At 37.8% G+C, this 288358-nt stretch overlaps 3 protein-coding genes and 1 long non-coding RNA gene across 14 annotated transcripts; 3 read left to right on the top strand and 1 right to left on the bottom strand.

Moving 5' to 3' along the window:
* Nucleotides 1–39074: 39074 nt before the first annotated feature.
* LOC134548907 (uncharacterized) lies at nucleotides 39075–40562 on the bottom strand. The gene is made up of 3 exons (XR_010079952.1): nucleotides 39957–40562; nucleotides 39592–39675; nucleotides 39075–39485 (listed from the first exon to the last, which is right to left on the bottom strand). It is a non-coding gene; the product is annotated as an uncharacterized LOC134548907 (long non-coding RNA).
* Nucleotides 40563–48971: 8409 nt separating this feature from the next.
* On the top strand, nucleotides 48972–50962 carry LOC134548900 (transcription factor SOX-17-like). Its single transcript, XM_063394120.1, has 2 exons — nucleotides 48972–49380; nucleotides 49654–50962. Exons 1-2 carry the CDS (start codon nucleotides 49089–49091, stop codon nucleotides 50592–50594), a joined length of 1233 nt encoding a protein of 410 aa, XP_063250190.1. The 5' UTR covers nucleotides 48972–49088; the 3' UTR covers nucleotides 50595–50962.
* A 7112-nt stretch (nucleotides 50963–58074) lies between these two features.
* Nucleotides 58075–60036, top strand: SOX17 (SRY-box transcription factor 17). The gene is made up of 2 exons (XM_063394106.1): nucleotides 58075–58481; nucleotides 58755–60036. The coding sequence occupies exons 1-2, from the start codon at nucleotides 58190–58192 to the stop codon at nucleotides 59687–59689; spliced, it is 1227 nt and encodes a 408-aa protein (XP_063250176.1). The 5' UTR covers nucleotides 58075–58189; the 3' UTR covers nucleotides 59690–60036.
* A 1666-nt stretch (nucleotides 60037–61702) lies between these two features.
* RP1 (RP1 axonemal microtubule associated) lies at nucleotides 61703–280991 on the top strand. 11 transcript variants are annotated; one of them, XM_063394020.1, is made up of 66 exons: nucleotides 61708–64258; nucleotides 70012–70139; nucleotides 71245–71362; nucleotides 73697–73737; nucleotides 87942–88015; nucleotides 90035–90193; nucleotides 94870–94964; nucleotides 116541–117191; nucleotides 118573–118744; nucleotides 131684–131847; nucleotides 133791–133877; nucleotides 136483–136615; nucleotides 141057–141208; nucleotides 141761–141839; nucleotides 142532–142607; nucleotides 144157–144233; nucleotides 144320–144351; nucleotides 144493–144622; nucleotides 144849–144956; nucleotides 145929–146032; nucleotides 147997–148170; nucleotides 148777–148989; nucleotides 150069–150246; nucleotides 151824–151955; nucleotides 156654–156856; nucleotides 160193–160282; nucleotides 162258–162390; nucleotides 162623–162774; nucleotides 165039–165193; nucleotides 167531–167589; nucleotides 167903–167944; nucleotides 171992–172155; nucleotides 181730–181955; nucleotides 191845–191999; nucleotides 192662–192740; nucleotides 195479–195560; nucleotides 197657–197712; nucleotides 197863–197895; nucleotides 203863–204032; nucleotides 210004–210223; nucleotides 211530–211684; nucleotides 213574–213787; nucleotides 215087–215277; nucleotides 216753–216963; nucleotides 222093–222244; nucleotides 225005–225083; nucleotides 226622–226753; nucleotides 227243–227424; nucleotides 227952–228038; nucleotides 231618–231750; nucleotides 234334–234473; nucleotides 238935–239187; nucleotides 244451–244692; nucleotides 247175–247301; nucleotides 248902–249050; nucleotides 261837–262044; nucleotides 263587–263646; nucleotides 263955–264133; nucleotides 264673–264895; nucleotides 268109–268263; nucleotides 268396–268471; nucleotides 270619–270697; nucleotides 270917–271202; nucleotides 272736–272814; nucleotides 275552–275627; nucleotides 278380–280991. In XM_063394020.1, the coding sequence occupies exons 8-66, from the start codon at nucleotides 116553–116555 to the stop codon at nucleotides 278447–278449; spliced, it is 8607 nt and encodes a 2868-aa protein (XP_063250090.1). In that variant the 5' UTR covers nucleotides 61708–64258; nucleotides 70012–70139; nucleotides 71245–71362; nucleotides 73697–73737; nucleotides 87942–88015; nucleotides 90035–90193; nucleotides 94870–94964; nucleotides 116541–116552; the 3' UTR covers nucleotides 278450–280991. The 11 variants fall into 11 exon arrangements, 10 of the variants coding, with proteins under 10 accessions (XP_063250163.1, XP_063250154.1, XP_063250145.1 ...); XM_063394037.1 differs by having other exon boundaries at nucleotides 73668–73737; XM_063394058.1 differs by lacking the exon at nucleotides 70012–70139 and having other exon boundaries at nucleotides 171995–172155.
* Nucleotides 280992–288358: the final 7367 nt, after the last annotated feature.

Below are 288358 nucleotides of genomic sequence, written 5' to 3'. Positions count from 1 at the left end.
CAGCAAAAAACTTGACACTGTCCTGGCTGTGCCACTTGGAATGCATTTCCATTCGGCAAATGGAAATACCCTCACATTTACAAACAAGTATCATCTGCAGATCACTCTGTAATTTCCTACTGATGCCTTTTTTCTTCTTTTAGGTATGTGTTGAAATAGAGAAAAGAAGAAGACAAATAAACACAAAAAGGAAAACGGTAAAGAAAGTTCTCCTTCTTTTAGGTTCATTTTTCTGCAATCTGGGAATCCATCTCTCAGTGTAATGAAATCAATATTGCAATTACTTTACCAGCCATGCATCAGTTTAGATCAGTTGAGGAATAAATCTCCTGGATCTAAGCACTTTAAAGGGAGAATATTCCAGAAGTGCAGTATGTAAAAGAAATGAAGATGGTGCATCAAAAATCTAATGTAATTGCATCTCCAGTGCAAAAATGGAATCCTCTGCTAACAATACTGGTTTTACCCTGACAGGAACTAAAAAATGTAATACCATGAGCAATACCTCGTAGAACTGTAGGAATGTCAAAAGAATGATTCTACTGACTTTAGTTGACTAGACCCAGCTGTTCAGACTCAAATAACTATTTTAGATTAAAACACTGAATTTGCTAAAGAGAAGAGTGTAGTTCCTCTCTGGCCAATTAAACTCAAAGACATAAGGAACAAGTTAGCAACATCTAAATGTAGGAATAATCTACTGTTCACATACTTTTAAGGAAAAAAATGTATTTTACAGAACTTCTCATGGGTATAGAGACCATTTTGTTATTATATTTTAGGGTCAGAGAAGACTATTAACAACCATTAATCCAAACTCTGGCATTCACAAATCTTTAACATCATCAACTTTAATTTGATCGCCATCATAAAAACCTCAGAATATCACCGTGTCAAATGCTCCTCTGGATAAACTGGGGAAGCGTTCCAGTTATGTCAAATTCCATGAGTTTCCAGTCCTCTCACCATTTTATGTTTTTCTTGGTATACTAAAGCACTGTCTACTATCAAAAGTGTATTCCTTTGGTACATATTTTTAGTCCAAATACTTCACAGTCTCTTTGAAAAGCTCAGTAGATTCTTTTCTTAGCCTCTCTCTTCAAGGTCTATTCTCCAACTTATTCCCTTGCTTTCAAAAACTACGTCCAAAGCTTTCATGTATTTTTCTGAAGTGTTAACATCAGAAACAGACATAACATTTGAACAGTTATTTCCTTAATACCATATACTAGAGGTGATAATACTTAATATCTTGTTATTTGTAGACTTCTACATTGCCTTGCAAGTCTATATTTCAAACAAAGCAATCTCAATTACAAAATACCAAATGGGGAATTAATACTGAATAAATTTTAGATGTTTATTATTATTTTTTTAAATTTAATCTAGGATTTTCAATGTCAAATAAGTAATGACTATGTTTATCACTGTAAAGAAATATGGGGACTGACTCCACTGAAGTCAAATGTGGCAGACTGTAAACATGCTAGGCAAAAATGAAAGAAAAATATGTTCAATAAAATTCCATATCAAATTATCTAATGTATCTATTTAATTTTAGGTGCATATTAGAATATATCAACATGTTTTGAATTCAAAATTTAATTAGATTTAATTTTTTATTGTCTTGACATCACTTAAGAAAAAAAATCAGAAAACACTTAAAAGATAGGCACATGAGTGATTAAATAATAATTTTTAAATTAGATTAATTCTTTAAATTAACTTTTCATTAAATAATTTGATTATTTGGAAAATAAGTCTTATCTGATATTAGATAACATTTTTTCTTGAGGTATAGTTTTACTGGATAAAAATATTTATTTTTATATTATATGTTTTTAATTGTTTATAACACATATTCAGCTGAATAATATGTGTTAATTAAGATATTTTAGTAAATAGTTCTACATGGAAATTCTGCTATCACATAACACACACACATATATATACATGTATGTAAATGTCATTATATCCCTTTCTGCTTTCTTTTTCCACATCCCATTTTGATTTTAATACTAGTTACTAAATATTTTTAGGGAGAACTGTATTTTTCCATATTTGTAAAAGTGCCATGAGACTTGTGAAAGTTTTTGAAATACAAGTATTTTCTGGTAATAAGTGACAATGAGTGGGTTTATTTCCCAGCCTAAGCATTGGGGTGCCATCTCTCAGTATATGTGATTAAGCAAATTGAACTGGCACCTCAATCTCCCTTCAGTTCACGAAAGAAACTCCTGAGTGGGAGTTCCCTGACCAATCTTTCCAAAGCAGAAAAAGATAACAATACTTTAGAGTCATAACCTCATCCAGTTTAGCCACAGCCTCCTTCCTGATTAGTCAGTTGGAATATCGTAATTAATGACATCATGGTAATGATGAGAGAAGAGTACCTGCATTAAAAAAAAATGGTCAATCCAGAGACTGGATTTTCTAAAATTAAACTTTTGACTGAACAATGTTGTCTCTTTTTGACTAATTTTGCAAATAAGCTACTCAAATCCTTAAAAAAGGGAATGTGCCTCACATATCTAGGAAAAATGGTATTGAGTGGCTTAAAATCTTCCATGTTCTCTTAAATAAGCCTATCTGTAAAATGTCAAAGCTTGAAGTTTTCCAGGAACTCTTGCATCAGCTTGAGGGATAAGGTTAGACAGAATAAGCACCATTTAAATGGAATCCCATTTATTTCCACACTTGGTAAGCTTAATTCCTAAGTGATCCTTATGAATGCCACACACACTTTCTGACAAAAGTTTCTGGGGTTTGGTTTTGGTAATGTAACATGAAGGTGTTGCAAGGTTTGTTCTAAAAAGAGATACAATAACCTTTTAAAACAATCTAGAGATTAATATAAAGAGAAAATATTTGAACTGTCTGCTGAGGTTTGATATTGAGCATCCCTGTCCCTCTATATTCCAGCTGTGAATTTTGGGTTGAGGTTGTATTCTGACCTCTGGATCCCAAGGTTGGTTGCTGAAAAGGAAGAGAGTGTGTGGTTGGTCTTCCTTCTGGTTTGTCCCAGAGTAAGTGATGGAAAGGGATGTCAAACGAGAAATTTAAGACTATATGTACACTGGCTAAGGAACATGAATTTGCATCTGGACAAATACAGATGCAAATAGGAGGACAAATATGTTGCTCTCCACCAAAAAAAAAAAAAAAAAAAAAAAAAAAAAAAAAAAAAAAAAAAAAATTAAAAGTAAACAAAAACCTTTTTTACCTAAGCTTTTTTAAATCTAAAAAACATTTTATCTAAGTTTAAATTTGAAACTTATTCCCTTTTATTTTTGCATGTCATGGCCATCAAAAGCTGACGTGCAATTTTCAAAAAACAGCATAAATATGTCTTTTTGATACAAGCAATTTTTTTTCATTAACAAAAAGTCACTACAGTCTGCAAAAAGTTAACCTGACAAAAGAAATATGAAATTAGATTTTCTATCCTCATCTATTCAGCTAATTATGTAGTACCCATCACTAAAGTGTCTGATAGCTGCATAGTCATTCCTGGATTCTATTTTCATTAAATTCTCATAACACAGGGAAATAATGCCCATTTTAGACTAAACATACAGTGACTCACTGATTTTCTGTTGAAGGTTAGTATAATGAAGGGTCATATTTGAGGAGGAAATATTGTAAGGGATTGTCAACATAAAGCACATTATGAACCATGGTAGTTGCTGGCAGTCACTAAAATTATACTATCTCATATATAGGACTGCTTTTAAAAAGTCTGTACTCTTACAAGTACTGAAATTCTATAATTTTATTCTATAACGTATGCTAGTATCTGCTAAAGGAAGAGTGTTTCTTGTAAGACCTTTCTCCCAAAGCTAGAAAAATAGTTATAATTAAAAGACTGCTTTTGTACAAATGTCTGTGTATTAACTCATTGGACACAATAGCAAATTATAAAACAAGGTAATCCTCACATTTGCAAAAGCTAGATAAGGCTAGAGGATTTTGAACTGTTCTAAAGAGAGCACTTCATGTGACAGTAGCTATTTAGGACAGTTTATGTAATAGGGAATAGGACTGAAATTAATGTGGATTTTTATCATGTCTTACTGTACTTCCCCCCAGATCCTTAGTAGTAGTCTAATAATGCTGTGCCAGAACTCCGTGGGTTTATTAATATTCCCTACACATTGTGTTTGTTTCTGTTTTTTAAAGTTATTGCCAGATTATAGCCTGTCTGTGCCTGATAGTGGCTGTGTTTGTGTATGAGCACAGGGTCATCTGATAGCAAATTGTAGCACTGTGCGATAAGCAATGTTTAAAATGGGTGCAAGCCAGAAACCTATGGCTCCCAGTATACTTTTAGAAAGTCCCATCAACAAAAGAAAGGGTTCAAGGTATTTCGGAAAAGGTCATTGATTACAACCAACTTCACGATCGTTCTGGATGTGTTCCTTCCTGCACAGACATAATTACATTTGTTTTACAGTCCGACTTATTTTCGGCTTTGGGCAAGGACAATTGCTTTCAAATCTGATTTTTGACTCGCATGTACCAGTTTAAGAAAGCTGTTAGCTCTGAGTCAGTGAAGAAGCAGTAATGGCCATGAGATCTCCTTTGGACCTCTCAAGTTTAAATTTACAGAATAGTGTTGTGAATAGCTGAAAAGCATTTAGCTTGCTGACCTTGGTTTCTTCCAGGAACCATTTATTATACTGGACTATCTTCCAGTTCAGGGACTTTTCCCTGTCTTTTACTGCAGGAGTTCATGCATCTGTGTCATTTCCCTTTTTTACTTCCAGCTGAAGCACAGCATTTTCTGAGAAAATCACTACAGCTGTAATCCAAGGGAACCTGTGCTCTCCTTTGGATAGCCTTTGTCCTCTGCCTTCTTTTGAACTCTTTTACATGTAGTGATGACAAGTATTTTTAACCTGACATGAAAAGGCATATGCTATCATATTTTCAAGGTATCACAAGCTAGTACAAAAGAGAAATGTTTTCCTTAAGTGTGTTTTTTACCTTAAGAGTGCATTTATCTGTAAGGCTGTGATGTTAACATCTATCTGAAGGTAGTGGGTGGCTCAGGCTTGTAATATTGGAGGTTACATCCCTGCTTGTGGTCAAGCTGTTGTAGTGTTGTCCTGGATAGGAGTGGGAATAGTATCCAACGTGAACTGCACCAATACAAACAGTATTTTAGATGCTTTCAGACACTTTATGCTCACTGTAAATCTTCCTTATATTAGCATGTCTTCATCTGCTCTCTGTCTCTGTGCACAGTCTATGAGAATTGAAATAATTCCCCCATTCATCTTCATTAATTGAAGACATCAGTGTTTTGTTCATTTTTTTTTTTAATCATGTGCATTAGAAGTCAACCTGTTTATTAGCAACTTTACTACTACTATTACTACTGAAAAAAGGTGTTGACCAAAGATTTAGACAGTCAGTGGGCAAATCTTGTCAGGCTGTAGAAATTTAGTTGATCCAGAAAAGGATATAAGACAGAGTTCTTTGCTTTTCTTTTAAAATGACAGCAGTTTCCGCAGATACAAATCTTTTCATCTTCCTTTTAGTTAAATTTTACTATGACTATAGGAAAAAAGAATTGCAATTTTATTTGTTTTCTCAGTTCCTTAATGTATGAAACATGGGTAGAGGTTTTAGTATGATTCTGTTTATTTAAAAAACTCAAAGCCACAAAGTTTGTTGTTGTTATTATTTTTTGGTTGGTTGGTTGGTTTTTATTGTGTTTTTTTAAAATTTTTTTAATTTTACTTCTTCCAAGGTGTTGGGATGACAAAAGTACCAAGAGATTCTTGTCTGAAGAAAGATACATTTTTGTGTATTTCACTGTTTGGGAACAGATCCTGCCTTGTCCTCAGTGCCATGCAGTGTGACAAAAATTCCAATGCTCTTTTTACTGCTCCAGTTAAGTGATGATCAAAGTAATTGTCCAAATCAGAAGAAATACAGGGAACCACAGCACAGCTGGAAAGAGGAAGGAAATGCCAGTAGAGGTAATGCCTACATCTGTGCCTACAGTGGTGAGCAGACCTGGCCTCTGCTCTGAAAGGAATAATCTGTCCTCCTTACAAAGCATAGCAAGTTTCTTCCCCCCAAAAACCAGAAATATGTACACATGTAGTGTAATTCAGGGTCTATTAGAGCCAAGGGGAAGACTCACACTAACTTCAGGACAGTAATATTACATAATCTACTTTGAAAACATTAAACCATTAGTATTGTGCATTCTTTTTTTTTAACATTTGACTTGTGTGTTTTGCTTGAATGTTTTGGTGTTAAACGACTTCATATCAGGACTAGTTGCTACAGTTTCCTCTGCAAGATCCTTTTTTTCTTCATTTCTTTCAAAATAACGTGCCATCTTTCCAACATAAACACCAAAGGGAAATAGATGAACGAGTACGTAATCACAAAACTATCTCAGGCAGCAGGCTTCTGAAATGTGTTAAAACCTCAATCACAACATGCTTGTGCTCCTGCCAGTGCCTGATGAATATCCTTGCCATTTATCCTCTCTTCTGGCCACTTCCCTTGGAATACTTGAAATATAATTAGCTTTTTCAAACATAGTTTCCTATAAAACAGCTGCAGCCATTGTGTAGTCATCCAAAAATAAGGTAATACATTGCACATAATATCCAAAAGGATTTATGCTAAACTGTGCCTTTGTTAACTGAACAACAAGTGTGAAATTAAATAAACTTTGTCTTTTTTTTTTTTTAATTGCAGGAAAAATCTCGGGAGTTTCTATTGCTGGTTTGGTTTTCTTTTCCCTACATTTAAATATTTGTGACTCAAAAAGGGGCACCTAACCTGCATGTTGATGCCCAGCAGTTCTTCTCTGCTGTGGCTGGTCCCTCCTTCCACCCTCAGCACCCTTCCTTCAAGTCCCAGGTCTGTGTCGGTGTCAACTGGTATGAGACCAGACTCTCATGGGGCAGCTGAATGCTCTGAAAGGCTCCAGAACTTTTGGTAACTTCATGCATGTTGTACTTCTTCTGTCAGGAAAACCTGAAGAACAGATTTCACAACAAAAAGTTCCTCAGGCCAGGTTTTCTCATGGATCATAAAGATAGAAAGTAGGGCAGTCAGGTTTGAGCACCTGTAAACCACATGGTACATTTTTCTGATTTAAATATGATGTACTTCTAGACAAAAATGCCCATGACAAATTAAATCTGTGTCAACTATGTGCTAACAAGGGATGAAAAGGAATTAACAGAATGGCAACATTGCACTAAAATTTTTAGTACATGGAAAATATACAGGACCATCTAATTCTTTTCTTTTCACTCTCCTCTGTCACATTTTCCCTTCTGTTGCAAACTCCTTCTTCCTCCAGACTTCTATGTTGTCTTTGCAGTTGACCCATAAAATATAGAGCTGAGAAAAACCTTTGTGCTTCTTTCTTTCAAAAGCTGAAATTGTAGCCCCTATAACAGCTTTCACTTTCTCAAGATAGATACAGGTAGTCTTTAATTTTTCTTTCAATACCATTTATTTTTAATAGGGTTCCAAATCACCTTGTGCCACAGTTTCACAGCTGGTTTGTGACACACATATATCTCCACTCCTAATGTATTTCAAAGGGAGCACAGTAAGGCTGCAAGTTAAGACGTTCCTTGAATTTCTTCTCGGAAAGACTTTTATCTCTGTCATTTGTGGCACGTACGTTTTGTAAATAAACTGGAGTTTTCACTTCCCTGCTTTGTTATTGGAAGCTGTGATTTGGGACTGGAGCCATTCTGTCCCTCTGTGAAAAGACACTTGTTTATGTGTTGTCTAGAGTATTGGAGCCTGCTTGCCAGGGGATGTACAGTAGATGTGACATCTCAGCACAGCCTATTTTGTCCACCCTTGCCCTGATTTAAACAGTTGGGTTGAGAAATATTATTTTTTCCCACAGCAGGTTTCTGCCAGTAAATGAAGACTGTATTAGTTTATGCTTTTACACCAATCCAATACTATAAACCTTCTGGTTTCAGTTATGGATTTTCTACATAAAACTGATGTAGCCTCATTTGGCATTATGTCTTCCAAGAATAAAAATTTTCTGTAATTAAAATTTCTGTTTATGAAATCCATGTGATCCAAATTCTGTAATGTATAAAGTATTGAAAATGCATAATGGCTTACTAGCTATTACAAGATAATAATAGCTTAGAAGTACTTTGTTTTGGTTGGAGCATCCATTGGTTATCAGGTGACTTATAGAAAGGTGACATTTTAGTTCTGCAGGAATATGATCATTGTCTCTTCCCTGCTTGAGGCTGCTTAACATTTTGAGTCTGTTAATGAAGTTCTGTGGAAGCCTCTGAAATGGCACTGCTGAAGTAACAAAATAAGTGAGGCATACCTACTTCAGGCATAACAACTGCGAGTAATTTGTCTTCTTCTATAGGCCTGACATTTACAGCATAATTAAGGAAGAAAGGAAGGTTAGGAATCTTCCTCTACTCAGCTCAGACCCCATTCCCTCCTCAGTCTGATCCTTTACTGAACCAACTTCAGCAACTCAGAGCACAATTCTACAGAGCACAGGTTCTTAGGAAATGGCATACCACCCACATCTGTGCTAGATAACAAATGTTCTTGTGGCACAGAAAAACCTGAACTTTGGTAACAACTATATTTTCTGTAAGTGGTGAAAAGAGAAAGATTTAATGTTTGAAATATACTTCATCTGTCCCCAGTATCCTTCAACACATTTTCCGGAAAACTGCAAAACTGTATTTTGCAGTAAAAGTCATAATATTTGTGAATCTTCAAATGTTTAAAAGTGATGAGTAAAACAGCTGCATTATGAGTTTCACACAAGAGTCCTGGGTGAAAACAAAAGATGAATTAAAATTCTCTTTTTATAAAGAAATTATGACTTACTAGAGTGTAAACTTTTTGGAATGATATTTCTTTGGTTTGTATCTGTGTTAGTTCTCTCATTTGGTCTCTCATCAGGTCTACTAAGTGCTGCTTTCTTATGATTAGGGATTATCATATAATGAAATCCCACATGATTTCATTGTTGTTCAGACTTTTTTCCTAATGTACTTGAAAGTGATTTTCACACTGAATATTCTTCCTTTGTCAAAGAAGAAGAAAACACCTTACAAGAGCTTTGTTTTCTTTTTCAACTATAGATACCTAAACCAAACAAATTTTGATGATAAGTACAAATAACCACATTTCACTAAAATCACTCAGGTTCAGTTGACCTGTCATTTAAAAAGCACTGTTTTTATTTTGCCATTACATTGAAATAGGGTCTTGTGCCATCTATCAGTGTTAAATCAGGAGGAGGGGTATTTTAAAGTGACAGGTATAATTTCCAAACACGGCCTTATTGTTCTAAATTAAATAACTGAGGTTATTTAATAATTCGAGGTTATGTACTCAAAAAATATTTGAGGATATAACCTAGCACTCTTTAATGTAGCCTTGCTTCATAAACTCTCCCAATATGTCTTTTTTAGTACCTTGTGTTTCACCTGGAATAAGTATTGAGGAACATATTTAAAAAAAACCCCCAAACTTAAAAGACTAATTCCAATATTTTCTCAGTGAGACAGTCCTGAGGATATTCCAAAACCAGAAGTGAAGGCTTTCTCTATTTGAGAGGCAAATAATCATGGGAGAAGTGATGGCTTACTTTTCTTTTTTATATAGCCTCCTGTCCTCACATGAGTAGCACCTATGATTATTTGTTCAGATAAGTGTTTTTCAAGGTACAAAATCATATATTTTACTCTCATACATTAATCCTTCTATTTTTACTGCTGGAAAAACTGTTGTCCCTGTATGTCTAAATCAGCTTTGAAATATTTCTTTAACGAAACACTGATTACTGTGACAATTGCTGTCATGGTCAGGCAGGACACTGGTGGTCCTGAATCAGTTCAACAGAGCTTGGAGAGATTTGTTTTTTGCACATCAGATTTGCTTTCTCTTATACTGTTCGCATACCTTTCCTTGAAGTTAATTCGTATGGTACCAGTTCAAGTTGCTCTTTATTGAGATTTGACCTGAGAATGCTAAGCAGGGGAAAACAAAACCAAAACCAAAACAAAACCAAACAAAAAACAAAAAAAAACCCCCAAAAAACAAAACAAACAAACAAACAAACAAAAAAACCCAAAAAAACCCACAAACAAACAAACAAAAAAAACCACCCAAACGAAACCACAACCAACCAGCTGAAAAAAAAGAAATTGATGAATATGGAAATATTTCCTAAATGGAAACAGACCTGATGGCACTCAGAGAACCTCGATGTATTATAAACTTTCCTCATTTGCACTGGATGGGGTAACTGTTTTAAAGCGGATAATTTTGCATACAGCTAAGTTAAGAGTTTCTTTGAGTTGGCTGACTTCTGTAAGTTAACCTGGGAAATATGAGAACACTATAGAAATAAGCACCTTATTCCTTATAAGCACCTTATTGATTACTAAAAGATATATTTGCAATGTCAACACCAAAAAATTCAGTGTGAAATTAAGTCTCTGTCTTATCTACTTTGCCTTCGTAGTTGTCATTGTGTTTGTGACTGGTCAGAAGAAGGACTATTAATAACTGAATTAGTACTTGAGGTCAGTGTCCAGTGTAGCTAAGTGAGAACAGATACTTGTTTTCTAACCCTGGAAAAGATCAAGCTCATCCTTAGCTAAATATGCACAACAGAAAGTAGACATAAATTCTTGGTGTGAGTTGATGTCACAGAATCAGTAAATGGTGGGGCTCATATTTTCTAGCCATAAAGGATTGATTTTTACTGCCAGTCTGTGGAGACCAGGATATGGAGTGAAATTTTTGTATTTGCACATATAAGAAGATATCATCCCAACGAATGACAGAGTTCTAGCCCAATGTCTTCTCTTCAAACCCATCCAAAGAGGATTTCACTTCTTCGGTGTCATGTTTCACTTTTTCAGTGCCTAAATTACTTAATAACTTATGTACCTCGATTTTTAGCATAGATTTCTGATGTTACAGAATATTAGACTTCAGCTTGGTACAGTGTTACCAAAAATGCCTTTAAACACTCTGACTCCCCTGATGGTTAGAAGCTGCAGCATTAAAAAAAAATCAAATAGGATTTTATTAATAAAACCTTTATTCTTCCAATGAAAGCAACTGATGGTCTCACTGAGAGCCCAGAATGCTGACAGAAACCTGTGGTCATTAGGCATAACCTGCCAAAATTGGGTTTTTGATAAAACAGGGTGAAAAGACCCTAAAAATAATTTTTGTTAAGTCTGACTAAAAAGTAAAGCCCATCTAGCTATTTGTTTGCTTCATTTTGTTGGTGTTTATTATGAAATACAGTTGTGTTGCTCTGGGTTTTGTATGTGTTGTTTATGTTGTTGGGGTTTTTTTATGGGGTTTTTTTTGGTTTTTTTTTAATAATGGAAATATCTTGTGTGACTTCATTTTAATCACAAAAAGAAATTATATGACAAATGAAAAAAAGTGTGGCATTCTCCTTATTGTTTTATAGCAAACAGGAAACTAGAGAGGTATGGACTTTTTCATGCCTGCTGCCTCAAAGTAGAGAACTTTACAACCCCTTTTAGGAGGGACTATATTTAACATACTTTTTCAAATTGGCAGTTACTGAAAACTTGCTGCATTTTTTTTAAACTGCAATACATTTTACATTTGGCTCCGGACTGAAGTTATTCTAAGTCTTTAGAAAGTGTTTTAGAAGTTCTGTTTATTTTTAAAACTTCTTTCTTGATCAAGCAAGCAGAATCAATATATGAGATTTTTCTCAGATCCTGGAATGTGACTTTAAGAAATTACAACAACTACAAATCAAGAGCCAAATTCCTGCCTTACCCAAAATGTACCAGTGATAAATGAAGGTCTTACTGACCTAATAAAATGCTACAGATTGATATTCCTTTTGTTGAGCAGCCTGTAATTTCATTAATTTTATTGACAGTAATTATAACAAGTTGGATTTATGGCAGCCATAAAGAAAAGTTAGTCAACCACATGAAAATGTCAGCATGCTCACTTTGGTATAAGTAGACTGAAGAGATTTTTTTGGGGGGTGGTGGTTGCTGATCTGCTCTTCATTCTGCAGTTGTGTTTGATAGAAATTTGTGAAGTCCAGGAAATGTTGCTTTCAGTGCTCCTCATACAGTTCTGTTTGTAAAACTGAAAATATGTTTTTGTAGCCTTGTGACTTTGGACCTGTGGTGGCATTTCTTAAAATTGTTGAGAGGGTTCCTGCTAGAACTGTATCACACATCAAGCTGTCTATTCAGCTGGATTGTAAGAAGTAAACTTTAAGGGAGGATTTTTTGTTCTTCTTTCTATGTGTGTTACAGTAAGATTGTAATGAAACCATGCATTTTTTTGAGCTGAGCAAATTGCCAGTTCACTGATTTATTGGAGACTTGCCCGCACCGAGAAACACCAGGCCTGCTTAAATTAAACACATGACAAAATTTCTGCATATACCTGTGCAAAAAATTAGCACAGGTTGCTACTGGTGGAGGATTATGCAAACAAGTAGAGGTAATGTTACCATAAATTTCCTTGCTTAGACAGAGCAGCACCTCCTCTAAAGAGTGAATATGAAAATAGTGAGTGAATATAGGATCATATGCCTATTTCTTCAAAATGGACATCTTCTCTAAATAAACTTATGTCCTTATTTAGCACAAATTGGGAGGGAAGATTGTGTAGTTGAAACTAAGAAATTAGAGTTTTGTGCCTTTTAACTAGAAATTAACTATGAATATATAAGCAGGATAGAATATTGGGTTTGTAGATGCATTTTAAATTTTTCCTAAGTCCTAAGATGGCTCTATTTATTCAAATACACAGCTGTTACTCCAAATCAAATACTTGCTATGAACAGAATTTCAAACACTTTAGAAAATGACTGTGTCACCAATAGGGTCCATCCTGCACAAGCCAATCCTCTGAAGAGTGAAAAATACCTAAATATGAAAAACTGATGGCTACAACTTGTTTCATAAAATCAAACAAAATATTATCCATAACCAAAACATTAAATATGCCTTGGACGGTCTCCATGGGCCAATTTTATCTGAAAATACCATTTCTAGGCATGTACTGCATTAAGCTGTGACCTGTTCATAGACTGTAAAATGAGTGTTTTAATTCATATGTATCTGCAATCTATTCTTATTGTTGTTGCCTAAGGAACCCCCCCAATGCAACTGAAAACAATTTTAAACGATGGTATTCAGTTTATATCTGGCAATTAATGCATATAATGCTAAATGTGAAAAAAGGAATGTGTTTAAAAAAGAAATAGTTACCACTGGAATCTTGTGCATTTAGTGTACAAGAAGAGTAACTTGTCACTGCCATGTTATAGATGCTGCTTGGAGTAATACAAAACTTTGAGTAGTGCCTCTGAAACTATTTCAGTTAAACCTGCATTACTTTATTTCCTTACATTGTAATTCTGCAATCTCTATCAGCAAAAATGCGAGTCAGCCTCCCCCTCTCCTGATTCCTTTGTGCAGATAAGGCATTTGAAAGTTGGTAGCTAGGCAGTAGATTGTGCCTGTGGTAGGGCTCCTACAGAGCTAGAGACACAGCACATACAAAAAACATACAGTGCACATAGAATGGAATCATTGTCTGTTACAATTTTGATACTGCTTATTTCAGTTTACACTAAGCAAAGATATGGTCTGTATACCATGGAATCATAGGAAGTAGGAAATATGTATCCTCTAAGTGGTTCATTTTGCCTTTAGATGTCCAAATATTTTTTCATCACCTAGATCTGCATTCTTGCCACCCTGCTTCATTTGAAAAGAAGTTTTATTTCTCTTGTTTCACTTATCTTGTTAAGTTTTTATGCTATTGTTTTGATTTTTATCAAATAGAACAACTTTTCACTACAAAATATCACCCTTCCCAAAAGTGATAGGGATGAATCTCTGTTTATATATTTATATATAACTCTTGTTCTATATATTTAGCATGTCCTCTCTTCTAGTGAATCAGCATGACTGCCTGTTTCATTGTGCTATGGGTTCCTTTTTCCAGGTACAGACTTTCTGGGAAGCACAGCCAACCTGCAAGCCCCGCTCCATGCCCTGGCACTCAGAATTTCCCTGTACCTAGAACTGCTCAGTTCCAGGTATCTGTCACAGGGACACAAGGATGGCCAAGTGCAATGCAGAAATGCTTTTTCCCTCTGCCAGTGTACTACAAACCAACATTTTCCCAGGTTCTTCCCTTCATGTCCTCTCTCAAGTGAAGTTGAAAAGCAGAGGAAGGGCAGTGTCATGATCCAGGACCCCAGGATGACTTTTGCTGCTATTCAGTCACTTTAAGACCAGCCTTTTCTCAAGTATCTCTCATCTTGTGGAGCTGTTAAGGTTGCTATAACTTTGTGCTTATTTCTGACAAACAAGATACTGAATTTTGAACCAAAATATTAAAAAATATCTGCATATTCGATGTGGACTGCAGCTTTAAAAGAAAAAATTGCTCTGCAGATCACGTCTTTGAATGGGCAGAGAACCTGAAATTTTAATTTTCTGCTGGAATTTTCTTCTTACATTGCATAACAGTGATCACTCCAAAACTGATCACACTTTGCACTTTCTCAGACCTCAGCCGAGGTGCTCAAACTGCCCTCTTTAAGGGAAAAATAATTTCTTCTGAGTTTCTGGGTCATGGTGGATGTTTTCTGAAGCTGAGGTTTTTCCAAGTCTCATCAATTAAAACATTCTTGTGAGTCATGTTGTAGAGTTTTAGTATTTAATTAATTCTAAATTGTGATAACACAGCAGCTATATTATTTGGCTGAGGGACTTGAAATTTTAGTTGTTTGGAAGGAGGCAGAGAATTTCGTGACTCCGTATGTCATACTTTTCATAAGTAGAAAATAAGACTTTTCAGATGCATACAATTCCACCAGATTCTAAGCTATAATGTAATCAAGAGTCTCTGCCACTACTGAGTGTGCCACAAAATGCAGGAGCAGAGGTTAAGGAGGTCCTTTCCTGCCACCAGTCCTGAGCTACCTAAGTTGGGCAGAGACAGTCCTCATGTTTTTCTTCTCTTTCTGGCATTCTGAAGAAAGGAATGCAACTTAAAATGCAAAGAGCTGGGGGGAGATCATAATGTTGGAGGGACAAAGGAAAGTTATAAAAACAGGAAGAGAATAAAAATTAGATTAAATTATTTAGAATTAGAAGCAAATATGTGGGTAGGAATTCTATGCTGAGTAAGCGAAAAGTCTACAAAGTAATCAGAAAATTCTAGAAGTTGCTGTCTAGAACCTGGAAATAAAGCCAATATTGTCAAATGTCCTCATTTTACTCACACATGGAAGTTAATAATTTTTCCATTTCCCTTGCTCTTCTGGCTCCCATCATATCAGTCCACAAGAGGGCTTAGCAGCTTGGCCTTTCTGCTGGTGCTGCTGAACCCGCTGCTGGCAGATGTGGAAGAGGCAGTGGTACTACAGCAAGGTATGTGGCTCAGGTCACTACTGAGGTGTGTGTGGATGGGTGAGAATACAGCAGGAGAATGCAGGAGAATTCTGCTCCTGATGGAGGAGAAGAATGCTGACAAGAGGAGGAAACCCATGAAAACCCTGAGAACATGAAAAGGATGATACAGTTGGGATATTGGTGTCCAGCTAAAAACAGTTTGACAAATATTTTCAAAATTCATTTGATAAACTGCTTCTTGTTTGTAGTCACAAAATGTACTGAAGCTTTGGCTTCCAGCTTTGTTCTGGTCCCTTTCTGCCACACGCTCTGTGGGGCCTTTTGTTCCTGATGAAATGGCGTGTGATCTTTGTTACCTGCAGGTCTGAATATTGATTTCTGCTCTGTAGTGTGTTACTTCACAGCAGTCTCAAATCCACCAACCACTGCAAGACATTGATCACAAAATTCCTTGACAACCACTTTGGTCTAAAATTATCACTTAAGCTATCACACCTGAACCCTGTGATGCTCTGACTTAGGCTTCTCTGGGTGAAAGGGCAGAGATGAAAGAATTCCAGCTAACTTGCTGTTCTAATCCTTCTTGAGCTCATGACAAACATTTATTTTTACACCTCTTCTTTTACTTGATTATGACTCCTTTTTGTTAAAGAACCTTCCTTCTTTCACAATTCCAGCCTTCATCTGTTGGAGAACTACCAATTTTGCTAAGAATTTTTAATTTTCTTTCTGCAAGTTTTGGAAAGGTGCTCTTAGTAAATTCTGTAGAAGGCACTAGAACAGAATCTGCCCGTGTTTTAATTTATATACAAATATGGTCTGCATCATCATTGGTACTATACAATGCATTGTAATAAAATGGCTTTTTGGAGTTGCTTCAGAAAAGATCAAAAATATTCCAAAATGTGTTTCATTTAGCCTGGGCTGAGTTCTGATTTCTGCCATGAAATCTTCGTTTCATGTCAATGAAATGAACAAGGAAAAAGATAATATTTTATTAACTCCCTCTTCATTTTCCTTTAACTTTTATTTCAAATAAAGTTTAATAGTTTTAAAACCTTGATATTAAGATGTTTTACAAAGCAGATCCTTGGTGAAAAGTAGTATAAGAACAGATCAATATGAAACCACAGCCCAAAGTTCTTTCTGCAGAAGGCTGTAGAAAAGCTAACAAGGGTAATAGAGTCATTAATTTGTTACTAAGATAATGACAAGATCTGGCTTTAATTCTTCCTGGTTTCAGATTTATTAGAAAGTATCTTGACTCTACAAAGCCCAAATCTTACTAAAGTTCTTGTGCAAAGCTACCTCCCTTTGGCAAAGTAATTCTTACTAGTTGAATCACATATAATTTGCTGAAACACAAGTTATTCTGCATTTCTTAGAGTGGATGGTAGAGCTGTAAGGCAGAGCAGGAGCCTGAGCTGTTAGAGAAAACACTGCCAATATTGTTGCTGGGCAGAAAAATATGTGGTACAATGCTGAATTCAGGTGACTCATAAAATTTGACTGCATTTTAATCTGTCCAGTGCCTAAGCTTACAGTGCCCCTTGCTGCCTAATTCCTCGGACTCCTAACAGGAGCATGTGTGTGGCTGTCGAGGTTTCCCTCGTTCTGCAGGCTGAATTTTAGAGTTAGCAGCTGGTTTTGGGATCAGCAGTTACACAGGTACACACACATGGACAAGGTCCATCACATCATTTCGTGCCTGCTCAAAGGAAGGGAGCCAGAGAGGAGGGGACTGGTGAGGTTCCCTGAGGACCAGCGAGCCTGCAAGGCTGCCCCAGGGGCAGGCAGCACTGCGGTGTCCGCTTTCACAATGCTGATCAGAGCCTGATACAGCCTGTAGGTCACGGTCACGAGTACCTGAGAGCTGAGTGTGGCAGCAGGGCTGATGCTCCCCTCTGGCAGCCCCTGTTTGCTCTTGGCTGTTGACTCAGAGCCGAGGCGGTGTCTCTTGTCACCAGCAGTGCCGCTGCCTCACGCCGTGCCTGCAAATATTGACTGGATGGGCGCAAAGGAGGCAGCAGCAGCGCTCGCAGACGGGTTACCGTGGGGTCATGTCTGGGCTGCTACCAGCTTTTATACATTGTCACTGCATGGAGACAATAGGTGCCACAAGGAAGAGGTTAAACCCCTTGGGATTTCATCTCCGCTACAACTTTTATGGGAATCAGCAGAATCCTGTGTGCAGGTTTCTGTTTCTCGGTTGTTCAAAATAAGCAATGGCTTTTTTGTATTCATTGAGCAATCATCTCCAAACATATTAAGGAATCATGAGGTTGCCATCCAGAATTACTCTTTTTAAAAAAAATGTTGATGTATCATTCTGAGTACCTTAATAAGCTGACACATGGAACAAAATTATGTATGATTTTACCTCTCTTAAAATTGGTCACGTTTTGATTACTGCATTGGCTGGGCTGAGAAACTTGAGATAATGTAATTGATATTATATTCTTTTAGAATATATCTAAACTGTTTTAATCAAACCAAGCCTTAAATAAGTTATTACTTGATTTTCTTTGAAGTCTTTCCCTTCTGAATGCCAAGTGACTTAAAAAAATATAGTGTGATACAAAAGTATTCTTCACACTTTCTTGATTAAAGAGAAACTTGAAAATACTGATCCTAGAAGTTCAAAATTAAAGACAAGTAAACCCCCTATTTTTTTAGACATTAAATTTAAAACTAGTGACATTGTTTATTTTTGAGATCTGTCTCAGAATATTAATTGTCATTAAACTCATCCATAACAATTTGAATTTTGGGGCTTTTGATATTTCATAATATATGGATTATACCTCTTGTGGACAAGGTCATACTCAACACAGCTTTTCTGTAGATTCAGGTTAAGTGTAGGGCCTTAAATATAAAACCACTTCTGCACATGTTCTTTAGGAACTAAAGTTTTAGTGCTTTGAAGCTGCTATAGTGATTTTACTTACTAAGGGTTTAAAAACAAAGTTACAAAACCAAAATAAACTCAAGTTATGTTGCTACACAGAATTATTGTTCTATCAAATATTACTGCTATACCAATTAAATTTTTATTATTTAATAATAGTTTTTGTAAAATATTTGTATAAAATAAATATGGGAAGGTAATTTTTCTGTGAAATACTTGCTATTTTATCATAAAATGAAGCTATGAAGAGATATTGCATAGTGTTTGAGAAATCATTGAGTGCTAATGTAAAAACAGGAAAAAATATATATTTAATGCTGATATAGAAATTTGCTCCTAGTCTTACAGTAATTTCCATTGATAATAAACATCTCATATTTTTGAAAATGCAAATATTGGCTTTTTTACTATTTAGCTCTACCTACTGTTTTATTTTCTACTCTTTCAAAAGAACACTTAAGGACATACTTAAATCCAGTATGTTGAGTATTTATGTGTATGCCTAAAAGTATCTTAGGAATAGGAGGTGTGTTCTTGGGGAAGCTGCCTGGGCTATAAAATGAGGCTGCTCTGGTGCAATAGTTGCAGATGTTGGTTGTGCTGTGTTACACTTTTCTGACTGATAATGTTTTTTTCACATCGTTTTGTACAGGGAAACATTTTATTAAACTTTTACTGTCTTTGATTTACCACTACTGAAACATAATTTAAAAATGTACCCAACACAATCCTTGCTCCAGGACTTGATTTTTTTTTTTTTTTCAGAGAATTTAACACCATCAGAGCAAGCGGTGGGTGGGAACACACTGATGCCACATCCTTGAACTCCTTTGTGTGCTAAGAACAATGTCCGTTTTAAACAGAACATATATCTTAAATAAACCCGGTGGAATTAAGGGGCATAAAAATTCAGAGGATTGTCGAACTTGTCTGTTGAACCTTTTCTTCTGTATGATGGGTGGCGATGACAGTAATTTGCCACTGTTTAAAAAGCGAGAGGGACGTAATGTGCGTTTTGGGGTATCAAAGTATGACTTTTCCCAATAATCCTGTCATCAGCTCATTTATTGCTTGTGACTTTAAATAGCTCCTTGAGAGCGCGGCGCGAAGTGGAAAAAAAAAAAAAAAGAAAAAAAAAGAAAAAAAAAAAAAAGAGAGAGAGAGAGAGAGAGGGCGGGGGGGGGGGGGGGGGGGACGGGACGACTCGTAAAGAAGAAGTCATAAAGTCTGGAGCTGTGGCCAGATTTCCTTTGGAAGGCGAGGTGTGGCCGGGCCGTGCCGGGCCGCCGGAGGAGCGGCCGCCCTCCCCGCAGAGCCGGCCCCGGGCTGGCCGGGGGCCAGGCCGCCCGACGCCAGCCCCGGCTCCCAGCGCCGGCAGAGGCGGCCCGGCCCGCCCGCACAGTGGCCGCACAATGGCCGCACAATGGCTCACAATGGCATTATCTGGGGCCAAGCACCGCCGCAGAGCCCTCGATGCTTCCTGTGCTCCGAGCAGCGGCACAGCGTGTCCGCGCCGCGGGGCCGGCCGACACACTGGGCAGCGCTCGGTCGCCAGGCTCGCTGTGGAAACGTCTAAAGGCGCCTCTTTCCTGGGATTTACAGAGCTGCATGCAGTAATGCATTGTATTTTTAGTCCCTGCTGTCATGGTCGACAAGATCATGAGTCACGCAGGGAAAGGGAACAAGCTATTCTAGTTCAGGTTCTAAAGCGTCAGCGGTCTTGTAGTAAAAAGAATATAAATTCTTTAATAATCTAACATTTCTTTGCAAAATTGTCGATTTTAATTATGTCAAAAGGGAGCAGAATATTTCAAATCAATTCTTCTATTTGGCTAATTTTTATTAAGGTTTTTCCTTATTATGGAAAAGATTTGAGAAATTGTAAGAATCATTTATAGTGAACTGTCTTATAGGTTGGACACGCAAAAAAACCTATTAAAACAGATCTCTTATTTGGCATGGCATCTTAAAAAAAAACAACCCCAACATCCCTGAGAACAAGTCCAATATTGTCTTTCACGTATAATTCTGACTTGGTTTTGTCTCGTGCTCTTGAGATCTATTATGTGCCCACTGGTAATGAGAAAGAGTGTGTTCCCAGTTTCCATAAGATGTCTATAAAATATTAGCAACTGAGTTATGAATAATTAATAAGCATTCCCATTAATTTTAGTGTCGAAAATGAGTATCTGTTTAGTTTTAACGTATTTTTAAAAATGAAGTTGTTTTAGAAAATATAATTTTATATATATATATATGTATGTGTGTGCTTGTACTATGGTATGATGGGCCAGAGTCACTCAGTTTCATTGAAATTAGATATGTGTATGGCAAAGTGTCTTCCTGGTGGCATGAGGAATAGGCAGTGTCAATAGTAGTTAAAATGCTTGACTTCTTACTTTGATTTTTGTGCAATATCGGAACCTCATTGCAGAAAGATGGAAATATCTTTCATATTTACCAGTGCTTAGTCTTAAATATTTTCTTACATAAGCAAGGGAATGTCCATTGAATTAAGTGTACTATAAAGAGATGATAACGGTTGTCTTATGAAGTACAACACTTTTATTAAGACAGTAGCCGCAGTTTAAGTAAGGTCTATAATGTCATCACTGGTGTTGTGCAACTGTGAGATGATAAAGCTATGTAAGCCACAAGTTTTAAAATGTTCCCCTTTTTCTCCAAAAAAGAGGCCATTATACCCATCATTCTTACCAGTCAGGGTGGTGTATTCATCATAACATGACATGGTTTTCTCTACATAGTTTGATTCAGATGGCTGTATTTATTATTTGCCATATAGTTACCATTTGATCACTGGCTAAATCTCTAACTCTCTTTACAGAAAAGAAGGACGCAGTGGTTCTTCTATGGTGTGGGAATGTGACAGTCCCTCCTTGTACTGACTCTCACAGCTAAAAAAGTAGGATTCAGATTATTAAATTCAACTTAATAGATATATATAAAATGTGCATGTAAGAGTTAAGAACACATTAAGATACTGCTTGTTCCAAATTGATCATGAAAGTCCTATGATGTTTTATCAGTTATTTCAGTGTAACCTTGCTTATCACTTTTATGAAGAGGGATTTTAATAATTTTTCCACTGGACCTGTAGTAGGACCAATATGATTTAAGATTTAGAGAAGATTATTTGACTTTAGTTTTCCACAGTACTGTTGGCTGAATTGCTTAGAATGAATAAAGTATAAAAAAGTAGTTTCTTCAGTGGATACATTTTAGTTATGCAATTGTCTTCATATAGAAATGAAGACCTTAGATTAATCAGGAGTCTTCATATGTGTTGCTGGTTTACTGAGAAGTCATTCTTGCATTTGGATCTATACTTGCAAACCTCCCATCTTTACAAAGGCAACTATACTTTTAGAATCATATTGGTGCCAGTAAGATCAGTCCCTCCAGCTTGCCTTAAGTCAATTTGATTAATAAAAGGGAAAAATTCCCACCATTTTCACACAAAAATTATGTCAGGAACTTCTTTTACACACTGTTACTGGTGGCAGTGTAGTTTCTGCTCTATCTCCATCAGACCATCTAGTCCCCCACTCTGAACAGCCAATTTGAATGTTTTCTGCAGGTTTCAGTACAAAAATTGGAAGAGTTTATAACTACCAGATTATTAGATATAAGCAAACATTTTCCATAAAGAATTTATTCATACCAAAACTCCATGTATTTTATTTGGTTTCTGAAAAGTGTCTAAAATATAATCTGAAAATCAACCGGAAAATACTTAATAAAGTCATATCTGTGGCTGCTTCTTCCTCACCAGATAACACGGAGCAGGTGTATGATCCTTTCCCTTGTTTATGTTTGGCATCACTTTGGTTTTTATTTTTTTTTGATATGAAGACCTCGAATGCTTCTTTTCTTAAATGAAGACTTAAAGAGAACTTATTCACTGGTCAGTGAAATTCTTCCCTCTTGAATTTGTCAGAGTACTTGTGTTATCTATGCATAAACCCCAACTGCAGTTGCATAGGTATTTGTCTTACTGCCTTATCATAGGAATGACATTCTGTAAGAATAAATACATACATGACTGACATCAAACCCATATTTGCAAGACCTGTAGAAAAATACTTGTGTGACATTAAGGGGAAGCAGTACTAACCTGAATAATTAACATACATTTTACAAATCAAATTACAGAAACATTAATTTTAATTAAGGATAACTGGTTTTCTTTTGTTCCATCTTCAGAGTCCATTTCAATTTATGAATTGTATTTTTGACTACATCTCTTTCTTCTGTCTATATATGCCTTTAGCTCTTTCTGAAGATATGTCAAACTAAAAAAGTCAAATTATCTTTTTTAAGTTCAGTTCATTTAAATGTACTGAAGCTTATTTTCATGTTGCCAGTTTGGGAACTGATAACACAGGATTCAGTCACTGCTAACCTGGAAGCTTAGTTTCAGCAGCTGATTTTGAAATTTCTGTTATTGGGCTGTATTAATACCTCTCTTATGCTGTTTTAGACTGATTCTTGTCTGTCAACACAAGCAAGAGTTACATTTTGATGATCATGCAGATGCATGTTGTGACTGCCTTTATCCCTGTACAATATTTACGTACATTATTTTCTAATTAATTTGGTTTGAAGGGCAATCCATTCCATCAGAACTGACAGCTCCATATGGTATGCTAGAGCTGATCTGAGGTTTATGTAAGCTTAGTTTTTGCAGTACTGGATAAATAGACATGGTGAAAAGGAAGGGGGAGAAAAAGGATATGGAGGCATCAATAAAGACTTTGAAACTCTGGACAGGGAAAATCATAATTTCACAGGATTTTGAAGGGTAAGGGATCAGCTCATGTTTCAGAGAATGAGAATAAAGACATGCCTGAGAAAGTGGTTTTCAGGGGGCTGTTGAAGATTTGGACAGAATACACAGATATACTTCTGGTCTCATTCTGCTGAAACACAGGATCTTTAGATTTTTAACCACTACATGACTTTTCCATACAGTCTTCTATTGGCCCTGACTTCCTGGGCTGCTGGGAAGAAGTAATAGAATAGATTCCTGCTTTGAGGAAAAGGTAATAACATTTTTAAATTATTACTTATATATGTGTAGCATGCACTTCAACAGCTGGTATAAAAGTGGTCAGACTTTATGTATCTCACCTATGTGTTGTCCTTGGTACAACTGCATACAGCATTGTGCTGTAAACTTTCACAAAGATTGCCACAGATGTGTTGAAATCATTGGTCATTAGAATCATAGCTTCTGGTTTAAAAGGAAGAGCTGGTATAACACCGCTGAAGTTTGAGATCCTCCCTTCAACTACTGAATGTGTGTGATTGTCAAAACCTTTGAGAATAGAGCTGAGAATTACTCACTTTTAAAGTCAAGTCAGGAAGGGAAGTGATCAGATATTACTATTTTCAGTCACATAGGAAAGGTTTTAGTGAGAAATTGCAGGAATTCAGAAATTTCTATTTTGGGGGGTTTGGGTTAGATTTAATTTTTTTCAGGAAAATAATAAAACAAAAAAAAATGCAGTTCTTGTGAGAACCTGTGATTACAATTTAGTTTGTCAATTTTAAAAATGTTTTGGTGTTTGTGAGGCCTCCTGTTTTCATGCTACTTGCCTTTTCCAGGTCAAAGACAAGTGTGAAAGGCAGTCTTCATATGACTACTGAAGTCACTTTGAGATGATTCCTGCACTTAACCAATGTCTGACTAAGTTATTATCATAAACACATCACTATAAATTAAGATGAGAAAGAATGAGGGAATAAAGGGAAGAGGAAATGACTGAACTCATATTTGTGAAAATGCCCCAATAAAACAATTCTGAATATATGATGATGGAATTCTTGAAACTGCTTTCAAATCCCTACTCCAAGTTTATCTCTAGTGAAAATCTGAACTTGGTAGTGTCCCGTTATATGTGAATTTGGCCACTAGCTTTAAACAAATCCATTTCATACCTCCGCCTTTTCCTCTTAAATGGCCCTCCTTAAAATACACCACTTGCAAAAGGCTCGTAATGTTCAGTTACCATGAAGAGATTTGTTTGTCAGTTTGGTAATTGATCATCTAAACACAGCTCATGGTAAGATTAAAAATAAACCAACTTTGACTATATTACTTAGTCATTTCCGATCAACTTTTCCGTAAATGTATGTTTATTTTGTGCTTTGCTTCTTGCACTGTGAATGTAAATACAATGTTTGTTGCAAAATTATTCTTAGATGAATACTTAGATTATAAGATTGGGGGACAGAAGTTTTGTTTTCAAGCATTGCCTTATAAAGCACTGAATTGAAATTGTTATTTGCTGAAATTGTTTGGAATTTTGGGGTTTTGGCAGAAATCTTGAAATGTGAGGCATTTAAGAGTTCAGTTAAATGTAATATATTTGGGTACAACTGTCCTGTGCCCACGCAAAGGACAGAGTTGAGGTCCTTTAATGAAGGAACAGAGAACTTCCTTATCTGCCTGATGCTGTGCAGCTAACATTAAAGCAAGGGTGGCTGGGGTTTATGCCTGTGGTTATATCACTGCAATACAGCACACTGGGAGTTATTCCTGCTAAAGTTATATAATAATTTTATGGTTATATAATTTAGGATATTTAAGGATCTGGGAGTAACTGTGGGTGCCACATCCCCTGGAAGTGTTCCAGTAGAGGTTGCAGAGCTTTTGACCAACCTGGTCTAATAGAAGGTGTCCCTGCCTGTGGAAGGAAGGTGAGAATTACATGAGCTTTAAAATCCCTTCCAACCTAAACCATTCTATGATTCCATGATTCTTAGTATTTCCTAAATATGACTCCAAGCTAGAAGAGAAGTATGACAAGCACATTATTTAGCCAGGTGCTAAATGAAAATTAATCTCCTTTGCTTTGTCCGAGCGTATTCTGTCATTTTAAAAATGACCTGTCAATTGTAGTTATTGAGCACAAACTTTGAATTACTAAAGTGACCTTTTTGTGTCTAGGTCTGAAAACCTGTAGAAGCTCAAGCTACTAGCTGTTTGGACTGCCAGCTGATACGGTTTTCAATATATTTTATCAATTACCATTTTAAAAGGTTTAGATACTCTTTGTTTTGTGACTGAAAGCATGTAACAAACAATTGCAGGAAGTAAAATGGTAACTCATAACTGCATATTTGGATAGAGAATTCTGTGTTTGGGACTGTGCTGTACAAAGATTTACGTCAGTCAAATCAGTGGAGAAACACTACATGACTTGCATTGCAAATCTGTGCTTTAGTTGGATGAGGAATATAGAGATTTGGTCCAAATTAATACAGAGGTAAGTGTAGATAATCCAATTACACTACACAAAGTTGGGGCTGTTGGCTCTGGAGAAGAGAAGGTCGTGTGAAGGCCTCACAGCAGCCTCCCAGTGCCGAGGGGCCAGCAAGGGACTCTTCATCAGGAGCTCTAGTGACAGGACAAGGAGCGCGGGGTACAGCCTGAAAGAGGGGAAGTTTAGGTTAGATATACTGAAGAAATATTTGCTGTGAGGGTGATGAAATACTGGAATAAGTTGCCCAGGAAGGTGATGGATGCCCCAAGCCTGGGAATGTTCAAGGCCAGGTTGGATAAAGCCCTGAGCAACCTGCTCTAGTGGGAGGTGTCTCTGCCCATGGCAGCGGGTTGCACTCAATGATGTTTAAGGACCTTTCCAACCCTTTGGCATTCTATGATTATGTCTCCAGTCTCCCAGGTATTTTCAGAACCTGAAATGGAGAGCAGATGAGGAAAGGGACTTCAGGCTTTTAGGCCTCTGTTGTACATGTGAAACAGAGCATTTAAAATATTTTACTAAAACTAAACTAAACCTAAAATTACCTTTGTAAACTGTGTCAAATCTTGTTCAACTTTAGTGGAGTTTTTTATAAGGTAGCAATTTTTAATCAGTGTCAATAAGTGCTACTCTTCTGTAATGCTACTGTGAGTAAACTACCAATGCTTACACTAAAATTGAGTCTGTTAGTTGCCTTAAAAGTTTTAAATTAACAAATATTTACAAACATATTCAACTGCAACTTTAGATTAGTAATGCCACAGATACATTTTCAGGTTCAATGGGTATGCTGTATCTGAAACCCAAAACCCTATATTCAGATAACATTTTTTATGCAATTGTTGTCCTAGACTTTATTTTTCAAAATCAATAAATGTGCAAAAGAATGAGTCTAAACCAGAAAAAATCTGGTAGAATTAGACCCATTAGTATTTTTTTAAAATATCTAGGTGGAAAAATAACATGTACATAGGAATGTGAAATGTCTCTTATTTCATGCACAATGTTATGGATACTTAAAACCTGGAGGGAGAATAGTATTTTAATAAAACTTTTGCTATTAATAGTAAGTTTCTCTCTTCTTACATTTCAGCTTTAAATAAGAATGTAGTAATAGGAAGTAATGAAAAATCCAACCAGCAACTTTGAAGAGCTTGTAGAATTGAGGTGATGATTAGTGTTAAACAGATGAGAAAATTCAGCACAAGATCGAGACAGAGATGGACAAACGCCAAGAGAAACCAGTAACATTATACAGAGATAATATATCACTTTTTTCATAGATCTACACTTATTCACCTTGGGATACTCCCAATTATTTTTAGGACCTTACTCACTTCCTAGATGACAGATTAGAGATGTTACATTGTCAAGTCCTTGTGACTAGCGAAGGAAAGTTATGGAAAAACCCCTGTGTCCTTCTGCTTTCTTTAATCTCCTAGAAAATAGCTGTCATGTCTCCAGACTTCTAGTCTGAGGTCAAGAAATGTCCGGCATTTGAAATCAAATTAAATAGGTTAGTCCATCCAAGAGTCACAGTAAATGTACCAAAGACCTTGCATGAAATTATGATTTGGAAAAGGCCATGCTTTTTGCTATTCTTAGTTTGCTATTTTGCTATTCTTAGTAAGAAAGGTGATTGCATGTTTCAACTTTCACCTTTAAACCAGGAATTTTAATAGCTGACCTTGAGCAAATTAATTTCATCCAAAAATATGCTATTGTACAATATCTTTAGTGTAGTTTTTTACAACTAGATTTTAAAAGGCAAATTCACTTATAAACAGATGACATCATCTGCACCTCAATTTCATCTCTGGAGCTAAAAGAAATTTGACGAAGAAGTTGAAATCTGTTTGTTTGTATTTGGAAAGTAGATTTCTGTAAAAATATGAGTAAATCCATAAGCAAAATATCTTATTTTATTGAATAGATATACAGCTTGGAACAGTGATTTTGTAAGAAGAGTAGTGTTGATTGAAAAACATCTACTGAAAACATCAATACATTCTCAAAAGAAAAATCTCAATCTGAATACAAAATTTAGGCTTTTTATGTGGAGACTGAGATGTCTGCAGCACTGAACTGCCACTTATTTTTTATATCATTCATGCAAACAACTCAACTGCTTTTCAGAAGGATTTTGCTCAGTATCTCAAAGCGGCCTTCAGTACATCTATCCTGCATGGAACAGATACTCTTATTTTCTGTGGTTGGTAAAGAGCTAATCATTTTACAGAAACTAACAGAGCTAGCAGTCTCACTCACTTTAGATGTGACAGAAAAGAAAGCAGTAAACAAAAGATGTTAAGAGGAAGGAAAGTCAGAGGATGTGATTATAAGATATAGTAATGCAGGAACGTTTGACTTTGGCAGTGAAGTAATAAAAAACTGCAAATCAAAACTCATATGTGCATGAAGAAAAATTTATTTTTAAACTAGAAAGTGTCTTTAGATGAAGTTGTGTTGCGTCTTCAGGTGTTTTTTAAAATAAAAATCCTCATCTTAACCTTTTAATTGATTACTGACTGTCCTGTATGAAAAATGGCAATTAAAAAAATCAAAAAGCTGTTTGATGGTTGGAAGTCACTATGTTCTTTATGAAATAACAGACTGCAAAGCAGAGTGACAAACAGAAATATGTAATACAAAAAGGGAAAAAGATTTTAATACATTTCTAATTTACCTTCCCAGTAGGCTGCTGTAATTTGTCCCATAAGAAGCAGATCTTAAAGGGCCTTTCTGTTCACAAATCATATTGACATCGTGAGGGTTATTTTTAATAATTTTCACAACTCTCTCACAGGGAAGGCTTTAGTTTTCCCCTATGAATGGATAGCTGAAACAGAACTTTTCCCACTCACTATACAACACCCCCCCAAAATTACCTGCATCAGCAATGATGTGGATAAGAGATATTTATATTTTTTTTATTTTAATGCTTATAGATAGCCTTTCTTTCATATGAGACACTGAAAGCTTTCCTCTATGATATTCCAGTCAAAACAATGCACACTGTCAGAATGTTGCAGACACTTCAGGGGTATGAGGTTTTTTTACTTTTTCAGAAATAGTTTTGCTTGATTTTGTGAAAAATTCTCTTTTAAAGCACATGCATTTTAGACTAACTTTTGGTCTGTTAAAGGTCAAGAAAAATACTGTTCTTAAAAGCATTATTTTTCCCTTTTATGGATGAGCACCAGCCTTTAAGACATCAGTGTAAATAGAGTTTCCTGTTCCAGGGAAGTTTGGCTACAGCAGGAGCCCAGAGCTCCTTTGGGAAAAGCTTAATAGGAACTATGAGTTGAATGTGACCTGAGGCTCCAGGAACTGAAGAGCCAGAACTGAGGGAAACACATTTCACAGCCCTTTTGTGCAATCTTAAGTCCCAAAAGCACTTCTGGGAAAGCAAACCCTTCATCATACACACAGCATTTCTTGCTAGATGAGTACTTATGCTAATGGTTTTTAGAAATCACTCTGTTATTTGTAGATCTGTGACTTCTTTCCTTGAAGATTGCTGCAACTTCAAAAAAAAATCAGCAGATTTGCAGAAATGCTGAGAAGGAATAGAGATGCTGAACATTTTTCCATATCTGGTAGACATCGTGCAGTATCCAGTCCAAATTGCAGTTTTGCATTCAACACTTTTAGAAATTTTATGAAGAAAGTAGACTTGAATGCTGACATGAATTCTGTTCCATTAGAAATGCTAATTTATCAGAACTATGTGTTTGTTTAGTCAGAACTCAGTGTTGCCCTTCTTTCTCCTCCTTTTCTCTCCCTCTCCCGTTTACAGCTGGGCAGAACTCGTGCGTGTGAAGAAGGAAGGAGCAAAGCAAGCTGGGCAGGGGAGATGATTTATTGTGATGCACAGCAACCACCACACTTCCATGTTCACAAAACTGCTTGTGTGAATGCCACTTGGCTGCTGCATTTCTTTCTTCACTTGACCAAGTTTTAATTGGAACTCTGCCACAGATTTTCCAATATGACATGAAATGAATCATACAACCTTGAACTCTACTCTTTATCATTTTTAAAGGAGTAATAACACTCAGTGGGTTGTTTTGATTTGTTTTGATTTGTTTTGTTTTGCTGGATGTGTTTTGGAAAACAATGGCATTATCCCCTGTCTCTGAAAGTACTGCTGTAATGGAAATAATTGAAACATTAAAATAATTTGGAATATTTGAGTAGCAACAATCAATTGTTTATTTAATGTTTCCATTTGCTTTCTTAGTACTGGTTTCTTTCTTTTAGCATTATCAAAGATAATGGTTCAAAATTAATTAGCATTATTAAAAAAATCAAAATATATTTTGAAAAAAGCAGATAAATTAATATACAATTAATTGAAGGGATTAGAATGAAGTATGTACTCCAAATATTCTTCATAGCTACTCTTTGTGTTGCAAGAGGCTGTCCTTTGGAAGTCTGGAGAATAACTTGCATACCTAGAAATTAATTGTGATAGATTACCTTAATGCTGAATTTCAGCTTTATAATGCTGAAATTAAACAATTATCCTTTTTTTGAGACCTAAACTTTAAAAACTAATGTTCTGTCTCATTTTCCAAACTTTGGGTACTTTAGGCAGTTTTCTATAAGGATTAGTCATGTGAAGAAAAACATTGGGCGTGTGCTTTCTAAAGACCTCAGTAAATCAACAAAGCTATACATAGCACAGTCTGATGTAGTTAGCAGCTGATGTTTCTGCAAAGACACTCGAAATGAGAGAGGAAATTCCAAACTTCCTTATTATTCCAACATGCTGAGCTTGCTAGTCAATAAAAGATTTCCAAGTTTTATTTAGTATATTGGTTGCATTTGGCTGGTTCCAGGGGCAGGTCTCCTTTGTTTCCTACTCTTTGTTAACTATTAACTTTTCCTTAGAGTTGCATTTCTGAAACACTCCATTTTTATTATATGAGATATATATAATCAAACTATTTCCATTTAAGCATCCCAGCTACATCCTTGTTTGCCTGTTAGCAGGCAAAACTAAAACTATTATAGGTGATACTGCTGTCTTTTACCTGTTAGCAAAAAGCAGTATTACACATAATAGTTAAAGCAGCATTACACATAATCGTTTAGGAGAGAGTGTGTCTCTTTTGTGTATGGCATTTGGAGAGCTCTGCTTTCAGGATCTTGTTTTTTTAAAGAATATTGAATGTAGAAGGGGACACTAATCCTAAATGTTGCATATCTTTGGATTTCTCTTTTCAAGCTTTCATCCACATCATTACAAGTTAGTCAGCTTCTGCAAACTCAGGAAATCTGAGGTGAAGAATAATGAAAAAAAAAAACCAGAGAAATAAACCAGGCTGGTGGGAAAGAAATGTGGTTAGTAATTTAACAAAAATCTCTGTTGGTATAATGGGGACTAAAACAAAAGCAAAATGAGTATACTCATGTTAGTGTTTAGAATGGCTCTTTGACTAGAATGGGCATATATTGAAACAAAGTAAGAAATGTATCATCCTATTTCTAACTCACAAGAAAGACACAATTGAGGAAAAATGTTATATAATCCACATGAATGTGGCTAAGATGTCATAGAAAAGCAACTGGCAGAGAGTGATTAATAGATAGTGGAGCAGATATTCAAAGAGAGATTTCGTGTAAGATTTTCTCTTGGAAGGAAAATAATTACATAAATAAATTTGGTATCTAGCTCCCACCTCTGCCCTCTGGGGTGCAATTTTCAGCTCTGTGCTGGGGCAGGGCATCAGCACATTCCCAGCTGTGTAACTGTCAGCCAAGCACAGGTACCTTTCTGAATCCTTTTTTACCTCTTGCTTAGTAGGTGTGACTCCATTTTAAAAAACAACCTTGTTTTATTTATTGCATAAAGGTGTTAACAGCACCTTGAACTCAAATCAAGATTTTGCAATGAGGGCTAGGAGATATTAGAAGACATGGAATGGTATTGACAGAATTTTCCCTTCAAAATGCAGAGGCCATTTAATTTTCCAGACATGAAAACATCCTAGAATTGTTGTCATGGCAAAAATTAAAGGCTCTGTAAGTTAACTGTTAGATTCTTCTTGTTAACTTAGCCTGTGGATAGTTCATTTTCATTTCCTTTTGTTTCATTCCTTCTCAGATTTAAAAGCAAAACATTCCTTTTCAATTTTGTCAGGCAGAAGAGTAGCTAGCACCTTTGTGGTAAGATTTGATGTTATTGATATAGGTGCTCCAAAATAAACATCAAATTCCTGCAGTTGGAAGTTTTTTGGATTCTGTGTCTGCATTGCAATCCTGGATAAAAGCATGTTTGGCCAAATCTGCTTATCTTTTATGCAGATAGTCTGGTTGGAATTGCTACACAACATTGTTGCCAGGTATTTCTGAAGCAGGAATGTCCATACATTGTTCATAAATTCTTTGGATTAAAATTCAGCAATCTTTCACTTAAACAGCCTTAGAACAAGTTCTTTATCAAAAAATCATACCAAACAATAAAGCTTGTCAGGGTTCAAGAAGGCAGCATTTGACCATGGGGGTCCAATTTAAAAGCTGTTTTTCAAAACAGTGTGTGTGTTACAGTATAACATTTATTGAAGCAGAGCTGAAGGACTTCTGCAGAGTCTTGACCTAACAAGTTCCATGATACTTACAGGAAAGATTTTCTGTTTGTACAACTCTGTGATTTCTACTCCTTGAACAGAATCTTCTATAAACTTTTCCTGTATTAATATCTATTAGAAAAATAAATCCTGTGGAGGTTTTATTGTTCCATTTTCACACTGTTTTTTATAACTCTGTTACCAAATATTTCACGTTATGCTTGGTCAGAGACATGTTCTCCATGGGAGTGTTTGGGCATAACAGCCTAGAAAATGGAACTATCTGGGCCCTACTCTGGGCCACCATGAACTCCTACAGCTTGAGAGAAACCAGCCCTGTCCTCTAAGAACTATTACTGGGAATTAATCTTCTACATTTCATCATCTGAACACTAATGGGACATTGATGGGACATCAGTGGGACACTTCACTCCTTCAAAGATGCAGTGAGTGTTTTCTTATTCCCATACTGGTGTAAAATAAACAAAATTCCATACATGTGCTGTTTCAAAGTCAGTTTCATCTGTTTCAACAATAGCTGCTGTGTGTTTGAGATATTCTTTGCAGTTAAACCCATCACTGACTTGATTCGAAATATCTGAGTGTAGTAGGCTGAAATAAAATTCAAGTATAGAGTCATAGGGTTCTGCCAAAGCCATGTGTTTATGCGTACTGTGGCACTGGTCTCTTTAGCAAGTGGAAAAAACAATGACTGATGCTGTGAATGTACCTGCCTAAGTATAGCAGTGAGATGTTAAAACTGTGACTATTACAAGAACTTTTGTTTAATTGCTATAGTCACAAATTTTTAGATGCATTCTTGGTGTGCTCTGGCTAAAAACAACAGCAACAACAATAATAACAAAAGCAAACAAAAACCAAACAAAGCCTAACATTTTGATTTTTAGAGAACTAAAAATTCTTCCTAGAAAATTCTGTACAGTAAATCAAGTTGGTATCTTTTCTAAATAGTCAACAACATCCTGAATGCCAGTATTACCTTCCATCCTACTTATTCCCATGCATCTATCTTCTGAAAAATATGACTTTTTCCAATGTCCAGTTAAATCATCACAGGCCACTTTCTTTTCTTTGATTCCTCTAATTATGGGAAGCATGAGAAAGCTGACCTTCCCTTTCCTCACCCTCTTCATTGTACATAAGAAGCTGGTATTTTTGTCTGCTGCCGTTCAGACAATGTCAAAGTGGAGGGATCGAAAAATAAAAAAAAAAAATTAAAAAAAGAGAGAAAAAGAAAAACAATAACTAGGGCTGTCTGCCCATCCTTCCACTGTGTGAACAGGGAGGGGCTGAGGCAGTACTTTTCATGGGATAGGATTTCATCAAGACTTTACAAATTTAAAAAAATATTGTTTTGATACCTCAGTAAATGGAGTGATTTTGTGGCGGAGACTTTTAGAAGTGCTTCTCAGTTATGCATTACTGTACTTAGAACTGGTACTAACAAAAGAAATCTTTTTGTTTTAAGTACAGATACTGTTGCAAACAAGGCTTTGGCTACTAATACTCAGATTCGTAAGCACAGTGTTAGAATGCTATTTTAACAGGTTGGCTGATAGATCTGGACATATTTTTTAATGCTGTGAGTTTCTCATTAATTGAATTTCTGTAGTGTTGGTTACTTTGGCAGATAGTGTTCTGTACTTAATGTCTGTGACTGTTCATCTTGGAAAGAGTAATGCACTACTTGACTTCAGTAGAAAAAATGGGACCTATTTCTCAAAATTCTTAATAACATGAAAACAAGTTTTACTGTTATTTTACCATTTGATAATAATCAGACTTTTTGGGAGGAGGTGTGTCTGTGACTCAAAATGATTGCACCTTTTCCTTACTTTGCTGAGAATTTTTTTTAGCTGTTCTAAAATGTGGGTCTAAAATGGTAGTTATACATTAAGGTATAAGGTAACTTCAAAGACAGCTTTAAGAAACACAGGTTTAAATTTTGTTTATCTCTGTCACAAAGTTTATTTGTTGATTCTGAAGGAATTAAATTGATAAATGCAGTGATCAGGTAGCACCCTGTGACATTTTAACCCATGTTCAAAGCTTCCCTTGTGGTCCAGCTCCCTCAAAGAACCTTTGATGTTCTTACATTCATTCACCCTTCATTTGCTATTGTCTGAAGTATTTACCTTCTGCAGTTTATTTAGGAAAGGTATTCTAGGATGTAGCAGTGTATCTTAAAACAAAACTATGGTAGGATAGAGATGCTTACTGAGATGTTACTTACCTGTGATCTGTCGTGTACTTACATATAAATTGCAAGATCAGTACTAAATCTGTATGAATTTGGATTGTTAAATAGGAGGAAGAAACAGTATGTTTCCTTGAAAGATATTTCTTTCATTTTCTCTTTGGGATGGTTTTCAAATTTGAGTATTGATTTTAACTTTTGTAACTTCAACATTTGAGTCAGAAAAAAATTCCTTGAAACTCATTTGAAAAATAAAGTTTTCAGAATATACTTTGTGTAGCCCTTGCAATTTTAAATATTAGTTTTCACAGCTTTGTGTGAGCAATTAATAATATGTGTGTGCAAAAGATTTATTCTGTTCTGTTCACTGGAAATACTAGATACCTCATGAGGCATTTGATATCAAATCTGACTGGAATATCTGCCTTATTTTCATCACAAGGCTGCCCAATGGGACTAATGTACATTATGCATGAGGCTGAAAATTAAACTAGGAAGAAGTTGCATGATCTGAGCATGCAGTGCAAAATCAGAACTGGACAGTTACAATTTTTTCTCAAGGGGAATACTGCCAAGAGATTGTTTGCATGATTCCTGGGTATAAAATCTATTTATTCTACTTTATTTTAGAAATGTTCCTTTTCCAATCCCTAAATTATGAACAAGGCTGTATTAAGATATTGAAATGGCAAAATAAGGATTTAAATATAAATGAAGATAAATTAGGGAGTTCTAGAGTCAAAGGTAAATATTAGCATAATTTTTCATTGTTCATTTCATTTGGAAAACTTAAGGCTAGAAGGAACTTTGGGGACTGACTACTCTTAACCCTCACAGGTTACCCAGACAGGCTGTGAAGTTTCCATCCTGAACAACTGGCTCTGGGTGGCTCTGCTCGAGAAGGAGGCTTGGATCAGGTGACCTCCAGAAGCTCCATCCAGCCTCAACCATTCTGTGATTCTGTGACCTGAAGCAAAATCTGTTGTAGGTGTGCTCTTTTTAAGAGATATTTGCCAGCCTGATTTTAAAATGTATTTGATCTCTATTTATAAAAACTGGAATGCTTCACCCATAGGCAGTGTACTCCAACACTTCCCTCTCTTCAGAGCATTTTTCTTATCATTATAGCTAAATTTTTTCTTAATGCAGGTAAACTATGATTAGGATTTATGATTATGATTATAGGATTTTCTGTCCTATCCTCAACAGATATTAATCTAAACTGAATCAACTGTCTAGGGAAGTGAAAACTCTTATCTTGTCTTTTTGAAGGTTGTTTCAGAGGCTGGAGAGAACATGTGTAGCTACATAGCCCAGTGTGGTGGGTTTTTCTCTTCCTTTCAGCAGCATGATATTCTTGACCGGTGTTTACCTGTCATCTACAGCTACCCCTAAAGACTTTTTTCCTTGTTATTGTTTCTTTTAGGTTCTTCGTCTTTAATATTGTTTATTCCAGCTTTACTAAAATACCTTGAATTTGTTCATGTTGAGTTTTATCTTACTATGTTAAGGCCATTTGTGTAAATTTCAAGATGATTTTAATTAGTGATGTTCTTGAAACTTCTTTATGTCCCTCCTCACTTTCTGGAAGTTTGTAAGTTTAATAAATACATACCTTCTTCAATCAGCTTCGGAAAGAGTTTATTTTTACACCTAGTTGGTCTATGTAAAACTTTACTCTAGAAATCCTTCCATTTTGATAGTGAACCACTGATAAACCATCTCTAATTTTCATTTTGCAAGAAATGTAAAAAAATTTACTGTTGAATTCTTCTCCATGTAAGTTTTGCTACAGAGGAAAAAAGGTATCTGTGAAACTTAGTGCAAACAACGTTTTCTCACATGCTATACATATTATAGAGGAAGGATTCAAAATTTCCATGCAAATTACATATAAAGGAACCTTTATATGTAGTTGTATGTAGTTGTATGCAATTGTTGCTTGGAAGGGAATGTATAGCTGTAATTTAGTAATTCATAACTGGAACTACCCAGAGCCTGAAAATGCAATATAAAAAAAAAGACACCATTTTTTGCTTGGGAGTTCTTCCTACTTATCTTTAACAAACTATTTCAAATCCCTTAATTAAGAGCCTGAAATAAGGCAGTATGAAGTCACTGTAAACAAAACTATAAAGAGCAAAAAAATTATCTAAATTGGATTTTTACCCATACTTAATCAGCAGTACTTAGACAGCAGTAGAGTAACTACAAAAAGTTAGCTGACTATTCATTATTTGTTAGTTTGCCTTCCTTGTAATTAGAGATGTTAGTACAGTTTTAAAATCAGTCTTCAGCTTGCCATTGTGCTTTTTGTAGTGAAAATAATGGAAAAGATATGTAGACTAGTACTGGTTATGTAGTTAAATGTAGTACACAGTAAATAGTGATTTATATCCTATAGAGTATATATAAAATATGATGCCATCTTTGTTCCATGTGCATCGTTTGCAGCTTTGCAGTTTTCCAGACTCATTATGGAAAAAGACAATTGAGCTTAAAAGAAAGAGTTAAGCTGCAGTTCCAGAACAGCTCACAGGATGCACAGTAGAAGCGAAGGGTTGGGTTCCTCATGACTCAGTTTCTTTTGGACTATTGATTTACCCTTTTCCCTATTGACTGTAATCAACCTGTTATTGCTAATCCCTGACTAGGAACCCTACCAAAGACAAATCTGCTAAAGACTCCTAATGATGCTCTGATTCTGCCAGAGTTTTAACAGGAATGTGGGAGAAAGGGAGTTTAAAGACAGTCCCTTTAAATTCAGCGTGGAACTGTGCTTAAAATTGGAGAAGAGAAAGGGAGAGGCACATGACCCATGGCTACCTTCTGCTCTGGTGTGACTCTGGACAAGTTAGCTAGAACATTTGATTGTCCTGAATTCCCAAAGGTCCAGAACAGTGTTAGTAATGCTGACATAGTTGTAAAGCATTGTAAAGCATTAGTTGGGTGAAAAATAGTATTTAAATACCCTTTGCAGTGAGATGATATAAAAAAGAGCTAGGTTAGCAATAAAAGGCATGAATCCTTTTTTTTCAGAATGTCCTTAGTTACAAGGTAAGAGCAGTAAGCAGAGGCCTGATAAACATCATTTTTAGTTGATCATCTAGTGTTTCAGTCTCACAGGAATTCTCAAGGAGTGTTGTGTCTCCTTAGAGTCTTGCTTTAATTCTTAATATAATGGCCATTTAACTTGTGACAAAGGGTTGAGGCTGCAACTGCTTCTGTGATCTTGGTCTGCTCAGTTGTAGACCCATGAAAATCTTCTGAAATGGTAGAAATCAGCTTCTTCCTTCCTGGACCATTTTCCAATTATACTTGCAGTTGTTCCATGGAACTGACGTGTGGCCAGAGCTCCTCCTCTTAGGTTTACCAGAAAAAGCACTTAAACACTTGAAAATCAAGAACTTTGGGTTTTAAATAGTTTGTTGCTGTGAAATTCATAGAATTGATTTTGATTTGTCTCTTTCTAGTGAATCATTTTAATACTGTTAACCTCACCTTCTTGTAAGATTCAAGCTGACTATCCATTTTTTAATTACTTTTGCCAGAGCAGTGGATAATAATTAGTTCTTGAAAGAAAATTTTCCCTAGTGAATGAATTACACTTGTAAAACAACTAGGATACATTTATTGATTCTGGCTGGAAATTTAAAATGCAACCTTGAACACTTTGTGATCTTCCCAGTGGTATGTCCAAATTACTTCTGATGCCAAGTACTGTATTTAATCCACATTATTATTTAAATTCTGTTAAAACTTATTAAATTAATTATTTACTAAGTTATATCACTGGTATTTGCACAGATGGAAAAGTATTTTTTCATAGTATCTCTATCAATTTTTGTCATACAAATATATCTTTCTACTCACCTCTTATTTCAGTATTGTTGGATAGGTTTTGACCTAAAGTATACAAATAATGACTTTAGTACATGGCTATTCTGTGCATGAAATCACATTAAATATATATGAACCTATAAATTCTTATGTGGGTAAAGATGAGCAAAAATATCATTTATGAAAGCAGCCAATAATCAGCAGTCTGTGTCCTTGTCTTTATAACAAAAAGCTTGTTTTAATCCTAACTAAGTATACATCTTGGACATCTGCATACTTCAGTATTACATTTGAAGTTTTTGTAAACTGTGTCATTGCAGCTATCTAAACACTCACTGTTTATAGCACTATATTAAAAACCCTGTTAGTTTTTTACTATAGTGCTATAAGAAAAAATACATGTCCTTTGCCTCTTCTGCTCACTAGGATTTTTATCAAACCAATTCAACATGTATAGAAAGTATACCTGTAGTAAGCTGGCAAAGTATTTCTGTAAGGCTGTGCAAGTAATCTTCTGCTTCTGTTTCAGACAACATCTGAAAATATATCACAATCTACCAGTTTTCAGAAACAGATTTCTTAAATTTCTATTTTCTTGAAAATCACTAGCAAAGGAAAAATGGGTTTGAGTAATTTTTCTCTCTGAATAATAACTCGTGCTTACTAATCACTTACAGGTAACTATGAGCAGAAGTTGTTTTTGTTTAAGGAAATTTTGAAATATGTTGAGTCAATGACGTAAAAGGCTGTGGCTTTTAAAGACATGCATAAAATCAGTAATCATACCACCAAAAGATCTGTAACTCATTTCTTTATTGTAAAGAATGCCTGTTGAATATTTTACCATTTCGTGTGTGCTTAACATTAAGAGCTTGTCTGAGCCAAATGCCATATCCACCTGACAAAGGGATTTCTCAGATTCCATACTCATTCCTTTATGTAATTGAGTATGTAATTGAGTAAAAAGTGAATATCTTTATTTTATCTTCTTGTTTCAGTTTCAGCTTAACTTGGTGCTGCTGTAGAGTGAAGTTCTGGTGGGCTGGTGTCTAGCCACTGCTGTGTTGAGATTCACTATCTATGATGGACCAGTGAGTCCTCATTCATGTGGAACCTTTCCAAAAACAGCTGATAGACCCACCCTGAGCTCTGTAATCACATCTTTAAATAAAAATTAGTTGACTGTATTTCAGGATGTTTGTGAAGCTACAGAAGGAAGAAAAGAAAATTTTGCAAAGAAAATTCTGAGAATTCGTTTTAAAAAAAATTTGTATAGCTATTAATTAGCAACTTATGTAGTATAATTATTTACCCAGGTCAAAGTTTTGTTGCTTTGATTTTGCTATTGAATCAGTCTGACAAGTGCCAAAAAAATCGTGGCTGCACTATTGCAAACCTGAAAGGGAAATTTTAGAAATGACTGCACCAACAAATATGACTTCTGTGAAGGGAAATAATCAAGGGGGCTTGATTTTTTGCTTATCACTAGTTCAGGTCTGTGCTGATGCAACTACTGACTGCTGCCTCACAGTATCTGTGAAAAGTGCTGAGGAAATGTATTAATCAGCAATTTGGAAACAAATATGAACATAAAAGACTCAAAAAGCAGAAGTAGTAACTTAATAATATTTCATGAGACTGAAGGGAAAAAAAATATCAGAAGGTATGAAACTGTACCAGAAGCACAGGCTTGCTGATGTAAGTATGTCTTCACTAGCAAGATTTTCTTGTTTAGATAGGCAGCAGGGGAGTTTTGCTGCTAAACAGATCTTGTGTTTACCTGGCCAAAGATGAAAAAAACACCAAAAAACCAAACAAAAACAAAAACCACAAACAAACAAACAAAAAAACCCACCCAAAACCCCAAAAAACCCACAACACACTTTTAGAGCTCTGCCAGGTTCTGAAAGCTGCCAAGGGACCTCTGTATCATGCCCTGTTCCAAACATTGTGTGCACACACAGTCTGGCCCTGGAAGGAGCTGCAGGTCCTTCCTGAGCAGGACATGTTCCAGTGTTAGCTATGAGCTCAGCTTCTGAGCTTAGCTGAAATGCAAATTATACTACTAAAGTTTTTCAGTTGGACTTTAAAGAATGTATGAGATACACTGATTCTTCCCTTGAGGAAAGGTAGAGTGAGAAGGGTCTTTCTTTGAAAAAAGAAAATTATTTTTATATTGAAAAGACAATACTTTTCTTGCAAAAACTAAGCTTAAAGTATTGAATGGCAACAAATACAATCTAACAAACAGAAACAAGAAGCCTATCTAGGACAGTATAAAATGTTTACCTCTGTCAGTAGATACATGACTGGTTTCTCTCAGACACTTGCATGTAACAACTAATGTAGCAAATTCTTCAATAAAGAACATCTTGTACTGCAGCAAGTACTATTCAAGCAGCTACAAAACCCCTTTACACTCTGTCCTTTCCTGCTCACAGTATTGTGGCTCCCTTAGTTCGCAGCTACTCCTCCCAGCAGCTCTGGAGTTTTTAACGGGGTAGTTCTGAGGCCCCAGCAGGTTGGCTGTATACAAATGTTGGCTTCTGGGGAAAATGGGCTCCCTCTGGTGAGTGGTTGAGTGGCTGTCAACTGAACTACCTTCGTGGTTTGGGTTGTCTTAGTTCAGGTTGTATTTTCTAATGGTACTCTCACGGTGCTTGAGCACTTGCAGGTACTGACATATAATGTGTTCCTGCAGCTGTCAACACTCATCATCTGCATTTCCTGGAGCAGCAGAGGGCTTGCAACACAAATCTTGCAGCTTTTCACCAGCTGAGAGGGAGGGCTGGGAGACTGCTGCAAAGAGAAAGTTGGGTATTACAATGGTGTCAGATAATTTTGATGAGCTGCAGCTCCAGCTCTGGCCTTTGTATTTGGTTATTTCTTAGGTATTTTTCCTTTTATCCCGTGCTAAGTAACTTACTACCTTTACTTTTTGCAGCATGCTGATGTGAATCAAAGCAGAGTGAATATGCAGTCCTTTTATGGCAAGTGTATTTATACACATACAAACCCCAAAATTAAAGTTGTCCAGTAATCCCCCTTGCTTCTGCAATTCAAACCTCTCCAAGCTGTGATGGTAGAGGTCTGTTGACACTGTACATCTAGTCCTACATAAACTGTCTCCTAAACAAGACTTGACTAATTTTTGAAAAACTGAAAAGGCTTCAATTTGTCATTGAAGCAAGGTTTCTAAATTGAATGTTCATACAATGTTACATCTTATTACAATGTTACAATGTTAATTGAATGTTACATCTAGAACTCAGTTAAACAGGCCTCCTATCTTAATGGAACAGGTAAACTGGAGATAGCTGGGTAGAAATCATCTTAGATCTTGCAGGTTGTTTGCGGTAGGAGTGAGGATCTCTAGTCCTTGATCTAGCTACAGAGAAAGTTTACTGAAATTCCTGGTCTTCTTTTTTTAAGTTTTCAGTTCTGTGTGATAACCTCTCTCTCATCCTTTCTGTAAATACCCTTCAAAGGGTGTTGTGAAGATAAAAAGGTGAAGTTAAGGGGACAAAGCAGGAGGAAAGGGCACTTTCAGCCTTGGGTTTTATTCAAACAGAAATAGGCCAGGCAAGTGAAATGGGTGTGACTGCTGAACTGAAGCTAGGTAATTCTGAACACACTTCAAGCCCAAGAAATAATGACTGGATCAAAAAAATCCCCACCCACCTGCATTATTCATCTTAGTTTGGAGGTTTGTGAAGCTTAGCTGTCTTTTTTGTGCTGTTGCTTGTTGTGCCAGGCATTATCCCATGAGGGGCTGTTTCCCTCTCTCTGACAACTTAGTGGCAGTCAAGGGTGTTCAGCACACTGAATATTAACTGTTCTAGGCAGAGAAATTGAAGACTTCATTGTGCCCAGTAGAGAAAGCAGATGTGTGTCAGTGAAAGTACTGCAAGTGTAGTAGTGTTAGAAACATGATCAGATTAACTTCTTTGGATTTGGAAGGTGTACAGATGTCTGTTATATTTGGCAACTTTAAATTATACTTAAATGGAACCGAATTGAGATTTTAATTAATATTAATAAAGCAATAAGAAAATAATGAATATGATGATTAATTTTCATTTTTTCCATTAAAAATACTCAAGGAAAACAAATATCATAGAACAAAACAGCTGCAGCTATCACTAAATGAAACCTCAAACCTTCCAACTGCCTGATGAGGTCTTTTTCTTTTTGCAGTTTATTTAAATAAATAAATGTCAAGCATCATCTGTTGTACACTTAGTCACTGAATGTAATTGCAAAGATATGATGAAAATCCAGAACATTTCCACTGGGCACATTTAAAAATTAAAACCTTAAACAATCTGTTTTTCTAATTTGATAAACAATATCAAATTTTATATTCATATGTTTTGCTTATTGAGAATTTTGGTCAGGTAACAGAACAGGTATTTTTGAACAACATTAACATTGCTTCTAATTTCAGGGATTATGGATTTATTTTAAAATAAATGTATCACGTTGTCCATTTTGGTAAAAGGTTTTACCCATCTTTGTGTTGTTGAGGACCTAAATCCACTCTTAATTTCTGTCTGATCTTACCTGTTCATCACTGCTGATTCATCAGAACTGCAGATGGAAAGATGCTGATATTTGGATTTAGTCTTCATTTAGTATTTTCATTAGTACTTCTAACTTATTTCTGCTACACAGCTAGCATAGGATTATTTCCTTATGATAAAATCACTGATCATCTCTTCTTTGACCATAAGTAATTGGCATGTTGGAAGAAACTGCCCAGTTCCAAGCACAGCTATTTTCTCATTTGTATGATAAAACGCTTTTATTCTGGCTAATGACAAAGAAGTTCACCCTTTGAAATTACTGTGAAATACTGCTGCCTACTAAATAAAGCAATGTATACAAATACATGTATTACAATACAAAATATGTGTATTACAAGACTGCAATAGCATTATATAGGCTGTAAAACCCACCTTCTAGAGAATATCTATGATATTCAGACTTCTGGCATTGTTAAGAGTATTCTAGGAGCTGAGTGATGCCAGTGAAGCAATTTTTCTCATTTCAGTGTAACTGGAGTCAGCTTTTTAATTCTACAGTTACATGACTTGTCCTTTACTAGTCCATCACTTTGGTATCTAGCATGTCAGAATAAATCTTACAGCAGAATAAATTTGCAGTAGCTCCACTGACATAAAACCAGCATAAATACAGAGGCTGGGCCAAATTGCCTAGGTCAGATCAGATCCCTGAACTTTTGGAGTGGGTCCAGCATTGTATAAGGCATTCCTTCTTCTTTTTTCTTTTTTTTTTTTTTTTTTTTTTTTTTTTTTTTTTTTTTTTTCCCTTTATTTAATAACTTGCACATACTTAAACATTAAAAGTAATAGGATTTCTGTTCTTGGAAATTCAAGAGTAGGGGGGTTCTAACTGGTCTCAGCTGTTGTACTGCTTCATAGTCTATGCAATTCATTCTGAAACCAAAGGGCACAGAAACCAAAATGAAGTTGGAAATTCGTGTAATCGAACTGTAGGCATTTTATTTTACAAAGGAAAACGCAACAGGTCTGTGATATTAGTCTCATTAATTTATCTTTATATTACAGGAATATGTCAATTTATTAGTATAAAGGGTGATGAGACTTAGGTCTAGATTATGTTGTTAGCAGTTTGAGGAAAGTGTCGCTTCTATGCTTTCCTCATGAAAATAATGTTATTTCAGTGTCATTCAAACTTTGTTTGGGTCCACCTGTTGTCTGTCTGGAAGAGGTATTAAGAAGTACCCAGCACTCGTGTCAGCTAAACACGTCCCTTCCCACTGCTTCCCATACACTTGGGTTCTGCCTTCAGGCAGGGACAGGGAAGGCGTTACAGGCGCGTTAGAGCCCAGCCCAAGCAGCGCCGCCGGCGAGAGTTAACCCCTTCCTGGGGAGAAGCCATGGTCCAGGCTCTCCCCTGCACTGCCTGTCCCCCGGGAAATGTACCATCAGCATTCACCATTCACCTTCGCTAGCATCATTGAAAAGCCATTTCCTTCAGACTAGGAACTTTTCTGACCGTCCTTCACTGCAGTGCCACGGGCATGGTACACGGCACTACGTAGCTGAAAGAGCGGTGGATGGCAAGATACATGCATATGTGTATGTGTATGTGTATGTGTGTGTGTGTGTGTGTGTGTGTGTGTGTGTGTGTGTGTATGTGTGTGTGTGTGTGTGTGTGTGTGTGTGTGTGTATGTGTGTATGTGTATGTGTGTGTATGTGTATGTGTGCGCGCGTGTGTGTGTGTATGTGTGTGCGTGTGTGTGTGTGTGTATGTGTGTGTGTGTGTATGTGTGTATGTGTGTATGTGTGTGTGTGTATGTGTGTATGTGTATGTGTATGTGTGTGTATGTGTATGTGTATGTGTGTGTGTGTATGTGTGTGTGTATGTGTATGTGTGCGCGCGTGTGTGTGTGTATGTGTGTGCGTGTGTGTGTGTGTATGTGTGTGTGTGTGTATGTGTGTATGTGTGTATGTGTGTGTGTGTGTGTGTATGTGTATGTGTGCGTGTGTGTGCGTGTGTGTGTGTGTGTGTGTGTATGTGTGTGTGTATGTGTGTGTGTGTGTGTGTGTGTAGGTGTAGGTGTATGTGCATAGGCATGTGCAGGTGTAGGTGTAAGTGTAGGTGCAGGTGTAGGTGCAGGTGTAGGTGTATAGAAGGTCTGTCCTAGCACCGAGAGAAAAGGATGGCAGAAAGAGGAAGGTAGTCCACTGCTCTCCTTCCCCCCGTGCGTTCGCAGACCCAGGGCTGAGCCTGCCCAAAGGGAAACATCGCAGTCCCTGCACTACCCGTGGGGGAGGGGGGGTTGGTGGCTGCTGAGCCCGGGCCCTCGGGGTAGATAAATTCACGGCGTTTCTCTCCAGCCCCTTTCAGCCTTCCTGCTGCAACTCTGCATCCAGGGGCTGGGCAGAGCGGGCCGTCCCGAGGGGGAGCCAGCGGGAGCGCCGCGGGGAGGGCCGGGGGCAGCGGCGGGTCCGGCCGGGCACATCAGCCGGCAGCGGGCACCTCGCTGCTGTCCGCCGGGAGGAGAAAGCGCTCTTACCTCGCAAAGGGAGTCGCGCACGTCCCGCTGCCCCCGCCGGGCTCAGTCCTACAATGCGGGGACACCGCTGTTTACCACCCCCTAAGCAGGCGCGCACAGACGCAGGGAGCTCCTGTGCGAGCCGTGCTGTCCCACAGCCAAGTGCTGTGCCCGAGGAAGGAGATTCCAGCCAAGCGGCTCCCTGCGGATGCTGGGGGCAGTTGAGAGCCTCAGGCTTTCCTCAGGTCTGTGAGCATTTGCTGGAAAGCAACTTGCAGATTACAGTGAGGAAGGCGAAGTAGTGACTTTCTAGATGCTGGGGACTATTACTTTGCTGTAAAGTAATTAATGATGTTTCCATAGTTAGAGTTTCTGAAAGGGATATTTTTCGTATTTTGGGTTTTGATATTTTTTCCATTCAATAGTGAGTCCTTCCTGACCAGGGCCTTTGCAGTACACTCACTTTCCTAACGCGAAGTCCCAAAACCTCTTCATTCGGGGAGATTTCTTGCACTATGCAGCGCTGTCGGGCTCGGCTGCTTTCATTTAGTGGTTTTAAATCGCCTTAAGGAGGCAAAGTGTGTTGCCTTTAAATACACGGGGTTTTTTTAAAAAAAGGCTCTTGTCTTGGGAAACTGCTCGATTTGCAGGAAACCCTCCGGATGTTTGCTGCTTTTCATGTGGCATTTGTGGTCGGCTCTGATAACGCTGGGAGCACCACTTCCAACACCGCATTCTGTAATGGACCTGAAATAGAAACACATCTCTCGCCGGAGGATCCCCACTCCGCGCCCCCGCGCTGTGTACCGGCGGGTTTAAAAGGTCAATAAATCAGAAGGATGAACTTTCGGTGGCATTGTTAGGTTGGGAAAGTTAACGAATGACCCCAGGAGTCGTGCGACCACGAAGGTTTCAGGAGTGTCAGAAGAAGCTCCCTATTAAACCCTACGGGGAAGTGAGGTCTGAGCACAGAGGGCGACCGGACTCAGAAGCAGCGCAGTGCTGTGTGTTTTAAAGTTATAATTCGAAAATACCCAAACAACCAAACCAAAAAGCTAAAAAAGAAGGGAGATAATCTGTCTATGACGCCAGGGGCACTTGAAGGGTCACAAACTGTCAACATTTTCTGTACAAACCAGGGAGGTTTTACTTTCTCGGCTTAGATTCAAAACACACCTTTCTTTCTTTGATCCCAGATCAATGAGCTGTAGAAACGGTTTCAACAAATCTCTCAAACAAAGTCAACTGTAGTTGCTTAGTTTATTACCTCATGTTCATTATACAGAAAAACATTTTTTTCTGCTGAAAGTGACAGCCCTAAAAATTGCTGGAAGCTTTATTTGCAAGCAGTCCCTCCACTCGCTGAACTTTTTCAGCAAAAACCCGTGTGGGATTTTTTTCCCTCGGCTCACGAAAATGTTTCTGCTAATTAGAGTGAAAGCGAAATTTTGGCTTTTTAACAAGATCAACTGGTAAAAAAAAAAAGGTAATGCTCTCTCCTACGGTTTAAACTCCTAGCTGGCTGGTCTTTTCCTAGTCAATGATGCGGGGTGAGCTGGGAGCTGCTCTGGAAGGCAATGGAAACGGACCGGCTCCCTTAGAGCAGCGCGTTGTTGCCCAGTTGGGTTTTGTTTTGTTTGGAAGTCGTGTTGTTTCTTCCCTCAGCTGAGTATTGTGTTATCTGCAGGGAAAAACACACACGCTTTCCTCAAGCATGGGTTTTCTTTAAGCACGATTCGGATTGTGTTTAATTCAGAATTTTCTCTGGGTATCGGCCGTGCGCCGGTGCGTGACCTGTCTCGGCGCAGCTGGCCTGGGACTGAGGGCTCTGAGCCCCGGCACGTCGGGTCGGGAAATGTCACAACCTCAGCCATAAAACCAAAGCCATTAGTACACCAGGCTTGCCCAGGTACGCCCTAAGGTAGTGTCCCAAAGGCGCTGCACTAAAAAGGAGTGGAAAAGCACTTTATTCCTGACGAGCGTTGCTGGTTATCGCCAATTCTGGGGTGACGGTCGGCTTTTGCAAACGCCGTGTCCCCGCTATAATTAATTCTAAGTGCATAATACTTTTGCAAGAATGGTGTTATTATATACTAGTTTGAGGTTAATTTAAACACGTATGTGTATAGGATCACTGTTTTCACTTCGGCTGCTTTTTACAGCATGTAATATAGGACAAAAAGTAGGGCTGTTTGAATCGCTGCCTCCGTGTTGGACTAGCGCGAATATTTGCAGAGAACGGAGGAAAAGAAAATTAAAACTTTTCGGTTTGGTTCAGACAAATATCAGTCTTTTGGTTTTCGACTCCTTGCAACAGGGATAAATATGCTATACTGCTATGCTGGAAACATATAGCTTGTTTATAATCTCTAAAAACAGAGGGGAGCAGAAAGGCTAATGTAGAAATGACTCGAAAATTGTCTTCACCGAGGTTAGTCCCTGGCAGCTCCTGTCCGCTACCGTGATCTTCTTCTTTTTAAAGTATGTGTCTGTCAAATGTAAAGGAGCAGGCTTTGCGTTGTGCGAAAGAGGAAATCCAGTGTTCGGATACGTTAATGGTTATTCTGGCTTCACTCTGAATTTAATTTCAGCGAGAATTCTTACAATATTGGTTTATTTGATCAAAGTGGCTACCCAAACAAAGGTGTCCTTAACAAAATAAACCCCTTTGATCTTCAGTTTAAAGCTGAGCGGTTTCTCAAATAAGCATTGATGCATTTAATAGCACCACATAACAATGCAAATATTAACCAAAGCGTGCGTGAAAACGCCGTATTCTACATTAGTTGGTATGCCAAAGTAGAACACAAATGGTGCTGAGATAGAATTCTGATTATGCTGAAGTGATAGACATTTTTCAAACATCTGTTCGTAATTACACTTTATTTAGTTGGGCAAATCAGAGAAATCCTGATGATGTAATGTCACTAACGTAATGCCTCGTAACGTTATAACTACTGCAAATTCCAACTTATTAATGAAAACTACATACAAGGAATATTCATGCTTTTGATAGACACTGAAGTGCTTTATTAGGAAGTATAAAAACTGAGATAGGATTTGTATTATAGGCTTTACACTGGTTTCAGCATCCTACTGTCCAGGGAGTTCAGCTCTTCCATGGGCTTACGAGGGGAAATATGCTCAGATAGCACTACAGGGTAAGAAACTGAAGTGTGAGGCACAGATGAGGATTTGTCTTCTCATTACCAAGCTACATTCCAAATCTGCTTGCACAAGAAGACTCTTTAGCCTCTCAGAGTGTTACAGGGTGTCCCGGCACACCTGTAAACACTCTGTCCCCCTCTTGTGTATCTGCTCCGCTCGAGGATGTCCATGAGCGCACGGCCTCGGCGGGCCGGTCAGTGCTGCCCTTGCGGAGGGAGGGCAGGGCTGCAGGCGGTGCCGCTGCCGAACGCGCTCCGGTGGCCCGAGCCGGAGCCGGCAGGGTCCCGGGGACGGGGGCGGCGCGGCCCGCGGCGGAGCCCGCGATGCGCTCAGGTGCCGGCGCCGCCGCTGCGCCGGGCGGAGCCGCGGGGGCCGCCCCGCAGGGCAGCGCCGCGGGAGCCGGGGCCGCCGTCCGGCTGCGCGCCCGCCCCCGCCGCGCCATTGGCCGCGCCGCGGCTCAAATACCGCCGGGCCGGGCGCGGGCTCCGGCAGCAGCGAGCGGGGCCCGAGAGCCGAGCGTGTCCCCCGGGCGGGCCGGAGCCGCGGCTTTGGCGGCCGTGGGCAGCGCGTCCCGAGCCGAGGCGAGGCGCCCGAGATGAGCAGCCCCGATGCGGGCTACGCCAGCAGCGACGACCAGGCGCAGGGGCGGTGCTCGCTGCCCATCATGATGCCGGCCATGTGCCCGTGGGCAGAGTCGCTGAGCCCGCTGGGCGAGGCGAAGGCGAAGGGCGGCGCGGCGCCGTCGGGGCCGTCGGGCGGCCGGAGCAAAGGCGAGGCGCGGATCCGGCGCCCCATGAACGCCTTCATGGTGTGGGCGAAGGACGAGCGCAAGCGGCTGGCGCAGCAGAACCCGGACCTGCACAACGCCGAGCTCAGCAAGATGCTGGGTGAGCGCGGGCGGGCGCGGGGTCCCTCGGGGCGGATCCACGGGAGCCCGGGGCAGCCTCAGGGTCCGGGACGTGGGCGGCGAGCGGGGGCGTCCGTGGGCTGTCGGGCCGGGCTGCCGGTGTGGCGGCGACGTCCGGGGGCGAGCGAGGATCGCTGAGGCCCGGGCGGGGCCGGGGGTCCGGGCTGCGGGCGGGGGCGGCGGCGGAGCCATCGGGAGCGGGCGCGGGTGCCGCAGCGTGAGCGGCGGGGTCTGACGGTGTCGCTGGGTGCAGGTAAATCGTGGAAGGCGCTGTCGCTGGCGGAGAAGCGTCCGTTCGTGGAGGAGGCGGAGCGGCTGCGGGTGCAGCACATGCAGGACCACCCGAACTACAAGTACCGGCCGCGGCGGCGGAAGCAGGTGAAGCGCCTGAAGCGGGTGGAGAGCGGCTTCCTGCAGCACGGCCTGGGCGAGGCGGCGGCGGGGCCCGGGCTGGGCAGCGAGGTGTCCGGCGGCGGCGGCGGCGGCGGCAGGATGTGCGCGGAGGGCCTGGGACTGGCGTACGGCGAGCAGGGCTACGCGGCGGCGGCGGGCGCGGGCCACTACCGGGACTGTCCGCCGCTGGGCGCCGCGTTCGACGGCTACGGCCTGCCGACGCCGGACCCGTCGCCGCTGGACGCGGCGGAGAGCGAGGCGCCCTTCTTCGCGGCGGGGCACCCACTGCAGGAGGAGTGCGCGCTGCTGCCCTACGGCTACGGGCCGCACCCGGCGGCCGCCGAGTACCCGGCGGCGGCGTCCGAGAGCCCGTCGGGGGCGCCGCTGCGGCGGCACCTGGCGCCCGGGGAGGCGCTGGGCGCGGGCGGGTCGCTGCAGGCGCTGCTGGGCTGCCCGGCGCCGCTGCACGCGTACTACGGGCAGTGCCAGCCGCCGGGCCCGGGCCGCGGCCCGCCGCCGCCGCTGCCACCGCCCGGGGCCGTGGGGCAGCCGTCGCCGCCGCCCGAGACGGCGCCGTGCCGGGAGCAGCTGGAGCAGCTGCCGCCCGAGGAGCTGCTGGGCGAGGTGGACCGCACCGAGTTCGAACAGTACCTGCGCTTCGCCTGCAAGCCCGAGCCCGGGCTGCCCTTCGCTGGCCACGACGCGGCCGCGCTGCCGCCGCCCGAGGGCGCGGCCCCCATCTCGTCGGCCGTGTCGGACGCCAGCAGCGCCGTCTACTACTGCGGCTACCCCGACTTGTGAGGGGCTCGCTGGGCACGGCACAGACACTGGCACGGAGGCGCCCGGCCCCGCTCCTATTTATCTAATTTATTTGAATCTTGAGAACTGACAGGGTATCCGTGACCTGCTCGAGGTTTAAAAGGTGATGTGCTGTCTTGCAGTCCAGGTGGTGCAGGTCTTACTGTCTGACCGTGACATGTAAACCTGTTCCTTCGATGGAATCATGACATTAGTGGCACACGGAGAATATAATTTCTGAGATCTGGTTAGAGATCCGTTTGCTTTTGTATGTTTCACAGAGTGCTGGGTTTTATATGATGGATTTGTACAGAATAATTTTGCACTTTTACAATAAAGGGAAAATAATAAAACTGGCCTCTGATAACTCCTCCAGGAGATCTTATAGTCTTTTGTAATTGATTAAATTACTCTTGCAAGTGTCCCTTGCACTAAGCATTAGGTCCTCTCACACTTTCTTTAGACACAGTCTTCTCTTCCTATGTCTCTCCTGCTCTTTTAGACAAAAATTTTAACCTTTCAGTAACTGCCTACTCCAGGCTTCTGTGGGTTGTTTGTTTTTTCACTTTCTTGGTGCTTTCTTATAGAGTCATTAATATGGCTGAATTAAGAAACAAAACAAAGCAACACTTTCTGTTCGGAGTGCAAAAAGCCTGCTGCAGTACGTTAGGGTTTGGTCCGTTTTTAAAGGAAGCGTAGACCCAGTGCTGAGCCGGGTGGATGAGTGCTGGTTTAAGCACCTCCTGGGAGTCAATGTCTTTCGTGTCCCCGTAGCTGCTTTGCTGCGCCGGGGCGGGGGTGGCGGTGTATCAGATCTCCGCTGCGGAGAACAAGAGTTGTAAATCAGGCTTCAAAGTAGGTGAAAAATTGCGACACGAGCCTCCAAAGGGGGCGGCCGGCCGGGAGCAGCCCACTCGGCACCCTGCCACGGCGGCACCTTCATCCCTACCTCACAGAATCTTACCTTTTGTCTCCTAAAAAAATCCCTTGGTCGATGTCATCGCGCCTAGAGGTAGAAATATCTTCCTGCTTGAGAAATGGACACCTTGCACTTAAACTTGGGGGCTAAAAAAAGACCTTTTCATTTAGATGTTAATACTGAGTCCGGCTGTGGGGGTGGGACTGATAAATTAATTTTGTCTATTGCTTAAATCGGGGGGAGGAGGTAACAGTCATCTGGGTCGTTTGCTTCCTAAGATAAAGGCGTGGAGCTGAGCACCGGGGAGGAGGGGCAGGGGCCGAAGTGGCAGACTTGCCCACTGATTAACCAGTCTTCCACGAGGACGGGAAATTAAATTGGGTCCGTTTTCAAATTACAATTAAAGAGACTTATGTTTGTACCTGTGAAAGCTAAAATAGATGCAAACTGTCCTCAATCAGTGAGATTTGAGAGCAGCCTCGTTGGCAAAAATCGACTTAGTAGTTGTGTACTATTAGTGAGTCTCGAATCAAAAGGCATTCAGACACTTAATATTTCGTAAAATAGTCTACCCTCTAGTTTTTTAATCTTCCCATTTTAATTTTCAAAGAGTCTTTAGTTCTAAGAAATATACCTAAAGTATCCATCCTGTGAATCTCTTCACTCCTCTTCCAAGCGTACATGAGAAAAATGATGTAATTCTGAAAAAGATGATACTTCAGAACAAGGATATGTTTTTTTCATACTTTAATTTGGAAAAAAAATTTACATGTTTAAAACATAGATACATAAACCCAGGAAACAAATGTGCATGAGAGATAGTTCCTTGTTTGGCTGAGTTTTCCTTTTATTATCTTATTTAAACCTACAGGATTAAAATAATTTTCTCCATTTCGCACATGTTCACAGCTTTCTGTGGGAAAATCACTTTGGCTGGTTTGAAAAATAAATCATCAATAAGCTTTTCAGAACTTTGGTCACTATTTCTTTTCATTATTCCCCTAGAGGCAGGCTTTGTTCCCCTCTTCTGTCCTTCATCCCAACTTCTCAGACAGCTGAAGCCTGAAGCAGACTTGACACTGTAAGTGGCTCATAATGAAGGTTGAAAACATTCTATTTTTTTTTTTTTTTTTTTTTTTTTTTTTTGTAATAATAATACTATCAGAAGGAAATGACACTAAGTTGAAATAAATGCACCAGTTTTGGTAAGAATGTTAGCCCACACAACTGTCCAACACATAACAAGAGTGTGCCAAACTGTGTGGGTGGTGAGGATGTGGCAGATCTTCCAGCAACCTTTTTCACAGAGCTTTTGCAGACTCAAATCTAAGAAGCATTATTTTCATGTAGCCAGACGTGTAGCTCTTTTTTTTTTTTTTAAGCCCTTCCCTATAAAAACTATTTTAAATTTCTTCAAAATGTCTCAAACATGGCAGATTTATGCACTGCCGATATGCATGAAGCAAACTATTCTGAATCTCCGTCCAAGGCCTATTTTTCTCAAGGCATCTTGACTTTCTGATTTTAAATGACGGACACCCCAATCTGTCCTGTAGCCCTTTTGAAAGCGTTAAACCTTTTACCCCTCCCATGAGTGCCCATGATGATGGGCACATTAACAGAGCCCCAAAGTGATCAATATTTTTTCTCCAGTGTTTTCCACGTCAAGGCTCTCGCTGTCAGGCAGTGAAAGCAGTTGCTACATGCCCCGGGAGGCTGTGGAGAAGGCTTCAAGTGTGTGCCAGAGACCGAGGTGCCTCCTGGCCTCACTCTTCAGGCAGAGTCAGGGTCTGCCACTGCCACTCCGACCCCAGCACCGCACACAGGGCAATACGTGCCCTGGAAACCACACCTCTGGTTTACTCCAAGGAGTAAACCACAAAGACAGGGTGGCATCTGCAAAACCCCTCTAACCTTACCCAAACTCTTTCTCTCTAGTTAAACAACGACATTACCTGGGCAGCGCCTTCCAGGCCCTTCCTACAGGAACGGCGAGTGCTCTCTGAAGTTCACGGAGATCACTTATGCCCCAAAGCCCAAAAGGTATTCAGCTTTGTCTTTTGTCTGGTTTGGGGGTTTTTCTGTCCCTCTCTCATTAATTCACAATAAATCCCTAGAAAAATTTGAATTTTTCTTAGCGCAGTCAGGTCCCTTACGCTGATGTCACATTGCAGCTGGAAGAGTTTGATTTGTTATTTTTGTTTCTGAGTGGGTTTGTTTGTTTGTGCGGGTTTGGGGTTTTATTTTTGTTTTGTTTTGGTGGGTTTTTTTGGTGGTTTTACGGGGTTTTTAATGTTTAGATGGTCTTTTTGTATGTGTGTGTGTGCTCTCTGTCTTGCTGAAGTATATGGATAGAAAAGTAAGTGGGCCTGCTGTGGAAAAAAGAGATTTCAGGCCAAGGTGCTGAATTAAAGTCAGGTCAAGGTTCGTCCATACAGGCCAGGTGGCAGAAAAACCAGGAGGTCAAAATAACAACACACTTGCTAATGCAGAGGAGCTGGAAATATCAAGAAGCAGTTGTTTTGTGCTCTGATAAATAAATAAACAAACAAATAAATAAATAAAATACAAACAAGCAAACATCATTAACACAGCAGATTTCTGGCCATTTCTGTAGCTGGGTGCTTTTCCAGCTACAAAGACGGTAATCGCTAGAAGACATTAACAGCAATGCTGCTGGCGAATTTCTCCTTGTACACAAATTTGGTTTACATATGTGACAACCCTATTCTTGTGTTGTAGTAAATCCTCTCCCAGTGGTCCCTGAGGAGAACGACAGAAACCCCCGAGTGTTAGCAAGGCAGCACGGCTCAGGAACCGGGCACGGCCGGCGTGGGCGGCAGGGACAGGCCACTGGCAGCCTTGTGACAAGCGACATTAGCGTGCATCAGGTGGCTGACTGCACTTATCGCTGCACCGAGGGCCGAGAGCGACTGAGAGAACTGTGAAAGCCAGTAATTACACACCCACATTTGCTTAACGTTAAACAGTCAAGTAATGTGTTGACTAATTAAATGCCTGCGAGGTCGCCCTCTTCAGATTTCCGTCTACAAAAACAGGAATTTCTTTCACCTGCTCTGTGTTTGGACAGAGGCTCTTAAATACGGCAGCTTACTGTGCGTCTAAGAGAGAGAGTGTGCTGATCATCCAAGGCTTCTCGCAGACTGTTATGTCTTATTATTTTAAGTGTATGATTTTACCCTGAATTATTTACTCAGGAGGTCAGTCACACAAAGAGACTTCACCTAAGATATGAATCTTGCCCCAGATCAAATGCTATATAATTTCCCTTGCTCCTGGTGACATCTGAGTGACCTGTCTCTGATTTGGATGCTGCAAAACCTATCCTAGGTTTTGTCTGTTGGGCTAGGGAAAAAACCCTCAAAGTCCACACCTTCTAAAGAAAAAAAAAATGCACTTTCTACACTCTAAATTGACAGGTTTTGAACACATTTGCAGAGAAATGGGTAGATTATTTGTTTCACTTCCCTGCTTCAGGGCTGCAAAACCACAGTCTCTGCTGTTAACACTAATCCCTAATCTGTTCCTGTTCTGGATTACAGGGTCCCATAGGTGCTTGTGGCATCCCAAGGCATTACATGCTTGTATTTATTGCATGTTTGCATTTATTGTGTTTATTACATGCTTGTATTTATTTTGTATTGATCAGGTGGCATTACATACTTGTATTTATTTCTGGAACTCCCTTCAAAGCCTTTTTTTTTTTTTTTTTCTTTTGCTCCTTAATGTGAGATGCTGAATCTCTATTTTTGTTGCTGGGGAGTCACTCGTACTCAGCGGAGCTGCTGATGGTGATGGATCGGTAGGCTTGCCTTGGGGGACAAACCCGACGAACTGATGCCGTCAAGTTGTACCGTGGCATGACGGAATGAATGGCGCGATGCGATCCTTGTCCCCGCCTGATTCTGCTCTCCGGCCGGTGCTTTCACCCGGTCAGCAGGGAATTGCCCCATTTCGTGTCTGCCGAACAAAACCCACGGCAAACTCGGGAGCTCGGGTGTCTGCTGCCCCAATATTCGGCACTCCTGTCCCCGGCGTGCTCCGGGCAGGGACAGCGGGCACCACTTACCGGGCTGGAGCATCCGACCCGCCGCCCCGCCGCCCTGAGCCCCCGCTCGGCTGCTGGGAAAGCCCATGGCGAGCCCCTCTGGCGCTGCCAAACAACGGGAAGGGACAGCGCAGGGGGCGCACGGAGGGGTGAAACCGGGGGAGGGGGGCACCCTGCCCGCGGCCGGGAAGGGCAGCAGAGCGGCTCCAGGCTCAGACAGCCCGCTAAAAGCAACGCAGACTTGTAAGACGGGTCTGGTCACCCCTGTCCTTGAGGATGTCAAAGTTTTCTCAAAAAAACTACTCCGAGTTAACTAACTGCTTAGTCTTTATCCTAGGGAAATTTAAAGTACGTGTCCAAGGAATACAAGTGATCCTCTTTGATATTGCGTGTATGTGTGCGTGTTAAAAAACAGAGCAGTTATTCTGTATTGGGATAGGACACAGAAAAATAGTTTTAAACTAAAAGAGGATCCTTTTAGATCCGCTAGAAGGAAGCAGTGTTACGAGGGTGGTAAACCCCTGGAACAGGTTGCCTAGAGAAGGTTTGAATGCCCCATCCTTGGAAGAGTTCAATGCCAGGTTGATGGGGCTTTGAGCAACCTGGTCTAATGGAAGGTGCTCCCGCCCACGGGAGGGGGCCGGAATTAGACGATTTTTAAAGTCCGTTCCAACCCAAATTAGTCTGTGATTGCTTCCTGCGGTTTAAAGGGTTTATATATAAATATATTCAGCCAACTTCTGTCCCAAAGAAATTATTTCAAACTTGTTCTGACATCATTACCATTACCCATTGATTCTTTCCCAAGTAGAAATTCTGCCGCCCAAACCTTTCCCAGCCTGTAGGCATTTACATTCACTTTTCCGGGTTCCAGACCTATGTGGAAGATGAAGAACGCTAAGTCGTGTTAGTGTGACTCTTTATAAAGAACTAACAGAATTTTATACTCTGGACTTCAAGCAAAACATGAACACAGAGGTACCAGGAAAGAAACTGTACGATGTCTTAAATAATTCCTGTGCCCGTCGCTGGAGAGAAGACGGGGGTTCCCCGACAGCAGGAATCTGTCGAGGGTGCTCCTGCTCTTGCTCCCCAACCGGGATTTACCGCAGTACCTGGAGGGAGCCCGGCCCGGCCGCCCCACCCACCTGAGGGCGATGTGGAAAAGCGTATTGGAGAGGGAAAAAGGGCCTTAATGACCGGTAAACTTAATTAATGAGGACATCATTTATGGAGGGACTTTTCCGTTTTGGTTTTTTTTTTCTTTTTTTAGTCGCCTGTAACTTCACGCCTTTTCTGTTCAGATAAGATGTGATATCATGTTTCAAGGCACAGGTGTCCCTTTTAGATTGTCCAGTTACATTGGAACACAGGGAAATGCGCAAAGAAACTCATCCGAGGTGGTGCCAAGGTTTGCAAGTCGCGTGACTGCTCGTTTATGGGCAAACTTTCCCTGCATTCATCCTGCATGAAATATGGTACTGGTAACACATCTTCCGAGGGACGCGTTGAAAAATAGACTTGTTGGTAATATCGAAAATAGGATCGAATATTAGAAAACCGAAATGGGAAGAATTATGACATTTTATGAGAAATAAATTTTATGTGTCCCATTTATCAAGACCGCTCTACATACGATGGCAGTAGGAGAGTGGTAAAAATAATTAAAACGGCCTCGAACCCATCACCTATTTTCAAGAAAAACAAACAGTATTGTCTTTACAACATTTCTATACATCCCAATAAAATGGGGGTCGGCTTACTTTTAAATACGTCTTGATTTAATGAAACCAACTTGCCAAGGAGGCGAAGCACAGAGAGCTGACGGCAAGGGGATCCTGCGAGGCAGTGACAGTGACAGCCAGACTGGAAAAAAAAATGTGTTCGCGAAACAGCCTCGCCGTAGCTGAAAGCGCGGATGCACCGAAGCATTCCCGCGCCGCTCCCTCGAGCAGTTGGTTACGGGGGGAGGAGGCAGAGCAGGAGCAGTCGGGGCGACCCCGACCTGCTCAGGTAGCACTGCGGGGTAAGAAACCGAAGCGTGGAGCACAGATGATGACTTGTCTTCTCATTACCACGCTACATCGCAAATCAGCTTGCAGAACAACCCGCTTATGCCTCTCAGTGTCTCTCGGGTGTCTCCCTTTCCTCTCTTGTGTATCTGCTCCGCTCGAGGATGTCCATGAGCGCACGGCCTCGGCGGGCCGGTCAGTGCTGCCCTTGCGGAGGGAGGGCAGGGCTGCAGGCGGTGCCGCTGCCGAACGCGCTCCGGTGGCCCGAGCCGGAGCCGGCAGGGTCCCGGGGGCGGGGGCGGCGCGGCCCGCGGCGGAGCCCGCAATGCGCTCAGGTGCCGGCGCCGCCGCTGCGCCGGGCGGAGCCGCGGGGGCCGCCCCGCAGGGCAGCGCCGCGGGAGCCGGGGCCGCCGTCCGGCTGCGCGCCCGCCCCCGCCGCGCCATTGGCCGCGCCGCGGCTTCAAATAGCGCCGGGCCGGGCGCGGGCTCCGGCAGCAGCGAGCGGGGCCCGAGAGCCGAGCGTGTCCCCCGGGCGGGCCGGAGCCGCGGCTTTGGCGGCCGTGGGCAGCGCGTCCCGAGCCGAGGCGAGGCGCCCGAGATGAGCAGCCCCGATGCGGGCTACGCCAGCAGCGACGACCAGGCGCAGGGGCGGTGCTCGCTGCCCATCATGATGCCGGCCATGTGCCCGTGGGCAGAGTCGCTGAGCCCACTGGGCGAGGCGAAGGCGAAGGGCGGCGCGGCGCCGTCGGGGCCGTCGGGCGGCCGGAGCAAAGGCGAGGCGCGGATCCGGCGCCCCATGAACGCCTTCATGGTGTGGGCGAAGGACGAGCGCAAGCGGCTGGCGCAGCAGAACCCGGACCTGCACAACGCCGAGCTCAGCAAGATGCTGGGTGAGCGCGGGCGGGCGCGGGGTCCCTCGGGGCGGATCCACGGGAGCCCGGGGCAGCCTCAGGGTCCGGGACGTGGGCGGCGAGCGGGGGCGTCCGTGGGCTGTCGGGCCGGGCTGCCGGTGTGGCGGCGACGTCCGGGGGCGAGCGAGGATCGCTGAGGCCCGGGCGGGGCCGGGGGTCCGGGCTGCGGGCGGGGGCGGCGGCGGAGCCATCGGGAGCGGGCGCGGGTGCCGCAGCGTGAGCGGCGGGGTCTGACGGTGTCGCTGGGTGCAGGTAAATCGTGGAAGGCGCTGTCGCTGGCGGAGAAGCGTCCGTTCGTGGAGGAGGCGGAGCGGCTGCGGGTGCAGCACATGCAGGACCACCCGAACTACAAGTACCGGCCGCGGCGGCGGAAGCAGGTGAAGCGCCTGAAGCGGGTGGAGAGCGGCTTCCTGCAGCACGGCCTGGGCGAGGCGGCGGCGGGGCCCGGGCTGGGCAGCGAGGTGTCCGGCGGCGGCGGCGGCAGGATGTGCGCGGAGGGCCTGGGACTGGCGTACGGCGAGCAGGGCTACGCGGCGGCGGCGGGCGCGGGCCACTACCGGGACTGTCCGCCGCTGGGCGCCGCGTTCGACGGCTACGGCCTGCCGACGCCGGACCCGTCGCCGCTGGACGCGGCGGAGAGCGAGGCGCCCTTCTTCGCGGCGGGGCACCCACTGCAGGAGGAGTGCGCGCTGCTGCCCTACGGCTACGGGCCGCACCCGGCGGCCGCCGAGTACCCGGCGGCGGCGTCCGAGAGCCCGTCGGGGGCGCCGCTGCGGCGGCACCTGGCGCCCGGGGAGGCGCTGGGCGCGGGCGGGTCGCTGCAGGCGCTGCTGGGCTGCCCGGCGCCGCTGCACGCGTACTACGGGCAGTGCCAGCCGCCGGGCCCGGGCCGCGGCCCGCCGCCGCCGCTGCCACCGCCCGGGGCCGTGGGGCAGCCGTCGCCGCCGCCCGAGACGGCGCCGTGCCGGGAGCAGCTGGAGCAGCTGCCGCCCGAGGAGCTGCTGGGCGAGGTGGACCGCACCGAGTTCGAACAGTACCTGCGCTTCGCCTGCAAGCCCGAGCCCGGGCTGCCCTTCGCTGGCCACGACGCGGCCGCGCTGCCGCCGCCCGAGGGCGCGGCCCCCATCTCGTCGGCCGTGTCGGACGCCAGCAGCGCCGTCTACTACTGCGGCTATCCCGACTTGTGAGGGGCTCGCTGGGCACGGCACGGACACTGGCACGGAGGCGCCCGGCCCCGCTCCTATTTATCTAATTTATTCGTATCTCCTTGGGACGCTTCCCGAACTTTGTCTGCGCGGACTTATCTAGTATTCTGATTATCCTGCAGGCTGCAAGCCTCGTTCCAACTGGTTTTCTGCTGGTGTTAAAGCAATGTTTACATCTTTTTTCCCTTTAGTTCCGTAATAATTGATGTTTTTGCAAAATCTTCAGTCTTATTTGTTTGCCCAGAGCGTGTATCTAGTTGTATTTTTAATGTTGGGTTTTTTTTTTTAGTATTTTCGGAAAATAAATGAATGTACAGCTGTTTCTGTTATTCTTCTTGGCCACGTGGTCCTTGAGGGGCACTCAAGTTAAATGTGTGGAGCCCTAAGGCGGTGCTTTCCGAAGTGATTCATTCACCATTGCAATGGCTCTGGAAGGGCCTCCAGGACCAAAGATGTTTTTTCCCAGGTGTGGCTGTATTCTTAGCACATCGCTTGATGGTCAGATCTCTGCTGCTGCTCTGTCTCTTGGACTAGAGAACATGTGATTATACTTGTGTGGTTTTTGTGGGTTTTTTTCCTTCTGGTTTGAATGCCAGACTGCATTTGCATTCATGCATTGATAAAAACCCCCTCCAATCTGCAAAAAAGCAAGTTGGGTAAGTTTTTGATACTAATTTACAAGTGTGCCTGGAAATATATTTGTTTCGGAAAGATGTAGATGAGAAAGTGACTTTGCTGTATATAGTAATTTTTATTTGAACCAAAGGATTCACAGACAGGATTGAAGCTGGATGTAGAAATTATATTTCTTTCTGCCACTTACCTTCAAATCTGTTCATGCCATTTAGTGCTATGGGGTTCATGCTCAATTTATACCAGTGAAGAGGAAAAACAGTGCAGCCCGAGTGTTGGTACTACTGAGTATCAATTCACCATTAAAATGGGTTGTTTTTTTTCTTTAAGCATGTTCACCTGTGCTCTGTTGTGACATTTCTGCCACTGCAAGGGTACAACTACATCATCACTCTTCTAATGTTTACAAGATTCTGGCTGGAGTCAACTTAAAATAATTGTAGTGGAGATTTTCAGATATTTTAATTTGCAAATGACAGTTCAAAAGTGATAGAGAATAAAAAATATTTTTGCCCAAGTGTACTTTATTCTACATAGTTTATTAGCCCACTAAGCTGTGGTGGAGAAATCCTGAAAAACTGCATTTGTGCAGTTTATGCTTATAAATTGCACAAATTTTTAGAAAATTGTATGACATTGACCATTTTTTAAACCCATTATGGCCACAGAGCTAGCTGTGTTTTCAAACAAATCTAGTCAAAGCATGTGATCAGATAATATTTTATTTATTAATTCAGAAAATGTAATTTTATTTAGGTCTTGAGAAATCCTGAATATGCCAACTCCAACTGCCAACTCCAGTGATAGTTTTTTTTTAACAGCTTGTCAATGAAATACTGAAAAAAACCCCACTTGAAATCGCACTGCCTTCAGTGTCATAACATCTTCCCCATCCCCTGAACTTGACAATGAGAGAAGTATGAAAGCCAGTGTCTGATATTAAGGGTGTTGGCTGCAGGGTGGAAATAAGACTGCATATATGTCACTGTTTTAAAAGCGTAGACACTTCAATATAATATTTTGTCTAGATAGAAATATCTGACATATTATAATTATAGGCTAGGAGAGGTCTAATTATAGTGGAAATTCTAGCTGAACAATCTAGTTGTCTCCTAGATGACCAGCCCTGCTGGTCACCATCGTGGTAATCATACTCCTACAGTTATGGGCTGCTAAAACTGTAGCAGTGGCTCTTTCTCATACTGTTGCAGAAATGTTCTAACCCACCCCCCCCCCCCCCCCCCCCTTTAATTGTGTGGTTTTTTTTTTGTTTTTTTTTTTTTTGGTTTTTTTTTTTTTTTTTGTGTGTGTGTATTGATTCACTACATGCGTCCAAGACACTTTTTAGAAATAGTACAGTAGTATAGCCTCAGTACCTGGCTGAATTCTGTTATAAAATAAAAATAAAAAAACCCACAAAAACCAAAAAACAAAACCACCAGTAAAAGAAAATTAGGGAAGGGGGGAGTAAGCTTAATTTAACAAGTTCCCAAGTAAGGTTAAACAAATTCCAGGATTGAGGTTACCGATGCAGCTTTAACTCCAGTGAATATCATTAAAATATCAGTATTGATTGTAAATGATACACACATTTTCTAGGGGACTCCAATGCAGTTAATCCCTAACTTAAACAGAAGTCATACATGAAGTCTGAAACCAAAATGATCCTTAATTGTGGCACTTGGAGCACTTTTTCCTTCCCAATGTCTAGTTCCCAAGTCAAATTCCCTTTGCCTTGAAGCTGACCATTTAATACTGATTTCTACATAGAACTTTGTCCACTGTCTGCATGAAATGAAGCAGCAAATGAGGAAACAACACCATCTAATTCTTTCTACTACATGAACCTGTATTTTAATCTGCTGCAAGGTGAAGGAACAAATATTGTCAGTGTATTTTTGAGATAATAGTGCAGGACAACAAAATGATGCTGGGGCTGTGGAATAATTTGTTTCATTCTCATTCTGGGAATCATATCTGTTACTTTGCCTCTGTGTTTTGTGTACCTTCCCTTTTGCTGTGGTCTCCTCTTGTACTCTGCCTAGTTTGCTTCTTTTTTACACACATAAGCCTTTTTCATTTTCTGTAATGAGCTAACCTCTCCTACCTGGTTTGTCTATTCTTTATGTTTTCAAAATACCAAGCTTTTCCCCTTTGTCTGAAATCTACCTCTTTCCTCCCCCTTTCCTTGGTAGCTTCCTTCCTTTTTTTTTAACTCATATTTTTTTCATTTCCTAGTTGTCCTCTGTCTTTATCCTTACCTCTGTTCCTTAGTGTCTCCTGGTTCAGTCCCAACTGTGCCCTATTTTCAACCTCCTATGAGGTAGATTCATCTCTATGAGCTGTTTCTCCTGCCTTCCTGCTTCACATTTCATGTTTTAATTCTCCTCACAGTTTTTAGAGTTTCTAGCCTAAAGTTTTGACTGCAGACCTTGGGCAACTTCTTGTGGAGGGCAATGGTAATCACACTTCTGATACTGAGGGAATGCTAAATATTAAAATTACTGCAAAAGCATCCCAAAGTTGATTTAATATGATTGAAAAAAACACATTTCCTCTTCCCCTATTTTCAGGGATATCTGACTAGCTTTAGCTGAAACTTGTGTACTCTGCTGGAGTCAGCTGACTAGGATGAAAAATTTGTGGTCCAAACGTGGTGCCAAAGCTGTAGAAAGCTGACTTCATGCTTTTTAAATGGAAAGTCTGAGATTACTTTAATTGCAGGCACCTGTATCACTTTCAAAATCATGAGTATAGTTCTCAAATGCATTTGAGCACTAATTTAGGGATGGGAAAGTCATTTAACTGATATATTGGTTCAAGCTTAAACCAAGAATTTTCTAGTTCAAGCACAAAACAAGTATTTTTCAGAAAATCCTACTCAGGAACGTTCACATTTGTGCTGTATTCTAAGGCCACGCTGAGCACTTTCTCAGTTGTGTAAAACATGGTTGGCAGCTTCCCTTTTGTGCAGTGGCTGTGATGCCTTGGGAAGGCTGACCTGGAGGGAGACTGGACAGAGCTAGAGAATAGAGTGGGTATTTACTGAAAGGCCTCCAGGGTACACCTCGGGCAGGACAGGAACCTGACCAGGGCTACACTCAGGGTGGACTAAATGGTCACAAAATGGCTGAGCAGTCATTTTTATATGTTTTGGTCCATTTGCATATTGGGGTTTAATTGCCCAATTACAGCTTCAGGTTGTGAGGTCTCATCCTTCTTGTTCCTCCCTTCATCCCACCGCTGTTTCTGCTTTTGGGCCTGAAGGTTGTCCTTGGTCTCCATCTGGGAAAGGATTTGTTCTGTCTACCTACTCTGTGAAAAGAGCTTACTAACACTTAATATGAGGCTCAGAACTACACCCCTGGGCAGCACAGAATCTGGAAAACATGAAAATTAAAGCTTAAGGCATCAGGTCCCGGGCTGGTTTGTGCGGCTGCCTGGCTCCCAGGAGTGGCTGCGGCTGCTCCGAGCAGCGCTGGGTGTGACACTGCCGGAGAGTGCGGGCGGTGCGGGGCGAAGCGCTCCTCTCCTCTCCTGTGCTCCTCTCCTCTCCTGTGCTCCTCTCCTGTGCTCCTCTCCTCTCCTGTGCTCCTCTCCTCTCCTGTGCTCCTTTCCTCTCCTGTGCTCCTCTCCTGTGCTCCTCTCCTGTCCTCTCCTCTCCTGTGCTCCTCTCCTCTCCTGTGCTCCTGTCCTCTCCTCTCCTGTGCTCCTGTCCTCTCCTGTGCTCCTCTCCTCTCTTGCAGCTGCTGCATGAGCAGTTTATGTGCTGATAAATGGTGTCCCTATTATCTCTGGTGGGTCTTGGCTATCCCACTCCACTCAGGTTATCAGAGCAGTTGCTGGAACTCTTAAAGGGACTGTTTTCTTCTGTCATCATAAATCAAGGGTCATCATATAGCCGAGGCCACCGGTCTGGTAAGCTGGAAATCAGGGTGTGGAGGCTTTTAGGTATTTTAAATATTTTTTTATATATAAAAATATTATTTATTCAGTACCTTAGAGCTGTTGTGCAGACACCACATTGATTAGTTTTCCAGATTAATATAGTGAAAGCAATAATGTTCCCTTTGCAGATATTATTAAAACTATTGATTGGTTCAATAAGATTCTTAGTTTTTCTTAAATTAATATGGATTTAAAAGAGGACTATATTAAATATTTTAGCAACCATAACATTCATGGCTGCATATGCAATGATTACTACTTTAATACAAATTGATATATAGATTTTAAATTTTGTGTAATAGATTGCAGTATAAAATGGAGAGGACTAGGATGGTCAGGGGAGCATAAAAAAAATTAACCATGGCAGCATAATATTAATGTCTAATTTTCACTTCTAATTACAAGGTAGGTTACAAACAAGCATTTTGTCCTACCCCAGTGATTTAAAAATGTACTTAATTAAATGGACATGTGGTTATGTGGAGTCAAGGGATTTCTCACTAGTTATTTTAATCTCCAGGTTGTATGTTGTATTTTGTATAGTTTGAGATTAATTGTAGTTCTAAAGTGTCCGTCTTAGATTCAATTCAAACATGAATATAGGTTATGTATCACTACAAATTAAAATTGCCGTGGCTCTTAAAGTATGTTAATGATATAAGTTTTGAATTTGGAGGTAAAGAAACTGAAACACCCAAATGTCATGGTATATGCCACCTGGCACAGATAAAAGTAAAACACTACTCTTGATATCATGAGTCCTTCAGTAAAAAGAATCTTAAAGAGCATAAGGAGGAAAATACAGAACATTTCAGAGCAAATCTAGAAATGCCCTTTGAGATATCAGTAAATATCTGAGACTTGATGCAGTCTACAGAAATTGCATAATTAAATAAATTACAGATTTGTTTCCAGCTCTTTCAGAACACTTATTTTAGGAATGTTTTTCCCCTACAGTGGGGCAGTAACAAGCAAAGTAAAAATGTCTGAGCTACTGGAGCTCTTTTATTATGGCTCTGTTCTGTCCTTTTTAAATAATTCATTTTTATATCATAGCTGTATTGTGATACAAATTAATTAATCCAGGTACTTGACATTGAAAAATGCTTAAGTAAGATTTTAGAAACAAAGTTCTTCATGAAAATACTTTTTTACCTTGTTTAAAGAAGAATGCCAGTATCTGCTGCATTTTACTAAGCAACAGTTCAGAGAAAGTAAATTTCCATCCTTTTCCTTATCAAAGAGAACTCATTTCATGGAGTATTCCATAGAGTTATCAGGGGAATATAGTTATTGTTCACATTGAGGGTGGCCTCTACATTTACCCACAGAGAATATATTTAGGTACCAGCAAGTCTTGGGTTCTTTCCAAGGCATTGTGGAATTACTTTATGGTGTCTGATTTTCTTTAAAGCTTCTTGTTATTGCCATGTAGAAACAAAATTTATCCTGCACACATCCTGTTTAAAACAAAAATTTGTTTCCTGTTGAACAAAGATAAAGAATATTAGAATGTTTTTCTGGGTAAAGGTTGTGTTCAAATTAACTGGAAAGGTGAACCAATATTTGTGGATTCATGGAGCTGAGTGATTTGATACCATACAAATTCTGGTTTCAAATGCACAGATTAGTATTACTGTGGAAGAGCTAAGGCAGAGTCAGGTTATGTAGTCTTGATTTTTTATTTTATGCTTTCTTTATATTAATGAGAGTTATCTCTCCTACAAGTTTCTGTGGGTGAGACTGCATGTGTTTACTTGATTTACATCATAGTCTTTCTGTATGTCAAGCTATGATAATTTTGCCTGTGCAAAATCAACAGTGAAAACTGGTTTCCCTGAGCAAGGTGAAGCAGATTTCCCCTTAGAAGAGTGAAATTTGTATAAATTTCTCATACCTTTGAACTGGGTGTGATGACTGAATGTTGAATGCTGCAAAAACACTCACTAGTACTGATGCAAGAACCTTGGATCACCATGTCCTGGGTTTGCTTTAAAGAGAATGGACTCATTTCACCACTGATTTAGAGTTAGATGTTAAACCTGTAGAGGCTATTAAATACATGGAAAACTTGCTAGAATTTGTCAGGTTATAAATGCTGTTCCTTCTCTTCTCAGACAGAATTACCTGTTATTTCCCTACAAATATTATTGCAGAGCAGGATATTGGAGAAGGCTGAACTTGAGGCAGAAAAAAAATCTATTTTGTTATTCTTGAATAGGTCAAAGTAATTTCTGAGGGAATAACCCATTGGTTTGTACCTACTCATATATAATCTGGAAATCCCCCTCCCCACAAGAGATGCAGAAAACAACAAGGCTGTTATTTTGTTGCTGCATATTGAAATGACTGCAAGAGATCATCTCCTTCAACCAATTCTTAGTGTCCAGCAAGGAATCTTAGAGAGACAGGTGTATTTCATTCCTGAGTCTGATTTCCAATTACAGCCCTTAAAGCCTGCTTTATTAACTTCCCAGAAAGTGAAGCATCACTTATACTCTGTATCATTAATGTGGGGGATAGCTACCTTTGTCCAGATGGGTTTACTGTATGCAGGGGTTGGGTGTATTTATGTAAGTAAGCTTAGGTAATCGCTTGTCTATTCAGTGTAATCTGTTCTGTAGTAATTTACAGGCTGTTCTAGTTGGGAAAGGCAGAAAACTAGACTTGTCTTTCCAAATGTGCAAAAAACCACATCCAGATGAATTTACTCTCAGGACAGACAATTTCCCAAAACAGCCTGTCACTCAGTGAAACACCTTCTTTGGAAATTTGACAGCCTTGACAAGATGTCAATTAAAAGATCTACATAAAAATTTTCTTCAATGAAATCAAGCTCAGAGCACCACTTTTGAAAGAAGAAAAGAGTTGATTTGAAAACGCTGTGTGATGGCTTTACTTTGACTGACAAACCTGAGGTTTTTATTCCATCGTGTTCCAAGGTGACAAAAGAAGTAACACTGATCCGAGTTAGGCTACTGTTTTCTTGGCTTTAGTCCAGTTTTGCTCTGAAAAAAGCGTTCATGGAAACCTATGGTTAAAGTACCAGAACAGCAACAGGACAACATACAACCTTACAACTTCTCTAGAGTGAAAATTGCTGTTACCAATTCAGCTTCATACTTCTCACATTTTAAACACGTGGAGTAGAATTCATAACTATCTATTCTATTTCTTCATAAAAAGAAAAAAAAAATAAAAATCAAAGGTGCACAATGGAGCCTGAATAGCTGCTTTCCCACAGGAAGCTTCATGCTGAGAATGTAGTAGGTTGCAAAGAACCAGCCATGCTGCCTCCCTTCAGGGGAAGTCTCGCTGGGGAACAAGACCACTAGATGGCTGAGAAAGCATAAATATCACTTGACAACAATTTGTAGCAGCACAATCTTAATTTTTATAAAAGAAGGTTGTGATTTACATTAGATTTATTATTAAGATTATGATTTGTGATTAGATTTCTTCATGAAAAAATTGCAATGTTTTGTATGTAGTCTATGTTTAGAAGCAGAGAGGCAATTGCTTGCTTGTATTTATAGGTAATTATTTAGTTTTAGCAGAATTAAAAAAAAAAATTGATGTGATGGTTATCTGAAACCTTTTAGGGGTAAGTTGGATATGAATGCTCTTGCATTCCTAGCAACCTTAATAATTCTGCCAGTCAGGATGAAGTATCTAGATGGACATGGAATGCATGAAGTACTCCAGAGTGACTATTTATTGCTGTCAAAATATATGATCTGTGAATAATTCAGTCAATAAGAACTTACTGCTGTAGAGAAGCCACCCACAGCAGTAACGCAACAAAACATGTTCAGGCTTGTTCTGCTGCCTGACAACCTTGACATAATTGTGCTATTTCCTCTATTTGTCTAACAGTCCCTGGCTACAACACACATCCTTGGGCAAGATTTTTCATTTCACCGTTCCCAAATGGCCTTCATGTAATTTGCTGTGCATACATGACTGCAGTATTGCAGAAATACCTCCACAAATCCTCAGCTTCAGCAGGATAGTTAGCTGCCCTTCCTCACCCACATTCTAGTTTTCTTGCACTTTAGTTTGTGCCTGTGTAATGCCATAGTTTTTCACTTTACACTAAGAATTTATTTTACATAGGAGGAATATTGGCTGCTAGTGTTCTCCTTTAGTTGTGATCTGCTAATGGCAAGTGTGTCTGGCAGTGCACACAAGATTAGATTTTTCCCTGGAGTGAAATACTAGAAATTCATGTGATTCCTGCTGCAGTGAAACCTACAGTGTTCCCCACCTCTGCAACCTGGAAACTAAGCAGTCTCCTCTTCCTCAGGGAAAGATTGGTTTTGCTGACTGCTGTGTTTCCTGTGTTAGTCACTTTTCCATTCAGAACCTCCAGAACACGTTCCAGTTGCACTTGGTAGTGACAAGGAGCTCCCCTTTCATTTTGGTTTGCACACATGACAAGGTTACCACTCGTGTCTGTAACAGTGGTGCTGCCATTAGTGACACTCCTTTGTGGGTTAGAGCCTGAAACCCTCTGTGGATGACCTGTATATATATAATATATCCATTTCACAAGGACATCAGGGAACCTTTCTAATATTCCGGATCCTTTTTTCTCAATAGGAATGTTTTTGGATTTTATTGAGGTTAGAGATCTAAAAGAAATGCCATCAGACTTTTCCTATGATCTCCCTCCCATCTCAGGTAAAATTGTATTCTTGTAGAAAAAATCTTATCAAATGGTCTTCATAGGCAAATATGTATTGTGGTATGTACTAATATTTTCAGATACTTTTTCAGACTTTCTATTAATTTTTATGCATGGTTTAGAGAATCCTTATCTCTACCGGGGATAAAATAACTGTAAATCTCAAAGTAAGGAGCAGAATTTTTAAACATTTTATACTGGGGTGACAGTAAGTTTGTCTTTAACTTTGCTGTTGAATTTACATCAGCAATAATGCCATAGCACATTCCTGAGTTTTGGAAAAGTTTGTAATCATTCTGGTATTCTACATACTGAGAAAGACTCTCTAAATGTTTACATTTTTTTTTAAATCAGTGGATTTTGTGACTCAAATACCTTCCAGATAGTGCTATACTTTTCTAAACTTGAAAGCCTGACAGCATCTGAGATGTCCTAGGGGTGTTCAAGTCAGTAATAAAAGGCTGGCAGATATCACATAGGACATGTTAAAGACCTGCATCCTTGCAGAAGAGCATCCTGCCTGGAGAATGCAATTGCTCCTGCAGCATAAGCAGCTCCTTTTGGAGCTAAATTTATCACAGATCTGAGACCTCCCTAAGTCAAGACCTGGGAGTGAATCCTGGTGTCTGAGCTAGATAAAACTCCATTGCTGATGTCCCCTCTTCAGCTGTCTCAAGTGTTTTGTGAAATTACTGCAGTTTGTAGATTGCCTGGAAAGGCTCCAAGTTCCCCTTTGTGCCAAGTGATGAATAACAATAACAGTGTTGTGACGTCCCATATAAACAAACCACATTAACTCGACTCTTCATACTTCCTAAATTAGAACTACAGTAATATCCAGGAATTACAGATATTTTCCAGTATCTGTAACCTCCATGAGTTCTCATGACTTACTTTAAAGCAAGAGAAACTAACTGATTTCCAAAGTTTACCTCTGTTATCCTTGATGACAGGAAGGCAAACAGTGTCAGTTTAAACTATGAGTGTCTCAGCTTGGAAGGCTCATTTGTCAAACAAGTTTTTCCTCCTCCTACAGCAGGAGCAAGGAGACCTCCTCTGATATCTGTATTTATAGCATCTTAAATGCAAGGCACCGAGGAAGGAAAACTAATGGAAAGTGTAACGTAGTCAAGAAAGGAGGAGAAAAATGATCCAAGTGGGAAGGTAACTAGGCAAGTAGATTTGTCTGTATTAGGCCTTTAAATCAGTATTTCTATACCTCTAGCTTTTAAAGTTTTCAAAAACAATAGTTGTGCAATCTCCAATTTTCTAAAAATGATGTTGATACTGGTGGAAACGGACAGTGGAAAATGTAAAAATAGGAGGTAACTTAGTGAGAATAGTCATGACATTCTGTTTCACAACCCCAAAGAAGGTTCCCTGAAATAATAAAAGGACATAATATTTTTCTTAAGGAAAGCCTGACATTTGCAAATCCTTTGGTCTAATGCTGATAATCAGAAAGATATTAAGCCAAATAATTAACGTTACAAGTAGTGAGAGGATAAAGAAAACGAAACAAAAACAAACAAATTTTTCAAGAATAAATTTTATCAATTCAGCATGATTTCCTGTGTCAGCACAGTAAGTGGTTGAGTGTTTAAGGGAGAAGCAATGTATGTAGCTTGATGACAGAAGAAGTTTTGATGTTGTTATATGTTACTTCCCCTGAATTGGGGAGACATGGACCAGAATAAATCACAGATAATCAGTTATCAGTGCTTTACCTATACAAGTTCTTTCAGATGGAATCATTATACATACATATACATACAGGCCCATTTCTTTACTTTTTGCATTTAATAATGAGTCGGGAGCATAGACTATACTTAACAAAATTTCTGGATTTTGCCAGCTTGGGTAGAGCTGAAAACATTATAAATGATAAAATTAGAAGCTAAAATTATCCTGGTAATTTGGAGAAATAGCCTGATATCAGCAAGAACTTCAATTAAGTTCAAATTCAATTAAGTACAAATAATAAATGTACATATATAAATAAAAGAATAACTGACTTTGTGAATTATGTTACAAGAGAGAAAGGGGAAAATCTTAAGGCAACAGTTGAATGTAAATTAAGCTATTTATTCAGCAGAATCCTGTGAGTGATGAATAGTTCAGTTGGAACAGTTTGAAAAGTTGCTGTTTCTTAGTGGGGAATGGCTGCACCTCATCTGAGACATAATAACTGACTGCAGTTACATTCCCAGTCCCCTGTAGTGTAAAATAAAATACATTACCTTAATCTCTTTTTTCATCATATTCCTAGTGATCTGAGTCAACAAAGCTGCTGTGAAAAAAAAAAAAAGCAGAGGTCATCTCAGCAAGCATGAAGAAGAACATGTGTGACACCCAGGAGTTCATTATTTCACTATAAGAGACCTCAGGTGAGCTCTGCATCTGTGTTTGCACACCACACTTGAAGAAAGAGATAACCTAAGGGTGGGAGCAGAGCTTTGAAAACATCATTTGTGAGTAGAGACTGAAGGCTCAATTTCTGCTTACAAATGATGGTGACCATTTGTTCTCTCTGGTCACAAGGCAAAATTGTCTAAACTTATTTCCCCCCTAACATAAATAAAGTAACATTAGTATTTTCAATACAAATGTAGTGGTTCTAGATTGAAGAAATTGCTTTCACATTGTAAAAATATGGTGTGATCAATTAGTATTTCAGAGATTGTCATGACATGCATTTTGATGTTTTGCTTTATCAAAAAAATAATGTAGGAAGTTCTTCAAATGTGTTAACAGGTTACAACAGTAGGGCTGCTCTCTTGTTTCTTGGATCCCAGCAGTGAGGGAATGGTGTGCAACAGACTGGAGCAAAAGAACTGAGCTAGATACAACTAAATACCACAGGGAATTCCTGTCTGGTTATTCCTCAGAGCATCCCCCTCACCCAGCTGTACAGTAAAGGACTTCACCACCTCCCTTTTCACTCGCTCCTCCAAATTAATCCCAGGTACTCTGCTCCCTCAGACTCTTCCCCATTTCACCATCAGTAACCTCAAACACTCTTCCCTGTCTTGAGAGCACTTGCACAGGAGCAGGCACCTCCTCTTGGCAGTGGTAGATAATATACTGTGTTGTTCATGAGATGATATGTAATTTTACAGAAATTAGTTTATTAAATATTTTACATAGTGTCTCACAGGGAACACCACATGCTGCTGAATATCGATAATCAGTTCCTGCAATATATGGTCTATATGACTTCATTTTATAATTTGCATGAATATTTTTTATATTAATATTTTCATTAACATGAAGAGTCATGCATGCAGGGGTACATCTTATTCTTAGATTGTGCCAACCTCACAAATCTCTGTAATGAGTGGTCAGAAAGTTAAAGTCATCTACTTTAGAAACAGCGTGGCTGTTTCTGCAAATTTAAAGTGAAAATCTTTCTAAAACAAAGATTAGACTCTAAATTTATATTTGATCTCATAGAGCAAGTGGGAAATCACCAGTACAAAATTGGCCTGAATCTTATATTTTTACTCATATGGCATAACATTGTTTTAAGATTATCATCTGGGTTGTGGAGGAAGACAACCAGAAAAGAGCCCCACACTAGATACTGTATAATTAAGTACAATATAAAAACACCTCAACTCAGAGGGTGGTTACAATAGAGAGACTAGCCATAATGAAAGTCAGAGATTTGAGCAAAGGAAGAATAGTACTCAATTCATTCCTATTTAAGAGAAGTTATGATTTCTGGAAACATATTGGGAGCAAAACTAAGTATCACAGGAGTATAATTTTCTGCATGCATTACAGTGGAAAGAAATGCGTATATATATGCATAAAAATATAAAATTATCACCTTTCATTTTTTCACCCCACTGCAGTTTACCTGGAAAAATGATTGGATAAGTGTTTTTCACAATTTAGTGCCTATTAAATAAAGTACTTGATCCCTGTGTTTGCTGACAGTCTTCTGTAGAGAGTTCCTTAATAACAAAGTGGGAGCTGTTGAACAGAGAAGGGCATGTCCTTAGAATCATAGAAACATTTAGGTTGGAAAAGGCTTTTTTTATTGAGTCCAACTGCTAACACAGCACTGCCAAGCCCACCACTAAACCATGTCCCTGGGTGCCACATCTGCACCTCTTTTAAATGCCTCCAGGGGTGGTGCCACATCTGCACCTCTTTTAAATGCCTCCAGGGGTGGTGAACACAACCACTCCCCTGGGTAGCCTCTTCCAATGCTTGGCAATGCCTTCTGTGAAGAATTTTTTTCTTCATGTCCAATCTAAACTTCCCCTGGCACAACTTGAGGCTATTTCCCCTCATTCTATCACTTGTTACCTGGGAGGAGAGAATGGACCCCACCTCTCTACAATCTCCTTTCAGGTAGTTATAGAGTGATAAGGACCCCCCCTGAGCCTCCTTTTCTCCAGAAGATACAACCCCAGCTCCTGCAGCTGCTCCTCATGAGCCTCATCCTCCAGGCCCTCCACCAGCTCTGTTACCCTGCTCTGGATATGTTCCAGCACCTCAGTGTAGTAGTGACGGGCCCAAAACTGAACACAGGATTTGAGGTGCACCCACAGTGGTGCTAAGTACAAGATCACTGCTGTAGCAGTTCTTTTTTGAGCAAAATAATAAGTGAATTTCAGAGAAAAATATTCTAGAGCTGTTTTCCACTGCTGCTAAAGCCTGTTGATGTTTTTTTTTACTCAGTCCCTATGTATCTGTGAATTTTTCTACAGTCATGCCTTCTGAAGATATTGAGAAGCAGAAATGATTTATGGTGAGTATCTATTAGAGCCAAAGACAATGAACTTGTCTGATATACTCTACACATGATTCATAATTATTCCTGTCGTGAATGTCGAAGCAGTAATCAAATGAAATGACTCTGGAGTGTTTTGTGACATGAGAGATGGAGCATGGAAAAGCTGGACTTGGACTGTGTAAACTCTTCCCAGTTCCTTATGCTAATTTTATTGCCATGAACATGGCTAATCCTAAAGGCACACACACACCTGATAACCTACATGCACCTCAGACTAGGAAACAGGATCTCACTTAATTGGTGAGAAAATAGAAGAAAAATGTTATTGGCTTGCTTCAAGATTTACTGGTTGTTTTCACAGCTAAAAGCTTTGTAATTGTTGACTTTAACCTTCTGCAGGGCCAGGTCATCGTGTTCTGCTCCTCGCTGCCAAATTTATTTAAATACATTGCAGCAGGGAGCAAATCTCTAAATCAAACATGGTAGTTGAATCATATTAGGAAAAAAACCCCAGCAATATAAGCAAGTAACTAACATAGCAGTCATGATGAAGTATTTAAGTCTTCAGGCAATGTAAATTAGGTTTTGTTTAGATTAATCCAAACACTTTAAACTGGATTAAATTAGTTGTTTTCATCATAAATACATTTGCAGAAAAGGTGATAATGATATGAGAAGTTTTACTTAATGCAGATTTCTTTAGTTGTAATTTTGACTTTAGAATACTTGACTGCTTCTTTCATTTACAAAACAAAACTATATTCTGATTTTTTTATTGTTTTATTCTCCCTTTAGAAACAGCTTTAAAGTATTTTCTTTAAATACATTTTACATTTTTTTTTCATAATGAATAACAGTTCTTGATTCTTCTTTTTAAAAAGATTCACTGAAAACCAGCCTTCGGGGTAAAGATTTTTAATAACAAACCTGAAAATAAAGTTCCTATAAGAATTAAAATACTGTAACATGTATTTATGCCATATATGTGTGGAAATGGTTTTGTTTGATTTGTGTTTCTCAAAAAATGAACACTTGGACTCTTGAAAGTACATCGTTAAATTGGGAGAAATGGGCTAACAACTGCTAGTCAGTTTTGAAAGCTTTGGTCTGTGTGTAACTGTTCTCTCATACACATCACTGCAGTACCTTGTCTTTAAAGACCTTTATAATGCTTATGGAAGTTTAATGCTGAATTTAACAAAATCAGCCTTGTACTGATTGAAATACAGCAAATGCAAATGCATGTCCTGTAGTATAGCTTCATTTATTTTCTTTTATCTGTACAGCCAACTTTCTGTAATGTTTCTCACTTGGAGAGTGGCCACCTATGGTGGCTGTTTATCCCAATATGTATGCCCATGGGTAGGCAGCCTCTGTCTGTAATCCAAACAGAAATTTTCATTTAAACAAACCCAAGTCTGCTGATTCTATCTCAGCAGGTGTAAATTAAGAAACTTGTGAAACTGATGATAGCTTAAGGGCTTGCCAACTCCAGGGCTTGTCAAGATTGCATTAGGGACTATTCTAATTAACAAAGGACATGCTAAACCAAAATAAGGGTAATTGCTGACAAATCATATTTAACTGGTGTAAAAACATGTTTCAAGATAACATAAAATGGTAAGCCCTGAATTCAGCAAATAGAAAAATCTATAATCACTGTAGAACCTTTTAATTAGTAGAACTGTTACTTCTATCTTAAAAAAGAGATGGTGAATTTTGTGCAGAAAATGAGTATAGGGCCACTGGGAGGAGAGAGAATCAAGAAGCCTATTAGTTTGGCATTTATGGATCAAGTATCATGGTTCTCAGTTTTATAAAATGGGTCTTCTGTTTGTCTGATGTCCTATTCTTGTATTCAAAGACCTCCCAAGTTAAAATCAGACGTGTTGAAAAACTATTAAGAAGATGCATTTTCAAAAGCTGCAGCATTTGTTGATGCACAAATTATTTCATTTGGTGTTACTTGCACAAGTCCAAATTAGAAAGACTACTACAAATAAAGTGGACTTCTGTCAGAAACTGTTATCAGGTGGGCTAGTGTAGAAAAATGTGGGAAAACCAGAGGGGAAAACCCTTTTTTGCTTTCATTCTTGATATCTTTTTGCATATGGGTTTTGGCAGATTTTGGCAGATTTGAGGGTTATAAACCATAAAAGTTTAAGTAAATGACTGGCTGAAGTCAGTCTAGCTATGTTTATCTTACATGTCTGGGAAGACAGAGAAATTGTAAGGAACAGAATGTCAGGAATTTTCTCAAAATGTACATCGTATCTTGTGTTTCTGTGCAGTGTGTATCCTTTTTGGTAAAATGGTTTATATATGGTAGATAATAAATGGAAACAATGTAATACAGATGAACAGTTATTTTGTGTCATGGCAATTATTTTTACTACACAGTTACTTCCATCCCATTTGCAGACATACACGTAAACACAGACATTTCTATTTTCTTTCTACGTTTTGCAAGCCCCTTCCCCAAATACTAGATTGGTGTCTGCCTTTAACATGATAATGGTATAAAATAGTGTTACTTGTGTTCAATATGGGAAACTTTTTCAGTAAGTTAACTGCTCTGGGTTGTATGTTTAGCAGGATCTCTGCATTTGAGTTCAGCACAGTTGCTAAGCAAGTTTGAACCTGCTGCTTTTCTGCAAAACGTGGTCTTCAGGAGGAATTTTCCTCAAGACTTGCTAACTGAAGCTTTCAAAGTCAGATTGTGTGCTCAAATAAAAACCCTCAGCATAATGGGAGGCTGATGTGAAAGAGATGTGAAAGCAAAAGTGCTGTTGGAGCATATTTGGGTGTTCCATACTTGTTTGATGGGTTGTGGGGAAACCCTACCTTCTAGCTGAGCTGGTGTTTGATGCCATGGGTGATGTAGATTTGCAAATGCTGAGTTGAATAGTTCATGTAGCATTTTAAGTCCAAAGTAGGACTTACTACTCCTCCACATCTTTTTTTGGGAGGAGCAAGAGAATATTTTTACTCCATAATCTGGGTGATACCTGCATTGCACATGTGGGGCACAGTGGAAATCCTGTTTCCTGATTACTGCCTAAATGCACCAGCTCATGGTGCAATCCTGGCACAGGAGCTCCGTGTGATCCATTTCTCTCTGCTGCAATGCTCAGTGCAAGATCAATTCTACAGAACTAGATCCTGTTTCTCCAACCTGTCTTGTCTGCACAAGGACAAACTATGCTTTATCTGCAGAATCACTTGGTCTTACCAGGATGTAAGAACAGTGGAAAAACTGTGGAAAAACGTGTGACTGCTGATGTGCTACAGAAAGGGAGGAGTCAAAGACCTTCAGTCTGTGGCTGCTTTGGTGACAAAGTGGCCATGCCATGTGTTTACACTGGGTTAGATGGCAAGTACAAACCAGTAGTTTTTAGTGATTGAAAAGTGGTATAGAATAGAACAAAAATTTCATTCAGTTACATTATTAATAATAATAGAATGAGGGGGTTTGACATCACTTGCTGATGAGGTAAATATGTTTTTTTTTAAAAGCATGTTGTAAACATAGAAACACAAGTGTGTGTTTGCAGGGCTGAGGGGAAGCCTGAACCAACCCGGATTCTTCATTTCCTGGCATAACTTCTTGGGAAAAGATCTATGGGAAACAGGGAATTTGTTGTCCATCTTTATCCGGGTGGAAAAACTGTTCTGCAAGAAACTTCTTCTGCTCAATGTTTGCCTATTCTGTTAAAGAGCTGAGGATTTTTTAGTGTTAATGAAACATGGAACTGTGAGAAAACACTCAGATTCCTAGCAATAAAATTAAGCACAAAATGCCAAAAAAGTTTAGATTTCAGGCTGCTGCTGGGCCACCTGTCTTGGTTTCCTAACCTTGTGGCCTCTGTCTGCCCTTTAGATGACAGATTAGCTGTGAACATCCTCTATAAAAGGAAATAGTGTTCTATAAAATTCACACCAGGGTTTCCAATTTAGTATCAGAGTCAGGACATCCTAAAATAAAATTTGTTTCAAAAATAGGTTGGAGGGGGGATGTCAGGGTTAAAAGCAAACAATCTATTGGTGTCAGTTAATTCTGTGAGAAAACATGCATGGAAAAGCAGTTTAGAGTCTTGTTCAGGTGCAGTAGTTTTTTTGCTGATGGGGAATAAAGCAAAGCAAAACAATAATAGCATGTGCTGTGAATCAAGTGTGATAAAGAAGAGTTCCTATAGAGCAAAACAGGAAGTTTAAAAAAGGCCAAACAATTGATCTTTGAGGACAGGAATGATATTTTAATTTTAACCTTTTTTTGTTTTGGCTTTAATTTAGAATTTACTAAGTGATGCAAATCATTGCTAGTAAATAACAGTGTATTCAATGCACACATGCTCATATATGAAGAGATATGAAAATATTTAAAATAGTTAATTTTCTTTCTTTAATTTTCTTTCTTTTTAAAAATTTTTTTGGAAATGAAATACTGAGGGTTTTAGATACCTGAGGTGTGTAAATCAGGATATTTATTTGCTTACACTACTCGTTATCTTCCTATTATGTTTTCTTTCCCCCTGAGTTGTACAGCAAAACCTTTGTTGAAGATTTTCCAAAATTTTTATTCTAAGGACTTTTTTTCCCTTCCATTGTTAAGATTTATCCCCTGGAAATATGATTTTCCATATCTCATCTATAGTTGAGGATGGTTTTTTTGGAAGTCTATGCAAAAACAATCAATTGTCTTACATTGTTAGTAATCTTTGGTCAAAAAACTGAACTGTACCTTGACATACCGCTTATCTAGACATTTGCATCTTGAATATATTTATTTTTACAAAATCATTACTGATGGCCTATTTTAATAATACACACGTAATTAATAATTAGTCTGATAGTTTAATTATGATGTAATTCATAATAGTACAGTCTGATGGTTTGTGTTATTTAAAAACTGTGTCCTGTAGTGAAAATTACAGTAATATAATTACAGTAATATAATTACAGTGATATATAATTGAATAATACATGATACAATATATTATGTAAGTGCATCAATTAAAAAAATACATATTACTTCAATATTCAGAATAATCTTAGAGTCTTAGATATTTATTCTTCAATATTGTGAAAAAATGGTTTAACCAACAAGTAAGTACTGTCATTGTTAATATTTATCTTCTGAATATTTGGCTTCAACTTTCAGCATTTGGGTCTTACTACATCTTTGTTACTAGCTTGAAAAGTGTTGTTAGTGCCACTGTTCTTCATCCAGGTCCTTAAAGAAAATGATCAAATCATTCCTTCAGCTTTTCTCTGTTCAGCTGAGAAGATTGGGTCTCTAAATCCTGCACCATCAAACCTCTAAATTATCCCTGTACACATTTTTGATGTAATTGTAGTTGATCAAGGTTGTTTTTAACATATTAGCTTGATAACAGGTTATGTTTAAGAAAAAGAAAAGAAGGATGCAAACACAGAGTTAAAGGAAGTACTGTGGTCCTGTTTTCTGCTCCTGCTTAGTAGTCTTCATTTTAAACATCTTGGAAACACAGTAGCCCCTCTGGGGACAAAATTGGCTAAGACTCCATGTTGATTTGATGACTCTTTTCAGTGCTTCTGATCACCAGAGCAGAAGTCCTTGTCTTTGTTCCTATGCATGACTTTCATTTGCTTATCTTAAAAGGAGCTGGGGTTGCTTGTGTCCGTGCTAGCATGTGATCTTGATTGCTCTGTATCAGTGAACTCTACCCTTCTGTTACTTGCCTTTTCCCACTCTTCCTGTCTTCTCCAATGACTTTTATTTCTTCCAGAAGGGTCAAGCTGGAGGTGATGGGAACTGATCCTGTAGACTCTCATGAAAAGCACGGTTTATGTCCTGACACCTGGTGGTTATGTTGGTCCAGTGGTGAGCATACCCTGCTTGTAGCCCGTGCCAGTGCTTTTGGGTGGGAGTTGCACAGCCAGCCTGGCTTTGGCTGCCATTGCAGTAACACTCAGGAGAGCATGGGGGGAGCAAGCATGGGACTGCTTTCATCTGGGGATGGGCACATGCTGCACTGACACTGTTTGCTGCTATCAGCTGGACTTGTAACAACATCAAAAAATCTGTCAAACCAGTTCCTATGATCTAATGTAAGCACACAAAAATTAACATGTAATTACTGTTCTTAGCTTTCTTATTCTCTTAGTACTGCTGCCGGCAATGGTTTATTTTATCCAAGATTTTTTAAAGGTTGGCAGGTCCTATAGCAATGAAGATATCTCAGTTACATTTGCTGTTTAATGACACAGACTGACTTGCTTTAAGTCTGGGTATTTTGTGGCATCCTCTGACCTGAAAATTGTGAAGCATTCCTCTGCCACTTACTCTTCTAACACATGGTCTCAACCTGATTGAACAAATAATATCCAAATTTAAACCTTTATATAGAAGCCTCCTTAAATATTTCTGAAGAAAAGAAATAGAATTTCATCAGCTTTATGGTATGACTGCATCTGACTTACCTTGCATAAAACAGGGTAGTGAGCTATTCCTTATACATTTATTCTGTGCCCAAGTCATCACAGAAAATTTATGATAACACCATTACATTGTCTTTATTCTTAGTTTCCTTAAAAATAATTGTCAATCTTTTCTCTTCACATTTCTTTTATGGTTTTTATGATTTTTTATGGTTGTAATTAGTTTTATTCTATGTAAGTTTATTTACTTTTCTCAGAGATTGTGGCTTCTTGAGGAACTGTCCCATTCACAAATTATTATGCTTTAAAAAATATTTTCTTGCAACTATTATCACTAAACCATGTTTAACTTTGTGACACTGACCCCTGAAGATAGCTGATACAGATATAAATCTCTATAAGATTTTGTGTGCACACATGTACAGATATATAGAGAGGGCTTTTTTGTGGTGTCTTTGGCAACATAAATTATGAGGTCTCCAACATGCTTCTTCTGGACCTTTTTTTTGGTCTTTAATTTCTGAAGATAAATTTTGAAACACCGAGACCTGTTTATGCTTGTGACCATTAAGGGCAGTGTAACGAGTATAATTTTCTATGTCAAAAAAAAGAGGTAAAACTCTTGTTATCAAGATCTAGAAACAATAAAGCTCATATTATTGGCACAGCTTTCATTATTAGCAGTGTCTGCTAATTCTGTTTAAGGTCTCTGAATGATCCCACAAGGCTCTGTCACCCATCTTTTCCTGGCTTTGGTTGCAATTTCACAACTGTCCCTCCTCTTGTACTTTTTAGGGAAGGGTGGATAACTCCAAAGGAGACCTGCAGCCTCTCCTTTTGCATCCTTGATTGGCTCAAGGTTTAGGCAATACCTCAGGGAAAAATACTGCTGTGGGGGGGGGGGGGGTGGTGTGTCTCAAAGCAAGCTACATAATAGAAATGTAGTTGAGCTTTGAAAGATCGAGTGAACTTTGGTTAAGACCATGTTCCAGGTTTTTTGAATGAGTAGATGACAGCCTGTAGTTTGATACAGAGCTGCTTTTCCATGTCTGACTGGGATGCACTGGCAGATGAAGGAGCACTTTCTCCTTCCCCACCCTCGGGCACAGCAGGGCACAGCTCCTCTCCCCAGGAGCGCAGGGAACAGTCCTGGATCCTGGAGTGAAAAGCCTTCAGGCCTTGGCTTGGCATCCCCTCCGAACCTGCTCCAGGGCATGGGAATGTGGCAATTGCCCAGCTGGTTCGGGATCACAGAATACATGATGTTCTGATTTAGCTAGACACCTTAGGCAGGCAAAGAACACAGAGGGAAATTTCTCTACTTGCTTGATTAGGGCAATCACGAACCCAAAACAGCCCGAAAGGCAGAAGGTCTGTAGTATTTCCATTTCGAGTAATGCAGGTCCTTTGTAAGAGCACAAATAAAGAGACCTTGTAGAAACAGTTTGTAAAATGAGGAATACTGGGAAAATAGAAGAGCTTCTCCTTGGCCACAGATGCTTGACCTCTGTATCTCTTTATTCAGATGGCTGCATTTTCACCTTTATTTACTTACTGCACTTAGACAAGAACAAGAGCGCCCTGATGCTGCCTTTTTTTTTTTTCTTCTTCTCTTTTTTTTTTCTTCTTCTCTTTTTTTTTTTTTTTTTTTTTTCTTTTCTTCTGTCATTGTGTTGCTCTCAGATATTTGTTGCATCTGTTTCCTGTTAAGGAAGCTTAGTGCTGCCTTTTGTCCAGCAGATGGAAGACTTGCTGCAGTATGTATAGCTCAGCTATATATAAACATTTAGAAAGGATACAGGAGTTTTAAGCCGTTGGGGCAAGGAGATGCTGTTGAATAGACAGTTTTCAATGAATATGTTTGGTTGTTTAATCACTCTGTTAGTCAAGGAGATATAATGGTAGAGTTAAAAGAAAGGCAATCTCTGCACCAAAATTTGAAAACCTGAATTCAATGGCTGAATCCAGGAGATGCCACTAGGGTAAATCCCAGGACTATAAATAGCTGTGCAGGGCCTGCTGGGTTTTGTTCTATATTGGTAATGTCATCACAGCTGCAGAATGTAACTCTTCCTGAGTTCATGGAATACACTACCCCTGAGCTCTTGCAGTCTGGCAGATTTAGAAAGACTTTCTTGAAGTTCAGTGGGGCAGTACCATTAATGTCTATCGTATTTTATGCTCAGGGAAAATACATTTGAAAACACTGTAGATATCTCTGTCCAGGGAACATAGGGATGGCCACAGGACTTACTGTGACGGAGCAGATAAGACACTGCTTCTGTGACTGTTACTCAACCTGTTGTATTGATCTTCTTAGAAACGCTCTAGAATGTGCATAGAGATATCTGATACAGGCAGAAAGAGATGTTTAAAGCTGGTTTTAAGAAGTAATTAGCTGTGTGAAGAAATTTATTTGTATAAAGTAGCTAAGGGTTACTTTAAATGTGATCTACATTGTACGTATTGAAGTGAAGGAATTTATGAAGAGATGAAATAAGATATGTAGTGATTTTTTTTTTGGCAGTGAAGCTATTAAACATCTTTATGTGTTTGGTGTGAACTAAAGGAAAAATTAAAAAGGTATGTTTTATGGATAAGGTTAGTGTTGTGCAGAGAACTGAAATGAGAACCAAGAACTGATGGATTTAACAGACCTAATAATATGGGTACACTTTTGAGTGCCTGGAATATGACAAAAGTTGTGATCTTAGGTTCCAAATTTCAATGACTTCCAGTATTTCAATGACTCGGTGGCTTAGAATTAATAATTAGAGACAGCAACATTGTTTTCATCTGGCAGAATGCAGCTATTTGGGAGATGGGGATGATTGTGCTGACTTCAAGTGGATGAACAAGTGCTACAGAAGAACAGGATTTGGGGTAACAATGACATGTTGAGTGTTTTGAGAGTCCCTTTTAGAGAAAGGGGGATACAAAGATGATGTGTTTCTATTATACTGATGAGTTTGGCTGAAATTGTATGGATCTGGCAAAGGATAAGGTGTGATGGTCATGACTCAAGGAAATATATATATATACTTGTTTTCCAAGCCTGACTCTTTTTATCAAGCGTATACAACCCTTACTTCTAACGAAATTCAGATGGAAGATGGATGAGTTACCCTACTGAAAGTCATGGCTGGAAGGTAGGTTTTATCATTTTTTTTCCTAATTGTACAAAGTGCAATCTAACTCTTCAGTGGTTTTTCAGTTAACTATTACCACTTTTATGCTACTGTTTGCTCACCAAAAATTTAATATTTTGGTCATTTAGAATTTGGCATCCTGGATTTGCAAAAATGCTGAAGCTGTGTGTAATAGGAAAAGAAGCAGGTTAGGAGTAGACTTACTAGAGAGATACTCCTAACACTTATTACAATTCATGATACAAATGCTGTGATGGATATATGATGTTCTTTCTTCAGGTGAATTATTGACCATTTTAAGCTCTGTTTGACTTGAAAAGCTAGCTTTTTGTTGGTCTCTGTTTACAATACAATGATAGTCTATAGCTGAGCAAGATGTGCTGGGCAGCCCCTCTGCTGCTTTGGTCCACAGTTGTGAGACTGAGCTCACAAGAAGGCTGAATGGCTCACAAGGGATGAGACTAGCACCTCTGCTTGTTTTGTTGCTAAGAATGAGAATTTAAGGCCTAATGAAAGGCATTAGTGGATGAAACTTTCTGCTTGCTACATCTTCTTGAAGCAATTCAAGTGTGTGTTACATGACTTGTAACGTTTGCCTACAGAGAGAAGTGTGCAAGCTAATTGCAGATAATTTTAGTGAAGTGATAGGTATGCTTTGCATTTAATAACAAAATATTGTGAAACTCTTAGTCATTTCATTTAACTTATCACAGATGAACTTATCTGTGAGCTGAGAAACACTGGTCATGTAAGCCCCAAAGCCTTTCTGGTACTTGTTTGTGGAAATTCTGTAGACTTATCTACAGCCATGAAAGATGATCTGTGTTTTAGAGAAAATCTTTCTCTTCAGTGATAATGAGCTGGGATCCCAGCTCTGCCCTTTCTTAGATGAATAAACCTAAGTCTTGTGCCAGACTCATGGAAATCACTTGGTAAGATCCTAGAGTCAGAGCATATTTTTTTCCTTTGCTTACCTTGGCACAAAGCTTTAAGGATGTGTGATTGATAGCTGTGATACAAATTTCAGCAAAGGAGGAAGAAGAAAGCATTCAGATCAACATTTTTGTCCAGCTATATATTTTCTCTGAAGCAAAGAATAATTTATGAAGTAGAAGCACTTATTCTGACAACAGGGATGTCCTCTCTTAAGACACTGATAGTAAAGGAGCTTCTTGTTCCCCCAACAATTAAGTCAGATGCTTTCTCTGTGCCTGCTCTGTGCTCCTGCCATTGGTTAGATTGAAGGGTGGCATCAACAGAGGAATTCGGTGTTGTTTTAAGCACTGTGCTTCACTGTGGCGCCAAGTCAAGTATCCTGATGGAGTTTAGTGTCTTCCAGACTATTTGACCTGTTTTAAAAATCAACCTGAGAGAATACAAAAGCCCTAATTTGGGGAGCAGCAGAGTGTTTGACAGCAGATTCATGTGAGTTCAGTATTTTGCCTTCTCTCTTAGTTGTTCATTTACTGCAGTACATGCTGCTGCTTGTATCATCAACATATCCTTAATAAGGAGAAAGAAGAGGAACATTTGGGATTCCTTGTTTCAGTGTGTGTTGCTTATGCTTGTTTTGATGCTGGACATATGCCTGTAACTGGAAGATTGTATGGCATCTCATTGATCCCACTACATACTCAAAAAAGTATTTACTCAAAATACTCAAATACTCAATAGTTATTACTTAGAACACAGAAATGCAGCATAACATAGGGGTAATGCTAATATTAATTTTAAAACCTTCACAAATCTGCACATAACTTTATAGTGCCACAGGCTTTTTTCTAAAGATGTATAAAACATGTCTGGTTTTATGCAATTTGAAATAATGAATCTAGGTATTTTTGGTTTGGATGTAATTCTCTTTTAGAAACAGATTTTCTTCCCTGTTCTAGAAGTTTGTACCGTATGGGCCTGTCTTAATTTTTGTCTTCTTTATACTTTCATTGTGGTGTAGCAGAACCTTTGGAGCATAATCAACACATTTATTTTTGGTACAGTACTTTTACAGGACTGTAGAAACAGTCTGTCCTGTATAGCTGCCTACACTGGTGAGTGAGCCAGAAAACCTTTTAAATAAACAAAATAAAAAAGAAACAACTTCAGAATTTAACAGAGTATATGTTAAGATTAACCATAATTATAATCAAATGGCCTTCCTTCTCATGTTCCTCTGCCTTCATCTTTCTGGCATTTGAAATACTTGAAGTGGCAAAGATTTGAGGTGTATTGTCTGACAGGCAATAGTGTCACTGTGCTTGTGTACTTCTGTGTTAGCTTTTACAGGAATTGCACAGCTGAGACTGTTATGCCATTCATTGATTTTATGTAGCAAAACAGTGCCCTAGCTATCTCAGTAGGTTGAACAGAATTGTCTGTTTAGGTACGTATGAATGTCAGGGCATGACACGGGCAGGTGGCTCTCTGAGGCGCTGACCTCTGGAGCTGCACAGTGTCCCCAGACAGTCCCTGGCCAGCAGTGGGGCAGCAGGGCAGCCCCAGGCATCAGGCACCTCCCTGGGGATGGAGACCAGCCCTGCTGCAGCCTGACTGGAGCAGGGTCTGACATTTGGGGTCCTGAGACCTGGGCAGTGTGGGTCCTGGGTGAAGCTGGTCCCCTCTTAGTGCCATCAAAGCTCCAGCATTGAATGGCTTGGCAGTACTTGATATTTTTTGAGTTTCATGCTGTCGTGGTTTTCAGGAGAGACCCTGTTAAAAAGACATGGGAAGAATTCAAAACCATCTGGCAGTCTTGGAATATGGAAAAACACAGAACAGTTCACTACATTTTTGGTAAAAAGCACAGGTTTCTTCTGGAGGAAAACAGCTGCTGTATGAGATTTGCATCCTGATTGCAAGAGATAATTTGAAAGGTATTAAAAGTGCCTCTGAATTTTTTATCTTCTGCCATTTCATAGTTCACTCCTGCAAACAGGTATGACTTAAATACACCATTTACTAGAATGCAGGATATAAACAGGATATTTTCTACATCAACTGCTAAGTGGGAAGTGCTTGAGGGCTAAAGTTTAGCAAGGGGATGAGAAATTTCATTTATGTACATTCTCAAATTCTTAACAGTTAAAGTGGTGCAACTGTGCTTGAAAATCTTATCTTCAGTTGAAATTAATGAATACAAATCCAGTGTATTTTTTTCTAATATCAGTTGACTCTAATTTGAGGCAGCAGGCATTAATGCTTTAAGAATACCTTTTACAAACTAGAAATTCACAGAAAAATAGCTGAAAGGATATTTTTGTTTATTTCGTTTATTGAAACAGAAACATTCTCTACAATAGTGGAATTTCAGTGGCAGTCTGAAAAAGAAATATTTGTGTCATTTGTCCATATATACATTTATTCATGGCAAAATCTGTTTACAGATTTTGAACTCAGTTCTTCATGCCAGCAGAGTACTTGGGGTTTGAACACATTATGCTCTCTCTAATTAAAGTGAAATTTGCACTGAACAGTTCTTGTTTCTTCTGTGGCTAGGTAGGAGTTGTCTCTTGGCAGAGTATATTGATTTGGTGCATCAGTAGACTGTCAAATAACTCCTCTTCTGCCTTAACACCAAATTTTATCTTTTCATTCTATCTTTATTTTACTTTCATTCCTGTTGTATTTCTTCACATTCTGTTGACATTTACCTCTTTGCATCAGCAGTGAAGATAATGGGTAGGAGTAATTTGTTTTCTGACAGTATAGAATATTTCTTTCCTTTTTTCCTTTCAGTTATTTATGTTCTATTTCTATTTTATTTTCTTATGACTTTTCATATGGATTACTTTAAGATGTGCTTGTTACATGATGAATCCATACAGGGATATTTCTAGAAGCAAGTTCACCACAAAGTAGTAGCACAGAAGTAGCATTACAAGATTGCTGCTTCTTTGAGTTTTTATTGAAAACAGACTTGGATGGGGTGGTCAGTGATAGGGCCTTGCTATAGGTTCTGGACACAGACTTTTTTTCTTTGGTAATACAGAAGGAGTTAGAACTTTCCAGATTTCACTTTCATTAGGACGTGGATATTACACTGTACCTCAGTGTCAACAGATGGAGCAGAACCTTAAGGAGCTCTGCAGTTTTCTCACTGCAGGTGAGATCACTCCTGGCAGAGTTTGTCTAGCTTGCAGCTAGAATACTATGCCCATTTTTAGGACCCCGGTACAAAAAAGGCAACAATAAACTGGGTTGTGTTCTTCAAGGGCCACTGAGGCAGCTGGGGAGCCTGTTTCATGTGACTTCACTGGGGCAGTGTTTAAGGAGGAAAGGTCTCAAAACTGATTTTCCTACAGCACAGAAGAAACACTCAGCCCTCTGACAGAGCAAAGAGACTTACAGCCCTGGGCAACAAAATCAACCATGAGATTCTGCCTTTAGTGTAGCTGTGGGACTCAACTCTGTGAGACTGCACTTTAAATTTAGGGTAGAACTTGTCTCAGTGCAGTTTGCACTCCTCCCCTCACCCACTGGTGACCTCTCTGCAGGACCTTTTCTATTACAGGACTCTCAGACCATTAAGAGATTTTTGTATTTATGATCTCTTCACAGCTGTTGTAAAAAATGAGCCCTGATATCGTCGGGGATGAGAAGCTGTCTTTCACCTCTGGGTGGCACTGCTTAAAAACGCTTCTGTTTGCCTTAAAGGTCTCTGTGGAAACTGTCCATGGCAGGTTTCACAACTACAGTGGTTGGCATCATCATGCACAACAGATAAACTGGTAAGTGAGGCAAGGTTCTGATCCCAAACCACAGACACACAGGGAGCTCAAGGGTTTTGTCGCTTTGCTCCCGTTTTCTGTACACCACAATTTCAGACTGCTGCTTCTCTGAACGCATATTATTAGTATTCAGATTGGTTTTTTGTATGTTACTTGTTAAAGATTTTACTACAGTTTGTACTGTTTATTGAAGTTATGCTTACCTGCTGATAAATGATCATGGAGGAATCGAAACAGGAAATACCATTCTGATCACCTGTTCCAGACAGATACTGTGATATGTGCTCTTACATACATCAAATATGTATGCCTTTCCACTATCAAGGACAGCCCAGAGTTTCATCTCCAAGCTTCTTAGAAGTCATAATTCAGCATCTGAAAAAAAAATAATGATAATAAAAATAACTTCTGTTTTTCATTTTATTTGTATCTGGCTTGCAAGTTATCAGGGCACTCCTGGGTTAGTCCCTTCAGAACTGCCCATGTGACTACAGTAAGTGGAGATGCAGTTGTTCTCAATGAAAGACAAAAATCTCATTTTTTCTGGTATTTTAAGGAAGATAACAGAGGCTATGAAAATCACAAGACAACTGAGACCACTTGTGTTACCTAGACACAAACTGTACAGATATTGTCACCTTTTTTACGCTTGGCCTCCATAATCCCATCTCAACAGCAGATCTTCTCTTTAAATGAGAGAAAAGTTTAAGGCAGATGCAGAGCTATGGTGTTCCCTAGATTCTGCAGTCATTTACTTAAGTTGGGGAGAGGCTTCTTTATTCCTGCATTTGAAACAGTCTGTTACTGATCTGTTGATGAAATGTGGAGGTAGGATGTGGGAGGAGGTCTGAAGATCAAATACACAGTGGGGGAAGGAGGAATTATTGCTCCACTTACAAATAAAATTTTATGAGCTGAGTAGTTATTTATTTTAATGGTAGGTCACTGTAAATTTTGTAACTCTTAAAAAATCCTGTAGATTTAGTTTACTTTATTCTTCTCTGAATTCTTCCTTTTCTTCTGGTGCTGGAAAGAAAATCTGCAAAGAATACTGAAAAAAGAAGAAAAAATACCTCAGGACTTAGCCAGGCTATATGCTTCGGTATCTTGTTCTTCAAAACCAATTTCTAATTCAGACAAGAAGTTGTTCATCTACAGACTGAAATATGAATATGTTGTGTGGTATATTTTTAAGCATTATATTATACCCTGATCATTATATTCACCAGCATGTTCCCCTGTTTTCATGTAACCACAACAATTTAAATGAAGCAATATTCTAAACTACAATGATTTTCTGTAATATTCTCAGTAATACATTATCATACCTGTCATGTAATTCCAAGTGAGTAATATAGCCCTTTGTTATATAATTTCATAATTTGCATAGATTGTTAGGCCTGAGTGTAGGATTCAGAACTGCTCCTAAGCTCTCCCGTACATGATCTTGGATTTCCACAGCTCCTGAGCCTTCAGCAAGTCATGTTTTCTTGAAACAGCAAAGCTCTTTACCTGATATCTAACTTTAGCAAACAAATCTGTACCACTGTGGTCAGAAGATATATAGAATTTCTCTCAGTTACTGTACCCTCAAATAATTTGTCTCTCTGGTGCCTTAATCTTTGTTTTTCCCCACATTTAATACATCTAATACAGTTTCACATGAAAATGTTATAAAGTTTAATTACCTAATGTTTGTGCAATGTTTTGCAGGATACCCATAACTACTGGAGATGTAGAATAGGACCTTAAATAAACAATGCTTTCAAAAGCTTAAATCAAATTTTTCTCTGTAGTGTTGAACTGTATTGCGAAAGAAAACATTTGTACAAGGCAAAGTGTACAGTACAGAAGACAGAGGTTACAGGATATCATTTGCACACCACTCAAAGATTACCAACTGAAACTCTGACAAGGGAATAATCAGGCTGTTGCTTAAGTATTCAATATGTGTTTGCTGTTGCTACAGGTGGTATAGAAAATGATACTGAACTAACATGAACATTTGTTTTCGGGCAGGGCAATACCATTTGGAGCACACTGTGGCCGGAATATGTGTGAGCAGAAAGAAGCAGTATCTATCACTTAAACACTGTCTATCTGATTTTGGGTTTTCTCTCACCTATTATAACACTTCAAGAATTGTGCCTGCCAGCAACTTGTTTTCCAAAGCACCAGGTAATACTTCTTTCACTTGTTTCCTGATTATTATTGTTCTATAGCATGATAATAGATGGGGATGAAATTATATTCTGATTACACTGCAGCATATTATGTTTGTGGCTGTTTGGCTCTTGGGTTTTTGTAAGAGATTGTGCCAAAACATTTGTTTTTAACATTTTGACAAATGTGGGGTTTTTTTTTTAATGCATAAATTGTTCTACTTGATGTTTTCTCTGCCAGCTTAGGAAAGATGTATACTAATACTTTTAAATTTGGCTGGGAACATTAATCACATTACTTCACATATAGTCTTCCTACTCTTTAATTCCATCTCCACAGAGATCAGAGGCCTGGCAACTTTCTTTGGCTTCAGTCACAGCCTCTTTTTTTTCAGAAAGAGACTATTTTAATTTAAATGTTTAACCTTAGGTACCTATATTTTAAAAATTTTGTGCTAGTGATTATGAATACACCTTCAAAATAGATCAGACTAAGAGATGCCACTTATAATATTATAGGTTAGCACATGCTGCTAGAGCATGAGAAAGAATAGTTCTGTAACTGTCAACTGCATTTTTACCTATTGTATCTTTGCATTTTTAGTCAAGATGCAATACGTTGCTTTGTTCAAAACTGTTTTTTTTCACAGTTATTATCAATTTCACCACATGAACATCTCAAATGAAATTAAAATAGTTTAATTTTCAGAAACTTTGACTTAAAATTTTTGAAGGCTCTTATAAATGATATTGGGATATAGACAAACCAAAACTATTGGCTTACTAGCTTAGATGGTAAATTTTCTCCCACATTTTACTTAGCTCATGAAAAAGTTAGTGTCTTTTACTCACGGGTGCCAGCAGTGATCCTTAGCACAGTAATTGCCTATTTTGTCCTCTTTTTTTTTTTCCTGTCACATAGTGTTACTGCCTCTTGGCTGAATATGGGATTTACATTACCAAGGAATGGTATCTATCTGTCAGTGCTGTTATATAGTATTATAAATTCAAGTTCATGGATTTTTCCAGCCTGGCAAAATATATTAAGAATATTCCACCCAAAATCCATGAGAATGACATTGCTGAGTGGTCAGATACATCTTAAAAATATTGCTTCCAGCATTAGAGAAAAACAGACAATAAAGCATCTTCTTTCTCTCTAGGTTAAAAAAACCCAAAAAACAAACAAACAAAAAAAACCCCAAAAACCCCCCCCACAAACAAACAAACAAAACACACACACACACAAAAACCCAAAAAACAAACAAAAAAAACCCCCCACCAACAACAAAAACAACCAAAAAAACACACCCACAAACCTGCCTGAAAGATTTGCAGCAAAATGCTCAATCTTTGTGTGTCCCAAGCTCTTATTTGGGGAATTGCATCTATGACTGTGTACCTCCTTTAGGAATAGGATAACAAAACACACAATTTGTGGCTCTGTGTGATTTTTGGAGGAAAAACTTTGAAAAACCTCCTGAGAGGCTAAATATTTGCTTCAGAAGCGTCTCTATTCAGACATCATGATGAGCTTGCTGTATTAGTTGGGCTTTACTATGAATTTCCAGTGATCAGCTTGAAGTGTTCAGTTCTGAAAAGAGAAGAAAGTTTTCTTCTTTCATTGGAATTTATTACTATTTTTTACTATTAGTCATACAATTCTTGTTTTGCCAACCTTTCCCAGTTTTTGCACAGCTCATGCTGGTGTAGATCACTCTTGTCTCCACAGGAAAACCATAAAGTTATGAACAGTATAAACAGTAACATGAAACTGCAGTTGTAGAGCAAAGCCTACATACCAGAGTGAAATCAGGGTCTCACTGTGCCAGGCTGAGTTGTATGAACAACTTGTTGAGGATGATTTCTGTCTCAGTGTTCACAGGCTAAATATGGAGAGGCAAAGTGTGGTGGAGGGATAGAAGCTTTTCACCTGCCATATGCTCTAGATCCTATTTTTTTACCCTATGTGACATGGCTTAGAAACATTGAACCATGAAGAACTGTAAGGATTAAAGTTGTAAAGCAGACTTGAAAGACCTAAAAAGATCATCTAATTGGTTAGGTGGAACCTCAGTCAGATAGTTTTTTTTTTGTTTTTTAGTGCACAAAGCCAGTTTACTCAAAATCAATAAGGTATCAGTTTGTGTCTAACACATCCAGTGGTTTCAGAAGATAAAAGACATATTTGATTGAAGGAGTTGCTCTGTGTAAAGAAATCAATGTGTCAATTTTCATAGTATTAAATTGTTGCAAAAAATTCTTGGATACAAGCCTTCAAAGTGCCAGGCTGGGAAAGCAGGGCCTTTCCTTACACTAGCACTTGCATCTTGATGTAGAGAGATGTATTTTGTTATCCCCATTGCCAAAGAACAAACATGAAAGAGCATGTTTGGATGATGCTAGCACTGATCTCACTTTTGGACTCAGTAAATTAAAATAGAAACCAGTGCATGAATGATCTTAGCTTTTTATATTGCTTAGAGTGATAGAGATCTCACTTAAGCTTTTTTGAAAGTCAAACTCAAATTTTGTGTTTAGCAAATATGAAAATATTTGTTCCAAGTAGGACAAAAAATAGCAAGAAAAGCCATGAACCACTTCAGAATAAGCAGTAGTAAATGCATTTTACTGGGATTGGGATGGTATAGATCTGCCTTATTGCAGAACTGAATTCAGCAGCACAGTTCTATTTTGGTTTTGCTCCAGCTACACTCTGCAGAGATAGATTTGGAGCTGACATACATCTCAAAGCTGAGTATATAAACACAGCAAGTTTGTTTTTGCCTTTCCAGACAAACAATTCTGGAGACTCAGAATTCTCCTGTGAGGTTCCTAGATCCCAGCCTTGGGACTGCAGACACAGTGTCTAGATGGATTTAAGTGTTACTGGTATGCTTAAAAGGAAAATACATTCTACTTCTTTTGATTGTGCTTCGGGATGACTGCTAATACCAAGGGGAATGACATGGCCACATTCATGTTTATAGTGCAGAAGCTGTCTTAACTTACCTAATAGCAAAATACACACTCTCAGATGTTATCATCTTTTTTTCCTATGATATAAATTTATTTATACATCAATTATACAATTGATGTATATATTTATACAATTTCATTTACACATCAGAAAGGAAAGGGCTTGTTTGTCCAGTTACAACCCTTTAAAAATGCCTTAAAGAGCTCCTTCCTTGCTGAAGTGAATGTTCAATGCATTTACTCTTTGTGCCATGGCAACATGTGCTTTCATTTTCTTGGAATGTGTTCTACTGCCTTGGTATCAGTTGTGTCAGCACCACCTGGAAAATAAACAGCATCCTTGGAGACTCTAAACTAAACAAGGGAACACCATGGAGCTTGTGTGATTGATTTTGTGTACTGATATGTGATAAAGATCACCCAGGAATGCCTTGTCAAGTCATAGTTGTACAGTATTCAGTGATACAAGTTGCTACCCACGAGATTTGACCCAAATGATAGCACAGAAAAAGTATTTGCTGCTGTGCAAAGAACAGATTAGGTTTTAACAATAGAAATGTGATTGAAAATGGATGATAGAAGAACTGTCAGACTGAGCTCTGTTTTCTTGTTTTCCTTATGCTTTCCCTATGAAATACTTCAAATGAATAAATAATTGTAAAATATAAATTTCTATCTAACATGCATATATTGTGTGGACAGTTCAAACAGATGATGCAAAAGAAGGTGAAACTTGAGGACACATAGAAGTACCTGCTGATGCTTTAAAAAACAATTACTAAAAGAGAATTTCTTTCCCAAGAAACTGAAAGTGTTCACTACAGCTTTAGTATAGACACATAAGAGCATAATTTTTAAAAACATTTTAATCCTCATAATTCCTTTTCTGTGTCTGTCCTCCTCTGCTGTTATGCTGGCCATAATCCTCCATATTTCATGAAAACCTCTCCATTCACTGGCTTATTTCAGCAATTCTTTTCTGGTCCATTTAATCTCTCCCTGATCTTACTGGTGGGAGAGCGAGCGAGGGGCTTGGCTGGTGCTTGGTTTGTGGCTGAGACTAAACCATGACAGTGATACATTCTTCACTGTATTGGAAATTGGTCTGTTCAGGTCTTCAGTATAACTTAATCTCTGCTATTTTGGCTGAGTAAAAGGAATAGCCAAAAGCAATGAGCAAGAAAAGTAAACTAAAATAAATCAGGAATGATGCTGAGTATTAATTACTGTTTCTCACAACTAGGCCAATGCAGTTTTCAGGCAGTCAGTTTGAAAGAAAAGGTTGAAAGTTAGGGTTTTTTCCCCACAAAGCTTGAAATTCTGTAAATCTTTGTCATACCTGTCATGGATGCTCCAAAGTGTGTAAGCAACCTCTTAAGATGCCTCTCACAATCTGGAATTTGGTAAGTTAGATGGGGCAGAGAAAGTATCTGTGACAGATGCTATATTTATATTTAGGCCTATATTTATAGGACCTTTCTTCCTAAGATTCTGCTGGTCAGAGATTCTTGCTAAGCTGCTTTTTGGTCTAGCTAGCCCCAAAGGTCTCAAGTTCAAAGATTTTTTCTTCACAAAGATGAAAACGTTGCTTTTGCCATCCTGGCACAGGAGGATAATAGCACGTAAACTGGGTATTGTTGCTGTGAAGGTCCAAATAAGTCGTGATGTTTTATCACAATGACTTAAAGCTGACACTCTTTCCTCCACCCCCAGGTTTTGTTGTTGACAGATGACCCAACAGGACTGTTTTATTCTACCACATACCCAACGTGACTGCTGTTGAAGGATTTCTGAAGACTACATGTCAGGTTAGAGCTGTCTAAGAGATACCTTCTACCCCAAATTGTTAGGGTGAACTCTTTGAAACACGACACATTAACAGCAACCTTCAGAGTAATATTCCTTTGAACCGGCACCTTCCAAATAATTTCTATCCTGTACATGCCTTCTCTGCCCCTTAGCCACAGCAGACTCTGCTGAGTTTCATGTCAGCATTGCTCATTCTGATATATTCCTTTAGTGATTGTAGGTAGTTCAGTGCTGGGCCTTAGCTTTTTAAATGTCACAAGGATGTCAAGAATTTCTTCTGTGCCTCAATAAGAACACACTCATCAGGAATAAAAAATCAATTTGAAGCAATCAAACTGAGAAGGCCAAAGACAATGCAGCAACACAAGATAATACATCCCAAAACTTCTGTATCTACTGCCTGCAGTTGCCAACAGCACATCTGTGATGCAGATCTTTTTCCCAGTGATTTACATTTGCCAAGCAGTAAAAATGCTGTACTTTTTCCAGCCATTTGAATATGCAGGCCCACTCATCTTAAAAATAATTCAGCTTTAAGTTTGAATTTTTATTCCTTTGACAGCTCTGTTACAAAGCAATGTTCTTCTCAATGTGAGGGTGCTTTGGTCCCCTTCTAAGTGAGTGTCTATTGTGCATTTTTTGTTAGTCTCTTCAGTCAGCAAAGGTCCTATTATTATGTAGTGATCTAGGTCCCCAAATTCAGATGGTAAATTCTGACAAATTCAGACCATAATTGTGTTTTGTTCTAGTAGGAGAGACAGTGTAATATGTTCAACATTATATTTGCACTTCGTTCCAAATGTATTTTGACTTTGGTTCTCTACAGGAAAGTGGCAATGCCTTCATTGTAACAATATACTTCACTGTTAGAATCAGGTCCCTAAATTTCTTTTAAGTCTCAAAATTTACAGGAAGAAAAGGTCAAAGCAAGAGCTGAGAACTCAAACCTCATAATTTGAAAAGCTTTAAAAATTTATTGTATTTTCTTATTGTCATCAGCCTAAATTACAATTATTATCTAAAGAACAGTTTTATCAGCATCTCAGAATCCCCCAAAGAGAGGATTCTCTAGTGCATTGTAAAATTTTAGATGAAAGCATTTTATAATTATTGCATTATTTAAGATACTGTACTTTTAGCACACCACTCCACGTGCTATTTTAGTAAATATCATATACTGTCTACCAACTGTGTAATTTTCTCCTATTTAACAACTAGACTTGTCCAGTTTAAAAAGCTTGCTTAATTAGTTTGTTACATATAATTAGTCAGATCAGGAATGGCTCTATTTCTCATCAGTTTTGTGTTTCTGCATAATATTAATTCTGGTTATTACTATTTATGTTAGTTACAATTTATGTAGTCTTGGTTTTGAATTTTGAAAATGTCTGTGAATTTCCATTTTGGCATTTTTATGAAAACAGTTAGGGCAGAAGTAGTGTAGAGCTTCATTTATTGTAAAAAATTACTTTTGAAGTTTTTCTGCAATTAGGAAACACTCAAACCCAGCTATGGATAAGTGGGTAAAGGTGTTTTTTACTGGAAGGCTGAATGGAGCAAAATCTAGGAAAATTTGAGCAGGAGACAAAGAATGTTGTTGAAAGTTGCTACACTGGACAGCTCATGCTAAGTTTGGTAGTAGTTAAACATTGCACATGATCTGCCTGACTTAACCTTAGGCTTTGATGTTGTTAATCACTTAGGAGTTTTTCTTCCTTTAATTTTGACTTCTGATAGTCCAGGCTGTAAACATAAACTCACCAGATACTTACGTATTTGAATGCACTGGGTCTTCCTGACATATCAGTTTGGAAGGTATTATAATAGAAGCTGAACAATTCAGATAGTAGGAGCTCTAATATCAATAACTGGGCACAGTTCTAACATCAACACTTGGGCACGTGTTTGGGTCATTTATAGCTCTACATTTATTATTATGTTGTCCCAGAACATGATAATTGAGTAGTATTAGCTGGTGAATAAAATCCCAGGTAACTGAAGCAGGGCAAAAAGGATACTGGTGAACAGGAAATACTGAAAAGCTCTTGCCCGTTATGCACTTTTCTTCATGTGAAAAATGCATATTCATAACCTTCCCTTCAGCTCTCTGGTTGAGAATTTCTTCTGTCTTCCATGCTGATTCTAAATTTCTTGGGGCTTGTTGGACTGTGGCCTGAGTGTTGGTCTGTCTGTAGGCAAGTGATGAACCTAGACACCACTGCTTGGGGAAGTGGCCTGCTGCTAGATCTCCTCAGCAGCACCATGTGAACATGCCAGCTTGCCTTCTGCTGGCTTTCCACAGGATTTTCACTCAGGTTACCCAAAAGGCACTTGATGGCCTGATCACAGATCATCTTAAATACACATTAAAACAATAACACCTTTCATGTGGAGAAAGGAGCTCTCTTAAAAAAAGGCTTTTTAAAGCCTTAAAAAAAGGATTCTGGTGGAAATAACATTTTTTTAGACTTAGCTCAGATATGTGAATAGAACAACTTCCATCTTTCTGATTTTTCATCTTCTGAGAACAAGTTTTGGTAGAAAAGACAGTTTGTTGTTCCAGTTGAAAATTTACTAACAATTTGTAGTGTTGAGTATAAAACAAAAACCTTATTTAAAACCTGTCATTAAACCAAGAGCTTGTATCATGCACACTTCTGCTTTTGGGAAGGAGAAAAAAACATGTTACACAGGAAAATCAAAGTATTCATTACAGAATTGGGGAATCTACATACACTGTCTTGACAAGTACAGTTTCATACCTTTGACATGATAGACAAATGTGCACATAAAAATTACATTTTGACTACTGGAAACTTAAGAGATTTGGATCAGTCTTGGCTATTTTATTCACACAGAGCAAATTCCAGTAACCAAGTAGAAACTTAATGGAAAGGCTTTTTCTGTGTAATTCTTTTGCACCTAAAATGATTGTCAGTGTTGCACTTCTGTTGGAATTCCAGAACATTAAATTTACTTTATTACACTCTTCTCTTGATGAATGAGAAATTCAAAGCACATTTCCAGGTACAGTTTTAGGCAGACATTTTGCTTGAAGTACATTTTATCAGCTTATAAGTGAACTTAAGCCAAATCAAAATGTATTTTGTGGTTTAGCCTGTGACATTATACTATAGGCCTCTCTGCCATGGCAAAATGAAAAGAAATAAGGCTGTGACCATTTCATAACAAGGGAGAGTGCCCACTAGGACAGATGGTTTACTTGTGCTCAGATAAATAATTTTTTTTTGAAGCAGCATGACACATAGCAGCTTAGATGGTGCATATTCTTCATTTTCCAATTAGTCTTTCCAAAACTAACAAATGCAAGATTTGAATGGTCATTAACCTTGTTGTGTGAGCTTCTCAGACATCAGTCTTTAAAGGCTGGGACTGCAGTGATTTCAGTGAAAAATGAGAATCAAAGTGTTGTGAGAGTTGCCTGCAGATTGTTTAATGATGGCTTCAAAATAACAACAAGGGTAGAGAAAAACTAATTAACTAATTTATTCAGATTCTGACACAGCTTTTGTGCTGTCTTCAGACTGAGCTCTGTGGTCCCTAAATTCCAACAGCTGTTATACAAATTTATATCCCATGACAAAGCCTATCCCCGTCTTTCTTTTGCAGGACTGAAAACTGAGTGAGTATGCTTTAGATAGCTCATGTCCTTAATTCATGATTTTGTGTGCTAAAACCCCCAGGCAATAACACATAACAAATGCTGCTGCCATTTGCACCTTTGTTTACTTGCTGTGTGATTAGGGATTACAATAAATTTTAGAGAAGATTATTTGGATTTCTGGAAATGGGCTAGCCAGTAGATGAGTGAGTTGTTTTCTCTTACATGCCAATGTTAGTTTGGAAGTCTTTGCATTCCAGTCCTCTGTCACCCTGTGGAAAGATGCTGATAGGTAACTCTGGCAGCAATGGAGAGGGAGAATCTCTCCTCCTCCCTTTCCTGGAGACAGTGCTTGCTTTTTGGCTGTTTCTGTGGCCCTGACACCTTAACCCTCACCTGAGACATTTGCAACAGAAAAGGACACCTGAAAATATTATTTTGCCTCTAGACTGTTGTCTGGATGTGGATGAACAAGTAATGCCTTAAAGCAGAGGGCTCTGCTGTGCTTGTGAGATTACTTAATTTTTTTCCCCTGCCAGGTGCGAGTAATTTCATTACTTTTTGCAATGAAATTGTACTCGTTGGCTTTCTGTAGCTAAAAGGGATAAAAATCCCAGGAACAAAGCTTACTTGCCAGTGTGTTAGTACATATTTAGTATGTGAAAGATATGTTTCCAAATCTAAAGACAGAAGGAAAAATGAAAAGAAAAACCAATTCCCACTATGAGAAAGACATGGACCTTGTGGCATGAGTCCAGCAAAGGGACACTAAGATGATTAAGGGATTGGTGGAGCATCTAATATGCAAAGAGAAGCTGAGAGACCTGGGTTTGTTTAGCCTTGAGAAAAGTCAGAGGAAGGTTGTTAATGTGTATTAATAGCTGATGTGCAGGGAGTGAAGAAGATGAAGACAAACTCTTCTTCAGTGGTATCCAGAAAAAAAAGCAGCACAAGTTGAAATACAGGAAATTCCCCTGAAACATAAGAAAAAGATTATTTTAATGTGAGGATGGTGAAATACTGGCAGAGATTGCTCAGACAGTGGTGTCTCATCCTTGGAAACATTCCAAAGCCATCTAGACATGGTTCCAGGCACCCTGCTGTGGCTGACCCTGCTCTGAGCTGTGGGTTGGATTAAATAACCTCCAGAGGCACTTTCCAACATCAGCTGCTCTATGATTCCTAGTCAAAACCCTTATAAACTGTCTTAATGGTCTGTTTATACTGATCTGAGTGGACACCAAGATCTATTTGTTTATGTGTCTTAAGAGGCACTTGTAACAAATAAATGAATTTTTGATATAGAGGTGATCTAGTCTGGATATTAAAGGATTAACTGGTACTTGCTTTCTTTCTTGTAAAAGAGAACAATATTCTTTTTTCTGGATGTATAAATCAATGTATATCATTGACTGTATGCTCTAGCCTAATTTTACATCTGTAAAATATGATGGGCCATAACTGCTTTTATAAAGCAAAAATTTGCACAACATTCAAAACGTTTGAGAAATGGGTCTGTGCTGGGATCTTGGGTGCTAGAAAGCTGCAATATTTCCAGAAGCTTATAAGATCTGTGTTTGTGTTATGATACTCACATGTAGAATCATAAATATATTTGCAGCTGTACAACATGAGTATCTGAAGTCATCCTCTAAAGCTCAACTTAATCTGAACAGACGCAAAACCGAATATTTTTCTTTCTTTCTTGTCTGGCTCAAAACCCAGTATGATCACTCTTGTGAAACAAGTCAATAACTGTTTGCATTATATGTAAAGAATAACGCTACCAATCAATTCTGAAAATTGAGCCTACAGTTCTATGCTTGTGTCACAGAAGTATTAATTGTCTTGAAGATAACATTCCTTCACAGGCCAAGTCAGAGTGAAAACCATATGAAAAATGTTGAAGTTTGCAAGTGAGTACACTGGGAAGTGATTTATCTCAGTAGGGAGGGAGCTAATCTCTTTCCAGTTTTTGTCTGGGAAATTGATGGGTTTGTTTCATAGATAAGGCTCTGGCATCAAAGACAAACTGAAAGGAGGCACTGCAAAAGGCTTAGGGGTGTGGACAACCTTAATTCTAACACAGGAGCAAATTTTGTCATCAGTTATAAATATCTTGATGAAGTTAAATGATAGGAATAATTTTTTATGACATTTGAAAAGTATCCCCTTTTTTAGCTGTTCTCAGTCTGATATTAAAAATCTGAGCAAATACAGAATGACAAATGACTGCAATTATAATTTTCAGATTTATACGTTTTGGGGATGTCTTTGCCAGAGGTTAGGGCTGAGACAGAAAATTTCCTGAGCATTTTACAACCTAGAGCATTTTGCAATAGGATGTATTGCAGAAATATTGCAAACTTTATGCTTTAAAAAGTCAGTCTCATTCTTAGATATTAACAGAGAGCTCTTGAAAGCACTAGAAATCTCAAAATTACTGTTTGTATAATTTGTTTTACTAAAAATCTCTCCTTTTTTAGAAAGAAACAGCAGGATTCTGCAGAAGACAAATGGGCCTTATACATATTTTTGCATCAGCATTTCTGTTTGCTGAAATGAACTCACTTTAGCTTTGCCTGTCTAGAATGGATGGAGTTGCTCCTTCATGTCACAGATCTCTCAGGGTTCTTTTTTTTCTGTCCCTGTGAGGCACTTTGTTTTGATATAACCCTTTCTTTTGTGACTATTTAACTATGCTGTAGGAGCGTACAGGAGCTATTTAGGAGTGTCTACTTGAGGGGACTAAGAACAAAAGTGTAGGTAATGCAATGCTACTTCTTCAAAAACTTTATGAAAAAGGTTATTTTGCTCTCTATTTGTCCATTGACTTTACAGTAGGATTCTGAACTGAGCAGGATGCAGTGTCTAAATTTGATTCTTAGATGGGTACACATTTGCTATGCAATGACTTCATATGACCTTAAACTCAATTATCTTCAAATAGAAAAAGTTGCCTTTTTAAATTTAAATATATTGGCTAATTACTGACATTGCTGTGAGGAGGAAAGGATTCAAGTGATTTGACACATTGTATAAAAGAGCCATTACTCTTTATCAGCATAAAGATATTAATCCTCCTTCCGACAATGTGCACTAATAATTTCAAAGAAGTACTTTTAATACTGAATAACATTTTTTGGCTTTCTTTTGAGCATCCTTGTTACTACATCTCTGCACTTCCAAAGTAATGTTTTACTTTTTCATGCATCAGTAATACTGAGTTGCTTGTAGAGGTTTGTTGAACAGCATGCTTACAATACCACAGAAAGATCCACTTGATCTTCTGTTGTAATTTGCTACAAGTCCCATGAAGGGCTTCTAGGAGAGTAAGGCAAACTTATGTCAGCTGACATGTGGCAAGCTCCCAGTTATGCAGTTTTTATGATCTTGTTTTAAATGTTACAAAAAACAGCATTTACTTTTTAAGATGTGATCATAATGCTGATTGTCCTGTTAAATTCTAATCATGACCTTTTCCCCATTGTGCAAGCATTTTTGAGATTTCAGTTGTGGTGGTTTTTTTTTTTGTTTGTTTGTTTTTTTTTTTTTTTTTTTTTTTTTTCCCCTCCCTGTGAATCCAGATTCTCTCAAAAGAAGGGGAAAAATTGGGCACCAGCCAAGAAAAAAAAGCTCTGATCAGTTCAAAATATTTCATTTGAATGGTTTGGTATGTTATTTCGATTGTGATATTTTCTTATTTTACCATTTTAAACATACAGTAAGTTTCTAGAATAAAAGTGTCGTCTAAGCAAAGAACAAAAATTTCATTTAGGAAATAGCAGAATAAGTTATTTGAGAGTTTAATTTTTTGGTTTTTTTAAGCATGTTAAGTATTGGAATGCATTGAACCAAATTTTGTTTGAACAGTTTCAGTTTAGACAACGTTGAGTTTAAAACCCTTGGTCACAGTATTAATTTCATTTACTTGAATGGGATTACTTGGGCAAAGGACACAGTTTGTGTCAGTTTGTGGACAGGTTGTCTGAAATCGAGCAGTACCAAGGGAGATACTGCTCTGACTAAAGACTTCCTGTTATAAGAGTAAGGAATTTAGCTCTGGATCCTTTGAAGATAAGGAAAGCAAGAAGTATTTTCAGCCTCATTTGTCCCTTATCTATATCTGCTGCTAGCAGGCATTGTGTTTAGGAGAAGAATATTTATGAGGCAGTAATTCTCATGAAACACCTTGATTTTCATCTAGATGAGCTGCACAAGCCAGGAGATGCAGTTTCTGAATTCGGGGATCCGTGTTTCTCCTGGGGAGGGACAGTGGGTTAGCCACTGCTAAGAGCGAAACACCCACCCAGCTGCACACCCACTCCTCCTCAGGGGGCAGGGAAGAAAATAGGATGAGGAAACTGGTGGGTTGACATAAAGTTAGAGAAACTGCATACCAATTACTGTTGTGAGTAAAACAGCCCTGACTTGGGGAACATGAATTTCATGTACTGCCAATGAAAATAGATTCAGGTAGTGAGAAATAAAGACAAGCAATAAAACAAAACAGCATCTTTTCTCTCCCTCTTGCAGGCACAACTTCACCTCTCTCAGGTCCTGCCAGCCACCCCACAAGCAGTACAGTGAGGGATAGGCACAGGCACAGTCAGTCTGTAGCAGATCAGTTCAGTCTCTCCTTCCATTTGATACCTTTCCTCTCTAGTGTGGGTTCTTCCATGAGCTGCAGTCGTCCAGGGCAAAAAACTGCTCTGGCATGAGGTTTTGCCAGCCCATGTTCAGATCTCTGCCTCAGTGTGGGCTGCTCGAGGGGCTGCAGGGGGGTTTCTGCTCCAGCATCTGCAGCGCCTTCTCTCCTTCTTCTCTTGCACTGGTGCTTACACTGCCGTTTCTCATTCCCTTTTTACTTCCTCCTCTGCCTGTCCAGCATTTTTTTCTTTTCTTAAATATTTTATCACAGATATGTGAGCATGATAGGTTCATCTGTGTCCTGTGTTCAGTCTGTTGGAGCTGACAGGAATCAGCTGTCCAGCACAGGGCAGCCCCAGCCTCCTGCCATTCCTCCCTTTATCCCCTCTGATATCAAAACCTTGACATTGGCAACCAATGCATGAGCTTGTCTGTCTGCAAACCCTGACAATAGTGCTTTTAAAAATAAATCAGGGAATATATCTTTGCTATATGACATAAACGGTAACATTGTCTAAGCCAGCTTCGGAAGTAGCAAACCTCTGAACTTAACAGAATAAAAAAAGCTCTTTCAGTGATAACAGTCTGTGTGTCTATGTATCTATCTATGTATCTATGTATCTATGCATCTATCAATCAAATTCTGAATGCACATATATCAACAATTTGGTCCTTCTAAAAGGACTGTTGTTACTAAGTATTAAATATGCTTTTTGAAAGCAGATCAGTTATGAGTCTATATTATTCCTTCCATGATTCTGTTCTCCAGCTTTGGATTCACGATTCTGTTCCCACTTGAATTGATAATAGAAATAAATATGTCTTGCATGTTTGTGTAGTGTACGTAATGTGAAGGGGAGCACATGCAATATAGAATGAAACTGAATTATTGATGATAGATGAAAGATAAAGCAAAATATATCAGTTCAACAAAGCTCTGATGTATTTAAAATAAGAAAATGCACAACTGCATTGGGAAAGAACAAAAAACAGTGGTAAAATTAATGCAAAATAATGGGAATTAAGGGCCTGATGGGATGTGCATGTGTGGAGGGGACTTGGGTATGGTTCTTGTTTAGCACATTAGTTTGTCAAGCTGGTAGAAATGGTTCTCACAAATAAAAATGAGCCTAATTTGAATTAGCTCCTTTTGTAGTGTACACACATATTGCTATTACTTAGTACTCTCTCATCTTACCTTCTTGCTTCTGCAGCTATTTTAGGTTACATCTTGACTGGGATTTTTTTTTGAGTTGCAAACAAGTTTGTTATTTATAGCAGCATAAACATCTTACTGTATGTTAGGCATTATCTCTCAATTTATATTTTTAGTCTGAGACAATCCTAGGAAAATCTGCAATTTAAGGGATATCAGTGGCAATAAAAAGAAAGAAATACCTAAATGAAAATTTGTATTTTAGTCCTGTAGTGGGGTGTTACAAAAATTATTTTTCACCTCCATTGCCCTCAGTTTCTGAGAGGAGATAAAAGTTAAAGACTAGTATCCAGAAAACACTCTGAACAAAGCATTTTACATTTTCTTTTTCTGTGTAGTTCAAAAAGGCAAAGGAGTAACTCAGTTCAGCTTGAGATTACACATCTTACAAAAATGATGCAATGACTTTAATAGCCTCTGATGTCATCATAAGTGCGTGGACAATGTGGCATAACATGTACTGTGTTTTTCAAGCAGCAAGTGTTCTTTCCAAAAGCAAAAATTAAGCCTAAAATAACATTAAACCACTAAGACAGCCTAATTGCTAAGAGACAGTTCGCGTGACCAGATTATGGTGTCACTTCTTTTTAGATCAGTCTCTTCTAAGTAAACAGACATCCTTCAGCATCTGAGTATTTCCCTGTGGCAGTCTGCTAAGGAAAACACGAGAGGAGAGCTATGTGACACGGCTCTTTCCGCTCGCTGTGATTTATTTGAAGGCACAGGGGTTGCTTATCTGCGCAGCCGGAGCCGCGGAACCTGCGCCTGCCCGCTCGCTCCCAGTGCAGGGCCCATTGTTCTGGCACGGCACCGGGGACACTGCCAAGGACTGACCTTGGCTGGTGACCTTATCAGAGGTGATGCAAAAATCTACTGGTTTGTTTCAGGAGCATTCAAATAATTTTCTGTGAGTTGCTTTCTCTTCTTGACATGTTCCAAGTGAAAGCCACGAGGATTGTGATTCTAAAGCAGAGGTTGCTCCGGAGGGGGTTTTGTATTTCTGAGGAGTTTTCTATTTTTTCCATTCTCCAAGGCCTTGTGCTGTGTTCAGATTCTCTGAAGACAGTGATTGCTGTGCCTGCAAAAAGCAAGTGTCAGATACTGCTCTTCTGAAGAAAAGCGTAACTGCACAAATGTACCTTTAGAATCCTATGGAAGCATGGCCAATATTTTACTATAAAGCATGTACACTTTCTCACTGTCATAAGTCATCATTACCAAAAGGTTTCAAGAATTGATGTAAATATATTTCTCCAATTCAGCATTCCTTTAGACAGCATTAGATCTATATAAGAATAGTGTTTTTCTTCAGTATGGTCTGAAAATCTGAGAATTTTTTCTTAATTAGTGTTTGAAATTGTCAAGAAATTAAGGGACAATAACAAAATTAAAATAATTAAAATCTGTCATTTTTAAATTTGGAAAATAGTTTGAAAATAGGTACTTCTCAGTATTCAGTAGAGTGAAGAGCATAAATACATTTCACAGTGTAGTACAATACTGTGTGGCTGTATCCTGAAGGGGAGTGGAGCATCTGAACATTCCTCCTTTCCAGCTGCAGTCCCATTCACAGAATAACAGAATGGGTCTAGTTGGAAGGGACCACGTTGGGTTGTCAGGTCCAACCTCCCTGCTCCTAGAGCACATGGCACAGGATTGCATCCAGATGATTCCTGAACACCCTGGGCAAGCGAGAGCCCGCAGCTTCTCTGGACAATCTGTTCCACTATGTGGTCACCTGCACAGCAGAGAAGTTCTTTCTCATATACAGGTGGAATTTCCTGTGCCTCAGTTTCTGCCTGTTGCCTCTCGTTCTGTTGGTTGACACCACTGAGAAGAGCTTGACTCGAAAACTAGCAGTTGATGGGAGAAAGAAGGATTTTTTTGTCTTAAGTGAAGAATAATAACAGTAAGAGGAAGGACGCTTGAAAACATGTCAACTTTCTGCTGCAATGCAGCAGCAGAAATGGTATAACCCTGTATTGGGAGCCAGGTCTATCCATCACTGAGCTCTCCTTAGTTTTTAATGATAGGTGATACGTTGTCTCCTAAGTTAACTCAACTGCTTTTTCTTGGCTTTGTGATATTTTATGACTGGAGAAAACACCACAGGGATCCATCTGGGGCTCAGTCTGATGAACAGATCCTTTGCATTAAATGGAATGTGAGCAGATCCTTTCCATTAAAAATTATACGCCTTGGATTTTATCTGTGTCAAGCAGAGAGCACATGATTTAACCAAATTTGTTGAAGAGATAGAAATAAAAGATCACCTGTTCTTTAACTTGGCCAATGTATGCTTTTCTTTTTTAAAAACATTCAAATTTTAATATTTTATCTAGTCTAGTATCAGTGTCTCATGATGAAACTTGGAGTAGTCTTTCTTATATTTTACTGAAAGAACTTGGGAACAGCAATGATGCTTTTTACCACTCTGTGGTCATGTATTCATCTCACAGACTTCCTACTAGCAAATATTTTTATCGCTTTTGGTAATTTAATTATAACTTGATTAAAAATTAATAGCTTCAATGCAAAAGTATTTCATTAAATAAAAATACATAATTTTGCTAGTGAACATTTAATTAAAATAAAGTAGTAAGTTCTGTTTATGTATAATCTTTAGTCAATATTACTATGTGTAGAAAAATTTTATTGAAAACATATGGGACTCATTTAGACAAGGGAAAAGATTGATATATGGAGAATTGGTGGTTATAACAACTAATATGATTTGATTAGTTTTGAAGGAGGTGGACATTGCCTTTGTATTTTTATTGAGTATATATAAAAATCTTTATCAATCTAATGTAATATTTTAGTATTATTTGAAATTAGAAACAAGCGCTATGACAAAATTGCAATGCACAAATAGAGGCTGGAAATCTTCATTAAAAACAAACAATGGATCTAATTGGCTCAAAATATATGTATATATGTATATATGTATATATGTATATATGTATATATGTATATATGTATATATGTATATATGTATATATGTATATATGTATATATGTATATATGTATATATGTATATATGTATATATGTATATATGTATATATGTGTATATGTGTGTATATGTGTATATGTATATATATGTATATATGTATATATGTATATATGTATATATGTATATATGTGTATATATGTATATATGTATATATGTATATATGTGTATATATGTATATATGTATATATGTATACATGTATATATGTATACATGTATGTATGTATGTATACATCTATATATTCTATATATGTATAAGATCCTTTAGTCAAACACCAGCTCAGCATACGAGGGAGTTTAGAGGAAACAACGAGTCTGGGAATATACAAGAAAGACACCAGAAAATGACTATTTAATCTAAAACATATAAAAATAATTGAAGATATCTGAGTAGAGGTTCTTTGTGGGTGTAGGTATCTACACATAACTAGTTAGACATAAACATGCTTATGCAGAAATATCCACTTATATTGTTTATATGTAAGTGAGAGTAAATGCAGAAAGGACAAAACCAATTCTCTTGAAGAGCTACAGTAACAGAAGTGGTAACTGACTTCAGCTTTAAATCTCAGCATGGGAATCCTGGGTTGATACTAGGAACATATATTTAGTTCCATTTTTTACATCTAATGCTGCAAGTATGACAGCCAAATAAAAGTCACTAGTATGTCACTTGTATTTTCTCAGATCTTGTTGCTTGTGCCCAGAGTTAGCACAACTGAGGTAGATTTGTACTGGGGATTCAGGTGCAGTGATACAGTGCCTCGAGGTGGTTGGGTTGTTCCACCCAGGCATGCTCATATTTGACTTGGATATTTTTGCCTCTGAATCCTGGGCAGATACAGAGCCTTTAGATAGGAGTGTGTGTGTGTCTATATTTGACACTATTTTTCTGTCTGTCAAAGAAATGGGTATCAAAACCAAGGCTGTAAATTAGGTATGTCTTGCCACTGGGCATTTGTAGCTGTGAGGTCTGTTGTGGAATTAGATGTTGTGCACTCATCAGCCTGTTCTTATACACAACCTAGACAGGAGGAGGAGCACTGAGCTGGTTGCTGGCTTAGATATATGGACTTAAATCCTTGTTCTAAATCAGGCACTGAACTGGATCTCTGGAGTGGAAAGAGAGCTCTTTAACCACTAGCCAGAGGAATGGAGGACAGCAACAGCTGGCTGCCTGGGCTGTGAGCAAGGGGATGGTCAGGTTTCTTCAGGCAAGACTGGCAAAGCAGTGATGAGCTGTGCATTGCACCAAAGATAAGACATTAAGTAGCTTAGTGTTAGAGCTGGAATAGTTGTACACGTGCCCAGCAGCAAAGCTGTACTGATAGCAATTTGGGAGCCTCAGGAGCCTGGGCACCTACAGGAGTAGGCAGCAGATCACAGCAAGTGTTTGAAGATGTTTAATTTTTTCACTTTAGAACTTTCTACTTTAATTTTGTAGGAGGCAAAACTGTAAAATATCCACGCCATCAAGGAAATAAGACCAGATCCTAGCAAAAGGTTTTATGACATCCTCCAGAAGGAACCAAAAGGAGGACTATGTCCCTCATAGTCACTTATGCTACTGGAGACTTCTTTAGTTTATGCTTCACAATGTCTCCACAAAATAGGAAAGTTGGCAAGGCCATTGCATGGAAATGCAGGTAGACAAACTGAGGCAAATGGCAAGGTAAGGTGATAACAACTTGACCAAGGAATTCATGTGCTGCCTGCTTAATCCTTTTCTTTGGCCATGTTCTTTGGGAGATGCAAAGAATAATAGTTATAAATTAACAGATTGTTTAGAATTACAAGGAAGGTAAAAAATTCATAAAAAAGAAATTATGTGACAACCCTATCTGTCTTAATAAGTGAATTTTTCAGTAAAACATTAAGATTTTATGAATGACGAATTTAAGATTAAGAATACAGTAAGAAATCAATCTTTAATAAGTTGACAGCACTGATTTGCAGAAATATGATTTTTAACAAATCATGTTGTGTTAAGTTTGGTACATTACTAATTTGGTCAAAGGGCTGCAAGGGTCATGAAAGCAAATATTCAAGGAAGAAATTTTAAAAATATTGTAAAAGAAAAAAACTAGGGATATAGAAAATTTTCTAGTCACTTTTTCTCCTGTTTAAAGAATTTGAGAAGCTCTATAGGCATTCACATATCACTGCAGTGATTTGTGTAAGTGTAATGTAAACAAATAAAAATGCAGTCTAGGATGGCTCTTTTTTCAGATATTCACTCTCAGAAAAAAATGAGAACATTCTCTTCAGCTAGTATATACTACAGAGCAGAAGATAAGTGTAGATTGTTCAATACATCTGAGGCAAGAAAATAAAGAAAGCTAATCTGAGAATGGTTATGCATTTATATCTGAGATAGGATATACATTCTAGAATTAAATTGTAGCTCACTTGAAGATGATGGGTTAATTTGTACTTCTGGAAGGCCAGACATTTCCCAGAGGAGTCTGTCTACTGAACACAAATGGGCTTTCAGATTTGAGTTAAATGTAGTGGTGGTCAAAAACCAGAATAACTCAAACAGGAGGTTTCAGTTCAGCTAACCATTCAGGCAGAGTTCTTCTAAAAGCAGAGCTCTGGTTTTATTTTGTTTTGTTTTCCTCCCCAGGGGCATACTTTTTTCCCTCATTCTGCATCCTCAGCTGTTGGTTGGTTATCAAATCTCTGTTGGAGAATTTGATGAATAAAAGTCTGTGAGGATTAATTTGATAAGAAGTTCATGATATCAAACAGTAAAATGCTGTTGTAATGTGACGGTTCAAAATCTTATCAGTAGTAACATATTAATAGTGCCACATTTTTTGGAAAGCTTTGATGGAAAGGGTGTAAATAGGCTTGGCACACTGAAGGGAACTTAACCCAGGCCCCTGCTTCTAGTGTGATAATTTCCTTTTTAGCTTGATAGCGGTTTCCTAGTTCCATGCCTTACTGAGTGGTCCAATTAAAATAAACCAAACCAGAAATATAAGAGGTTTGAAGGACTTGGAAATATAAGGCACTTTATCAGCATTTTCTTGGGACATGAGATCAACAGTAATAGTTTAGCTGGTGTAGCAGCTGCCCTTTCTAAAGAAGTGACTCACTAGTGAATGATAAAAATACTCAAGTGTTAACTGCTGTTCCATATGGCTCTGACTCAAACAAAGAATGTCGTTCAAGGGCTGCAGGATTGCCAGGAAGGAGCCCTCATGGCACACATGGCTCTGACTCTGCTCCCACTCAGGATAATGCTGCAGAAAAGGCTGCTTATGTTTCTCAACCTGGGATGCTGATTATCTGCTAGTGAAAAAAAAACATATCGGCAAACATGCGGATGTAATTGCTAACATACTTCTTCTTCCTCAAGCATCAGTTTCCTAGGTATGATAATGGTCTTGAGAAAATTGAGGACTTGGAGGAGGAGGTGGAAAGTGTAGGTTCTATTAAGGTGCTTGTAATATTTAATCAGTTCAGTTACTGAAGCAAAGTCTTCAGAAGAAAAGGAGGAGCAACTGCTCAAAATCAGGAAGTGTAGTGACAAAAGTATTCGTTACAATTATTTTGATGCTGTGTTTTTCTGGTCTCATACCAAGAATTTTGGAGTCAGTTAGAAACTTTTGACTTTGAAAACTTCCACTTGAGCTCTGGTTCAGCCCAGGTTAGGCTGAACTCAGCAGGTCATGTGCTAGTTTAAGGTGCTGTACTGAGGCCTTTTGCCTCATAGAAAGGTGTTGCAGGCTAACTGCAGGCACTGCACCTTCAGCTGGCCGTGTCGCTTCCACTGCCTTCCTAGAGGACAACCTTCGGGGAAAAAAAGGAAAACTTCCACTGATGCCTGTGGCCATTAAAGCAGATCCTTTGTATTTATCTGCCATTATGTTCACAAGGAGCCAAACATGAGGTTTCTTCTTTTTGCATCTTTTCAGTGAAAGACCTCTCACTGAAACTTAGTGAGAGTCTCACAGTGATATAGTCATAATATCAATTATTGTCCAGTGAATAACCCTTAAAAAAATAGGACCAAGGGGGATATTGAGTACAGGTTAAGTGCAATATTTAGTATTAGAACCTAGAGCTGAAGATGTTTTGGAGATGTCATTTAAAAGTGAGAATGACAGCAACTCATAAAAATCGTAAATGTTCTTGCCATTACAATTTTAATAATTGATATGTTTTTTTCATGTCGCCTGATTTTGCTTGCTTCAGTTTTCTGGACTAATTTTGTATTCCCCAAATTTTCTTTGTGAAAGGCTTATATATGAAGAATAACTCTTCTTCAGATATTAAGGCTAAATTCTTATTGCAAAATTTTAATAATTCCCTGGATGTCAGCCAAGCTGCCCACATGAATGGATGAAAGGTGTTTCTGTGTCAATATTGATTGCTTTAGGACAGTGATAATTTTTTTGTGGCTTGTTAGCTTTAAACCAGAATAAAGTGTAATTCTATTCATGCTATTTTTACTATAAAGTTGAAGATTTCTTCTATCTTTTCAGAATACATGAAATGTTTGTAGTAGAAGAATGAATGCAGTGGGCCTTTAAGCTACATATGTCTGGACAGAAGCTTTGCAGCCTTTTGAAGTCTTAGAGAAATAAGAGGCATTTACACTGTCAGATGGTGACACTTGATTGTCATCTTCACTGGGTCCCAGCAGTGTGATCTCTTGAGTCCCCAGTTCTGGTGATACATGGAAGCCACTGATGGATTAGCTGTTTATTGAAAGTGTCTTTGCATGCACTGGAAAGCTAATGAGGGTAGCAACGATGTTTTAAATCCTACACTGTAGGGAAATCCAACCCAGTATAAATTCCTGTTATAAGCAGTTTAGTTTTAAGACACCAGAATAGAATTTTACTTGTTCATCTTCTGAAAAAGTCTAAACAATAGAATACTGACTAGAATATGCATACATTGGCTACACTAGATTAAGGACCTAAATTATTATATTAATATATCATTTTAAAAAGCAATGTTTACAGCAAAATATCTCTGCAACCTTATAGTTTAATCTTTATACCTATGCATCTTATGAATGTGGAACTGAAGTGGTATTTTGCAACTTCTATAAATACTGAAATCTCTAATAAGGAGACTAGTTAAAACTCATTACAGCATGTAGTGGTAGTGTTTACTGAGCAGTGCTTTTGTTACTGTTTTACACAGCTAGTTTTGAGAGCTTGGTGTAATCCTGATTAAGCAAAGAAGCTCCAAATCAGATTATACATTTAGTGGCAATTAGATGGAACAGTTACCACCTGGGAACATAGCATTTTCACTGGAAAAAGAAAAAAATGTCCACGTTCCATGGCATAACTAAAATACAGTTAAACATAATTTTCCTATCTCTTCCTGAACTATATTCACATGCATTCGTAGTCACGGCCTTTTTTCCAACATGTGGAAATAAAGAATGCCTCATGGATGACACAACTCCTTCAGACTGTCATGTTTTACTAACTATCGTTAGAGAAACTGTGGAACGATTTTCATTGCGTTATCTGAAAAGAGAAAAATATGGAAGAATCTTTGGCACAAAGGGAATCGACTTGAGGAAGTGAATGAAAGAAAATAATAATTCAGGGTAGCTAATAATTAGAGATAGTTAATAGTCTCAGAAGGTGAGTGGTAGAAGCCCCATTTTTAACATTTAAATTTTTTTGTCACTAAAGAATTTAGTTTAGATGATAAAACAAAAACCTACTCTGGCAAAAAGGTAGATTAGATAACCTACATTCCCCACCTAAAATTGTATTTAATGTGGTTATGTGACTCTCTTGAGCAATCTAAATAAATAGAAAATAACACAAATGAAATGATTAATAGGTAAATAGTGTTTAACATAAAATAAGAGGACTTGCTGAATGAGATGTTAGACATTCTGCTCTGAACATGGTCTGTCTGTGGTGAACCTGGTCTGGTGATTCACATTAGCTGAGATTAAGCAAGTGGATTATGACGTTTTTCCTGGCTGAGCATACTTGGAATAAGACTAAGGATGTTGCTTCATGCGGCATAGACAACCACATGTACAACTTATAAATCTCTGAAAACAAGCTATACTCTTTTATTTACATAGGACTGTGGGTGAGTATGATAAAATCATATGCAATACTTACCAGCTCTATGGCATTGGAGGTATTCTGATGGATTTAGAACAAAGTGTTCCACTTATTGCTTTTATAGAATTTAACTTTGTGCATAAACATTGCATGAGGGGTTTTGTTTATAGAATGCAGGGAAAAGATTAAGTTCTGATTTCTGTTTGGTTTTCTTGGAGAATAAATTTCTCAACATTTTAGTCACAAAAATATCTTAATAGGCATTCTATTTCATGTAATATCAGCTATTTCTTAATTTTAGAATAATATTTAAATATGAAAATTGATAATATGTTTATTATAAAATTAAGGTATTTTGTGGTGGCCAGTAGTATGAAAAAGTAACTTCTACAATAAGCTGATTGTTCATTGTTGAAATGTTTTTACTTATAAAATGTAATTATAAGGAATCTAAAATATTTAGAACTAATTTTTCTATTAAAATTAATGCTAGAACATGGTGTGCCAAATAAAGGTCTATCATCCATTTTGCTAAGAAAATATTTTTCTTATTTTTGTGCCTTCAAATTATTTTATATTTATACTGAAAAGTCTCTCTCTTCTTTCTTGATATGTTTATTCCTGCTTTGTCTTGGATTTCATTACTTCCACAATGTCAAGACTAAGTCTAATAATTATCTTAATGTGAAATATGTTGTATTTCTTTTCCAAATGTTGATGCTTATGTAAGTGAATGTTTTGCACAAGCACAAATATCTAGAACAGCTTCTGAGATGCTAATTCCGAAGGGATTAATGTCACTGGTCTCATGAGAAAATCCACCTATTTTATCTCTTGTAAGAGTGAATAATCAAATCAGTTAGATGAAATTCCACTCCATTTTCACAAAGTGTTAGAAGTACAGTAGAGAGTAGCTGAGGAGCTGTGTCTGTTAATTTTTCTCTCTGGCCATTCTTGACAATAACACTTTTCCCCCAGAGATCTTGGACTAGACTCTCAAACTCCAGTCTTGGCCAGCTGAAATGGAGTAACATGACATCAAGTTCACTCAAGAACTTCTGTCATTGCTGCTTTCACCTGAGTAGAACACTTGATCTTCAAAGAGAGTAGGAATGTTTGTGTTGCAGCTAGCAAGAAAAATGCCCTTATAGATTTCCTCCAGGAGTATCCAGCTGGGCAGAATGACACATGCAGCATAAAATGTCTGGTTCAAATTGTGTTCCTCATCTAAACTCACCTGTCAAACTCTCAGTATATAAGTATAGTGAAAATTTACTCAGCTAATGAGTAGATGTGCCAAAAAAGATGAACAACTGTAGCTCTCAGTGGTTTTAGTGCAGCTCCTCCCTCCTACAGAAAGCAAGATATTTCAGTAGCTGGGTTGTGTAAGTTGCTGCAGCCAACCTTGAAAATTTCTTCTTGCATATTTCCTAATGAAATGTTTTTTTATTTTTTTATTTTTTAGGCTTTTAAAATGTATTTTAGTTGTATTTAAAATGTAATAATTTAAAATGTATTTAAATGATTGTGCAAATCAGTCTTGGACTACAGAATTCTTGTGCAGTCCTGTTTGGCTACTTTTTAGTTTTAGCACTTAGAGAAATATATTTTACAGCATAAATTATGTCTTATAAGGAGACACTTCTTCCTGTTTTCTGATCAATGTTCAAAATAATTAACTCCTAGTGAAGGCAAACTACCTGAGCTGAAGCAGTGCATTATTGCAATTCAGCTGAAGCACTATTGGAAAATCTGTAAGAACAGAGTAAGATACAATTTTATCAAATCTGACTTTATTTGAACCTTCACTGTCTTGAAACATATTTTCTTAGCAATTTCTGGACTGATATATGCACTATTAAAATAATCAGAATACTCTTTTCCATAGCTTCATTAATATATGGTAGCCAGAGATTGTTCCATTACTCAATATGGCAGCTATATTAAGATTACATAATCATAGAATTTAATTTCTTTCATTTGATGATAAGTGTTCCTTAAGGCTGCTATGTAGATTTTCAGTAAAGGTCTACTAAAACCATTTCCTTGATTTTAATCAAGGAAAAGTTGAAAGTTTTTACCCTGTGTTCCAGTGAAAGCAAGCTAATCATAAAGTTGTTTTAGTCACTTAAAGGGCTGTCATTACAGTATCCATATTTAGATTGGATTAAAATGGAAAGATTGGAGCTCTATTTACAAGCCTGAAGACTATCAATATGGTTGTCAAAAATAATTTTTTGTTTATAAGACCGGTATTTAAATATTTTCATTTCAAGGCTACTTTTCCTGAAGAATACCTGATTTTTTTTGTGTCTTTTTGAGGGACTTAAAGTAATTTTTTTTACTAAACATGCTAAATTTTGACAGTAGTTTTTTTCTCTCTGTATAAATGTGACTGTTATTGTAGATATATATTGTGAGATATGAAACTTGTAATAGAAAAACAAATAATATGTCAATTTATGACATAACTTCACTCTAACACATTTGGGCCTTTATTATGGTATAGATCACAGTGCTGTAAATCAGGAGACTTTTCTCTGACTTCCATGGTTTTACCTTGGTATGAAACTAGTATGTAAGATCAGAATGAATCGCATTGTCTTTCAGTTTAGCTATTTTGGACTAAAAAAGGCTCCTACCAAAGCACAGATTGCTCCTTCCTAGTAAGGACTTTTCTTAAACATCTTAAATGTGAAATATCAGTAGCTTCATGCTCAAGAAAGGATGGGCTGACGAACCACCTCCTTCTAAGAAAAAGTCTCTTGTACCAAAATGATAAGAGATTTGAAATTACATTGGAGAGTTTTGGGAATACTTGCAAGTAGAGCTATGCTAACTTAATCTGACAGTATTGGAGTCTTTGTGGAATTTAGTGATAACAGCTTGAATCATTTAAATCCAATGATTTTTGGCACAACATGCTGCTGTTGGTTGCTTATAAATCCTTTTTCTGCACCTTTCAAAATGTGGATAATATTTTTTTAGTTTTACAGTCCATCTCCTCTTTCTTCCAGATTGCTGTCAAAATGAGTGAAACACCTTCAAGCAGTTACTCTGTGAATCATCCAAACTCCTCTGAGAGTGAACAGAGTTTATCCACCCGCCACTTCAATGTTACTGAGCCTGTTGTGGCAAAACGGATTTGTTTCTATAAAAGTGGAGACCCGCAGTTTAATGGGATCAAAATGGTAGTTAACAGCAGGTCCTACAAGACATTTGATGCCTTGCTGGATAGTTTGTCCAAACGTGTCCCGCTACCTTTTGGGGTAAGGAATATTAGTACACCAAGAGGGAGACACAGCATCACCAATCTGGAGGATCTGGAAGATGGAAAATCCTATATTTGCTCCCATCAGAGGAAAATGAAGCCCATCAACCTGGAACAGGCCAGCAAGAAGCCACTGCCCTGGCAGATCAGCAGGCCTGTCAGCGCTCGCCGTCGAGCTGTGCAATTAGCAAGGCAGCATGAAAATGGGTTTGGCCATCGAGAAAGCAGAATAACAACTCCCAAAAAGATGCTTGTTTTCAAAAATGGAGACGTAAGGCTTAGGCGCACCATAGTTTTGGGAAAGAAAAATACACAAACATTTGAGGCCTTTCTGGATTATATGAGTGAGTTAATGCAGTATCCAGTTGCAAAACTGTATACCACCGATGGCAGAAAGGTGAGAATATGGATGAGTACTGACTTTTTAAATGATTTCTTCTAGATTATTTTAAATTTAAAAAAAATTATATCCACTATAAGCTTGAAACACAGTCATGATGTATGATCAGATGTGCTAAATTTCATTTCTTTACTTTCTATACTTTTTCTCTCTTCCGAAGGGCTACCAGCTTGGAGGAAATATACTGGAATGTTGGGAACAGAGAGAAGCTAGTGAGGACACACACTTCATTTTAAACAAAAAGAAAAAAACACTTTTCTCTCTTACTCAGGCCTCTTTCAGGCATGCTCCCAGTTCTGTACTTTTATACATTTATACATAACCTGGGATTTTAAATGTTTATTTTAGTTGTTTATGCCAGATTTTTTATCTGGGGTTTTTAATGTTTTAGAGCATGATAAGTAGCATCTAACGCCCACATGCATTTTTATCATTGCACAAATGCAGAGTGGTTTGCCATTAATGACTTGGAACCCTGACACCTGATTGCCTATTAGAGTTTCAAACTGTGGACTAGGTTCCATACCTCTAAACTCAGATGGTGCACCACTAATAATTCAGATTTTAGTCTCACATGCTGTTTGTATAATTTCATATTTTTGTTTTTTCTGTCTGTTGTTTAACCACAGAAGAACACTTATGGTCACACTTAGCAGGTTATCTAGAAAGAATTTTGTGCAGAGCTCGGAGAGTTCAAAAGAAATCTCTTGTTTACCCTTCACTTGTTGAAATTGTGCATTAGGTTGGGAAACTATCCATATTACCTACAGGTTAGTGAAGTACAGTTTGTAAGCATTCATTTGCAATATGTTTTAGAACATACATTCAAGACTGCCAGACAAGGCTCTGAGCACCTTGATCCAATCAGATCTGCTTTGAGTAGAGGGTCAGACTACATGACCTCCAGAGGTCTTTTCCAAAGTATAATGCTCTGTGATGGTGTTCTATTCCTTTGTGGAAGTATTAGTCGCCTGCTTGTGCTCCATTCTGAGTTTTTCCTCCCAGTATGTCTTCATATGTACAGCTACCTCCAAATGCATATTCATATTTCATGACTATGAACAGTCACTGTGCAACGATGAAACAAAATTACATGTGTAAACACCTAAATTTTAAGAAAATTTTGAACTAGATCCAAGTTGCTTCTTGAAGTAATTATCCAATATATTTATATAACAAGATATAGCCTCACAGAAGTAGTAATTGCCTTATAGGAATTGAAAAATTAATTCTGTGCTGTGATACATATTTAATAGTCTGCTGCAAATGAATGTAGAGACTAAGAAGTGAAGATATTAAAGCTTGAAAGGGATAAATCTCTTACATTATTTTTCGGTGGTTACTAAGGCAGAGAATTTAATGTTACTTCTTTTTCCAGGTACCTAATCTTCAGGCCCTGATATTGTGCACGGGAGCTGTAGTTGCAGCAGGGAGAGAGCCTTTTAAACCAAGCAATTATGAATCTCTTGGGTATTTGCGGCCTGCTAAATTGCTTGGAATTGGAAATCGTGTGTACCCAAAAGCAAATACCAAGCCAGAAACTGAAAAGAGTAAGTTCTTTGAATTCATTTGTATTTTATTAATTTATGTCTCTCAGCATAAGACATAAACAGTGACAATCTTACTACAATCAAGGATATTCAGAAAGGCCACCTGAAACTGCTTATATCTGCTGTGACTCCTCTATAAGCTTATGAAAGATCAAAGTGTTAATTTTCTTTTTAAAATGCAAGTTTCTGGTAAGTACTCAGCTAGTATGCATATTTTGTGTCTGACAGAGTTACTTAGAATATGGATGAAAATCTATGAGTATATTTCATTTTAATTCACTTGATTGCCACTGTTATTAATTTTTTGTGTCTCAGAATTAATAACAACAGTGGTAAAAGTAAAACCTCAGGCTACTTCAGACACTCATTCAATTGCTTGGGCAAAACTTTTGTTCAGTTTTCAGAACTTTATAAATGGAGGTTTGGCTTGTCATGATTTACTCTTCTCTTGTTGCATGCTCCACATAAATAGGAAAACCAGTATAGCATCCATCCACTGAAAAATTCATGTTTTTGAAGCTGCTTTTGCCTAAACAGGGTGTTATCCATTACTATGTCCTCATAGCTGTTAAATATATTTTTGAATAGGTTTGGGAAAAGATGCACTATTATGTACTTTCTCTTTGATTACTCATGGAGTTGCTTTGCTGATAAGGTCAGGAAGAGTGGGAAGTGGCCAGCGGATCAAGAACATGAGGAGCTCTTGGAGAGGAGCCAGGCTAGATGAATAGCCTGAGGTTGAGGGCAATTAAATGCTGCAGTACCCGAGCTTTAGGTCCTGTGGGAATTCCTGACATTAGAGCATCCTGTAGGGCTGAGGGACTGTCTGCAGGAACTTCCTTAATCCAGAGGTACTCCCTACTCCTGATACAGCTTTGTGCTGTACTGGATAACCCAGGGAACACTCTAATTGTTACTGTGCTGGGACTTTCCTGACAGTGTTGTGGAGCACATTAATATGTAAGACATTTGATTTTCATTTGCTGGAGGGAGTTCCATTCACATTCCTTGCACTTTACTGCTTCCCCACCAAGCTATTTAGTTTTTTTCAGCCTTCATGTACTTTGACTTGCACAGCTTAAGACCTGTTTGCAGAGTATAACATAATGAGTCAAGAGAGACTAAATAAGAACATTTTGAGAATGGAAATCCTGCAGAAGCAAAAATCCTACCCAGATTTTTCTTTGAGACAGAGACTTGAACCTTGCAATTGTAGAAAACCTGAGTTGCTGAATCTGATTATCTCCTGCTTCTAATTCTTAGTTAACAACAATCACAGAAGGAGGGAGGGAAAAACAACCTTTTTTTTTGTCTTTAACCTGAGAATTTCAAAAATATCAGGTGTAGGAGATGTCATTGATGATATGAAAGCAAGAAAAATGAAATTTCAGCATCTTTGTTCTAATTCCATTTCCTGAGATGGAGAAGCTGAGATTTTTACTTTGGGAACCATAAGTTCTGGTCTGTGTTAGAAGAGTTAGTACAAACTTTTGTTTCTTATTCAGTTCATAGTAAAACATATGTTTGAGAAACTTTCAGGGCCATTTGCCTGAAGTTATAGACATGCTTCTATAACGGTGATATATTACTGTAAAAGTCTTGACGTGTGTCCTGACTTACAAAAACACACAAAATTAAATTCAAGAAATGTAGATAAGTTAAGATGTGTTAAAATGCTTTTTGCAGGTGAATCCTGTCTATTAAATGGTGGATCATATATATTTAAATATCAGTGGCAGTTGTTCATACCTTTGTGTGGGCGTACCTGCACTGTTCCCCTTGCACATGCAGATGACCTTGGAAGACAGCAAAACTTTATTCTTATCTCATGTTCTTTTAGCTCTTAATTCATCAGTGACAATATGAGAGAGAGAGATGAGAGAAAATTTTTTAAAAGACCTCAGTTATTGCAGAGTAATCAAAACATATTGTGGGAATATATATTGTGTATGCTAACATATTTTGTGCCATATTCAAAAATCACTGAAGTCTAGAGGTGTTCTCATTGGCTTTGCTGACTTTTGCGCCATTATCAACAATACAGATACATAAATATGTTTCACAATTTCATGATTTAAGTTCAGATTTTACAAGGAGTTCAGGAACTTCAGTGTTTACTTCTTTATGGAAGGTCAGTCCAGAGGATTGGATACAAAACCCTTTCCTCACGTGTCAGTGACATTACAAAGAGAAGTTACTCACATACTATATATTGTTAGATTAAGCCCAAGGACATATATAGTCACCTTGACTGACATGTTTTAGTCTTAACTTTAAGAACTAATTGGAAATGATATATTAATGATCATTAAAGCATGAAGAGGAAGTAAAGCTGGTAGCTTGAAGCCCAAAAAAGTGAGCGCCTATGAATCCCTTGAAAAGCTCAAGGCAATCTCAGCTCTCAACTAAGTATAAAATGAGATCATCTAATACTTTTTTAGGCTTTGGAGCTTCGAATAAGACTATAGTTCTGGTGTTAGAAAGAAGCTATTGTAAAATAAAATTAAGTGAACAAGTATTTAAATGCCTAATTCTTTATTAAGACTTTCTTATACTTCTTTCTCTGAAAACTTCATAGATGAATAGCAAAATTACCCATGGGTTATTTTCTATACTTTCTGATGCAAAATAAATAAAAAATCCAAGTATGTAAAATAACACGCTTCATTAGCATCTTTAATACTAATTTTTCTCCTTTCTTCTTTTCTCTTCCTTTGTTGCCTGTCCGCTGTCTCATCATCTGGATCCTTATCCATGGTACTTGTCTGCTCTGCTTTCTATCTACTGAATGAATCTGTGTTCTTTCAATGTAATTATTGGTAGTGAGAGCTGAAATGGACTCTAGTTCAAGATCTCAGATATTCTCAGTTTCTTCTGATAAAGGATCCAGCAATGATAACAACTCAGAGTCTTCCTATGCTCTTGACTGCCATAATGGGATAGAAGGAAATCAGTCAGTTATTGGTGAAGACTTACCTGTGGCACAGTATCAAGATGACATTGAGAAATCTGTTCATGTTAATCAAGATGGCAGTATCACAGTGGAAATGAAAGTTCGATTCAAAATTAAAGAGGAAGAAACCATTAAGTGGACAACCACCGTAAGTCGTGCTGGCCTTTCTGATGACAAAAATATCTCCATTTGCAATTCTTCCACAATGAATGTGGAAGGCTGCTCATCCAATGTAAATACATCAGACTGTATAAATGCAAAAAATGCTCCATTTTTGAAGAGCTGCAATAAAGGAGATGAGGACTTGTTACAGCAATCCAATGAGGAAGTGTCAGACAAAGAATCAGAATCTTATTTGAAAACTGCTGATTGTAATGTCTCTGAGAAGAAAAATTCTCCAGATTTAGATGTAGGCGATGTACCCGAGGATATCAAACCTCGCTTTTATAGGCCTCCCACCCCTGGGCCAAAGTGTGTTAGACAAAAGAAAGCAGTAGTTGAGAGTGTCACCTTGGTATCTGAGAAAGAGGTTCAAGAGAAGACAATAGGACAGTTTTCCTACAGTGAGGAAATAGAGAATGGAGAAAAAACATCTGAGTATTGCGTGGTAGCTCATTCAAGCAGAAAAAAATCAAGTGTCAGTAATCCAAAGTTTAACGAGATGAGTGACAATGGTTTATTACAGCTTTCTTCAGAAAATATAAAAGAAGAAATGCTTTTTAAAGTAAGCCACAAAAGTAGTGAGCTAATAGAAACCACAAATAGGAAGACTTTAGAAGTACCTGATGAGGATGAATTAGTACAGAATGTGTGGGAGAAATCAGCTGTGGGACAAGGTGCATATAGTAGTTTGGTATCAACCTCCAAAGCTAGCATCAGTGGTTTCGTGCAATCATCAAAAACTTCCCAGACAGCTAGGCCAGGTACAGCAGACCACATCCATAAGTCATGTGATATTAAACAAATAAAAAGATCAGTGAGTTCTTTCATTACGTATTCAGAATTTTGTCAGTCAAAAGAAGAATTAAAATGCCAAGCTACTGATTTAATAGCTGTTTCTCAAGATTCAGCACATTCAGCCTGTGGTGGACACAGCCAGATGAAGATGATGGCACCTCCATGTAGTAAGAGTCCTACTGAGAACATAAATCCAGCTACTGGATTCTTTCCTACTGTTACTGAGAGTGAGAATCAAACCTGTGCCATGACTGAATCAGTGATGACAACGCTCATTGAGAACAGCCAATCTGCATCATCCCTCACCAAAAAGAAGAAGAAGAAAAGAAAATCACCTACCTTGTTAGAGCAAGGTACATATGAAAATCAAAAACATCAAGAAATTTCAGGGGTAATTAAAAGTGAAGGACTGCATATCACACAAGATTCCACAGCAGAGGCTATGGATAAATATTCTGAAATGCCTCAGAAAAAAGGATCTGAATATTTTGCAAAAAATAATGATGGATCTGCCAATTCAGACAAAACCATATATCCTGAAGATGAGTTCTATCACCAGGATTCAGCAGAACAAAATGGTTCATCATCATTTAATAAGAAAAAAAGAAGTAATAACAAGAAGTTAGCCAAGGTAAAATTGAAGTCAGGCAAAAAAAGTAGTATAATTTCATCCTCAAAGAGTGAAGATGGTCTAATGACAGCTGATTCGAATAATGAATCTGAACACAGTCAGAATACAGTTAGTACTCAGAAAGAAAGTGTAGATCTTATAACCAGTTCTTTCAAACAGACACCTAAGTCACCAGTGACTTCAAAGCAATTTTCAGAAGTGCCAAAAAATCTTAGTTTTGATAAAGAAAAGGAAAAGAGGAATTTGGAACATTTGCTATCAAAGAAAGAGAAAAAGCAAAAGGCGATGAAAAAAAATCTAGATAAAGGTGTAAATAAGATAAATATGTCAGAGAGTGCCATTACATTAGCTGCTCTAAACCAGGAGGGTTTTCAAGAGAAAATTGTTGAACATTCACGTGAAAACTATGTCCAAACTTGGCTGAAAAATTCATTATCAAATTCTGTCTTACCCCCTATAAAGAAAAAAGAAGGGACTGTAGCCTGTTCTTCTCTGAAACAAAATACTGATGCTTCTAGAGAAAAAGAAGCTAGATTTATCACAAATAATGTCCATGTAACTGGGAAAGAACATCTACTTGAAGATAGTCTAACAAAAAAACCATTAAAACCTATTGGTAAATTGAGAATTTCAGAAGACTCAGCCAAAGATTCAGATGAAATACAAACTGAGTCTTTGATTAATTCTAATACATCCATAGTAGAAGAAGCCAAGTATTCACTAAAGACGGAATTTCGTCAGGATAGTAAGCTACATTTGTTTCATGAAGCACATGACAATGATAAAAAGGTGGCAGAAGTTGACATTCAGGTTACCAACCTGTGTGAAAGAAAAAGATCTGAAGTTGCTGTTCAAGCTGATTGCACAATTGTTAGTGAGAAAATTGGAATTGAAGTTCAGAATAATTGCATGTCTAGCATGTTGCTGCATGAACTACAGTCAACTTTGCTTGGTCTGCAGAAAGGACATGGTGGATGCATTGGAAAATCTTGCCGCTTTTCGGATCTTTCTCCTGCAGCTTTTGGTTCTCCCTCCAATGCCCTCCTAGCTTGGCTACTTTTACTGAATCTAAGAGAGAGTTTGATTGGGACAATCACTGATGATATGCAAAAAAATGCCTGTAGCTGTTCTGAAATACTTACACAGTTAAAATGTCTGAAACAAACTGCAGCTATGGAACAAGCTGATGAGCTGAAGGCTGTCTTCTCCCATCTCCAACAATCAGCAGAAAGTAAGTTGTTGCACTTTAGGAAGGAACTTGAAAAGCAGGACTCCACACATGAGAATATGCCAATATCTAAAATTCCTAATGATGTACATTTGCATGAACATGAAAAATCAGTTGAGCCTTGTATTGCAATGGACAGTGTGAATTCTGAAGAAGCTCTAAAATTAACTGGGGAATCAGAAAGCTGCTTTGATATAGAGAGGGATCTTTGTAAAGAAACAGAGACTTTAGACGTGACTGCTCCCAAAACACAGCTAGATGGTCAATATGCCAATACTAATTCAAACACCTGTAGCTTTCCATCAGCTATAGAGACATCAGAAAGAAATGAAGAAATGCCTGATAGCCTATATGAAAAAACTCAAGATACATCTTTCATTAATGAAGAGTCAGAATCCTCGGTAGAACCCAACTCCTCAGGTCATAGTATAACTTCTAATGATAACAACTGTGTTTTACATCAGGATAGTTCTGAGTTAGAAGGTGAAAAAGGCTTTTTACCTGTTACTACTGATAAAAGTGAAGATGAGGATGTTGATCCAAAGTCAGCAGATATTGATAAAACCCCAAAAAACCAACTTACACTAGATACAGAAACCTCTGTAGAATATAATAATGAGGATAATTCTGTACAAGGGGACAAGGAAGATGCAGAAATATCTGAGGAAACCTCTGAGAGGTTATCTACAGTTTCTCCATTATCATTTCGTTATGAATCAAAGCAAATTACTGAAGGTGACGTGACTGAAGGAGAACAGAAATCGCAAGTAGAGGAACTGGAGAGTAAAATGTGTTCTGACACATCTCGATTAAAAAAATGCTTAAAAAGTCCTGCTACTTCAGACTGGTCAGATTACAGACCAGATACTGAAGAGAGTGATTATAACTTTAGAGCATCCAGTGACTTGACCAATGAAAGTGGGGAGGAAGCACTTGAAAAACATTATAATACTGGCTATGTAAAGAGAACTATTGAAAGACTCTATGGCAAGACAGAAGCTTCATTTAAGCCTGACTTTCACAAAGGACTTCCTTATATGTCGAAAGTATTTCAAGCAGATACTGAAGGATTCCACTCTGCAGTGGGGGAAAAAATAATTTATTTTTCTCAAGAATCTATGTCTTGTTCTGCAGAGAAATTGTCACATTCTTCACTACCATCACAAGAATATCCAGTAAAAGTAAACAAAGATGATAGTATATTGAGAAGAGAAAACACTCCTTTACCAACACCACAATCTGCTCTTAACAAAGAAGGGACAAATTGTACTAATGACTGTTTAGGGGAATCAACAAATGAACATTGTCAACCTAGCATTCAGGCTAGTGAAGATGAAGGAATATTGATAGATAAAGGCAAATGGCTTCTGAAAGAAAATCATTTGATAAGAAGATCACCACCTGAACGGACTGGAATGTACAGTAATTTGGACACAACATCAATTGAAAGTGATGAAGCTCCATATTCTCACTTTGGCAATCTGGATCATTACCCTGCCCTTGATGAGATCCCTTCTTCAGAACTTGAAGACATGGTAAAACCCCCTGAAAATTATTGCAGCTACTTCAACATGCCACATAATAGTGATTCAGACCCCTTTCAGGATGAGTCAAATACAAAAGGCAAACCCAGTCGCAGTGGTAAGATCCTTCCTGCACCAAACAACGACAAGACCAATCCATCAACCGTGGTAGGCTCTACTTCCACGCAGGCTGACACCAATTTTCCAGCCTTTTCATCTGTAGAATTTAGATTGCCTGACAACAAGGTGCATCCATTGGAAAAGCCTTCAAATGCTGTACCCATACAGTCTCAGCCAACTAATGTTAGTAATGTTGATAGAAGTGCTCTTCATGAAGAAGATTCTCTGGATAGGCTCCATGCGATATGTGGCCAACACTGTCCAATACTGATGGTAACAGTAATACCAGTCAATGAGGAACAAAGAGGATATGCCTACCAAAAGGCATCTGATATTGAGAACCAGCTGGGTCCGTATTTGTTGGCCAATCATTTAAAATGGTCGGGTCAAGACCTGATAAACAAAAGTAAACATGCAACTTTGAAGAATAACTCTATCAATAAGATTGCCAATAATATCTTTAATAGGTTCTATGCTGATAACACCTTAGATTTTATTAGTAACTTTGGAATACTTGCATCCTCAACTTTGAAAGACACAAATATTTTAGGGGAGTTACATATTATAGAGGATATGAATGTAAACCCTATGGAAGCCAGAAATTGTCAAAATAATGTATCCAAACACATACCCAGTGATCTTGTCACAGGCACAAATACTGAGCTACCCAATGGAAAGACAAATATATGTCAAACTTTAAGAATAAATTTAATTTATATTGTTGGAGAAAAAATTTCTCCTATGTTGGCAGATCCAGCAGAAACCTGTCATTCTGAAACATATCTGAAGTGTGACACTTCCTTGAATAGCACTGAACATAAAGCCTCTGAAAATCTGAAAAATAAAAATGTCTTTCCTACAGAAGAGGAAGAAGAAGACAAAGAAGAAGTAGTTTGCTCTTCTAAAATGAGCAGTGGAAACAGGAAAGATAAGAATGATTTGTCATAAAGATCTTGGAATTTCCATCACATTAGATTAGTGAGAACTCCTTCAGAAAAAAAAAAAAAAAAAAAAATCTCATAATAAACTGCTGAACAGTGCAACCAATAAAACTCCCAGTGTGAATAACTAGATAAAAAGAAGCAGTTGTATATCAGTGCTGAAATACAAATCTTATTAATTTTTTATGGGAACCACCATATAAGGAAAAGTTCTTCTAAGGCAATAGTTTCTTGGCTAGGAAACAGTTTTTCTCTGAAATATTGTCTTTTAAGAGGTAGTTGTATACCAATCATCTAATTTTAGAGAAATGACGGCTGTTTCAACTGAGAACTGATATTTGAAATACCTGCCCAGTCTTGAAGATAAGATTTTTATATTCATGACATTTGAGAAGGAACTTGAAAACTGCCTTTCAGTAGAAATGCTTTTACCAGAAGAAAATCATCTGATATGTTTAATTTAAAATGAAAATAGGAAATACTATTCAAATGCTGTAGTACAATAACAAGTAGGAAAAAAATCATGTTAATTTTATATATTATGTACATTATAAAATTGCTATTTGAGCGTATAAAGGCGAGCTGCAGACCATGTATGTGAATAAAGAGATTTTTACATGTAGGATCATCTGGACACCAAATAAAGTTGGCCTCTTTAGCTCAGAAGACACTAGAAAAGGGACATATTTAGGAGAGAATGAGAATGGAGACTGTTTGTCAATGGACTTCCTGACTGCTCTTGCCATATTTCCTTCTGAGGCAGCACCACTTACTCTTAAAATTTTTCTACATACACTGAAAGTTTTAGTTGTGTTTTCTAACTTAACCTCTGTCTGTACTTTAGAGATTGTATTTGTGTTTTTGTTTTGTTTTGTATTTTTTGTCTGTTTGTTTTGTAAATATGTTGTATTTTGAGAATCCAAGGCGTATACAATATGTTCCAGGATCTTTCAATCTGTTGTTAGAGTTATTTTGGATACCTGTTTACAGCATTTTTTTAATCCTGCATGTATGTAGTAAGAACCTATATATGGTTTACAATTTTCAGTAAATGATTTAACATATGAAATTGGAAAATATTTAATGTACATTGTGATTAGGGAGAGTGTTTCAGTTTTTTGGTTAGATTTTAATTCTTAATACTGCACAGTACCTCTCATCAATGTCAATGAAGTCAGAGATATACCTGAAAAAAGAAGGTGCCACTTTTCAGGTAGAGAATGAGAATCTGGCCCTTCTGTACTCTTGAAGACTGTGTCTTAGGTAACTAGCATGTGCATGCTCTGATAAGCCCTGGGTCATGATCCTCTGATTATCTAGATTGGAGACCTAATAAAAGGCTGACGCAAATTCCTCTTGGCCCAGAGGCTTTGACTGTGACTCTGTGAGACAGAAGGCACGTGGAAGGGAAGTGGAAGTTAAATGTGAAGCAAAAGAGGTTTGTAGCACACATAGGAAACCTAGAAGCACTCTGTTTTTTCAGAAATCCAGTGGCTGACATATTTCCCTGTAAATAAATGTTGTATTTCTATTGCTTGAAGCAGTGTAATAATGTAATAAACTAATATTATAACTCTAAAGCAAGATGTATTGTCTAATATATTTCACACCAAATAGCTGTGTGTTATTTCCTATGCTACACTTTTTTCTGATGTTTTTCTGTCCACTTCCAGTTCTTTTGGTGTCCTCCTTCATGTGTTTTAGAACTGCTCCAAGTGAAGAGTCTCAATGGTATTTTCATCCCTTTACATGCCGATACAGAAATGAAACCTTTGTTTGGAAAATGCAACTCAAAATTGTTAGAATCCATCTGAATGTCATATAGCATTCTGTGCTGTAAATAATGTCTAAATTATAGGCAAATTAACAACTATATATGTATCCATCACTCCCAGTCTTTCTGCTGGATTCTGCTGTAGCACTCTGTGCTACATTCACAACTCCTAAGTGTTTCAGGAATCTTTAATCAGATCCTTATTACTGAATTTCTGAGAGCTGCTGAGCAAACTAAGCACTCAAAACATGAGATATGAGATACTCCCTCAGGTTGCAATTAGCAGACACCACAGCAAGTGGTGAAATGAATATTAACTGAATATTAACCAAAAGACTTGGTTTTGATTAACTGAAAGAGAAGGAATAAAATGGCCACCTCAGAGCAGGACAAAAGGTTGACAGTGAGGTGTAGCATACTGTCATAGGGTTCACATACTCATTAGTGGTACAGGGAAGTTTAGAGAATCGTGGAATCATTTAGGTTAGAAATGAGCTCAGAGTCCAACCATTAACCCAGAATTGCAAAGTCCACCATTAAACCATGTCCCCAGGAGCCAGATCTGCACATCTTTTAGATACCTTCAGGGCTGGTGACCCAACTGCTTCCCTGGGCAGCCTCCAATACTTGACGACCCTTTCAGTGAAGTAATTTTTCCTATCATCCAATCTGAAATCCAATCTAAACCCTCCCTGGTGCAACTTGAAACAAAATTAGAGAATATCAGGTGTCTGAGATGCACAGATAAAATTGTTTTCATAGTTAAGATTGGAGAAAGCTGAAGAAAGAACCTCACAATACTAGAGCAACATACTGATTGACAGAGGCAAAAACACTATGAGGAGTAATATGAGCTACTTTAATAGGATAGAAAAGAATTCAGCAAGCATTCTGGGATAGTGCCAGAACTATCACTCAGTTTATCTAGTTCAGCCACTTGCTAGAAGGAAACTACACAATTAGGTAAGCAATTCCATTTCATTACTAAATCTCGTTTTAAATCTTTTTCTCTGTAATCATTACAGCTTCCACCAGACAGATGTTCTAGAGCTTGAGTCCTGCTTTTGATGTCTATCTTGAATATTTTCTTGTTTGCATCCTCAGCCACAATTAGTTTATATACACGTGTCCCAAAGCCATCACTGTAATTTGCTTGGAAAAGTCTTTTTCCTCCTTGGTATGTATCAACAAAATCAGACATTTTCTCAGCTTTTTCTCCAACATAAATATTTTCTCCATTTCCTCTGATCATCCGTAGTTTCTGAAATGTAGAAGGCATATTTCTCTTAATTTTAAGGATGTCAGAGGAAAAGAAGACCATTTATTTCTTCAATGTATCATTATTAAACAAGTACCTTGATTTTTATAGCACTAATGATACCAAATATTGTTAATCTAACTGAAATGTTGATCCACTGTAAGAGTTATGGGGAATAGTTAATACAATTTTCTCACCTTGTGTCACAGATCAGCCCCAGTCAGAACCCACTCAGCTCCTTGCTTACTTTCCCACCAGTGGAATTGGAGAGAATAAAAGAGAGAAGACTCATAGGTTGAGATAAAGTTTAATAGATAAAACAAAAGGTACACACACAAACAAAGCAAAACAAGGAATTCAATCATCAGCTAATTTCAACTGTGGGAAAAGCAGATTGCAGCAACTTTTGAGGAAGGTCACAGTGCTCTGTTGATAGTAAATGTATTTCTGTCAGTAACTTCTTTTTCTCAGATCTCACAGTTATTCTTTACTTATGCTTTCAGTTTAACATGATTCAGCTAAGACAATTTTGGAACTGATCAAATTTAGCTTGTTGATGAGAGTATCCACCAGTGATACCATTTCCCTTAACCCCATGCCATCAGTACTTAGCTCCCACTGAATGGAGCTAATCTAGTTCCAGCCCCTCTGTAGTGGTCAGGGTCACCTCCCACTTTGACCAGGTCACTCAGAGCTCCATCCAACCTGGTCTTGAGCACTTCCAGAGATGAGGCACCCACAGTTTCTCTATGCACTTCTTGTTCTGGTGCCCCACCATCCTCACAGTGAAGAATTTTTCCTTAATATCTAATCTAAACCTGTTCTCTTTCAGTTTGAAGGCCTTGTCCCTTTTCCTGTGACTACATGCTCTTGTAAACAGTCTCTCTCCATCTTTCCTGTAGGCTCCCTTCAGTTACTGGAAGGCCACCCCAAAGCTTTCTCTTTTCCAGGCTGAATAAACCTGATTCTCTCAGCCTTTCCCCCTAGCAGAGGTTCTTCATCCCTCTGATCAGCTTGCTGGCCCCCTCTGAATTTTCCTCAAAGATCAAAGTCCTTCCTGTGCTGTAAAGCTTCAGTGGATTCCAAACAAGCTGCTACATCTGTGCAGCAGATCACACCTTTGCAGAGATACAAATCCTTTCTTAAACAGTTCTTTTTCAGCAGAGCTAATTTGCTTTCAGAGTCCCTAATGTTTAAAGTGATGAGTGTCAAGGCTGTCATTACACAGCACTGCACTGAGCAGAACTGATATATCCTAAGTAAAGAGAACCCCATATTTAATACAATATTTCAAAACTGTGTTTGAAATACAATTACGTACATTCAAATTTGACTTGGTCATATAGGACATTTAGAATAAAAGATATGAATGCAATCTGACATTTCATGACATACCCAACACAGCAAACTCAGTATTTGCCTGCTGTAATTTTGTGAAACACATATTTCTGTATTCACTGACATGCTATTATTTAGAATTTTGATTACTGAAATGCATTTTATTTCAGAATCTAGAGTTTAAGTAATTCAGCAAGTCTTTTTATCTTTTGATAGCTAGGAAATGGAATGTGTCAGTCTTCACCAGTGATGTGCCATCTGCAGGAACAAGTTCAAAGGTTTATATTGCATTGTATGGGGATCGTGGCAGTTCGGGTCCTATTTTTCTTGACGGAGAGAAGGGAGAATTATTTCAGAGAGGCAATGAAGATATCTTCACAGTAAGTAATATGTATTCATTGTGTTGCCCTCTTGCTTCCTGCCAGATCGCATGACATTTCAAACTCTATGTGATGAAAAGGCAGCTTTTTGTACATTATGCATATCTAGAAAGAAGAGACAAGGCCTAAATGTAGAGCTAAATTTAGTATCCTTTCCCACTCACTTATCCAAAGCTTATTTGATTCAACACATTTATTGTCTGTGAAGAAGAACTAGTGTTTTATTTGCATTGTGCCCTAGAAAATACCAAGAAGTATATGACAACAGATAATTGTTTAGTTTGCAAATTTGAAACAGGGCTACAATATTAAAAATTAAATTAGTAAGTGAAGAATTAGGATATGGAGCAAAATTTGAACTTTTTTAAACAGCTGCTGCTTTATTGAAATAGTGGCAAATTTTATACCTGTAATAGATCTATCTGAAACTGCTTCAGCTTCCAGTTACACAAACAAATTCTTCCTAGATCAGTCTTATAATGTGGTGATTTATGTGAGCCAGACTAGGTCCTTTATCACAATCTGCATAGCTTGAGTGTGTATACAGGATTGTCAGGAGTTGTCTACAGGTGTCTGCTGTATGACAAACAAGCGCTTCCATCAACATATCCAGCATAGCAACTCCCCTTCTGAGAAAAGATGTTTGATGGCAGCACTGATGAAGAGCTCACCTTCTCCACAATTGCCCTGTAGATGTTTGGGATGCAGGAAGTGCAGTTCTTATCCCTTTTCATTATATGGAATTTCTCAGAAGAATCCAGCACCCCTGATAGAAGAATGCCATTCTCCACCTGTGATATCAAAACCATCCAGGTTGAAAGGAGTGGGATAAAATGAGTAAGCAGGTCCTGTTGCCATTACTGAAACTAATTTCACTCCCAATGACTTTTCAATGCAAGATATGGAGGACAGTCCCATTGTTGAGATCTAGGATTCCCCTGTTAGGCAAATATTGATAGCACTGAATACAATGAAGGAGAACCTACTCTGAAATGTATAGAAAGAGAAAAGGAGAAAGAGAAAACTCAGAGAGCTGAGTGCACTGTGTTTGCACATACTGTGGTCTGTCCTTGCTGCTCTGTCTCTTTATCATTTATAACACTGAGTTCAGAGAAACTTGTGATTCGGGGAACTCAGTTCACACCCTTCTATACAATGTCAATGAAAACATGAAAATTAATTCTATGGAAAAAAACCAGAATGATTGAAAATCAAGCCTACATTATAACAAAATAAATTATATAATGAGGAAGGAAGACTGATAGTGTACTTCCAGTTCCTTGAAGATAAGTATTCTATTTTTACATTTAAGTTCATAGTAAGGTTGGTTGAATAACCTTCACACAAAGTTATTCCCTCAGCGCCCTGTTATCTGTACTGGACATACTCATCCAGCCTGCCCAAGAGCTAATCTTTCAAATACAGCTTTTTAACTTTATTTAATTGAAATTATTTGTAAAAAGAAACATCAAAGATGAACACAATTGTTTCCAAAACATTGTAAAGCATACATTCCTTAAGAGGTAGGGAGAAACTGATAGATATCTGGGAGGCAAAAATAGTTTTGGGGCAGGTCACTAGTATAGATGCTAAACTGAGATAGATTTTAGGGTCAAGAAAGACACTTTTGCTTTTCAGTCATTCATATGGTCTCTATTCGTCTCCCACTGAGCAAACATTCAGCCAGGAATTATTACAGCAACTTCCTGAAGATGTTTAAATAGAATTGGCAGGCCAATGGGATTTTTGAGTGTTGTCTTTTAGAAGACCCAAACATCTAAGGATTATCTGAAGTAAAATAAGTTGCAATGGCTTGTTTAAATGTCAGAATATTTAATTCCTCAAATCACAAGTCTCACCTTACAGTTACTAAATGAATTTCTGCTGCATGTCTTTCTTTTTAACAGATGTTCTGTGTTTCACTAGTTGTCTTTCTTTTACAGGTCAATACTAAGAACATAGGACGTCTCTACAAAATACGTATAGGACATACAAATGCAGGAAACTCCCCTGGCTGGCACTGCAAAGAGGTAAAAGCAGTGAGAAAGAATTTTATCTGTCCAAAGGCCATCACTATGACAGTGGGTTCAAAATATGAGTAAGGAAAAAATCCCTGGAATTATATTAGCCTCATCAAATTCTTTTACCTTCATTTGAGGGATTACTTATGAAGGAATGTTTTTGTGTGGAATTAAAGCAGCTTATCTTATGATGTCTGGGCTGGCTGCTTGCAATTTAATACATTACGTTTCCTTAAAAATTTGTGGCTGGGCAGCAAGGAAGACAGCTTAATTTAGCTGCTATAGTCTGAGTCTTCTACAGTCTTTATATGCTACAAAGTGCCTAGAGTTTGTTTAAACCCACATCATTGAACCCAGTCTAGCCAAATCCTCCCCAAATTTGTGGCTGATCTCTATGGGTCCCTGTGCACAGCACCAGAGCTACATTGCAAATGTTTCTAGTTTTGTCTCTGACAAGAAAAAGACAATAAGAGCTCCTTTTCCCTCCTTATATAAAAAAAATATCTTGATGCAGGTTAAGCAAATATAATAAAGCAAAGAGAATGAGCTAGTTGCATTTCAAGGTTTGGTTGGGAAGTGTAGTATATAGGTTTCTGGACTCGAAATTAAGGGATCTGACGTTTGTCCTAGTATCTGATGTGACACTATGTGTGCCAATTATATGTTATGCATGCCTGAAACCCTTCCATCTTTGTGCCAGAGTTTCTTATCTTTCACTTAAGAGACTGAAGTTTATGAAGAGCTTTGGAGGATGCTGGTAAACTCAATGTTAAAATTATATTTCATGATATATGAAATATACCATGAATCTATCTAATGCAAAGTGCCCACTGAAGTCAAATATTCACTGATAAGTGCTCAAAATCTGTGACTATTTGGTGCTTGTTTTTACCTGGGCCAGTGACTTAGAAGGAAGGTTGAGATATAAAAAGTGTTAACTGTAGTTTAGGTAAAATCCTGTGAGTTCATACCTCTAGCCAGTCCATGTCTACACTGAAATACCAGGTATTATCACTCTAAGAGGTTTCATAATAGAATTATAGGGATTATATCTCTTTCAATTGGAGTGATGATTGCCTGATTATAAAACCTAGGTATTTGTTTTCCAGCTGTACTGAGTTCTGGGGACAGACATTTAAAATGAGAGACTGAGGAATTCTGACAAAAAAAAAAAAATGAATGAGAAAAAATGAAAAGTTATTATTACCCTTCTTTCCACCTAGGCTATATTAATTGAAATCAACAGTAAAATTTAAAAGACACCAACACTTCAGTGTGTTCCATTATTTATTTATAAATTTTAATTGTCTCTTTATGGACTCTCAGTCAATCAGATACAGATTTTAGGGAGTGGTTCATCAGCAAGGCCCAGGTTGTTCCCTCTTTGCAACTTTGGGCAGAAAGTCAAAGAAAAGAAAAATATAAATACATTCAAACCCTACAGGTAGTGTTTTCTGTGGTTCAGAGACAAGGGAATACAGCCACTGATCTCTAGACTTCACACTAGAACAACCTACAGACTCTTAGCATCACTCTTTCCTGGGAAACCTACATATTTTTCAGGAAGTACTAAAATTAAGAGTGTGTTTTACAACTGCAGATCTTTTCTGGTAGTTAGGCACACTAGTCCTCCATCCGTGTCCCATGGTTTCTGTGACTGTAAATGTACAGAGATGATATCAGATCAGGAAATGTCCATGAAAGTTCTGCTTTGGTATTTGCAAATTTCCCTTTCAGGCTCCTTCAGCAGATGTCAACAGGCTAACGTGTGCTGTGTTTTTCAGTCAAGATGAATCTTTGTCTTTAAAGTTTAATATTCAAGCAGCAAAAGAGATAATGTTTCCAGTAATTCTGAGTTTGTTCAATATTCAAATTGAGGAGATTAGATTTCACAAAGCAGAGTGCAACTACAAGTAGGAGTGTCTTTCCCTCTCTCTGCTGATCCAAAATCTAGTGTAGATACAAGTATAAATTAGCATAATCAGGGACTATTAGAATGTACAGCAGCCTCTGAAGTGCTTACTAAGGAATACTTTGAAGTATAAAACAACTCAACCTCTTTTCCTCCTTCAGCTGGTGTGATTATGGTCTTTCTGCTGCTACATGCTCTCAGCTGGGCATGGAAGAAAATAACATAGGGCATTGTGTAGGCCTCAATTGGCACTTTCATGGTTTATTTGTGTCACAAGGAGTGTTGAAAAATCAAAACCTGTCCCTTTAATTCCTGTTCTGATAAAATTATAAGGAATAAGACATACAAGCATTGACAAGCTTCCCAGTGAGAAGTTCCATCTTTGGTAAGCCATGCCACCTAGTGCCAGCCCCCATGGACGTACCAGCTGGAACAGCAGCAGTAGTTGGTGGGAGTGCTTCTGAGCTGACAAAAGCCTCGGTTGCACTTGAGTTACTCTGCCCTAAGCCTTTAAATATGACTGAGTGAAAAGTCAGATTTGGGCAGTTGGAGCCAGGGAACAGAAATGCTCCAAACCCATGGTTTTGTGGTCATCCACAAAGCTCTACCTGCACAGATTTCAGCAGCATCCCACACGTTTCCTGTTCTGTTCCATCTGGTCTGAGATCAGCAAGTTAAATTGGAATTCCTGGTGCTATTTAGGTGCGGTTGCTGAACCTTTTCTCAGGGGAGCAGTTCTCTTTCCCTGCACATCGATGGCTGTCCAAGGACCAAGCTGATGGGGAAATATCTGTGGAGCTTCCTGTTTTACAGCAGGGTCAGCCTATTCTTCCAGGTAAGCACGATACAACATCAGCAAAATCAGACTCCAGACTGGTGTCAATAGAGGCGAGTTCATCGTTTTTCATCAGGACCTCTGTTACTTTTTGGCTGCCACAACACTTTTTCTGATTTGTTTTCCTGTTACTGTGCATACTCAGGTAAAAAAGTTAAAAAGCACTGGAAAAGAAATGAGAGAGTCCTTAATACTTTGAATTTCACACTTTTTTAAGTCTATTTCTTCTTTTCAGTGCTTGTGTTTGGTTTTAAATAAAGGCAAAGACATGTCAGACATGTAACCACCATGAAGCCAGCATATAAATCAGATCACAAACTCACTTTTCAATAACTGAGGATTATAGCTTCAGTGTTACTATTGTAGCTGCTGTTTCAGTCTCCTTCTGGTAAGTGGCTCAGACTTCCAGAATACTTTTAATTTTTGGATGTGGAATAAAACTTTCAGAATAAATATTTCAGGAGGCTATTAATGGAAATCTCCATTATTCACAGAGAGATTGTTCTGTAATTCTAAAGCAGAAGGATATGAGAATTATTGGGTGTTGCTGTTGTTGCACTGTTTTTGTGTCCTGCTCTACTACATCAGTCCCTGATGTTGCTAATATGATCTCTCTGCTCAATCAGCAGAAAATGAGTAGAAAATCTGTGCTAGTTCTTCCTTGTCTCCAATTTGCATTGTCCTTTTCTGGAAAATTTCTGAGAAAATTGCAAGGGCTCAGCAAGATCTGTGTGGCCTGGGAGAGATGTGGGTGAGGGAGTAAGAATGCTGTGGCAGATTCCCATCTTACTAGGGTGTGATGCTAGAGGGGGAAAAACCATAACACCACTGGTATTACGTGTGCTAGGACTTCACTAGAGCAAGATCCACCTGGGACATCTCCCCTTCTCTTCCCCACAAAAATCATATCAGCTGCAGAGGACAAAATTAATGGGATGAGAGACATTTCCATTCTAAGTTCTCTAAAAACTATGGAACCCCTTTTCCAGAATGTTTAACAATTTATGTTAAATTTATGTTTATGTTATGTTTAATAATTTATGCTTTGTGGTGTGTCTGTGGTCCCTTGTGTTGATCTTGCAAAGCTGAAATTGTAACAGGTATTTATTTCAGTGATAACAGATATTGTGGGTGCAGGCAAGAGGAAGAGGATACATACAAATAAAATTGAGGGGCAGAAGTCCACAAAATGGCCCATGGATTTGGGAAAACATACCTTGGGACAGTTACTCTTGTAATAACAAGATGGGTGACCTGGAGTTATATTTATTCTTCTCTGTAATGACTGAGCTCTGGGATTAAGAATTTGACAAGATCAGAAAAAAACCCCCAGGTTTGTGCCTCAAAAGCATGTTTTAAGAAAAAAAGAACAATGGAAGAGATTTCCCCCAGTACTTAGCAGCTGTCAAGAAAATGCTCTAGAGAGAGGCCACATTAACCACAATGATTTCTGGTCCTGAGTGGTCATGATCTTCACAACATGAGAAACCTCAGAGGCACTCAGCCTGCTTCCTCACAGTTTGGTTTCTTTGGCCAGGAGACTAATATTGTCTGTATAGGGGACATACAAACACACTGGTATAAAAGTCAAGTGCCTCCTCACCCCTTTGAATAAATGCTAATTAATGATTATTGACATATTCTATTGAATATACTCTATTCTCCTATTTGCAGTATCTGTTCTTCCCCAAATCTTCTCTTTAAATATTCTGAGATGCAGATCTCAACCACCTCAGTTACTTAGCACCTGGTGCAAATAATGCCAAGGTTGGGGATTCAATCCCTATATGGTTCACTTAAGATTGCAGCCAATGATCCCTGTGGGTCCCTTCCAACACAGAATATCCTGTGATTCTCTAAATATCCTAATTTGTGGGCTTTTTGAGTAGCAGGTCTCCTTGTTTCTGAAATAAAGATACAATGAAAGATTTTTATTATTGAGTAATCTTCATGCATGAAAAGCAAAGAGACACACTTAGAACCAGCCTCTCAATCTGCATTTTGTAGTTAAGAATTTCTCTCTCACACAAGGGAGGAAGAAAGGAGCTTCTGTGCATTTCTACCAGCTTCAGTGTAAAAGGGGTCATCCAAAGGCTTTGGAGAATGCAGTTTCATCTCTAATTTAGTAATTGAAAGACAGCCTCTGTGTCATTTTGCCAGTGTTATATTTCTGCATGAGACAGTGAAAAGGGAACACAGCTTTTAACTTCAGAGAAGATATTTGATAACAGAACAGTGAAGGGGTCTGGATTCAATGTGAAAGAGAGAGGATGAGAGGCACTTGAAAACCAATTTCTGACTAAAAAGAGGCTGAAACACTCTCTGATTTAACATTCTATTTTATTCAAAGGAAGAACATGGGAATTAAACTGTTAAGAAGTGTTACATAGTGACTTTGTTATTGTAATGCTGGAGGACTGAGCAGTGTTCATTTGACATTTTATTCTCTACCATCCCACTTTTGTCCCTGTCTGCTCATGGTTTATGACACAATCATTAATTATATCCTGTGAATAAATCAGGGTTACACAGGGTTGGATCTTTACGGGGTTACACAGGTGGATATTTGCTTTTCTTCTTGCAGGAATTGGAAAGCAGGTAGTTATTGAAGGAGGAAGTTGTTGCAATAGAGGATTGTTGTGATCCTATGCATAGAATTGTTGGTCTAGAGAAATTAATTCTCTCCCTCTGCTATGGTCTGTTCATGGGGCATATGTTCATGTGGGTGCTGCAAAGAAAAAATTGGGCAAGTAAATAGATCGGGTGACATGTGAAATTTTATGGGTAAAATGCAGTACGAATTAACAGTTGCTAAATGAAAACTATTTTGAGTATTGAGACAAGTGTACACTAGGAAAGATAGTGCCTGATTATGCTGCTAACCAAAGAGCGTCAAAAGCTTCTGTGTGTTAAATGTGGCTGGCCTTTGCCACATATTTCAGAGGAGTTCAGAGGCTCTGATCTCAAAATGAGTTAGCTCTCATGCCAGAAGGAAATGACCACTAGTGTTCTGTGCAGGCACATTAAAACCTGTGGCTGTTTAGTGTTTTTGCCAATTTGTTAACATTATCCAAATTGAATTCTTTAAAGATAGCTTGTTTAGTAACAAGCACAAAAAATACCATGTAAATAAATGAGAGATAATAATGAAAAAAATAAGGATGAAGGGAAAAATTGTAACACTGAGCAGCCACCTAGCATAATTGCAGATATGGACTAACAGTGGACAAATCTTCAGTGCTTATTAAAGGAAGGTGTTTGCCCATCAGAAGAGTGAGATCTGGAAGAAAACTCCTTCAGAGAATTACAGCCAAGCTTCATAACTCATTTTAAATAGAAACTGACAATCAAATGATGAGAATGCTGATGTTTTGGACCCAGTGGTTCAGAAACTCTTTTCTGCTTGGATGACAGGGAAGCACATGGACACCTATACTTGGAAGAAGGGTTTGTGTGCCAGAAAATGAGGTTTTCTCTTCCCTTTTCATTCTCTCTGTACCTCACCTAAAAATATTGTTAGTGTATGTTGGCATAAATGTTGCCTTTCCCTTATTAATAGTGAAGATTATGATTTCATGTTTTACCTTAATTCTAAATTTTATGGAGTACCTACATTTGTATTTTAAGGACCATGTTTTTATATTGGTAGATATTTTTATGTATCATAGTCTTTAGTTTCATAAGATTTTGACTCAAATTTAATTTTACTTGCATTATCCATTTTTATTAAATAAATGATTTATTGAATTTATGTCTTAGTTTTTCGCTCCTAAATTTATATCCTTTAAAAATTTTCCATATAGAATATAGAGAGGCTACTTATCCCTGGAAACATTCAAAGTCAGGTTGGACATGGCTCTGAACAACATGATGTAACTGAGGACGTCCAAGATTATGGCAAGGGAGTTGGACTAGGTTGTCTTTAAAGATGTCTTCCGAACCAAACCATCCTATGATTCTATCCTGTAATGTGAATTGCTAAAAGAATAAAACAGTGAGTCTTGAGATCCTAGAAAACTGAAATTATAGTGCTAGATTTTAGCCTATTCGGTTGACCAGTGCATTCAAAATGTTAATGGCTCCCATTCCTTTTTATAGTTTCGATCTCACCACTCATAGTGACAATTATCTTGGATTTACATTATTTACTTTTCAGTTTATGATGATTTTAAATGATGCTGCAAGATCAAGATATACTACTGGGCATTTAGAATTAACTTCTGTTTGCATTCCCCACAAATAACAGCCTGGGACACAACAATATATGTAGCAACCATAAAAAAAAATAAAAGCAAGTTTGTATTTTATTTTATTGAATTGGATTTTTAAAGTTTTATAGCCTGTCCTTGACATAGATGTATTTGGACTCTGCAGACAGCTAGATGTTATTGTAACCATAATAGTGCTTGTGATGTGAAAAGTTGTCATCTTTTATTGTCAGTGACTGTCTACAAAGTGCATGTGACAACAGGAGACCTGTGGAATGCTGGAACTGAGGCTGATGTCTATATTTCTGTCTATGGAGAAAGAGGTGATACAGGATCGAGACAGCTGCTCAAGTCACAGAAATCCAAGAAATTTTTAAAAGGACAAGTAAGTGAAAGGGCATTTTTTGATATCTTTGGCTGGCTTTTCCTCTCTTGGGTGGGTGGTGATTCCAAGAAAGATGCAATTAGAAAAGAGATAATTACTTTATCCCAATGGCTCCCCAAAATTCCCTAATTAAGTTCCAAATACTTTCTGATGTTATACCGGTGCTTTTGAAAGTGAGAATTTTCATTTATAAAATAGGTAAGCAGAGTACTTTTGGTTTTCATTCTTCTAAAAATTTGGTTTAATAAATGAAGACAATATGAAATTTCATTTTATATCTGCATTTCTAATGTTGAAATCTGCTGTAATTTTAAAGTGTTTAACCGCTGATGCTTTCAACGGGTTTTTCTTTCCTGACTCTGATCCCATTCATTTGAATGGCATTACTCCCATTAGCAAAGTGATCAAGCTTACCTCTACTGCTGTTTCAGCAAATATTTCAAATTATGATCTTGACAAAAGATTTATAAAGGTTTATGGGTCTTCACAATTTCATGGCTGAAGAATGCTATGCTTTCTAGATTTTTCTGAAATTTTGTTGGTTGATTACAGACTGACATCTTTGCTCTTGAAGCTGTGCACCTTGGATGTTTGTACAAGATTGGTATAGGACATAATGGGCTTGGATCAGGTCAGAAATCTCACTTTCACTGTACTCTCAACCATTATGTTAAGGAGAGCATATGCTAGTAATTTTTCACTAATCCCTATAAAAAACTGTGAAGAGGGGGAATGTTTGCATGTTAAGACATTGTGTCTTGTATTAAAGTCAAAATGAACTACTATAAGTTTAGATGGATTAGCATCCTCAGTTGCACTGTAAAGATGCAATTGAAGATTTTTGTAACACTGCCTTGTCATTAGACTTCCAATTAATGGTGAAACTTAAAATGCTTGTGCATTTTAAGTTTCACCATTAATTGGAAGTCTAATGACAAGGCAGTCACAAGTCCTATTTTTCAAACTCTTGAGCCTAAACACTGTAAGCATAGCAACTTATTTTCAGCCATCATAAACTGTTATCTGATTTTGTTGATATTTTGGTTGGCAAAACAAATAAGTCTCGTATGATGGCAATGTCAAAGGAGGGAGGGATGTAGCCAGGGAGAGACCCAGCAGCTTGCAGGCCCATAAAGAAGCTCTAGGGCAGGAACTGTCTTCTCTCCAGCTGTGAGGGTAGCTGTGACTCTTGCAAATTGCCAGTGGAGCTGCAGATTTTACAGTTCCAGTAGAAGAGAGGAAAACTAGAGGAAGTCATACATAATTAAATGCATCAATTTTTCTCTCGTGAACAACCTTTTTTTTTACTTTATTTCTTCTAAGGAAATGGATGGTTTCTGGACAAAGTTGTAATCAAGGATCCTGTAACAGATTTGGATTATACTTTTCTTTGTCACAGGTTGGTTGTGTTTGATTTGGGTTAGATTTTTAATAAATTTGTATCTACTCTTAGTTTTCCTCCTGAAATGCCCTGCAAGGAGAAATATGCTTTTCCTAAGATGTGAGCTGAGATGGTCTGGTTCTTTTAACAGCTCTAAGAGCTGTATCTGCCCCAAACATCTGGTGCATTTGAACTAAGGTAAAAGCAATAAAAAGTTCCACCTGGGAACTTTCCATTCTTGCACCTTTTGAACTATTTAAGATGGGCTTTTGTTACATATTTCCCATATCCAACACCTTGTATCCGACACCAGCATGTTCATCCATTCGTCCGTGTCAGGTGATGCAAGGCTTTTCAGAAAAGTGGCTTGCTGCCTCTCTAGCAAACTGTTTCTGAGTTACTGAAGTTAGTGTGGAGATCAGTGTGAGGTTCAGTGAGCTCAGGATCAGACTTTAAGATCCTGTGAAATGGCAATCACAAATGCAGCTACCTGACCACATCCCCTTTACTCATTTGCTTTGCAGTCTGTCACTGAGCTGCAAGGTAATTCGAAGCAATCCTAACTTCCCTGCCTTTTCCTCTGCAGATGCTGCTGCTCTGAATCTTCTGTTCTATAACTCATTTACAGTTTCATCTATGCCTGATTAACTCTCTACACCTTGCGGAAAATTTTTAATTGATAAATATCAGTGCAAATATTAGGAATGGTGAAGTCCAGTCACGTAAGAGTCTAGCTGCAGCTTGCCAGTGGCACCCCAATTCTATTTCCTCCCTCACTTCTCTGAGTGAATAAATAACTGCCTGAGACAGCTCGGAGTGAGCGATGTGCACACTGAAACTGATTTATGTGTGAGTAAGGGCTTGCTGCCTATCAGATACAGCACCTCATCCTTGCCTGACCTAATTTTGAGTCTGTATTCTAGATGAGATGAACTGCTATGAAGAGATCTATAATGCTGGCTTCATACATAATTTAGGGAGAGTTCAAATCCGTTTCAGGCAGAAAAATACAGGATATGTGCTAGCTATTGTTAGAGCTTGATGCTGTGCTTGCCATCTTGCTCTGAGTGTGTGAACGCTTTTGACTCAAATGGAGTTAGACTTAACTTACATAAGTAGATGTGTACAAAGGCATTGTGAAAGTAGAGTTCAGACGTGGTGAGAGTGTTTCCACTCTTGGGTTTGCCTCCTCATATAGGGATTTTCGGGGCACAAAACAAGTTGCATCTTGCTGTAGCCCTCTTGCAGACAGGAAGAACAAACATCATGACCACTGCACAATTCATTATTGATCTGGGATGAATATCAGTTCTCTGATTTGCAATAATAGGGTTAGGCCCTTGTACCTCAGCCCAGGAAAGCATTTACATATGTCTCAACAAGAACAAGAAAGAAAAATAATTTTTTGCCAATGTTAATCTCTTTCTTCTAAAGCTGGATTTTTGTATTGCTGTTTGTCAGCCTTAAGACTTTAATGCATAGGACAGCTAGTAGCAGTATCCAAGTGCCATGCATACTTTAGAAGTTGCCAGTCAAGGCTATTACTGAAGGAGGTTCTGATTCTTAGGTGGCTGGACCAGGGACAGGATGATGGCAATATTGCTAGAGAACTGCCTGTGACAGATGCCAGCACTTTTCCAGGAAGTAAGTGAAAATTGGTGGGGAAGAGACTTGTCTCAAGAGGAATGAAGAATCTCTGTAAATTAATTACTCTGCTTTTATCTGTACAGGACAAGAGCTGGAACTCAAAAAAGAAAAAACTGTAAGAGTATACCTTTTTATTTGAGTTTAAACTACTGAAATCATGCTTTGAGTGAATTCAGGTCAGTTGAATGCTTTGTATGACAAATTCCTGTGTATCATCTTCTCATAAGTCTTTTCTGTTTGTTGTTTGCAAAACTAGTGGGCTGCAGAAAAGTGGAAATTTCAGAAAGGCATTACACTTCAGTTTTACAACAGACTCACCCATGGCTTCATTTGTCTCTACCCAGATAGCAGAGTTGATGCCCTTGGTGACAAGAAAAACAAATACGGTAAAGTATTTTCCATGTGGATGAGTGTATACGAGATACAAGAAAGAAAGACTTTAATATTTAGACCCTTAAAATGGATAGGAGTAGATAATCATACTACACATTTTCCTTACCTAAAATAATCATGTATTAATGACTATAAGGCCTCAGAAAATACATATTTAGTTTATACACATATGTAAATTCTCATATGGTGTGTTGTCTTTGGCTTTCCTTTAACAAATAGAAAAACTTCTTGTCATCTTCAGTTTGGTGCTCCCACAGAACACACATGGCAAGGACAGCTGGAGACTTTTGAAACTAGATCCATCTAAGATAACAAGTTCAAATTTAGGTAGAGTTCGTTAATAAGGATTATATATATGTGTGTGTGTGTGTACGTATATAAATATATATAGGTATGTATATATAAATTAATTTTATTCCACTTTTGTAATTGATTCTAGTGGCAGTCTACCAGTTCCACCCTTTATCATCTTTCCTCCTACTGCATTAGTAACATTTAACTCTAATACATGTTGTGTTAGGTACATATATTTTATTCCCTTGGTAGTGATGGAGCTGCTCAGTCTTTCTGACATCTCACCAGGGACTTTACACGGGGACCTAACAAAGATCTTTTTGGAAGTGATAGACTTTTTCAGAACACACCAAAGAGTGTGTCAGGACACCACAAGATTCCTCCAGAGACAGCTGCATCTTACAAAAAGGCAGCATAATGAACTGGTAGAACAGTTGCTTAAAAAATCACTGTTGTCCCTGGGAACAATAAAAATGGCAAGAATTTACCTTTCATCAGTATTTATTACCTATAAGAGTTAATTGTTTGGAAAATTGGCCAGATTTAAAATTTGAGAAGCCATAAGCTATGCTGCAGGATTTGCTTTACAAATTCTGATATGGATGTAGATAAAATGAATTATTTTTTCTTACCTGAGAGCTTTATGTTCCCCACATCACCTGTTATTTATCATCTAAATTCATTGCTAGAGCCCAGTTCATTATGCTGGAATTCTCAGCTTCTTTTTATGGATTTTTTTTAAACATATGTGCTGATAAAAAGAAATTTGTTCCTTATCATTACCTCTCAGAGCTTTTCTCCTCAAGGCAGCAAAATAGACAGTAGTCCCTAGATGCCCTTTCCTGAACGAATCAGTGAATTTATTGATCAGAGAGGTCAAACTGTTGAGTTAAACACTTAATTAATTCCTTCCCCTTGAAAATGATAAGCCATTGATTGTAATTAAATGCAAATATGAATTAATATACTTTCATATTTCTAACTTTTTTTTCATTTAACTCTTAGGTTTTTTTGATGTAAATGTCAAAAAGAGAAATACATGTATATTCAGCAGTCATCAGATGACATCTCTTGCCCTTGCTCTTGTCAGTGGGCATGTAACTGGAAAGGTAGGAAGTGTTGTTACTGATTCTGCTTCATAAATACATGTCATTGTCTGATAAAAAACTAGAAAAAGTTTTAAAAATCTGCCTAATAAATAATTGTATTTCCAGTCTGATAAGGAGTGAAGAATTGCAGAACTGAACCCAGGAAATTGATGGTAAATAGGTGAATTTAGAGATAGGGCTTTGTTTTCTCACAGTTTACTTTTTATTTTTTTTGGCTTTAATTCAGATATACCAGGCCATTCCAAGATGTTATTTATATTTGTTTGCTACATGCTGACAAGCTACCTGGAATGCCCTAATATCTCCTTTTTTCTGACAAGGAAAATTCTCTGGCTTTATTTTAAATGCCCCTGTTTTCCTGGTGGTTTTTTGTTTGTTTGTTTTGTTTTGTTTATTTTTAAAGTAACATGCCAGTCACAAGACAGCTGGTATAATCCAGGGTTTATTTTGAAGCATTTTGATTTGCTTCAGCCCAGCTTCAAAGTCTTACTATGACCTTTTTTTCCTCTACACTTGCAGTATACAGGTAGGAAAAAGGAGTTGTAGAATTCAGTCCCTTCTGACCATAGAATCAGAGAATATCCTGTGCTGGAAGGGACCCACAAAGATCATGGAAATCTGACTTCTGGCCCTTCACAGGACAGCACCAAGAGTCACACCCTGTGCCTGAGAGCAGTTTCCAAGCACTTCTTGAGTTCTGTCAGGCTGGTGCTGTGACCACTCCCCTGGAGAGCTGTTCCATTGCACAAACACTCTCTTTGTGAAGAACCTGTTCCTAATATCCACCTGTCCCCGGAGATGAGAGTAATCCAGGTTCTTGTAAATGGATTCCTTGGGGCTGATTAGAGTGAAATGACACTGGACTATCGATGTGTGTAAATTTGTGCACACTGGGTTTATTTGAGGAGTGTAGGTGGGAATGCCCAGGTACCTCTCCTCATGCAGGGAAAGTTTCAGTCCTCTGGTGAAAGGCCTCAGAAATAATTCTGAGGGTGCTTTGGGAGTCTTCAATGTTTTATGATACCTGCAAGACATGATACTCTCAGGCGTTGCAGCAACAAAAAGGGAACACAAAGTTGCAATTTGCCTTATAATACATACTTAATTGTATTCTGAGGACATTCTTACTCACTTGTTTTACAATTACTTCTAAAATTCATACAATTTTTCCTTTACTTTATAGGTATGTTGAATCTGGTAGTTCTTTTAGCTTTTTCTTCCAAAGGTAGTGACTTGAAAATAAAAAATTTTCCTAGAAATATTGATTCTTTGTAGTCTTGAAAATTCTAAGATGATGTAAATCAGAATTGTTATCAATTATTAGATGGATTTTTAGCATTTTACATTGATTAAAATACTAGTTTTATTTAAATATGAGAATGATGATGAGTTGATAAAATATTTAAATATGTATTATTATGTGTTGATAAATGTTTTGATAAAATATTAAATTATGTGTTTTATACAATGGGATCACAGAGCTTGCCAAGCAGAACAGATAAACATGGAGTAAAGTGTGTTGCTTTACTCTTTCATGTGAAACTTCTGATTCTCTGAGTGTTTTCTGTGAGAACAGTATAAATTAATGAGGACAAGCACAAGGCCAACCATGCCAAAGGTGGGCTGGTGGCCAGGAGTTACCGTGGCTCCTTTCCTGTCCATGCCAGTTTTATCCTTTGCCATCTTTATAGACTGTGACACACGCTCCAGCTGAGGCACCCAGGTATATTTCATATTATTGCCAGATCTGCATCATCTTACAATGAACTGTTTCTGTCAATTCCACAGAGCCTACAATTTCAGTCCTAAGTTTAAGGACTGCAGATCTGAAAAATGGAAAGACTTTTGTACAAGACTGCGAGTATTGTGGGAACTCGAACAACATAGAAAGTATGTTATACTCTCTGGTTCGGATTTTTCCACAGAGTTCGTATAATTTCTTATTCTTTCTTTGACTGTGTTAGAGCAAAGACAAAGCGTGCTGTGAGCTCCGTGTTCACCTTCAGCCGAACCGCTGTGCCACTCTTGAGTCCGCCAGCTACCCAGGCCACACTGTGGCTTTCAATCTCCAAGGCAGAGTAGCTGAAGAAACAACAGGATATGCCCGGCTTTCCAAAGAGTTTGCTGTGCATGTCAAGGTAGGGCGGGCGGGGGGAAGTTTGGAAGACTCTTTTAAAATTTGCTGCTATGAAGCAGATGGTTTCTAAGCGAGTTTCGGAGGTTTGCGAGCTCAGGGAGGGATCCTCTTCCACGAGGTGGAGCTCAGGCACAGTTTAACAGGTGCTTGGGAAGGTTCCCTGTGCCGCTCTCCCGGGGCGGGCCATGCTGTGCTGCAGCTGCTGCACCAAACAGGCTGGGCTGAGACACAGCAAAGATGAGACCCTGAACTTCCCAGCAGACCTTCGAAAAGTAGCGCACGAGAGCTGCGGCTGAAAAGGGACAGGTTCCTTAAATTGCCCTTCTCCTTGTGCTCTGGATGTTGTGCTGTGCTGCTCAGCAAGAAAAAGCAGGGATGCTGCAGAGCAGGGAAGGATTTCCACTGCTCTGGTTAGTGCCTGCACAGAAAGCAGCAAATATTCAAAGACTGGAGGTATACTTGAATTACTTGAGACTGACTCTTTTATCTTTACACGGGGACATGCATAAGTGCTTAAAACAAAACAGTAGGAGCAGAATCAGTATCAAAATTTAATATGGAGAAAAGCTGTGCTGCTCACAGAGGACTTTTTGTTTCTGGTCAAAAGGGTGTGTTTCACCATGGTGCCATCATTCTGCTCAACACGAGTCTGTGCCAGGCTCTGTCCATTAGACCTGATGGGAGCTGCAGTGGAGCAGGTCAGCAGCAGCAGGAATCCTACTGGAAGGTGCATAAAGTTGGCTCTGGACTCTGCATGTTTGAAAGTGTGAAAAAACCAAGAATGTATCTGAAGATCAAAGATGACCAGTGTGATGGAACAGTAAGCAGTTCTTGTTTGTATTTCCCTCTGCAGATAGTTTGAGTGAATTGTCAGTGATAGGAGAGAATATTTTTTAGTTAGCTTGGATAAAAATGACATAAAACTTTGTTCAGATTTAAAATATTTCAAATGTTTCCTTCATTTGCCAAAGAAAAGATAGAAAAGTATAGCAAGAGAAGGTGTTGTGTCAGTTTGGCAGTTGATTGAATCAGTAAAGATCTGATCATATTTTTACACTATTGAGAACGTGGATGTAGTTAAAACTGTACTGCTAGATAGATGATGAAGATAAAACCCATTAAGGAATAACTAAGACATAACTGTATACTTCCCTGACTTTTAAAGTGTGATTCTGTTGATCTAAGTTAATATTTATGTGAGAAATATTCTTGGATAATTTTTATTTGTGAGTTTAAGACAACTGAATATGAAATAAAGCTGTGTAAGTACTCATATATGAGGCCCATGAGAGTTTTTTCATTGCTTCCAGTACACTTACAGAGATTAAAATATTTGATCCATGTTTTGAATATAGGCTTTCTGAGTGTGTTATTTTTCAGCAGTGCTCTCACCAATGGATCCAGAGGTCTGGATAAAAAGTGACATTGGGTAAAGGTTTTGAAATTAGACTTGTAAGTGTTATGAATTTGAGGAAAAAATGACATCTATTTAACAGATGTCATATTATGTAGCATTAGCAAATCTGTAGTATGTATAGGATTTGTATAGAAATGTCCTATATGTTCTGAAATAGATATTTTCACATTCCTTAATCCTCTGGAAACTGTTTAAGTGGGAAACTCCTTTGAACATATCCTAGTCTTTCCCTAAATCCTAACATAAATATTTTCACTTGGTTTTTCACTTCCCTAACTTAAGTGATTAGTCTTTTATTCCTTTATTACATAAAGGAATAAACAGGGATTAGGTGCAGGTATGTCTCTCTATGTGTAGTAATGCAACATGTTGTAAAGAATGTAAAGTTACTCTGAAATATTACTGGAAAGAAGACTTAAGAAACATCCTCTAGCTACATTAATTCAATTGTTGGATTCATGTTTCTGTTTTCACTTTCTTAGGGAACAGGTGATGAATACTGTCATTTTAAAATTGAGAAGAATTTGGGAACTGGATCTGTGAGTCTGGAATCAGTGCAAAATAAAGGGATATATGTTGGTCTTCTGCCAGATGGCCAAACGAAACCAGTTGTTAACACTGGAGAGAGAAATATCTTTTTCTACCCACAGGTCATCAAATGTATGTGATTTCTCAATAGCCTATGGTTTTATTTAGTAATTAGTGCTCCTAACTGACAAAATTCCAAGAAAAAGTGTAAAAGATATGTTGACAGCTTCCCTTGTGTTTCAGTAGTTTTAAGTGAAAAGTTTACTGTATGCACACCATATTTCTGCTACATATTTAGTAACTTAATTCCTTTCTTATAATAATAATAACAATAATAATAACAATAATAATAATATGATAGACTAGATGTCAATTTTTTTACTAGTAAGCTTTTGAAAAAGAATTGGAAGAGGGGACAAAGTAAAGATGGCATTGACTTCCTGGGTGTATTCTCCATTCTAGCCAAAGATTTTGGAAGCCTGGGAGATGTTGTCTTGCTGCCAACTCTGCTACAATTTTTTACCAGTTTTACAGAGGAATTAGTAGACTTTCAAGAAGGCTTACTTGGCAGTGTTCAGTTTCTTTTTCAGTGATGTGAAATGCATTGTACTCCCCACTCAGCATATTCATTATGTCATTCCTCTGTCCCAGAGTCAGATTTGAGAGCTATTGCAGTCAAAATATTTCCTCAGTAGAGAGCTCACCTAGTCAACTAGCCAGGACTCAGAAATTGATTCTCAGCACATTCTGGATCCCTGTCATTGGGTAGCCTGCTTGTCTTTTCCCCCTCAGGAGAACAAGGTTTTTGATTTGGTGAAAAACAAGCTACCAAAGATAGCCAGCTGACTTAGATGATAGCTGCAGGCAACACTATTCTACAGGAAACATATTCTTATCTGGTGGACTTGACCACAGGGATCAGGAAACGAACAGCTCATGAAAAGGCTAAATCAGACATCAGTTTGCAATTGAGAAGTTGGTCAGATTTTTTTCCATACACAAGCAGAATAAACTCATCTTCAATGCTTTCACCAGCAAAAAGAGTATCAAAACCTACAACCACTCTTACTAACTGTTCCACCCCTGCTTGCTGCAGGGTGATAGGAATATTTTGATCACTATGACCTTGTAGAAACAAGAAGATTATTTTTCTTTATTACCTTTTGGAAGAGCAATGTTTTCAATAGAAATTCTCAACAAGACTGTGCTTACTGGTATCATTAAATAAAACTAAATGTTACTTTGTCACAGGCTTCAACCCTTCTAAATCTGTGTTGCTCACTAAAAGGAATATAAAAAGGAGCTAATATTTTCTATGCAAGCAATAAATATTGTCTCTTTGACATGTTATATTAACAACATCAATTTATATTATTCAAATGGCCTCTAGCAATTTTATTTCAGCATTCCCACTCTTAAGAAAGGAAACATTTTGGGGGATGCAGAAGCTTATTTTGCATAAAGCTACATTTTAACAAGTCATTTTATTCCTACATCAATGTTAAATTTTTGCTTAGATTTTTCAAACGTTGAATGAATTTTAATTGGTATGTCAGGTTTTTTTCCATTTTCGTAGCATTCGTATAACAATAGAGAAAAGATTTTGATGTCTATTGTGTGGAACAACTGTGAGATCTGTTGTTAGCTTCTGAGAAAGAAAAACCAAATGGCTTCTAGCTAAAGACAGATTTTACATTTCATTGTTTTAGTTGGCCGGGAAAGGCCTATGGGAACATCTGCAGCATGCAAACAAGAGAAGAAAGGCTTCAGAGAATCTCAATTCCAACCAGCAAAAGCCCAGGAGCCAGTACCTCAAAGGCCCTCAACTCCCCCACCCTCAAGTAAGCGACAATTTACAAACCAGCTGTGGTACATGTTTTATGCTGTCCTCTGTGCATGTTTGCAGAGACTTACCTCAGGAAGGACAAGGAATGGCTTTTCTAGATTTCTGAATTATGCACACTAATGCACTACATAAAATAAATTGCCAGTTACTGTTTTTTCTAAAAGGAGCATTGGAATGTGGTTTATTGATAAGGCAACAATCAGCAGGTTGAGCAACTTGTTAAATAACTTTTTAAAATTAATTAGTAATCTATTGATTGACTATTTCTGTGGAAATTAGGAGGTTGATATGGTGCAGAACCCTATCTAAAGCTCACTGAAAGAATGGAACATTTCTCATTTATGCTCTCACATTCATGTTTTCTGCTTTATGGTTCACTGGAGGAAAGGTTTTGATGCATTGCATGCTAGATTTATACCTATGTTTTGGCAGGTAGGAGTAGACAAACAATGTTCTGGACATGCCTCTGGAGTCATGGTCTAGCAGATGTGTTTTTCTAGAATAAAATGCTTTCTCTTTAGCTAAAGAAGTTGCATAAATGGTCTCAGACAAGAATTTTTGGAATATTCAGCATCCTTGTAACCAAACTATGGAACAAGATAACTAAACAAAACAGAGACTAATACATATCTTAAAGAGTGGGGACGATTATGTTTGCTTCCTGCATCTCTGATTTCAACGTACCCAAAGACCCAGACAGTGTGAATCTTGTCCTATCACCATAAAAAGCAGGTGAGGTCAGTGGAAACTACTGAGCTGCAAACAGCACATGGAGGCATTTTCACATGGTGGAAAAATATCTGTTCCTCTGAAAGAGCTTTAAAGACAAGATTATTTGGCAACTTCCAGTATGGGACACATGCTTACTCAGTTACAGGTATTCTCGAAGGCATTTATGTGGCAAGTAATTCAGCTGGGTTGCTGATTTGGTTTCAAACTTGATCCTCAGACTGTTTCAAAGTGAACATTAAAAGTTTGTCTATGTGAGCAAGACATCACATCTGGCATCCTTGTTCATAGGGTATAATAGGAAGTATCAGGCAGGATTTTAATTAAATTCAGTTCAACCAAAGTATTCTGTTTAAATTCCAAGCATACGTGTGAATCACTATAAATACTCAGTTCTTTTTGGCAATATTTTTTCCATTTTTAGCTCAAAACTCCCAATTTCTAATCTGTCAGACTTCATCTTGCACCACTGTGTCACAAAGCCTTCCCAAAGTGTGGTGGGTTGTCAGCAGATATGCTGTGTCTGAAACCCATGGCAACAATACACAAGCCATCAAACCTGCTTTCAAAGAAGCTGGATGTTTTTAGGGTTGGATACAAAGGATCCTTTTCTAGAAGCAATATCTGCCATGAAATTGGTTACATACAGTCTAGAGCACTTCGTAAGTAGTTTTTCTGGCATTCATAAATATAGATTCTGCTTAAGGAAAATTAATAGAAATATCAAAGTTACTCTGTCTTTCAAATAAAATGATCATTTTTAGTAAGTTACTTTTCACTCAACACATATCTTTTGACATGTACAGACGAGCCTTGAGTTTTAAACTCATATTCATTAAATTCTCATTTTCTATTTTTCAGTCCCAGTTAATATTTGGAAAAGGGTGATGCATGTACTGAGTATACAATCCAGCAGTAGGCTTAGCAGGCAAGCTCAGAGCAGATTAACTCTCAGGCTGACCAGACCCTAATTTTTATGTCTGCTAACTGGTAGATGTGTTTTGGTTTCTGTTTCACAAATAATAATTGATTTAAGATTCATTGAACTGAAGACCGCGCTGCAGCATTTGGGGCTTCTCCCATTGCAGTGTGAGTCCAGTGCTCCTCAAGAAACTTCTTTCACTATACAGAGATGATGTCAGGTCCCAGCTTCCACTTAACAGCTCAGATGTCATTAACTGCCATGACACAAATGCAGCCTGTGACCTTGAGAGCACCTCTGTGGTTTGGTGTTAACAAAGTGTATCTCTGAGAAAGGGTCTCTTTTCTCCTCCACATTCTTTTCCTGTATTTCTGGTCTTATTAGTTGCTATTAATTTTTTAATATATTTTACTTATAAGATACAAATAAAATCTGATCTCATTTCCACCTCAGTTAACATTGAAAATGATGATACACACAGGTGTAATAAAAATACATCAACTGTATTGTCCAAGCTTCTGCTTCAGAGATTAGTTTTTCTCGTAGTCCATTTTAAGTGTGTCACTCAATCATATGGTCTTCTGAGAAAAGATAGTTTTCTTTTTGTGTTACATTTAAGATAAGTAAGTAAATTTAAAAAAAGTTATTTCTGTGAAATTGTGGGAAGGGTTCTGTCTTTGTCATTCTCATGCAGGTCTATTAGAATTAATTTTTGTCACAATAGATTTACAGCATGGTGTCATGAAGTGTGTAAAATCCCATGAGTAATGCAGTGCAACCATCAAATCCTCTTTTCAGACTGGAATATTTTTAGCCTGTGGCAAATCAATGCTACTGATTTCCATTTGTGAGAAGAGCCAATAATTTATGAGGCAAAAAGTACTCCGAGCCTGTGAATTGTTTGTGCATTATAATTGTTCTGAGACGTGGTAGTCTGAGGTTGCAGTAACTGTTTTGGGTAGAAACTGCCCAAGTGTGGAACTCCTGTCTTAAGCACATGAAGCAGCATGGGATTCCTTGCTTCTTAAATGCCTTTGCATTTTATTAACATCTTAATCTCTTTGTTGTAAGAAAATTGTGGTTTTAGCTAGCTCGAAGGAACTCTAGCTTTCAGAGTTACAGGTTAGAAGTTAGCTACCTACAGTTTACAGAACAACTTTCTGTAAGTCAAGTTCTTAAAAAAATTTATCATTCCAAAACAATTACTTTGCTATAGTTCTGTTATTTCTGGCACTGAAAGACAAGTGTAATTCAGTTGTTTTTCAGGTAAGCTCTAGATGTTTGCCTCTTGCATTATTTTCAGGGTGTAGATTTTGTTTTTCCTTTCAGAATAATTTGCTCTCAGTTATGATGAAGAATACAATAAAACCAGCCACTATTATGACAGTAATGCCTATTCTGAACCAATATGACCATTCCAAAGTCATACTACTACTGTGCCTCTAACAGTAGCTGTAAAAGTCATCCTACTACAGTTCTAAATTTCTGAAAAATTGATAAACAAAATAGTATAATCTTTACCAGTGCTGAATGTCCTGTGATTCCAGAATTCAGTCCTTATTTATTATAGAACTTTGTACTGGATCCTAAATCCTTTGGATTGCCTTGTATAATTATTTCACATGTGTTAAAATATCAGTGCTACTAGATCATTACTCAGTTTTGGTGCTTTAGTTACCATGTTGATTTAAATAAAGGGCAACTGTAGAATTCCTTTTGAGTACAACTTTTAAGAAAAAAAAGTGCTGCAGTTGTGAGCTTTTGCATCACATGTTTTTTTCCTCTGATTTTGGTTTGATTTTGTTTGGTTGGGTGTTTGGTTTTTTTCCTTTGATGTAAGGGCAGTGTAATAAGTGAAGAGTAAAACTCCATCCAGAGAAACCCAGTACAGTATTTTAATCAAGCAAATAAAACAGGAAAGGACTCTAATACCACTACATACCTTATGCAATGCAGCAGAAACATCCACAGTGATGCATTGAGAATTCTTCAGCAAATTCATGTTGGTGGCATATTAAAAAGTCTTTTTGCAGCCACATGGAAAGTGCTCATGTGAACCATTTGGGAACCCCTGGAGGACATAGTATACTGTCAATGTGTAGGTTTATCTTTTCAGAGTTGGAGCTTATAACTGCCTCTTGTGTCAGAACAGACGATAAATTCCTGGCAGCAAGGATTGCCTCTTTTGGAGAGGGCTCGATGGTCAGTGGTCCCATTATTGAAAAGTAGTGTTCCAGACATCTGATATTTATAAATTCCACTTTGGTTAAATTAAAAACTAAATTCCTTTACCCTAATAGATTTTTCCATATGTCCTGTTAAGAGGTGTCAGTTGATATCGTTACATGTATGTTTATTTCTCTTAAGGGTAAATGGAAGATCACTAGGTGCTGTTCTAAAGTGAACAAATTGTATTTGCTCAGCCATTAGAGCTGTGAAATTTATTAATAAAGTGCTACTGTGCTGCTATTGTCTCATTCATGCAGAGCATGCCTTAATCTAAATAATGGCAGTGCCTAAGTGTGGTTAGCCAAGGCTATATTGAGGTATTTTTTTATTTTTTTACAGTATTTAGTTCATATTTAACTTGAAGAAAGTTAATTTCCTGATTTTTTTTAAATTTGAAATGAAAATTGTCTGTATTCCCAGACACATGACCCTGCTAACGATGTCCCAATACAAGGCAAGAGAGGAGGAATTCTACTTGTTTCTAAATGTCAGACTGAGGAACCAGAAATGTCAGTTTAATGGTCATAGTTCTGCACCATAACATCCTTACTCTGCTCCAGAATATGTACAAAGAATATGATGATAGCACATGCCATAGACAACTTGTTCTTTTCCAGCTGATTCTTGTAGCTCAACTAACCAGTACATTTTGGTCCAGACAAGAAATATAAATCAATCTTTTCAGAATATCTCACTCACCATGAAAAAATACAACCCCCCTTCTGTTACGGCCTCCTTATGTGCTGAAGTTACAACAGCGACTGGCAGTTTCACGTCAATTTTCATCTCCCACTAACGTTCTGTATTTCACAGAGGAAATGAGAAATCCCCAAGGTGGTGAGTGTCCCCTTCCTTCAGATGATGAATGGAAAGTGTCAATACTGACAGGAAATGCAGGAACTGAAGCAAGTGTTGCTCTTTGGATATATGGAGACAGAGGATTAACTGGACCAATAACTCTTGGCAAGGACAACAAGAAGCAGCTGTTTTTTCCCAGGCAGGAAGATGAATTTCAGGTAGCTAATGAAGGCTAAGAACATTCTTTTAATAGGTACCTTTACAAGGATTATCTGGTCATGTGAAAAGAAAAAATGTTTTTCTCCTATATTTGCTGCATAAAATAAATCTGTATCTAATCTCCATGAATTCTGTTTTAAAGTAGCTTGTTATTTATAGTAAGCAACAGAAGAAATCATCTTTCTTTTAAGGCGCCTCCCTTATGTAGAAAATCAAATGGGACAACTGCAGAAGTAAATTGATTTCTTTAAGGAAATTGATTTGAAACTAACTTTAAAAAAAATTCATTCTGAAAAAAAGTCTGCTATAAGAGCTTCATATTGTTTTGGGATCTTAGTAATTAAATTTTCAGGCATACAGTTTTCAAATCATACTATAAAATGTATGCTCTGAAACTCGTTCAATTAAAGAAGAAAACCCATTTTAGAGCTGCCATATTACAAGTGACTGAAATGCCAGAAATGTTTACCTGTGGAATACCTAAAATCCAATGAAATCTACGTGTTATCGTGTTGTGAAAACACAGGGTTTCTGCTGTTATTTGAGAATAACCCCACTCTAGGTAGGCTGAGAGGAAATTACCAAAGGAGCCAAGATTTCTCTTTTGCTTAAATCTCTGTCTGAGATCCACGTAACATTGCTGTCTTCAGTAGCTAAAGCAGAAGTTATATGTTTCATGATTTTTTTTCTGGACTCATCAACCTCTGTAATACAATCTTAGCACAATCCAAGATTGTTACTGTCAATGTTATTAATAATAATAATACTCTCTATGAATAGGGCATAGGCAGGAAGATAATCTACCATGATGTTAATTTTCTAAGCATATAAACTATAGATTATGATCCACTAATTCTCCTAATTAGTAAATAATTTATAAACTATGTTGGATAATGGCATGTTTACAAAGTTCAGAAGAGATGGACCAATTTTTCTTCTCTAAAATGGATGTGGTCCATTATGGCTGTGTGCTGCAGATATTGATCTTGTGAGAGAGCAGGATTTTTTTTCCCTCAGCACCTGGGGCTCCTACAAGGATTTTTTACATCACGCTGACACTATTGCTTTCAGGCACGAAACAGCAAATGTCGCTGAAGTGCTTTTCACTCTTTAGTCTGCAGTGGATAAATCTGCAAAGAAAAAGCCACTGAGTAAGGGCTCTTTCTTCTCCTTTTCCCTTTAAACTTTATCCTGTACTTGTTTAGCAGGATAGGCCTTGAAACGATGATAAGAGTTTAAGACATAAAAAAAGTTACATCTTCTTCCTACCATTTCTGTCTTTGAACTTTTATGTTTTCACTGACATATTCTGGAACAGAGGATACCAAATTTTATTTTTAAAGTAATCAGCTTAATCGTAGCTCTGGCCAGGAGTTCTAGGAAGAAACAGCTTCTGAAAGTCTGTAATAATCCAGCAATTAGGAATCAGCTTAAAGTTCTTTAACCTTTCATTTATCAGCAACAGGTGCAAACATGAAAAATTTGAGTAGAACTAACTTAAGAATTGAAAATCATTCATATGTGACCTTTTCTTTCTTACCTTAACCATGTGAGTTTTCATTGCCTTTTTAATTGTTGCTGAGACCATGCATGAGAAAAATCAAGACTACTAGAGTGTTTCTTCTGGAAGATCTATATTTGTTTTAGGCAGAAAACACTCTTGCATTCTGACTTAGTCTACTACATTTTGTTTTGTGTTGTGTTGATACATGAAATTATGTGCAACCTTTTTTCTTTACTAAAAATCTGGAGAGGGATTTATTAGAATAAACAGAGGACACGATAGCTTTGTGTATGTGGTGAACACCAGCTCTGTCAATGAGAAGACCATATCCCATATTACTTGAGAAGTAGGTTAGGAAATGGGGGGAAAGACAATAGCTGGTTTTTTTGCATTCAGTGCCCATACTTTACTGCTGCTTTAATCCCAAAGTCTCCAGGTTACCTCCAATAAAACTGCTTTTAGAGGGGAATATTATGCAGCATAAGCAAGGCTATGGCTCGGCAGAGCAAAACAAAGCCATTTCCTCAACCCAGTGGAGAAAAAGGAAACTATATTGTCACATCAGTGTTGCAAGCCTGGTGTTCACATATATTTGGTTAATGGAACTCAGGTTGATGTAACAACTATACCAATACAAAACATTCACAGATTCTGTCTCAAACAACCACTGTGAGATTTCAGTGTGCATTTCATTGTTCAGGAAATCCAGAGTAAAAATTTTTTGCTTTTAGGAATCTTTGACTAAAACATAGCAATGCTGTGACAATAACATAAAACATAAAATGCTGTGACAATAACATAACATAAAATTTTCTTACATAAAAGTACAAAGAGCCAAAAGCTGATACTGCAGATGAAGTAATTCTGACCTCTAAAATGAGAAAAGTACTTTTTGTTAATGAAGGTAAAGAATGAGTGGATAATTTTCTAGTAGGTGTCTCTAAGAGAATGAAAATAAATTTTGTACAATGTAAATAGACTTTTGGATGTAAATGGTGGAAAGGAATAGGCTGTTACCTATAGGCTGTATACCTAATCTTTTATCAATAGAATTATTATTTGAGAAATAGCATAATAACACAATTACTCTTCTTTTCCTAAAGGTACCTTACAAATTATCTAAAATTATTTATTCTTGCTTTAAATAATGGTTAAATTCAAATGAACCCTAGATAAGTGAGGGTTCATTTAAAGTTTTGGAGAAAGGGTTGCATAGAATAGTTTTTATAAGTAAGAGCACACATAATGCTTGAAAGTGCAAATGAATGCAAATCACAGTCAGAAAGCAAAGAAAGCATCAGTAACTTCTGAAGTTTTGCAGATGTTCTGCCAGCTTTTGGGAGCTATTCTTTAAGATCTCCAAAATTTTATATCCTTCATGTTGACATATTAGGGTTTATGTTCATCTAACCATGCAGAATTATGAAAGATTTGTGACTTGTAGTCAGAGGATGTACTTTTGTTTGGAAGATGTAATTTTGTATTGTTCATTGCTCTCATGAACAATCCTCACCAACTTTTTTTGCTCTTGAAACTCTGAAGAGTTCAAATACCTGTCAAATCATTCTCCTGGCAAGAATTTTGATTCTACTTCGCTGTAATCTGGCCAAACTGGGGCTCAGACAGTCATCTGCTTAGTCAAAACAGAAGCAATGTGTTTTCTGAATCCTGTGACCTCAAATCTGCCAATCAAATGTTGATTGGCAGATTTGAGTAATTCTGTTCCTGAACACCCAGATACTACAATGGTTCAGATAAATCTAGCCTCAATTGCAAAGATAAAGATGTAATTTTATGTAGTTATATACTGTATTTTTCTGACTTTATTCAGGTTAAAATAAACAGCATTGGGAATATCTACAAGATAAGAATTGGACTTGTTGGATTGCCAAATGAACAATCCAAGTGGAACTTACAGAGGGTGAGACATTTATGGTGATTTTGTTCCTATTTTATCAATTTTTATGTAAACTAAAGACCCACCTTTTCATGAAGACATAGGTTTATGAATCAATAAATGCTGATTGGGATAAGTTCTTACTGATTTGTGTTCTTAGATTACTTTAGATATGACAAAAACGCTGGTAGAGTTCATCTCCTAAGAGATGGAAATATGCAGGATTATTTTGCAGCTATTCCGAATTCCTGCAGACAGCAATTTTATCGTGTTGCTGTGTTTGACCAAGTTCTGTTTTCTGAAAAATTTCCATACTCTTTGGTGTTTGTGTACTCTTCAGTGTGTGTTAGGGAGATTTTAGCTTTAAATTCCAGCTCAGAAAAATTGAAAATGATGCAGCAGAAATCATTCCATGACAACAATTTGCAAGGAATGAACAAAGTTTGCTGAAAGGTAAACTAATTAAGTTATAATAGGCCACACATCCTCATAATCATAAATATTTTCAGGGAAAAAAAGCTTGCTGAGTATTTTTTTTTTTCAATTTGGTGAATTAGTTCTTCTTCTTTGTTCTGTTTTATTCTATTTTTCTCTTGATATTTAGGGATGTTCGCCAGACTAAATTTGTTCTAAATGCTTGTTAAGGCTGACACCCATGAAAAATTTATTTCAGAACTGGGATAAGAACTTTTTCTCGGTTTTCTTGTGTTGAATTTGTAATGGAAACAAGTTTATTATTTTTTATTTAGTAATCTTAAAAAGCTTGATTTAGACAATCAGAATTAAGAAATAATAGCAGATTTTTACATTAACCCTAAGGTCTTAACTGAGACTGTAGTTAAACTGAATGTGAGTATAAATATTTCAATTGCTCAAATGATTGCAGGAATCTCACTTTCCAGCCTTCTAGTTAAAAAATATTTCTTTAGGTTTTGTTCCAAATTTCACAGGGTAAGCCAGGGATTTCAAAAACTTTGTTTCACATCAAGAAATAAATCATGTTGAAAGCTGTGATTTTCTGAAAAAGCAGTTAATATGTGCAATTGTTATGAATCAGCAGGGGGAGCGCTGCCAATAAATATTAAAGATTAGGAATCAGTGCTGCCAAAGTATTTCATGTTAAAATAAATACATTCTTTGGTGTTGAAAGCAGTGTTCATTTTACTTAAATATTTTATTGGAAAAGTGAGATAAAGACATCTCTTGCCCTGATTCCCTCAGTGTTAGAATTTGGATGTGATTACTTGTTTTCATAATTTTGTTTGCAAGGCTTATGCATATTATATGTACACTGAAAAACACAACTGCAGAAACATAATTTTTGATTTCCTTTTGCTAGTCAAGACCTCTGGAAAACCCTTGTAGTAAGTATAGTAATTCAAGACCTACAAAAACTGCTTTCATAAAAGAGAATAAAGAGTACTGTAATTATAGGAAACAAGTAAGGCAGCTATCTTACTGTGTAGCAGCAAATAAATCTAGAAATTGGAATTCTAACCATCTTAAGAATATATAGTGATGATACACACACAGGGTTTTTTTTGGTTTTCTGTAGAAGAGCCAAAGATAATACAAATTGATTTAAGATTCCAATGTATCCTCTCCTTGTCAAAGTTCAGAAGGATGCAGATGATGAGTTTCATTCTGTTTTCATTTAAAAATAAAAAAAATCTGTGTCTATCTCCCCACACCTTCCAAAAGCTCAGCAGCTACCAGAAGGTTTGCAGTGTTCAGTCCTCCAGGCATAGAAGTGGTTTACTCACTGAAACCAGACTTGGTGACATTTCAAATGGCAAACCCACAAATTTCAACTACATATTTGTTTGTTGCATAGTTGTGGGCAAAAGAAAAATATTTTCATACTGCAATTTTGTATGTCATATTTACTGATTGTGTTACTGTTTTCTGAGATAGAAAAAAAAGATGTACAAAAGTATGTTTTTCTGTTGAGAAGAAAAGCACTGGAACTGAGTGGTAGTTGGAATTGCTTCTCCTTCAGGTGACACTGCAGCATCTAAAGAGCAAGAAAACACTGAACTTTCCAGCAAACACGTGGTTATCAAAGAATCGTGATGATAGAGAATTTCTGTGTGAACTTCCAGTAGTGGAAGGTGGAAAACCTATCTATCCAAGTATGTGTGTACAGTTATTTATATATTGACTACTTGGTTTTCTGTATTAAAGCCAACTGAATTGTTGTCCTAGCAATCTTAAAAGCAAATAGTTTGACTGACTTCTGGAGAGTATCTTCCAGAAAACTAATTGCAGGTCAGATTACAGTTGTTCTCATTAAGCTATAATAGTCAGTAAATTAATTGTGGTTACATATAACTTGCATTTTCTTCTTTTGGTTATTTTTGGAAGTTGTTTTGTACCATGTTTATGTCTACACGGGTGACTTGGAGCAAGCTGAGACAGACTCTGCGGTTTATTTGTGTATCTATGGAAAAAGGGGAGACTCTGGTCTAAGACTTCTGCACAAAACTGGTATACCTGTGACCTTTCAGAGAGGAAAGGTAAGTCTGAAAAAAAAATTGCTTAGCCTCATGAATGTAGTTAAGTAATCGTATACAGGTTATACAGGTTCCTAATAATACAGCAAACCTCATGAGTTTAGCTAAATAACTTTTAAGAAGTAAGAAAAATATTCTTCCAGTGACCCAGGAATTAATAGGATGAGTGAAAACATAGGCAGGAAAAGGGAAAGAAAAATTATTTGAGGCCCTCAGCCTCAGATGATGAGAAGAGCTGTCTAAAAATTTAAAACATATCCTTTCAAAGTATGATGAGTTACAGCTGGCTCCAAAAGAGTATACAGAAATTGTTCCATGATTTCAGATCTTAGTAGGTCTGTTTTATGTATTTCTTTTAATGTATAATAGTAAAGCATGTTGATTAATACATGAGAGACTTAAAGTAATTTTTCTTTCAATTTATTACCTCTTAGCTCTTCCAAAAATAAAATATATATCATCCTGATTTTCTGCAGTATGGTTGAATTTCAGGAACTACTGAATTTAATGTTAACTCTGCCTCTAGCCTTCTTGTGACCTTCTATTGAGCCATTTCCTTCCTTTGTGATCTACCGACACTTGTATGTATAACCAGTGGTATCAAGCTGTTAGTGGAACACTCAATTACAAAATGAAAAGCAATACCTAAAGTGCTAAAAATAGCCATAACCAACTGGGAAACTTTAAATGTATCTACACAATTTTAAAGTATATATTTTATGCTATTACTAATGTATGAGAGATAAAGTTCTGTTCAAATGAAAATGCAAAATTGAAGTTAAATTTTCTGGGGGGCATTATTCCAGCCAGATTGATAGTCAGTTCAGCATATTATTTACACAGGGGCTAAGGGGAATGGTTCAAAGTGCACTTTGTTATGGAAATGAGTGATTGAGACAGTGGATTGTTTAGAGCAGCAGAGCAAGGACTGGGATAGATCATTTTATGGCACAGATAGTGGAATGCTGACTTGAATAACCTGATTTCACCCCTGCCACAGATATTCTGCATTATATTGGGCAAATTGCTTAAAATAAAACTTTCCTGAGTGACCACGTTTTTCATGCTTATATATTGCATAACCAGTTTAACTTTTCTGAACAACCATAGCTGTAACTGAGTTCAAATAGAATTCTGCTCTGCACCTAGTAAGCTCTTTGAAATGCTAAATATTTCAGTAAATTAACCCCTCTGTTTCTCAGTTGAGCACCCACACCATTTTGCATCTTTGACAGCTTTTGGCAGTAAACTCAGTGCTTTAACTATGTAGATAAATTGAAATATTATGCAGATGGCCTTTCAAAGAAGAGATTAAGCAGTTGCAGAAAACCAGGGTGCTATGGGAGAAGTGCAAAGGTGAAGTCACTGGGGAAATCAGTTCTATTTCACTGAGCTCTTTGGGTGGTTGCAGTAAATAATGCATAGAGTCATAAAGATAACGAAGATAAAAAGAGATACTGAAAATCTGTCATTCTCCTGAGCACACTTTGAGGCAGGAATCTTTCAGAGAGAATAGCTTGTGATCATATATTATCTATACACAAGGGATAAATAATCTTTCACAAGCAGTCTCAATTCTGCCATTTGCTGAGGACCAAGAACTTCACAGATATGAATTTTCCAGTGTATTTCTTCCCTTCATTTTTGTTTTACTGAGAAGAATGATCTGGACCACTACATTTAGAGAAAGAAAGCTGTATGCTTTTTAGTGGGACAGAAAATTATCAACCTGAACCTGATCAGCTTCACACTTCTATGAAAATAATATTTTCCAGCTGTAGGCACAAGCCTAAATGAATAACAAGGGGAAAAGGGCATGTCTGCTTTCAGTTTCTTTCTGTAGAATAAAATGTAAATAGAGGAGGTGAAACCAAAAAGGGAAAATGATGAGAAGGTCTGTTCTAAAGTGATATTAACAAAGGAAATAACAGCCTTAAGTCTTTCTTACCTAGAGAGGAGTAATGTAAATGGCAAGGTATTGAAAAAATACTAAAGGGTTGTGTGCAGCATTTTGGATGATGGCCGTAAAAGCCCAATTTATTTGGGATTATTACTGCATCCTGATTTTGGCTGTGTTTTCTTACTGACTGTGACACTTCACCAAAAGACATTTAACTCTTCAGATCCAAACTCTTTGAATACAGCTGTCATTAAAACAAATTGAAATCTTTGTACACTGTGGGAGTGTATCAGGATTTGCACACCCTTTGGTTTTTGGACTGCCTTATTGGTAGCAAGCTGCAGATGCTGTCTCCTCTGCCTCCCAGGTCAGTGTGTTTGGAGTGGAAGCTGTATCTCTTGGGAAGCTGCAGAAGGTGCTGTTGCGCTGTGAGGCCAGCACCAAGGCCCAGCACTGGTACTGTGAGAAAGTCATCGTCAGAGAAGCCGAGAACAACTCAGAATATGTTTTCAATTGTGGAAGGTAGTTTTTACAACAGTATTCTTAAATATTCATCAGTATGTATCACTAAAAGTATTGTGTCAATCGATGTACCACATGTGAGATTTTCAGGCAAAGACGTTTTTTGATTATTTCACAGTTTCATGAAATCCACAAAATGTGTTGTTCCAGAACAGATTGCTTGAATTAATGTTCTGTATGGTCTGTAGCAAAGTTTAAACAACTCATATTGAGTCTGTGTTACTAGATTTTATAGTACAACCTTATCTTACAGGATCAGTGCTCTAAGCATGATTTACCCTTCAGGAAGGAAAGATAAAACACCTGAAAAGTTCTAAATTAAGTGTATTTCTAAATGTGAAAGAAACCAGGTTTTCCATCCAAGACTAGCGTTCACTCTCTTTACAGCATGGCCAGAGAGGCAAATATGATGCCTAGAACTATTTTGTAGATGTTCCATTTAAGTTACTAAATAATCATCTTAAAAGTCAATTGATGAATACTTCATTTTGCATTTTTGGAAAAATATGATAATCCCATGTTTGGTGTTTCCAGTTTACAGTCTCTCTCCTGGGTGTATGCATGACTCGAGTGAAATAAAGAAAGTGAAGAGAAACAATATGACAATGTGACAAGGCACTAGAATGAATAATATTTAATTAATAATATTTAATAAATGCACTTTGCCTAGTTATTTTGTCGGGATTTGAATGAATATGTTATATAACCTTAAACAGCTTCTTTCAATTCTTGGTGTCACATCCTCAAAAACAGGAATAAAGATGCTTTCTCATCTTGATTAAGTCTCTAAATCTGAGAATTTTTTTCAGCTGGTAAGATGGTTATAAATAGTAGTTTAAGACTGAGGATTTCTCTGAGTAGATTTGGATGTGGCCCAGCTGTTGTTACTAGCTGTAGTTGCTACCTTTCTAAAAAAATACAGGTGAAATTTTCTTTATGTCATAACAATCTTTAGTGAACAACATGGCTTAGGAATGATAAATGGCAGGACACTTTGCTGCCTTAATTCTGTGTTAATTAACATCTGATGTTTATTATTCTATGACAGAGTGTTAAAAAGAAACAAGTGTTTCTTTTTTAATGTCTAACTTCTCTACAAGGAAACTCTTCCACTGAAAAAGGATTAAAATAAGTCAGTGGTGGGGATCAGGTGTAGCTTCCATGTCTGCCAAAATGTACCTCTATTCAAAGAGGGAGAAGGTTTTTGCAATCAGAAATCTAATTCAGTAATCTTCAGCCGCGCATTTATTTTCTTTTTCATAGTTATTTTCTGATCCAGGACATGAAAAAAGTTCTGTCTTTGTTCTCATTTAGCCAGGGGAACAAAAGCATTTTGTCTGTCTTAAAAGCCTGATATTAGTTCCTGAACATCTAATAGATTCTACTCGATTTCAATTATACAGTATTTGCTAGTTACTTATACCTTTTAGCATCAGGGACTTCAGAAGATACTTGTGCCATTAGTTTTTAGTAGAAGGGATAGAAATAAGTAGTTTAGTAAGAGAAAATTCATTTCTTAGGGAGTAGCTTTTATATGAATTGGCCAAGTAATATTTTCAAGACGAAAAATAGGAAACTTTGTAGGTTGCTCTGGACTTTTCTTGTCCAGCTTGTCCTGGAATCCAACCAGACTTCATGGGAGGCCGAACGATTTAGGTCATTCCTGGAGAGTACATGGAAGTGGAGCAAGGAAATGAAAAAACTACAGCCCAGAAGATTGCTGCATTTTCTTTTCTGGCAAAAAAAGAGCCAATTTGTTTCCTCCAAGTCAGAGGAAACAAAAGCTGTTGGTAATCCATGTTCTGAATGAAAAGTTTTCAAAATTATACATAGCCTAGGGTAACATGACTAGGAAACTTAAAGAATGTTGTCCTTGATTTGTCTTTTTTTAGACTCATTTACCTGTCCTCAGACTTATAGGAGGAATAAGAAAGAAAGTGTTTGGTTCCATCTTTGTTTTTGATACTGAACTGTAGTTTTAAGAAATACTGGAAGAGATACATACAAATCGTACTTACCTCTCAATCCACGATACTGAAAACAATGTTCTGTGCTATATTCTTCTGTTTAGCTATGGAAATGAGTACAGGAGTGTCACACTAGTCTCTTAATCTCATACCAGTGTATTTTATACCTACATAGCTCTTACTTTTGCACAGAAGAAATTTCTTTGTTGTGTCAGATAATTTCTACTTCAACATAAATCAAATACTGAAATTTTAGGAGTAGAGATCCTATTTTGTTAGGTATATTCAGTATGAATATCAGATATGGATCATTCAGTTATATAGTAATATAAATAAAAATTGATTCCTCCTGCTTTCTTATTTTCTTTAGGTGGCTTCCATTTATATCTCAGGGTATAATCCATTCAGAAATTGAGCTGTTCCCTCAAGGTAAGATTTATTGTAACTTATGGAAGTAAAAACAATAATTAGCAATCCTTTTCCAAGGAAGAAATCTGAGTAGATTTTACACTGTAAATATCAGAGTTAACAACTTTGCAGTTTGCTTTGCTATATTTCTGAAAGAGAAACACAGTTTATATAATTGCTATAGGCGATAGTGAGAAAGTAATGAGGGAATGAATGAGAAAAATTATTTTTTTGTATTGGCCAGAAAAACAGAATGTATTTTTTATCTCTTTCTAACTTTTTGTATAATGTTAAAGGATAGATCTTTTATTAATGGATTTTTTTTTTTTGGCAGGGTTTGAAAAAAATCAGCAGCTGAAAATGCAAGAAGCAAATGGTAAATGTTGCTCTGTTTTCTGGTATTAATGAAGACTGTTTCTGTTTCAGAACTAATTGCTTTACACATTTGTTACCATTTATATTTATTTTAAAACATTAATTATAGTATACTATTTGAACATTTCAGTAAACTCTGAACTTCACTTTTTAGTTTAAAAAATAAATAACTTTGTTTATGCTTTCTATTTATTCTATCATTTTTCTTTCCATAATGTTATTTTTCTTTCTGTTTCCTTGAAAAGATCCTATTCTTCTAGTATTTATTGGTGATCTATCTTGATTTCAGTTTTTTATACTTAACATTTTGAAACATGATTTTTTTCCTGACCTATATATAGATTTTTTTCCCAAAAATAGATTTTAATTTTCTGTTTTACTTGTGATTTCATATTTGTTTAGGTTGAATTTTCTGCGCTGGCAACCAGAGCATATTAAATTTAATTTCTTAATAACACATTAGAATTTCTCAACTATGAGAAGAGCTTCATGCTGTAGGTTGAACAATGGTCTAGGAGGCATTGTGAGAAAGTTTTAACATGTTTATTCAAAATTTGTTGTATCAATCAAAATATCCATGAAGAACTAAATACCCTGTCCTAGACCTTGTTCCTATGGCAAGTGGTTAGCGATAAAATTTTCACCCAGCTATTTTAGAAAATATATGAAACTCCCACCTTGTTACAGGTTTTTGAGTCCCAAGTATCTTTGTCCTTCTTGCTTTCTGTGCTTTTTTCAGCAGGCAGTAATTTGCTGTCTGTTTATCACTCTTTGTGCTTTATCTGTTCCCCACACCTCGCTTTTGCATGGCCTGCCCTGGGAGCCCTCCTTTCAATGATTCAGACTGGCCTGCTAAGTCCTTTCTGCACCTACAGCTGGGGCTCTGGGCTGTGCCATTCAGGGTGTGCAAAAGCCTCAATCACAGTAAGGCAGCCAAAAGTATAGGCAACAAATAAGCTCCTGTTTGAGACACTCGGGAGAATGTGGATCGGTAGGAAAGAGACTGGAGATTGTGTATCCTGTACCTAGAGGGACTGCTCCAATTCTGGTTTACTGGTTCCATATGAGTGGTTGTTCACTCACCTTTTTCCCTATGAGCTTTTAAATATATGACATTTTCTTTCTGTATCACTTTTTAATAAAAACCAGAATTATTTTCCTAGGAAGTAGAACTTTCCAGTGTAGTTTAATGTTTCTAATATGATAGGAAATTAAGAAACACAAACAAACAAAACCCAAACAACAAAAAAAACCCCATGTCTAGACTTACATCTGTGTCAAGATACCACTTTCTGATGTCTCCAGAACCCCAGATGATAGCTTGCATATTTCCTCTATGTATGCTAAATGAAAGTTATGTCATAGCGCCTTCATCTGTATCCTTTTCCTCTCACAGTGTGTTCCTCTTCAGTCATTAAGGAGCCATTGGCACTCTCATCAGAACAAGCCAGCTTTTTATGCCAATAAGAACTATGCTTTTGTAATACTTACTGTTTCCCTTTTCCATTTGGAAGCATGCAGTTCAATGCAATGAGGATTTCTGGCATAAAAGAGATTAGAAATTTAAAGATTCTTTTCCTATACCCACACTGTCTTTCAAACACAGATCCTTTCTATTTCCAGAAAAAAAGGAACAAGCCTCAAAGTCAATATAGAGGAGTCCAAAACAAAACTCTTCTTAACAATTTTTTGGGAAAGTTTGATTCCCTACTTTACCTTCAGAAGGGTAGTTGTGTGCAAAATAAATTATAGATACTAAGCTTATACCTGGGAGTTAAGAGCTGAACTAGCTAGAAAATACAGCCTCAACAGTGGCAACTGCATCATTTCAGAACCCCACTTCTTAACAAAAGACAGACTTTGAGAGGATAGTACAATAGAAAGGGCCATCAAAACCACTTGAGGCACAATAATCAATGAACATGTTGAAAAGAAAATATGTTTTAGCTGCTTTAAAATGAGTATTTGTTTCTGAATGATGTCTGACATTTTAAGAGTAGTGGGTCATATTTTATTCCTTGTCTGCACCATTCCTCGGAAGCCCTTGTAAATTGAATTGTCCTTATTTTCCAGTCAAATGGTTCAAAGGAACTTTGTCTTTAGTAAATTTATATTATTTATTGCTTGAAAATGGAAAAGGCTGAATTTTTTGTAAACAGGCTTTTTCTATGGGGCAGGGAGCTCTTGCCTTATGCTCTTTGTTTCCATCATGAGTATATAGAGGCTTTTCACTCTTCTAATTGATGTTTATCTTTTTATTTTCTGGTGCTACAGTTCTTTTATCAAGAAAGTGAGTCTATAGAGAAAGGTGTGAACATGCAGATTTTCAAAGGCACAATAGAGTTTCTTACAAGCTGGAGTCTGACAGTTTTTAATGAAAATTGGATGGTTCACTTCCTTTATGGAATTGTAGAATAATTTGGGTTGGAAGAAATCTTTGAAGATATCTAGTACAGCCCCTGACATGGATAGGGACATTTTCCACTAGACCAGGTTTCTCAAAGCCCCATCCAACCTGGCTTCAAACACTTCCAGAGATGGGACATCTACAACTTCATTGGGCAACCTGTTCCAGTGTCTTACAATCCTTACAGTAAAAAAAAAATATTATTCATGTCTTATCTAAATCTACCTTCTTTAAAACCATTCCCCCTTGACAAAGCACTACATGTCCTTGTAAAAAGTCTTTGCTTTTCTTTTAAGCCTCTTAATATATTGAAAGGCTGTCAACAAAGTGTACCTGCCTTGAACATTTTCTTCTCCAGACTGAACAACCTTTTGTCACTGGAGAGGAGCTCCAGCCCCTAACCATTTTCATGGCCCTTCTCTGTGCCTGTTTCAATGGGTTCACATCTGTCTTCTGTTGGGGAACCCAGAGCAGGATGCAGTACTCAGGTGGGGTCTCATCAGAGCAGAGGACAAGGGGATAATTCCTTCCCTCAGTCTGTGGGCCAGGTTTGATTGGACAGAACAAACGAGCTGTTGCTGCTTTCTGAACTCCCAGCTGTGTATTTATATGCATTTAAAATTCTATCACCCTCCCAAACCAGACATCAGCCAGACCTCTAAACACTTGGAAAACAGGAAATCAAACTTCCTGCTCCAGTTCAATTTTGTGGGGCAAATTACTGAGTGATAATGAGGCTGGTCCAAGATAAATACTTCTGTCAAACAAGAGATTTAAATCAAGCAGGTATTACCAGACAGCTTTCTACTAAGAAAGCTGCAGTGTACGCTATGGCATTTATTTAGAAGATGACTGTGGGCTGGTATTTCATTTGTTGTTTTCCTTGAACAGAATGAATTTAAGTCGTTATGTGGAATTTCACACAGACAAAAGCTGCAATCAATGAGGGGTGGAGAAGCATGCAGTCCCATCTTTTCAGATACAGAAATGCATTTTACAATTATGAATTGTTCTTTTTTAAAATAAGATTTATATTAAGCTGCTTTTGAATATTTAAATAACTTGTGTACATTGTATTGGAGCATAGATGACATTTTAGTGTCAGGGAGCTTTATATAAAATTACTTTCTAATGAGTCCTAATCTGTTCAGAGTTTTCTGTAAAACCTTATCTTTTGTCATGCAGATTTCAGTATCACACTCCCATCCAGGCAAATGGAAATCTGTTGATGTATCACATCAACCTAAAATGAGGGGAAATTGTACTTAATCGGGATGCTTAGACATTTTTCCTGTTGCATTTTTTGGTTATACTGTTTTCATAATCCAAATTCCAGATGGTGGTCTGCTTCTGTGTCGACCCTCAGGGTTATCACTAGAACTCTCATTTAGCTCTGGGTTCATATTTCTGGCTTTAATGCAGTGTAAGCCTCCTCAATCCTTGGTTGTAACTTGCTTAATATGAGTTTGAATGGTGCAGTATTTGGCCAGTCCTCTGTTGCCTCTCCCAATATCATTACCTTTCAGGTACTTTATAGTCACAGTCCTTGGGCCAAACTGTGCTTTCGTTTATATCTTTCAAGTAAACTGCTTTGTGTAATTAACATTTTTAAAAACATTTTAATTTTTTTTTACTTTACAGAAGGAGACTGGAAGATAACTGTAGTCACTGGGGATTTTGAAACAGCTGGCACAACAGCAACAGTATTCCTTTATGCTTATGGAGAAAACAAAGCTTCTGGTCCTATTATTTTGGGATCTGGGAAACAACAGCTGTTTAATCCCAACAGTGAAGACACATTTAAGGTATAGTACGGCTGTTATATGAACACCGGAGAATTCAAAATATATGCAAAGTAGCTTTTCTCAACACTAGATAATAGAGGTAATAAAAAGACTCAAAGAAACACGTAAGACTGATTAAGTATTTCTGAGGGAGTGGCTGACTTTTACAACCATGAGTTTCGAATCAGGAAATGTGTTCACAGCTGCATGGGGCAAACATGTCTCTCAGAATTTGCTTTGTACTTGCATCTTCTTGATGCTCATTTGAAGAAGTAAACAGAACTTTGCACTTATGTATTAAGTTAATCTTGGTTATGGTTTGTATTGCATATCCATCTTTGGAAGGGTCCACTCTAAATTCTTCCACGAACTTCCTCAAAACTTCCACCGAAGCACACTCTTGTGTGAACTTTTTCTTGGAGAAAGTAAGAAGGAAAGGGGAGGGCAGCTAGAAACTATGAGGTAAACCACATAGATTAAGGTAACTCATGCGTTGAGCTAGTGTTGTCCTGTATCTTCAAGCAAATGGAGACATTTCGCCCTGCTGAGAAAAAAGTCTCTGAGATGTGCTTCAGAAACATGAGGTTTCTCAGGACTTCTACAAGATCCTGTGATTCCTGCCATTTTTTCTAGTTCATGCAGTTCTTTGGTCAGGACTGTACCTGTTGCAACAGTTAAATCTGTGACATGTCACTTGGTTTAAATAATTTATGCATAATAAGCAGATGATGAGGAATCAGTGACAGATGGGACAGAAAGTATCTTTTGATGCTAAAATTCAGCCAGACTCAGGGTGCTGGAAGAGATCAGCATAATATAATGGAAACAAACAAAAGAGTCATACCTCACAAAAATAATCAAAATACAATCAAAATAGTTTCAAAATTCCTGTAGTTACACATATAACCACAAGAAATCACACAGAAACGGCCCACAAAAAGAGAATGAGACCAAACTGTTCTGAATTGTCTTAATAAAAATCAAGAATAGCAGTCAGATAGAAAGCACAGTTAACTGCGTAGTAAATTGGTTACTGAAAAGTATACAATGAATAATCAGTAAAGTTAAAAATAATGAAAAACAGAAAGTTAAAACTTGAGTAAATCAGCTGATGTTCCTTTATAGCCTCCTGAGATTTCCTTCTAGAACTTAATTTTAGTGTTCCTTCTATTGCTTTATAAAGCAAGTGTAACTTCATTAACCTTGACTATCTCTGAATAAGGTTTGTGTAAATTAAATTAAAAACTGGCCAAAGTCCATTGTAGTGCAGGTGTAATGTAACAAGGCTATTACCCTTGGAGATTTCTATATGATGGCAGTACATGAAATTCACTGAAGGTAATTTACAATTCTCTGATGGAAAGAGTTCTTGTTTCTGACTGGAGTCCTGGGTTCTAGGTTTCCACAAGACTTTTGTATTTACCCTGCACAACATTTGTGACTTAACAATTTTTCCTACCAGATGGGTATGTCAAGGATAAACAATATGGGAACAGGAAAAACCAGGATTTGAATCTGATGGATTTCCTTTTCTTTGAATTGTTCCTGTGTGTTCAAAGAAGCTACTTCTGGGCTGTGGTTTTCTGCTTCTGTTACTATTGAGGCATAATTTTTAAGGCATTATTTTTCTGTTGAGAGTCATTCCTTCTCCAGTAGAGGAATATCAATCTACCATAAGTTACAGCTTTCATCACAACTCTGATCTGTTTCCTGCATCTTCCTCTGGTGTCATCACAGTCCCTGAGTATTTCTCAGTGTTTCAAAAATACTGATTTTGGCAGAATGCTGAGTTGCTCAAGACAGCGGAGCTTTAATTATATTGTAAATTATGTTCTCTGGAGCCCTGTATTCTGCATCATCATTCTTTGAAACATGCCGAATTATCTCTTATGACTGTACAGACTGTTTGATAAAGAAATTCTTTTTAAAAGTATTCTTTTAATGTTTGGTCATGCCAAATATTCCCTTCTGTGTCAAAGAGAACTAAGCATAAGACTGTAAGCCTATTATCTTCTGCAAAAGCCAGCTGCAATCTCTCAATTTTTATTACTTCCATACATAATAATTCCATACCATTGGGTACAAGTTCTGCTGCTCTAGTAATAATGAAATCAGTAAAAACACTGACTGGTTCAGTAGATCTGCTCTCAAAATACTGCTCACCTTAGTGATAGTGGCAGGACCCAGTATTTCCCTAACAAGACTTTTTCCATGATTGCTTTGTGAATTTGTTTTGTTATCAGCTCTTCAATCTCTTTAGGGCAGTGTTGGTCTTAAGAATCTCAACACATTGTCAATGTTTTAAAAAATAACACTATATTAAACTACTAGAAGTGCTGAAATTTTTCCTAAGAAGTCTTCAAAATCTTCAGTTTAAACTTAGGTTATATTTTATGGTTGGTGACTTTGTAAGGAAGGTAGCTGTTCCATGTTTGCAAGTATAGAACATGAAGTATGCATGATATTTTAGGAGTATTGGAAACTGAAATACATCTCTGGTGTGAATTTTGCTGCATGAGCTCATTTTTCTAACTTTTAAAGCTGGTGCCACATCCATTTACACAATTTAGAATTTCTTCATCTGCATAAACAATCCTTTAAACCAATCCTGTGTTCTAGGGAAAATACCAGAAAGTAATATAAGGAGATGAAAAGCAGGGTTTCTATAATACTTGAAGAGATACTAAATATCATAACACTTAATAAATAATGCTCATATGGTGAGACTGTTAAGTGTTAAATACAGTCATTTTCCTTCCGCTCCAACTTTACTTTGTTTATTAAGAGTTGTGTTCATCAGGTGCACCTTCATACTGTACTGTATCTCAGGAATGTGTTAGAACTTGATCTGTTGTTTTTTCATTCTGGTTTCCCCCTGTTTAAATAAAATTATCAGTCATTTTAAACGACCTATACATGAATAATTAGAACTCCTTTCTTTAGAATCAGCCCTACAGACTCTAAGAATTTGTTGTTTCACTGTGAGTCTTTCGTTCCTGTACTCCATAGTCATTCTTTCATCAGTCAAAACTAAGATCTCCAAAGTAAAGTGAGAAGCAGTGAGAAGAAAACTAAATGCTGTAAAAATAGGTTGAAACAAATCCATTTTCATGCTTTTGCTTGTGATGTTCAAATAAAAGAGGCTGAAATGAGCTCAGTTAGAACCCCTCCAGAGTGGGAAGATTGCAAAAGTGAACATAAGCACTAATGTAGCTATCCACACTCTTAACCATGGGACTGACGGTGCTTAAAAAGCTGGACATTGCTCGTGTCCTGCTATTTTCCAGCTGTTCCCATTTTCCATAACAACCATTTTGGTCCAGAAACAGTTGAATAAAACTTAGAGAAGCCCAGGCTTTAGTCAGATCTGCTTAAGGCAGCATAAAACAGTCATACTCATGACTGTTACTCCACTTGAAAGTGTCACCCTCTGTGAAATGCAGATGATAACAAGATGAACCTGATCCCTTACTGAGATAAAAGGGAGAAATATGTAAAATGATCTTCATCAGCTTCATTGTGCATTAAACAAAATTTAGCTTACTCCAAAAAACAGCACAGGACTGTAAAGAGCTCCCAAAAAATCTTGGAGAAAAACACAGCTCATTTCATCTTCAAAAAATGGGAGTGGGGAATGTGGTGTCACTTGTTCAGTAGTTAGGCAGTATGTACTACAGTATCAAGTGTGCATATATATATATATATATATACACACACACCCCATATATATATATGTATATTTTGTATATTTGTACTTGCTGTTGGCATAACTTGATTAAAGCTGCAGTAAAAGAAAAGATCTTCCAGAGTGCACTGGAAAATAAAGTGTTTTAACAGTCACTGTGCAACAAGCAGTATTTGTTTACCCAATCTCTTTTTGTGACCAAAGCAAGTGTGAAGTAGGAAAAAATAATTCTGAACTTTGTGTGGCCCTTAGTCCTATTCCTTACATGTCTATCTCGATCCTTTTTCATAAATCTGTTACATTTCTGTGTAAGTTCCTGTGAGATACTCTAATTCTTGACTTAACTGTGTCAAGTTTTTTGGGCACGGTTAACCAGTTGGCTAAATTCAGACATCTGGAAAAAGCAAGCAGCATGGATGGACCCTGGGTACTGTATTGGTATAATAGTTATTATATTTTTGGCAACAGTTATTAGCTGCAAGTTTACAATTAAAAAATATCATTTATTTCCAAAGATTTCTCTATTATATGCTGATGCTGTAGAAGTTAAACTAATGCATTCAATGATTTTTCTTTCTTTTGGGAATCCAACTGCTGTACATGACTTCTCTGAAATTCTGTTAATGAAGTGGCCGTACATGAAATAATTAACTGTCTGTCAAGCATATTCTCTGGTGGGTGTGTTAGACATTAGGATTTTGGTGCAGCTGCCTCTGAAGTGTTGATTTAGCCAAATGATTTTCATTCTAGCCTGAGTCTATCTCAGAGATTGCAGGATAGTTTCTGCACAACAGGAAAGTAGTGATATTATTTCACTTACTCTAGTATATAAAAGAGAAATGGAATCATTACATTTATCCTTCCAATCCTTTCATTGAAGTATCTTTCCACTGAACCATTTCTTGTTCAGACAAGGAACTTCACTTTTCACTTAGTTAAACATCTTAAGTACATGAAGATAGGTCATACCGACTCCACTCAAAATATTACAGGTATGCCAGGGACCAAAAAGTGTATTTGCATAGCTCATTTAGATATAGAATTAAAATGTAGTCCTTGTATCTTCTTTAGGAAGAACTTCTGGCTGATAAACCTGGATTTCAATTTATGCTTAGAGACAAATTGTAAAATATGAGCTTTCTTAAGCTTCAAATTCAAAAAGTAAGACCAAGTTGTCTAACACATGATTTAATGAAAATGTTCCCATTGCCTATGGTAAGATTATTTAGTCCTATAAATAGTAGCAATGAGCAAAGCATATAGGTGTATTGTTTAGCAGGTCAGTCTAGTTTAACTGCAAACATTTAGAATATGACTAAAGCAAAGATACTGTGTGTGAAAACATGGCCCTTTTGAAAGTGGTGGACAGTTTTTTCAATAATTGAAAAAACCATGAAATATGTGTTGATATTACTGCCTGTAACAGTGAAGAAAAATGCTACAAAGGCAATAGAATTACCACTATCATTGCAGTCACAATGGTATTTTTAAGCTTATTAAGTGCTGGCAGTCTGTCACATGACCAAGGTCTATATGAGGTCCAGCCCCTTCAGAACTTACACAGGACTTAACACAAATTGGTTAAATGTATTAGAAGGAGTTTCACAATCAACCAACAAGTTAACTGTGGATGATGATTCAGGTGTTTTGAAAATCTTTTTCTGGGAAGAGGTTGGCGTTTGTAGCAGGATTTTTTAACAGTCCATCTCTAAGAAGATCAGCATAGCTGATGTTTGTGGTCTCTAGATGGAAACACAGATTGCTTCATGATTGCACTGGCTTTTGTGGTCTCTAGATCTAGATCTCTAGATCAATCTGTGTTTCCATGCCCTTGTTTGTTACCTCTGCAGTTAACGTTTTATTTATGTTCTACAGGTGGCTGATGTAAGCCACATCATAATGGAATTTGAATTTCTCTCCATGCCCAAACTCTACTACATCATTGCAATTCATAACTCTTGAAATCTCAATTGAATTTTAGAAAAGTAGCAACTAACCCAAAATGAGCAGAACACTTTAGAAAAAATACAGAATTTCACAGTGGTGCCTTTTTCTGAGGATCTCAAAATTGATGAAGAGAGTTTTGCAATGTTCCTGTAAGAGACATGTAAATGTTGTACTTGTTGTATAGTTGAGAAAGTGAAACAAAAAGGGTTTGTGAATTTTGTAATGTTTCTTAGGAAGCCTAAAGCAGATCCAGGAATAGAATTTGCTACCTAATTTTCAGAGCGATGCTTTAGTTCTGGAACTCATCCTTTCCTCTTTGGACATCTATTGCAGGCCTATCAGAATGGCTGTTTCCATATAAAAAGGAATGTTACTTTTGCAGCTTTAGTGCTGGAACATCATAGAACAGCTACACAACAGTTTTTGTAAGCACATTGTTTACAAGGATGACAAAGTCAACATTGTTCTACAACATTTTACAGAACATTCTGGCTGTGAAAGTAGACTTCTAAATGCCAGGTTGTGTTCAAGTCATGCAGAAGTGCAAGGCAATTTATTCAACACAGGAAAGGAAGAAGCAACCTCAAGACACTGTTTATGTTGTCAAAAGAATATCGTTAGCTCTACTGTGTTAGGAGAATATTTTCCTCTGCATTTCACTGCAAGACCAAAATTTGACATACGTTTGACGGGATTCCAATTGACAAAAAATAAAGTGTTAGCAAGTCAATACCACTGGGAGACCAATGTGGTATCTGATCTGACATCAAGATGAATTGTTCCAAGCACCAAATATGCAACTGGTGCTGAAAATAAATTTCTAATTGTATTATACATCTTTCAGAATATCATATACAATTGATTTCTCCTCTGCCATTGTCTAATTTCCACCTAAGAATAAACATGACTTTTTCGTCCCCAAAGTCACTAATAAACAATTATTCAGAAAAAGAATATTATGCAAAAAGTGTTAAGCATATTACTAAGCATGTTATCAAATGGTCAGTGTTCTGTGTTTTGAATTAGAGACTTTTCAGACTTGGACATATGCCATTACCTCTAAGTGCAGCATAGTTTTTCCTACCAAAAGCTTCTTAATTTGTAAGTCAAATAGGCAAGGATGCTTTATACTGTTTCTCCCTTTAGCTGAAAGCAAGCAAATATATTTGTCTTGAGACTTTGGGCAAATTCCCCTTTAGCATGTGGTTAATTTGGTTATATCATAACTGCTTTTAGAGTGTGAATGTTAGGGAATGATAGGAAGTATAGAAAGACACGAGGGCGTGCATGTCTAGAGATGCTAAACAGGAATTCAACAAATCTAATTGAACTAGTTGCAACTAGATGCATCTCCTGGAGAAACCTAATGGTCTGGACAGAGCTTTTTGTTCTCTACTGACTTTTCTTGAAACCTCATTTGATTAGGTTTGATGGATTGCTCTCTTGCTTATCCAGTAACAGGAAGTCCCTATATGCTGATATGGTGATGAATGGGCTTCATCATTTCCCTCTCCTTTTTCAATTTGCTTCTTCTTTTTTTCTTTTTTTCCTGTTTTCTTTTTATTTCTTTCTCCCACCCCTATTTTTTGGTCAGGTCTCCTACATGTGCTTATTTTTGTGATATTTTCTCCGATTGTACCAGTGGTCTGCCAAAGATCATCTACTATGTGGCTGGCAGGTTGGGGGAGGTGATTCTGTCCCTCTATTCTGCTCTTGTGGGATCCCACCTGGAGTGCTGCATCCAGCTCTAGGGCCTCCAGCACAAGAAGGAAATGGATCTGGTGGAGCACAGCAGGAGGAGAAGGACCAGAAGGAAATGTTCATGGTCTTTTCATGGGAATTCACATGGAAATATATCTCCCATCTTAGACATCCTTCTGAAACAACAACAACAAATCCACTTTAACATAATATGATAAATCAATATAATTTAAAAATTTTAGCCTGTTTGAGCCAACTCATATGATATATACTATAACTTGTGTGTATATATATATATATATATATGTATATATATACACACTATAGATATGCAAGATTTGCTTTATCATTGTTTCAGTTTGCTTCATAGCCAAGAGACTGATTAGATGCTTCAGAAATTGAAAGGGGCTCTTTTATAGATTTTCTTGGTGCTGACCAAGAATCATGGTAATGATTATTGTATACAATAATCTGTGATGCTTCTCATTCAACAGGCATTAGGCCAGAATTTAATCATGGCTGTGAGGGCACATGGTATCACCATTTTATTTATGAAATTGCCCCTTAACACTTCTTCACCACAAAGAGCAGCCAGTACCTACATCTCAGGAAAGCACCACCTTTGTTGTTCACCAATACCATACTCTACTCAGTTTGCAATAAAGGCTGAGAGTTCTAATATACTTTTATGTTTATTTTCAAAGAAACCTTAGCAATCTCTTGCCCATTGCAGAGGTCTCTGTTTCGAAGCTGGGTGACATTTATTACTGCAACTTAGCCTATGTTCTGGCTGCATTTGTATCTAGTTTCAGAGTGCTTTCAGAGAATCACAGAATTGCTAGGTTGGAAGAGACCTTCAAGATCATCAAGTCCAACCCAACCCTAACACCTCAACTAAACCATGGCACTGCGTGCCACATCAAGTCCTTTTTTAAACACATCCAGGGATGTTGACTCCACCACCTCCCTGGGCAGACCATTCCAGTACTTTATCACTCTTTCATTTAAAAACTTTTTCCTAATATCCAGCCTATATTTTCCTTGGTGCAGCTTGAGACTGTGTCCTCTTGTTCTGTCATTGTTGCCTGGAGAAAGAGACCAAACCCCCACCTGACTACAGCCACCTTTCAGGAAGTTGTAGAGAGTGATAAGGTCACCTCTGAGTCTCCTTTTCTCCAGGCTAAACAACCCCAGCTCCCTCAGTCATTCCTTTTTATCTGTTGCTGTGAATATTAGCAGCATATCTTTAAGGTATATGGTTGCATTAATGCTATAATTGTGTCTTCAGCTGGCACATCTTACTTTAACATACTGTTTTAATATTGCAAAACCTACTACAATGGTCATAGGCGTGACTCTGTTCAGACTTTTTACTACTGCATACATATCATGTCTCACCCTATGAAACTGAGCTATGCCAGGCTTGCCTCAGGGATGTTTGTTTCCTTTTGTTTTGATGTGAAATAGTACAAAATTACTATAATAGTAAAGAAAACTACTATTTCTTTGTTCTTTTTTATTTGGTGATTTTTTTCCCCATTACCTTTTTTCCCCATGACCTTTCAAACACAATGCTGATGAAAAAGTGTTTTTTTAAAAAGGTTGAAAGTGGTTAACCCTGCTTTTGTGCTTAGATTTCTGCCATCAGAATTGCCCAAAATACTTCTGTGGCCCAAAACATAGTGGCTCTTATTTCAAGGCTGCAATATGTGACAGTCATGTTTTACTGTTTAAATTTGCTGCAGTGTGGCATCAGCACTTAAAAAAACAGTTAACCCTGACACCAGTGCACATAAAAACAGGAGTCAGTGAGAAAAGTAGCAGACTGATAAGTAGTAGGAATAGTTAATTGGGCTCTGCTGATGGTAACTGCATGGACTTGTATGATTTCCTGTAGCAATGACTGAACTTCTTTCTGCTTGTTAAGTTATTTGTCTAGAAATAGAGATTTTCATTATAACAGTGGAAAATAGATTCCTTGAGGAGGTCTAGAAACAGACTGTGTTGTTTAAGCCTTTTACTCACTTTAAATAATGTGGTACTGAAGTCAGTAAAATTACACTTGCAGACTACTCCATATGCTTTTACTCTTTGTCTGTGGGATTCATTGTATATTAAGGCTTAGTTTTCCAACAAAACTCAATTACTCTTGGCTATGTTAGCTACACATTTATTTTGCATGCCCAGTATGAGAAGGATGGCTAAAGACAACAGTGTAATTTGTTATTAAAATCTGGATTATTTTTAAATTTTTTTTTACAGGTTGATCTCAGAGATCTTGGGCAGCTATATAAAATTCGCATTGGCCACGACAACACTGGAAATGATCCCAGCTGGTACCTGGAGGAAGTCAGACTTGAAAGAGTAATCCCTCTGTCTGATGCAGAGATTTGCCTCCCCATAGAGAGCTGGCTTTCCGAAGACAGGGATGAAGGTGATACGTGGAGAGAAGTGGCAGTAAGAAACCCTGCAGAGGAGCTTTTGCCATGTACGTGCTCAGTATTTTAGATCATGTGTTCTCTAGCCATATCCTGTGAGTATATAACAGTATTTCATGTTCCCTCCAGGGCAGCCTGCCCAAAAGCCAGTGCAACCATGAAGCAATCCCTTCCAGATTCTTTCTAGCTTCAGGAGAGAGAAGTGATCCTTTAACCCCACTCCTTTCCTTCCAAAAATCAGAATAATAGTTGGTGACCATGGTATCTTACCCTATAAAAGGTTTGATTTCTCAGAGTGGCCATACATCACTGGTAAATACTTCTCTTTACAGAAAGACATCAGGCAGGAAATCAAGTTATATAATGTTGTGTGATATCCAGTGCCTTTTAGCAAGTTTGAGATCATGCTTTCTTGTCCTGCATAAAACATACTTTACAAGAAATCCATGTTAGGAATCATCACACATCTGTTTTTCAAATCAGGCTAGAGTTACAGCCATTCACATAGAAATTGTTAGCTGCAGGGTGACACTTTGAAACCTCAAAGTTTATGACAGTTTTGATGCACTTTGTTCTTTTCAAGTGAAGTGGGAAATAGCCCATCCCATAAGGTTATTATTTAAAAAGTCCTTGGTCTTTATAGAGGAATAGAGACTCAGCATAACTATTATGTGTGATTTTTTTATTAGATTCTCTTTAGATTAATAGAATGACAACAATGCAGCTGGTGGCCAATAATGTCTGACAAGGATAGGTCTTACATAGATAGGGGCTGCCATTTAGCAAATTAGATTCAAACTGATGTAGTGAATTTTGCAAGGTGTCTGGGATTCAACATAAAAAAGATCTTTATCGTTTTAGTGACAATCAAATAATTTCAGAAGAAAATATCACAGAAGTGGAAACCTTTAGGTCAAAAGAATATAATTCTCTGAAAACGATATTAAGATTGTTATGTGAATGTTTCATTGCAGAGGCCAGAAGATGCTGAAAAACACGTATGAGCCAGCTCATATTTGTTTTATTCTTTTTTCTTTCTTTCTTTGTTTTGTGGTTTGTTTTTTTTTTTTTTCAGAATAGTTATTAACTTCAACAAGAGATTTCAGAAAATGGGACTGATCAGGATGAACCAAGTTTTATGATTGTTGACATGTACCACAGTACCATCGTGAGTGGCAACTCACGATGACATATATGTCATTTACTGCAATAGAAAAACAGTGCAGAAGCCAATTAAGTTGTACAAACAATCAATTCAGCATCAATAATTCAAATCTACATTCTGCAATCTAAAAAACCCTTTCACAGAAAAGTACTAATATTCTGGTCAGTGCACTGTATTCATATATTTGTATATGAAAAATCAAGTCAGTTCTATCAAATGCTGGAAATATCTTTAAAATGGCACATTTATTTAGTCTTTAATCACTGTATAACTGCATATTTCCTTGTATTGCAGGAACATTATCTTTAATAAAATATGTCTCAAGTATGTAAGAAAATATATATTTCCAAAAGAACTTGGAAATTTCTCAAAAGTTTAAGTTTTACTAATTAGTTATTGATTTTAGGAACATTTAAATTGAACTTCAATACAAACTCAGCAAGGAGGCCAAAGGATTTCCTATTTATTTTCTCAAGAACAAGCAAATGAAACACTATCCATTTTCATTTCCCATTTAAAAGTTAATTGCTTACAAGCGCTGAGCAAACCACGTCAAGTCACTTTCTCCAGCAGAAGAAACTACATCCTGGTAATTACTTAATGAGGATTTGATATGATTTAGGAGTTTGTATTCTGTACTTTCAATTTAATCTGTTATCTTCTTGTGATACTAGATTTGCTTAAGTATAAAACTCAAGTACTGAGAATTTTAAACAAAACAAAGAAATGTAAACTAAGCACTGAAGGCATTGATCTTGTAATTGCTGTTCTTAAACACTTACCTCCTTGCTCAGCTTCCCTTGTAGAAGAAAGGGTAATTTTTCCTTACTCTTTTTCTCCCTTTCCCCAGCTGAAGTTTTCTGTGCAACCAATATGGACCAAAAGCCTTGGAACTGTTTTTTGACTCCTTTGACTTGCCTTTATTTTTTCTAGCATTCTCTTCTTAAGATCTGAATTTATTTCCTGAATCTGTTAGCTTTTCTTTATCTTCCTCTCTGAACTTGCTTCTTTTCCATTCAAAATTCTCACCTTGGTAACCTCTCTTAGTTTTTCTGACTGTCCCTCAGCCACTTCAAAAAACTGACACTAATCTGGTCTCCTACTCCAAGTATGGATTTCAGTTCTTTCTCCATCGCTCCACCACACCAGTCACAACTTCCTTTCCTAACTCAGGCTACTTCTTCCTCCAATGCATATCTGTCTTTGTCTTCCCTTTTATTATTTTTTCTACATCACCAAGGCTTCTGTGTCCATGGCTCCTTTTTCTTTTCCTGTTACATCTTATCTTTTGCTTTTCCAGCCCTGGAGATCTAAAAAGCTTCACCTGATCTGTCTTTGAAGTTGTCCCTGAATTCAGCATGCTCTTGAACCAGGTGATCCCTGGAGGTTTCCTCCAACCTGTTTTTTGGGGGTTTTTTTGGTGGCTTTTTGTTTGTTTTTGATTTCAGGTTGTTGTTTGTTTTTATTTTGTTTTGGTTTTGTTTTGTTTTGTTTTTCCTGTGATTATTCTATGCAGTCTATGCCTTTTTTTCCTTCTAGAAGTTTCAGATATATTTAGTTTACAAAACTTTACAGGTACTGGATTTTTCATTTGTTGCTCTTTTGATATGGTTTCACCCCCTAGTTACATTGTGATGCACAAAATAAAAATTATTCAACTATTTTCTAAATGATACGTATTGGAAATTAGTAATCATGAGCTGGGTAAATCTCAAAATAAATCAGTCAGTGGAAATAAGATAGAAGACTTCAAATGCTTTTGCCTTAGCTTTACAAGACAGTAGTATGAGGGGAATCAGACCAGATGTGGCTCAGTGAGGCTGCCACAGCTGCATGGCCCCAGGTCCAGCCAGCAGCCAGGCTCTGCAGGTTCCCAGTCAGCAGCCCCAGAGAGCACAGGGATGTGCCACCCACCAAGGCCAGCTGCACAGATCATCCAGACATGCACACCAGTTGCACAAACACAGCACCAGCAGTCTCATTCTACTTCCTCCTCTGGCTGAGCAGGATGGATGTCCAGCAGTGGGACTGTGTATGTGTACAGATGTGTACAGATGTGTACAAGGTAGATCCAACAGCTGGGCTCACACACTCTAATCCACACTTACCCCTTGATCCCAGTCTCTCCAGTTGCTGGCAACTGAACACGTGAGCCCCTGAGGCTGCAGCCCTGCTCCAGGTACAGGTACAGGCCATTTCCCTCATGCCCACCCCAGGAGGTCTCGTGCCTAAATATACCCACACTTCAGGGTGTCTCTGGCTGCTGAGTGGGACTCTCAAGGTCCCTCCAACACTCAGCTGCTCAAGTGGTCTTGCACTCAAAGACATGGGCAGAGAACAGATGTGATCTATTTTCTAACACCACTTCCTCCCCAGGTCACCTAGATGCATCTGTTTCCCTGCCTTTAGTTCCTCTCCTAAATGTCTTATAAGTCCTCTGGAATCACAAAATGTTCCTCTCCTCTGCCCTATATTGCACCCAACACCCTTGGGCATCAAAGCTCATAAGTATGATGGATACCCCAAATTGTCTCATTGTGGTGGGTTTCATGCCCAGACTGAGACTCCTGGAACAGCCCTGCAGGGGCTGGAAGAGGGTTCCCCTTCTCCAAGGTTCCCACCTGCCCTTGTGCACCTGTGATGGTGGAGATGGGCTGATGGTTCCTGTGATGGGCCTGGGAGAAGCCAGAGCAGGGTGTTACCTGGACTGCCCCTTGCCTGTATTCCTTTGTGTATGTGCACACCTTTATCACAGATCCTTACATGGGTTGTCTTCAGGTATGGCTGAACTTTCTTCTAGAGGGGTATCTGATGCAAGAGACACTGTATTTTCTTACTGCTGTGTTTATGTGAATATAAATTTCAAATGAGGATATAAATGGGTAAATGTGTCCTGTTCTTGTTCACACATTCAAAGGAGTAGCTGTACTGAGATGAGATAAAAGACAAATACTGAGACTGAGGCAGAAAAAATTCCAGCTGCAAAGATTTAGTATGCTTTTCCACTTGGAGAAGTGTGCAGGCAAACACAGAAAGGTTAGAAGGTGGCCACTGACTGAAATAGTGCAAAAGATGACCGAAGCAAATAGTAATAACACATCTAATGTTATCTCTACAAAATTTTTATCCCTGTTTTATCACTCAGGAGGCACCAACTACATAAGTAAATAGTCAAGCTTCTTTATTGCAAAATTCATTAGCAAGTGTATTTTTTCAAAGCTGCTAATTTTGTTGCATGTCATGAAGAATATATATTTTTTAGACTATTGCTCCAAATAGTACTAGTGGATGTTAGAGGGCATTAAGTGATTAGAGTGAGAACTATAATTCTAACTGAAGTGTTCTAACATGATATTGTTTTTGTATTTGTGTCTTCTAAATTAATATATGCACCATTTCTGAGGAAGATAGTCCCTCTTAACCAATATTAGCCATTAAGAATTTGTTGTCTTTTAGCTTTAAAACTGCACTAACCTGTATCTTTACCCTTCTGTCATGGCAAAATGACCAAACACCCTCTGTGAAACCCAGCTAGTAAACACCAAGAGATAGCACCAGAGATTCAACCTTGCTGGTTGACAGATTGAGCCAAAATGACCATTTCATTGAAATGGGCATGTCACATGGAAAAAAGGCAGAACCTGGAACAATACTGTGCAATACCGTCCTGGGATCTTGATATGCCAGCAAAAAGGGAAGAGAAACAGTTGGACAATTTTAATGTTGTGTGTCATTTAACATCTCTCCAGGTTTTGTGCTCTTTGGCCTGTTTGTCTGTTTACCCTGGCAGCCTGGTGGGAGTGGATTTGCTCAGTGAAGCACTCAGTGCTAAAATCCCACTTAGTTAAGTGTTTGATGTCCTCTCTGTGGGAGTCTAGAGGGAAGTTACTTCAGGCTTGTTCCTGTCTGTTCTCACAGACTGACTGCCAGTTTGTGTCAAGATGGTTGTCATTTTGTTCCTGGAATGCATTACCTGGTGTAGTTTCATCCAAAAAGAACGTAGTTCTTTGCTCTAAAACCATTCCATGCTTCACACCAGAAAGAAGGAAATAGAACCAATCAGGGGATTCAGTGGTGTAAGAAAACCAGTGTCATTAGGCACAGGCAGCTGTGGATCTTCAATTCATTTGCTCTTAGCTAGAAGTCTCAAATAATGACTGTATTTTAGTAGAATTACTTTGAAAACAGCTGACAATGGGACAGCAGTTTGTACCAAGTCAGCAGAAAGAGACCAGTGTTTCTGCCATGAAAACTTTCGTTTTCATATTCTCAACACTAAATCCTTTAATTCTATTAGGTTTGTTTTCTTCCCCCAAAACATATAAAAATATTAACTTAGTCTTTAGTGCAAAGCAACTGGAGGTGTTCACTGTTTATATTTTCCAAAGGCAAGTGTCATAAGTCATTGAGTTCTCTATATTACTTCTTCAAAAGGAATTGATAATTATATACTTCGCCTGCAAAACTGGGACCAAACTATCTCTTGTCATTGGTGAAGGCTCAGGAATATATCAGTTTTCTGTATTGGAAACCCTGATTCAGGTACCCAGAATGGGAAATCTGGAAAAAAGGGTTCTCTAACTCGTGTTCTATTGCCCTTAATATGCCCTTAGGTTTACCTCTTCTTCATAACCAGGAAAACTTCCTTTCTCTATCTCTTTTGTCCAAGGTAGTTCATTTTTTATGTTATCAATAGATGCCAGAAGCTGGAGTCGAGATTTAAAGAACTCTTGAAGCCTCATGATAGTATCTCAAGAGATAGCATTTTTACAGACTGAGCAACTAGAAATTTGGTACTAGTACACTTGACTGCTCCTGTGACTCTACAGTAATTTTTATATATTTGATACTGTCATTTTTTAGCACAGTTATACTGCTTTAAAGTCTGCATTTTAGAAACTCCTCACCTCTGTCTGAAAACACTTTAGTTCCCTTTCTCATCTGTTTCATCCACGCACCCATGTTGTAGATTTTTCTTTTTGGTTTCTAGAGCTTATCTAAGGTTACCCTGTGAGCAATTTGAAGATTTCAATCACTTATTTTCTGAAAGGTCATTTTCTTTTTTACTGAGTGCTAGCTGAGATTTTTTCCCCCTGTTATTCTGTATTAATTAATCCTCTTATATCCTTTATCAAAGTTACGGTGTTTTCCAAGACATTCTTTTCTATTACTTTGATGTGCTCCACTTTGGACAGATGCCTAGATGTGAGTCTCACAGGTCCCTCTCAATGCTGAAGCACTGTTTCCTGACTTCTGTTGAGTGGCTGGTTTTATGAAATAATTTTCAACAATTTTGTTTGTTTGTTTGTTTGTTTGTATGTTTTTGCCTATGGGTTTACCTCTCTCTGATGGTTTTGTTGCCCCAGTTTACAGCTGGTGTAGTTTCACTGAATCAGCATATAATAAAATGTAATTACTGCTACAGAATAGGGGATCAGACCATACAGTTTTCATTTGCAGAGTTTTGGGATGGCTTTTTCTTCCTGCAGTGAAGGAGGTCTCTGTTGCATATGGGCCTGCAGCAGGGGCCTTAGAATAGGTTGGTTAACCAAAAAAATTGAAACCACAGTCTCAGAGGCTGAACACATTATCTAGGATCATTTTACTTTACTGTCTACACAACAAAATGTGTTTTGTGAACAATATACAGAAAACTCCATTGGAAAAATGTCACTTAGGGTGAGTCTTTTTTTCTCAGCAGTACGTTCAATGGGTAGGTTTGTTCTCCAGATTTGGTTGTATTGTCCCATCAAACAATTAGTGTACCTTGTTTTATCTGTTACAGGATGGCACCGCTGCTCTTGTTCTTAGTTTTGAGCAATCTTTAGCTCAGGAGCCATTAGCAGTAGCACCTTTTGTACATGTTCTGCAATTTAAAGGAACTGCTTGATAAAATCTGAAAAATTCGAATCATCTCAGGCTGGTCTGTGCCTAGGTTTCCATTTGAACAGGAAAGAATTAAATTTGTCCACAATCTATTTAGTGAATGTTTATTTGAATGTGTAGGTGTTTCACCACAGTGGCCATATTCTAATTAGGCATGTGTGCTTCGGACAACATTTTTCTTGCTTCATTTTTTGTGTGATTCCTATGAAATTTCTATGAAATGCATAGAGTATAATGCACACATACTCTAGTTAAGGGATATAAACATTCATTTTATTATCCTAATATAATAGCCTGTATTGTAATAGCCTATATGTATAGAAAAATTTAGAGCACAAACTGGTCTTTTTTGTTAAGAATGTTCCTGTATAAATAATGCATATTGTGTAGCTTAAATAAATGCCAGACCCAACATGTTACAGATGGTGAGGGATGTATAGACACAAGAAACTATGGAAAATATTTTCCATTTTTTTACATTTCAAGATGTGCATGCTGTCTACTTCAGACTGATTTATTTAGGCTGGTAGCAAAAGAAAGCTCTATTTAATGATTAGATCATTATCATCTCTCTGGTTACCACAGAGATGTGCAGTGCTACAAAACCTACTGTAATTTATTTATCTGTTAATGTCTTTGTGTTGTGTTATAATTACCTCTTGTTCTCTTTTTGTGAAAGAGACTTGTTGGTATTTTGGTTTTGTAACCTTTTATTGTTAAACAGTTTCTTAAAAAAAAGCCCCGAATATGCTTTGAATTGTGCTTATAGTTACTGAAAATTTTTATTTTTGGTAATTACTTGTGGTTGTAAGTAATACAGATACCAGTCTTTCCATGTAAACATAGAAACATAACATAAACAGCCTATACCCTTTCCTTTCCTCCCACAGATATTTTACATTTTCAAAACTAAGAATGTAAGTAAGAGCGTAAAAGTGTGGAGGAGACTTCATGTCAATATGTTCCTTCTTTTACTACCTGCAGCATCTTGCTTCATGGGTAGTACAGCCCTGTTTTTAAAATTCCTGGTCACAGATTATTATAATTTTTTAGCCCTTTTTTTTGGAAATACAACCTCTCTCCTAAAGGTTTTGCCCCTTCATGGTCAGTGTGGCTCTTTGCTTTGCTGCATGTTTTCTATCACAGTTTGCTACTACCCCTTATCCTCTGCCCTTTGGCCAGCTATGATTATATTACCAGTTATGATATAAAATGTAATTTGGATATATAGCTCAATTATGCTGATTATCAGGTCAATTTATCTTTGCTGCTTGCTATTCATATCTACAATTAGTTTTAGCATGAATTTTAATGCTAAAAACCTTGAAACTAATTTTTATAAGGCTCTGCCAAAATTTTGAAGATGTGTGTGTGTTATTGAGATCAATTATATGCCATGGGCAGTGTTGGTGCAGTAATGCATGGATGTAAGAGCTGCAATGAATGCTTGGAATTACAGAAAATAATAAAATTGGTCAAGAGACACTACTCCTACTTAGAGTCCCAGTTGTAGTAGTGATAAAGAGATGGAGACACAGTTTTAAGATAATTTTACACAGATTAAATTAAATACCCTAATTTGGTTAAGCATAAAGTCTATCCATCAACATTTCTTCTATCTTTTAATACATGTGGGGCTATTTTTCTCCCTCAAGTATTTGCAGTATTATTTTACTACTTGTTTAGCTTCTCTGGGAATCAGGAGCAGCTGTTTTTCAGTGATGGTGGACAACATGATGTTTGAGTTTTAAAAGCTGACTTGGGAAACAGTGAATAAAAAATTTACGGAAATGTCAGATTTCTAGTAGCTCTTTTGTGGTTTAAGGGTATCAGTATTTTAACTACTTTTTGTATTGTCCAGTTTCAAGCACTTTATTATATTCTGTTTACATCTTTGTTCCTTCTGAAAAGGAAATAATTGTGTTTGTTAGGACTTCTATTACCATTCTTCACTCCCAAGAACTGTTAAAATGACACATAAATGAAACAGTAATCTTCCCTGTGATCTACTACGTAGCAGCAGAAATGGCCAGCTGTGATTAGAATAGAAACACTGCATGGAAAAATTGCCCTTAAAATGTAAACAGGAATAATTTTTTTTAAAGTCCCAGAGAGAAGAACAGAAAGGAAACATAATAGTATATGATCACTGCAATGAATTTTTAAAAATAAATTTGCACATCTGGATAATTTTATAAAAAATATATTACTGTGGCATAGAACATCTTAATACAGTAATTCTAAATTATTCGGCAGAAGTCTTTTAATATGTATATATTTTTTTGTATGTAAGATTTTGGTCTAGACTATAAGGAGAGACATTAAAAAGTTGTAAATATATTTTAACTGAGAGTTGGTTTTGGATGTTCTATCATTCACTAATGATAGATGTAGAAACTTTCAAAAGCAAGATGACTGTTCGTTTTTTATAGATGTGGGAGTTGTTCATCTGCTTGCACCTTTGTATGTGGGGTGAAAATCTAAAACCCCTTGGATTTGTGAATGTTTTTCCTCTTTTAACAAGAAATGAAGGTTAACAACCCAGATAATTGTTTTGTCTAAATCTGGAGGTTGAAAATGCTTTGTTAGTGAAAAGTAGTTGTTACCTCAGATATAGCTGGGTGGTCTCCAGATAAATTGCAAAGAAAGACTTTGTGAATCAGCAATGCATAGCAATGCTCAGAATAGTGTGGTTTTCTTAAGCTTGGTGTTTTAATATTTTTGTGAAGAGAATTAAAATATTGTAACCTAAAAAAGACAAATTCATGAATAGCTGTTGCTACTTACAAACCTGAAAATCAGTAGAGCTTTCAGGCAAAATTTTGATGAGGAAACTTTAGAATCTTGTGCAAACTGAAAGGATAACCTCAAGTTTTTTCTTCTTGTAGTGTTGGTGTATGAGGTGCGTGTATACACAGGTGTTAAACTTGGTGCTGAAACAGAGTCAAATGTTTATATCAACATCATTGGGACAAGAGGAGATACTGGCAAAAGGAAGCTCCATAGATCTAAGAATAATAATATTAAGTTTCAACATGGACAGGTGAAGTAAAAACAATGCTGTTTATGGTAAATAAGAATAAATATGACTAGAAAACTGTTTCATCAAGAAATGTAAATATATTTTTATTTACAGGGCTTATTCAAGCATTGAGCATTTTCCTTATTCAAAATTGCTTACATAATTGTATCATATGGATAATTTTTATCTGCTTGATCAACAATTTACTGAGAGCTTTAGATATTAGAATTTGAGTATTTTGGTTATTTGTTGCACATAAAGATAAAATGATGACAATAACATTTTTGTTGTCCTGAACAGGAAACTCTGATCACAGGAAACACAGGATCACTCCAAATTTTAGAATCAATTTCTAAATCTGTATTATTAAGTATGTTTTCCAATCTTGGTGAGGCACATAGGGCTAGAAAATATGATATAGACACAACTAAATAATTGAAACCGATCATTGTGTCATGGCAAAGGTATCAGTGCTGTCTCTGTGGAGTAACTTTCAGGTGTTATTCACCCTAGAAAGTTTTAAAAGATTCTCACTGTTTGGCCACAATGAATATAAAGCAACTACATTCATTTTGGAGAAAAATAACAGAAAAAAATAGTGAAAACCAGATTTTCTATACTGTTAGAGTCAAAGAAATAGCTGTGTTTATGACCTTTATCATTTTCCTTGTATGGTTCCACAGATGGACATTTTCTGCATAAGGGCTGTCTCACTGGGAGACTTGGAGAAAGTTCTGATTAGCCATGATGGAGCTGGTCCAGGTAGGATTTAATTTCCTAGAGACCAATCTGTTTTCAAGTCCTTTTTAAACACCATCCACTTGTTTATGTTGCATCCTTCATAGAAAATGTGACAGAAGGTCTTGCAGTGATAAAAAGTCTTCCTGCAGGTTGGTCACTGTGATGGGATGATGAAAAACTGTGGTAATGGACAGGAAAAAGGGCATGAGCTTAGTGTCATATACTGTAATTCCACTCTTTGTTTGCACAGTTATTTACAGAGAAAGCACTATTTCTTTGCATGTACAAAACTTTCAAAAGTGTGGCTCACATTGGTAAAACAATCTTTCACTAGAGAAACAGTGAAAACTATCCAGGAAAGAATTAAAGACATTCAGCAGCTGATTCACAACCTGACAAAATTTGAGTAGCTATAGCACAGTGTCCTTGCTGTTTTGGGCAATTGTAGAAGACTTGATTATATATTTGATCTGTGAAAGTCAATGTGGAGCTGTTCCAGTGAGTAACACTGCATTGCAACTTGTAGGGTTTTCAGGAAAAATGAAATAATTTGGTAATGAGATGAATTTTGGGTACAGGACCTCAGAGAAGTCTGCATCTCTCTGGAATGATGCAAATGAAGAGAAAGCTAGCATTTAAAAGCACCAAAGAGGTAAATACTGCAAATATGCATGCAGATTTATATCTAGGAAGAAGCTAAGTGAAGAGAAGGATTTTTAGGCAGTGGAGCTCAGGGCTCCACTGGTAACAGATTATAAAATCCCAAACAATGCCCATCTTGCTGTCTGTGCTGCCTAAGGCTCTGAACAGGCTTGTGACTATTACAGAAATAGCCAAAATAGTGCCTTGGAATGGGGTGTAATCTTGTTTCCTGTATCTGTAGTTCCACAGAGTTTGCTGCCTTCAGCAGTGTGGGTGCTTGTACACCTGAGAGTTTTACATTGTGGTAACCCCAGACATAGCACAAAGGGCACTGTGGCAGAGCCCACCTTCCCTCTGTTCCCCAGTGCACCGTACCATGCTCTCTGCCCTCACACCTCCTTTAACAGGCAGCACAGATCAGCAGGATCAGCATTACAAGTCTGTAACCTAATTCAGCTGTCTAGGAGGTTTTTGACCTTGGAGTTCAAACCTGTGGGTTTGAAGGACTGTCTAAACAGGACAATGGATTGAATTCTATCTGTAACAAAATGTATGCCTTGGTAGTTCAGAAGGCTGTTTGTTGTACTCAGCACAGACAGATCTCACAGATACCTTTTGAATTATATGCAAGATTGGCCCCAAATAAGCCTAGCCTGAGTCAGCTGGGGGGTTGAGAGCTGGAAAGGATTGTGGCTCAGGAGAGACTCAACACTTTAGGGGTTGAGAAGGAGGAAGAAGGATTCCTTTAGAGGTGAGGTACCCCTTTTTCTCATTGCTTGCCTGAGTGAGATGGCAGGAAGGTCTTTAGTCTTGATTAGGAGTCTGTCTTGAAAGGCTCCTAGAATGTATGTTTTCTTTGGGGCTCCTAGGCCACAGGGCACAGATCTATTCCCACAGCTACTGTGAATGAGGAAAGTAAAGGAATTTTACTGAGAACAGGGCTTGCTCCAGGCACTGCCTGGTGATGCGCTTCCTATGTGACAGAAACTGCTGCCTTCTAGGCAGTTCCAGACTTAGATGAAGCCAGAGAGGCAAAGCATAAGGATAAATAGACTGATTGTTTTCTTCTGACCAAAACATCCCACATGCTGTTTTGCTGCAGTGTGCTGGTAGGTGATGGTGTGAGTGAGAGCAGGACATTTGAGAAGGGTGTTGCAGGACAACCAGACCAGTCACCAGGATGGTCACTGGAAGTGATCTAAAAGATCAGCATGGATGTGCCAGGGGTCACTGCAGTTAGAGAAAAGATGAATTCAGTAGCCCAGCAGAAGTGACACTGCCCATCCCCGTGCCTGCAGGTCTCATAGCAGCAAGGCTGTGTGTGTGCTCCCCATCAACATGCACACAAAGACATTTATAAAACATATGTGTGCACACAGCTGGCCATGCAGACCAGCATGGACAGGAGCTCTGCATGCACACAAACAGTACAGGTGGCCTTTCCCTGTTGCCCTCTGCAGCTGACCAGAACAGCAGTCCATCAAATATGAAAAATATATACAGGATGGATGTATAAGGCCTCCAGTACCTGGCCTTGAACAGTCGTTATTTTTGGTTTCTGGCTCTGGATCCTTGCATCCTCAGTTTTGCCTGTTACCAGCACCAAGATATACAAAGCCCCTCCAAGGCTGCAGCCTCACTCCGTTTGCACATGAGAGCATAAGTTTTAAAGATTCATTAATTAATATTTTTATATATGCAATAAGGGGTTCACTCACAGAGGACCAAAATTCTCAGCTTTCACACAAATCTTGATTATTGGCATAAAAAGATTTGTCCCAATATCCTTGTGCCTGATGACAGGGAATCAAAAGATGCGGGCTGGGATATGAATGGTATCAACAGTTCAGAGCTGTATGCATATATTTGTCTCCAAGGGAAAAAACCCACTCCTCTTAAAATTAAAACAGGCAAAGGCAGAGAAGAATTGAATCTCTTATGAGAGACAGAAAATAATAAAGCTTTCGTTCTGTTAATATATCTTATTTATTCAGATGAGATCTGTCTTAATATGATCTGTGTTTCTACTAAAAATGATAATCTAGGCTTTTTTACTTAAAATTTATTTTTAAAAAAAGTGTGATTTCAAATAATAAACTTTTGTCATTTCAACACAGGCAGTGGATGGTTCCTGGATAAGATTGTCATCAAGCATAAAGAAGGAGAGGAAGCTCAGGAGGTTGTATTTCCTTGTAATAGGTATGTCATTCATGGAGAAAAAGAATTTGTAACCTGCCAGCAATATAATGAAAAAAAAAAATTAGAGCAGATATGTGCACACAAGCTAGATGTTTAAGCAATGCCCCAGAGTTTTTCAACACACAAGTGATGCAAAATTTTGCAGCTGAAGACAAGGAAAAATTTCTTATATTGGCATGAAAGAGAGTCATAGCCTAATGAAGAGAAGGCCCAAACCAAATATTGAGAAAAAGAGAAAAGGTGCGTTGATTTTTTTTTTTTTTTTTTTAATCTAAATGATACAGAAACCATGTGAAATTAAATAAGCTTTCAGTTCTCAATCTTTTAAGAAGTATTGTGTGTAAAGACCTGAAATGACATAGTTGCCATCATGGAAACATGGTGGGATGACTTGCACAGCTGCAGTGCTGCCATGGATGACTATGAACTCTTCAGCAGGGAGAGGCAAGGAAGGAGAGGAGGTGGGGCAGCCCTTTATGTTACGGCATTTCTTGGTTGTCTAGGGCTTGATGATGGTGATGATAGAGTTGGATGTTTATGGACAAGAATCGGGGGAAGGCCAGCAAGGCCAGTGTTGTGGTAGAAGGGTCTAGGTCTGTTACAGAGCAGCCAGCCAGGAGGAAGAGACAGACAAAATGTGATATGAGCAGCTGGAAGAAGTCTGACAATCACCAGGTGTTCTCATGAGGGACTACAAATACCACACAGCAGAGGAGAAAGGGTTTAGGAGCCCATGGAAGAGAACCTCCTGACACATCTGGTGAGGCAGCAGAGTAAGGAAGATACCCACTGGATGAAGGCAAGGCTGACCCACTCAATACCTTCTTCCCTTCACTCTTCAACAGCAATACCAGTTCTCCTCATGGCCAGCCCCCTGAGCTAGAAGAAAGGAGAGGGGAGCAGAATGAACCCCACAATCCAAGTAGAAACACTCAGTGGCCTGCTGCAGCACTTAGACATATAACAAGTCTGTTGGGCTGGATGTGATCCACACAGGGATACTGAAGGGAGAGATATTTGGGTCACAACAACCCCATGCAGTGCTACAGGCCTGGGGATGAGTGGCTGGAAAGCTGTCTGGTGGAAAAGGATCTGGGAACAATGGTCATCAGCCAGCTGGACAAGAGCCAGTGTGTGCCCAGGTGGCCAAGAATGCAACCTGGCTTGGATCAGCATTAGTGTGCTCAGCAGGACCAAGGCAGTGATTGTTCCCAGCACTGGTGAGGCTGCATCTCGAATCCTGTGTCCAGTCTTTGTCAAACATTGCTTTCTACTCCTAGAAATTGCTAGTGATCTTTTGTTTCTTCAGATGGAATGACGAGATAGGGCTCAAAAGTTAATCAAGCTATTTATTGCAACAAGAGTTGAAATACAGTGGAGTTTGGACTTCATGCATAAGAGATTTATTCATAGAGTTTTGTTACATACAAGAAATGAAATGTGTTATGGATCCTCGGGTTTAAACAACTACACCAACAATAGAATGGAAGTTAGTGAGCACGTATTTATTTGTTTTTAAATGAGTGAGGTTGTTGTAGATTGGGAAATATTATGTGAACAAGGGGATTCAACTGAAGGAGTGTGAATGTATATTTGCAGTGAAATGATATTGCAGAAAAGCTCCTTAAATTCATCAGTATAAAAAAAAGTAAGGAACAGAAGTTCAGTTTGTTGCTGGAGATCTGCAAAAGTTTTAGAAACCAGACCTGCAGGTTTTATACATAATTTTAAGTACAATGACCATAACTAACCACTGCAGCTTTTATAACTCCCTCACATGTACAGCTGAGTCTCTGAACCAATAAATAATTAGTATTTCATATAATATACTCCATATAGTACTACCTCACTTCATAGAGCTACCATGAAAATTCTTCTTTGCCTGGAGCAAGTTGAACCAAATTCTTCTTCTATGAATAAGACCAGCTGTGCTGAAGGCATAAAAGAAAATTTGATCTTGGAAGTAGTTTCAAGGTGTAATTTGATAAAAGATGTATAAAAAATACTATTCGAGACAAAAGATAATGTCAGATGATGTATATATACTATGCTACTAGTTTTTATTAATCTTATTATTTTTCTTTTTTCAATGAAAGATGGTTAGATGAATATCAAGATGATGGGAAAACAGAGAGGGAGCTAACTGCCAATAGTAAGTATTTTATTAAAGAAAATTTGTTATGGCACTACAGTATATACTTACTGCCCAGTAACTGAAGAACCCTTCCAGATAAGACCACAACTTAAGGAAATAGGTGATAATAAAGCTAACTAATAATTATTTTTCCTGTTAATATTTTAGAGGATGGCAGTTCAATGAATACACTCCTTCAAGGTAAGAGTTGTTTTCCAGCCATTGTTTTCTATACCATAGTTTTTCCAGTTTGAATTTAAATCAGTATTGTGAGAAATGTGAGCAAGTGACCTCATTTGTATGTGTGTTTTCTCATATATCAGCTGTGACAGAAAACAACAAATTGGCTGGAAGTAGTCTACAGGAAGGACTAGACCTTTATAAGCAACTGAGAAAACCATAAACCATTTCTGGTTTTCTTCCTATATCTACTATACTGTCCTGAAATCAACCAGGAATTCCTCTGAGAAGAGATTCAAGTGTTGTTTTGTTTACCCCAGTGTCACTGTCATTTAATACTTGGGGACAGGTCCCCTAGCAAACATCAGCAAGTTGAAAAATATGTTGTGAAGTGTCAGTGGAAACATTTTCAAGTCAAAATTCCAAAGTAGCCAGAAATAATGCAAGCTTAAACTCCAAATCGTCCAATGAAGCTAAAATGCATTCAGTTGGCTAAATCTTCTTGAATTAATAAAAAGAGGTTAATAAAAACCTCCCACCCAGCTTTCTGATTTTATATCTACAAAGACAACTTCATCCCTGTAATGCACTAGTTACCATCTTCATGTTTCTTCCTAACCAGAAAAGAGAAGCAGACTGACACATGTATTTTTTATGAACATTTAACTGTAAATAGCTATTCTGCAAAACTGTGTCTGGAAATTTTATGGGAGAAACTAAACTTAAAAAAGTAGTGTTTTCATTTGTCCCTTGCTTTCTGTAGGATGAGTCCTAGTCTCTGAATCTAGTTCCAGTTTCAGTAAAAACTGAATCATTTGCATTCAATCAAACAGTTTAGCCAACAGCTTTATTATTCCACAAAAACATTTCATTGTCAAGAGGAGAATGATGGATTCAGGTAAGTAAAGACTTTCTCATAGAGAAAGTTGATTTTCACGAGTGACTTGGAATTGGATTCTGCATTCTGCTAAGTGCACAGCTCTGAGAGACAACCATAGTATCTGTTTCACCTTATGTTCAGAAAATAGACTGTATTTTACTACCAATTCAAAAGTTTTTCCTGCACAGTTTCAATCGTCATTATGTTGTAGTAAGCAGGCACAGATGCACAGGCTGCTCATTGCCTGTGAGCATCAAGAGTGATTAGACTCAATATATTGATTATGAGGAGAAAGGAGTGGTTTATTCTTAACCAGCTTTTGAAACGTCACACTGTCAAGATGCGCAGGAGGACCCAGAGACTGTTGAGATCAGAGCTTCTGAAAAAAGAGGTTATAAGAGAGAAGAATATTTTTAGGAAGTTATCTGTCAGTTAGCTATATGACAGCTTAGCTTCAGCTGCTCTTCAGCCATCTTTGTTTTACCCATGGGCTCATTCCAGTGAGGAACAGATATAGGTTGAAGATGGGACTTCCATGCCGTATGTGAAAAAGACTGATGATCAGGACTGATTTTTCACAGTTTAATTTGTGTTGTCATATCAGTGATTTCACAGATCTTGCACGACTGAGATTTGTAGGAGGGTAACAATCACAAGTGGTTTGGAAGGATATCCTGTAGTCAGTTCTGTGTCACTCTATCATGACTCAGTGCCAATGTCAGAGCTGGTAAGAGAACATTTAAGAGATGCAGAGTCCTGGGAGAAAAAATAATTCCCTTAGATTCTCCCAGCACCTGTAGCAGTGAATATTTTACATGGTAGAATAGTGATAAGCAGTCTCCTTCAGAGTGGAGGGGAAAACTTGCCATGTAACATATATTTATTGAATAAGAGGCAAGTGGAAGTTCTGATGTTAGGTAGCCAGTGTTTTAGGCACTCGTGGTCATATTCTGTATGAGCTGCACTCTGCAAATGGGCTTCAGGGAAAGTCATAAAAAGCTGATTGGCATAATTCTGTGTTTGCTGGTATTCAGGGTAAGATCGATGTGCTCAGGTCAGGTTTAAAGCATTGGTTACAGAACAAATTACTTTCTAAGTCACTCTGAAGGTCAGAAATCTCATTCACTTTGGATGAGGCTAGTAACCTCTTCCACCACCTAGCCAAAGAGGAAACTTTGGAAGTCATTATTGCTAGGTAGGTTACTTGAGGACTCTTTGTCCTTTTTCAGCCAGGCTGGCATTATTCCAGCTCTAATGAAGCATAAATCCCACATCCTGGTGACTGCTGCTGCTGGCTATGGATTCTGCCAAAATGCAGTCTGCCCATATCAAGTTTTCTCAGTAACCTTGTACATTTGTACATTACAGAGAGGCTCTGGCAAATCAGGCACAGGAATAGATTTATTTGTATGCCTCTGATTCCTCCTTGTATATTTGATGCAAGATAAATAGAGAAAGTGTATTGCCCTGGTGGAGAAGGCAGATAGGTGCTCTCAGCTCTCAAATGAAGTTGATTTGAGGGATTTGAAGTTGATTTGAATGGGACTTTATGTTAGATTCTGAAAGTTTCGTACATGGTAGGAATATTTTACTAGTTTTTTGCTTCTGTTTTCTCTATTTATTTTCCTTTTCTGCCTCAAAATAGATGAGGTGTTGTAATAGAACATAGGAAAGAATTTTCTCTCAAAGCAAGAGACAAGACACAGTGTGGTCCAGTGATATCCTCACTGCTGTCAGCTAAAAGGAGCTGGCTTCCTGTAATGTGATGCCTGTAGGGTGTCCTGAGGTTTTGTGGGTTTTTGTGGGTGGTAAATGAAGTGTGGTTCAGTAGCAGAGTTTGGTAAATCAGTATTTCTTGGCTGGCTCTTCTTCTGTTGTGCAAGGTTTTTGGTATTAAGGCATACAGGAAATTCATATGAAAAAACATTCAGTCAATTCTGCCGTGACTAATTTTGTTTTGGAATTCTTCCCTACCTTGCAAGTACTTGATAATGGACTAAGAATAACCACAGGATCCCTAAATTTAAAAGGGAATGGACCTGCTTCTAAAAAGCAACAACAGTGTGTTTCCATTGCCAGATGGAGGCGGAAATCCCTAAGAAAAAGATTTAAGCAGACTGACTGCTCTGCCTCAAGGCAACACAAATTTCTACAGTCTTCAGGAAATAAGCAACCAACTCCTACATCTTGCAAAGTGTGAATGTCATTCTAGGTCTTAAAAGCAAAAAACACCAGAGTGAAATAGTGTATTGTAAAAACAGATTTGGAAATTCTTTAAAAATACATAAATGGTTTATTTTAAAATATTTATTTATATTATATTTATATAATATAAATATAAATTATATATATATAAATATATAATATTTATAAAATAAAAATATTTTAGAAAACACAGACAATAAACCTTCCTTTTTCAGCTTTCTGAATTATGTTATTAAATGTTAACTTCAGGTTTTGCCATGCCTGTATTTCTATGTACAGAAGTCATTGCAGATTTGATTTTCACAATTTTATTGAAGGAACTTGCAGGTTCCAAAATAGTGGTTAAAAGAGTTTCTGGCAGGAAATTGTTATGACCAATCCCACTTAATTTCTGAAAGTCAAGAAATGATCCCTAATTCTAACATATATCTGGATAAATCTCTGTAATGGGAATCAGATTCTTGATTATATCATTATAGAAAAGAGAGTATTCTAGACTTTTTTTCCCACAGAATTCTGTTTTTTCTCCTACTGTTCATTTTATTGCTTCCTACATTGATGAATCAAAGTAAATGACCATAGCTTTATACATAAGGTGTAGAAGTACAGTAACACACTAACATACTAATCAGTCTGAAAGGAAGTTAACATAGGTCAGTGATATCAGAAGAAAATCTTTATTAGTGTGGCCACACATATGAAACACAGAAAATGACCTATTGAAGCCCAGATATCTCATTTCCACAACTTCACTCCTGAAAAGATATAGAAATCACTGAACACAATAAATATTTGGCATCAGTCTTCTCTCTCATGTAGCCGTCCTCGCCAAGTCGATGTTTAAGTGAACAGAATATTAGACAAAGGATTTTTTGATTCTTCTGGCATGAGCAGGTTAAATGAATTTGTTGAACTGAGAGGAAAAGCAGTCTGTGTTAGTTCACTAACCAAATTGTAGAAGCATTAAAAGTAAGCGTAAGAGAATAATCACAGACACTAAGAGGCCTTAAATCTGTAACCATTGATTTATTCCCTGGAAAACTCCCAACCGGTGTCTTAGCCTTCCTATTGAAATAATAATTAAAAACACAATCACAGATATTAATTAAAATAAATCACCTTGCCTGAAATACCTTCTCTGAACATGCTGTCTCTTTGAGGAGGGAGCAGGCAGTTAAGCATCTGTGATTTCTCTTAACTTAGGGCTTACTCTCTCCTGGAGCAGAGAGGTATTACAGAGAAGCTCCACTTGGGAAATATAAAACTGCAAAATTATCTTAATTTCCTCTCTGCTGTGTTCCTGGAACATGGTTGGACAGGATAAGAGATGTGGGGCTATGTTGGAGTCTTTGTAAAAATTTGAAGCTCCTCATAAACCCTTGGAGTGCTCAGGAGCAGCAAAAGCTTAAACAATGCTTGACTTCACCAAGTGTGACACCCTGAAGAGTGCCACATGCCACCCTGGCACAAGGAGATAAAATTCAAAGCTGGCACATATATCAAACAGCAAAAGTTCCTCATTAGGCAAAGTGTGGATCTTCCACACACTACATCTGACTCATTGCTGGAAATGACCTTAAAAAAAGAGTTCAGATGGAAGGATCCTTTCAGCTACTGTGTTACTCAGAAGACTGGCTGTGAGATGATTATTTGCCTGCTGTTTTCTAGCTGAGCCCAGAAGAGGCAGGGAACAGTCATATGTAAGGTAGAAACAGGTTCTATAACAAGAGGAAAAACAGGATTAGCTTAAAAAAAAAAAAAAAGGAAAAAAAGAGGAAAATTATAAATCAAGGAATCTAGATCAGGTTTTCATCTAGTCTCCATCTTTAAGCAGGCAAAGGAAAACAAAAGGTAGGAAAAACCATGCACTTCTGTAAGAAAAAGTCACATCTAATTTATTTCTGAATTACATGATTCTAAAATTCATTTTATCAGCATATTGTATTATGGGCTTACACACAATCACCAAATAGTTCTCTTTATATCAGTCACATTTGAAAATTATCATATTACCACAGTATTGGTCACAGTCTAAACAAATACTTTTAATTTGTTTTCACTGTTGCATTCCTCTTACCATGCAGGATCAAGTGACTTTTCAAACAAATAATTCCTTTGAATTCAGAGGATTATTTACCTTCAAGCACTTAATTAGCTTCCTAAACTATACTGTCCATCTAAGACGTTGTATTTTTACCACATTTGGAATAGCTTCTCAGTTGCACACTGGACTTCTACCACTGTTATGGGTAAGGTGACTTACCAAAAAACAGCCTCTAAAAGGCCCAAGCCATGAGGTGAGCTCAGTGCAAACATCTCTTCAAAATTTCATGAATTTTGTATTCAGCCCTAATGAGTGATCTGATCCAACAAATGAGCAGACTAGACATGTCAAATTCAGTTAGAAAAATCTGATAAAAAAAAATTGGAGTTTCATTGTTTAGCTAGTTATGTACTGGCTAGCAGATCTTACAAATGTATTATGTATACCTGTACAAATGTACAAGTCTTTCAAAATGTTAATATTCTTTTCATGTTACATAAGAACATACTAAGAACTGAAATTTATTAAAATAATTATTGTAATTAAAGTAACTATTTTGTTACAAAGAATATAAAAAACACCCCTAGGCAAAGTGTCTTTTTTCTGCTTCCTGGGTGTTAATTTCTGGTTTCATAGCCATTTCAATAAATGTCTTGTGTTTATCAAGTCTGAGCTATACTTATCTTTAAGAGATTTTTAAAATTAATTATTAACTATTTATTTATTAAATGGGATGTAAACTCATGGTAATCTATAATTCTTCATTGTGATAGTAACAAAAGCATTCATTGCTCCCTATCATTGATCCTAAAAATGTTTAATTGGCAGATTGATGCTAAAAGTGTTTTTCCTGTTTTAGCACAATGGTGGAGAGTGCAGGTTAAAACAGATGGAGATTCCCCAGAGCCACACGAGTGTAAAAGGACCCTTGTGATTTATGGCTCAAAGGCCAAAAGTGATGAGCTGCTGCTTTCTCCACAAACCCCAGGATATGTGTGCTTTCTTCCCAGAGCAACTGATGAATTCATTGTAAGTCAGAAATATACAGTACTACAAAGAACTTATCACGAGATTGCCTTCTAGGATATATATATATATGTATATATGTATATGTGTGTGTATACATAACTAGCATTATATATACAAAGTTGATTTGTCTGGTAAAAAATGATGTCATTATTTAAAAAGATGGAATGACATAAGTGTAGGTCTTGGGTCATCTCCTACTGCTAGTCTTGTTCTACTGCAGCCAGCTCCATGGATTCTTTTGTGTAATCTATTACATTCACCAGCTCATCTTGCATTTTTTCTAGTTCCCCAAAGATTCCTGAGTTGAAGTTCAAACAAAAGGCAATATACAATTATTTGCGAATGCAGAAGATGAATGATTGGGCAGCATTCCCAGAGGACATAAGTGTGCTTTTCTTTCCTTCATTTCCATCTTTGTAAAGTGCTATCCACTCTCCACAGGATCATTCTGTCTCTCAGGCCAGCAGGCAGAGGATTTTTCTGGGTAATCACAAATCACTGGAGAATGCATTCATGCATATCAAGGAGTGGTGAACTCTGAAGCAGTAGCTCATATGTGGCCAGTATTAAAATCAACCCCAGCACAGTCCTGACCGTCCGCACACCTGACACGCGCTGCTGCTTTGAGAGGATTCATCTGAGGCATCTTTTAAATCTTCGAACTCTGTCCTGGCTTTCTAGGCTAAGTCATTGCAAATTCTGTAGATTGGCATGAAGTACAGCTTCTAGCCAGCAAGATGGGAGAAATAGCCTGCAATTTGAGGCAGTTTTACGCAGCTCAGAAAGACTTTCAATGGCTGCAATAAACAGTCTGAAAACAATGGCAAAACTATGTTTAGTCAGAGATTGTCAAAATTATGTCAAAGCTTCATTGTAATGACCTGATCCAGGCTGAATTTTTAGTTTAAATAACAAGCTAAAGCAATTTAGGAACTTTATGGGGAGTAAATGAAAAGATAAATGGCATTTCTTAAAGACAAGGAAACAGCTGCTTATCAGAAAACACACAGGAAACACACTGAGCAACAAAGCAAGCTTCCTATCCTATTCCATGAACATAAACTGAAGAGGTCAGTAGAGCCAGAATCTATCTATGGAGCAGCAGCACCAGCTGACTGAATTTTGGCAAGAATCATTGTATAAAACAGACCTTTGTTACATCCAACGTGTTGGTAATTTCCCAAATGGCACATAGTCCTTCTTAAGGCTGCCTGATTTCAATAACTGGCTATCACACTAGGAGAAATTAGTATTTCTGTTTGTCAGTCATGGTTGTCCCTCATAGTCTACTATCCTTGGTGCATTTTCCACCCCAGCAGTTTTCTGAATACTTATTCATCCTTTGGATAGACTTTGGGTTAGTGCCTGTATTTTCCCCACAGCTATTTGTGTCCTTGTTTTTATTGCTTTGTATGAAGATGTTACTGCTATTAGAGCATTGTTTACTGTGCATGACATTTCATCTCTTTGCTGCATTGCTTACAGTGCAGCTTACAGAATAGCAGCTCTGGTATAAAAGGGGCATTTGGGGATTCATGGGTATCTCCATAAACACCCTCACACCTCTTTAGGTGCTTGAGCCAATGAACCCAGTTTCTTTTTGATTTCCCTTTCTTTATTTTTACTAAAACTATGCAGAAGAATGCAGAAACTTTGCTGCACTGTAGCAGCAGGCTGGAGGCATGAACATAATATCACAAGGAGGACAAGCTGTGAATTCAGCTTTCCAACAAGCAAGAGTAAATGAACTTTTAACCTCCCCCCAAGATCCTGGTCCTAGACAAACATCCTTGATAATATAGTGCAGTAAAAAGAAAAACAGGTTATGTGCTATAAGCAGCTCACATAGTTTTGAAACAGTAAGCTTAATTTTGATCTCAGAGATACATTTATTGCACACTGAGGACAGAAAGGCAAGTAAATTCCTGGTTTTCCAGGTGTTCTCACACAAGTATATGCACAGATGTGCATCATATTCAGAATGATTATTCCATCCAAAATATGTCCAATCAACTCCTATGAAAGAACAGGTGTAGTTTAATTGCACATAGCAAGCATAAAGAATAAATTAAAAGAGAGCAAATAGCAGTATGCCTTAGGTACAGTTGGGTTTCAGTAGTCTCAGGAATGTGTAGTATGGTAGTTGAGCTGCTTTAATAAGAATGAATTCAATTAGAATGCCTTAGTTTTAAAAAGGAAATTGATAAATAGGTGAATGTGTCAATGCTATGAAATCTGACAGTAGTTGTAGCTCTGAAGGCAGCATGGCAAGAAACCAGTGAAGAGGTGGAGGTTTTTTTGGTTTTTTTTGTAGTCTGGTGATGACTGGAATCAATCATTGGATTCACATGGAATGAATAGACTTGAAAAGTATATAGATCTTTCTCACACTCCTCTTCGTTTTTTGGTTGCTAGTAGAGTAAGTTTGTCAGACTATGCCTTTGGAAAGTCCTAGTGTATTGTGCACATTTTGTTCTCCAAAGAATCATAAAACACATGGGACAGAGTGAGAATAGGATGCCCAAAACTGTTGTCCAAAACCCTAGCACAGGTAATACAAAATGAGCCATAGCATTCTTCAAGTAGGACTGTTGGTAAATACACATTAAATTCCAAATGTATTTTGTAGTAAGGATCCAGAAGATGACACAAACTTTCAAATCACATAATACAATAATGCATGTGTTTTCCACAGTATGAGATGAAGTTCCAAACAACAAGCAGAAGGATGACTGTAGTACATGACAGATGTCTTCCAATTGAATTTTAACAGGGAGAAAAAGGAAAAGGAATTACATTTAAATATGCACCCAAACAGTAACATTTACTAGGCTTTAATTACCCTAGGCGTGATGTCTTTGAGAAGCCCTGGGTGAGTTAAATCTTTATCAGTTACCTGTCTCTCAGATTTTCAGAAGCCCAGGAGCTCCTCCTGATTTTAAGAGTCATGCTCCTTCAGTCACATCATGGAAAACATATTGTGTTGTTTAGCTTGTGACAGATCACACCAACTCAGCTAAGATTTCAAGTTCTGAATATTAAAGAAAACTATTCAGAAGAAATAAATGTGACAAAATTAATTTACGAAATTATGATAATGAATGAGGTAAAGTATTCTCTTGCAAAAATTCAACAAATTTAAGACCAGGACATTCACTGGATATATACTTTGTGATGGATTAAATGTCTGTTTCTGCTTCAAAGTTCATATTGAATCAATTAATAGACATTGGTGGAGGCAACAGACAATTTTGGGATCAAAGATAGAATATGATATTCCAAAGAAAAACTGCTTGTACTATATTGGTCAGAAAAAGATTACAAAAATGATGTAATAGCAGCTCTGAGTACAATGATGGATCTGAACAAAAATGCTAATACTGGCCACAACTGTAAGTGAAAAAAAATCCATGAAAAAAGGTGAAATAATACACTCAATTGAAAATAGCTGGTGTTTAATTCCACAGATCATAAACAGTGTGATTATTATGTACTTGCTGGTTCAAAGGCAGTCAGGGAGTTAATTGAAATTGTGATTCTAGAAACAAAATGGACAATTGTGGCTTTTAAATAGTCTGTCCTGTATTCTGGAATTATTTTCCTATAAATCTCCTCTGTGCATTTCCTACAAGGATTATAGCACATGTATTTATGACAACTTAGATTCCTAGCGAATTGCAAATTTGGGTAGCAGAAAATAAAGTAAAATGTGAATTACAGCTTGCCCTGTCGCATAAAAATAACCAAGTTCTGTACTCTTGCAACTCCCAAACAGAGAGCTTTATGGAATAAGTTGTTCATAGCATTTAGAGTAGCTGTGTGATAGAGTCATGGGGTCCATGCATGAGAAAAAAAATCTGCAGGCAACAATTTTAAAAGTCAGTAGTCTGGTTCTGAAAGAGAAGAAGCAATGACTGTTGCCTGTGAAAGAACTGTAGTTTAGATGGGTGCACTCTCCTCTCAATGAACCCAAATAATTCCTGTTAAGTTTAATCAGGTGGAATGCGTATTTTGCAAGGAATTAATCCACTTAGTCCACCACAGCTAATGATACATAGCTAATGATATCCTTTGCAACATGCACAGCATGAATGAAAAATCTCGATGCGAAATTCTGCCCACACATTTCCCTTCTCACAGTGCAGGAGTGGAGACCAAGTCAGGGACAGCTTTGATCTCTGTAAGCAAGATGGCACAGAGACAGGCAGGGCAGGCTGGGCTTAGAGAGAGGACAAGTCTGGTGCCCTCTTCTTTGGTGTAAAACTACTGCTGTGTGCCTTTTATGAGTACTGTGGAGCTACAGTCAGGAGCGGAGAGGTTTGAACAGACCAGGGCTGTTATACAGGCAACGGAAAGGAGTTCCTCCCTGCTCCTTAAACAATGCCCTGAGTCATGAAATTGTGTAGGAGTGGCATGGCAACCACTTATAATACCTCAAGAAATTCAGGCTGGAAGGGATCTTTCGATCCATCAAGTGCAATTCCTTCCTACTAATGCCTCTTTTCATAAGTTCTGCATCATAAACCATTCATAAAATTCCTGTAAAACAGTAAAGCAGTAAATTCCTGTAAAGCAGGTAGCTTTATTTTCAATTAATTATTCCTCTTCATACTCCAATATTCTACTGTTTCTTATATGCATTAGGGTTATTAAAACTGGTGTAAAAATTGACAAAAGCCCAGATTTTAGTTAGAATTAGGTAGCTGATACTTCCCTACATACATCTGTTCACTGTGCAAATGCACTTGAACTAGCTTTAAGCAAGTGAGGTCAGCTCTGAGTGGCTGTCACATTCAGAGCTCTGATGAGAAGCAGAATAAATTAATCTGTTAGGAGGTCTGTGCTCTGTCTAAGAAGCCAATCTGCTGGTGGTGCTGAAAGAGCCAGGGCATGATTGTGTAAGGTTCATTTTAGTTTTTTGTTGTGATTCTATAGGGTGCACAAAGGATTTATTCCCTGGAAACTCACCAAATCTCATGTCGTGACTGGTGTGGGGGAAAAAAAAGCAGCAATATGGTAGAAGAACAAAGCCACTGGCAACTTTTTTTTTTTTGTATTAAGTGTTGTTGATACTTAATAAAAATAATTATTGCCTTTAAATTTACTAGTTCTCAGTTGTTTCACTCAAAAATCACATAGTCCCATACCGTCTTTCTTGTAGTTGCCTAGTGAATGGCTGCCACATTACTTCCTTCTGTTCAGAAGACTTATTTTTCAGTGATTAATGTCATGCAGCTCATTATCCACAATCAGTAACCAGTTATTGAATTTCCACATGTAGTATAGGAACAAGGTTGTGTTGTTCTACAGAGTTATTTCTGTAACATTAATGATTTATTTTTATTCAGAAATATCCCTTTCCTTTAATGAAGAATTGGTTAAAAATTCTTCATTAAAAAGTTTTATGTTCTAGACAAAATTATTTAGCTAATGAGAATTTAGTAAATTCACCAGTAGGGTTGTCAAGCACTGGGACAGGCTGACCAGGGCAGTGGTTAAGTAACCATCCTGGAGGTATTTATAAATATGTTGATGTGGCACTCAAGGGCATCATTTACTGGAGGACCTGGCAGTGCTGTGTTAATGGTTGGACTTGATAATCTTAAAGGTCTTTTCCAACCTAAATAATTCTGCAATTCCAGGCTCACAGTAATCATCTTTAAATTATTTGTCTAAAAAGCCTAAATGCACAGATCTTACTTATTTTAACTGTGACTCACTCTGTTATCATGCTTACAGTATGTGTGCTTACAGAGCATCATGCTTACAATACTAATAAAGGAGGCAATGTCACCCATAATTATACCATGAAACAAAAATGATTGATTCTATCATCGTGCTTATCCCAGCCTCAAACTCATCTTTGCCATTATTTACTGTTGAGTTTAGAAATTCTGCACTGGGATTGGAGGAAATCTCTCTGAGTGAACCAACCTTGACAGTACCCTCTTCCTCATGGTATTTGGTGCAGGTTGAGACTGGAGATCTGGGAGATGTATACAAGATTCGAGTCAGCTGTGAGGATGTGCCAGGCTTTAAGGGCTGGCATCTGAAGTCTTTTCACTTACAAGAGTTGCATACGAAACAAGAACTGAACTTTGACTGTAACTGCTGGCTAACTCTTAAGAGAGACGATAAGGAGCTGGTAAAAGAATTCCCTGCAGTCACTGAGGACCAGAAAACTTTACCAGGTAAAAGCACCAAGAAGACATAAACACTGTAAATTAACTGCTTGAAAATAAGTCAATGACACAATAGTATAGTGTTTTGTCTAGATTTCATACCTTCTATGGCTCTGTTGCACCTGTCTTCATATATGTAGTGCAAGAATGCTGACCACTTAAATTTTAATTTTCCATTTAAGTTGCATATTGGATTTTACAGTTGCTAAATCTAAATGAGAAAAACTGAACAATACGATTGGACATTTTAGGAAAACAAACACATTGAAAGCCATGAAAATTGTTTGTTCTAGAATTTCTATTGAATTTCTTAGCTTAAAATAGATTTACTTGCTAATGTAAGTATCAGAAGTAAGCCTTATTGCACTAAAAGGTTGAGGATTTTTTTCCCAAGGACTACTTTTTTCTGTCATGCTGAGAGTTCTCAGAGATGCCCTTGGAATGTGAAGACTTAGAGAAGTCCTGCATTTGTTCAGAAATGTTAGCAGTTACACATGAGATAAAAGTAATTAGAGACATGACTGCTTTGCTAAACTAAAGTTCCAGAAGTTCTGGTCCCTGAATACTCAGACCTGTTCATGACCTTAAAAGAAAGTATAGTGTTACATTAGTTAAATATTAACTCTGCAGGACTGTACATTAAAATGACATTTGAAAAATTTTGGTTATTCTTTTTGTATGAGCCTGAATATATATGCAATTCAATGATCTTCCTCAGAAGAAAATCAGACCTGACTGTAGAAATCCATTCATACAGGATCAATATAGAGGCAAAGAATTTATAGTTTCCTTCCTTAAATTAATAAGTGCATTTTGTAAATTTTTATATTTATATGTCATGTCAGGCATCCAGATGCTATGTTGCATCTGTTTCTTGTTTAAATTTGCATAACCTTATTCTTATTCTTTGATCTGTGTTAATTATTATCTATTTCAAAGATAATTCAGTTTTTAATTAGCTTTTAGTTTAGTTCCTCAACTAACACAAATGAGTTCTTTCCAGATCTTGCACAATAAAACAGAATCAGGCAGAATTTGCCTAGGTTCATAAGTCTAAATCGTCCAAGTTCAATTTCCTTCAAATTTCTAAGAAAGTGAATAGAAAGTCTTCATTGAGCTTGGCATGAAGAGATCAGATTCATAAAGAGTAACCTGATTATTGCATTAACTGTGTAGCAGAATATTTGTAGCTGCAGAAACAAAAAAAAAAAACAAAAAAAAGGGAAAGTCTTAGTAAATATTCTGTGTTGCTGTTTTACTTTAAGTACAACTTGTACTTAGCTTTAATTAAACTTTTTATTTTCTTTCTGTACAGTCTATAAATATGTTGTTTCTGTACATATTGGCGACTGCTGGGGAGCAGAGACTTTTGCAAATGTTTATCTCACTCTCTATGGCAAAAGAGGGGACACAGGTGTGAGGAAACTTCAGAAGTCTTTAACAAAAGGAAGAAAATTTCAAAGAAATAAGGTAATGGCACCATAATGTAATCTCATATATGCAGGGAGAATTGCAGTGTGTCACTTAATGCCTGCTCAGAGGACATCTGGCTGGATAGGCAAGAATTTGGAAACATACACAGAATTTATCTTCTGGACATTCACAGTAGACCAGGGCCAGTGTTTATTTCCTGTACAGGAACACACCTCCATGGCAATAAAGGCTCCACATGAGCAATACAAACCAGATTAGTGGGGAGAACTTCTGTGATCATATTTCTGACTTCTTCTGTTCCAAATTTAGGACAGAACAGGTACCAAAATTTTTTAAAATCAGTGAAAAATAAGTTACAGAAATTTCCATGAGACTTTTTGCAGTCTATGATGTTTCTGAAACCACAATCCCACTTTGAAACATCAACTCAATATCAGTAAGTTTAGACAAGAAACAAAAATTCCACTTAGAAAAAGAATGCAAGTAAACCCAGTATTTCTAGATGATGACCATAAATAAAATTCTTCTCTTATGAATTAGACTTCCACTCACTGAACAAGGAAATTTGAAAAAATTCATGCCAGAGTGTCCATTGTCAAGGAGAGGCTTAGATATCTGTGAAATGATTTTATTAGATAATTAACACAGCACTTGTAAGGGTAAAAGTGAAATCAGTAAAGAACTGACAGAATTTCTAAATTTCATTTCTGTGTATTTCTCAGAGCTATGCCTATATACAGAAGACAGCACTATTTTATAATTATTTTAATTTATGTTCATACATGGATTTATTTCCAAAAATATCTTAATTAGCAAAGTTAATAATTTCTGCTCACAATCTGTGGTGGGCTCTGACTATTATTAGAAAAGAAAAAGATTTTTTGGTCATATGAATGTACTTTCCATATTAGTAGCAGAAAATCTGCTTCTCCAGTATTTTGTTTAAAAAGAAATAGGGACAACACATAGGACTTTGGCAACTACTGTATTCTTTTAGAGATCAGTTTGCTAATATCTTGGGTTTTTAATTGTTTTGACATCCAGTTTAGTAAGTTCCTACTCCTGAGTTGTTTTATTTGAATTATGGTGTTAAATAGATTCCTAGACATTGCTGTTCAAAATCAAGTTGTTCATAACTTTCTAACCCTTACCTATTACCATGAGGTCTACCTGATCCCTGGCTGGGCCTGATACAGAACATCTGGCTTTCTTACAAAACAAGCAAAAAATGTAGTGAGGCATACTTCTTTCTTTGCAATTCACAGTTTTCCATGTCTTGTTTATCTGGTCTCTATTCTCATCTACTGCTTCTTGTGTTTACTTCTCTCATGTCTTTGCCTCCTCCATTCTGCTTCCCTTCCCACCTCTCATCTTTTACTCTACAGTTTAATTTTAACTTCCTCCCTTACTCTTCTCAATTTGCTCCACAATTATTTTCATTCTGTGAGGAAAGCAAGTCAGGTTTTCTGACTAGTGGAGAAGAATTAAAAAGCCATCTTGGAGATAAAACACTCTTTAGATTTCTAACTTTTGTTTAGAACTATTAATACATATCTAGACTTGTATGATAAGCTTTAGAAACTAGATATTTGAAAGACAGAAATTTAATTAGAACCAAAACCTTGTCCTAACTGACTCAGAAAGCTGAGGTATAAAGATTTTAATGTATTATGAAATGATTGATGCAGTGATCCATATTGACCAAAGATCAAATGAATTCACAATGCATCATTAATGATGAATATAGGATTAAATGTTAGTTCTAATCAGTGTGTGCTTTCTTAGATTCAGCAGGGAGATGCTATGTTAAATTTTACAAAGAAACAGACTTTAAAATTTTTAAATTCTCAGATGAATCCAAGCCTATATTTTCCCTGAAGTTCAAGTCAAATTTCTGTTTTATTAAGTATTTCCCTGTTTTGCAGGTGGATTCATTTTTGGTGGAAGCTGTTTCTTTGAGTCATTTGCAAAAAGTGGTCATAGGACACGATGGAGAAGGCTATGGGGCAGGGATGTACCTCAAGATGGTAACAGTCAAGGAATCACAAGATTCAGACACAGAATGGGTCTTTCCATTGTGGAACTGGCTTGATACTCATCTCGGCTTATGTGAGACCGTTTGTGAGATTGTAACAGTTGGTAAGTTCTGCAAAACTGACCTGCCCATTTTTATATACTTATATTAGACTACAGCTCTTTCAGATCTCTCTAGTCTCTTTCTTTTATTAAAAATGTGAATTTTCAGTTTGATCTTGGTGTTACAGCAGAGCCACGTCTGGAAAGGTCAAAGTTAATATAATTCTGTCTTGTCAATGTGTTGCGTATGGAACACCTGCCTTCCAAATTAAACACAGCACATTTCAATGAGAGATAAATAGCTGAGCTCAGGATGTGCCCTTCCTGAGGATCAATAGCTTAAATTTTATACACTGTTTTTCGGCCTAGAATCTCATTTGAAATCTAAAGAAAAATTCAGTGAAATGAGTCTAATCTTTACCTGTGAGAGTATTCCACAGCACAAAGCAGCAGTTCTGGTATGCTCATTTCTGTTCATTTCACACCTACTACTATGCCATGATTGTGCAAATCTAAACCTGGATGTACTTGGCAAAAGAACACTTACAGCAGGACCTTTAGTCATTCAGAAGTGCTAAAAGGTCTCTTGTTTCAATCCTGTGAAAAGAATTCAATGCAAAGGAAATAAATGACAGAACTTTGTCCAGAGGAAGTAATGTATAAGGTGTCCTTGATTTGGTTGTATGGTTTTTCTGAGTTGTAGAAAGTACATTTTCCTGAGTTGTTCCTCTTCATGAAATCATTTTGACTTCCTCTAGACTGGTTAAAACAGAATTAAAATGAAGTATCACAGCAATTAATGAAGAAAAAGAGAGGAAGATAGCAATATTGATCTTCTGAGGATCTGGCAAATAATTTTGTGTGTTTATTATAGGTTACCTGTCAGTCTCACACTCTTATAGCACCTATTATATTGCTAGGTAATATCTAGCGACAAGAAAAGTTCATTAGAATTGTTCATTTTGCATTAGGTGCCTCCATGCTACATATGGCTACATGCTCTTAAATGACAAATTGGCTTTAGTAACACTGATTGCTTTTTAAAGAACAATTACTTAGATCTCTAAAAGGTGACTGAACATTCTCTTAGCAATTACTTCCAAACATGACAAGGAAAATACACTGGCATCAACAAATGCCATTGAAACTAAATTTTAAACACAGAAAGAACATTAAGCTGCTAAATTCTTCACAAAAAATGCAATAAAGATAGTGATGTGTTATTCTTAGTGAGTAGTTGCTATAGATACAACATAGCCTGCAAAAAGAGTTTTGTTTGTGTACTGTAAAGGCTATGGTCCTCCTAGATTATGCCATTCTCTCATGCTGTCATCTTTCCTTTCTCTCTGATATTTTTTAAAGGCAGAAGGTCGACTCTTAGTCCTAAAGTGCCTGAAATCAACATGAAGTCATCAGGTTTCTGGATAATGGATATCACTGGATCTGACCTGAGTGGTGAAGAGGATCCAATACGCCTTTCTTTTATCTTCTATGGCAACCTGGGCCACAAAAAGTTGCCACTTCAAGTCACAGGAAAAGCAGTTCAGATCAAAGTACTTCAATCTTTCTCTGTTGCAAGAAAAGCCTACGAATAATGTAGCCAATAATCCACTTAATTCTGAGACAAATTGTTTCTTTAAACTAAACTACCAAATTGATTTTTAAGTCCTCTGTGTAGTTTGGCACAGATCATCGCTTTTGTTTGTAGGTAGCAACACATGAGCAATGGTTTTTGAAAGAGCAAATTCTCCCAGTGTCTCTCACTGAGAATGTTTAAGTGAGCGAATTGGTCCCTTGGTGCATATCACAGTGTATGCCACGCGGCAGGTACTGATTTACAGGCTTTGTTGATCTCACAAAAATCAGCAATTTGTAAGCATACAATATGCCATGGGATACTGTAGAGCTTTTGGGGCTGATGATAGAGAAGGAAGAATCATAAATGAGATTAAATGTACAGAAGGTTAATTTTTCTCTTTTTTTCTCTCATGTTATTTATTCATCCCTGTCATCCATTTCTCTGAACTGCTTTTTCTAGTATGGTTTCTCTTTTTACCCCTGTTATTTATTGTCTCTTCCTTTTTCCTCTTAATAACTTGAATTTTATGATTGAGCTAAAGAAATAATTTGTTCTATTTTGATGCTCCTCTTTTCCTTAATGAAAGAGGAATTAAGCAGACTAGACTAACCACAAACATGACCCAAAATGAGGAGTACTCAGGGTTTTTCTGAGTTATTTCCAAAAACCTCTAGTAAATACAAAAAAAATAGTATGAAACTGAAGTGCCCTGTCAGAGGAAAGGCTGGTCAGGTCACATGGACTTCTATCTCAGCATATCTAAAGGGAAAGAGTAGGGAAAAGAATCCAAGTATCAAATAGGAAAAGACAATTTCTGTTTTTTCCCTTCTTTTCCTTACAGTGGAAAAAAATTGATTTTAAACCACTAATTATAATATCTAAGGCTTCCTCTGCTTTCACTTACTGAAGCAATGGTATCTCCTGGAGATGGTGCATTATCTCTAGTAAAACTAGATTGGGTTTTTTTTCTCAAGTATGAATGCAAGATTTTAATGTACAACTTCTGTGATCTAGAGTGAGGATGATGCACCTTTTGGATGTTTGCTCAAAATTAAATTAGCTTTCTTTCAAATTTATAATTAGTTACATCATTCTTATTGTTGTAAGAAACATTTCTAGTAGTGTCCAAAATTTTAAAAACTGACTAAAGCTTCTGTGCTTGAAAACAATCTACTGAATCTGTGTAACATGTATGAACATCTTGCCTTGTTCTGTGTACAAATTTCAGCAGTGACTGCCATTGCTTGTTCCTTAATATCAAACCTCAAGCATCCCATCTCATTCATGTTTTTAAATCAATGTTGTATTGATTAGAAAGGGGAAAAATAGTACTAGTTATAAATCTGCCCAAATATTTAAACTACTGAAGTTTGTTCAACTGTTGCCAACTACATTTATTCTGGCACATTTTAAATGAGGTCCATTCAACTTCTCTTTCTCCTCACACAGGATGAACTGGCAGACATTGGCTCAATAACCAAAGTTCAGGTAACTGGCCCACACAGTGAGCTAAAACAGCCATGGCACTTAGATTTACTGCATATGCAGCACACAGACACAAAGGAGGAGATGTGTTTAGCTTTTGACTGCTGGTTCAACCCCAAGGAAGATAAATGTGTGGAGCTGCCAGCTCTCTATGCAGATCAGGAGCCCCTGCCTGGTAAGCTATGTCCTTTCTTGGTATTGGGGTCAGGATCTGTCTCTGGAACACCAGTATATCTCTTTTGGGCTGAAAATACTGTGTGGAGATTTCCCTTAGAAATTGATATTAAGGAATGTGATGGTTTTGCACATGCATTTGCACATGCATTTACCACCAAAGAGAAATCATTGGTGTGAGGATTCTGAGAGATGCCCTAACTGCTGATACCAAACATAGTATTTGGCTCCTTTGTCATTAGGTAATGCCCTGTTTTAGCTCTTGATTATTTCTTATCTCCTCAAATTAATGCTATGTCAGCTGAAGATGAGTACATGTGTGATATTTTGTCCCTCCTATTCACAAAGAAATATATGTGATCTAAAAACATAAAAAAGAAGGAGACTTGCAGACCCCCTACACAACAAAGACAGAATTTTTGAAATGCCACACAGTTAGCCAGGAAAGTGATATCAAAGAATTTCAATTACTCTAATGTTTTATTGATGACAATGAGAAATCTGTAGCACAGGAAGTGATATTCTAGAAAAATATACATTAAGTTACATGTTTCTCTGCTGTTAGTAACACATGTGAGTGGTGTGATGCCAGAGAGATAATTAAGTGATTTCTGCCAACAACCCCCCACCAAATCCCACTGGAACAACCAATTGTATACTGATAACTTGATCACTAGTACTTAAGGACAAACTTCCCCTTTATTCAGCTCATTAGAATAAAGAGGATTGATGGAGAGAGTAAAGATCATATATTGAGGCTTTTAGTGCCAGTTAAGAGGTTTAACTGCTAGAGGCTATAGTACAAAAAGTGTTCTGCTTAAATGGAAACTAATATAAAAAGATGGAAGCAGCCCAGAAAAAGAAATAAAATAGACCACATGGACTTTTACAGACCATTCTCTAAGGAGACTTTCTTAAATATTTCATCCAACTTAAAGGTGAAACTTCAAAAAAACCAGCAAAGACCTTTTAAATTTCTGGTGTTATGTGGGTTTGCATAATTAAAAAAAATTGTCACTTTGTGTTCATGTACTGAAAAGTCTACCATTTTAGACTTTTGATCCTTCAGATTCAAAAAACATTGGACGATGGATGTTATATATGCTGAATGTACAATCATGAATTTAGAAATTGTAGATCTTATTAAAATGTCCTATTTCCCTAATTTATTTAATAAAAAATGAGAAGAACTGTAACTATGAACAATCATTTTCTGAATTCAAACTTGTTAATTTTTTTGCTGCGTATAAAAAAATTTAAAAAAAAATTAAAAATTCTAGAATACATCTCTCAAAGTCTCTATTATGCTAAGAGCCGAATGGAGATACTGTCTGAAAGCATATTCTGATCTGTAAAGTAATTAATTTCTGAGGTATATTAGAAATTTAGGCTGTTTTTCTTGGAAAATTTCTGGGAAAACTGTGTATATGCTCTCCTTCAAAAATTAGTCCATAGATGGGAGTATCTAGAAAGTTTTCACAAACCATTTTATGGAGTCCAGTGATTTACAGCTGGAAGTGTTAATATCACTTTTATTCTTTGTGGTCCCAATGCTACTTCAATCTAAAATTTTTTCTTTGTTATATTCTGGTTCTATTCATACACACACACAAAAGAAATTAATATGTATTTACTCTTCTACATTTAATTTATGGTTGTTTTTGTTTTTTTTGATCAGCATTAGCTAATTGCTCTCAATTATGCAACAGGTTGACTTACATCTGAAAGAGAACTTTTATAAATAGGATTGGGAAGAGACAAAAAATGACAGACTTGAACAGAATACCTTGTCTTAGTAGATTTTTCTTGTTGGGGTATGCTGTTCATACAGAACACCATATGAATGGTCCCAAACTCAGCTTAAAAACTTTTACCCCGTTTCCCAACATTCCCTTTCTGTTATGACTCCTTTCATAGAGACTACTTTGTATACTTTTATTTCACTTAAACAGTGGAAAATTAATAGGAAATATTTGCTATGACTACACTGAGCTTTAAATTATGCATCAATAGATTCAGCAGATTCAGCTGAAAATACCGACTCAGCAGAAACCCAATGTGCATTTCTAAGCTAAGCTTGTGATACTGTATATTAATGACTCAAATATTAATGGACTAAAGCAGTAACAATGTGAGCACTGTGATCTCTAATTTACCCCCACAGCAATGATCAGGCACATGGACCAAAATATTTTGATCTTACTCCTACAAGTAGCTTTTTGACTTCAACAAATCTGCTCACATGGCCCAGTTACACAGACGAGGCAACACTCTGAATGAACAACACAGAAACTTCACACCCTAACTCCCCTGAAAGAAAATGCCATTGGCTAAATGCTAACTAAAGTGTCACCTGGACAGCTCATGTATTTTTAACCATCTGCAACTCCAGAAAGATCAAGTGTATGTAGCTGCACTGACTTTAATGCAGCTATGTTGTCTTTTATCTGGCAGCGCATCTTTAACTCCCTTGAAGAAAGGAATGAGATATGTTAGGGCCCCAGGCTGGGAAAACGCCTGGTTTCCTTCTTAGCATCAAACATGAGTGATACCATCAAATATAAGAACTTTCCCAGCCTTTAGTTTCAATTATTAAAAAAAAAAAAAATAGTCCCAAGAGGAGTCCCTGAAGCAAACAGTACTGCAATGAATAAAGCTACTTTTAAGCAAATAGATTTTCTCAGACATCATCCTCATGAAGTAAAAGGTAAAGGGAAATAAATACAGTTTACTGAAAGGAGCACACTTTTATTAGCAGATTTATATAGCCCTTATTATTTAATGTATCCTTTAAAATATTTATTTTACAGTCTATACAAACCCACTCTTTAAAACCAATTATCCTGTTATGGGACCTTTTTATTTCAGAAATAGAAAAAAATGGCTATATAAGATGTCACAATATTTGAATTCAGACCTTTTGATTACAACACTCAACATGGATAGCACCAACTTGTGAAAAGAGCTGTAAGGAAAGCTTAAAATAAATATCCTCACAACACTTTTTTTCCCCTCCTTGTTTTCATATCACCTACGCATGAAACTAAATGACAGCTTTAGCTGCTGGGTTCATTGAATTATTCTTGAACCTACTAGAATTTTCCCCTAATTATAATCTTTTTAAATAACGCACAATTTGCTTAAATAGACCATTTCTATCTTGGAAAAAAATTTATTGAGGAAAAAAAATATACTGAGAATATCAGATGTTCCCAGGATATATACCTAGATATTCCTGTATCCTATGATGTACATTAGACTGAAATATGTGTTTCAGACTTGAATAATGTGTGTTTCCATGCTCCCTAGCTTGTTCTGTCACCTGTGAAACAGGAAGTGCTTTGTTTCTCCTCGGTTTCATGTCTGTCTAAAGCACCACTCCCTTCCTTTGCACACATGACTGGCCTGGGACAGCAGATGTTGTAGAGCCAGCCAAGTTCCAGGGGGGACAAGAGGCAGGGCGAGGCTGAAAGTCTTTCTCCAGCATGTAAATGTCACATAGTCTAGATGTTGTTTATGTTTTATTGCTACAGTGATGAAGACTGAGGGACTAAGGGCTGAAAATATTTGATGGTCAAAGATAGCTCAGGACTTGTAAAATGCTGGATTTTAAGGCTGCTCAATTCTCTAAGAAAAAAAAGAAAAAAATCTTCATGTTTGTGATAAAAAAGTTCAAGAGATAATACAAATGTTTTCAGATATGTTCTTGGTACGTGTGCATTGGTCATTACCTGCATCCCAAATGTGGCTTTACATTTTACAGCGGAGAAAATTGTTATTATTAAAAATATTAGACAGTCATGTCTTACAAACATGTGCTGCTACAAGAGCATAGCTTTTATTCTTAGGCTGAAGAAATGATGCCTGTGGTTGGAAGAAGAGGAACATTTAGACCGTCTAAGTTTAGACTCCTGAGTTCTAGTGTTTATCTCTAGAATGTGTGGGAACCCGTCAGAGGTGTTTTCTACAGCACCTGCCTTCCCCTGCTGACTACATAAGGATCTCAGTTCTAATATAGCCACCAGAGTTAGATTCCTAAATTGACAATACCAGCTCATTACACAAATAAGCCCAGATGAACACACTGTACAAATGATACTTATTATTATAATCTGAATTTGAGCACACAATACCAGATAATAAAACTGATCCCCCAAAAACCCTTCTTATTTTGTCCTAGGGTTCTTGTTGTTAAAATTATGCCAATAACAGTGAATATTGAGATTGCAACCTGCTTCTCTTTAAGTGTTTCCTTGTTCCTTGTTTCCATTATAAACTTGGGAGCTGAAATAGATCATTTAAAAAGTGAATATAGAAGATTTCCATAAAGTTTGTTTGGCCTGAATTCAGCCTGGTCTCATCTGCATCACTTCCTTATGTATTGTGAAAAAAAAAGGGAAGGAAACAGAAACTTCGTGTAGGGGACATAGGTGTCTCTTCTAATCTCTGTACTATGACCACAGCTGAGAAACTCAGGAATGTTTTCCCTTAAACTCAAAATTCACTTTTCTGACCTGGATTTGTAGGCTATTATATCATTAATGGAAGATTCTTTGGAGAATGATACAAAATGGCAGGAGGCTTTTCTATTTATGTGTTAAAGCTGATGTTGAAAAAATTTTAATTCATTATTTTTGTTTCATGTTAACATATTTTACCTTAAGAACATTGTGATAGTATTATGGTTTAACTAGTGATAAATAAAAATAGAGGGAGGGAAAACCAAAGAGGTATCAGTAAATAATCTTAGAAAGAAAAAATTAGATTTTCTGAAGAGCATGAGAGTATGGCTTTTTTCTTAAAAAGGCATTTCCTAGCTTATATGGACCCCTTCTCAGTACACATGAGATCCTGTACCCCAAACAGCAACCAGTAGTGCATATTTTCCGGGAGTGGTGTCAGAGCAGAGAAAATCTGTATCCTCTAGATTGTCACCCTGTTATGCAGCAGGAATGTGTTTTGGTTATGCATGTCACCAGGACTGAAAACACCTTATTTGCACAGTATGGGATTGGGGTGAAATCTGCTATGGTTTCTACCACGAATTGGTATATAATGCAGGTGTCAGACAAGAGGGTAAGTGTTTTTCCCTGCTGACTTTTGGGGTTTTTTTGTCTATTTTTTCTGAAGTTGTGGAATATGAAATCCATTTGCACACGGGAGACTTGAAGAAGGCAGATGCCACTGGAGAGGTTTATCTTCATATACAAGGAGAAAAAAGTGACTCGGGGAAGCGACGGCTTACCTCGAAAAACAGCCTGATCACTTTTGCTAGAGGGCAGGTAAAATAATAAGGGAAAATGTAACTGAATCTGCAAGTGTCCTTTTGTTAGAAGTTATATTTTCAGAAAACCTTTCATGGATAGAGTATCAAAAATATTAATATTTTATATTCCGTGTAGTGATTGTCTCCATAGTTAACGTATTGTTTTTAAGCATTGTCACTGTTGTGCTACAGTAAAACAGTTAAGGTGTTAAAGTAATTTAGAGTTGGACTAAACCATCTCTAAGAGTTCTGTTTTAATATTTCAGACTTTTAAGGCCAGGGAGGCATCACTGCTTTATTATAATATGCCTGATTCTTAGAACTGATAACGTTTCAGTAGGATAACTTGCATTTGTAACTGCTCCACATAAAGTATTCTATGAACTTTTCTTGTTAACTTTCCTGAACACTGTCAGTGTTCCAAGAAGACTCTTATTTTTTCATGTTTCAAATTTTTCCACCCACTTCTTGCTTTTTCGTAAACATGTTTTTTGAGATTAAATGGCTCTTCCTAGAAGAGTAATTCCTTGAGTAGTTATTGGCATAAGAACAAAGTAACTAAAACAGACTTCAGATCAAAAGGAAGTATCTCTTTCAAATCAGAAGAACATGTCTAGCTGATACTTTATTGGACTCTAGTGTTTAGAATTTTAGTTTGGAATTTTTTTTTAAAGGAAATCAGGAAATCATCGTGAAGTACCTAGAAATCATCTTCTGGGGAGGGTGGGAGGGAGTATTTCACTGTTGCCAGCCAGCCTAGAGTAGTTTCTTCTCTAGTGCAGAAAGCTGGAGAAATGTACTTGGTATACGCTTCTTTTATTCTTTACACATACCTGTGTTTATTTTATCTGCTTTTCTTACTATTTTTAAAGATTCTAGAAGATACAAGGTTTTTGTATGAAAAGAAATCCAGATCTTAATCATTATGTCCCGTGTATTTTCTTTCTCCACTGTGGAAGAGAATATGCATGCCCAGTGTCATGCTCGTCAAGAACCGATCACACTGGTAGCTCAGAGTTCACAAGTTAAACCTGAAAATAACAACAGGATAGAACAGCTCATCTTGTTTGAAGGAGTAATGTAGGAAGTTGTATAGATTAGACTTTTTGATGATAATAGATTATAGTCCTGCATAGTATGTCTTCAGGATAGTGTCTTAGAGAAATCTGAGCAGCAAGACTAGACTGCCTGCTACAAAGGGTATCAGTATTGACTGGAAAGAAGGACAGATTCCTGTTTCTTTCAAAAACCCAAACTGTCCTGACCTTTTAAAAAACGTTTTATTTTATAAGAATGTTACATTTTTGTAACATTTTTTAAGAATTACATTTTTGCCAAGAATAGAGCTTGTAGAGAAAAAAACCTGAACAATAGCACTTGAGTCCTGTGAATACTCACTCCTGTGGAAGTACTACTCATCTGCAAATTCACAAGGATTTTTTCTGTTTAATCCAGATTCTGTGTCACTTTTTGAACAGGCTTGTTCAGGCTTGCTAAATCCTTCCTCTGAAATTCTAAAGGGCTTTTCTATATCCTGGGCTATAAGACCCTAATCTTCTTCTTATAGAAAAGATTTCAAGTAACAACTCTTTGGGTATTCACTCTGTTGCAGTTCTCTTTACTCCAATTTACCTTAAAATAATGAATGTTCTGTTCTTAGTCATTGCTCTTTTTTTCTAGATGATTCTTTTCATCAATATTGTTCTCACAGACATTGAAATTCTGGAACTGTGCAACTAAGGGAACAATGCAAGTGTTTTATTATTTTTTTACAAATCACAGACTAGTCCTCAACTGTTATATTCAAACTTGCATTTTCAACCCAACTTCCCAAGACAACTGCTTCTGTTTTCAACAGAATAACTCATGAAGTCACATGAAATAAAAGTCTTAGCTGTAGAGGTTTGATTTTGCAGCTGGTTTCTCAAAAGATTAGATGAATCTATCCATAAATAGTATGTTTCCAAACTTCATTTCTTCAAGCCCAGTTAAAAAAAGATCATGTTAAGCAACGTGTGTTCTCAGTGTCAGGGCACATACTTACGTGAACTTTCCAGAGATGATGAAGATGACTACTCCAAGAAGAAGACGAGCACATATAGGCAAAAAGGTGAATAAACCATAAAGATTTATGGTATGGAAAAAAGGAAAGGCTCTATGAAGTTTATTGATCATTCAAGTCTGTTGTATGTAGAAAATTTGACCTATTATAGAGATGATTTCAAGGTGACATCCTTATCCCAAAAGCACAGTGGTTGAAATATTCACAGATATCATTCACTTAATTCCCATTAACATGCCTAATTCTCACTAAATTAATTGTGAATTTTAGTGAAAAATGAAATTGCTCTAGATTTTCAGACTTATGAGACCTCTAATATTTATTAGTTTCATTGAAAATTAGGTTCTGGACCAAAGTAACTTTCAACACACTAGGAATTGATCTGATTTGTTTGTTTCAGTACAAGAAGGTATGAGAAATGACAACTTTATTGCTAGTGTGTGTATCTGATGCTTCTAAAATTTCTTCCTACTAAGCACAGAGGCATTCTGAAATTCAAAATTCATAATATCAACTGGATAAGAAAAGATGAGCTATAGTACATAATATTGAATTATGAAGTCAAAGACAATGAAATGGCATAGATGAGATAAATATGCTTCCATCAAGGTACAAAACAATGACCAGAAACACCTGGCTACGCTGATAAATACTCAAAACCAGAGCCCTATTAAGCTTAACTAAAATATAATTTTGATTATTTTAATATTGCAGGTGGATATTTTCAAAATCAAATCTGTATACCTTGGCAAGTTGAATCAAGTGTGTGTTGGATTTAAAAGTCTGAGAAAAGGTTGGTAGTTTATTCTGTTAATGTAAGGTAATAACAATGTAGATTATTAGATTTAGGTGATCCTAGTACTTCAGAAATGTCTGAAATTTAACACAAAAGTGTTTTTTAAAACATTCTAGAAAATATGAAATTGCTTTTCATTTTCAGCTGTTCATTATTTCTTTTGGATTATACATGTCAAGTATCCAGATCCAGCTTGGTTTTGCTAAAATGTACAATGGATTCCAAGGAAATGTTGTGACAATGTAAAATGATAAAATTATGTATTAAACTTTTCTCCATTGAAGTTTGTATTTTTTTATAAGCACAATTAACAAAGTTTTTGGTTTTTAGGAAGCAATATGACATCATGCTTATGAAACTTTTGTAAATTTCACCTTCTTGTACATTTTTAGATGCTGGATAAGTCAAAAAAAAAAGAATTTATTTTCAGGGCTATATGCTTTTAGATAAAGATAAAAGTGGGCCCTTAGATTAAGAACTGGAACACAGAAGAAAGGCTGTTCTGGCCTCACAGGTTCTTTCCTTCTAATCCATGCAAAATATTTTTTTAAGGGATCCTACATATGTAAGGTTGACTGGCAGATAAAAAGGTGCATTCCTGCAGCATTTTTTCTCATCCTACTTCTTACTCCAAAGCAGCTATAGCTAAAAAACATTGCTTATTTCTTGAAAAAAATAACAACAGCAGAGAGTATCATGAATTGGTATTTTATTCAATCCTTTGGCTACAATTTTGGTCCATTGTTTTTTAAAAGCACCAGAAGAGAGATTCTACAGGTATTTTACTCCTGCAGATAATATTGATAATCGAAATGATTGTTCCAGAGTATGATAACTTGAGTCTCTTGTTCTTTTCTAAAAAAACCCAAGATTACAAAATTACTCTGTAGGTTAAACTCAGAAAAACAGGCTGGGAAACTATTTCCTAGATAATGGAAGGTAATCCTAGGTAATATTAAAATGAACAAACTTTCATTCATTTCAGCAAGACTGGAAGTGTAACCAAGTTTACCAAGACTCATGGATCTGACTCTACAAATGCTTTGTTCCCAAAGAATCATGGTCTCAAATTGAGATAAAACTAGCTGGAGTTTGTTCCTTATTGTATAGAATGGAACCTCACCAGAAAGAAAGCTGTGTATTGAGTGGATATTCTTATGGCTAAAGTTATAGAAATCCTGATCCTTTTTCCATTAGGGCATTGATAATATAATTTCCTATTGGGGTTTCTTGTCTAGAGATTGCATACAGAACCCTTTCCATATTTCAAGATGTAATAAATCACTACAGCAAATCTATCCCTACATTTAATTTCACAAGATCTGTAAAAACATTGACTATTTTGGAGTGCGGTGGAACAAACAGAAACACATACACATATCTAATATATTTTCAGAAAATTTATTTCCTTAAGAAGTCTGTCAAAAGAAAACCTTCTATTGATTTGATGTAGGAAGAAACTTATGACTGCATACACAGAATATTTTGTTGCTTAAAAGGTATAAATTAATAATTTCCTGTTTATTTTCAATCAGATGGTTGGTTTTTGGAAAAAATTGTTATAAGAGAAGTCTTCTACCCTTTTTCTGCACATGTTTTTTTTCATAATGGCTGGATCAATAAACGCTCCAAGGAAGACTTTGTAGAAGTCACAATTCCGCTCCAAGGTAATACAATCAGGAGTGTCCTTCATTTCCATGACTGACCCTGCATGGCAGAGCAGATCACAACTGGTATAAGGTTATTTCACACAGCAGGAAGAATTTAGCAAGTAGGAAGAATTTAGCATTTGTACCCTAATGGTGAGGCGCACAGGCCTGGACCAAGGTGAATCATGTCTTCTGTAAACAAAGGGGAAGAAATTATGCCTGGGATGGAGAAATTTGAAATGGCAGTATTGAAAGATTCTCTGGCAGGACATTTCTTGTCCTTGGAACAATACAAAGTAAAGAGGCATGGCCTCTGCATGAGTGTGACATGGACCCATGAAGCCACTGGCCTGGTTTTCTACCCCTCTATGGGACTAACATAAGTTATGAGGGATTTGTGGCTTTGTTGGCTGAATTTCCTGAGCTAGATCCTGCAGTAACAGACAATATAACCTTTTTGATTTATAACAGATACGGGCTCTAAATATAGATTTGCTTTTACTGCAGAAACATCTGTGACATCTCTTCCCACGGAAAATTTAGACACGAAAAGTAAAGGACCATGGCAAACATGGGTGCACTGCACCCAAGTACCAGGAGACGTTCCTAACATTCAAGTCATTGCATTTGGAAGAAAAGGGAAATCCCCTGCACAGAAAGTTCAAAATCTAAGTGATACTCCCTTTTTGGTTGGTTTATTTTCTATTTCATATAAGTTTTACCAAATAGTTTCAGTAAAATAAGAATTGTAGCCAACATGTATGACTGATTGTGTGGACTGATTGTCAGAATTAATGTTTATACCTCTAAGTCTTAAATAAACACAGCTTGGAGAACTTCTCACCTGTGGGCCAAAACATATCACTTAGGAAAACTCTCTTGAGGAAATGCCAAATTTCAAGTGAAAAACCTCATTAACTTTGAATTGAGGAGAAAAGAACTGGCCTCGAAAATACAGAATTCAGTTATACATTTCCTTCCTTTTGTTGTGTTGGTCTATGCTCTGTAACTTCTCTCAGTAAAAAAGAGACATCATTTATTATACAAATACAAGTCCAAATTAACTTGCACCCTTAATAGGACTTCCTCACCCTAACACTAGCCTCATTGACTAATATTTTTACCTGGTGTATTTATCTTTTACTGGGTTTAAAGTATGCCATGCAAACTGTTGCATGCAACATATAGTTTACTATTACTATTTTTTTCCTAACAGTTGACCATTGGTGATATTGGAGATATAACAAAAGTCTCCTTTGTGTTATGTGGTCCATCCTTGAGAAGAGGAATTAAACTTCACAAGGTATTCCAAATATAAAACCTATAAACTTGCAATATTTTTAACCACAGCAGTAAATAACTTTTGTTGAGGCTCAGATGGTCTCAGTTACCTGGTAGCTACAGATGACTGCCTACAGCTTGCAGATCTTTGTGGGCAGCTCAACCTTGTTTGCACCTGTTGAAGAGCATATTGCTGTAGCTCTTCTCTGGTGTGCAGACCCATTCTGCACAGTTAATCATGATATAGAAGGCAGTGTTTCCTGCTGCTGCTGGGAAATGCCAATTCCTGCATGGAAATACTGACAGTCTCCAGATTCAGACTAACCTACCAGTGGAAGCCAATTAAGATAATATTCAGTATCTATTCTTTGCAATATGACCATCAGTGGGCCTTAAACCTCTGATTTTAGTTTTATATGTCTTTAAGAATTCTCATAAAAAGAAATAGAGAAAAGACTTAGTGCTGTCAGTCTTAAAATAGAATTAGAATTTAAAAGTATACTTAAACTTGAAGGTTAATTAAAGGAAAAATTGTATCAATGAGCTTTCCCTACAGGCAAGGGTAAAAAATCCTACTGTAGACATAACACTAAATTAATCTGAAGTCAGTAGAAAAATGCTTTCCTGAACTGAGCCACGGAGTCCCTTAACCCTGCTATGGATTTGAAAGATCAACGTGATTTGTTAAATGCATAAAGACTCCAGAAACTTTTCTGATGGGAAGTGCTAGAGACAGCTGCATTCCAGACTAAAATGTGAATGGGCTTGTGGCACTCATAGGAACATTGAGGCTTAATTTATGAGCTCCTCTGGGGATAGAGGAGGAGTTTATCTCGTATTTTCTTCCCAAATGTGTTCTGTGCCAGCTAATTTTGTAATCTCAGTTTAGGCTACAAAAATTGAGAGAAATTAGCAAAACTAATTTCTAACTTTAAATACGCATCTCCAGGCCATTTCATAATGCGTTCCAAAAATATTTTGACACTACGTTTAATACATCCATTATGTAATATAAGAATTCAGCCTCCAGATCTGGTGGCTCAAACCATGGCAGAACATTCATAATGTTGTACTTAGCTTTCTCTTTTCTTTTCCAAAACAACCCTATGCAACTGGCTAAGTGATTTTCATCCGTACTTTCAAATACTTCACAATTCATTTAATAATTGGTTTATTAGTAGCTATAAATTGTTGCAATCTAGAAGAAGTCAGTAGGTTTCTATAGACCTAAGTAGTCTCTTGTATGCATGTGCAATCCACCGCATAAACCAAAATAACCTCTATTGCTTTTGCTATTAATATGCTTATTAATTAATTTAATACTAATTTATTAGTTTATTTATAAATTAGTTATTCATGGAAGCAGAATTTAAAATGGAACAAGTTGGTCTCACTCTAGTAGGATCATTACAGTGCAGTAAAAAATAGAGATGTACAGAAACAGAAAAATCATAGGCAGCAGTCAAGATATGTAAGCCTACTATGAACCAGTGGTCAAACTCAGCCCCAATGAAATAAAATTTCCTTCTTTGATTTCTTTTTAAGTGAAAGAAGTAATATTCAAAGTTCCATAAATTTCTCAGAAACACAGATAAAACTGCAAAAAAGAGATAAAATCCCTACAGTCATTTTGCTACTCTCTGTCTTCTCTATTTTGATGTTTACAGGATTCTTCTAAGAATTTTTCTTATTATCTCCTACAGTTTTCTTCAAAATTCTGTGGTGAATTATATAACCTTAACTAAAATTTGTGTATTTTCTGTAACTTCTGAAGATTGATGTTCTATAGAGGAGTAGCTATTTCTTGCTCAAAAAGAGCTTGTTGCCTTTCCTAAAATAGAATACAAACCCATTTTTTACAGTTGTTTGGAATATAGAAACACTATATGGTTTGAAGATGAAGTTCACAATTAGATGTTATCTTAGAATTAGCAAGAATTTGTCAGGTATGTTTTATTTTAAGGCCAAAGTCTGCATAAATTTGCACATCATTTTTATGAGTCCAGTTTCTGCAGGCTGTTTGCCTGCATATATAGGTAAATCTTAGTGTAATTTTAAGAAAGATAGGAGTTTATGATATTGATATTTAGTTAGGGTTGCACATATTGATAGAAGTTAGGGGGAAATATATTTGTATAAAAAGAAGTTATACATTTAATATAAAAAATTGTTATTGCAAGTGCAAAAATAGATAAACAATGGGCTGCAATTCTAGTGGAATTTAATACTATCTAAATAAAACTACCTTTTATTCAAGTAATTAATGGTTTAAGTCTGGAAGTGGTCCTGAGATATTGTTCACTTTCATCTGGAAGCCCTGTGACTTATCTTGTAAAGCACTGGACAGAATGAAAAAGCAATATTGGAAAATGTGAGGTCATTACATTTCTAAGAACTCAAGGGCAAGACAGTCTGACAATTTTTAAGAGTGGAACTGTCAAATTCCCAATAATTTAATTTATCTCAATTATATAAGTATTTATACATCTCAAAGATTGCAGTTGAACTCTGTGAGAGGAAACCTGTACTCAGGATTTCCAAGCACTTGTAGTGTATTCTGTATGATGAGCACAAAGTTTTGCTGTTGCAGCTTCTGTCAGTACTGTAAAGAAGTGACCACAATAATTTTGGGAATCCCTGCCTAAGAATTTCAATTACTCACTGTCCTGAGGAAATTAAGTTTTTGTTTCTTTTTGTTTCCTTTTGTTTTGTTTTAAATGTCTTGGATATGCTATTTCAATACACAGAGGTTCTGAAGATTGAGGAAGAAGTTTCTGCAAACTTGCAGTCATTAGCTATTGATGAAGTTCAATATTGCATGAAATAATTATCAAAAATGTTTCTGCATATACTTGATAGATTTTCACTTTGTATTTTATAACCTGACCTAGGATACAGCACATGATCTGAGTTGACCTCCTGTGAATCTGATTTCCACCTTGACCCTCTCAGCAGGGGTTTGTGAGCTCCTAAGGCTATGGCTTCCTCAGTTGGTTTGGAGGTTCTAAGTCCACTTAGAACTTTAGAACTACATCCACTTAAACTTGGAACCTAAGTTCTTCACTCTCCAATAAATATTTAAGCAAAGCAAAATGAAGCTGGACCTAAGCTTGCCCATTCTATTGAAATTCATTCTTCAAATAACTTACTTCCACAGGCAGCCCTGAAAGCCACTGGACACCTAATTTCTGCCAACTTTGAAAATCCTATCTGATATATAGCAAGACATTTAAAAAAATAAAAAGTATCAAAGCAAATGTTTTTGCAAAATGGGCATATGCTATTAAGATTGATGAAATTGTATTCGCTCATTTGACATTCTGAAATTGCAAGCACATACAGGTCAATTTAAGCTGTATGTCTCATTGGTTCTTAACAAATAGGTCCTATGCTTGTGTTGATATGCAGTGAAGAATACACTTATAAACATCAGGCTGCAGAATTAGCAGCTTGAAAAAGCTGCTGTAACTTATGCAGAATCAGGTAGCTGTTGTAAAGTGTGTGCAGGAGTTAGTAAAAAGAAGAAATGTCAGTTTCTACTGGGATGGAAATAGGAAATTAAATAATTCAAATAAATTAATTTCTTTTTCTGTGGCTGCAGCTTCAGCTAAAAGACCTGGACACTAAACAAGAGTTGGGCTTTCACACTGAAGCTCCATGTCTGTTTGGAGAAGATGGATCTGAGACAGTGACAGAGCTTGCTGCCGTCAGGCCAGACCAGCCACCACTCAGGGGTATGCTGCTGAAATGAAAAATAAATATATGAGCAAATACACACACACACACAGAATTGTAAACTGCCTTATAGGATGAACATGAGGCACAAGATTGCAAAGCATTTTATATACATTAAAAAAACATTCAAAATTACTTTTAACTATTCATTCAATAAACTGTGGGAATAACAGAATCACAGAATCAAAGAATCTCTAGGTTGGAAGAGACTTTTGAGTCCAAGAGACATTGAGTCCAACCCAGTCCTAACACCTCAATTAAACCATGGCACCAAGTGTCCCATCCAATCTTTTTTTAAACACATCCAGGGATGGTGACTCCACCACCTCCCTGGGCAGACCATTCCAATACTTTATCACTCTTTGAGTAAAAAACCTTCTCCTAATATCAAACCTATATTTCCCTTGGCACAGCTTAAGACTGTGTCCTCTTGTTCTGTCATTGCTGCCTGGAGAAAGAGACCAAACCCCCACCTAACTACAACCACCTTTCAGGGAGTTGTAGAGAATGATAAGCTCTCTCCTGAGCTTCCTTTTCTCCAGGCTAAACAACCCCAGTTGTTCCTCACAGGGTTTGTGTTCCCAGCCCCTCACCAGCCTCGTTGCCTCCTATGGATGCACTCAGCGTCCTTCCTAAACTGAGGGGACAGAACTGGACACAGCACTCAAGGTGTGGCCTCACCAGTGCTGAGTGCAGGGGAAGAATGACCTCCCTGCTCCTGCTGGCCACACCATTCCTGACACAGGCCAGGATGCCCTCGGCCTTCTTGGCCACCAGGGCACACTGCTGGCTCCTGTTCAGCTGCTGTCACCAGAACCCCCAGGTCCCTTTCTGCCTGGGCACTGTCCAGCCACACTGTCCCCAGCCTGTAACATTGCAGGGGTTACTGTGGCCAAAATGCAGGACTTGGCACTTGGACTTACTAAACTTCATCCCATTGGACTCTGCCCATCCATCCAACCACTCCAGGTCTCTCTGCAGAGCCCTCCTACCTTCCAACAGATCGACACCCACTCCCAGCTTATTGTAATCTGCAAATTTGCTAATGAAAGACTCAATCCCCTCATCCATGCTATCAATAAAAATATTGAACAGAACAGGCTCCAGCACAGATCCCTGAGGGACACCACTGGTGCCTGGCCCCAGCTGGATGCAGCACTGTTCACCAGCACTCTCTGGTCCTGCCATGCAGCCAGTTCCTGACCCAGCACAGAGTGCTCCTGTCCAAGCCCTGGGCTGCCAGCTTTTCCAGAGTGTGCTGTGGGAGACAGTGCCAAAGGCCTTGCTGAAGTCCAGGCAGACAACATCCACAGCCTTTCCTGCAACCACCAGGCAGGTCACCTGGTCATAAAAGGAGATCAGATTGGTCGAAGACGACCTGCTGCTCCTAAACACATGCTGGCTGGGTGTGATACCCTGGCCATCCTGTAAGTGCTGCATATATGTATCTAGTTAAAGCATTTTCTTCTGGTTTAAAACAACTGACATGTATTGTTTTCACTAGACTAAGTACCAATTTGAAAGTCTGAAAATGCACAAAGCCCAACCAGTATATTTTAATGGCCGTTTTCAGAAAATGACTGATTTACACCTAATGAGGGACTAAATCACAGATTAAAAAAAGACATGTGCAAAGTCATAATGGCATGAAGCACAAACAGAAAATGCAGGTTTCTTTAGGCTTTCTTCAAGCCGCATTTCAGCCCCCAAAGCCATATTTCATTTCATCATTGTATTTAAAATATGATAACACCTTCCTTTGTTCAGCTTACATTTTATAAAATATGTAGAAAAGAATTCTCATTCATTATACTCTGTGAACAGAAGTCTTAGTTAAAATATTTAAAACTTTTTGCATGCAATATCTAACTGGAGGCTAGACTGCAAATGGAAATATATCTTAAGAGTCTGTTATAACATTTAATTCTTCACAGAAACCATTAAAAATCCTGTCATGCTGCCTCAAGGAATATATATTGTATAACTCATCAGACAAAAGTCATGGCAAGCCATCCTTTGTTATGAAGAATAATAACGATGCATATTTGTATAAATAGTTGAGCCATTTCTGCTGAAAATATTAAATTATGTTGGCCATAATTCTCAAAATATGAGATTAAAACACAATTCAGCTGATGCAGAACAAAAAGTGGTTTTCATTGTCTGTTATGTCTGTGTTTTTTCCTTGGTAAAATGTTAGAGTTGATAAATCCAAAGTCAATTTAAGACCTATAATTCCTACAAGAACTCCTGGGGTTTTTTTTACAAAGCATGATAAAAACAGTCTGAGTCTTTCAGGTGATTCCAGAATCCAGAAGTAGAATATTTTCTCCTTCTGTAATGCAAGCATGGATTGTTGCATTGATTCATAAAGGACACTTCATCCCTAATGCTGTAATGTGTGCTGTGAGATAGTTAGCAATCTATATGAAACTCAGAAAATTTATGTCAATTCCTATAATTTAATTCCTTGGTCTTGAAATTAATCTTATACCTAAAATATATTGGTTTATAATATTTGTTAATTACATTGCTAATAATCTCATTTGATAATGTCTTGTGTCACTGATTTTTCTTGGCAGAAGTCCTTTACTTGATCAATGTCCACACAGGAACACTCCCTGCATCAGGAACTGATGCAGATGTTTTTATCACTGTATTTGGAGAGTGGGGAGATTCCTGCAAAAGGAGACTAGGGCACTCACATTTTGAAAGAGGGCAGGTTAGTACTGAGTCATTTTCCTTACATGTATGTTTGATGTATTTAATTTTATTATTTTCTAATACCATATTTCTTTCCAATTATGAAATATCAGCATGGATATTACACTCTGGTAACCCGTGGAAAGAATGTGTTGCTTACTAAGTATAGGCATTTTACCTGAATTGTACAGTTCAAGAATAGGTTGGGTATCAATAAATTAAAAATCCACAAACTATCAGTAAATGTTCTTGAAATCTGGAACTGAATCCAATGATATATAAAATTCAACGGCTTAATTTTCACCTACTTGTGAAGCCAGTATAGAAATATCAGGGCTATTTCCTGTGACTGCTCCTTTAATTTTCTTTTTAATCTGTCCAGATAAAGTTGAAAGAAGGTTTTTAAATGTGTTAGCTACTATATGTTAATTAACCCACTTATTTGTAGAATTGCAAACAGGAAAACCTGCTTGTAAACATATTTGTCTGCTCAAGGTAAATCCTAGGAGAGATTTCGTGGTCAACCTTTGCTTATTACCATATTAATGATTATATGTACACAATATGTTCACCCTGAACTCAGAGCACTTGATCAATTCATCCTGTACAATAAAGCAGAATCCTCTGTATGTTTTCATACTGTTTCTTATGCCTGAGATGCCCTAACTTTTCTAGGCAACCTGTTCCACTGCTTTACTAGCCTTACAATTAACAAATCTTCCTTCACTAGATTTATTATGTTTTCTTGAGCTTAGAAACTTAGCAATCAGCCACATCATTTTGTTCCAGTCATATTCTAGTCATTGGTACTTTTTCTTCCATTAATTTCTATAAATTCTTCTATAGACATCTGATGTGTCCATAGTCTCCTGTGTCAATTTGCTCCATGTGTCAATTTAATTGCACTTGATCTGCTATCTCAGTAAAATGAAACGTTCACAAACTACTAAAATCTCAGTCCACAGTTTTTTTTTGGAAGACACAGTGAATGTTTCCTTCCATGTTGCCTTCTCTTTGCTTCTCCCTTGCTTTACATACCTCTACCCTCTGAGCACTTGTATTGCTGCATTGTTCTTTGCAAAGAAGAATGTCTTTTTAATCTTTCTGATTAGACTTTTCTATATGTTGTTCTGACTCTTCAATAAGGCTTCCTTTTTTTTTAAAGATTTTTTTTTCATAACCCTGCTGTCTTAGTCCAAATTGTGCTATAACATTATAGGAAGAGCTTTATGATGTTGATTGGATGATATCATTAAAAATACAGGTTAATCCTAGGCATTTTTGAGGGCAAATGTTTATGGACAATTAGAAGAGTTAATCAAAAGTGTAAAGGCACATAGTTAGTGACATGATCTGGAAAAGAAATCTGAAAAGAAATATTTCACATGGTATTTCATACCTGGATGTCAATACAGAGTCAGTGATGCAGCTGTTAGTGATAAAGAAATCTGAGCCACTGTGTTGAGCAGCAGAGTGCTGAGTGTCTTCCCAAGCAGTTTCTTTGTTTTCAGGGAGCAGCTTTTGTGCTGTAGATAATGGAAGTGCTCTTAGCTTAGGTATTTTGTGTGTTCATATTCTGCATTGTCTGATAGGTTCCTGGGAAAGGGTTGAGCAGTGGGATGGCAAAATGTTCTGACCATACTGAGCTATTTAAAGTAATAAATATTAAAGCTTGTGGCAGAGACTGCAGAAGAACCTCATACAGAGTGAATGGGTAATAAAACAGCAGATTAAATTCTTTGTACCTAAATGAAAAGCAGTGACTGGGAGGGGGAATAACCCCTTAAATTTGCATGCAAAATGATGGGCTCTGAAATATGAAAGTAGTAGGATGTCATCTCAGTAGAAGCAAAACAAAAGGAAAACAGAACAAATAAAATGTTTAGAAATTACTAAAAAAAAAACCAAAGGAAAAAACAAAACCACCCCCACCAACCAAACAAAAACCACCAAAAAACCCCAGCTACTTCAAGGCAGAAAACACAATCTGAAACACAGATATCCAAAGATGTTCACTGGTGCAGGTACATAATGGATGCTGTGTTTTGTTGATTCACTTTTCTTAAAAAGTGCAAGAAGAATGTCAAGTGATATGAAATATTTTCCATGCAAAGAACAATGAAGCAAACAATTATGTTTAGTCTGGAAAAGAGATGATGAGAGGAAAGGTGAGGGAGATAAGAAATATAAAATGGCATAGAGGAAATGAACTTTTCTATTTCTTCATGAAATACAAGAGCTGAGGAGCATTTAATGTAATGTGAAAGTGGCAGATTCAAAACAAAAGGAAGTGGCTTTTTTTACTCCATGTGTAATTAATACATTTTACTTTCTAGCACAAGATGTTGCAGATGGTAAAAGACATATTGGTGCAAAAAGCCATTGCACATGTCATGGAAGACAACTTTCCACTGAGGCTGTTAAGTGCAAAGCCAATCTCTGGCTCAGACAAGCTCTGAACCACAAATTGCAAAATGCTGAGAGACTTTATATTCAAGAAGTATCTCTATATGTTTGCCCTGTTTTTCAGCTCTTCTCTAGAAATCTGTTACTGGTAGCTGTTGGCAAAACTATACTGGACTAGATGGATCTGCAATTTAAAATACTACTACCAGTCTTACGTTCCTTTTACATAGAAGTTCATCAATAAAAAAGTTGGAATGTTTTAGTGAGAGTTTCTAAGAATAGAAGGTAAAAGGAAGGAATGTAAAGAGCAAGCTGTCTTGAAAGACAACATTATGCCAGTAATATCCCTGAAAATGTGGAATGGACAGGCAAAGAAAACAAAGTTAAGGAAACTTGAGATACAAAAAAAAAAAAAAAAAAGGATCTCTCCTTTTATAACAACATGATAGACTGATAAAGAACATAAATATAAGGAAAAACTAGGAAGACAAAAAATTTCAACCAGGTGTAAGAAAAAAGAGTAAAATGGGTTTGCAAAACAATTTAAACAAAATCCTTTTGGCTTTCATTAATTGTACTTCCAGTAGTGTGTTTAATGTCGTTCCAAATGTCTTTATACTGAAGGGGAAAAAGGAAACATAATGACATCAACCAAAAGTACATTCTTACTAATGCTGAGGGAGTAGGCAATTTAATGTATTATTATGAGAACTCATTGATAACAATGGGTGATTATGACCACTGTTGTCTAATGAATGTTAATTATTATCACAAAGAATGAAACTAATGATAGGTCCCTTTCTCAATTAGAGTTAGCTGTGAAGGAACATGAATATTAGCAATACAGGCTATTTCCTCTAAGTCAAAGGTTACGTAGACTGACAGGAAAATTATATTTGGCTTGGAAGTACAAAGAATAAAATTAAAAACCAATGCATGCTCCCAAAAAGTTATTTGCAAGATGTTCCTCCCAGCTAGATCTTATTTTGAGCTTTATATACTTAAATGTAAGGATATACCTTGCCATGGTAACTGTTTGAGGATATCATGGATATAACAAGGCATGAATGCTGGAAGTCCTAAGGCTGTGATAGGAATAATAACTTAGATGTTTTCTTTTTCTGATCACATTGTGGAGAATATTCTGACACAGACAGGAGAATGGACCAGATGACATAATTTGTTCTAAAAATCATCTCTTCCTTCATTGCTTTCTGGTCTTCATGCATTTTCCTGCCTGGTGGCAAATTGGTTGGCAACAAATAAAAATTATAGCGTCTGTTTCTACTATCCATCTGGGGTTTTTTTAATGTCACCCACACACATGCCCATGTATCTACCCACCCACTTACATTATCTTGCATGGAACACATTCATTCTCTCACTCACATAATTTATTCATCCCAACATGCACTAGTGCCGTTGCCATTTAGCTTTTGTTTACTGGTAGCCGTAGCAATATTTAAACAGATGTCTATTTACATCCGAGGAGCACATCAATTCTTGCCTGTATGCGTGCACAGCCTTAGTTATAGTTTCTAATGTCAGTATCTTCCTTTGTTTGCATAGTCGTCAACAGTATTTCTGTGCAGAGCTGAATAATACGACGTTTCCTATTTGAACAATAGGGTGTCTTAGAATGTAAAGTACTTGGGAATGTTTTAAAATAAAATTCCTTATCTAAACAAAAATTTAAGTTAGCAGGTCTATCCTGATCCTTGAAGAACTCCCTTTGTTTCAGCTATGAGGGTTTAGCTGAACTTCAATTTCCATGAGCTTTCTCTAGGTTTTTCAACCAGAAGTTTCTCTCTATCAAAAACAGGGGGATGTTTTTTGTAATAAAACCTGAGCTGCAGTGATCATGAAGAAAAAAAAAAAGTGTATATATTCAAGGATCCACATGGTTTGTGAACAGGTTCTCCAAATGTGAATGTCAGCCTAAAACATCTTTCCTTATTTTCAGAAAAAGATGCCCCAACATTGAAAGGAATCTGTCTTTCCAAATGCAAACTTCTCAAAGACAAAAGATATATAGTCTAATCAGTGTGCTATTCTTTTTGCTCCATCTTCTCAGGTTTCTGTCTCTGAAATGAGGGCAGTAGACCTTGGACAGTTAAGCAAAGTGCTTGTTGAGCACCATGATGTAGGTTATGGAGCTGGCTGGTACCTCGACCAAATCGTCATCCATGAATCAGGCAAGAGTGATGAACAATATGCATTTCTTTGCCAGCAATGGTTAGACAGTGGAGTTGGTGACGCACAGATGGAACGAACATTGAAACTTCTTGGAAAAGTCAGGAATGGAATGTTGACAGGAAAGATTTATGGTAAGGTCCAAAATGCTCAAAACTCCTTCCAGCTTTTGTTTTCCTTGTAATCCATAATATTTTTTTGGTTATTTTTACGGCTAAAACCAAACTACAGAAACAGTATAGCTTGAATGTGAACTGCTTTTCTCACACCAGTTGTCTCTCCAAACACTTACCTGAGATGGTAAATACAATTACAATGCTCAGGGAAGAAAAACTAGATCATAAAGGAGATATTAAGTCATGGAGGCAATGAAGGTACTATGATTTTAGTTGAGATTAGGAAAAAAGCTGAAGCAGAAAGAAGTAGGTTGTTCCATATGGTATTCAATGCAGAGCAGAAGGCTCCTGCAACAGTGATGAAATCACAAGAAGAGATACAAAAACTCTTTTAGCAGAATGTGATTTTTCCCTTATGTTCATATATTTGCAGAAAGCATTTGCTTTTATTTGCAGTTTTCTTTTTTACTTATATCAATGGCACAAGTTCTTGCAAACAGTTAGTTGACCTGAACTCAATATTCTATTCAAATTGTTTAATTAATAAACAACCAAAATTCAGAAACAACTTAGACACTGAAAACATGCTCTGCCAGGATACTGGATTTTTTAGCTCTCCCATGTGTCTTTTCTGAAGAGGTGTAAAATGCTGGTTTGAGTCCATTTATGAAAACTGAATCAGAACTGATAGACCAAGCTATGTAAAGCTTAACTAATCTGAAGGTGTAAATGTGCATTCCATATCAGCCATTTTGTAAACCGATCTCTTAACTTCCATGATCCTGCATATTTCCTTTTCTGTTCAGATAATTTTATACTATACTTAATTGAAGACAAAACTAATAGATTATATCCTCATATTTAGCCACCTATAGTTAGTTCACTCGTGAATACCTCATGTCATCTAACAAAACAGAAATAATGTTACTGATACAACAGAAGAACGGAAAACTATGGAAATGTAAACATAGTATGAGCAGCTAGAATAGTAACAACTTCAGAACAAGAAATAGCTGCATTTCACCATTGGAAGAATTCTAGGTCTCTATTAAGTAGATTCCATAGGTGTCCTACGTAGCCCACAGAGCAAGGCAGGTGTCTCCTGCGGATAACTCAGAGCAGAAGCCCAAGGCTGGTCAAAGTCTGTCACATCTTTCTTCATTGATAATATTAAAAGTGAGACAAATCTTGCATCCTTGTTTATGCACTTTGATTAATGTCTGAGTATAGCTGTGTAAAACCAATCTCCTTCCTTGGTTTCCCCCCACACACATAGTCCTCAAAAATCTGAGTACAGACTTGCTAATAATTTCATGTCTATGGTTATTAATAATCAGTTCTCTATCTATTGAAAATCATTTTTGATCTGGATGCATAATAAATCCAGAAATAATACAACAGATAAGCAGAGAGCCTATGAAGAATGGATAAATAAAAGACAAATCAGCAAAGAGCAATACACCTTAGGGGTCAGAAACTCTATGGATACAATGGAACTTATGACATTTCAAGTCAAACAAATTTTATAAAAGAAGTAAGAGTAAAGGTTCTTCAACCATGTACTTATGAAGAGAACCTTCAAAGAGTAATTATTCAGGAGCAGCAGAGTTCAGACTGAAGATCATGTAGGTATAATTGCTAAAGAAATAGAATACCTTGTCTCTGTTTTCACTAAGGAACTATAACGTTGGTTAAGGAAGCAAAAGCACAGTTACCAATGGGATGACCTGATTGGAAATCAGAAAATCTGAAACACAAATAGAACTTTGAGTTCCATTTACTCAAACAGTGGTGATAAGAGTAGTTGTTAGTCCAGTGGCAGATCTAATAGCAAGGATTTAAAACAATTTTATGAAGACTAAACATCAGCACACATAGTGCCTCCATATAAAAAATGAAAGCATAATGTAGGTGAATACAGACCTAGTAACTGTTCACATGAAAATCTTTATAACAGGCTTTTGAAAAAAAAAGAATAGTTGAGATAATAGAGGCAAATAGGACATGAGAAGGAATGCACCATGACTTTACTAAAGATAGACTGTGAAACAAGATGATACTACAGAAATATTTTGCAGTAAGACAAATGTAATGACATTTAATCTGTCTAAGTTCCTGTATTGAATTTTATTTTCTCTGTGGAAAATTATTAAGTAATAACAAGAAAGTGAAACGTAATAGTAAAAAGACAAATTTTAAAGAGTTGGAGAAGAGACAATGAATATGTTAATGAAATCTTTTAGTACTACAAAGCTAGGAGTGCTATCAGGAGAATAAGAGGTTTTGTGATAAACTTTGAGAATGGAATGAAAAGAATTGAACAGAATTGTGTGCCAAACAGCTTGTATACAATTAGGTGTAAACTCTACTAGCTATTTGAGCTCCCAGTTCTGATATATGCTCCTAATTTCATTTGTTTGGGTTTCTTTTTAGAATTAGGAACAAGTTTTAGCTAAGGGTTTTAGAACTATTTGATCTGCATTGCCCTGTTTTGTAACAATTTCTGCTATACAAATTCATCAGCAGGAGAACGATGAGAAATACCCGGGTTTGTTATAAGATCACAGGATAATTTTGAGGCAGTAATGTGACATGGCTATGGGGTTACTGTGACCCCACAGTGTACGTAGGCATTATCAGTAAAAATCAAAGCGGATTACTGGCTGTACAGAGAAACTGTGATATTTTGCCAGTGATGCCAAGTGCAATTGTGGCCACCTCTGTCCAGCAGGACTGGATCAAGCTGGAATAGCTGTAAAGAAGATATGATAACTGAGAAAATGGCAACTCTGTGTTGTGAAAGGGTATTGAAAAAAAAGTGACAGATTCAGAATAGCTAATGAAATGCTCAAAATGGACACAGTAGTGATCTATCAAATTAATAGTGGCTTACCCATCAAGGAGGGAAGAGACTTATTTAAGCCAACAAAGTTGTTCTAAAAATAATGAGTTTCAGCAGTCCATTAGTGTCTTTGAGAGAATGAAGAGTTTTCTGAGAAAGAAACAAAGAAAGATTAGATTTTTAATATTGCACTCTGTGTTGGGTTGACCCTGGCTGGATGCCAGGTGCCCATCAAGGCTGCTCATCATTCCCCTCCTCAGCTGGACAGGAGAGGAAAAAAAACACAACAAAAGGCTCTTAAGTCAAGATAAGGACACAGACAGATCATTCAGCAGTTACTGCCATGGACAAAACAGACTTGACTAGGGGAAATTAACTTAATTTATTGGCACTGAAATTAGAGCAGGATAATGAGAACTAAACCCAAATCTAAAAACACCTTTCCTCCTTCTTCCTGGGCTAAACTTTACTCCCACTTTTCTTCACCTCCTCCCATTCAGTTGTGCAGAGAAACAGGAAATGAAGGTTGCAGTAAATTCATCACATTGTCTCTAAGGCTCACTGATGGCTCAGCCTTGGCCGGGGTGGGTCTGTCTTGGAGCAAGTGGGCATTGGCTCTGCTGGATGGGAGGTTTCTAATGGCTTCTCACAGAAATCATCCCCAAAATCCCCCTGCTACCAAAATCTGGCCACACAAACCAAATACACTGTTTTATACTTAACCAAGGAGAAGGAGGGACATTGCTTCTAAATATAATCTTAACAATTTTTCAGAAATGATGCAATTTAATTTCTGTGTTATAGCAGTGTATGATACTGTACGATCCAACAGACATAGTCCTTCCATTCAGTTATACACTGCTAATGTAAAGGCACAGTATTTCAGTACTAGAGGGCTAAAATAGCCTAGATTCTGTCACACATGATGTGATAAATTTTCATTTTGACTTCCATTTTTTCACAGATATCATTAGTTTCATTTACATTTAATGTTCATAGGCATGAAAATAGATTTAGGACTATTCATGAAGTTGTAACACTAAAGTTATTTCAGATGATTTTACAGATGGTGAGTACTAAATTTTTATGTCAACAAGTGCTGAATTTATGGCACAGGTCCTCACCTGATCTAAACCAATAAATCTTTATTTGCATTAGTTATAGTAGGAGACAAAGACTTTCCTGTTGTGGTTAGGAAACTAAGGTGACTGAACATTGTGAAACTCAGGTAGGAAGCTGAGATTTACGGAAAAAAACTCAGAGTCTCTGATTCCACTACTCAAAGTAAAACAACCTGTTTTACAAAATAGCTATTTGAAATTATCAGATCCATACTTTGTCTCACTTTGCGTAAGCAGAGCATGTTTACTAAAATGTTACTAAAATGTTTTAGCATGTTACTAAAAAATTCTACTGAATTCTGCAGTAGCCCAGATGATCAAAAATTCTGATTTTCCCAATTTTTTGAAAATGAAACCATGACTTTGATAACCCTGAATTTTCCGTATATTCTAATAAGATGAATTAAAATAATAAAGCTAGCTAAATCAGGGAGATTTTTTGATGGGTAGAAGTTTCTGATCTTCAAAACTCTCTTGCTGATTGAAGCTTTAACCAATATCTGTTCTGTATTAAGTTGCAGAAGTTACTTAGGAGCCTACCTGGCATCAGTCTGCAGTCCTTTTGAGCCTTTAGGGATCAATTCATCTACAATGCTTAAGCGACTAAATGCTTCAAAAAGACCTAGTAAAAATTCTCCTGGAGGGTTTCCTGAGTTCCTAAAGTAGACAAATCTATGTGATGACATATAGGACTATTTTTAATCTCTCAGCAAACATTACCACTTCATAGAAGAAATGGATAAAGTTTTGTGCTTTGCTGTCATGATAATTGCAATGAGATGTGATAAAAATATCACATTGGAAGTTCTGAACGGGTTTATCTCATAACCATCTTCTTATAGGATGTATTGAGCAAATTTTAACATGTTCATTTAGGTAAATCCCCAAAAAAGCTAAAATGAAAATGTACCCTTCCCTGACCAAAGGCAAACCTGATAAGCAGTAGTATCTTGTAAAAAATATGCTGCTTTTGAATGGTGACTAGAAAGAATACTTAAAATCATCAAGAGATATTTATAAGGGGCATGGGGAGAAATCAACAGATTGTCTAATGTGGAACTGGCAGTCTCATCTGCACATTGCTCTTGGACTGACCCATCTCTAAAGTATCAGCTACCACTATGAAATAACTGATGCCAAATTTGCTCTACACTAAATCAATGAAAATGAGTGAACTTGTTATGTGCCAATATTTGAGCTGAGTACAAAGGTGGGAATGGGTTGTTAGTCACTCACTGACTCAGACTGTCACAAAATCATGTATTATTTTGGATATTCAGCAAACCCATTAATTTTTTTCTGCTGGTTTTTTCAACAGGGACTTGGGATGTCCATGTCACAAGTAGTGATATTTCTTCTAGTTCCATCAACCCTAAAATGTCTCTAACTGTATGTGGTGAAAAAGGAACTTGTACTTCAGTCATATTCCCCAAAGGATCCCTTAAAAAAGAGCAGATTTATGAGACTTCTATTGAACTAAGTAAGAAATTTAATACTATATTCAAAGTTCGCCTAGAAATTGAAGAAGCTGGAGAAGGCGAGACTTGGCATTGCCGTGAGGTAAAAACTAAAACCTAAAGCAATTATTTATTGTTTCTCTATTTTTTTCCATATTCTATTGTTATTTCTTCCAGTTTTAAGTCCTGTCTAAGACTGCTAAATTTTTAATTTACAGAAGCTGCAACACTTGTACAATGCTAAATTCAGAGACTGCTCAAAACACCACGATAGCTACGGATAACAAAAATTTTGTAAACTTGGATGGTTTTATGGAGAGCAATATATACAGATGTGCCATCATCTGTAGCATATCCAGTGATGTCTTTTCAGAACTGTACTCACTGGCATACATTGCAGTATTTACATAACTCCAAATTGGCTGTTACATGTTGTAGATTCAGTCATCCATGGCAAATAATTAAGGCAGACACTAGAAATGCATTTTGATGAAACTATCTGCCTTTTAAGCCGGCATGTGAAAAAAAGAAGTGAATAGCAAAAGTGACAATCTTTCTTCTGATATCCAGTTAAAATCTGACATCACACTGAAATTGCTGTGGCATTTCACTATATGAAAAAATATCTTCATCTTCTTATGCTGGCAAAATAAAAACAATTCTAAAGGAGAGTAATCTTCTTTAAAATTGCTGACATGCTTCTGTCCATTGATGTTTCTATTTTATTCTTATTAAAAACTAGAGAAAAAATATTTTTCCTTCCTAATACATGGTATTATGGAGCTGAACTCCCTGACATTTAAATGGTAGGCAGGTTGTTAATTTGATCTTCATAGCCAGATGAAATAGTCACCCAACAAATCTATCAAAATTAAGACTGCTTCTGGAATATTGTAGGAAACAGTAAATCACAGCAAAAATTTCAGAACAGAAACTTGGCAGTTGAGAACAGTGACATCTATTAGTCTACTTCATTAGCTCAGAACAATCACTCAAAGCTTAGTTTAAGAGAAATCAGGATCATTTATATAAATAAGGAAAAGAAGTACATTTACTTTAGGTAGGGAGAGGTAGAGAAAGAAATTATAAATTTCCCTGCTTTGGGATACATGTAAATTATGTGGGATTTAGAAAGACATTTCCTCTTATTCCATGGTTTTTACAGCAGGACTGGCTGAGTCCTTGTATGAAATAAATAGGTTGGTATAGCAGGTTGTGGGTAATATCTGTTATTAAAGACAGCTTAGCAGTGTATTTACACTGCTGGTTAGAATCAGCATGGTCATTTCTGTGCTATTTTGTTTTGATTTTACAAGATTGCACCTCCAGAGAGTCTGAGATTTCCCCCTTCTATCAAAAATAAATGCAGGTGTAGTTGGTTGAATTCCATATTTAGATTCAGACTTCATTCTTATAGTCATAATTATAAAATAGTAATCCTGATTTTTTGAGAAAATTGAAATCATTATAAAATAATGCCTAGAACAAATTTAATTAAGGTATGTCTTATTTCTGCAGCATGTAATAGCTAACATTCATTTTGCTTCTTTCACTCCTTGAAGAAATAAAACACAGTAAATGAAATCTGAGTTTCAATAAACTGTTCAGGAATGTGGATATTATTATGAAAGGAAAATTGTGCTGGCATAATACTTCACAGTGCTTTTAAAAAACTCTTTTCAGTTTGTCTGTCATAATGAAAAATACTAAGAGTCTTTTGAAGACAAAATAATGCTACCACCTCCCAGTGACAATTCCTAGCCAAAGCTGGTTTTGCTTAGTGGCTTAAAAGTTTGGACATTTTAGTAAGTTTAGGTCACAAAGAATTGAATGAGTGAATTGTATGTGCCCTTTTCAAAGGAGGGTTACTTCCTACAAAGTATTTTCAAATATGTTGTCAGGTCTAGTTTTAAATAGTTTAGAAAATAAGAATTTATCTCAGTGGAGCTGGTAATACCATAGTGTAAGATATCTCATTATTAAAATATGTTTTCTTACAGAAAGAATAAGCTACTTAGCTCAGGATCACCATTTTCTTATTTATAAACAGAATTTCATAGACATTGGAAATTACTTAGTATTAAAGCCTGTATTTTCAGGTGATACAGATGCACTGATATATATACATGTCAAAAAGCATTCTTAATTTCTGTATTTCAGTTTTTCCCTTCTTTTTCTTTCTCCTGTTATTTAGAATAAGAAAATATTCTTCACTGAAAAATATTGAGGCATACTGACATTTCTCACAAGCTGAAATGTGCCCATATCAACACTTTTTTTTCTTCCATATGCTGGATGAATAGGTTATGTAAAGGAAACTTTTTGAACAATTTCAAATTTTTTTCCTTCACTACAATCTCTGCAGAAGTAATGTTGAAAACATTTTAATTACCCTTAATTGGGAAAGATATTTATTCTTTCTCATCTAAAAGGATGTTTTCAAAAACATTTTAGAAAAAAAAATTTCCTCTTATTTTTAAATTTTGAGATGATGTGTCATAGCTGTTTAATAGTTTGTCTTTAGCTATAGTTTGCAATAAAGTGTAACAGATGCTGAAGTTATTTCTTTTTATGTCTTTGCTAAGATAAAGCTTCAACACAGAGAAACTAAAAATGTTCTAGAATTCCCATTTTGGCGTAACTTTGCCGATGAAGAAGGAGGAAGAGTGGCTGAGCTTCCAGTTCTCACAGCTGGGTCTCCTTTTCCAGCAGGTGTGTCAAAAATTGGAAATCCTAGGAGAGATTTGGTCACTGACAATGTCCAATTTTCAGAGCAGTCCAAAGGATTTAGCAGATATTTTCTGTTCATTTCTGCCTGGTGCATGACTAGGTCTAGTCTACTCCAGTGTTTAAAACTAGCATTTTAGATCCTAAAACTGATCATTATGCACTCATCTGATTGGTATCAGTTTGTGACACATAAAAGAGCAAGCATATGGCACTGAAACTATTAAAAGAGTTTTGAACAGTACTCAGAGTTTAGTTTTCACTCAATAATAAGATCTGGTTCTCTCACAGACTGAGTAAGGGAAATGGAGAGGAAATAACTCTTGTACAGTAATTTCAGACAAGGAGATCCATGCTCCCCCACCCCAAACAGATCTCTTGTGTTCCTGGAATTGCAGGCATTCTTTTTCTGTGACCTAGCAGTTGCATGTCATCGAGCTCCATCAGAGTTGTGCCTCGGTCCCCTCATGACTGGATATTTTTAGTTTGTTCTGTGTTTCTTATGAGGTTCTATAACCAAAGCTAGAGAAGAATGGAAGAGCTCTTATCCTAAATGAATATTCTACCATGATAATGTCCGAGGCTACTCCAGAAGTTAAGGGTTTAGATCAAGCACAGAAGTAATCTGTATATTCTTGCCTCTTTTGCTGTGCTTTCAAAGTTAGTATCAAACAAAGCAGCTTAGTCAGAAGCTTCTTGAATATGAATTTGAGAAAGCATTGATGGGAAATTGACTGGTAAGGTGCTTTTAAATACTTCTTAGATTTACTTCTTTCTGGACAAACACAGATATTTAAATCTTTAAAAATGCTGCTCCTTTTTCTGAGAAGCATCTAACATGAGGACAGGTATTTTTTCTTTACCTCTCCCCACATTTCTCTCTCCTTTTCAATTGAATGTTTTGGGGGTGTGATCTCTTTCTTATTTTAGGGGCCATATCCACCAGTGTGTTCTGCACTTCTCTGGGAGTCCAAACAGGTATTCTACATAAGCAGCCTTTCAAGGGGTGCTCAGCTGAGGGGCTGTGTGTTCACACTGTGTGTTTGCTCACGTGTCATCTCCTCTCCTGAGGCCAGTAACTCCAGCTGTACTGTGCACAGTGAACAGCCACTGGCTGGACCATGATCCAGAGGAAATGCTAAAGTTGCTTTCTTCCTGACAGAGTCCAGCTTCGTTTGAACTCCCTGAGGCTCTGAGCACAGATGTCTTTGTTGAGTGATTTAGTATCTTCCATAGCCTAGGAACTTTTTTATTGGAGTGTTGTGTATTTAAATGCATACAAGATGTGATAGAGTAATATTTACATGCTTTTATACCAATTTGTTACGTGTTTATTTTTAATTTTTTTCTTCTGCCTGTGTTTCAGGCCCACTCAAATTATTTAGATTATTATTGTTTTTAATAGTTGCTCTTAAATTCTAATTACAAAGCATCTATGTGCTTTTCCAAGCATTACAATGTATTTTGATCTTCTGATTACTCCAGATAGGATGAAAAATGAAAATATAATAGAATTAATTTATTAAATAACATATGTTTTAGCTGGTTTAGGTTTGGTAAATCTTTGATCTCTTTTTCCCCACAGTGAAAATCTATGTACTCTACATCACTACGGGAGCTACCCCTGGGTCAGGAACAGATGCAGATGTGTGTGTCATGCTGCAAGGCTCCTTGGGAGATACTGGCAGAAGAAAGTTAATTAGAAATGGAGATGAAAATTTCACTAAAGGAAAGGTATACATATAAGTTCTGCAAGATATTTTTTCGCTTTTAGAACCCAGCTCAATTAATGCGGATTTAGTGGGAATGGGGAAGTCTACAAAGTCCAGTTTACAAGACTCAGTGATGAAATGTGTCTGTCAATATCTTTGCCCTATGTGGGAAATACCAATCCTTATGCAGCTGATACTTGCAATACTGACAGCTAATAAAGTGACTATATCAAGTGCTTTTATATTCAATTTTATATTCAAATTTTAATACCTCTTTTCTGCCCATGCCATTCATCACACTATGGCACCTTTCCCTGATTTTTACTGTCTGCCCTTCAGTCTGGCTCTTGGTCTCTCTCCAGACTGTCAGACACTACCCTCCATAATTTTCTTAGGAGTACCAGGAGGGTCTCTCATTCACTATGCAGGAGTGAGTCTTGTAGCTCATAGACATAGACCAGTCAAAGTCCAATATTGCTGCCAGAGATGCATTTCCTTGATGGATAGTCAGCATAAACAGAAATTGGAGGGAATTTAGGTACTGAATGTGCTGCAGAAACATGGGTAGATTTACAGCAAAACACATATCTTTGACATAAAACTTTGTGCCTGTCAGAACCTCTGGACAGAAGGAGTGAAATTCTCAGCTGAAAAGACCACAAGATATTTTAAACATGGAATGACCAAATTGCTTGTATTTATTCTGGCTCTTTTTTGAAAACATATTTGAGGATTGAAACAATTTTATAAAGACTCTGAAACAGAGAAATCTGTTACAGAAAATTTGGGTTGGAATAGTCAAAGTTTAGAAACTTTGACTAAAAAAGTCCACCAGTGTCTTGCAACCAGTAAGTTATTTTTTTCTGTTGGTATTGGCTGCTAAAAAAAAATAAGGAGAGTTTCTTTAAGGATGCAGGCTTCCAAATCAGCCTAAACTGATAGCCAAAGCAGAGACATGATATGTGTGATTAGGGGGAGCTCAGCTCCTAACTATCCCTAGCCTCATCAATTCAGTGGGAATTGAAAGTGGGTATTATATTACTGGATTTCACCTATCTGAGATACTGATTCATAAGAAATGTTGGAGAGTTTAAATCTTTATTTGTAAGGGATTAAATACTGTGGATAAGGCTACTCAGTTTTGATAAAGTCACATTTGTCTTCCCTAATGCTGAAGTTCAGATTATGGTTTGATGATAAGCTGATTTAACTGAATTTTAGAGCTGCGGTCCTTTTGTCCTCATGAAGTAAAGTTAGTTTAATATAAGTTTTACTGTATTTTCCCTTAAATCATAGTCCCAGAAGTGGGCAATCTGGTTTCTAGACTGGTAGTTTTTAATGAAGAGAGACCAGGCATGTGCATCTAGAAATGTTGACTAAGAAAGGAGAAGTGAACCACAAAGATTTGTAACCTGAAGAGTACATTTATAGTATTTGCATCTACTTCAGTTTAGCTCAGAACTTTTCTCTTTTACAGAGTAAGATGCAGATCTGGCAGGGAGCCATCTCTTCATTATTTATTTGACATTTTATAGAAGCAGTGTGTGAATATAATACAGTATCCTAATATTTCAAAATGTAAATATCAGCACAGCTCTGAAAAGAAATTACTTGTAGATAAGTAATAAACACACAAAAGTCTTGATTCACTCTTTGTTCAGTGAAAATAAAGGTATTTGGTTAATTGGAAAGTATAAAATTATTCTGCAACAAAGGCTCCTGCCTATGCAGCAGTATTTTTTCATTATATGTTTTGGAAATTTCCCAATGTTTTCTTCCCTTTAAAAGTAATCTCCAAAAAGACTCTCAAGTGTAGAATGTCTCTTTCTATACCAACCCAATCACATATTGTGCCAAGCACCCCTGCAGTCAGAGATTCTGCACTTGGTGTTTTAGGGGATTTGGAGTATAAGAGGCAGAATTTGCATTTGGAATCTTAACAGTTGTTCTGACATTTTAAAATGTGCTTTTCCTTGCAATAATTTTTCCCCTGACTATACAGTAACAGCTAGTGAACTGGAACAGTGTTTCTGTTGGAAATCACATCAAAATATGGTGTTAGTCTCACAGAATGTCAGGGCTGTTACAAGCAACAGTTTAACTATTCAGAAATACATAGAAATGTTTAAATATTCAGCAAAGTTTACAGTGGATTGGAGATATTCTTCTCTCATTTAACAGGTTTTTTATTTTCATTACCTAAGTTACATGATAATAAAAGAGTGAATTAGCATCTTATGTCTGAAATGTTGCCTTTCCAAAGTCCTTACACCTGTAAGAGCATCAGAGAACTTGGAGATAAAGTAATGTGCATGATATTATTAATTCACCAGTAGGGCCCTGTAGCTCACTCCTGAGAGTGCAGTGCTGTCACCGTTGAGAGCTGAGCTTCTGGTGACGTACTCATAAAAATGAGTGTGAGGACTTGTCCTGCAAGAACCACAGTCTTTCAAATTACTATGACATTGATGCCTTGTTTGATGTTCTCCTAAAAGCTGTGAGGACAGACAATCCAATCTCAGCACACTCTTCATGCAGTTCAGCTTTCATGAAATCCTAATAGTATTTATTCATGCTTTGTGAGTCAGTTGAAGCCTGATAGATGTCACCTGCTTGTGAGCAGTTTCTTGAACCAAGTATACTCAGTGCAGATGTTCTGTGAAAACCAGGGCCCAGTTGTGTAAAAATCCTTGCAGTATTTCCATGTTGCTTCTGACATGCAATGCTTCTCAGCAAATGTAATTCTTGATGCTTCTTTATATGGTTTAGATAGACTTGCTGTGTGCTCTGTCATTTGGCTGTGAGTTATCAAAAAAAATTCCTCTTTGAGAATGTGGGATTTTTTCAGTTTAGATCCATCAAGACCAGTAAAGTACGCTGAATATGTTATGTCTAATATTTAAGTATTTTAACCTAGATTTTATGAAATTGGCCAGTATTTTAAGTACTCCACATTATGGAAACACTAAATTCTCTGAAAATTTTTCTTCATTCTATTAGTATTTGAAAAGATATATTCTTTATCCTGCCCTATATTTAGACATCAACTGCTCAGGTTGGTGCCATGGTAACTGCAGCACATACAAAAATTTTCAGTGAGAGGTGACTGTTGGTGTTCAGTTTCAGTACTCACACTCACAGATTAAGCACTGACAATTAAAAAAAAAATTCTTTGGGGAAAAAGTCCACGTGCGCCAGGATACACTAAGAAGAATCAGAATGTGGGGCAGTGTCCTGAGGTTGCAACAAGGAAACCAGTAAAGTCCCCATCCCACCACATTGACAGGGCTGCTATTTTGTGACTGCAGATAAACCTTGTCTTATGGAAAGCATGCCTGACATGAGTAAATAGTTGCCAAATGTCATTGATCCAAATGTATTAATCAAAGCGGTAGGCTGTTGGCCAAGTGACTATTATACAGAAATGAATACTAGATTTGGTGTCTGGTCATCATAGAATCATAGAATTGTTTAGGTTGGAAGAGACCTTCAAGATCAAGTCCAACCATTTGATCCAGCACTGTTAAATCCACTACTGAACCATGTCCCTGACAGAACCATGACTACCTGTTTCCCTGGGCAGCCTGTTCCAATGCTTGACAACAATTTTACTGAAGAATTTTTTCCAACTATCCAATCTAAACCTCCCCAGGTGCAACTCAAAGTGATTTCCTCTTATTGCTGTGGCTTGTTACCCACAAGAAGAGACCAACCTGTTTGCAACCAACCTCCCCCACCAACCTCCCTCCTTTCAGGCAGTTGTAAAAAGCAATCAGGTCTCCACTGAGCCTCCTATTCTCCAGGCTAGGCGCCCCCAGTTCTGTCAGCTTCTCCTCATAGGATTTCTGCTCCAGACCCTTCACCAGCTTCATTGCTATTCTCTGGACTTGCTCCAGCACCTCAGTGTCTTTCTTCTAGAGATGGGCCCAAAACTGAACATGGGATTCAAGGTGAAGCCTCATCAGTGCCGAGTACAGGGTGATAATCACTGCCCTGCTGGTCACACTATTGCTGGTGCAGGCCAGGATGCCTTTGGCTGCCTTGGCCACCTGGGCAGAGCTGGCTCAGGTTCAGCAGCTGTCAACCAGAGCCTCTGGGTCTTTTTCCACCAGGCAGTTTTCCAGTCGCTTTTGCCCAGTCCTGAAGCATTGCATGGGGTTTTTGAGAGCCAAGTGCAAGACCTGGCACTTGGCCTCACTGTACCTCATGCAGTTGGCCTCAGCCCATTGACCCAGCCTGTCCAGATCCCTTTGCAGGGCCTTTCTGCCCTCCAACAGATCAAACTCCCACCTGACTCGGTGGTGTCTGCAAACTGACTGAGGGTGCCCTTGATCTCCTCATCCAAATCATCAATAAAGATACTAAATGGGACTGGCCCTGGTGCTGAGCCCTGGGGAACACCAGTAGCGACCAGCCACCAGCTGGATTTAATTCCACTCACCACCACTCTCTGGGCCTGGCCCTCCAGCCAGGTTTTACCGGAGAAGAGTACACCCATCAAAGCCATGAGCAGCCATTTTCTAAGGGCAATGTTGTGGGAAATTGTATCAAAGGTTTTCTTAAAGTCCAGCTAAACAATTTTCACAGCCTTTCCTTTATTCACTAAGCAGGTTACTCTGTCATAGAAGATCATGTTGTCAAGCAGGACCTGCCCTTCATAAAGCCATGCTGGCTGAGCCTGATCCCCTGATTGTCTTGTGTGTGGTGTGATGGTACTCAAGGCCATCTTAGCCATGACCTTCCCTGGCACCTAGGTCAGGCCTGTAGTTCCCTGGATCCTCTTTCTGACCCTTCTTGTAGATGGATGTTACATTTGCTAATTTCCAGTCAATTTCCAGGTGAGCTGGGACTGCTTGTGAAAGAAGAGGCTTGGTGAGCATTTCTGGGAGCTCCCTAGGTACCCTTAGGTGAATCCCATCCAGCCCATATGTGTGTCTGTATGCTGTAGCAGGTTGCTGGTTCTTTCCCCTTTGATTGTGAGGGCTTCATTCTGTTCCCTGTCTCTGCTTTACATCTCAGGGGGCTGGAAGATCAGCTGATCTTACTTAAGAGACTGAGGCAAAGATGGCAGTAAGTACCTCAACCTTTCCCTCAGCCTTTGCCAGCTCTGTTTGTGGCACTCCTGGTTGCTTGCACTCCCTCAGGGCTTTTTCTGTACTGGGAGCTTGGACACCACCGCTTCTGGCCCTGCAGAAGCCCTGTGGCACGAGCTGCAGGCTGCTGGGGAGCTCTGTCTGCTAGCCCTGAGGCTCCTTTGGGAGGATCCCCTGTGTACCACACTGCAGTGTTCAGCTGCCGATTGTGCCAGCACTGGAGCGGCTCGCCTTGACCGCTGCTTTTGGTTACACCATGTTTAAATCCATAGAGCAGAAGGATTAATCAGATGGGAACTAGGAAAATATGGAATGTCACCTGTGAAGGTTGTCAGAAAATGAGAGGAGAAAGGCAGAAAGAAAGAACATTACTGAAGCTTTATAAAATCCTAGGAGACAGTGGCAAATACCTGAGCTGCATGCAGTTCTCATCAATACCTCCAGGATTTCCCAGTCAGTGGTTACAGTCAATGAGAGATTTATAAGGGACAGAATCAGAACGTCCTATTGCAATCACCCAGCTTGCCTTTACAGGACTGGCCAATGTTTAGAGCAGTGTGAATAATTTATTTTGGTTTCCTGACATGTTCTTAGAGGGTGAGCAAACATGTAAATTTTATTGCAAAAAACTAAAACCTGGGCAAAATTAATTAATGCTAAAATTAACTGCAAGAGGGGAGTACTTCATTCTTTCTACATAGATCTTAAAAATAAATCATGTAAGTGACATTCCTAAAGCTGAAATGCATCTCAGTTTTACTTGCCAGTATTATACACATTTGTTCTAACATGATGGCTTAAGCATCTGCGGCAGAAAGGGAGCGATGGTTATCTTCTCTCTTCATTTGGACATGTATCTTAAAATGAAATTAGTTATCCTCAGAGAGTACCTGCTGCTTTATTTGCAGGAAATTGTCTTATTATATAGACTTACTTTACATAGGCCAAGCTGGGTAAGTGAATTTTATGCCCTGTTCATTTCAGGATTTTGATAAACAAGGTAATTTTAAAATAAAATGTAGCTAAATTTATTAACTTGATTTATAAAAAATATTAAAATAGTTATGGTTAATACAGGTGTGCATTTTTCAGGAAAAAAAATATTCAATCATTTTCTCAATGCAGCAAGAACTAAATTAAATTCAGCTCAAGTTAAATAGTTTAGAAAATATATTTAATTCCAAATGAATGGCTACCAGTGATGAAGTTTAAATCTAGCTGAAAAGTTGTTTCAAAGCTTAAGGATACTTTTCTTCTGAATATGAGATTCACACTGTTTTCTGTCTAAATTTGTCAAACTTTAACTTCTAGGAATTGAATTGTGTCACACTTTTGAATGCTAGTTTGGATAGCTCTCTTACACCTAATTTCTAGTGCCTTTGACAGTATTTATGACAATAAGAAAATCAGTATGCCTTTTACAAGTTAAATAGATTATTCTGCTTGATTCACTGAAAGGAAGGCTTTCCAGTGATTTATTAACTCTCACAAATCTTTTCAGAGCACTCTTCAATTTAACACCCTACTTTTTCAAGTGTCATAACTGGAGATTGTATTTGCATAATCTCTACAATCTTGTTTTCTTCCAGATAAATCATGGAAATACTAAAGAGCATAAGCTTGTTAACTGGCCTCACTGCAATGAACTGTGCTTGAAAACATTCTGTTTTTACAGCTACACTTGGAGACGTACAAGTTAGACATTTTATTATCCTGTTATTATATTTGATTATAGTGTCTTCATCAAAATATTATACAATAATATGCATTACTGAAGTTGAAGAAAATTACTGAAGAAAATTACTTTCATCCTATTTTTTTGCCTGTTAAACCACATCTCATACTGAGACTATTATTAAATCAGTCCAACAATCAGGCTGCATCAGACGGGATTGAATCTGTCCAAAGTGATGACTCTCTTTTGTTTGTGTTTTGTTGTTGTTTTGGTTTGATTTTCAAATCTCTTTTGTTTGATATAATTTATGATTACAGCTTTGTATGTGACTGATGATGGTGATCTATGTAGAAGTCCTTTTGCATTTTATTAAATATATTTTACCTAAAGTCTGATTGAAATGTCTTTGAATAGTTAAAGACTAGAATGGTCATAGCTACTGATCATTACAAGACTCCACTATTCTTTCTTACTCCTGCTGCTGTTTTGTGCATAGAAATCTTGTTTCAAAAAGATTTTTTCCAGTTATACAAAGCTTATTAACATAATATCAATGCACAGCAAATATATTTGGGTTTTTTACTACCCCTATTCTTTCACTGATTCTTCACTAATCTTGTTGAAGATTGATAAACTCTGATAAATGTGGGTTATCAGAAACCTCTAATGATACATGTATTATAATCTATGTTACTTTTTTCATGCAGAGATAAAAATTTTCAATGAATATATAGCTGAGAATTTAACATAATACGAAAGTATGCCTGCAGAAATGTGAGTCTAGAAGGAAGTTCAAGCTTGGCTTTGTTAGATGTACGGAAAACCCTATTTTTAAAGAAGCATTTGTACAGAACATTACAAGGCAGTGAGGGCACAGTCAGAGGCAGAGTTCATCCTTCCACTGAGCTGAGCCAAGGCAGTACTGCTACCAGTGCCTGTCATCAATGCTGCTTACCACCCAATACTTCCACCTCTGACGTCTGCTGGCACAGTGACATAAATTTGCTCTGTCTAAATGTTTATTTAGTTTAAGCAGTTAATATCATTAGAGATTTGGGCTTTTTCACGTGGTCTATCTCAACAAAATTTGGGTGGTGCTGATTCTGTGGTTATCCTGGCACAACTAAAAAGATTATTACAGCCGTCTAAGAGAAGGTAGTGATGTGACAAGCAATAGGGACAGGGTGGAGAGGTTCTGTTCAGCACAACTGGAAAAGCCCATAAGACCACAGTCTGAAGGGGCAAAAGTAATTTTTCTCTTTATTCTCCTTTTCCAGGAATGTTCACACACTGTTTCTGACTGGGCTCAGCGTTACAGGAGGCCTTTATTTTGCCTACCTGTGTTAAAACTTCTTTGTTTTCAGTGGAGTTTGTCCAGATTAACAAATGAGATCAAAATAATCAGGCAGCAAATCAATAGGTTCCTTAAGCTTAATAGGAAAGGTCCTTTATCTAGACAGTCTGACACTTTTTCCAATAAAAGCCTATTAAAATGATACTAACATTAGCAGTATGGGAAATCACTTGTGCATACAGGTTGATGAAATGAAGCATATGGTGTGTCTTGACTTGCCATTTTCAGTTCTTCTGGGAATATTGTCATTAACCAACCATCAAGTCTCAATACTAAGCCTGTAAAATGATTGGCATTTATAAAGGTAAATATTGCACAGTGACTCTTCAAATGCTTCTTCTGTTACAAGAGCTATTGCAGCCGCTGCAGACAGTGATATGTTGCCAGCATTGGCACAGAAGCATACTGAATAAAGTCATAATAAACTGGGTCATACATTCAAAGAAAAGGCTCAAAACATGGGTCCTAGGAAAAGAAAGAAACATTTGAAGAAAATCTGAAAAGGAGTTAAGAAAAAACCCCAAACTTTAAATATGCTGAAAGGATTGCTGGAATTATTGTTATAAAGAAATTTTTTAGTCCTTATTTCCTTAGCCAAGAAGTATGAAAAGTACCAATTCTGGTTTTGCTAGGGCAGCTCTTCTGGGTCACAGAGGATGTATGGCTTTACCATTGTCAATCTCAATTGCTCAGACTGGGAGAATATCTTTCTTTCTCCAGGCAATGTTAATTAAGAAAATTTAGTGGGCTGTACATACATACAAATTGCTTTAATGCTATTCTGAGAAAATTCAATATAAGCTCTGCTGAATTGGACAATATGTATGATTATCAATATTTGAGGTGACTTTTCTCCATTCAAACCTAATTTGCTAGTAGTAACTAAAAAACAATTAACATATTTTTCCCTAGGGGAGAATGATAAACTTCATATTCTGTAGGTTTTCTTATCTTCTGTGTGTTTCTTTCCTCTCTCTTTCTCTTTTTATAGAAGAAGTAACCCTCCAGTAATTTAGAAGGTCCCCATTTGTAAGTTAAATAAAAGAATATCATGTGACATACAAGAATTGTCAACAACTTGAGTATTTAGGAAATTTTATGCCTAATCCATGGTCTCAGGTGAATCTACAAAAATGTTAGCTAAATAAATAATAATAATTGAATTTCATGAAATTAAAATGAAATATATGTCATAATCTCTCTGTTTGCAGACAGCTTGAGAGAAGAAAAGTGAATTAAATTTAGCAAATAAATTATCTCTAGCCAATTGTTTTTAGCTCTAACAATTAGAGTTGCTGCTCTTTCTCTGTTCTTTTTTGGTCTCTTGACTACACTAAAGCTCATTACACTGTGTAGATTTTCAAATGTACACATAAAGAGAAAATGTAATTTTGTCCGTGAATTTACCCCCAATGACACAATTTCTAGTCTATTTAATAGTTCCTTAACTTGCAGTTTATTAGATGTTTGAATAGTCTGCAGATTTGACCATGGATTTCTGAGATTTTACATTCCGTAAAGCAAGCTTGCTAAAATGGCACATAGATAAATGATAGAGTAGTGTGTCTAACACAAACCAAACATCAAAGTTTTCACAAATGTTTATTCCTTCAAAATATACTTATTTTCACAGGAAAAAGGAATTGGAAAGCCTTTTGTGTGTTAACTATATATACTAATTTGCTTTTATCTGTGGCTGTATCCTCCAGGTCATAGGTAACCCATAGCACATGCTGCCCCTTTTTAAGTGGGCAGCATGTGCTTTATTAAATCATTAAATTAATAAGTACAAAAAGTTTGTTAACCATCAAACTTGGTGCAAGTCAGACCCAACTACCCTTCTGGAGACAGCACAAGTGTAGAAGCCAGCAGAATATTGTCTGTAGTTTTCCTATATTCCTAACTCTCCTTTCCAAGAGTGGACCACTGGCTACAGATTTTTTGGGAGATGCTGATGACCATGCCACTAAATTAGTCATTCTCTGGAAAACTCTTTTCTCTTAAAAAGAAATTATTCTAACAAGAATCTGAAAAGAGATTTCGTATGTATTTCCCATAAAATAATTGTGCTTGTTTCACCTGGGGTAGGATTAATTTTCTTCCCAGTGGCTGGTGTGGGGCTGTGTTTTGGATTTGTGCTGAACACAGGGCTGATAATACAGAGGTGTTTTTGTTATTGCTCAGCAGGGCTCACACAGAGCCAAGGCCTTCTCTGCTTTTTGTGCTGCCACGTTGGTGAGGAGCCTGGGGGTGCTGGGAGGGTGGGAGGAGACACAGCCAGGACAGGTGACCCCAACTGACCACAGGGATATTCCAGACCCTATGGCATCATGGTCTGTGTATAAAGTGGGGGGAAGAAGGAGGAAGGAGAGACATTTGGAGTGATGGTGTTTGTCTTCCTAAGTCACCGCTACAAGTGCTGGGGCCGTGCTCTCCTGGGGGTGGCTGAACCATAGTGCCTGCCCATGGGAAGCACTGAATTCATTCCTGGTTTTGCTCTGCTTGTGTGCATGGCTGTTGCTTTCTCTATAAAACTTTATCTTAACCCACAAATTTTCTAGCTTTTACCATTCTCATTCTCTCCTTGATCTTGCTGGTAAGGAGACGAGCGAGCAGCTCTGTGGGGCTTGGATACTACCTGGGGTTAAACCTTGACTGTCATGCATTAATATAAGCATAATCATTTGCAAGAACTAGCAGTGACTTTAGGATAAATTTTCACATTTTGTGAACTTAAAATATTTTACTACTGACAGACACGAGGGTCTGTATGTTTCTTACTTCAGTCTGTGTTTTTCAGTCATCTCCTAACTGTGTGTATTTTTAAAACATTTTATTTAATATGTGTAACAAATTCATTTTGTTCAGGCATGATGGTATAACTGTACCAATCCAATTAAACCTGGGATAAAGGAGTGATCAAATTAATATCACAATTAAGGTAAATTAAGAGTTCAAATAAACAGTATTCAATCATCAAATTAGTCCAATAGGTAATAAAATAAAATGGTTGTGTTGACACTAAACCTTATTTTTTTTGATTTAACTAAGGAAAACGTGAAGAGGAGCCTCTTTTCCTGCAGTTCTGCACTCTATCTAGAATTTCATCCTTTCCAATGTATTTGCTCTGCTGTTAAATTCACTAAGCCAATGATAACCTTGACTCCTTGTGAAATATAGCTATTCAAGTGCCTCTTTCAGATTTTTTCCTTAATATCATTGTCTCATTTTCCCATTTCACATGATAACTTAAGAGTGATAAGGCAGATGTGATGATTGGACAGTACATTATAGCAGTTTTTTACTAATATGATGTTTCTGCCTAGAAGTTAGGGAGTAATCAGTAATAATAATAATAATTTTTAGGACACTGTTAAAGGTGTGGTTCACAAACACACACACCTTCAAATTCACACATACAGATATTAATGAAAAATGAGAAACAAAAGTTGAACAAATTTACATTTTTTCTGTTTCTGGGGATTCTTTTCAATGTTGATGGTCATATATTATCTGCAATTTTAAGCTCAATATTTGAGCTTATGCTGTGTCTTATTAAGGTGCAAGCTGGTTAGGCTCATCTTTGTGACACAAATCTTTCATCAGTTCTTCAGCTGGAAAATCTATCCAGGAAAGAAACTGTGACTGGTGGAGCAAGAGAACTGCTATTCTCTGTTTCATCTCTGCATAAACCTTTAAGGGTTGCTGCCCTCTTGCTCTGGCAGAGCAGTTTCAGTGTGGATTACATTGAGAAGGCTTCAAGGCTTCTCAGGACTCAAGTGTTTTCATCACTGTTGCTACCTAGTCCCTTCCAAACCATCTTTGCATCTTTAAATCCTGCTGGAAATTCCATCAGAAATAACTCTAGATTTTAACAGTTATCAGCTCCAGTAGAAATAACATGATAATTCATAAATCTATAAGGCAAAAAATGTGGAAAGTCTCTGTGCCAAGAATTTAATGTCTGTTTTTACACTGAGGAAACAGGAAATAATTGTAACACAATAAGCCAGAATCACATATTGTGAAAAGTGTTGAATGTCTGATATATCACAATTGTCTTTAGGAATCTTACTTCAGTGTTCTAAACATTGTAAAAATATTTCGGCTTTTTTAACTGATAGAGAATATCAGAGCTTACTTCAACATAGTTTTATTTAATATTTTTTCTTAAATTCAATTACTTATATCAAAACTAATCCTACAAGTTAATCCAAATCTGGAACTAAGTTTGTCATTCTTTCCTAAGAAAGAGAGATTTCCTAAGATTTCCTAAGAATTTCTTCTGTGATGCTCATTTCTACCCTTCACATTCCCTGTACTTCATTTCTGAAATAGCCCTTGGGATCTATTTTGTTGAGAGTAAGATATGTTTAAAATATATTCCCTGTAGATCATTAAACATCAAGTTTGGGAAGGAACATTTCTCATGAAGTGAGCACAAGCAACTTATAGATCTGCGTGGGCAAAGAGGTCGTTTAGCTGTAAATTGCAGAACCACAAAGGGAATAAATACTTCTTAATGCAGGCATTTAGCATGTTTAAACTCGTCATGTCTGGTTCTGTTGATATTTATTAAATTAATTAAAAATCCTGATTTCCTTCACACTTTCATATTTCAAAATACAGTGATAATTTACTTACACAGTTCTGTTTCCATATGGCTTCTGATTCTGAATTTTTCAGGTGGATATTTTTCAAGTGGAGGCAGTAGATATTGGTATTCTGCAAAGGATGATTGTTGAAAAAGGGAGAGGCTCTGACTGGCTTCTGGAGAAGATTATTGTGAAAGAGTCAACATCTTCAGGCACAGAAACATTGTTTATGGCTCAAAAATGGCTTAAAGACAGACGTGACGGAAAAAGATCTGCCTTAGTAACTCTGGATGCCACAGGTCAACACTATCTTCAAACTATCATTGGCTAAGAAATTCATTCCAAAACTGGAGAATGCAGCTATAGGATTTGCTTCCACAAACAAGCTGTGTTTTAAAATATTCCAGTAGAACATTGCCATTATACAGGGAATTAGTGTGTCTGAACACTTTGTGTTTTAGTACCACTTAATAACCATTATTTGCCAGAGGATAATATCTGCTTTGTTACTCCAGATTTTCAGTGGTGTAAATGTCAACAAATTAGTCCTATTCCTTTTTACAAATTCTGACTCTTACTTCTACTCTTGCAAACTATTTTCTAAGCTTCTAATACCAGTTCCTTGCTAGGCAAGTGAAAATGAGGTAAAAAGTGGGGGGAAACTCTGTTTAAGCAGTGGGGGAAATATCTCAGTTGTATTCAAGATGAATAATTTACATTTTTTATGCTACACTGTTTGGACAACTTTTGCCAGAAACTGGAGATACTTTTGAGTGACACCGTGTGAGTAATCAGGCCACAGAGGAGCAGTCTGGACCCCACTGCCTGTGGCTCTTTATCAAGACAGGAAGGGAATGCACACTCTCCCTCTTCCCTCCCTCCCTCCCTCCCTCCCCATGTCGTGGTTTCAGTCCAAGTATGGATTTCAATACAATCTGGTGTGCAAGCTGGGAGGAACCACAATGCATTCCAACCGGATCAGTGGGCACCAAAGCACAGAAATGTACCTCGGAGGCAGATGTATTTATTCTCCTGCCTCTCAGGGAAGTTAATTGACAGTAAAGATGAGTCCTTGGATTACAAAACATGTTCTTTTCTTCCTAACTCCTCGGGCATTTGCTGGCACTTGTCCAGCAATAACCTCTTGAGACTGAAGAAGATCGTAGTTCAATCAATTTCCTCTTCTGTATGATCTCTAACTTTTGATCACTTGAACCAGAAGAAAAAGGAGAAAATTGTTGGTGTGCAAAAGCAAATCATTTCAGCTTTGGTTTAGTTTGTATGTTGGGACTTCTCTGAAAAAAAAAGGGAAAATTTAGTTCTATTTGTACTAGACTTCATTGATTTGGACAAGTGTTCCTGTGAGTTTCCTTATACAATAATTGGCAAATCCAGTCTTGGTTAGGAACTCAAAAGAAGTCTTATTTTCAGTTCTGATCACTACCTAATGTTTACAAGCATCTTTGCTCTATACCAAATCCCAATGAAATCAATGGGGGCTAATATCTGTGGGAGGAATATCAGTCTCTAGAATGGGCATTAAAGACAGCCAATTAGTGCACATTCATCCAGAGCATAAACTGTACAAATGAAACAGAAATGCTTTAAATGAAAAAATACTTGAATCCTCGTGTTACTACCATTTTCGTAGTAAAGAGTCAGCCCTAGAGACAGTTCATTTAATAGGATGATATTTAGAATAACAAAATCACATTTCCTAGTTGAATCTTTAATCTAAATGATATAATAGTCAAGTGCCCCACTAGACATTAACACAGACCTTTATTATCATATAGACACTGTTCTACAAAAATATTAATTTGATCTTTTTTTTTAATTAGAAGTTCAGGAGAGGAGGAGCACATCTGCCTGGCCTTTAGGAAGAGAGCAAATGAATTCAGGTATAGCTTCTGTCATTACACTGATTTTTTAATTAATCAGTTCTGAAATAATAATGTGAGAATATTTTCATCACAATATGTCATTATACTTACTAGTACTGACAATAGTTACCCCTTTGTAACAGTAAAAAATGGCAGTGAACTTAGGGAGATGCTCAATACCCAAGTGACATGTTTATAAAATAATATTCCCCATGTAGAACAAGGCATGTCTTAAAAATTTTATATCAGACAGCTTTGTTAATATATGACAACAGAAACATCCTTAATATTTTTTTCCTTTTTTTTTCCTTGTTTTATTTGTTCAGAAGGCAGATGGAGGATTTATTTCACAAAGCATCAAGAAGAAACAAAATCAGAATTTGAAAAGTTGTCAGAAAATATATCCAAGATGGTTATGGTTTTTTATGGAAGCAACGGCAAGTCAAATCCAGTTTCCATGGAAAACAAAGTGGAACATCAGATTGAGAACCAAATAACATATGAAGTAAAATAATATATAGATTTGCCTATATTTAAATTTTCTTTGCGTTTCCTTTTAAAGAGAAATAATCATGTTGTTCTGTAAATATTGGAGTTATTATTGTTTAAATATTCAAGAAAATCAGAGCTAAAGTTTTCAGATGCATGCCAGATTTCATTTTTAATTCCTGGCTTTCTCAAGTTCATGATGATCAAGTATTTTTTCCCCAACAAATAGTGATAGTTAATAATGCATATCATTTTAAATGACATTAACATTACTTATTCACATTAGAAATCATTGTCGTATGTAATTTGAATTTGATAGAACAATTACAATGAATGTCCCTAGAGGATAAAGCTAAAATGTCCTTAAGTGCCTACAGTCAACCTCGTTCTGCTGCATTTGAAATGAATGGGACTTTTAGCACCAAGACTGATGCAAATGAGTCCAGGACTGTGCTGACTCCTTTACAGCCAACTTCCTCTCTTCTTGCAAACTACCTATGCATTTATCTGTATGCCTCTGTTTGGATGCTAACTCATTGTTTTGTTGACTCCTAGATACATTTGCCATGCAACTTGGGAGTGCTTTATAAAGTGAGACTTGGCCTCCAGAGTTTGGGAAACAACATATCCCAGTTGTCTCTTTGTCACTTTAAAATACAGAATGCGTCAACCCTGGATACCTTTAGTCTCACCATAAATAAAACCCTTCCCCTTTCTCCTAATGGAGACAGATGGATTGAATTCCCTATACAGTGGCCATTAAAAGAAGCACTTTCTGGTAGGTATAAATCTACTTCAAAGCAGTAGAGTGGTTCAGGAGGTTAACATGTCCTAGTATTGCAGTAGAAACCTTTTTTCAAAACAGATTTTTTATTGTCTTTTTTTAATGATTCATAGAGACTGGATAAGAATTTAAAATGTATGAATGTATGAAGAACTCAAAATTTAAAAATTCTTAATTTCTGTACCATAAAGTGGGAAATGCAATATTCATTTGGTTGCACAGAAGCATTATTATAAGCTAAAAAGAACAGATTAAAAGACACATCTTTTTCTTGCAATATTGTAATATTTTGTACTTTTTTTGTTTAGTCCTCAGCTGCTCATAATACTGACATTACCATCATGATTTTTATAGCTCATTTACTATTATATTATACTATTGTATAATCACTAAGTGATTTTGTTGTTTGTTTGCACATTCCAAACAAATATTCTCAGTAAATAACGGCTCAAAACTACATATAAACTTCAGCTTTATTACCTTTATACACTACAAATATTTATGTCTCCTAAAATTAGTTCAATAATTCTTACATTTTTCACCTTGGTTAAGTAAAATAAAAGAAATCCTTTCACATAAAATCCACCCTATTCCCTAATGTGATGCTTACTGAATGCAGTCATATGATGGAACAATTAGTAACTTAATTAACAGACCAAGTAATGATAATATTCAAATAATTTGGGCCTAGGTTTTATGCAGAAAAAGAAATCAATTATGTGAGTAAAAAATAAGTCAGCTCATCTAAAGTGAGCTGAAGTAGATGTAAAATGAACTACCCCAACACACCTTGGATTAGAACTTCTGGCCCCGTTTCAATGAGGTCTCTGAATGCACCCAAAAGTAAGTATGTGAATAATCTCAGTAGAAGTAACAGAGACTGAGGTTTTGGGGGGTTTTTTGCATATTTTGGCTGCAATTGAAAATCTAAAATTTGTATCTAGGCTTTAGATTTTATATTGCTTAGAGGTGTTATTTTCACTTGACCACTTATGCAGTATGGGTACAGAACAGGGCTCGATGGCTTTCATCTCCTGTACACAAGACTGAAACAAAGAGGACCTTCAGATTACCATAAAGCCCATGAGTGCATCCCTTGCAAAGGAGTGATCACTGTCACAGGTGCAGGCACAGAAATGAGGAGAGAAAGATGCAGTATGGATAATAAAGAGGGGGTGAGACTGGAGTCCTTATGACCTTGTCTGTGTCTCTGTCACTGACCTCTTGGAATAATTTCCCCATTCTTTGCTTTTTTTGCCTTTTTGTTTTTTTCTGGTAGTATTTTTAATCTTTGCAAATATTCTGAAATCAAGAGACAAAAAAAAAATCACAAACAAGGAATAGGTATTATATTACCTATAAGTTTAGGTAAAAGAACAAACAAATGAAATAGTTAATTTCTGTGGTTTTTATTTCTTTCTATCCATGCTTTAGATATCTTCAGGGAGGGATTTGCAACCAGTGAAGAAAAAAAAACTAGGACAGTGATTCCCCCAAATCTTTGCCATTTATGTTCAAGAGCGCTTTAAGCAGCTCCACAGCAGGTGGTACACGTGAAGTTAAAAGTGATCTTTACAGAAAAATTTACTCACAATTTATTGTGAAAACCAGATATGCTTTCTGACAGCTTTCTAAACCTAATTTATTTTCTCCCTTTTCCCAGCTGAAAGCAAAATCTGTATTGTATTAATTGGAATGGAAAGCAGCTAATCACACTCACCATAACCAGAAGCCATATGATGTTAAATTTCAGATACAGCTCTGTCATTCACAGAGTGCCTTAGTATTTTATCTCAGTTATATTTTCCTTTTTAAAAGTAAAAAATCTGCTTGGGTTTGTGATGAAGCATTTGCTAATGGCTAATTGAAGACATCAAAATGCAGTTGATAGGGTACAGACCCTCGAAATCTGGCAGTGCACACTTGTGCCTTTGTGTGTATTGATGAGCAGAGGCCTCCAGCTGAGTATATACATAAGACTGTACTCTACTGTACCTTCCTTTGAGATGCTTAAACCTCAGGAATCCAGAGGGATGACATGGTGCTGTCTCCCTCCTCTCACACGAAGGTCTGTTCAGGTCAATTTATATTATAAGGCAAAACAATTAACTATTGAAAAGGTGAAAAAAACCCCTATTATGCGACTTTCAAGCTGATTATTCCCATAAATTTAACAGAGAGCTATAATTCATTTTGATATTATGAAATAATTAGAATTTTATAAAATTAATGGAGTTGTAACTCCATTTGTATATGTTATCCTTGTTGTATGTAATTTCTTTTCAGAGATTCCTTTAATCTTTCCCCTTTCCAATTTGTTCAGTACACTAGAGAGATAAAAGCTTGATTGCTACACTTGTGATCTGATTGCACTACCTGAACAAAGACCACCAGTTAGGCATTTTAGCCCTCCAACGCCTGCCTACATTAATCTCCCTCAGCTGCCCTCCTTTGTACAATGGACTCTCCCAGTGCTATCCACGGTTACAAGGTTCTGATCTGATCCAAGGTTCATGAATATAGCCTCTCTACTTGACTCCAGTGTATCAGGACCATGATGAGTCTACAGGCCTATCCTGGCTGGACTCACCTGGAACCTCCAGGCATGATGGGCAGAGGATGTCCCAGTCAGATCATGCCTGAGGTACATCGTATGTGCATCTTTCTCTCGCTCTCTCTCTGCCCCTGCTCTTCTGCACGGACTTTGTAGCCTTATTCTCATTCCTTCTCTGGCCCTTTCCCCTTCTGCCCCCTTCTCCTTCTGCCCCCAAATCAAGCACCAGGATGGACCCCAGGTCTTTTCCACTGTTTTCTGGGACTGTTGGCAGCTCTGCTTGCCTCATGCAGGTGCTGCAGACCCTGGTCAGAGAGGGCACTGCCTGAGCTGGTGTTCTGCTCAGCTTCTACCTTGTCCACTCTTGTGGGGCAGGTCCACCACTCTTTGACACAGTGATCCAAGAATCGAACCTTCCAAATGCAATCCTTTCACTTTTGTTTTGGGATGATCCAGCCTCACTTCTCAAATTTCAGATCTGGGAGATGGTGGCAAAACAATGATGAGGAAAAAATTGTGAAAAATTTGAGTTTTGTTATTATTTTCAAGTGGTTTAATTTTAATTACATCTGACTGTAGAACGCCATGCTGTCAAATAGCTGTGCAAGGCTGTGGCACAGTCTTAACAGGTCTCTTTTTGCTTGATATTGCAGTGGTTACATATCATCTAACAGTATTTTCAAAAAATATTTTGAATGAGAGAAATTTAGTCTATATGACTGCATGTATATATGGTACTCATGGTGACACAGGGGACAGATCCCTTCTCCAGTCATTACAGAATGTACAGCAGGAAGAGACAAATGAGGTATTGTGTCTCAAAGTATTTTAAAATTTACCCTTTAATCCTCTCTTCTACTTCCAGCATATTGTTTTCAAATTTTCCCGTATGTTTAAATAACATGGTTTTATATTACAATACTGAATAATTTTATTTTAGTCATTTCTAGTTATCATGGATGCTGTTGACTTGGGAGCACTGGAAAAAATTGTTCTCTTGATCAGCAGTAAAACAGGTAAAATACTTTTTACTTTCTAAAGTCAGTCATGTAAATCACATAGCTACCATCCTGTTAAAGGCAACAAGGTCACTGCCAGAGTTAAATCCTAATTAGTTCCTTTTGGCTATTTTTTCTAAAGGGTAGTGTTTTATGAAGCAAAATTCTACATTTTGACAAATTAAAATCCTGGGATCTAAAGGTTATAACATTATTGCACCAAGAAAGTAAACTATTCCTTCACATACAAGAAAAAAGAACAGAAAATTAGGATGAATATAATTTTATTCTGCGCTTAATACATGTTCTACTAATAAATTATCCAAGAGAATAATTATAGCTCAAGTAAGAAATTGGTATTGTTTAATTTTCCTTCTGTGATTCAGTTATTTTCACTATTTCCGCCCTCAGTTCTGTTTTCTCCCTGTGACATTCAGAGGGAAATTTTACCTCTGTTTGGCAGTCAGCAAGTTTTGGCACTGAACTTCCTTAAAATTGTCTTGACTTCAACATCTCTCTACTTTATATGTAGGACAGCTATCATGCTACTAATTCAAAGAATTAATTATAAAGTTTTTTGAAATTCCTTAACGAAATTTGCTACATATAATTGCAAATCATTACTATGTGTTACACTTGACCATTTTCAGACAGTTTTCTAGGGAAACAAGGATTCTATGTTTGCACTTGACCTGTCTTTGTTTGTTTGTTTGTTTGCTCATCCAGAGGCTCCTCATAAAAACTTTTTAGGCACAGCAGCCGATTTCAACCAAGTATGTAGGGTGACATTCAGGCAGTCAGTATGTGCAAGCTCCTTGGCTGGTGACACATCCCTGCCTTGGTCCCTGCCCGGGGGATGTGGTGTGGGGCTGCTCTAGAGGGAAAGGGAAGGACAGGGACAGCCCTGCCGTGCTGCTGTGGGGAGCAAGGCGTGTAGCTCACTGCTTTTGTTTCCCACAGCTTCAGTTGTGAGAGTTAACTCCAGCCATCTGTCTGGCTGACAGTCACTGGATGTGGCAATTGTGTGTAGCCAAAGGGCACCACGGAGAGCATAGCAGGAGAGACTTTTCTATTCAGGCTTGAAAACACAGTTCACAAAGGAGGGAGATTGGGCTCATTGCCTCTTTGTGTGTTAGGAAGAAAGGATAAGGATGACGTATAACAGGTATTTCTTCCAAAGGAGTTATTTAGATGATAAAACACATCAGATGAGTAAGGGTGTCCATATTGTGGTTAGACTTGTTCGAACTGGGACTAGTCTGGACCAAGATTTTGAACCAAAAATCCCGAAACCCATAAAATCTCTTTGAAGTCAGATGTACCCTACAGGACTGATCACTCCAGGCAATGTTCTCTAGTGCATTTATACTTTCATTCCTTAGCAGAGCAAGCTTTTAAGATCAGATGGTTCATGGGCCCTTCCTGAATCTTCTGAATCTCTCTCTATGCACTTATCTTGGCAGGTCATGAGTTTAACACAATGTCCTGGATTCCTCCACAGAAGCCTAATTCTATCCTATTGATATAATTACAGGGAGTTGGATAGTAGTAGAAGAGATTGGAATGCAGTTTGTTGAACAGGGCTGAAGCTACCAATAATAGAAGGGAAAATGAATAGTCTTCATGACTAACTAGTGGCAAGACACTCATGCCATGCAGGTGAAGCCCCCAGCAGAAAATTCAAAAAGGAGTGTAAGTCAGGGAGCAATCCCAAACAGCAGAAGGATAAAGTGAGCTGCTGAACTCCCTTCCTACCTGCCACCTGATGAGATCCTCTTTGAGCTGCTCATGGAATAGAGCTCCAATCCTCAACCAGTCACTGAGGAGGAAGCAACAGAGGTGTATTTCTGCTCTTCCTTCTCAAAAATACCTGCCCAAGTCATGCTGAATCTTTTCTGCATGCCTGTCCAAGGACAGTGAGGACAACACTCCTTTGCTTCACTAAGACAAAGGAAATGCTTACTCCTGAATTTCTAAGTTGAGGTTTACAAATAGGAACAAAATAAAGAATCCTGTAGTTGTTCCAGCACTTTCAGTTGCTGGCATTCATAAATTAATGAAAGTTTTCATATAGTAAGAATGCCACCATTATACCAGCAACACTCTACCTAATTTCTTGTCATGCAATGGAACATTTTCACTATATTCTCTTCCTCTCTTTGCAGACTGCAAACTGAACATTAAAAAATTGCATGTGCAAGAAGCTGCGAAGGAGCATCCTATCTATGTATTTGAAGTGAATGAGTAAGTATATTGTATAAAGCTAGTCATGTTTTTTTAAATAGCATAATAGTTGAAAACACTGAGCAGACATTGAATTAAAGTAACTGCCACAAAGTGATTCTGTCAATAATTTTAAACATATGTCCATCTTTTTCTGTTCCACATAAATTCATAGGATTTTTTTAATTTCATATATTATTTTCTTATCAAAACAAAAAAAAATGTGGTTCTGTTTTTCAGAGAATTTTCTGTGAATGCCAATAAGCCCAAAATACAGAGAGAAATCCCAGGATCTTTTGTTATTAGAGGAGAGAAACAAAAGATTGATATAGATAACAACTTGAATAAAGAAGGAAGTCAAGTAAAAAAATTGACAGAGTATACTATTAAAGTGTACACAGGTGACAAAAGGGGAGCAGGGACTGATGCCAACGTGCATATTATTTTATTTGGGAATGAGGACAAATCTGAGGTATTTCAACTCGCTCACTCACTGGAGCACCAAAATCCCTTTGAAAGTGGAAAGGTGAGTACACAGATTTTTATAGGTTGAGTCCATTTCTCTACTGGAAAAGCAAACATTAAATCTATGCAAGTTCTTTAGAAAACTTGAGGCATTTATCCTGCTTTCCACATGACTACATGAGGTATAGTCTCAGCTTGCCCTGTGTTTCTTCTTTTCACCAGATTCACCAAGGAACATTTTACTTCTATTGTATCTAGCTGTCTCTGCTGCTCTTCTGCCTCTGAGTCCCAAATACACCTTCCTATTGCCTCCACTTACGTGCCCAGTTATGTATTTCCTCATTCTGAAATGCACAGCATGCTGTGCCTGTGTGTGTGCACGTGGGTGGACTGCCCTGTGCTGTGCACACATCTTCAGTATCATGTGTGAGGACAAATGATCCCACCTTACTGTGGAAACTGATGCTGTGAGCATCCCTGAATGTATAAACCTAAAACCAGATGAAATGGAACCATACACATCCACCTGATTTTGATATCCATCATGCTTTAGGCTGTTTTCAGAGACCCTTAGTTCAGATACATATATTTGCATAAGAATGGAGATTCTCTGCATGATGTCCTAGTATTTTGGCTGGATGTTCTCCTAATTTAATAAACACATTATTCTAGCAAAGAAATTGCTCCGTTTGGTCACCATCTGTGCAATGGAGTACAGTGATGGTTACCCTTAAGTAAAAAAGAAATATATATATTCTCTGTAATATTCTCTTGTGGAGATATTGAAAGGTAATGACTAAATAATTAGAACTCCAGTGAAAATATATCCCTTAAGAGATCTACCTCATTATCTCCAGCAATATTAATCATCCTTTTACTTGGAATTAGTCTGAGTTTCTTCAGCCAGGATATCTGTTAGATAAAGATATTTACCCATAACTGTCTTCCATACTGAGGAGGATAGTAAATCTAGTTACCTACAGGCACAAGGAGCAAGTAAAAAGTGTCCTGAGTAGTACTTCCTTTTGCCTGGTACTACACAGGAGATGTCATTACCCTTCAAAAAAGATGACCAGAAATCCTGTTGGCGATCCAGCTAAGTCAATTGGTAGCCAGTGATGTCAAAGGTCTTAGGACAAAAGAATTTCTTTTTAAAAATCTGCAATATGAAACAATGTAATATTTTAAATTAAAGTATATCATATTTGAGAGGAATAATTAACGTAGTAAAAGCTTTTAACTTTCACATTCCTGAATTTTTATTTATGTATCATATACTAAAAACATTTCAGAAGACTATACTAGTTGAGGATTCACGAGACCAAAAGTGTTTTCACAGTAGATGAAAGTCAAGAAATGGGTAGGCATTGTCTTACTATAAGTTGAAAAGTGAATCTTTTGTGTTGAAACTGAGACCTCATAGGAGAGGATCTATGCCACACATCATCAGTAAGGAAAATAAATCACATTAGTGGTTTGCTTATTCTGAATTTCTACTATTACACTTAAACTGGTCTTAGAACTGACCTAGACAAATATATAAGCTTCCAAACATTGGTGTAATATTTTTAATAACTGTATTTTAATGTTAAAGGTTGATACATTCAAGATTAAGACAAAAAATTTAGGCAGCCTACGTTCAATTGAAATTGGCCACGATGGGAAAGGATTTGGTAAGTACTCTGTGTTCAATAGCCCTGCAAACATCTTCTGCTTAAGGATCTGCCTGACATTTGGAAAGGTGTTTGAAGTCACACTACTGCTGCAGCTAGTTAATACAAATCTGTGTACAAATGAGGTCAGCTTTACTGCCCTCGTTCCCACCCCCTCTATCACATTTCCCTTGACTCTATAATTAGTTTTTTATCTAACAGTGATCTAGTTAAAATAAACCTCAGACAGTTTTATCCTTCAAACATGGCTCAGCCATTGTTAGATGTCTTAAATAAGATAGGATTGAATTTTCAAACTTGAAGTTAAACTTTACATGATTTGAGCAAGTTTGAGGGCTCTGGTCAAAGCATGCTGTAGCTCCCTCTCACACCCATAGAGCTCCTCTTGTGAAGGTCTGAGAGTGCACCCTGATGTTAAGTTAGGATGTGGCTACAGAACATAACCACACATGATGATGGAAAATGTTTCTGTGTACAGTAACCTCCAAATCCCGATTTTTACATAAAAATAAAACAGGAGACTAGGCCATATAATCTTTAGAGCTTACATTTAATAGTGCTAAAAACCCCTAGGGATATACAGATATCAAGATATATACAGACATATAGAGATATACAAATACATAAACTGAATTTGCAGGGAATGTATAACTTGAATCAAAAAGATCTGATTGTATTAAGATACTCCAGTCAGGTGAAGTTTGCTTAACCCATCCCAAAGAAATAGGTTTAGGTTTAATAATATCTGATTAATCTAAATTCATGAGGCATAATAAAGTGGCAAAAGTTTTATCATTTTTAGGATGAACCAAGAAAAACTCTGCAAAGAGCAATTTCTATTTGGATAATGTTGAACAGCTTTTTTATTTTCCTAACTACCCAGTCATGTTGTATATTTCATGATGTTGAAAACAGAAAAAACACCAAGCCTGTTGAAATATCTATAATAAACAAGATTGTCATGCTGACTTTCATCTTATTTGTGATCACTGCTACACATGTACAGAGTTCAGCTTAGATCTGATCTGGGAAGGGAACTCCACAAAGGCAGACTTTTAGTACTGAGAATTGCTCAGAAGTCTGCAGGGGAAATAATAGATTGATTGAACTTTTATTTTCAGGGTCCTGATCTATCGACAAAATTATCATATTTTCTCTCTGTGTCCTGATCATCACATAGCTGCTAACAGTGCCTTCCTAGCACAGCTGTGTGCTGTGTCATCTTAGACATGACAACCTGCCTCTAAATATTTCTCTGAAATCACCTCCAAGTGTCTTTTGTCACATCAGCTGTTATCCCCACAAGCTTCCTCAAATGTTACACCTCTTTGAGAAGTTTCATCTGTTTGCTAATGTAACCTAGCTACCTCTAGATTTCTCCATACCTGGAGATTTCAGTGAGGTCTGTTGAAGTTTTGTCAATAAAGGAAGAAGCATTAGATTTTAATCTTTTCAAGAGAGCAAACTTACCCTTCTGTTCTTTTGTCAAGTGTCGTGTAAATTTGAGAGACCGTAAAATTTTATTGCTGATAATCTTGACTCTGATTTAGAGATTTCATGAAAGGTCATCTATTCCGAGTAGAGTCTATGACATATTAAACCATTCACAAGATTTCATTAAAAGAGTTTCAAAAGTACTTCACAATATCAATAAATGAATCTTGCAAATTGAAGGTGGAATGCCTTGACACCTTCATGGCCTACTTAACCCAGCTATTTTTTGGAAAATGTCATTGAAAAACAAGAACCATCGCTGTACATTTACATTTTATCCAAATGAACACCATTTGCAAATATTTTTATATTACATCTTTAGTATGAGCAATTAAAATTTAGCATTTACAAATAAAAATATTTTTATTGGTTTTGGCCTACTTAGGACTTTGTCCAAATATTTGAAAACCAAAATAATTGGATAGAATATAGCTCTTTATCTCTAGGACATGTAAAAAATACTAAAAGGTTGTCAGCTACTAGCAGTATGATACTAATTAGTTTTAAAATGTTGTCATTAAGTATTTGCATTGGCAAACACAACTAATGATATCAGCACACATATTGTATATATAAAATAAAGTTTTGGGGTTAAAATATTAATATTTTAATATTCTATGAAATAAAATTCTATATCACAAGAATGAAGGTATTTCTTCATACAGCAAAATAGGAGATTAAAGTAGAATATTTAATGTGTTCTTAAAGCTGAAACAAATATGAGTGCTGGCCTAAATGAAAATGCTATTCTGAATCATAACTGCTGGAAAAATAGGGATATGAGAAGCATTCAGTTTCACCACTTGGTTCACATCCATATCAATATATTAATTAGAAAAGAGTAGTAGAATGCCCACTAGGGTTGCATTTCGAGTACATTTCCTAGTACCTCAAAGGGCAAAATGGGTTTTCAAAAATGTATTCAATATTACCATGCACTCTGTTTCATTTGCCTTACTGCCTGTTCTGTCCAATTTGGAAAAATCAGTTAAGTTGTAACAAAAATCTTCCACTACATTTTCTGTCAAAAACATCAAAGACCTTCCCTGTAAAACTGAGAGAAGTTGGTAGTAATTTGAATCATCTGTGTTTCCATTTTATTATTGATGTTGAATATACTTGGAAGTACTGAACCACATGGGGTTTGGGAAATGAAATTGGAAACCTTTCTCATGCTGTATTTGTGTTTTGGTTATAATAAATTTGGTCTGTGTTTGTTTGTTTGTTTGTTTTCCTCATATAGCAAGTAGCTGGTTTCTAGAAAAAGTTGAAATCACAGATGCAGCTAGGAATTCAGTGCATTGCTTCAACTGTAACAGGTCAGTAGACCACTCCATCATCACTCTGTACATACTGTTTTCTTTTTCACAAATCTCTCAGTTGCTTCTGTCTGCTTTTCTAAGACAGCAATGATTTATTTTCTACAATATTTTCCTATCAGTTCATGTTTTTATCACTCCATCCCCAATGACTTTTGAACCCTTTGGCCAACTTGAAACTAACTTGTCAGAAGAAGTTAGAGAAAGAATTGTTAGAGGAAGACACTAGATTTTTTCCAAGCAACTAAAACTGGATGATTGTAGGAGGGAGAGGCATAATTTAATGCCTTTGCCAAGAGAAAATATTCATATGTATTTTCAAGAGGTAGAAGGGGTCTGGTGAACCATTATACAAGCATTAGTGCATAAATAGCTCTGGCAAGAACATCAGGGATAAGCAAATAGCCATGAAAGGGAATCAGAAAGGAAGACAGTGGAATATGGTAGCATAGATTCAAAACTCGAGGAAGAAGTAGTGTATTTTATTGAGCAAAGGCAACATTAAAACATTAGAATCCTTCTGTTTCACTGTTTGCTTAGTATGGGCCCAAGATACATTCAGCAAATAGGATGAAGATAAAGAAGATAAAGATTAAAAAAAAGCCTTATATAGAAGGCTTTTTTTTTTTTTTTTGTATGTAATGTAGAAGTATAATGATCTAAATTTAGATATATACTTAGGTAGCGGGTTGCTTGAGTAAAGGGCTTCTGATGTACAAAAGGAAGGTGCACATCAGTCTGCATCAAACTGAAACAATACAGTTTCAAAAATTGGAAATTAAATTGAAGGGTATATTTTGAATGACTGTTCACTACAATATATAGTTCACAGCTTGAAGAATTTCAGAATAAATAACTGATGCAAACATATTCATGTCCTCCCAAGTGGAAATTAGCTTTTTAATGCATCTGGAGAACATGGAAGTGTGAAAATTTACAAGTTCCCTGTATCTAGAAAGAGGAATGTTACCTGGTAATCTGAAAGCAGAAATGGTGGCCAAGAAGATTTAATTTTATCCTTTCCCTAAATATTTCTGTAAACTTGACAATTAATGGAAGCCAAATCCCAGCTCCTGTACCAAAAAAAGGAACTTTTAAAGTTCTTGGATACTTGGTTGTCTCTACAGTCTAAATCACAAGAGTGTGAGGGTGTTACTAACCTCAACATTAAACTTCTTCCAACGACATTGAACTTCCCTTGCTTCAACTTCCTCCAAAGGCATGCTCAGATGCTCTCTACTCTTCTAGATACCTAAATCCAAGTTAGTAGCCATGAAGAAACATTCTTAAACCACAATATCACTCAGATGTGCAACACAATCCATGACAGGATTTTCAGTTGATGCCACTTTACTTCTTTTGGATGTAAGAGTTCTCAAACCACACCAGTGACAGAAGGATTTTTGAAGAAGATAGACTGCAGCAAGCATTTTTTTCTTCAGAGATTTGGTTTTTTTCAATATTATTTAAAACCTTATAGTAAAAGCACAAAGGTTTGAAAGAAACTGGCACAAGAACTTGAATCACATCATTGACGTGGGGAGTGACAGATTGACTCTACGTGCTGCTGACAGGGACATTTAACTGGGGCCTTGGTGGGTGCCAAGCTATGTACCCACCTTGAAGTGTATCAACATACTCAAACCAGAAGTTATTTGGTAGGAGAGATTAGGAGGTTAACCCCTAGAGTACTCAGTGACCCAGAGGCTCCTCAGATAGAGGAAACTCAAAGTTCATGGCCCTCTTCCAGCTGAGACATGGAGTTCCTCATGGAGCTCCTCCTCTCATGGCCTACGGAATGAATGGGGAATGGGCTCATTCACATAAAAAAGACAACACAAATAATGTCTCTAAAATATATTATTCTCTGGGAAACCAGAATCCTTTGCTAACTCATTTAAATGCCTGTTATCTAGCTTACACATCACACCTTTCCTAGGCTCTATGACTTCCACATGCAGTTTTAGCTGCCAAAATCAGTTGTGTTTCATCCTGGACCTGTTTATTTCAGCCATATCTCCCAGCTGCTGAATGGTGCAGCTTCAGATGTGAGCTACCTTGGTGCTGTACTTAATATCTAGGAATCCCCCCCAAACTACCCCCTTAGTGGATATCACATCAGATAGACTGCCATAAACCTTCTAAAATACAGAAGATTGTAAACTCTCTTTAGAAATTAATATTGGAAATTAATATTTGGAAATTAATTAATAACCACCGTATCCATGGTTCCAGTTAAATTTAGTCTGCCTGAACTTTGGACTCAGGCCCATTTCTCATATAATCAACAGTAAAAGCTCCACAGGCTCTTACAGAGCTAAGATTGGGCTCATAATGCAACTCAGTATTTTGTGAACCAACAGAGATATGGAATGAGAGAGTTGCTGGAATGAATTACAGTGACAATAACTTGCTATCACAGAACTTGTTTCCCTACTCTAAGTATCCTGATTTTATGTCATTCTTTAGAGCAATTTACTGATTACCTATATGACCATCAAAAAAATTTAATATATATTTCATAAATATATTAATAAAGTTGATTACACTTTAAAATTACGTATATATGGGTACTAAAACAAAAATTTCAAAAGTTACTATTTTCTTCAGGTTAGTTTCTTCTTCTCTATAAACCAATGTAAAAACTTTCCTAGAAAATCAAAGGTGCAGAAAGAGGCTCTCACAAATTGTCTCTTTCTTAAGTTTTATATGTGCTGTGTCTATGACAGTTTTTTTTTGTTTTTCCCTTAAGGTGGCTTTCTGAAGATGAAAGTGATGGCCTCACCATAGTGCAACTTTATCCACAGCTGCTTGATTTTTGATTCTTTCCAAGTGTGATGCTTCTCCAAAGTCATACTGATTTGATTTACTTGTCTTTTATAATTCTAGAGGCATTGTAATTAGTGTGAAGAAAAGTCAAAACAATGTATTAAAAAATCACAGTAAATTAAATATGTGTAATGTGAACACAGAATTCTGATCCTATTATACATGCTCAAAAATTTTACATGACAGAAATTTAGATATCAGAAACTGAAATCTCTCACACGGCTCTGTGGACTTGAACTGAGCAATCATAATGGTAGACATATGTAGTAACATACTCAAATATTTTTGTTTCAGTAATGATTTGTAGGTAAGCTAAATTTAGCTCATTTCAAATCTGTCAATATGTATTAATTTGATGGGGTTTTTTTTCATTTTCAACATTTATTAAAATTTAGATTTCCTCAAAATCATTTTCCAAACAAACTGCACAACCCTTCAGCTTTACTATATATTGCTTCTCTGAAGACCATAACAGACAGTAATAAAGATCTTTTTATTCAGAAATTCACCCTGTGTCAGTAAGCCTCTCACTGACGCTTGATTGTAAAATCTTGTAGCTGAGCCAGAACCTCAGCTGAGAACCTTTAGATCCAAAGGGTCTCTTAAGAGAGGCTGTTATCAGTAACACTGCAATAGCTTAGGCAGGCTTAGGCAGCTCCCTGCTCAGCTTGATGATTTTTGCAGTTCCTCTCCCTAGCTATCAAACCAGATTTCCAGTGCTACTTGTGTGAATGTCTTTATGTCAAAGAAAAACAAAAAGAAGGCCTTGTTATTTTTGCAAATACACACTAAAAAAAATGTATTTAGCTATAAATGCACAAATTAATGCTTGATTTGGTAGGTTTTGATATTGTCAGAATTGACTGAGGAAGGATTTAGGATACAGACAAGTCTGAAATGAAACCAGGACTTGCACACCACCTGAAGTTTCATGTGTGTGATCAAAATACAAATATTTTATATAAGCTATATAAGACATCCATCTCTCAATCAAAGATTTCACGTTTTGTACCTCCAAAATCTATAATCTTTCTGAAGATCTGAATTTTAGACTTGTTTTACCCTCAAAGACACTACCATATTCTGTAGCAGCAATGGGCTTTCTATAATTATAAGAAATAAATGAGTTTGTAATCTGTGTTGATAAAGTATTGTCTGGCTGTATTTTTAATATGTTTAATGTTTATTTACTCACACTTTTCTGTGAAACTAGGACAGTTGGCTGACATCTGCATGGGTGATGAGATCTCAGTTGTTATTTTGACACAAGATAAAATAATAAATGCCTATATTTGGCCTTGGTAGGTAATATAAATTTTTAATATAATTTTTATCTACCTATGTCATCAAAAGGACAACTATTGTAAGGTGTGGATGTGGTCAGTGTAAGCAATGGAGCACTCAAATTTTTTTTATTTTTTTTCCTCACACTGTAACCACACTGGAATGGATTGGAAATTGTATCCCCAGAGCCCACAGTTCACTTACTTGGTATCAGTATTCATTACACTGAATCACTTCGTTGTGATCTATTATGTGATTTGTTTCATTATTATGTGTTTCATTAATAGTTTGTAATACTAGCTCGCTTTGATGCCATTTCTGATTTATCTAGTGTAAATAATGCCTTCCTAATCTGTTTTTCTTTACTAACACTTGATACCCTTCTTCTGCAGCTGCCTTCCATACTTGAAAATTATTTTCTCTACCTATACAGTGTCCAAATCAGGTTTTGGATTTGCTTCCCTGGATCCAGAGCTGTGTGTACAGCTCTCCAACTCTTCTAATAATGGGACCAGTACTGCAGAGGGTTTCATTTCAAGAGCATCGTGGCTGCTTGCAGCACACAATAGCAGGGGACTACACTTTGATAAGAAAATGTGAAATACCATCTAATCCCCCGCTCAGGTCTTGCTTGGAAGACATGCCAGTTAGCATATTTATCTTGTGACTAGTGCCAAACCCCAAATGTGCTTCTTCCCCATGCTGATGTGCTGTGGTTGGCACAGAAGTCACTTAATCTCTGTCCCCTGCCAGTGGGATGCTTTTTGGTAAAATTGCTGGCCAAAGACAGGGAGATTACAAAGGTTCCTCCTCGTGTGCACTCTGCTGTTCCTACACAGCAAGGGTGCTGCCCTGCTTTTTTCCTCCCAGCACCCTGCCCTGCCTGTGGAGAGCCTGGGCAGATATTGACACTACTGATGCTTCCATGGGGAACAGAGATGTAGCATGGAAAACTGCCTGGGTCAACAAGTAATCCAGGACTTTGACACACAAAGAAGTCTTGGAAGGAGCAGTACGATAATCAGCTGGAGGAGGCAAGGCAGTAGTGGAGAGAAGGGTTTGACTTCTACTGCCTCTCTCTGTTGCAACCTGACTGAAGATCTGTGAAAGAAAGCAGGCTAGAAGATTTTGCTGCTATTCCTATTATGCATTTGATTATGTACTGCAGACAAAGACTGAAGTTGGGTGCTAAAACATTTAACCTGTAGACTGTATCATAGATGCTTAAATAAAACTGAGTCTAAAAATGTCCATTGGAGCCCAGTTAACTCTATCTTTTTTTCCACATCCTCCTGTCCTGCTGTGCTGTTATATGTCTATTATTAGGTTGATCTAGATGATACCTTTGTGCCCTTTTAAACCCTTAAGTGTCCCAGTTTCTTTGGCTGCTGAGGTTATGGGCTTGAAAAAAAATATAATCATGTTCTGAGTTTCTCATTGGACCATTTAATATCCTCCCAGCAACTCCAGGTACTGTTTTTCTGAAACTCATCATACATAAGAAAGGATTCCTTCCTTTTTCGTACATCTGAGCAGTTGTACTGCATCTATCCATCCTGTAGTTTGTCAATTGTGGAAATGGCATGAGAATAAGAAAAAAAGGAAGTACCAAGTGCTCCTTTGAGTTTCCTTAGACATCTTGGATGATTGCCATCTAGTTCTTCATTGTTAGTATTTTAAATGTCTTTGCAAATATAAACAACCTCTGCTCACATATCAGTCTGAAATGGTCCTTTGCACTTCTTCATGAAAAAAAAAACAGTAGACTGGAAAAGTTCATAAAATCCTCTGTACTTAGCAGTGCAAAGTAGTGTCATAACTTTCTGTGCTGTAGATAAACCCTTCTCTTTTGCTTGACTTAAATGAATTTTAAACATTGAATCAAGAAGGGGAAAGAAAATGAGACTTTTAATTTTCTTTTCAAATTTTCAAAAATTCCTAATTACATCTTACAGTGTCAGAAGGCATGTTAATATCTCCTTCGGCATTCTATAAATATAAATGCCTTTCCCATTTATTATAAAATGTGATGTGCATGGTAGTTGGTTGGTTTTTGCATGCACAATAGCAGCAAAAGAGTTGTCAGCACTGTAAAAGATTGCAACCTTGCTTCCTTACTGTCTTCCTGTATCTCTGTCTTCTGCTTTCATTCCTTATATATTGATGTCTATCTTTGATTAGATATTTCAATATAAGCTATGAAGCAACTTGAAAGGTGACTGACATCCATTTCTAAACAATAAATGCAAATTTAAGAAATCATGAGTTAAATATTAAAAAAAACCCAAGAAATATTTTCTTCTTTCATAGGTAATTTAAAAATCCATATGCCATCTTCAAAGCGTGGTGATTCTCTGTCTGCTTAAACCTGGAATCTATCTATCTATCTGGAGTGTGCAGTTGAATCCATTTATATGTTTCTAATGTTTAGACATTCTGGAAATATAATAAACTACAGCCACAATTCACCATGAAATTTAAGTATGTGCCTAAAATAGAAGTGTTTGCCTAAGCATTAAGGATATAATAATCATTCCCAATGCTCCGATTTATAGACTTCCTTAATTTAGGTGTACACCTAAGACCCCCACACACTGGGTCTCTTCCTTTGAGATCTCATGTGGTGGGTGTGTGTTGGCATTTTCTCATGAACCTTAGCATGCTACAGAAAAGAGTCTAAGGTGTACCAAACACACATATTAATATCAGGATGTTATAAAGCAAAGTAATTTTGGAAGCCAGGGAATCTTCCAGAGTATTATTTGTAATTGCAAAAGTGGGCTAACATATGGAGATACTTGATTCATCCTCCTTTTGCAATTTTAAAAGTACAGAGTTTGAAAAATGTTTGCATATGAATCTACATGTAGACCTATAAATAATGTAATCTAAAGCTAAAGAAACAAATTGCTGTTTATACTTTTAAAAACAGATAGTATTTTAATTTTAATTTTCTAAACAGCCTACCAATTTACTAATGTATTTCTGATTTGTGCTTATGCTAATTAGCTGAAATATTGTCCTAATTGAAAGGAAATCTATCCTCCCTTTCCAATGAAGTATCTCAGGTATCAGAGCATACAGTGGCATGTGCCTGTTTGAATGAAGCTAGTTGGGCAAAAAGACAATTAAGTATTTTAGTGCAAAATGTTAAACATACAGCCTATATTACAACTTCCACTGACACCTGTGTGTATAAACACAAATCTAAATCTAACCTATACCTAAAACCTAGGATCATCTTAGAGAATGGTTCTTACTTGAAGCTCCTAAAGAAATTGATTTCATGTGTCTCTGTGCCTAGGGGAGCTGTTTTAACATGGAAAAATAGTTAAAGCCAGTTGTATGGAAGACACAGGAGTGAGACTATGTCTGAGTGAGTGAATGAGAAAATAAATGTTCATCAGATTCCGCATCAGGTCAACCCAGTTTTCTGTCAAACACATCTAGACAGAGGTTGGTGCAGTGCAGTGCAGGAAAAGACACTGGGTGCCTTTGGGAGAGAAATAACATTAGAAGACAGGGAGGGAGGGAAGGAAGGAGGGAAGGAGGGAGGGAAGGTGCGGGAAGGGAAGGTGCGGGAAGGGAAGGGAAGGGAAGATGCGGGAAGTGAAGGTGCGGGAAGGTTTGGGAAGGTTTGGGAAGGTTTGGGAAGGTTTGGGAAGGGAAGGTTTGGGAAGGGAAGGTTTGGGAAGGTTTGGGAAGGGAAGGTTTGGGAAGGTTTGGGAAGGGAAGGTTTGGGAAGGTTTGGGAAGGTTTGGGAAGGTTTGGGAAGGGAAGGTTTGGGAAGGTTTGGGAAGGGAAGGTTTGGGAAGGTTTGGGAAGGGAAGGTTTGGGAAGGTTTGGGAAGGGAAGGTTTGGGAAGGGAAGGTTTGGGAAGGTTTGGGAAGGGAAGGTTTGGGAAGGTTTGGGAAGGGAAGGTTTGGGAAGGTTTGGGAAGGTTTGGGAAGGTTTGGGAAGGGAAGGTTTGGGAAGGGAAGGTTTGGGAAGGTTTGGGAAGGTTTGGGAAGGTTTGGGAAGGTTTGGGAAGGTTTGGGAAGGTTTGGGAAGGTTTGGGAAGGGAAGGTTTGGGAAGGTTTGGGAAGGTTTGGGAAGGGAAGGGAAGGTTTGGGAAGGTTTGGGAAGGTTTGGGAAGGTTTGGGAAGGGAAGGTTTGGGAAGGTTTGGGAAGGTTTGGGAAGGTTTGGGAAGGTTTGGGAAGGTTTGGGAAGGTTTGGGAAGGTTTGGGAAGGGAAGGTAAGGGAAGGGAAGGGAAGGGAAGGGAAGGGAAGGGAAGGTTTGGGAAGGGAAGGGAAGGGAAGGGAAGGGAAGGTTTGGGAAGGGAAGGGAAGGGAAGGGAAGGGAAGGGAAGGGAAGGGAAGGAAGGGAAGGGAAGGGAAGGGAAGGTGCGGGAAGGGAAGGGAAGGGAAGGTGCGGGAAGGGAAGGGAAGGTGCGGGAAGGGAAGGGAAGGGAAGGGAAGGTGCGGGAAGGGAAGGGAAGGGAAGGTGCGGGAAGGGAAGGGAAGGGAAGGGAAGGTGCGGGAAGGGAAGGGAAGGTGCGGGAAGGGAAGGGAAGGGAAGGTGCGGGAAGGGAAGGTGCGGGAAGGAAGGGAAGGTGCGGGAAGGGAAGGTGCGGGAAGGGAAGGTGCGGGAAGGGAAGGTGCGGGAAGGGAAGGTGCGGGAAGGGAAGGTGCGGGAAGGGAAGGTGCGGGAAGGGAAGGGAAGGTGCGGGAAGGGAAGGTGCGGGAAGGGAAGGTGCGGGAAGGGAAGGTGCGGGAAGGGAAGGTGCGGGAAGGGAAGGGAAGGGAAGGTGCGGGAAGGGAAGGGAAGGGAAGGGAAGGGAAGGGAAGGGAAGGGAAGGGAAGGGAAGGGAAGGGAAGGGAAGGGAAGGGAAGGGAAGGGAAGGGAAGGGAAGGGAAGGGAAGGGAAGGGAAGGGAAGGGAAGGGAAGGGAAGGGAAGGGAAGGAAGGGAAGGGAAGGGAAGGGAAGGAGAAGGAGGAAGGGAAGGGAAGGGAAGGGAAGGGAAGGGAAGGAAGGGAAGGAGGAAGGGAAGGGAAGGGAAGGGAAGGGGAAGGGAAGGGAAGGGAAGGGAAGGGAAGGGAAGGGAAGGGAAGGGAAGGGAAGGTTTGGGAAGGGAAGGTTTGGGAAGGGAAGGTTTGGGAAGGGAAGGTTTGGGAAGGGAAGGGAAGGTTTGGGAAGGGAAGGGAAGGGAAGGGAAGGGAAGGGAAGGGAAGGGAAGGGAAGGGAAGGGAAGGTTTGGGAAGGGAAGGGAAGGGAAGGTTTGGGAAGGTTTGGGAAGGGAAGGTTTGGGAAGGGAAGGGAAGGGAAGGGAAGGGAAGGGAAGGGAAGGGAAGGGAAGGGAAGGGAAGGGAAGGTGCGGGAAGGGAAGGGAAGGTGCGGGAAGGGAAGGGAAGGGAAGGGAAGGGAAGGGAAGGGAAGGAAGGTGCGGGAAGGGAAGGGAAGGGAAGGGAAGGGAAGGGAAGGGAAGGGAAGGGAAGGGAAGGGAAGGGAAGGGAAGGGAAGGGAAGGGAAGGGAAGGGAAGGGAAGGGAAGGGAAGGGAAGGGAAGGGAAGGGAAGGGAAGGGAAGGGAAGGGAAGGGAAGGGAAGGGAAGGTTTGGGAAGGGAAGGGAAGGTTTGGGAAGGTTTGGGAAGGTTTGGGAAGGGAAGGGAAGGGAAGGTTTGGGAAGGGAAGGGAAGGGAAGGGAAGGTTTGGGAAGGGAAGGGAAGGTTTGGGAAGGGAAGGGAAGGGAAGGGAAGGGAAGGGAAGGGAAGGGAAGGGAAGGGAAGGGAAGGAGGGAAGGGAAGGAAGGGAAGGGAAGGTTTGGGAAGGGAAGGGAAGGTTTGGGAAGGGAAGGTTTGGGAAGGTTTGGGAAGGTTTGGGAAGGTTTTGGGAAGGGAAGGTTTGGGAAGGGAAGGTTTGGGAAGGGAAGGTTTGGAAGGGAAGGGAAGGGAAGGGAAGGGAAGGGAAGGTTTGGGAAGGGAAGGTTTGGGAAGGGAAGGTTTGGGAAGGTTTGGGAAGGGAAGGTTTGGGAAGGGAAGGTTTGGGAAGGGAAGGGAAGGGAAGGTTAGGGAAGGGAAGGTTTGGGAAGGGAAGGGAAGGTTTGGGAAGGGAAGGGAAGGTTTGGGAAGGTTTGGGAAGGGAAGGGAAGGTTTGGGAAGGGAAGGGAAGGGAAGGTTTGGGAAGGTTTGGGAAGGGAAGGGAAGGTTTGGGAAGGTTTGGGAAGGGAAGGGAAGGGAAGGGAAGGGAAGGGAAGGGAAGGGAAGGGAAGGGAAGGGAAGGGAAGGGAAGGTTTGGGAAGGGAAGGTTTGGGAAGGGAAGGGAAGGGAAGGTTTGGGAAGGGAAGGGAAGGGAAGGTTTGGGAAGGGAAGGGAAGGGAAGGTTTGGGAAGGGAAGGGAAGGTTTGGGAAGGGAAGGTTTGGGAAGGGAAGGTTTGGGAAGGGAAGGGAAGGGAAGGGAAGGGAAGGGAAGGGAAGGGAAGGGAAGGGAAGGGAAGGGAAGGGAAGGGAAGGGAAGGGAAGGGAAGGGAAGGGAAGGTTTGGGAAGGGAAGGGAAGGAAGGGAAGGGAAGGGAAGGGAAGGAAGGGAAGGGAAGGGAAGGGAAGGGAAGGGAAGGGAAGGGAAGGGAAGGGAAGGGAAGGGAAGGGAAGGGAAGGGAAGGGAGGGAAGGGAAGGGAAGGAAGGGAAGGGAAGGGAAGGGAAGGGAAGGGAAGGGAAGGGAAGGGAAGGGAAGGAAGGGAAGGGAAGGGAAGGGAAGGGAAGGGAAGGAAGGGGAAGGGAAGGAAGGAAGGGAAGGGAAGGGAAGGGAGGGAAGAAGGAAGGGAAGGAAGGGAAGGGAAGGGAAGGGAAGGGAAGGGAAGGGAAGGGAAGGGAAGGGAAGGAAGGGAAGGGAAGGGAAGGGAAGGGAAGGTTTGGGAAGGGAAGGGAAGGTTTGGGAAGGGAAGGGAAGGTTTGGGAAGGTTTGGGAAGGGAAGGGAAGGGAAGGGAAGGGAAGGTTTGGGAAGGGAAGGGAAGGTTTGGGAAGGGAAGGTTTGGAAGGTTTGGGAAGGTTTGGGAAGGTTTGGGAAGGGAAGGGAAGGGAAGGTTTGGGAAGGGAAGGGAAGGTTTGGGAAGGGAAGGGAAGGTTTGGGAAGGGAAGGTTTGGGAAGGGAAGGTTTGGGAAGGGAAGGTTTGGGAAGGTTTGGGAAGGTTTGGGAAGGTTTGGGAAGGTTTGGGAAGGTTTGGGAAGGGAAGGTTTGGGAAGGGAAGGTTTGGGAAGGGAAGGTTTGGGAAGGGAAGGGAAGGGAAGGTTTGGGAAGGGAAGGGAAGGGAAGGGAAGGTTTGGGAAGGTTTGGGAAGGGAAGGGAAGGTTTGGGAAGGGAAGGGAAGGTTTGGGAAGGGAAGGTTTGGGAAGGGAAGGGAAGGTTTGGGAAGGGAAGGGAAGGTTTGGGAAGGGAAGGGAAGGGAAGGGAAGGGAAGGGAAGGGAAGGGAAGGGAAGGGAAGGGAAGGGAAGGGAAGGGAAGGGAAGGGAAGGGATGGGAAGGGAAGGGAAGGGAAGGGAAGGGAAGGGAAGGGAAGGGAAGGGAAGGGAAGGGAAGGGAAGGGAAGGGAAGGGAAGGGAAGGGAAGGGAAGGGAAGGGAAGGGAAGGGAAGGGAAGGGAAGGGAAGGAAGGGAAGGGAAGGGAAGGGAAGGGAAGGGAAGGGAAGGGAAGGGAAGGGAAGGGAAGGGAAGATGCGGGAAGTGAAGGTTTGGGAAGGTTTGGGAAGGTTTGGGAAGGTTTGGGAAGGTTTGGGAAGGTTTGGGAAGGTTTGGGAAGGGAAGGGAAGGTTTGGGAAGGTTTGGGAAGGGAAGGGAAGGTTTGGGAAGGTTTGGGAAGGGACGGTTTGGGAAGGGAAGGTTTGGGAAGGGAAGGTTTGGGAAGGGAAGGTTTGGGAAGGGAAGGTTTGGGAAGGTAAGGGAAGGTAAGGGAAGGTTTAGGAAGGGAAGGGAAGGGAAGGTTTGGGAAGGAAGGGAAGGTTTGGGAAGGGACGGTTTGGGAAGGGACGGTTTGGGAAGGGACGGTTTGGGAAGAGAAGGTTTGGGAAGGGAAGGTTTGGGAAGGGAAGGGAAGGTTTGGGAAGGGAAGGGAAGGGAAGGTTTGGGAAGGGAAGGGAAGGTTTGGGAAGGTTTGGGAAGGGAAGGTATTGGGAAGGTTTGGGAAGGGAAGGTTTGGGAAGGTTTGGGAAGGGAAGGGAAGGTTTGGGAAGGTTTGGGAAGGTTTGGGAAGGGAAGGGAAGGTTTGGGAAGGGAAGGGAAGGGAAGGGAAGGGAAGGGAAGGGAAGGGAAGGGAAGGGAAGGGAAGGGAAGGGAAGGGAAGGGAAGGGAAGGAAGGGAAGGGAGGGAAGGGAAGGGAAGGGAAGGGAAGGGAAGGGAAGGGAGGAAGGGAAGGGAAGGGAAGGGAAGGGAAGGGAAGGGAAGGGAAGGGAAGGGAAGGGAAGGAAGGGAAGGGAAGGAAGGGAAGGGACGGGAAGGGAAGGGAAGGAAGGGAAGGGAAGGAAGGGAAGGGAAGGGGAAGGGAAGGGAAGGGAAGGGAAGGGAAGGGAAGGGAAGGGAAGGGAAGGGAAGGGAAGGGAAGGGAAGATGCGGGAAGTGAAGGTGCGGGAAGGTTTGGGAAGGTTTGGG

The sequence above is a fragment of the Prinia subflava genome, chromosome 1 (genome assembly GCF_021018805.1).
Source record: "Prinia subflava isolate CZ2003 ecotype Zambia chromosome 1, Cam_Psub_1.2, whole genome shotgun sequence".
Taxonomy (NCBI): Eukaryota; Metazoa; Chordata; class Aves; order Passeriformes; family Cisticolidae; genus Prinia; species Prinia subflava.
This window is presented reverse-complemented; position numbering and strand designations above follow the sequence as displayed.

Coding starts and splice junctions, on each gene's coding strand:
- RP1 (XM_063394047.1), top strand. CDS start 116,553: ATGAGTGAAACACCTTCAAGCAGTTACTCTGTGAATCATCCAAACTCC. Junction 133,878..136,482: donor CTGGCTGGCACTGCAAAGAG/GTAAAAGCAGTG, acceptor GGTGCTATTTAG/GTGCGGTTGCTGAACCTTTT. Junction 136,616..141,056: donor GGGTCAGCCTATTCTTCCAG/GTAAGCACGATA, acceptor TTTTATTGTCAG/TGACTGTCTACAAAGTGCAT.
- LOC134548900 (XM_063394120.1), top strand. CDS start 49,089: ATGAGCAGCCCCGATGCGGGCTACGCCAGCAGCGACGACCAGGCGCAG. Junction 49,381..49,653: donor CGAGCTCAGCAAGATGCTGG/GTGAGCGCGGGC, acceptor CGCTGGGTGCAG/GTAAATCGTGGAAGGCGCTG.
- SOX17 (XM_063394106.1), top strand. CDS start 58,190: ATGAGCAGCCCCGATGCGGGCTACGCCAGCAGCGACGACCAGGCGCAG. Junction 58,482..58,754: donor CGAGCTCAGCAAGATGCTGG/GTGAGCGCGGGC, acceptor CGCTGGGTGCAG/GTAAATCGTGGAAGGCGCTG.